This window comes from Kogia breviceps, chromosome 10 (assembly GCF_026419965.1).
Source record: "Kogia breviceps isolate mKogBre1 chromosome 10, mKogBre1 haplotype 1, whole genome shotgun sequence".
NCBI classification, from domain to species: Eukaryota; Metazoa; Chordata; class Mammalia; order Artiodactyla; family Physeteridae; genus Kogia; species Kogia breviceps.
In genome coordinates this window covers 40,323,100-40,559,228 of record NC_081319.1, presented here as the reverse complement: position 1 = coordinate 40,559,228, position 236,129 = coordinate 40,323,100, and the positions used below count along the sequence as shown (strand labels likewise).

At 43.2% G+C, this 236,129-nt stretch overlaps 2 protein-coding genes across 70 annotated transcripts; one reads left to right on the top strand and one right to left on the bottom strand.

Annotated features, from left to right (window-relative positions):
* Positions 1-24,372: 24,372 nt before the first annotated feature.
* On the top strand, positions 24,373-55,198 carry DHX30 (DExH-box helicase 30). Of its 20 annotated transcripts, XM_067044427.1 has the most exons (25): positions 24,530-24,614; positions 26,391-26,572; positions 27,249-27,355; positions 28,432-28,486; positions 33,085-33,180; positions 34,296-34,324; positions 40,107-40,237; positions 40,873-40,983; positions 46,558-46,608; positions 46,734-47,035; positions 47,504-47,624; positions 48,361-48,510; positions 50,724-50,876; positions 51,183-52,019; positions 52,265-52,340; positions 52,426-52,530; positions 52,792-52,967; positions 53,165-53,371; positions 53,455-53,536; positions 53,609-53,802; positions 53,924-54,083; positions 54,198-54,355; positions 54,445-54,548; positions 54,626-54,765; positions 54,872-55,198. In XM_067044427.1, exons 3-25 carry the CDS (start codon positions 27,331-27,333, stop codon positions 55,123-55,125), a joined length of 3,717 nt encoding a protein of 1,238 aa, XP_066900528.1. In that variant the 5' UTR covers positions 24,530-24,614; positions 26,391-26,572; positions 27,249-27,330; the 3' UTR covers positions 55,126-55,198. The 20 variants fall into 20 exon arrangements, with proteins under 20 accessions (XP_066900534.1, XP_066900535.1, XP_066900528.1 ...); XM_067044441.1 differs by lacking the exon at positions 27,249-27,355; XM_067044431.1 differs by lacking the exon at positions 34,296-34,324.
* A 452-nt stretch (positions 55,199-55,650) lies between these two features.
* On the bottom strand, positions 55,651-218,891 carry MAP4 (microtubule associated protein 4). 50 transcript variants are annotated; one of them, XM_067044386.1, is made up of 21 exons: positions 218,389-218,891; positions 166,453-166,694; positions 149,613-149,681; positions 132,805-132,897; positions 114,998-115,120; positions 108,090-108,203; positions 104,949-105,083; positions 103,358-104,389; positions 102,525-102,644; positions 97,551-100,913; positions 74,879-74,985; positions 73,861-74,076; positions 70,603-70,807; positions 69,969-70,028; positions 69,555-69,847; positions 67,743-67,856; positions 65,855-65,947; positions 61,723-61,804; positions 60,148-60,260; positions 58,053-58,242; positions 55,651-57,928 (listed from the first exon to the last, which is right to left on the bottom strand). In XM_067044386.1, exons 2-21 carry the CDS (start codon positions 166,673-166,675, stop codon positions 57,921-57,923), a joined length of 6,753 nt encoding a protein of 2,250 aa, XP_066900487.1. In that variant the 5' UTR covers positions 166,676-166,694; positions 218,389-218,891; the 3' UTR covers positions 55,651-57,920. The 50 variants fall into 50 exon arrangements, with proteins under 50 accessions (XP_066900487.1, XP_066900484.1, XP_066900483.1 ...); XM_067044383.1 differs by having other exon boundaries at positions 102,525-102,647; positions 218,389-218,805; XM_067044382.1 differs by lacking the exon at positions 218,389-218,891 and adding an exon at positions 172,093-172,194 and having other exon boundaries at positions 102,525-102,647.
* Between the last annotated feature and the right edge of the window lie 17,238 nt (positions 218,892-236,129).

Genomic DNA, 236,129 nt, shown 5'->3' with positions numbered 1-236,129 from the left:
AACACCTATTTGGGACCACCACCCCTTTCAACAGCTGTTCCCCTCTGTCACTCAGGCGCTTTCAAATTATAGCTTAAAGGTACTTAAGAAAAGTGATCCCTGACCATGCAATCTTGAACAATCATACTCACTCAACATTGTCGGCCTAACACTCACCATGACCTGGTATTTTTATTTTCTTATTGAATACTTTCCACATAAACTGCATGAGAGCCTAGTCTTCACTTGTTCGCAGGTGTACCCTCAGTGCTGGGAACAGTGCCTGTTATCTAACAGATGTTCAATAAATATTTGATGAATGAGTGAATGACCTACAGGGAGGCAGAAGGCAAATAATTTTAAATTATTAACGAAATATGATTGGCCATTGTGGGGTTTTGAACTTAATGCTATCTAACCCCTGAACAGCAAGTGACTAATTGCTTGTGAGTTTTTAAGACCAACTTTTAAGAATGAAGACACTGTGATCAGGGAGGAAACAAGATTTCAAACGCGTGAAAAAACTGGAACAAAGTCTTTAAAGTGTGAAAGCATACTTAGTGAAATTCCTTAAGCCCATAGAGTGGAAGCAGAGATGTTATTTGGGGTGGCAGTGAATATGGAATATCCTGTAAGCATTAGAAAACCAGCTTGAACAGAGAGAATGACATGACCAGAATTATCAGTTAGGAAGTAGCTACTGCAGCAGTGTGAATGATAGAGTAGAGGAAGAAAGGCTGGAGAAAAATGCATGGACAACAAAAGAAAAAATAAATTGGACTGCATCAAAATTAAAATCTTTTGTGCTTCAAAGTATACCAACAAGAAAATGAAAAAAGCCACTGAATGAGAGAAAATATTTGCAAATTATATACCTGATAAGAGACATATCCAGAATATAGAAAGAACTCTTACAACTCAGTAATGAAAAGAGCAAGAACCCATTTGACAAATTAACTAATAACCAAATGGAATAAACTTGGTACAGCAACATTATGGATGAATCTCACAGATATTATACTGAGTGAAATAAATCTTACCCAAAGGGATATATATAGTACGATTCAATATATATGAAGTTATAGAACAGGCTAAACTCCGAAGTATGGTTCACTCTGGGGAGTGGAGGGGAAGGAGGGACATGAGAGTGTTTCCTGGGGTGATAATAAGTTGTAGTTTGAAATAGATTTGCATTACACCGATGTATACCAATTATGGAATGGTAAAGAAAATTTATGCATTTTACTATAAATTTCCCCTCAAAAGAACAGTAAACAAATACTGAACTCTTATTCAAAATATGCATGCTAAAGTGTTTAGCGGTGAACTGTACCTTTCACACAGCTCTCCAAACTGCAAGCTAAATTCACATAGCAATCTATCAAAAAGTATTTTTATTGCTCAACAGGTGAAGAGTTGATTAGGTTTCTTCAATTTTGAGGAAAAGAAAAGAATTGGAAACTGTATGATTGATGCCAGTTTTTACAGTCATTAGCTTCCTCAGTTTCTGGGAAGGATACCAAAAGCCTTCTCTAAAATGTATCAAAGACTAGGGTTTAGCAAATATTTTCTATAAAGTGTCAGATAGCAAATGTTTTAGGCTTGCAAGCCATATGTTCTGTCACAACTATTCAAACCCTACCATTGTAGCACAAAAGCAGCTGTAGACAATACATAAATGAGTGAGCATGGCTGTGTTCCCAATAAAATTTTATTTACAATAACAGGTAGCAGGGGCTTCCCGGTAGCGCAGTAGTTAAGATTCCGCCTGCCAATGCAGGGGACATGGGTTCGAGCCCTGGTCGGGGAAGATCCCACATGCCGCGGAGCAACTAAGCCCGTGTGCCACAACTACTGAGCCTGCAGTCTAGAGCCCGCAAGCCACAACTACTGAGCCCATGTGCCACAACTACTGAAGCGCGCACACCTAGAGCCCGTGCTCTGCAACAAGAGAAGTCACTGTAATGAGAATCCTGCACACTGCAACGAAGAGTAGCCCCCGCTCAGCAATGAAGATCCAACACAGCAAAAAAAAAAAAACAGGAGGCAGACAGTTTCTGTTTGGGATGATGAAAATGTTTAAGAGATGGATAGTAGTAATGATTGCACAAGATTGTGACTGTACTTAATGTCACTGAATTGTGCACTTAAAAGTGGTTAAGGGCTTCCCTGGTGGCGCAGTGGTTGAGAGTCCGCCTGCCGATGCAGGGGACACGGGCTCGTGCCCCGGTCCGGGAGGATCCCACGTGCCGCGGAGCGGCTGGGCCCGTGAGCCATGGCCGCTGAGCCTGCGCGTCCAGAGCCTCCGCAAAGGGAGAGGCCACAACAGTGAGAGGCCCGCGTACCACAAAAAAAAAGGTGGTTAAAATGGTAAATATTATAATATATTTTTACCACCTCCAAAAAAGCATATGTGGCAGGCCATATCGGGCCTGTGCCATGGTTTGTTGACTCCTGACAAAGACTATTATACCTATCACCTTTAACTTAGAAGCATCTTGTTTAAATCCATTTACTCAGATCTGCTTGAGAAAATCACAATATTGCTTATTTCATTGAACTTTTACAATATTTTGGGTATAATACTTTTATCACAAGGATTAGGTATATTTTCATCTAGACCTTAGAGCCAAACATTTAGCTTATTCAATTTATGGAAAATGTCTGTCATATAACCTAATTGACAAAGCCAGTCATTATTGTCAAATCAGCAAAAAATTTGTTTTTGTCAGAAGAAGTCTCACTTCATTTTTCAATTCAAATAAAAGTGTTAATATTTAAGTCAAAGAATAATATCAAAGCTGCTGAGGAATAGATTACATAACATTTTATTAGATGATTATTAAAAGTAGTCTGGTCAAGACTGAAATGATTTAGATCTAAAACAATGTATCCATTTTTATAAATTATAAACAAGATAATACACTTATTAAATCAGTTATCAAAAACCTCCCAACAGAGATTGGGATTGATATAGATATACACTAATATGTATAAAATAGATAACTAATAAGAACCTGTTGTATAAAAAAATAAATAAAATAAAATTCAAAAAACAAAAAAACAAAAAAAAAACTTCCCAACAAAGAAAAGCCTAGACTTGATGGCCTCAATGGTGAATTCTACCAAACATTTAAAGAAGAAATAATATCAACCCTTCTCAAACTTTTCCCAATAAACTGAAGGGAGGGAATACCTCTAGACTCTTTCCATGAATCCAGCATTACCCTGATCCCAAAACCAGATAAAGTCACTACAAGAAATATCACTTATGAATATTGATAAAAAATCCTCAACAAAATACTAGCAAACCAAATTCAGCGGTATATTACAAGGATTTTACACCAAAAGAGATTTTTTCCTGGAAAGCAAGGTGGTTCAGCATACAGAAATAAGTGTAGTACACCACATTAAGAAAACAAAGGGAAAAAACACATGATCATCTCAATTGATGCAGAAGAATAATTTGACATAATTGAACACATTTCCATGATCTAAAAAAAAAAAAAACTTCAACAAACTAGGAATATAAGGAAACTATCTCACTATAATAACAGCCATGTAAGAAAAACCCACAATGAACATCATACTCAATGGTGAATGCAAAGTATTCCTCTAAAATCAAGAGCAAGGCAGAGATGCCTGCTTTCACCACTTCTGTTAAACATAGTACTGGAAGTTCTGGCCAGAACAATTAGGCAAAGAAAAAAAATTAAAAGCATCCAAATTGAAGGAAGAAGTAAGATATCTGTTTGCAGATGATATGATCTTATACATAGAAAGCCCTAAAGATTCTACAACAAAACTTGTATGACTAATACATGATTTCAGCAAAGTAGCAGGATGTAAAGCCAACACACAAAAATCAGTTGCATTTCTATATATTAATAATGAGCAATCTGAAAAGGAAATTACAACAATCTCATTTACAATAGCATCAAAAACAATAAAACACTTAGAAAGTAACCAACGAGGTAAAATAATTGTACAATGAAAACTATAAAACATCAGTGAAAGAAATTAAACAAGACATAGATGAATGGAAACATATCCCTGTTCATGGATGGAAAACCTAATAATTTTAAAATGTCTACAATATGAAAAGAAATCTATGGATTCAGTGCAAACTTTATCAAAATCCCAGGATGTTTTTTGCAGAAATAGAAAAACCCATCCTAAATTTCATGTAGAATCTAAAATAAACAAACAAAACAAAAAACAGTTTAAAAAAAGAATAAATTTGGAGAACTCAACTTCCTGACTTCAAAACTCATCAAAGCAGTGTGGTACTGGCATAAAGACAGACATATAGATCAATGGAAAGGATAAAGAGCCCAGGAACAAACTTTTGTGTGTAAGGTCAAATGATTTTTTTGACAAGGGTGCCAAGACCGTGCAATGAAGAAAGGATAATCTTTTCTACAACTGGTGCTGGTTTTACTAGATAACTACATTTAAAAGAATAAAGTTGGACCCTTACCTCACACTGTATACAAAAATTAGTACACAATGGATCAAAAACCTCAATATAGGAGATAAAACTATAAAATTCTTAGGAGAAAACATAGGGCAAAAGCTTCATACATTGGATTTGACAATGATTTCTCGGATATGACACCAAAGACAATGATTTATTGGATGTGATATCAGAGGTGCAGGCAACAAAAGAAAAAGTAGACAAACTGGACTTAATGAAAATTTTAAAAATTTTGCATCAAAAGAATATTAACAGGGACTTCCTTCGTGGTCCAGAGGTTAAGACTCTGGGCTCCCAGTGCAGGGGGCCTGGGTTCAATCCCTGGTCGGGGAACTAGATCTCGCATGCTGCACCTAAGAGCCTGCGTGCTACAACTAAAAGATCCTTCATGCCCCAACCAAAGATGCCACGTGCCACAATTAAAGACACAGTGCACCCCCAAATAAATAAATATTTTTAAAGAAAAGAATATCAACAGAGTAAAAAGGCAACCCAGAGAGAGGGAGAAATATTTGCAATGCAAATCATATAATGAAGGATTTATATCCAGAATACATTGTGAACTCCTAAAACTCAGCAAGAACAAAAAAATTCAAACATTGGCAAAGGATTTGATTAGACAGTTCTTCAAGGAAGATATGCAAATGGACAATAAGCACATGAAAAGGCGCTCAACATCTTTAGTCATCAGAGAAATGCAAATCAAAAGTATAATGATGGGGCTTCCCTGGTGGCACAGTGGTTGAGAGTCCGCCTGCCGATGCAGGGGACACGGGTTCGTGCCCCGGTCCGGGAAGATCCCACATGCCGTGGAGCGGCTGGGCCCGTGAGCCATGGCTGCTGAGCCTGCGCATCCGGAGCCTGTGCCCTGCAACGGGAGAGGCCACAGCAGTGAGAGGCCCACATACCGCAAAAAAAAAAAAAAAAAAAAAAAAATGTATAATGATGTACCACCTTACATCCATTAAGATGGCCACTATTAAAAAAAAACAGAAAATTGTAAGTATGGACAAGGATGTGGAGAAATTGGAATGCTTGTGCACTGTTGGTGAGAATGTAAAATATTACACTCACTGTGGATGATTCCTCAGAAAATTAGGAATAGAATTACCATGTGATCCAGCAATTCTACTTTTCGATATATACCCAAAAAATTAAAAGCAGGGTCTTAAAAATAATAATAAAATAAAATAAAAGCAGGGCCTTGAAGAAATATTTGTATAACCACGTTCATAATAGCATTATTCACAGTAGCCAAAAGCCAAGTATCCATCCACAGATGGATGGATAAGCAAAATATAATACATACAATGGAATATTATTCAGCTTTAAAAAGGAAGGTGATTCTGACATATGCTACAACGTGGATAAACTTTGAGGATATTATACTAAATAAAATGACAGTCACAAAAAGACAAATAGTGTATGATTCCACTTATATGATGCACTTAGAGTAGTCAAATAAACACAGACAGTACAATGGTGATTGCCAGTGACTAGGGAGAGGAGAAAATGAGGAGTTATTGCTTAATAAGTATAGAGTTTCAATTATACAAGATGAAAAGAGATATGGAGATGGATGGGGTAATGGTTGTACAACATGATGAATGTATTTAATATCACTGAACTGTACATTTAAAAGTGATTAAGGTGGGACTTCCCTGGTGGCGCAGTGATTAAGAATCTGCCTGCCAATGCAGGGGACACAGATTTGGGCCCTCGTCTGGGAAGATCCCACATGCCGCAGAGCAACTAAGCCCATGTGCCGCAACTACTGAGCCTGCAGTCTAAAGCCCACGAACCACAACTACTGGGCCCATGCACCAAAACAACTGAAGTCCGCGCACCTGGAGCCTGTGCTCCGCAACAAGAGAAGCCACTGCAGTGAGAAGCCTGTGCACTGCAATGAAGAGTAGCCCCCGCTTGCTGCAACTAGAGAAAGCCCATGCACAGCAACGAAGATCCAACACAGCCAAAAATAAATTAATTAATTATTTCTAAAATTTTTTTTTAATGATTAAGGTGGTGAAGTGAAATAAGTCAGAGAAAGACAAATACCGCAGGATTGCCCTTTCTTGCAGAATCTAAAAACAAAAACAAATACAAGCTCACAGATACAGAGGACAGAGATTGGTGGTTGCTAGAGGTGGAGGGTGAGGGGTTGGAGAAATGGGTGGAGAGGGTCAAAAGGCACAAACTTTGAGTTATAAAATAAAGTCATGGGGATGTACTGTATAGCATGGTGACTATAGTTAATAATACTGTATTGCATGTTTGAAAGTTGCTGAGAGTAGACCTTAAAATTTCTCATAACAAGAAAAAAAATTTTGTCACTATGTAAGTTGATGAATATTAATTGGACTTATTGTGGTGATCATTTTGCAGTGTATACAAATATTGAGTCAAGTTGTACACCTGAATTAATGTTATATGTCAATTATATCTCAATTAAAAATTATAAAAATGGTTAACATGGTAAATTTTATGTGTTTTTTACCACAATTAAAAATTTGGAAAGGGCTTCCTTGGTGGCGCAGTGGTTGAGAGTCCGCCTGCCGATGCAGGGGGCGAGGGTTCGTGCCCCGGTCCGGGAAGATCCCACATGCCGCGGAGTGGCTGGGCCCATGCATGGCCGCTGAGCCTGCACGTTCGAAGCCTGTGCTCCGCAAAGGGAAAGGCCACAACAGTGAGAGGCCCGCGTGACGAAAAAAAAAAAAAAAAATCAGTAAAAATTTGGAAAAAAAGAGATAAGAGACCAACAGGGACTTCAAATATTGAATTTATTAGATATAATCCATAAAACTACTATTTTTTTTCCTCTCAGCTTTATTGAGAAATAATTGACATATAAAATATATTAGTTTAAGGTGTACTATGCTTATTTTTAAGAAATAAAATATAAGTTCGAAACTTTCATCCAAAAATTGGAAAATCGTTAGAAATCATAGGTTTGAAAAAGAGCCAATGAGAAAATATAATAAATGAAATTATAAGCTCACTGGACATATTGAGCAGTAGATTGGACATAGCAAAAGAATCAGCAGGGCTTCCCTAGTAGCGCAGTGGTTGAGAATCTGCCTGCCAATGCAGGGACACGGGTTCGGGCCCTGGTCTGAGAAGATCCCACATGCCACGGAGCAACTAAGCCCGTGAGCCACAACTACTGAGCCTGCGCGTCTGGAGCTTGTGCTCCGCGACAAGAGAGGCCGCGACAGTAAGAGGTCCGCGCACCGCGATGAAGAGTGGCCCCCACTCGCCGCAACTAGAGAAAGCCCTCGCACAGAAACGAAGACCCAATAAATAAATAAAAAATTTTAAAAAGAAAAAAAAAAAAGAATCAGCGAACTAGGGAGATAAGTCAGATGAAATAAGTCTTGAAGTTCAGAAAGACCAAAAAATGGGAGCAGGGGGCAAGGGGAACAGGGTAAGAGAGAAGATACAGTGAGAAGTTCTAATATACACAGAACTGCAGTCACAGAGGATGAGAGAGAGAGAGTAGAGGCAATAACCAAATAATGATTGAGAGTCACCTAAAAATGACTACAGATATTCATAGATTCAAGAAGTCTAACAAATCCCAAGCATGATAAATAAAAAGAGATTCTCAAAAAAAAAAAGAGATTCTCTATTAGATTCATTTTAGTAAAACCGCAGAAATTCTAAAAGATGTACATCAGAAGAAATATGATTCCTGATATGCAAAAACAAATGAAGGGCAAAGGAAGTGGTAAACAGTGGGTAACTCAATATTTACTGCATAAAACAAAGTGTGTCTTGTGGGGTTTTAAAATGTAGAATTTAAATATTTAACAAAAATAGTACATAAGTTGTGAGTGGAGAAATGGTAGTATTCTAAGAAGGAAGGTAAAGATACTGATTAACATTAATATTTGAAAATTGATGATGCACGTTTAATTTCTAGTGAACCAGTAGAAGAGTAGAGACTTGTATGTCATCCATAATAGTAGAGTTAGAAAATAATAGGCAATAAAAGAGTGGAATTGAGTATAGGGACAAATGAAAAATAGAAAACGGAATGGTAGCTCCCGCCCAAAATTTATCAGTAATTGCATTAAAATTATTAGAACCAAAAGGCTTCACTTAAAATGCAAAAATTTCAGATTGGATTTTTAAAAACTAAATATTTCTCTTTCTCTCCTTCCTCTTCCCTTCCTATCCTGAACAATTTATTCCAAAAGCTATTAGGTGAGCATCTGTTTGCACAGGGAAGGAGGCTATGACAGCCCAGATTGGGGTGTCACAGTCTTACCCTGGGGAGAAGGACATCCACACAGTGATTGAGGGGCTGTCCCTTCTGAGATGTCACAATCCAAGAATAATTAGAAGGGCATCCATGTGGCGGCAACCCAGCACAGGATGTCAGGTCCCAAATGTGGTAAGGAGAGTGCTCAGGACACAGAGGAGCAACGTGGCATGAGGTATCATAGCCTACGTGGAGTGAGAAGGGATTTCACATGGGAGAGCTGCCTGGAATGTTTGATCAGAGCCTGAGACAGGTGAAGAAAGCCTCTCCACGGAGAGGGCAGCCTGGCATGAGGTGTCAGAGCCTGAGGGGTTTTTCTTTTCTTTTTAAAAATAAATTTATTTATGTTATGTCATTCATTTTTTTATTTTTGGCTGCGTTGGGTCTTCTTTGCCGCGTGCAGGCTTTTCTCTGGTTGCAGCGAGCAGGGGCTACTCTTCATTGCAGTGCGCAGGCTTCTCATTGAGGTGGCTTCTCTTGTTGCAGAACACAGGCTCAAGGCGTGCAGGCTTCAGTAGTTGTGGCACACGGGCTTAGTTGCTCCACGGCATGTGGGGTCTTCCCAGACCAGGGCTCGAACCTTTGTCTCCTGCATTGGCAGGAGTATTCTTAACCACTGCGCCACCAGGGAAGCCCATGAGGGGTTTTTCAACAGACCTTCAGGGACTGCAGATAATGTGATGTCAAATATAGCCTAAAATTAACTATCTAACTCATTTAAAGACATGAGAGACAAGATTTAAAATTTCAGGAAAGAGCGACTTCCCTGGCGGTCCAGTGGTTAAGACTCCGTGCTTCCACTGCAGGGGGCACAGGTTACATCCCTGGTTGGGGAACTAAGATCCTGCATGCCATGTGGCACAGCAAAAAAATAAATAAATAAAAATAAAATAAAATTTCAGGAAAGAACTAGAAACTATTAAGCAAAAAAGAGCATAACAGGTTTGAAAAGAAGCACATAGAAATTCTAAAATTGAAAAACACATGTACCACAATGTTCATCACAGCTCTATTTACAATAGCCAGGACATGGAAGCAACCTAAGTGTCCATCAACATATGAATGGATAAAGAAGATGTGGCACATATATACAATGGAATATTACTCAGCCATAAAAAGAAATGAAATTGAATTATTTGTAGTGAGGTGGATGGACCTAGAGACTGTCATACAGAGTGAAATAAGTCAGAAAGCGAAAAACAAATACCGTATGCTAACACATATGTACAGAATCTAAAAAAAAAGAAAAAATGGTTCTGAAGAACCTAGGGGCAGGACAGGAATAAAGACGCAGATGTAGAGAACAGACTTGAGGACAGGGGGAGGGGTAAGGGTAAGCTGGGACAAAGTGAGAGAGTGGCATGGACATATATACACTACCAAATGTAAAATAGATAGCTAGTGGGAAGCAGCTGCATAGCACAGGGAGATCAGCTTGGTGCTTTGTGTCCATCTAGAGGAGTGGGATACGGAGGGTGGGAGGGAGACGCAAGAGGGAGGAGATATGGGGATATATGTGTACGTATAGCCGATTCACTTTGTTATAAAGCAGAAACTAACACACCCTTGTAAAGCAATTATACTCCAATAAAGATGTTTAAAACATAAATAAATAAAATACAAAGAAAAAAGAAAAACACATTACAGGTAATTGATAAGTTGATGGGTAGTTTTTTTTTTTTTTTTTTTTTTTGGTGGTACGTGGGCCTCTCACTGTTGTGGCCTCTCCCGTTGCGGAGCACAGGCTCCGGACGCGCAGGCTCAGTGGCCATGGCTCACGGGCCCAGCCGCTCCGCGGCATGTGGGATCTTCCCGGACCGGGGCACGAACCCGTGTCCCCTGCATCGGCAGGTGGATTCTCAACCACTGTGCCACCAGGGAAGCCCTGATGGGTAGTTTTAATAGCAAATTAGACACAGCTGGGTAAACTGGAAAATCAAAAGAAATATCTAGAAAGAAGCATGGAGAAATAAGAAGAAAAGATAAAGAGTACAGGGTAATGGGGCTTCCCATTACCCTGGGAGCAGCAGGGAGAAGACCTCCATGTGGTTGAGTTACTTTCGGATGTCTGGAGTTGTAGCAGCCATGTAGAAAACCATGGGAATTGCAAAGAAGCCAACCAAGGTTCCAACATCCTCATAGTTAATTAAATGATCCAACCCTGCTACCACCTATGTCCAGACTTCTTTTAGGTGAGTTAATGAATGTCTTCCCTGCTTACACCATCTTTAGTGAAAAAGCTCCTACTGACCCACTCTCCCTAACCACTCAATTCAAAGGAGATTATGTTTTCCCCACTCACTGCCTGCAGCTGGTGCCCTCTCTGACCCATACCTACTTCTTTTATGACACATATCATGACTTGCAATTTACATATATACATATGGATATTTATATTCAAATATACTGTGTATATATACATATACGTATTTGCCTATCATTTTCTTGTCTCTTTCTCAAGGAATACAAGTTCCTTAAGGACAGGGACTTTTCTGTCTTGTTCACCGTTGTACTCTAGCACATAGCATGTTGCCCGGCTCAATAAGCATCTGTTGTTGAATAAATGAAAAACTGAAGGAATAATGGGATGGATGAACAAATATACCACTCCTCCCCTGCTAACTGAACATTCCTTGAGGATGGTGTACATGTCCCATATCCTCAAAATGTAAAACACAATACCTGGCACTTAACCTATACATAATAAATCACTGTTGAATTAGTTAATACTGTCTCCGATTGCCAATAGTATCTCTATGTTATGCAGGCTTCTGGCCTAACCAAAGTGTAGAAGGGAAGGTTAAAAAAACCAGGAAAACCAAAGATGTACAATTGATAGACCAACTTTCATTCCACTGCAGCTGTTTTCCTTTATTCCATTTGGGTGTACATATTAGTGAACATGAACTGATTCATACAACTGTAGGTAACTGGAGTATAATATACTATGATATCTAAGAAAAAATATTTGTACTCATGCATAATCTCTTATTCTTCATTTCAGTATCTTTCTTATTTTATGTAAGGATTTTAAACTCTGTATATATAAACACTATATTTTCGAAAAAGAAAAAAAAAAGACAGCTACAAAGGAAGCAGAAGAAACATATACTTTTCTCCCAGGATTTTAAGATTAATGAAATGGTCTAACTCAGCTCTATTTTAAATTTCAAACAAACGACCACACAAAACCAACCAGGTCCAATAGCAAACTGTCTATTGGTTAACAGTACAAACTCTGGGGATGGACTGACTCAATTCAAAGGCTCCACAACTGAAAATATCAGCAGCCTTCAGCAAATTACTTAACCCTGCTCTGAGCCTCAGTTTCCCCATTTGTAAAACAGAGACACTGATAGTGGATACAACTAGAATTACTGAGGAGATAAATGACATAACAAACCTAGAGAAACTAAATCCCGTGCACAGCAACGAAGACCCAATGCAGTCAAAAATAAGTAAATAAATAATTTTTTTTTAAAAAAGGGCAACAACGCCAGTTATGGGATAAATCAGCATGGTGTGCCACACGATGAGAAGAGGATAGTTCACTTCTGTGACATTCCTGCCAAAATGCTTGACTTAAATCTGATCACGTGGAAACATCAGACAAATCCAAGCTGAGAAGCAGTCTACAAAGCCACTGGCCTGTGCTTTTAAAACCTATTCAGGTTGTGACAGATAAGGAAAGACTTAGGAACTGTTCCAGATTGAAGGAGACTAAAGAGACATGGCAAACATATGTAACACATGATCCTGTACATTATTGGGACAACTGGCAGAATTTGAATAACATTTGTGGATTAGATGATATTACATCAATGTGAAATCAAAATTCTTCATTTTGATGGTTATGTGGAGGAAATCTTCCTTATTTTTAGGAAATACACACTAAAGTATTTAGGGGTAATTGGGCATCACGTCTGCAAACTTTCAGGAGAAAGAAAATATAAAGTAAATGGGATAAAGTATCAACAAGAGAGGAAATTGGTAAATGACATAGAAATTCTTTGCACTCTTTTAAAAATTTTTTATTTATTTATTATTTATTTTTGGCTGCGTTGGGTCTTCGTTGCTGGACACGGGCTTTCTCTAGTTGGGGCAAGCAGGGGCTGCTCTTCATTGCGGTGCGTGGACTTCTCATTGTGGTGGCTTCTCTTGTTGTGGAGCACGGGCTCTAGACACGCAGGCTCAGTAGTTGTGGCTCACGGGCTCTAGGGCGCAGGCTCAGTAGTTGTGGTGTACGGGCTTAGTTGTTCTGCAGCATGTGGGATCTTCCCGGAACAGGGCTCAAACCCGTGTCCCCTGCATTGGCAGGTGGATTCTTAACCACTGCACCACCAGGGAAGCCCTGCACTCTTCTTTATACTTTTCTGTTAGTGAAATTATTTCAACAATTTAAAAAACATACTTATAGTTCACACTACAGTCGAAGCCTTATGACATATTTTTATATGACAGTAGGGATAAAGATCAAACCAGGTTTAATAATTTGTTAATTTGTTAATATGTGCTGACCAGAGTTATGGCTCCAAGGTCATTTCCAGTCATTCTCTAATAAAAGTACAGAGGACAGTGACATTGAAACTTACACTACAATACATTCAGGATAGTGGTGACATTACTTCTGGATCCCTTGTGAGTCTTATTGGGTTGGCCAAAACGTGACTTAGGTTTCTAAGTAAAAATAAAAGACACATTTTTCATTTTAACCAAGAACTTTATTGAACAACGTATTCACCTTTTTGTTCCACTACCTTCTGCCATTTTTTAGGCAACTTCATAATTCCATCTTCCCCAAACTTTTTACCTTTTTGAGCAAAGAACCGTCCCAGGTGCCTTTTACAGTCTTCCAGGGAATTGAAATTTTTTCCATTAAGAGAATTTTGTAAAGACCGAAATAAATGGACATCTGAAGGTACAAGGTCTGGTGAATATGGCGGATGAATCAGAACTTCCCAGCCAAGCTGTAACAGTTTTTGCCTGGTTATCAAAGAAACATGCAGTCTTGCATTATTCTGATGGAAGATTATGCATTTTCTGTTGACTAATTCCAGACGCTTTTCGTCAAGTGCTGCTTTCAGTTGGTCTAATTGGGAGCACTACTTGTTGGAATTAATCATTTTGTTTTCCAGAAGGAGCTCATAATAGAGCACTGCCTTCCAATCCCACCATATACACAACATCATTTTCTTTGGATGAAGACCGGCTTTTGGTGTGGTTGAGGGTGGTTCATTTCACTTGCCCCACGATCTCTTCCATTCCACATTACTGTACGGTATCCACTTTTCATCGCCCTTCACAATTTGTTTTAAAAATGGAATGTTTTCATTATATTTAAGTAGAGAATCACGTACGGAAATATGGTCAAGAAGGTTTTCTTTGCTTAACTTATGCAGAACCCAAACATCAAAGCAATTCACATAACCAAGCTGGTGCAAATGATTTTCAATGCTTGACTTGGATATTTTGAATATGTCAGCTATCTCCTGTGTGTACAACGTTGCTTGTTCTCAATTAATGTCCCGATTTGATTGTTATCAACTTCAACTGGTCTACCTGACCATGGAGCAACATGCAGCGAGAAATCTCCAGCACAAAACTTCACAAACTAGTTTTGACACGTTTGATCAGTCATAGCACCTTCTCCATACACTGTATAAATCTTTTTGTGTTCCAGTTGCACTTTTACCTTTCTTGAAATAATAAAGCATAATATGCTAAAAATGTTTTTTTCTTCCATCTTCAATATTAAAATACACAAAAATTCACCAATTCTGATAAGTTTTTTTCTAAATGCACACTGATATGACAGTTGTCACAATATAGTCTAACAAAATTGTTTCAAATGAAGTTAAAGACAACTAAGTGCCACTAGAGCCATCTTATGGAAAACACCAAACAAACTTTTTGGCCAACCAAATAGTTGGAAGAAACTGGGGAAGACTCACTGCTCAGTAGGCCTCCTGGAACCCGAAGGAACCAAAGTCTTGACAAGACAGGCTAAAGACCAGGGACCTGGAGAAGTTTCCTTCACCTGAGGAACTTTAGGATGCAGTTTGGATTAAAGTAGAATTCAGTAAATATCAGTTTTAAAAAAATCTACTGGAGGGTGATATACTTACAGAAATGCATGTAAATTATAAATGTAGAGCTCGCCAGATTATACCAAAGTGGACCCCCTGTGTAACCACCACCCAGCTTATGAACTGGAGACAGCCAGAAGCTCCTCTTCACACCTTCTCCAATCATAACTGCTTCCCAGAGATTCTCTGACTTACTGCACCAGAGATTCGTTTTACCAGTTCTAATAATACTTTCAACTGCTCAGGGGTTTCAGCATTAAATTTTACTTTTAAAATTCTATTTTCTTTTGTTTTTCTGCATACAAATAATTCACACCCAAGGTAGAAATTCTGATCATTTACTATGTCTTTCAAAGCTTTAATAAATGGCATAGTTCAGTTCTGGAAAAGCCATTTAACAAGGATGAATTTCACAGCTCAACTTTAAAAGTTCTTTCCCTTGGCAGTCACTTTGGAAAGAAAAGACTCCATTAGCCAATTCATACTCATTCCATAAAGTTATTAGACATCTACAATGGGCCATAGTAATATACTAAGGTCTTAGTAGCATAAGGAAATTATTCTGTTCCCAAGTGACAACATCATCTAAATGAAGTTAAAATGAGCCATTGCCTACTTAAACACAAGTTAAACATAATTACTGGTTTCAAACTCTGCCTAAATAGCCAAGTACTATTTGCAGTCAGTGACTCTTGACTAATAGCCACTACCACTAATTAACGTAGTAAAGATGAAAATGGCAAAATGGGATAACTGCTCACAGCCGAAGGGTGTTCCCACATATGAATCCCTCCAGGTTCTCTGCTTCTCCTAGGAAGGGTTAAGACAAAGCCCCATAAACTTTTGAGCAAATATAAAGGCAAGAGTCAGAAAAAGAATCCTATCTGATAGTACACCACCAAGAGAGTGAACAAACCATATGATTTTTCAAGGTTAACTGTTAGCCAGAAAGATTCATAACAGTCTTCAACAACATTGAAGACAATATCTTGTATAAATCTATTTGTCCTAAGATCCAATGAAGGCTCTCTAGCTACATACATCCTGCTCGAAGCCTCATTCTGTAGCTATAGCAGCCATATTCACAGAACATCTAACCAATGCCCATCAATTAAGAAGTACAATCTGTAAAAAATCTGGCTCCCTAGATCTACCAGGCAGTTAAATACATCCTTGGCAACTATTTTGAGAAGCTGAAATTCTAAGGACCATACTTTTTTTTTTTTTTTAAATTTGGGAATGAGTCTTAGATGAAAGATAAGTCAGGTCTAAAAGAAACGCATTCGGGCTTCCCTGGTGGCGCAGTGGTTGAGAATCCGCCTGCGGATGCAGGAGACACGGGTTCGTGCCCTGGTCCGGGAAGATCCCACATGCCGCGGAGCAACTAAGCCCGTGAGCCATGGCCGCGGAGCCTGTGCGTCCGGAGCCTGTGCTCCGCAACGGGAGAGGCCACAACAGTGAGAGGCCCGCATACCGCAAAAAAAAAATTAAAAAAATTAAAAAATAAATAAATAAAAGAAACGCATTCCTGCTTCGTGAGAATCTGACCGAAGTACTATAGAGTCCTAGGGGAAAGAAATACAGTAGTGAACGCTGCTGACCTCTAGTGCTGAATAGAAGAATTACATGTCCCACTCAAAAGACCCAAAGGACAGAGGCCTGGCACCAAAAAACCTCTGACTAAGCTGGTCACTGACTTCCCCGGTGTGAGGACAAAAAGGAGCGAAGTTTAAATCTTTTACATTCATTGTGATCATTACTATGTTTTGATGTACTGTTATCATCGCATATATATTTTTCTGTTTACCATGCTTTTTCTTTGCTTCTCTTATATCCTGCCTTCTGTTCAATTACTAGTTTTATTTCCCTTTGACTGGCTTGGAGAACTATATTTCTATTTCTTTAGTAGTGATATTTACATTCCTTTTATACTCTAAAAATTTCTAACAAAATCCTAAATTATTTACCTTCTTATCTTCCTCTTAAGTAAGACCTTAGTCCTCCTTCTGAATCAGGGGTGGGCATAATTGCACTAAGCGTTGGTTCATTTGCTCATGATGTGCTTATTCAATAACTGCACTTTTATTTTCTAGGATTTCTAACTGGTTCTTTAAATATCTACCTTTACCATTTCATTTCTGACCACTTTTATTTCACAATTTCTTATTCTTCTAGAAAAGGTATCCCTCCTTTATGTCTTTGAGTGTTCTAAACTTATTTGTTTTAGTTTTTTTTTTTTAACTTTATTTTTTGGCCACACCACGAGGCATGTGGGCTCTTAGTTCCCCGGTGATCAAACCCACACCCCCTGCATTGGAAGTGCAGAGTCATAGCCACTGGACTGCCGGGGAAGCCCCTAAACATATTTATTTTAAAGTTATTATCAGTTTGCTCCATTATTTTCATTTCAATTACAGTGAATTCATCTCTTGATGCTGATTTTGTTGGTTATCTTTCATTTGGCTAGGTTTTCTTGTATGTTTTGGAAGCTTAACTTCTAAGCTTTTCATGAATGGAAAAAGTTTCCCCATACATGTTATCTTTCCTTCCCTCATGGTTTTGTGGTAACTTCTACCCAATTCTCCAGGAATGTCAACCAGAAACAAGTCTTACATTAGTAATCTGAGACTCTGTTAGCACCATGAAATTTGGGAGACAGGAGTTCCAGGCACTAAGTGAGAGGGTAGCTGGACTTAGGTCTGGATTCAATGTTGTGTCTGCTTCCTAAGTATTCAACTTCATATAAACTATGTCTTCATGCACAGATGGGGTATAGTTTTTTTCAATCTCTATTGAGTTTAGGGAGCCCTACCTAAATTCCTAATTGCAAGCAGCAATCCAGGCCCCAGTTAGCCACATTCCATGGTTCTACCCACCCCTTCAATCTGTTACCTTTTAAGTTACAAACTCCAGACTGCCTCTATTTCTGGATCCATAGCCCAGCAAGATTACAGCTCCTTGTTCCTGGTCAACAAAAGAGTTTATCTTGGTTTTGAATATGGATATGTAATTTCAATCTTTTTTTGTTAATTCTACCATGTGTTTGGAGCAAAGGGAGTGGCATCAAAGTGTGTACTATCTTGACCAGAAGTCAGTTTCATTCACTTTTCTAAAAAAGCCTATATGTTGGTCCTTTGGCAGTACCATGGTTAACAGTGATGGCTAAAAAGCAGCCTGGGAGCTACACATTCTCTTTCCAGTTTTACCAATATTTTACAAGGTTGGGGATAACTGACTTGTACAATTTAGCCAATGACATTAACTAGAGCTTCTGTCAGAAATAATTGATTTTATAACTGTATTTACTGCATACCTAAACACGTGATACTTCATTACCCAAATTCCCCTAGCTTTGCACTTTGAGGTCCAAAAGATTAACCCAGGGGAAGTCAACAAATAAATAAACTATATTCATGTTTTGATGTTGCAGTGATACCAAACTTAAAATATTGGTGCAAAGGACAGGGATAAGATTCAAATTTACCCAAAAGAATTTATCTATAGTTAAGAATTATAAAAATTATATTAAGGATTTACCAGCTTTTAAAAAGTATGATATTTGTTTTGTGACTGTGCTGAAGAAAAGGAATCTTATAGAAATGTACCCCGGAATTTTTACAAATGAAATGGTATAATCTGATTAAAAGAATCTGGGGTGGTAGACATTGGCTGATGGGGATTTATAAATGAAGAAGTTTTGGCCTTGAGTTGACAATTGTTAAAACTAGGTGGGGGGCTTCCCTGGTGGCGCAGCAGTTGAGAGTCCGCCTGCCGATGCAGGGGATTCGGGTTCGTGCCCCGGTCCGGGAAGATCCCACATGCCGTGGAGCGGCTGCGCCCGTGAGCCATGGCCGCTGAGCCTGCGCGTCCGGAGCCTGTGCTCCGCAACGGGAGAGGCCACAACAGTGAGAGGCCCGAGTACCGCAAAAAAAAATAAAAAATAAAAATAAATAAAAAAAAAAAAACTAGGTGGGAAAGATGGGGACTATGGGTGTTCATTGTACTGAAAGGAACTATGCAGGTGCAGGTCTGGAATTTTAACCTACACAAGCTAAACTGGTAGCTACTCTATTACTATTCCATTGATGATGGCAGAAGACACAAGTCCCCGGGTCAGACACAAAGGATGTTAATCACAGCAAAAGCAGTTGCCAGGGACTTCCCTGGTGGCGCAGTGGTTGAGAGTCCACCTGCCCATGCAGGGGACACGGGTTCGTGCCCCAGTCCGGGAATATCCCACATGCCGTGGAGCGGCTAGGCCTTGTGAGCCATGGCCGCTGAGCCTGCGCGTCCGACGGGAGAGGCTACAACAGTGAGAGGCCCGCATACTGCACAAAAAAAAAAAAAAAAAGCAGTTGCCAGACATTCATATTGGTTTGCAACAGTTCTCCTGCCCCAAGTTTCCTGGGTGCAACACAAAGGGCTGACCACCTTTGTCTGCTCACATAATGGATTTCATTACCAGAGAGGAACACTGAGCTTGGTAGATTCAGTTTTTATAGCAAGTGGAAGCTAAGTTTGCCCTTTGTCATGGGGGAGATAATACTTTTTCCCTCAAGGTTGCAAGCTGAAAACACAATCCCGAGAAATAGCCCAGGTAAAGAGCAGTCAGGGCCTTGCACTCTTGATATACCCAACAAGAACTTGCAGGGGTGCTCAGGGTCCATGGTAGATTGCCTCACCTAATACACACTATCTCTTTACTCGTGTATGTTTGAAATTATTCATAATAGAAAGTAAATTTTAAAAAGAAATGTACATCTGAGTTGACTATATTTGAAAAGGTATGCACAGCTGCCAGCATAAGTGTGTTAACAGCTACCATTATAACCACATTTCTTTCGCAGAAGACCTACATACTCCAAATACTTCATTTCTACTTTTTATTATCATGAAAGGAATGCATACTTTTGGCTCCCCCAAAGCAAACCACATAGAAGAGTATTAACTGAAAACTGAGAGACTCTGACCTAGCTGTACAGTTAAGAATTCTGATATATCCTAATTCTGATATATCCTTTCAGAAATGTCCTGTGCTTACATAAGCATACGTAGAAACATGTTTTTTTAAAAAAATGCCACTTGGTGGAATGTAAAGAAATGTACAAATCAACTTATTTGCAAAATGGAAACACAGTCACAGATGTAGAGAGCAGACTTACAGTTGCCAAGGGGTATAAAGTGGCGGGGAGGGATGAACTGGGATATTGATATATAAAAACACTATATAATATAAAATAGATAACTAATAAGAACCTACTGTTTAGCACAGGGAACCCAACACTGTGTAATGACCTATAATGGGAAAAGAATCTAAAAAAGAGTAAATATGTATATGTGTATAGCTGATTCACTGTGCTGCACAGCAGAAACTGGCACAGCATTGTAAATCAACTATACTCCAATAAAAATTGATCAAAAGATAAAAAATTAAAAATGCACTTGAGGACTTCCCTGGTGGCGCAATGTTGAGAATCCACCTGCCAATGCAGGAGACATGGGTTCGAGCCCTGGTCTGGGAAGATCCCACATGCCACGGAGCAAATAAGTCCATGCGCCACAACTACTAAGCCTATGCTCTAGAGCCCGCGTGCCTAGAGCTCATGCTCCACTACAAGAGAAGCCACTGCGATGAGAAGCCAGAGCACTGCATCGAAGAGTAGCCCTCACTCGCCACAACTAGAGAAAGCCTAAGCACAGCAACAAAGACCCAACGCAGCCAAAAAAAAAAAAAAAAAATGTACTTGGAATCATAAACGTACTGGTTAGAGCAGTTGTCTTTTTTACTTGACATTTCCTGTATATTTTCCATGTCCGTACACTAGATCTAATGCATCCTTTTAAACTGCTGCTTCCTCCATTTAATTAATGTTATTATGGACTGAATTGTGTCCATATGTTGAAATTTATATGTTGAATACCTAACCTTCAATGTGACTGTGTTTGGAGATGGGGCCTTTGGGGAGGTAACTGAGGTTAAATGAGGTCCTATGATTGGAGCTCTAACATGACAGGACTGGTGTCCTTATATGAGGAAGCAACACAGGAGACCTCTCTCTCTCCAAGCAACCACAGAAGAAAAGCCATGTGAGGACACTTGTCTACAGGTTGTGAGTAGAGGTCTCACCAGAAACCAACTCTGATGGCACACTGATCTTGGACCCATAGCCTCCAGAACTATGAGAAAATAAATGTCTGTTGTTTAAGTCACACAGTCTTTGGTACTTTGCTCTGACAGCTCAAGCAGACTAATACAGATTTTTTTTTTTTTTTTTTGGCCGTGCCGCACAGCATGTGGGATCTCAGTTGCCCAACCAGGAATTGAACCTGCGCCCCCTGCATTGGAAGTGCGGAGTCTTAACCACTGGACCGCCAGGGAAGTCCCAGATATATTCTATTTCATTCAATTAGTCTCCTAATAAGAGAGGTGTAGGGGTTTTTTTTAACATTAAATATAAGGCACCAATTATTTTCTCACACATTCATGATGATGGTTAGATACACTCTTAGAACTGAAATGGGTCAAAGGGCATGCACATCTTAAATCTGATACTGCCAAACCACCCTTTAAAAAAGTACTACCAATTTATGTCCCCCCAATAGGAGTGCTTGTTTCCCTAAACCGGAACCAGCCTCCCAGGTTAAAGTGCTCACTCATTCAACAACACTTATACAGTACTTATTTCTGAATAGGACCAGGCACTGTGCAATGTGCTTAGGATACAGTGGGGAACAAGGATTAAGTTCTTGCTCTCAAGGATCTGTATTCTAGGGAGAAACAGTTGGTAAGAAATACACACATAAATCCACAAGGTGGTCTGGGAAGCTGTCTCTGAGATAACGTCTGAGCAGAGACCCAGATGGAGACAGAAAACAAATCTTACCAATACTTGAAGAAAGAATGCTGAGTGTTTCATGGTTTTAATTGTCTTTTAAAAATAAGCAAAGCTGGGGCACTTCCCTGGCGGTTCAGTAATTCTCCGCGCTTCCAGTGCAGAAGCGTGTTCTATCGCTGTTCAGGGAACTATGATCCCACACGCCACGCAGAGTGGCCAAAAAAACCAAAAAACCACAAAGTTGGGAGTTTCCTGGTGGGCTAGTGGTTAGGATTTGGCGCTTTCACTGGCATGGCCCGGGTTCAGTCCACGGACGGGAAACTGAGATCCTGCAAGCCTGAGAGGTGCGGCCAGAAAGAAAAGAACGCAAAGTTGCAATTCTATTCCTCCGTATACACCAAAAGAATTGAAAACAAACAGGTATTCAAATACTTGTACACTAATGTTCACAGCAGCACTATTCTCAATAGGGCTACCACACACGGAAGAATAAACTGCTAATAGAAGCTCAAAGTAGTGCCTTGAAGAATGAGTAGGAAATATCAGAGGAAGTGGAGAAGTTTCTAGACAGAGATGTTAGCAAAGAATGAAATCCAGGGACTGGACAGGGATGAGAAAAATAAGGCAGTGTTAAAGTAATGACTAGGAAATAAGAGATGAAATATATGGGAGGGAAGGGAAGAGATAGACACTAACTGGCACTCACTTTGATATAAAATGGATCATTCTATCAGCCTCACCAGATACAGCCATTCATTAAGAAGAGTCCAAGGTTCAAAAATAGGAAAAGACCTTCAGGGACAAAACTAAAAACATAAAATGTGCAAGAAGGAAAAATGTTTAGAATGCTCTACTTGTGCCTCTTGCAGTGCTGTCTCTAGCTTTTTTTTTTTTTTTTTCCGGTATGCGGGCCTCTCACTGTTTTGGCCTCTCCCTTTGTGGAGCACAGGCTCCGGGCGCACAGGCTCAGTAGCCATGGCTCACGGGCCCAGCCGCTCCGCGGCATGTGGGATATTTCCCGGACCGGGGCACGAACCGGCGTCCCCTGCATCGACAGGCGGACTCTCAACCACTGCGCCACCAGGGAAGCCCTCTAGCTTTTGACTTTAGACTTATTTGCATGCTTTTCTCATCCTCTCTTGCAGATTAGAATTTCCTTTGGAGCAGAGACCACGTCTTTATCACTTAACATTCACAACAGCACTTCAAACACAATCTGAATGAGGCTGAATCTACCATCTCCAACTTAATCATATTAACAGTGCATAATCCCTCCAGTCACTCGGGTACAAAGTCAGGTCTCCACACATCTGTGGCCAGGGACCAGCCTAGAGCTCTACAATCACCCTCTCCTTATCTCTCTTGTCTTTTTCACCGCTGAGCACAGTTCAACCCCTCATTACATTCATCTAATTAGTGTCCGAGCTAATATTTTTCCAGCCAACTCTACCCTCACACTTCCAGAATAACGTTCCTAAAATACAGTATTTTACTCTCCTACTTAGAACCATAAAAATGTCTTACAAAAAATAATTGATTAAAAATAAAGTCAAAATCCTAGCGTAGCATTCCTGACTCTGCTTTTTCAGCTCTATCTCCTCTAAAGAACATTCACATACCCAGCCCTCTCTGCACACTGAACTATTGAATAGTTTTAGGATTTGCCCTTTGTTCCACCTGGATGCCTTTGCTCACATGGTTCTCTCTGCCCCTGGAATACTTTATACTTCCTCCCCAGCATTTATAACTTTCTTTTTGCTTTACGCAGCTTTTCATCTTTTCTACTAGGCCCTAAGCCCCTTGGGGGCAGGGTCTTTGCATCCTCCACACCTGCCTATCAACTACTATATATCAATATCCGTGCAGGGATCATCTCCACACGTCATAGCACCACGCCCTGCTCAAAATAGAGAATAATTATTTAAATGAATGATGGTCCATGCTCACCTCCTTCACCCTTCTGTCCAACGCAGAGAGAAAGTAAATAACAAATACTTGTTGAATTTAATTGTTTGGACAAAAATGAAGGGATATGGCCACATCTTAAAAGCATATTCTAGGTCTTTCCAGCTGTAAAATCCTGACCCAGCTTCCGAGGTATCCCCCACCGAGATCTCTCCTTTTGAAGTTGGATTCCACTAAACGCACACAGGAGCCTCACCTGGAGGACTGCTGCATATAACGGGGATAAGGCCCTTTCTCACTTCTGAGACGTGAGGGCGGAGGGGGACGGGGCGGGAGCTTCAGACCCGCCCAGCAGCACTCCGAGCTGCAAGTGCCACCTTGTCCTTTCCCTAGCGGTGTACCATTTACAACGCGCCATCACGTAGATTTCATCCTCGTTACAATCTCGTGAGGCAAAAATTCTCATCTCCCTAAAGAAACAAAATCAGAGGGGAGATGGAGAAGAGAAGAGGCGTGGCAACGAGCCGCAGCGAGGAAGGCGGGTGGAAGCCCGGAGCGCGAGGTGGATTTCGTTCCTGGCTCAGCCCTGATCCGGCCTGCTCACTCGCAGCGGGAGGAGCGGGTCAGGCGCGCAGAGGACCCGAAGGCCCTGCCGCTCTCACACTCTGGATGCTAACCCTCTGCGAGAGCACAGCCGCTCAGCCTCGCTACCTCGGCACCCCCAGGGCCCCTCGCGCTCCCGCCGGAAGTCCCGCCTCGCCCGTCCCTCATTGGGCCCCGCGCCGGGGTCTCGCCGCCGGTTGGCTGCTCGGCGGCGCGAGCCCTGGGCGGCCACTGCGGGCCCCGGGCGAGAGACCACATGGAGACCCGCGGAGACGCGGGGTCCAGCGCGGGAGGCGGGGCTGGGGGCGCGAGGTGGGGAGCGCCGCCGGCCGGCGGGACTTCCGCCACGGGACCCGGAAGGGGCCGCGCCGCCGCTGGTGGGAGTTGTAGTCCGGCCGTGGTTGGGGGGGGGCCCGCGGCTCATGCGCGGTGCACCGAGGCTTGTTTCACATCTGTAACAACAGGTGAATTGGGCTTTTGATTCTCCCTTTTCGTGCCCCATTGAGGAGCTTCCCGCGGCCGGGGGTGGTCAGCGCGAGGAGGGGTCCGAGTCCGACCGCCAGCTTGGCGGAGAGTGGGGCGGAGAAGCGGGCGGGCCGGAGGAGCAGGCCGGGCATCCGAGGCCTGCCCGGGAAGCCGGCCGGGCCGAGCCGTGAGCAACCAGGCCTCGGCCTGCCGTTGCCATGGAGCCGGGGCGGGGGCGGGGGCGGGGGCCAGACCGGTCCGCCAGGGCGGGCCTCGTAGCCAGGGGCACCGCGGGGGCCGCGGGAGAGGCCGCTTCATTGGCGCAACGACGCCTCTGCCTCAGGGGATGCTCTGTTTCCCGAGGCAGGGCCTGGAGGAAGCCCCCGGAGTGCCCTGGGACCTTTGTCTGCCCCCGTGCCGCCTGGACCGTTCGTCCACAAAAAGGCCTGGTGTATTCTGGCCCCCCTGGTTTGCCCCCTTTTGCACCGACCTTGTCACTGGGGGAGGCCAAGGGGTGAGGTGTTCTTTGTTTGCTGGTGGTGACTTGTCCCGTTTCGCAGGGGAAGACCTAATGCATGTTGGGTCCTTTGTTTGCAGTGAACTGGAGTCCCAGGGGTCCTCAGAGCCCCTGAGCCAGGAGTATGGCGGTAGCATGCTGTCTAATTAGTCCTCGTGTAGCAACACTGGTCACCTTAATTGTGATTTTGCAAGGCAGAGGTTGTCCACTTTGCAACCCCCATCCACAGGGGCTTGTCATACGCTGTAGCAAGTGGACTGCAGATGGCCACTTGCAGATTCTCAGCCTGTTTTTGGTTGCAACTTACTGGCCAGAGCGAAATGAGACTTTGATGGTTTCCCTTGCAGTTTCTTTAAAGGCGGTAATCCCGCCGTCATTGTGGGTCTTGACTACATTTTATAATTTACACTTGGAGTCTTGGAGTTGCCAGGAGGGAGAATTTTTTTTCCTGATGTAGTATTTGGGATTTATATAGTGGTCTTTATTTATGTAGCTGTTTTAGGTACAGGAAGTACATCCTTTGCTGCATTTTCTTCCTATGTAGGTTGTCGCTTTACTCAAAAGATACTTTCAAAGTGTTTTAATTTATGGGATCGTGGTCCAGAGTTTATCAAAGTTCTTTCCTCTTTCAACCTTTGAAGATGTCAGTATAAAATATTCTTTCAAAGAATGAATAGGCAACAGCATGATATCATGGAAACAGCATGATATCATGGAAATAAGTGGTATAGTATATGCATGGAAAACTTTGGAGCTCAGTACCTTAACTGCAGGTTTGCATTCTGCCCTGAGGCAGTTATAGCATCTTGGGCAAGTTGTGTAAACTAATATGGGAAAATCTGCCTCAATTTCCTTCTCTGGGAAGGATATTTCCTACCTCATTGGGTAGTTGCAAAGGTTAAGTGAGATAAAGTTGGTGGAAGTACTTTGTAAACTATAAAAATGGTACTTAGCATTTAATTTTGTTATTTTCCCAATCTGGAAGAGCTTCTTTATCTACCTTAGATCGATTCATATTATAGTCAGATGGGAGTAGAACTCAAAACTGAAGTAAGTTTTGCTCTGGGCTTGGAGAAAATGCTTTCGGGACAACACATCCCTCTTGACCATGACATATCTTTCTTGGTATCTTACAGGTGCGGATGTAGGGCAGCTCACAGTTTGAAGGGTATAGAGTGGGTCATGGCAGGTCCTGAAGTGAGGCCAAAGTGTACTGTGTGTGTTTCATGCCACTAACATAACTTGTCCTTGTTGTCAGAGTTAGTAGATGAATTTCAGTGGGCCGGAGCAACTTTCTTTCCCTGCGGAGGCCATCACTTTAGTGATCCAGCATTGTACTTCCCAGGAGGAGGCCCAGCCTCGTGATGAGGAATAGCAAAGAGAGAATTCAGCTCCAGTTCAAAAGCGCACAAAATCTGAGACTGTCACTGCTCTTGTAAGGTAAGTTGATTTAGCCATGCACACAAAGCAGTGGTGGGTCTCATGTCCAGCCACACTGTAAAGCAAAAGGCATGTATTGAATCCATTTGTGACTGTCTTGGAAGAAGGGCATCATTTTAAGTTATACCCTCTCTCTGTCCTTGAATCATCTCATAGTGATTCTGTCTGGAGTTAGGTTTCACTATGTAAGAAATCTTGACATAATATTATTTAACTTATCTCTAGATTATTTTAGAGAAACTCTAAACCATAAAGGTTTCTAACATAATACTGTATAACCATGAAGGCGGTTTTCTTTTAGATCTCTATGAAATTTTCTAGAGCTCTGTAAAATATCTCTAAAAGATCCTATCTGGAATCTCATAGTATATTTTTTAAGACTGATACATGAAAAGATAGTGTAATATGAACCTTGGTTGGTGTGGAGAGGATCAGGGGCTTTTTAAAAAAGCAAAACCAAGAGTCTGTTTACAAGCAAATGAACTTAAAACTTCTTAGCAAGAAAGTATTGTTTCTTAAATAATAATCGCTTAGATGTTTTAGATTTTATAATATTGAGAGTTTCTTTAAAATTAGAATCTCAAATTACACCCCTTTTCTTTTAATTTGGATAGAAGGAGTCTATAGAATGTAACTTATTAAAGTAAATTGTATTATTGTTGATATTGTATTGAAGTTTTCTCTCTGAGCTACCATATCCTATCGGCTGAAATTTCCGGCATCCCTGGGGGAGAGGAGGCCATCAGGGCAGACCTGCTATGGACCTGAAAGATTCGTCCCCAGGTCAGCCCTCCACCCCCACCTCCCCATGATTTGATAATGAGAGGGAATAGCAGTCAGGAACAGGAGTGTAGGCCCCATTAGACTCCTAGTAATGTTGGACATCATCATTATTTGCTAAAATGTTGTGTAGATGTTTTTAAACTAATGCCACATAGGATTACTGCACCAACACAAGAGTACTACAGTATTAGAAACATCTGTAGGGACTTCCCTGGTGGTCCAGTGGTTAAGACTGTGCTTCCACTGCAGGGAGCATGGGTACAATCCTTGGTCGGGTAACTAAGATCCTGCATGCTGCATGGGGCAGCCAAAACAAAACAAAACAAACAAACGAACAAAAAAATCTGTAAGTGTGAGCTGGAGTGTTTTTTAAAACAAAATTGTTAAACCAGAGGTGTTACTTATTTGTGTGTGTGTGTGTGTGTGTGTGTGTGTGTGTGTGTGTGTGTGTGTGTTTAAGTCTCGAGGTATATTCCTCAGTTAAATGTACTAATGAGCAAAATGCAGCAAAATTTTTGGCCAACAGTTGAACCTTAACTTAATATTTGTTATTTCATAGAGACTCCGCCATGAAAAGCTTTTTATTTTGAATCACTCTACAGTTACTCTTTGATACTGTCAGTCAAGTCCCATTCCTAGGGGCTTGACTAGGTTTTATGAAAGCCCAGTACACCAGTTTGTCCATAAGGCAATCATCAGTCCCATTTCCTGACGCCACATGAAAAAAGGGGTCCATGTAGGATTTCATTTCTTCCTACACGTCCCAGGATAACTGCAAGTATTGTGATGAGGTGGAAATATATGTCTCTCACGATGAAATGCATCCCTTTCTGTTTAGCAGGGATCAGGGAGTTTAGGACAGGCAAAAGAAAGCTCTCAATTAGAAACAAAGACATGTAATTACTTTGTAGTGGAGATGGCCCTTCCATCCTTAAGACTGGGAGCAGTTGGGGCTCATTAGTGAAGAACTTAATTTTTTCTTGTCTTCTGGACAGTGCTCTCTGTGTTATTGAAATCTTCTCTGTGGGTTTCTGGACCATGAATATTAACCATTGCCTCTCGGCCCTCCTTCTTAGGATTCCAGCTTTCTCTCCTGGCCAGAAATGTTCAGCCTGGACTCATTCAGAAAAGGTAAGATTATAATTGTGCTTGTGGCCTCACGCCCTTCCTCCCTGTCATAGGCAGCTATGAAGGCTGTGAAAGTCCCTCACCAGTGTGTAGTCTTTGGACCCCCCTCTTTGGGTGACTTTGCAAAGTCCTTTCTCAGCCTTCCTCTTGCATGGTGTTTATAACCCTTGCCACCCCTTGTCTAGGCCTTTGTGTACATTTGCCACCCCTCTCCCTGAATACCCTCGCCTGCATATTCGCTGCTTATTGAAATCCTACTATTTTTCTAGGCCAGTGTTTTACACCATTTCCTCTGTGAGCCATTTTTGATTCTGTCAACCAAAGACAATTTCTCTTCTCTTTGATATCCTCAGCACCACATCTGTACTTTCTCGTGTTTAGTCTATCTGAATTACTCATTGCATCACTAGATTAGAAGCTCCGCGCAGCTGGGGCCTGTTGTGCTCTTTTATCATCCATGGTACCTGGCATAGCATTTTGCACACCATAGACCTCAGTAAAAGCTGGTGGAAATGGACTGAGTCATTGTTTTATATTAGTGGTTAGAGAAATTGTGGCAAGTCTTGAAATCAGTACCCTCCAACAGCTGAGGTGAGAGGATTGCATAAGCAGTAGCAGAATTGAGCCATGGCAGGGCGAGAGGGTAGCATTCAAGGGCTGCTTACAGGAAGAGATATAGGTGGTGAAGACTTGAAGGGGCCAGATCCCAAGGGCATTGTATATCTTAGATAGGAGCAGGACTTTTCTTCTTTAAGGAAATAAAGAGTAAAAGGCCTGTGTCACCTGTATTGAAGCTGACTGTGAGCCTCCTAAGCTGGGCACATTTTACAAATAAATGAGAACCATAACAGGCCATCCATAAGTGCTGATGAAAAAGATCCTCCCAGTTGTGTCTCCTCTCCAACTTATGTTCGTAGAGGCCTGGAAAACCTTGGCCAGATGGTGCTGTATGTAACCCACTGAATGGGGCCAGAAGGAGGCTGGATGTTCCAGGTCTCAGAGCAGCCTCTTCCTGTCTCCTTGTTTATCTTCAACCACTCGATCTGTTTACATATTGCATGAAAAAATTAATCTGTCATCCTCATTGTGTTGGTTAACTGTGTCTGAAAAGGGAAACATTGAACTCGAGTTTAGTGTGGATAGCACATTTTGAGCTGAAAATTAAGTTCATTAAATTGCTTTGTGTTTATCTCCTCATCAGTGGGCTTTGTTGTCCACCCAGTTGTAAAAGGATGAAGACAGGTTCTCTCCTGGTGGGAGCGTCTGAATTAACAGTACTGATTTCGTAAAGAGATAGAGAGCCCAATAAAATCACAATCCTCCTCCTCCCTGTGATAGGGAAATGGTATCAGATGAGAGAGTTTTCGGGGCAAAATTCCTTTATAGCATTTGTGATTTTGCTTTCTAGGCTGGAAATTGATTTGTTCAAGAGGTTTTCCTTCAGGGGTGGCACTGTCAGCACTCAGCTTCATGGGAGGCAGCAGAACCTCCCTGAGCCAAAGATGCAGACCCAGATGCCTGGTTCACATCTCACTTCTGCCTCTTGCTGGCCAAGGAGGCTTGGGTGGTGACCGAGCCTCGCTGTGCCTCCTTCCTTACTATTTAAGTGGGCATAGGGTTGTTCCGAGGATCAGATGAGTTACTATGGGTAAAGAGCTTAGAACAGGGCCTGACACCTGGTAAATTCACAAATCCATGGTATTAAGTAGCTTCAGGACATAATAATCAGACAGAGTCTGATTTGGGACCTCGCTTTCCACACAGGTAAATGTTTTGTGTTTCTACCAAGAACTATTTTATGCTTGAAGGTCTCCGGGAAAACCATTAATCAGAAAGAGTTGCTGATTTGAATATTTTCCTTCAGGCAAACCTGTCTTTTCATGGCTGTAAGGCTGAATGCCCTCTCCTGTCTTATGAATGCTGGTCTCATTTGTGGTTTGCATCATGACCTTGGCAATTGGTCATGGGTGGCCTTGTGCCACTTTATTGTTGTATAGGACTTCTTTATCTCTTATGGAGTTTTTATGTATTTCTTTGTTCCTCATGGTGAAATTAGGAGCTCTGTAGGGCATTGTGAATCTTGAGAGAAAATTTAACATGATATAAAGCTTGATTCAGAATGGCTAGGGTTCAAATCTGGTCCCCACTAACACTAACAAGGTGTTAACTTACCTGTTTCCCAGCCCCTATCTTCAGGGGTATAGTGAGGTTTAGAGATGATATAGGAAAAGCACTGGGCTGTAGTGTGTCCCCAGCCCTTAGCCATGGGTTGGCAGGCCTTTAATAAATGAGAGTAGGTTGATCTATTTGGGGTACAGCCCCGTAGCCCATGTTTTTCTGGAGAGTGACCACCTGGCCTCAACATGCAGTGTGTTGTATGGCTGCAAAATTGAGCACCTCCTGTGTACAAGCCACTAGGGTGGAGATAGTTGTGTTTCAGAGATGCTTTCTGGCACTCAGGGCTTTACGATCTTAATGGAATGGGCCATTTGATGGTTCTGAAGGTAATGGCCCTAGCAATTCCCTGCAGCATTGTGGACAGTGGCCTACTGGGTCTTGGGGCTACCATCTTTCCTATTATGTAGTTAACCAGAGCTGCCAACGCCTCCCAACTAGAACACTTGTGTGCCTGGTAAGTAACCTGTTATTGCCTTAGCCAGCATCTTAACACAGGTTTCTTGTCTTCTCAGCTGTAATGCCATCAGAATCAGGCCACAAAGAGTGAGCTGAGTCTTTTACAGTCAGCACAAAACTTTGAAAAATACTGTATCAACCACAAGAATGGGCAATTTTCCTCCAGCTCCAGTGGTCAGAAGCGGGCTCAGTGATTTTGTTGTGGAATTGTAACAACCTTCCCCCAGTTACTGAAAATGCTTAATGAAATAAAATAATCATCAAATCATTTATTCTCTTTTTTTTCAAGCCAGCATCCTTGGATATGAATGAAGACCTTCCTCAAACAGGAAAGGAGAAGTTGAGCTGGTCATTTACAACCTTAGCTTCAAGGCAGAGCTAGAATTAGTTCCAAGATAACCTTGATCTTAGGCACTTTGTTCCAGAAGTAACAACATTTCTGCTGTAACAGTATATATGTTTTCTGCAAAATCACACACCTGCAATGTTTTAAGAGGGCTTATGGGAAAAACAGTTGAGGCTGTACACCTGCAACTTTATGAACAGAAGATGACAAAAACAGTCATTGGTACCTGGGAAGGAGCTTTGGACCACCAAAGCAGGCAGCTCAGTGTGATGCTACAAATGTACATTGAGCCTTTTAATGAGAATGAAGCTGGCAGTTGCTGAGACAGCGCAGGTGGAGGTAGAGCTCTGAGCCAGTGGGGCAACCATTAACGAGTGTGTGCAGCTGGGAATGTGGGGGAAGGAGACCTGAGTACAAGTACCTGCTTTCCCCTAACATTTTATTATGAAAAAACTTCAGAAATACTGAAATGTTGAAGAAGTTGTGTAGTGACCACCCATGTATCTACCACCTCGATTCCCTACAGGCACTTGATTTTAATTTTTAAAAAATACAGCTGAAGGGGCTTTTTTTCTTTTCCTGCTGAAAATTATCATTCCACTCCTGCTTTTTAGTTCCCTTGCCTTAGAAAAATCAGATTTGAACCAAGGGTTCTTATGTTTATTGATATCGTTCCCCCATTTACCAATTGTACATGAGCTAATTTGCATTATAGAAAGGGGCATCATTTTAGCACTACAGGCTGTTGCTCAAGTGTGTAGAGTGTGTATGACTGTCTCTCCCTGCTTCTCTCCTGCCCCATTTATTATACCAAAACGTGTGGGTCAGAGAGAGCAGAGAGTTCTTGCACCTTTTCCTCCAGACCAATGATTATCTGATGTTTTCACTATTTCTGTGCTTTTAAAGACCTTAAACCTTTCTTAGCCGTACATTCCCACCTTCCCATGAAACACGGAGTGAGCGTCTTAATTTTAGTTCATGTATATCAAAATTTTGGAACTTCTTAAAAGTGTACTTTATGTACCCACTGATGGGTAGTATTTAGTCTCCAAAGGAATGGAAATATTTGGAATAGTAAATCATTAACTTTTAGAAAGAAAGAGAAGGCTGGTAAGGGTGGGTCTGATATTGCCTCTTGGGGAGGACACCAGCAGTCAATTAGTCCCTCTCTCACCAGTTCTTAGAGGGAGAGAATAATCTGAGATCTGGTGGCTTATCTGGGGAACCCATAGCAGATACAGGGGTAGCTTACGTAAGTGGATGACAAATAAGTGGAAGAACCCTGGTGATGTGCATGGTACCATGAGACTAGAGAAGCATGTGGAATGGGCGTTACACTCATGGAGCGTGGCTAAAAGAACAGGGAGAGTTTGAGGGCTTTTCTGAGAGCCAAGAGGGGATCTGTACGAGGCTGTCACGTATCATGTCTGTATAAGACAATGCCTTTTTTCTGTGTGGCATTGGTGGCACTGTTTCTCAGAACCTGTGACTGGCTCCAGATATGGTCCAGCAGCTCTGCTGCCCAGAGCTCCTCACGGGTGCTCTGGGGTGAGTCAATCCAGGGGTTTGTAACTGTGAGGGGTGAGAACATGTCACCCTGATGCCCTTTCTCTTTCCCCAGATCGGGCCCAGCACAGGCAGCGTCAGTGCAAACTTCCCCCACCCCGTCTTCCACCCATGTGTGTCAACCCTGCCCCTGGAGGGACCATTTCTCGAGGTAAGGGAGGAGCCATGCCTCCAGCACCAGGTTGGTCCAGGGACTGTGGGGAGGTGGGTGGCAGCAGGACCCCGGGTGCCAGGGCCATAGACCTCTGGAAAGTGGGTGAGGAGTAGTGGGGTTAGTAGAGCTCTTGGAGCCCTCAGGGAGACATCATTTGGAAAGGTTTGGGTTATTTCATGATGCTTGGCCTCTTGGCTTAGACCCTACAGTCTCATCGGGCCTCCTGGTGTGACCAGGAATAAAGCCTAGGCTCAGTCTGGGTGTCTGGCACCAGTGTGGAGAATCAGAGGGCTTGGACCTTCTAGGCAGTCTCTGGCTCAGGTGCCTCAGAAAGTTCAGGGTGCTTGTAGCAGGGCCAGAACAGAGAGCCTGACTCGGCTTAGTGCCCTCCATCTTGGAGGCTTTGGGGGTGCCCGACAAATCACTTCCCTATCTCCCCCAGCACCTCAAAGCACTTTACTGACATTAGAATCTGTATCTCAGTCCATTTGGCAAGGTCGGCTCTCCTTTTGATTGGGGAGAATGTCGGAGCTCCCCAACAGGTGACAGCTGACCTCAGATCCCACTGGTACCCAGGGATGGGGCCAGTAATAGGACCCAGGGAAGCATCTCTGCCCGTGAGTGTCTCTTCTCTTCCCTCAGACTTAGATCTTTTCCAGGTCTGCTAAGACCAGTGCTCCTGGCGGCCTCTTGTCCTGACAGCTGCTCTTCCCAACTCCATTTGCCACCTGTTCACACCCCTCCCTCATTTTTTTAGTGGAAGAACACTATTATAGTTCATAGAGTCTTTGCCTTATTTGGAGACAGCATGTCCACTTTAGGCTCTGTCTGTAAAGTGCTTTGAAGGTCAAGAGCTCAGGAAGGGTGTGGGGAACACACAGCACCTCAGTTTCTGCAGCACACACTGCTGCCGTGTTCCCATGTGGTTTCTACATGCACTGTCCTCCTGCCACAGTGGCCCTGACTATAGACAGCAGTATAGAAATAAGTACTTCTGGCCCCTGTGACCATTTGACTTAGGTATTAAAGAAATGCCACCCCCTACCGTTGCCAAAACAAGAGTTGATTGCCCTTTTTTCTTTCTTTCTTAAAATGCCCTGTAACTCGAAAAGGCTGAACGTTAACATTTCCAACATGGCAGGTGAGTGGCTCTGAGAGTGTCAGATGTGCTTTGGCTAAGCTTAAAGATGGTTAGTTGGGATTAACCAGGCAGCATGGCTAGGCAGTGCCTCCTTGAGCACATGCAGAAGAGAAGGCCGCTGCTCTTGGGAGGGGCAGCTGCTCCCTGTGGGGCAGCCCAACAGGCCTGCACTGTCTTCCCCAGAGGAAGACAGACACCCCCCTCCCCCTGCCCCCCAGCCTGATTGTCTCCTCACAGCTCCACCTCCAGAAGGTATCTGGGTGTATGCATCTTTGCCTTCTCTTTCTTTTTTAAGCTATAAAGTGTTCTTGCCTCTGTTCCTTTATCACAGAAGCAACAATCTCTTAGTCCACGTGACTCTTGGACCTTTCTGCCATGCATTCTGATTCCCTGCCGGCTTTGCTGGTACCTCTGTCCGGAAGAAGGAAGTGCAGGGTAGAAACAATCTCTCTGGTGTTCATATAGGAAAACAATGCTCAGAAAATAGTGGCCACTTAAATAGGTTACAGTGCCCATCAGAGTCAGATTTGGAATTGGAAAAAGATATCACCTCTTTTCCCAATCTACCCTTCCCTCTATGGCCAACCTTTTACCAAGGCCACATTCCAAAGTAAAGGGTGAATAAATTAAGAAACTTGCCCCCAACTATCCCCTGCGAATCTTCCCCACCTGTGCAGATCTGAGATGTAGAGCAGCTAGAAAGCAACATGGGATAACACGCCTTCCGGCAGGATTCTGGGGACCACAGGACTGGTCCTGTCCATTCCCTGATATAGACGTGTCACCTCTTGGTGTGGTGGTTTACCTCAAGGGACCTTGGGGCTATACGTACATGGATGGGAGAGCCGTGAGAATGTGTTGGGTGGTCAGGGTGGCCACCCAGCCCCTGTAGGTCCCCTTACCTTTCTTTTTCTTTTTTCTTTCTTTTTTTTGTTCCCCTTACCTTTCTTGTTGCCAACCAGGTGGACCATTTCTTGCCTTTTTGACCATCCATAAAATATCTAACTGTGATTAAGTTGACAGAACTTTGGCCGAGACATCTGGTTTTTTCAGCTGTCAGTGGTCCCTCTCACTTTCCCTCCAGAAGTTCTCTGGTCTGCCCAAAGTCTGGACTGTCTTGGGCTTCCACCTGTTGCTTTTTCCTGGGGCCTCCAAAGTTTAGAATCCTACAACATCCTCCTGTGTATTCAGCAGATCCTTTAACCTTAATCCCATTCTTCTAGATGTCATTGTTTAGCACTTTGAGTACCAGACATTGTGCTTGATCCAGAAGTGATGGCAAGATCTCTGAGCCAGTAAACCCTTCATTTTTACGGAACTTCCCTCCTTTTTCACAGGCAGAGGAGTCAACTTTCTCTCCCCAAAGAATGGAGAGTGGAAGAGAAAGCTTAATGTTGCTGGAAAGGAACCAGGGGCATGCCTGAGCCTCTTTAACTTTCTTCAAGGTCCTCTAAAGCAGGAGTCAGCAAACTTTCTGTAAGGATCAGAGAGTACACATTCCAGGCTTTCCAGGCCATATGGTTTCCCTTGCAGCTACTTAACTCTGCCATTATAGCATGAAAACAGTAATAGATAATACAGAAACAAGTGAGCATGGCTATGTTCCAATAAACTTTATTTTTAAAAACAGGCAGTGGGTGGGTTTGGTCTTCAGGCTACACTTTGGCCACCCCTGCTCTAGACCAATGGGGAGATCACAGAACCAGAATGGTTCCAGGAGCTAGTCTAAGAGTTGCCCTCATTTTACAAAAGGCAATGAGGTTTGCAGAGGTGAAATATATGCTCAAGGTGACACCAGCTGTTAGAACCCAGATGAAGTAAATGAAATAGGAAATTCAGAAAATAGTATAGTAAATCCCTTATGTACCTATCACCTGGCTTGAACAATGAACAGCTCATGGACAATCACTTTGTGTGTATCTTTTCACTTTGGCCCCTTTGGAAGCAAATCCATGAAATCATAGCATTTCAACCTTAGCCTAAGTGGCTGTCAGAGCAGAGTGCTATTCTGAGATAGATAGACCAAGATAGACCCAGGCCCTGCTTTCCAGATGAGGTTTCGGCTGTTGCCTCCTTCAGCTTTCAGACACCATAATTTTCAAAATTTGGCCTCAGCTACTGCTGCCACTCCCAGGCTTGCTAAGCTTCTGGATTCTTTTGAGGGAATTTGGGCTGCTAACAATCCTTGAAAAGTACTCCTGAAGTTGGGTGGATGCCTTAGGTTTTGGCAAACTAAAGTGCCACTTGGCCAAATTCAAAGCCTTTGTAAATCATGTTCTACCCCAAGGGTCTTTCCGTCCCTATATGGATGATCTGGGTAGGGGTGTTTGACATGGATGGTGATGTCCCTTTGTGACGTCAGACCATTGCTGCCAGAGCCACCTTCCCTTTTTTGCCCTTTCCTGGTTAAAAACCTACTGAGGAGGGAATGGAGGAGCAGGAGTTGAAGCTGCCCCATTTAGCTCTGGGTCTGCTTCTAAGGGACCTCTCCCTTGTTGTCTCAGATCTCAGAGGGCAGAGGCGTCTCTATCAGAGCACTCTGCAAAGCCCCCTTCCAAACATTCCCATTTTATATTAACCACAGCCATACCAAATGAGTAGAGCAAGTTTGTCCTTATTTTCCCCAGTGATAAAATGGCCCAAGGTTCACAGCTGGCACCTGGTAGACTTGGGGCTAAGCCCAAGTGTTAGGACTCAAATCCCATGTTCTCGCCATAGGCCAGCAGTTCTGAGTGTGATCCCAGACCAGCAACCTCAGTATTATCTGGAAACTTGTTAAAAATGCAGATCTTGGGCCCTATTCCAGACCTAATGGCTAAGAAACTCTGGGGGTGGTGGCTCCCAGTAATGTTTCAACAATCTCTTAAGGGGATTGTTGGAATCACATCTAGAATTAAGAAACAAACAACAAACAGCTCCCCACCGCCAGCTGCACCCCAACTGCACTGCCAACCTCTGACCAAGGCCTCCTTCCAAGGGATTGAGACCTTGAGGCCCTTGCTGTCACCGCCGCTGTCCCAACATGCAGATCCAGTCTGACTCCCACCTGACCCAAAACCCTGCTCCTCAGTGCCAGAAGAGGAAGAGGAATGAGCCTGGCCAGAACCCAGGTGTAGTAGTTTGGAAGCAGAATCCTATCTGGCTTTCAAACAAGCACAGAACAGCAGCTTCAGACTTTCACTGCTGGAACAGCTCAATTCTTGGGCACAGTGTCCAAGTTGGGTACTTTACATCTTTGACTCCAGCTCTGGAGAGTAAACCTGGTTTGCTTATGTTCAAGAGGTCTTCCCTGTCCTGGCTCCAGATTCTTCACCAGGTTTACTTTGTAAGCCATTAAATGAGGTGGCTGTGCCCCAGCTTAGCAATGGTCTTACGCTCTACTGGCCGGGAGTGCAGGCCAATTTGTAAGGGCATGTGGGAGGTATTTACCTGCAATAAGTAGGACCTAGGGGGAACTTCAAGTTCATTTCCTTGGATGGACATTAAGCTAAGGCCTGTACTATTTCCCAAGAAGCCCCACTCTCTCTTCCTGCCTCAGCTTCAGATGACGAGTCTGTGGGTTGGATTTACTGGGGGAGTGATTTCGGCAGGGTTCCAGCCCTGGTCTGGTCGGCCCACCGGTTGACTGGAGCGTGCCGCGCTGGAGGCCCTGGGCTGCGTGGGGCGGGAGCCATCTCAGCTCGGTCCCGGGTCCGCCCGTACGGCAGGGGGCGCGCGGCGCCCGGGCCGCTCGCTCCTGCCCTTCTGCCCTATCCCTGCCGGGCTCCGGAGTCGCGGGGGCGGGTGGGAGCGAGATGGCGGCCGCCAGGAGACTCATGGCGCTGGCCGCCGGCGTCTCTCCGCGCCTGCGGCCGCTGGCTCCCTACACTCCCGGGCGACAGGGACGCCCGCGCGGCCTCTCGACAGGCTGCATCCGCCCCCAGGGGACGAAGGCGGCCGCTGAGGCGGGGGCGGCCCCCGACGGGCCTGGGGAAGGCGACGGAAGCATGGTGAACGGTGAGGGCAGGGGCAGCCAGGCTGCGACGCCCTTGACTTCGGGGGATGACAGAGCTAGGGGCGCGGGCTGGGGTCGGGCCCTCTCTTGTATGGCTGAGACCGCCATTCAGTGGCAGGCCGGAGCCCTGCTGTTGTAAAGCTCAGTGTGGCTCAGGCCCAAATGGTCCCCAGGCGCGGAGATTCTGGGACTGGAGCGCTTGCACCTGGCAACAATAGGTGATAGGTGCGTACTACAAGGGAGTTGGGGAAAACAGGTAAACGTCCAGTTCCTGCCAGGTCGGTGGTCAAGGGTTAGAACATCAAGGTTAAGCACATCCTCGCTGTTGTGAGAAAGGCAGAGCTCAAAATACACCTGAGACTTCAGAATCTCGAATACAGAATGATTGCTCTAGTGGACCCGAGCGCGGTGCCTCCTGAATGGTGCAGGAAATGAAACTGGTAAGAGCATCCCTGCCCATCAAGGATGGACAGAGAGAGCCAGCCTCTGCCCTATAAAGCTGGAGGGGGTACCATTGCACGTCTGCTATTATATGTGTGTCTAGTGGGCTATTTAAAGTTGGGTCCTCCTGTGGGCTGGAACTCCTTTGAGTCTGCTTACATACTGTTTCTCGTCTACTCGATTCTCAGTTGCTTTACAAGTTAACATTTAGAGGGAGTCAGGGCCAGGCAGAATCCTCCCTCTTGGCCAGTTGACACAGGAGTCTGCTCCAAGGAAATAGCCTCAACCCAGGCAGCAGAGTTACAGCAGAACTCCTGGAGGAGCTTTTTCAAAATACAGACTTCCCTAACATCATTGCCATTCTCAAGTGCCCTGTGGGGATCAGGGTGGGCAGTGCTGTGAGGAAGCTCCCCAGGTGATATGATTGATGCATGCAGGTGCACAGGTGCATATATGTACCTCCTACAAAATTACTTGTGAATTATAATGCCAGAGACTCTGGGTGGAGAATGAAAAGGCTTCCCATCCCTTCTGCTGGTCTCTGACTCTGCATCTCTTGAAGGTCCACTCTGGTGCTTTGGGGCTCTTCCTTTAGTTTTCAGCCACTCTCAGCAGGCTTCTTCATGGTCTAAGTCCTGTGTTTGGCACAAGATGCTTCTAGGTGGACATCTCACCCATTTGTGCTCTGGGATTGATCCAAAGTGTAATAAACCTCTCACGGGGTTTGATGCATCCTGCCTCCACTTGGTTCACTGCAGTGAACTCCCGGGAGGAATAGCTCATGCCCGTGTCTAAGCTAAGGAGGTCTCGAATCAGTGTCCCTACACATAATCTGGCTCTGGGGTGGCATTTTGCACAGTGTTCAGGTAGAGTTGAGAACTGGGGCCTGGTATTCAGACTCCGCGCCAATCCTCCTTGTTGTGTGTCTGTTATTTTAGGAGGGGCCTTGCATTGTCTTGATCTCCACTGTGTGTGTGTGGTCAATTTTGTTTTTTGTTTAGTGCGTTCTTTCAGACATCAGATTGGGGGAGTTGTTGCCAGGTAGGCTTCTGTAGCTAAAGTGTTAACTCGGAAGCTTGGGTGGGGAAGAGGATCCTGGCTGGTTCCCCTCTGTGGTGTGGGGGGCGTTGGCCCTTCTCTTTCAGGAGATGATCGTGCATTGGCTCTAGCCCCACTGTCCCCTGTAAACCCTGAAGTCATTCTCCCTCCTTTTTAAGTTGCTCCTGGGTGGTTTGGGATCATGAGCCGACATCCTCAGTATCCAGTCCAGGGTTGTCCTGACACACACCCCACAGAGTTTTTAGAAGGAAAAGCACAACTATAATGCTTTTATTCTTATTTTCTTAGCTTCTAGGGACCTATTAAAAGAGTTTCCACAGCCCAAAAATCTTCTCAACAGTGTGATTGGAAGAGCCCTTGGCATCTCGCATGCAAAAGACAAATTGGTCTACGTGCACACAAATGGACCAAAGAAAAAGGTAACTCTGCTGGTGGCAAGGAGACATATTGGTCTGATTCTCAGGAAGGAGACTGGATGCTCTTTTCTGTCTCAGATTTCTTGTCGGGGAGGCCATAGAGTGGGTTTTCTGAATTGAGAACGGTCAGCAGAGAATCTCAGAGCAAAGCCAAGTCTGGAGAAGAGCCTGGTTTAGGGAAGGGGAACACGGGCAAGTGAAGTGAGACGTTCTTATCTTGTGTAAGATAGGCCTCTGTACTGGGCCCTGGATTTGGTCCCTTCCAACTAACTGGAACTGTAGAGGGTTCGAGTTGATGATAATTCCTGGTCCCAGAGTCTTGTAGGTCCTGGGACCCACAGGAAGCATGCAGGCAAACCATTCTGAATGAAAATTTTTAAGGATGAAGATGGGTCCCACCTTGCCCTCTGGCTAGAACATGGCACTTTGAAGAAGCAAAACAGCTTGAGGTGGGACAGTGGCTTGAGGGTGGGGGAGTCTGAGCCTTCCACAGAGTTAATGATGGGATTGGGGTTCTGTCTTGTACTCAGCCCTGCTGCTGTGAGGTCTACAGCTTTGATGTTGATTCTCCATGTGGTTTGTTATACCTTTGTAGTCTAGAGAGGCAAGGGTCCTGATTCTTCTCTTCTCTTCCTCAGAAAGTCACCCTCCACATAAAGTGGCCCAAGAGCGTGGAGGTAGAAGGCTATGGCAGCAAGAAGATCGACGCCGAGAGGCAGGCTGCGGCTGCTGCCTGCCAGCTGTTCAAGGTGACCCTCCCCTAGCGAAAACCATTCAGACCTCCCTCCTGAGAACTTCTTGAAGTGACGGTCTTTCTGGTGTCAGCTGCACCTAGGTTTAGGTTGGCAGGGTGTTCGACCACTCACCTGTCCTAAGCCCTTCCCACCTTGTGGTTCCTTTTTTGCTTCAGCCAGTGACGGAATAGATTAATATTATTTTCTTGCCACTGTAGTTATCTACTTTCTGTGGTTTCAAAACCCACAGAGAAGAACCCCTTTATGGAGAACACTCCCTCTGTACAGCACCATGGTGAGACTTCTATTTGGGTTTCTGTTTTTCTTTCCCTGTTATTTCATGTATTTAGGTTTTTCCTTGTAGCCACACAGTCCTCTCTTACTTACAATGGAAGAATAATAGTCACTTCTCTCACTTCCCAGTGGTGGGACGTGGGTTGCTTTCAGTTTTTGGTTGTGCAGCATTTCCTAGACCTTCATTGTTGCTCCCAGCCTTCTTTCCATTTCTAATTGGCTCCCTTCATGGCTGTGCCAACCTTGAATCTTCCTCACATTCCTAGGTCTTCACTCTTGACAAGGACAAAGCTGTATTCCTTCAGCTTCTCTCCCACTCATGGTCTGCAGACCTTCATTGTCACTGCTTCTCCTGGGTCTGAGGAGGCAGGGTCCCTCTTCCTGTCCTGGGCTCCCACACGACCCTTCTCTTTTCTCTGTCCTCTCTGTCTCCTCCATCTTGTCTCCTACGCTTTTATTTAATTTTCAGTTCTTTCCTCATCTGATTCTTTTCTGATTCTTTCTTCAGTGTTGGGGAGTTCCCTAGCGGTCCAGTGGTTAGGATGCCACACTTTCACTGCCGAGGGCACAGTTTTGATCCTTGGTTGGGGGAACTAGGATCCCGCAAGCGGCACGGCACAGCTAAAAAAAATTCTTCAGTGTTCTAATCCCTTCCCCAGGCCCTGCTTCCCTGCACACAGCTCTCCGTGCTTGTGGTTTGCATTCTTTTTCCACTCCAGCATCATAGCCCATGCCATGGTTGCTGGTTCCCTTCACATCCTCATAGCGCCTGGTGATTGTTGGCTGACTGGGGCAGCTTTGCCAGGCTTACCAGCATCTCCTCAGTCCTTGCTCTGCTTGAATGGTCTGTGGCTTTGGCACTGTGGGGCATCTTTTCCTCAGCCCCTGGATTATACCTGCTTTCCTTGTCTCTGGGTCACTCCAGGCTCCTTTTCCTCTCCCACTCTCTATAAACATCTCCTTTTTCTATACTCCTGCCTGGGGAAATCGTCTCTCTCAGAAATTCAACCATGCTTTCTGTGTTTAATGTCTGGGAAACTGCCGTCTCCCTTAGAGCACCTCTACCTCAGGGGTTCTCAATTTTGGGGGGATTTTGTCCCCCCAGGGGACATTTGGTAACGTCTAGAGACATTTTTGGCGGCCTCAAGGAGAAGATTGCTACCTGGTATGACGCCAGGGATGCTGCTAAACGTCCCACAATGCACAGGCCAGCCACTCACAACAAAGAATTGCCTGGTCCAAAATGTCTCTAGTGCCGAGGGTGAGGATGCTTTTCTGCTTGGATGAAGGAGGCACTTTAAACCGAGACCATGTGCAGCAAGTTGTGATCACATTCCTCCCCAGCCCGTTCTCTGTTCTCTATCTATGCTCATAGCCTTTTTTGTTTGTATGTTTGTTAAATTGTGGTAAAATACACAAAATATAAAATTTAGCATCTTAGTCACTTTTTTTTTTTTTTTTTGGCGGTACGAGGGCCTCTCACTGTTGTGGCCTCTCCCGTTGCGGAGCACAGGCTCCGGACGCGCAGGCTCAGCGGCCATGGCTCACGGGCCCAGCCGCTCTGCGGCATGTGGGCTCTTCCCGGACCAGGGCACGAACTCGCATCCCCTGCATCGGCAGGCGGATTCTCAACCACTGCGCCACCAGGGAAGCCCCTTAGTCACTTTTAAGTGTACAATTTATTAGTATTAAGTGCAGCCATGTTGTTGATCACCCAGTCTCTAGAACTTATTCATCCTGGAAAACTGAATCTCTATACCCAGTAAACAGCTCCCCATCCTCCCTTCCCCCCAGCCCCTGGCAACCACCATTCTACTTTCTGTTTCTGCAAATTTGACTACTTGTCACATAAGTGAAATCACACAGTGTCCTTTTGTGACTGGTTTATGTCACTTAGCATAATGTCCTCAAGGTTCATTCATGTTGTAGCAAGTGTCAGAGTTTCTCTCTTTGTAAAGGCTGATAATATTCAATTGTATGTATATATCATATTTTGTTTATCCATTCATCCATTGATGGACTCTTGGGTCCACTTTTTGGCCATTGTGAAACAAGGCTGCAGTGAACAAATATCTCTTCGAGACTCTGCTTTTAATCCCCAGAATTGGAATTGCTAGATCATATGGTAATTCTATTCTTAATTTTTTGAGGAACTGCCACACTGTTTTCATAGTGTACTGTTATACGTTCCTACCAACAGTGCACAAGTGTTCTAATTTCTCCACAGCCTCACTAACACTTGTTCTTTTCTTTCATTTTATTTATTTTATAGTAGTCATCCTAATGGGTATGAGGTGGTATCTCATTGTGGTTTTGATTTGCATTTCCCTAATGATTAGTGATGTTGAGCATCTTTTCTTGTGCTTATTGGCCATTTATGTATCTTTGTAGAAATGTCTATTTAAGTCCTTTGCCCACTTTTTAGTCAAATCGTTTTATTGTTGAGTTATGAGAGTTCTTTATATATTGTGGAGTGTATAGCGCATTCATTCTTCAATATTTGTACTCAAATTTGTTCAGCCTTTTTCCTCCCAAACTAGATGTGTTTCTTAAGCGTCGCCCTCAGGCTTGTTGTGAGGTGCTGGCAGCACAGAGGTGACTGAGGGTGCTCTTGGGGCAGCCACAGCCCAGAGAGGAAGCACCCACATGAGGGGAGAGGTACACCTCAGCCTCCTGAATAAAGCAGGCTATTCTTGAAGAGTGAGTATAAGTTTTCCAGGGACAGGGATGGAGAGGGCACTCCAGATAGAGGGCGCAGAGGCATGGAACCAGGGTGCAAGCGAGCAACTAGAGGATTGTGAACATGGGTCTGAGTGCTTGGCGATGGTGCGAACAGGTGAGCAGGAGCCAGAACACCAAGCCCTTAGGTGTCTCAGGTAGGAGTCTTGATTGATCCTGTGGATGCTAGGTCTGCTGACTGGTGGTAATTGGTGGAATGACACAGCTGAGTTTGCCTTTAGGAAAAGTCCCCAGTAGCAGTGGGGTCAGGCAAGATCAGAGATGGGGGCACAGGATAGGTGAGAATGCCAGTAGCAGCAGTGCAGGAGCTCTCTTCTGGGGTTATTAAAGAGCTGGAAAAGACAGTGACTGGTCAGATGGAGGAGGGAGGAAGAGCGGGTTGGTGGGGAAGCATGAGCCAGCACGGGGAGCCCTGGAAGGGAAGCGGGTTGGGTGGGTGTTCCTCATCAGGAACACCTCATGGCCTTGGGGGCGGGGGGTATGAGTGGGAGGCAGGGAGGTAAAGCATGCTGGCATCCTGGGGAAGGCCAAGGTGGAGGGTGCTGTATGTGTTTTCTGTATAATCAGATTGTCCTTGTAAGCAGGCGGTGACGTGACGCAGAAGCATGGAGGCTGAGCCTTGGGCCAGGCACCCGTACTGCCCTGCCCTGCCCTGCCCTGAGTGGCTGTGCTTGCATGCATGTGGATGTGTGTGGCGTGCCCTTTTCACATTCTCTGTCACAGAATCCTACTGTTCTCATGCATCTCTTCTTCCACACAGATTTGACAATTTGTCAAGTGCCCAAAAAGTCTATCCAGACTTTGATTGTAGTTATGTTACATAGGTTAATTTAGGAGGGTTTTGTCTCTTTACGCAAAAAAGTTTCATCATCAGGAACTCCCATATTTTGTGTCCTTTTACCAAGTTTTGTACTTTAAAAAAATATGTAAATTTATTCCTTTAAGTTCATTTTAGGTAGGCTATGGTTATTGTTGCTGTTGTGAATAGAATTTTCCTGATTACATTTTTTTTTTTTTTTAGATTTTTTTGATGTGGACCATTTTTAAAGTCTTTAATGAATTTGTTACAATATTTCTTCTGTTTTATGTTTTGGTTTTTTGGCTGCAAGGCATGTGGGATCTTGGCTCCCCGACCAGGGATCAAACCCACAACCCCTGCATTGGAAGGCGAAGTCTTAACCACTGGACCTCCAGGGAAGTCACTTCCTGATTACTTTTTTTTTTAACATCTTTATTGGAGTATAATTGCTTTACAGTGTTGTGTTAGTTTCTGCTGTATAACAAAGTGAATCAGCTATATGTATATATATAGCCCCATATCTCCTCCCTCTTGCGTCTCCCTCCCACTCTCCCTATCCCACCACTCTAGGTGGACACAAAGCACCAAGCTGATCTCCCTGTGCTGTGTGGCTGCTTCCCACTAGCTACCTGATTACATTTTAAATTACAGCTGGTTCTTCCAGAAATCTGAGGAGAGAGTTGTTGTTGTTGTTTTTTAAAGATTTAATTTTATTTATTTTTGTCTGCGTTGGGTCTTCGTTGCTGCGCACGGGCTTTCTCTAGTTGTGACGAGCGGGGGCTACTCTTTGTTGCAGTGCATGGGCTTCTCCTTGCGGTGGCTTCTCTTGTTGCGGAGCATGGGCTCTAGGTATGCAGGCTTCAGTAGTTGTAGCACATGGGCTCAGTAGTTGTGGCTCTTGGGCTTAGAGCGCTGGCGCAGTAGTTGTGGCTCATGGGCTTATTTGCTCTGCGGCATGTAGGAACTTCCCAGACCAGGGATCAAACCCATGTCCCCTGCATTGGCAGGCAGATTCTTAACCACTGAGCCACCAGGGAAGTCCCTGAGGAGAGAGTTTAAAGAAGCGAGTGGTCACTCCTCGGCTTGTCACAAGTCAGGTGGGGCTGAAGCCGCACCGTGGAGCGGTGCCTGGATTCTGGCACCTGCCGTCCACTGTCACATGGCTGTAATGTCTGAAACCCTCTTGATGCGCCTGGCTTACCCTTGTTGTCTTGACCACTCCCAACTTCAGTTTCTTGACCTTGTGCTCTATTTATGTGAACTCATGTTCTTCTAGCTTCTTGCTTATTTTTTTGTTCTTTAGACTCTGTTTTTCTGCATTTTTCTTCTGCCTCTTAGATTCTGAGCTTCTTGAGGGCAGAGACCAGGTCTCCTCTCTCCTGATGGTGCCTAGGGTGGCAAGCATGTTGCTTTGTACATGCTAGAGACTCAACAAATGTCTTATTTGATTTTCTCTAGAAAAAAATGAAACTGTAATATTTTTAAAAATAATATTTTTGTATAACTGGCTTTAAAAACGTTTGGTGTTATTTCTAGACTATGTTCCCAGCATAGGATTCTTGTGTCAGAGGTATATCTGTTTTATGGTGTAGACGACATATTTCCTAATCGCTACACTCACTGAAGCTTTCTAGTTCACTTTGTGAGTGCATCTGCTTCCCGTTGTCCTGTGGGGTTTTTCTTTGTTTTGTTTTGTTTCTTTGGTCTTTTGTCTTAATAGCTGTAAGAATTTACCTTGTCATTTTCATCTGTTGAAGGTAGACATGTTAAGTGCTCTCTCTGTGCCCAGTTCTGGACTAGGGCCTGAGGTGAGTAGACAGGTGAAAAAGCATGGCTCCCACACATGAGGGACTTACGGTGTAACTGGGCAGGTTCCGAGCAGCCTGAGGTGTGAGAGTGGTATGGGCCCTCACAACGCCCCTTTTTTCCCCAGGGCTGGGGTCTGCTGGGTCCCCGGAATGAGCTGTTTGATGCAGCCAAATACCGCGTGCTAGCCGATCGCTTTGGCTCTCCGGCTGACAGCTGGTGGCGCCCAGAACCCACCATGCCACCTACTTCCTGGCGGCAGCTGAATCCTGAGAGCATCCGGCCAGGGGGACCTGGGGGCCTATCCCGCTCCTTGGGCCGGGAGGAAGAGGAGGATGAGGAGGAAGAGCTAGAAGAGGGGACCATTGATGTCACTGAATTTCTGTCTATGACCCAGCAGGACTCCCACACCCCACTCAGGGATTCGAGGTACAGCCAGGGGCAGGGAATGCAGGGGAAGCTGGCTGCACCTTGACATGGGGTGGGGCATGTTCCCAGGGAGTCTTCTCTGAGATGGGAGGGCCCCTGCCCCACATCTCAGTCTGTGTCTCAGTTATTCACAGGTACATCTACCTGTTCTTGGGGAAAGCCATTTTTGGCCATGTACTGTATGGCTGGGCTTTTGCGAAACAGCAGCACGGACCCTCCCTCCAGCTCATACTTGGGTCCTTCAGAGGCCCAGTAACTACTCTGCCTGCCCCCTGCCCCTACCCTCCTCAGTTTGGGGGAACTGAGGGAGCGCCAGATGTGCTTTGTGTCTGTGAGAGGATCACAGGCCAAGTGGAAATGCCCCAGCCTCCTGCAGCTATGCAGTATCCTAGCTCCTGGGTCTCAGAGCAGGTGAAATTGGCCCAGGAAGAGAGAGTGCTTTTTCACCTAAACTTTCGGTCCTCCCAGGGGGGGTTCCTTTGAAATGACGGATGACGACAGTGCTATTAGGGCTCTGACCCAGTTTCCGCTTCCCAAGAACCTTCTGGCCAAGGTGATTCAGATAGCGACATCGTCCTCCACAGCCAAGGTGAGCTGGGTCTCCTATATGTGTGACTAGGGAGCTGGCTTGGTCAAGTCTGGTTTTCCTCCAGACCAGGTGGGAGGGAGACTACGGGTGTATGGGGGGGCTGAAGATGCCCATTCTCCAAGCCCAGCCTGGGCCAGCTGGGGGAACTCCAGGTCCTTGGAGGGTTGAAGCAGCGGGGACAGATTGGAAGTCAGAACACTGGAGCACAGGGAGGGGGCTGGGGGCTGTAGGAGTGGAAGACCTATGTATCTGTTCAAGGGTTGCGGGCAGGAAAGGAGGGTTTGGGGAGGGGGTGGCTGACTTGCTAAGGTTTTCGTCTTTGTTGTCAGGCTGAGGGGCTTTGGTTAAGCAGAGCTGCTCTCAAGGCCTTTTTGATCCCCCAGGATGTGCTTGGTTTTTAGCTTGTGTTGACAGCTTCAGCCTGCAGCTACCATCACACCTGTTTGCTCTGAAAGTGCTGAGAGGACAGTGGGCTAGGAGGGCAGGTAGTGGCGTTGCCCAGATGCCGTTTCCTGTTGTGAAATCATGGTACCACAGGAGAAGCAAGACCAGGATCCGGGAGCTGCAGCCCCACAGGGCTGGCTTCTGCCTGTCCAGTGGCACTTCTTTTGTGGCTGATGCTTGGTACCTGCTCAGATGGGGGTTAAATCCATCTCTGTGTCCCTTGGCATTCTGAGAACTCCTGGTTGTTTTCATTCCCTCCCTTTTGTAACCATCTCTCTTGCCCTTTGTGTAGAACCTCATGCAGTTCCATACTGTGGGCACCAAGACCAAGCTGTCCACCCTCACCCTACTCTGGCCCTGTCCCATGACCTTTGTCGCCAAAGGGCGTCGCAAAGCAGAGGCAGAGAATAAGGCGGCAGCCCTGGCTTGTAAGAAACTGAAGGTGAGTGCAAGGTCCCTGGTGTGATGCATGAGATGTCTTGGAGCTCCCTGATACCCTTGGCAAATGGTCCACTTTTCCAGGAAATGAAATCTACCACTGCCAGGCTTTCGGCCTGGGCACATAAGTATCTGGTGTCCCATCCTTGCTTGTCAGGCTGTGGGGTGCTGTTTCCAGGGCTTCTCCACAGTCCCTGTGGAGGTGCTTTGCCCATGAGCTCAGCCGTTTCAGCACTGTTGGCTGGAACCTGGGTGAAGCCAGGAGGAGACATGCTCATCATTCTGAATGGTATGGAGCTGGAGAAATGTCTCTGTTGAGGGACAGACTTGGTATCTAGAAAGATCTTGGTAACTTGGGCTTTGTGGCCCAGACAAACCATGCGACGTTCATCTAGGATGAAGATTGAAGGGATCAACGTGCAGGTGAAGGCAGTGGGGCTTACAGCTAGCAGTCATTTTGAAGAGGCTTTGGAGGTCAGCTGATAGCCCAGTTGTGGGAGTTACGTGAACCCTGGGGGTCTGGTTTGCAGAATAAGAGAGGAAGGAGGCCCTGTTTTACTCTGAATGGTCGGATATACCTTTGGTGTACATTTGGCTCTGGGAACTGAATTTTAGGTAGAGCTGATTGTGAGGGGTAACAAGATCCCGGAGAACTGAAGAGGGATGGGCTCAGGTAAGTGGTGAGAGGGAATGGATGTGTCATTACCTGTGGCTCAAGAGGACAGAACTAGGGCTAACTGGGAGAACTTTGAGGAGGTCTGAATTTTAATTTGATAGACAAAAACAGTGATGATGAACTTGTTCCAAGAACTCTTGTTTTAGTAGGGTATTTCCAGTGTCCTGGGAGCATTTAATTCAAATTTGTGAAAACGAACGTTGGAATAAGATTGCACCTGTCACCATTGTTCCATCTGCTAATGTCCACATTTGTCCCCAAAAAATCACTTTTTGCTGACTGATTTTATTAAGCAACCATTACAGATTGAAACTGAAAAATAAATGCATTGACAAAAAACAAAAACAGACAAAAAAGTGATGAGAAGACCCTCAGCATGTTAGAGGCCTGTCTCAGGAAGGAGCAAGCTTCCAGGAGGCAGCAGCGTTCTGAGAGCAGCTCACTGCCCCCGGTCAGAGAGGCTGTAGATAAATTCTCACAGTCCTGGGAAAGGACAGAGGCCTCCCCTGCAGCAAGGTGGCCCTGTTGGCACCTCTTTTGTTCTGGCACGAGGAGGCTGGGAAAGGGGATTGGTCCCGGTGCAGGTAGACTTCTTAAAGGAGGGAGTGTTTGCTCTGGGTTTTGGAGGGTATGTGGAATCCGGACATGACAGACTATAGGGGAAAATGACTGGTTTTCCACATTTGCCCAATGTGTTGGAATGCTTTGTCTTATTTCTGGTGGGGTGGCTTTGGGCATACAGGGAAATAAAACAGTTTCCCTTCCAGTGGCATATTTTATCAAGTTGTATAAGTAGGTATTTACGGGAACTTCCATGTACGTTTGTACGGTGGACTGGGTATCATGCAGAAACAGGTGGAGGTGTGGCAGCTGGACGTGAAATGTGGCGGCGGTTGGTGGGGTGGGCGGGCAGCGAAGGCAGAGGAGCCTGTGCCTGGGTTCCGGGGTGGCTCAGGGCCTGGCCCGCCTGTCTCAGGTGGGGATTCATGGAGGTGACCTGGGCTGCTGTGGGGACTCCGGCTGCTCGGGGAGAGGATTCTTTGCGGTGCCCATCTGCACGGGTAGGGGCTGTAACACTCAGACACACCAGGTCTGGTTTTACTTGAATCTTTTTTTTTTTTTTTTTTTTTTTTTTTGCGGTACGCGGGCCTCTCACTGTTGTGGCCTGTCCCATTGCGGAGCACAGGCTCCGGACGTGCAGGCTCAGCGGCCATGGCTCACGGGCCCAGCCGCCCCGCGGCATGTGGGATCTTCCTGAACCAGGGCACGAACCTGTGTCCCCCGCATCGGCAGGCGGACTCTCAACCACTGTGTCACCAGGGAAGCCCTTGAATCATTTTTAACTTTTTTTTTTTTTTTTTTTTGGTGGAGACTTAACATTTTCCTGGTTCCTAATTTCTCCCTTCTGCACCATATCGGCCCAAACCCAAAAATGTCTTAGAAAAGAGGTTGCTCTGCACGACTTCTCTCAAGCTCCTGAGCAGGTCTGGGCCAGTTCTGGGGAGACAGGCATAGACCAGCCGCTCATGTCCCCTCTGCAGAGCCTGGGCCTGGTGGACCGGAACAACGAGCCGCTCACCCACGCCATGTATAACCTGGCCTCCTTGCGTGAGCTGGGTGAGACGCAGCGCCGGCCGTGTACCATCCAGGTGCCTGAACCCATCCTCCGCAAGATAGAGACCTTCCTGAACCACGTAAGAGAATCCCCACATTCTTCCTCCCCTGCCCGCCTTCATCTACCCAGACCAAAAGCTTTCACCTGCAGCAGGTGGTAGTGATTCCCCGCTTTCCCCACTGGGGATGGAGCCTGGGTGTACCCTTGCCCTGAGCAGTCCTGTCTTGCCCACGAGGGTCCCATGGCAGTTGAGGACTGAGTCCTGCCCCGCGAGTGGGCCATAGCCTCTGGCCAAGGTGAATTGTGTGGAGGGGCTGGCTGGCTGTGGGTAAATGAGAAGAATGTATTTCTCTTCACCATTTTGTTTGCCTCTCCCGTCCCTCAGTACCCCATGGACAGTTCATGGATCTCCCCAGAGCTCCGGCTGCAGAGTGATGACATCTTGCCCTTGGGCAAGGACTCGGGGCCGCTGGGTGACCCTATCACAGGCAAGCCCTACATGCCCCTGTCAGAAACAGAGGAGCTGCGTCTGAGCCAGAGCCTGCTGGAGCTGTGGCGGCGGCGAGGGCCAGTCTGGCAGGAGGCCCCCCAGCTCCCTGTGGACCCTCATCGGGACACCATCCTCAGTGCCATCGAGCAGCACCCGGTGGTGGTCATCGCTGGGGACACGGGCTGTGGGAAGACCACGCGCATCCCGCAGCTGCTGCTGGAGCGCTATGTGACAGAGGGCCGAGGTGCTCGCTGCAACGTGATCATCACTCAGCCGCGCCGCATCTCGGCTGTATCCGTGGCACAGCGGGTTAGCCACGAACTGGGCCCCTCCCTGCGCCGGAACGTGGGCTTCCAGGTGCGGTTGGAAAGCAAGCCTCCAGCCCGAGGTGGGGCTCTGCTCTTCTGTACAGTGGGCATCCTGCTACGGAAGCTGCAGAGCAACCCCAGCCTGGAGGGCGTGAGCCATGTCATCGTGGACGAGGTGCATGAGCGGGACGTGAACACGGACTTCCTGCTGATTCTGCTCAAGGGCCTGCAGCGGCTCAACCCAGCCCTGCGGCTGGTGCTCATGAGTGCCACAGGCGATAACGAGCGCTTCTCTCGCTACTTTGGTGGCTGCCCTGTCATCAAGGTGCCTGGCTTCATGTACCCTGTCAAGGAGCACTACCTGGAGGATATCCTGGCCAAGCTGGGCAAACACCAGTACCCACACCGGCATCGGCACCACGAGGTGAGGGGATACGCCTGCCCCATCCTGCCCACGGCTCCTGGCCTTTTCTCCATGGATTCCCCTCCTCCTTCCCAAGCCTTGGTTTCCTTGCTAGAAATGGGAATGATCAGGCCTGCTTGACACGGGTGTGGTGAGGGTTGGAGGTGATGTGTCACGTGCCTTGACCTCACCGAGTCGCGGTGGCCGTGTCCTGTGCACGACCCCTGGCCCCGGGGCTGTGACTGGCCTCTCTTCCCCCACCCCAGTCTGAGGATGAATGCGCTCTCGATTTGGACCTCGTGACTGATCTGGTTCTGCACATTGATGCCCGCGGGGAACCAGGTGGGTGCTTTCTTCTCTGCCCTGTGCCCACCCTGCTCTCCATCTGCCGGGAGCCACTAGCTCATGCCTGCAGGGCCCTTTACAGGTGGGATCCTCTGCTTCCTGCCTGGGTGGCAGGAGATCAAAGGAGTGCAGCAACGCCTCCAGGAGGCCCTGGGCATGCATGAGAGCAAGTACCTCATCCTGCCAGGTGAGAGCATGTGTGCAAGGATGGTGGCCCCCGACACCAGGCTTGCCCTCTGTCCTGGGGAGTGACTCACCTGGGGCTCAGGGCCTTGGGTTTCTTAATAGGCTGCACTACTTTTTTGCTGGCTTTGTGACCTCTACTGGGCATATTACTGATCTGGACTTCAGTGTCATCAAAATGGGGTCAAAATCCTTGCCTACCCTCATATGGGGAGGTTTCGGCCAGAGCAGTGCCCGTGACCAGTGTGTTCTTGCTGCCCGCCAGTGCACTCCAACATCCCCATGATGGACCAGAAGGCCATATTCCAGCAGCCTCCTGTTGGGGTGCGCAAGATTGTCTTGGCCACCAACATTGCTGAGACCTCCATCACAATCAATGACATTGTGCACGTGGTGGACAGCGGTCTGCACAAGGAGGAACGCTACGACCTGAAGACCAAGGTGGCACCCATCTCCTGGCCCCGCCCCAGCCCAGATCTACCCTGGGCCTGTGTGTCTGGAGAAGGCCACACCTGTGGGATTTCAGTGTCCCTGCTGTGGGGGGCAGTTGAGGAGCTGAGTGAGGTGAAGGCCAGGCACAGGGGAGCATGGAGGAAGGCGTGTGGTCTGTGTGGCTGCTCACCTGCCCCCTCCCCCAGGTGTCCTGCCTGGAGACCGTGTGGGTGTCACGAGCCAACGTGATCCAGCGCCGGGGCCGGGCGGGCCGCTGCCAGTCAGGCTTTGCCTACCACCTCTTCCCGCGGAGCCGGCTGGAGAAGATGGCCCCTTTCCAGGTGCCGGAGATCCTGCGCACGCCCCTCGAGAACCTGGTGCTGCAAGCCAAGATCCACATGCCAGAGAAGACGGTGCGGCAGAGGTGGGTGGGGTGGGCCCTGAGAACGTGCACGTGGGGTGCGGGCTAATGGGCTGTGCCTCGTTCGTGCTGTAGGCAGTGGAGTTCCTCTCCAAGGCCGTGGACAGTCCAAACATCAAGGCGGTGGACGAGGCTGTGATCTTGCTCCAGGAGATCGGTGAGTGGTGCAGGGCTGGGCGCCGGGCTGCGGAATGGCTGTCAGGGGCGGGACTGACCTCTGAGCTTGCAGGGGTGCTGGACCAGCGGGAGTACCTGACCACTCTGGGGCAGCGCCTGGCCCACATCTCCACTGACCCACGGCTGGCCAAGGCCATAGTGTTGGCTGCCATCTTCCGTTGCCTGCACCCGCTGCTAGTGGTTGTTTCCTGCCTCACCCGGGACCCCTTCAGCAGCAGCCTGCAGAACCGGGCGGAGGTGGACAAGGTCAGACCCAGTGCCTTTGCGTGGCCCTCTGCTCTCCCTTCCGGCCCTCCGCTCCCTTTGGTCCCGAGGTGGCTTCCTCTGGTCCCTGCCCTGTGACCCTGGCACCCTCCTCCCCTCCCAGGTGAAGGCACTGTTGAGCCACGACAGTGGCAGTGACCACCTGGCGTTCGTGCGGGCTGTGTCCGGCTGGGAGGAGGTGCTGCGCTGGCAGGACCGCAGCTCTCGTGAGAACTACCTGGAGGAAAACCTGCTCTATGCGCCCAGCCTGCGCTTCATCCACGGTCAGCGGGTCCCAAGCTGCCCTGAGCCCCTCCACCCTTCCCACTCGCACTGGGCCGGTGCACAGTGAGCTGTGAACCAGGGGCCTTAGGTTCACCCTGACTTTGCCTCCCTAGGACTCATCAAGCAGTTCTCAGAGAACATTTATGAGGCTTTCCTGGTGGGGAAGCCCTCGGACTGCACCCTGGCCTCTGCCCAGTGCAACGAGTACAGTGAGGAGGAGGAGCTGGTGAAGGGTGTGCTGATGGCGGGTCTCTACCCCAACCTCATCCAGGTGCTGCCTTGGGGAGGGGGCCCCAGGCCATGACCTCTCCTTCCACCCCAGCTCCTTGCTCAACCCACCCACCTTCTTCATCCTCGCAGGTGAGGCAGGGCAAGGTGACCCGGCAGGGCAAGTTCAAGCCCAACAGTGTCACGTATAGGACCAAATCTGGCAACATCTTGCTGCACAAGTCAACCATTAACAGGTGGGGGGACTGTCAGGCTGGGGTGGGGCAGCTCGGATGGTTCAGCAGGGGGCCTCACCCAGCTCTTCGTTCCCTAGGGAGGCCACAAGGCTGCGGAGCCGATGGCTGACGTATTTCATGGCTGTCAAGTCCAACGGCAGCGTCTTTGTCCGGGACTCCTCCCAGGTGCACCCACTAGCTGTGCTGCTACTGACCGACGGGGACGTCCACATCCGTGGTGGGTACCTGCACACCTCCCGCCCCACCACTCCTCTAGCTGCTCTTGTCTCTTCAGGGGTCCGGCCTCACTCACCCGGGTTCCGCGCGTCTCTCCCTTCCTCTAGATGATGGGCGCCGGGCCACCATCTCCCTTAGTGACAGCGACCTGCTGCGGCTGGAGGGCGACTCACGCACTGTGCGGCTGCTGCGGGAGCTGCGCCGGGCCCTGGGCCGCATGGTGGAGCGGAGCCTGCGCAGCGAGCTGGCTGCACTGCCGCCCTGCGTGCAGGAGGAGCACGGGCAGCTGCTTGCGCTGCTGGCAGAGCTGCTGCGCGGGCCCTGTGGCAGCTTTGACGTGCGCAAGACAGCCGACGATTAAGCCCCGTCTCTGCTGGGGCCATGTACAGAGTGCAAATGTTTATTTAAAATAAAGTTCTATTTATCCCTTGTGAGCATCGCTATCCGCTGGGGCTCCCCAAACCAAGAGGGAAAGTGAAGGCTCAGAAGGGAGGTCCCCAAAGTCTTAGAGCAAAACGGCTTCGAACCCAGCCCTCAGGAGCTTGAACCACTCATGCGGGTTCTTGGCTTGTGCTGCTTGGCCCAGTCTAGTCGTCGTCGTCACAGCCGCGGTGGGAGGCAGTGTCCTTGCGTGTGCGGCAGGGCCGGCAGCGTGGATCCTCTCTGGCTGGCTGCCACCTCCTAACCCAGGCAAACGGGGGAGGGAGAAGTTCCACAAGCAGCCTTAACCTTTAGTCACAGCCACAGATTCACAGACGAGGGGCTGAGGTCGAGACTGCACGCTGCACCCCAGTCCCTCGATGCAAGGGGACAAGCTGGGGGCTGTGGGGGCCTGGGATGCTGAAGATGCAGACAACCAGGACGTATACAGAAGACAGGGCCTGTGTGGTGGGACATACGAGCTTTATTTGTTCTGGAAGTCGTAACAACAATCACAGATCAACATGGTTAACGGCTGAGCCATAAGCAAATGGGGAAGTACAGAAACGTTCCAGCCCCAACGGCTGCAGAATAGAACACAGCACACAGGGCCTCTGGTCCCACCTGTCAGGGCAGCTTTCTCAGCTTCTCTGGCTTGTGGGACCCTTCAAGGGAGCTGTGACCAAACCACCTTTCAGAACACTGACCACTCCAGCGCCCCCTAGAGTGCTCTCCGCCGGGGTCACCTCTCCCACCCCTACCTTTGGCCAACGGAGCAAAAGGACCCAGAGCTGCTTGTCCACCCCAGCATCAACACAGGTGCAGGTACCTTTAGGCCCAGCACTGTCACCCCACTGCATCTGGCACCCCACCTCCCACTGCGTCCTCCCAGTTTCATCTCACCCTTTCTTGCAGACAAAACACGGATGCCCTGATGTCCCTGGCGCCGTTGAAGCACTGTGTGGACAGTCTCTGGCCCTGGGAGTGCTTTTTCCACAAGACCCCTGCAATTTCTTGGTATGTGCTTGGGGAGCTGGGGAGATGGCGTCGAACCTCCCTGGAGAAAATGCTACCTCAGAAAGGGAGAGCACCTGCCCAGCCCAGACATCCTCCCTCTACATGGACTTCGAATCTGATCCTAGGTCAACAGCTCCCACCTTCTCAGTGCCAACGGAAGCCAGAGGAGGAGGTGGAGAGTGTGAGGGGCCAAGTCTGCGCTGCAGAAAATGCTCTTCCAGAGGAGAAGCCTTGGAGACTCCCAGGCCATTTCACTACAAACTGTTACGTTTTAATCCTTTATTAGAAACCATGCAAACTTTAATACAAAAAATACAAGTGCAATAAGAATCTTCGTGTCAATACAATTCCCGGGACTTATCATTGCAGCCATCCCAAGACCAGGCCTAACCAGGACACACCCCTTAGGTTGGCCTCGCCTCTCCTCTCTTCCCCTCTCCAGTCAGGCCGTAAGGGAGTCTGGATGGCCCATCTCATGTACTTATTTTTAAATTTCCAGACTTGATTCCCCACTATCCACATGAGTTCTGAACACATCGGGCTCCCTGGCAACTGAGGGCTCGAGTGTCCTAGGTTGTAGGCTTGGAGGAATTTGACCTCCATGTCCCTTTCCAGCCCAACCTTGTCTCCCACCGGATCCCAGGGAATGAAACAGACATAGATGCCAAAACCAGCCTCTTGGTTAGAAAAGAAAAGCAGCATACACACAAAATGCCAGAACCACCAGTCCACACTCTGACCAGCCCCTAGCTGTCCCTGCCTGCCCTCTAGCCCACAGTCCCCCACTGCACCTGCCCTGTCCACACCACCTCCGGGGCTGCCCAAGCCAGGGCAGCCTCCAATGCCTCACCTCCCGGCTGGAGGCTTCAAGATCTCCCCTCCCTGTTTCCTTTAACACCTACCAACGACTTTCATTCAGACATGGCTTCAACCTGCAAAACTACTCCACCGGTTTTCAGGTTATTTAAAAAAAAAAAGATAAAGTGTGACAGCAGCTAGGTAGGTATGGGAAGCAGCGGGGACAGGCAGCATTGCCCCTGACTAACTTGGGGGAGGGCAGCAAGAAGTGCCTGGCGCCACCTGCGAGGTGGGCACCACTGTGGGGTCAATGGAAGAGGCAGTGGCTTAGCAGGCTCCAGGGTACGCAGTCAGCACCCAGCTGTCATGTGGATATCCACTTCCACTCTTCCCTCCAACTGGACCAGGGAGGAGGAAGGGTATGTCAGTTTTTCTTGGGTTTGGTCCAAAAAACCCAAACAAAGAGGAGGTTGGACTCCGGCTCCCCCCACCCAGATCCCAGGAGGTACTGAACTAGCCTCCTCCACCCCACTTTCCACCCAACCTCCTCGGAGCAGCGGCGCAATGGTGAGGAGCCAAGCAGGGAGCTGGGTCTGGGGCCGGGAGTGGAGGGAGCACGGGGGCGGGGCTGCTGCCACCCTGGGCAAGTGAGGCAGGCGGGAGGGGAGGGAGGGAGAGGCCTAGATGGCAGCCCGGGAGAGGGAGCTAGGGGCCCAGGTGCCTGAGCTGGGGCCGCCAGGGAAGTGGAGGGGGGCGGGAGACAATGTCGGCCCCGTGGTCGGTGCGGGCCCTGGCGTTTGCCCGGAACGTCAGCCTGTAGGTCTCAATCTGCAGTGACACAGGAGGAGGGAAGGGAGAGGGTGACGGGGGGAGACGAGAGGGGGGACACGGGGGACGGAAGACGAGACCAGAATGTCATCATTAGATGCCTGGAAAATAAAAGGTTGCTTCGTTAAAATTCAGGCCACACTCCGGTCAGAAAACAAAGGAGTTTCAATCTGCAGCCAGTGGCAGGGCCTCTGGCTGGCCCTTAGGCCGAGCCCAGCCACTTACTTGTCTCCTGGATCTGGCTGTCCAAGGTCTGGGCCTCCCTTTGGTCACCACCCCCTGCCAGGGTGGTGTGGCCACTGAGGCCACTGGCTGAAGTGGGGGCGCCAGCTTCGGGCGCTGCCTCAGGGACGGCCGGCTCCTCCCCAGCTGGGGGGCCCGGACACGGAGGGGCCTCGCTGCCACCGCCCTCAGTCTACAAATGAAACAGTGGGGGAGACAGTGCAGGGTCAGTCGGGGAGGGCGTGGGATGGTGATGGTGGCGGGTTTCACACACAGTCCCCACCCCCGCTGCTGCCGCTCCCCATTGGCTCAAGGTACAGTCACCTGGGAGTCGAGACCAGGTCCCCCACTCCCCCACCCCCACCCGCCAGACCAACTCCTGGTCTGGGTGGCAGGGTGCTGGGTAAGAACTCAGGCTCTGGGGCAGGAGAGCAGTGCAGCCTGGCTAGTGACACGCTCTTGAGAGCCTCCTCTGCGAGACGAAAGGCTTCGTGAAGCCCCTGACATGAGAGGTGAAAGGTGCCTGGCTTCTCAACAAGGCTGATGCCAGATCAAAACACTTATGACAGCAGATTGTTAGCAAAAAAGCTAAGGAATGATCTCAAATTGTGGGTCTGGAGCCACTAGGGCTAGGGAGCTCCGGGAGCTTGAACCAGTTCCCGAGGGGTGCAGGCCGCCACCTCAGACCTAAGGGATCCCAGGGCACTCCCTACACATGCGAGTGTTTGGAGAGGCTTTCTCGGCCATTCCTGGGGCAGCGCTGCCTGTGTATCCATCATTCATGCGCCCCTGACACATGCCTCCTCTGTGCTGGGCACCTTTCTGGGGCCTGGGGACACAGAGGAGGGAAGAAGGTGTCCAAGGAGATGTGAGGGAGACTGTGGGGGCCTGGCGAGGAAGGCCTTGTGGTGGCCGTGGACACCCAGTGTGAGTCCAGAGCACAAGAGGGAGGGCTGCTGGAAGGCACTGGCGGGCTGGCACGCCCATGCCAGGAACGCCCAAAGGCAACAACAGGAGAAATCAGAGCAGTGAAAGAATTGGGCCTCTGTGTTAGAAAAATAATTCCAGAAGTGATAAGAAATGGAGGTGATGTGAGTAAAGAAAAGACTTGTGGTCAGAAAGACCCAGGCGTGAGCCCTGGTCTGTGTGCACCCGTCGTGTGGCCGGGGACAAGTGACTACACCCAAGTTAGAGCCCCGGGGGTGCTGACCAGAGAACGGCCCCTCACAAGGTGTGGAGCACGTCCTGAGAGGCTGCAACAGAGGGAGCTAGTCCGGGCTTGAACGGAGCCCTGAGGGGGGCAGGACAAAGTGCGGGCTGGGATGGAGCCGCGCTGCGCGTGCGCGGTCAGAGGCAGGGGGAAGGCCCGCAGCACTGCTCACGTCCCCTCTCCCGCGCCCACCCCTCCCTGAGCAGCTGCAGCCACCCTCAGCCTCGGAAGCCGGCAAGGCGCTGCCCCCACGGCCCCTGCTACCCGATGACACGGAACAAAGGACAGACAGCATCTTGGCAGACAAAAGGTCTCACAGTACTGTGGAAGGAGCGCGGAGGGAAGAGAGGGAGGGAAGGGAGGAGAGGCCCAACCAGGATGGGAAGCCCGCCGCCCGAGTGCTCTCCAGAGCCCGGCCGCACAGGCCGCCAGAGGGGGTGGATGCCGGGCCTACTGTCACGGGCAGCTAAAAATGCGCCATCCCGCTCCCAGGCCCAGAACAGAGCCTGACACAGAGCAGGTACCGAACACTCCCGTCTCAGGAGGTGCTGCGAGAACTGAACCACACAGACCCCGGCCTTGTGGGGACCTGCACTCCAGCCCTGTCCCTCCGAACATGGCTGAGATGGGCTCAAAAAGGCAGGCCACGGCTCTCAGGAGAACGTTCCGTCTCCAGCTGGACAGGTGAGAGGTGACCGGGCTGGGGCCTCTTCACCTCTCCTGCCTTGCTCAGGACTGATGACAGACGATGGAAACAGCAATGGTGTGGGTGAAACATGACTCCTGAAGAGACTGAGGGGCGGTGACAGGTGCCCACCTGCTGGGACCCAGACTCCAGCCGCACAACCCCACCCCCCAGTTGTGTCCCCGCCAGGACCCACTCACTACCTTCACGGCGCCTCCTGCAGGCAGGTGGCCCACATTATCAAGGGATCCCACCTTCGCCTGGGCCTTCTCCTTGAAGTTCAGCTTCTGACTTTCGATCTTGACATCTCCTCCACCTGGAACCAAACAGAAATGGGTCACTGTGGGTGGCAGAGAAATATCCCTACAGGCAAAGCCAGGAGGCTGGCCAAGGACTGGGATGTGCCCAGTATAGAAATGGGGAAAATGTGACCTGCTCTGATGAGAAAGGAAGAGGCACAGCAAACACATGCTTTCAGCCTCATCAACACCCTGTTGGTCAGGGTCAGGATCCTGGAATCCTGGTTTTCCAGCTGCCAGCACTGATACTGGAGGAGAGGAAAGACTTGCCCAAAGTCACCAGCGAGCCAGTGACTCACAGGATGGAGTACGGTCTAGGTGAGCAGTCTAACTGAATCTCACTGTCATGAAAAGAAGGGAAGGCAAGAGGCAGGAGCAGAGGAGAGGCAGTCTGTACACAGGCAACGTTCACAGCTCAGCCAGAGTGAGGCCACGGGATCAAGGGCCAGAGCACTGTCACTGGCCACCGGGCCCCTCAGCTTGGCTTTCCCTTGAGCCCTTCTTCATCCTCCCATCTCCTCTTGGCTCTTATCACCAACCTCAACACCTAGCTTCCTGCCAAATTCTCCAGGTATCCTACCCACTGGATTTCTGGCCCCTTGCAAAAACTGGACCTCAAGTCACTCAGTGTCACTAGGGAAGGAGGTATCTCACAAGAATGGTTTTTCCAGATAGAAAGAAAAATGAAGGTTAGTTAAGGGCCAAAGTGTTTTGATCCTTTTAAACAGAACACCTTCTAAAATGGATGACATTTTTTGCTGAGAGGGAAGGGAGTTTTCTTTGCCTTCACCTTAACTGGCCCATGGCGACTGATCTCTGAGACACCAGACCTGTCAGCCAGCGTGCCTGCCGCTACAGATATGGCCCTGCCCCAAATCTGCTGCCGACCCAGGGTCTAGGACACACGAGGCTCTTAGGGTACAGCCAAGGCAAGAACGCAGGCCCTGCTCAGACAACATTGCCAGTGGCTCAGAGGCCTCTGCGGGGGCACCAGGCCACCTGTGCTGCTGGCAGGAGAGTCTGCATTGCTGTAGTGGCAAGATCCACATGGGCAGGCTCAGGCGGCGTTATTGAATGGCTCCCTATCTCCTGCTGGAGCTGGTGGTGGAATACCTGTTGCTCTTGAGTCTGACAGGCAAGGCCCGGCCACCACTCTCCAGAGCTCCTTCAGCACCAGCTCCTGAACGCTTGCCTGGGAGGCTGAGAAGGGTTCTTAGCCCATAGTGCACCTTTCCCCTAGGCCTAGGTCAACAGTGCCATGCACACGGCAGGTCCTCAAGACACTGCTGGTGCAAATGGCAAACCTTACACACTGTTCCTCCTCCAACTAAAAGGTTAGTGCCCAGAATCCCCGCTCCCTGACAGGGACTGAGGACTACGTTGTTTCTACTGCTGTGCCCTGGGTGTGTGGCTCCAGGAATCTTCATGGAAGGACAGAGACACAAGGGTGAAACCTGGGACAAGGGAGGCACCACTCACCAGGCTTGTGCTTAATGTTAGCCTTGGACCCACACTTGGAGGAGACCTTAGAGATGTCCACCTTCTTGTTCTGAATCTGAACCTGAGGAGAAAACACACAAAAAAATGACTGCCTCAGAGAGAGAGGGGGTACACTGCCAGGTCCAAACCCATGCTCTCTTTATAGTCTCCAAACCCGAGGTCAGAGCCTGCCTTCTCCAAAGCCTTCCCTGGCTCTAACCTCATTCCATCTCTTCTTCATACTATCTCTTGAAGGGACCTCAGCATCAGCTCAACACTAATCGCTTCATGTGCTCAATCATCATCTATAGCGTACCTACTACCATCAAAACAGCAGCCTCTACTCTGGGTCATCTTTCCAACAAGGCTGCAATTCTCCCTAAACAGGAGCATGGGGAAATGCACTTTTCCCAGCCACAGATCTGGCATCTGCTAAAGCAAGCCACCACGTGTCCTCGGCAATGGTGACAGGCTCATCTTGCGCCATCCCTGAGATGACCTGTGAGGAGTCAACAGAGGTCACTCGCCACGGCTGGGCTCTCGCCAGGGTGTGGAGCCCACACATCTGTTGAAAGTGTGCCACAGCTGAACCTAGTCCTCAAAAAAAGAATAGTTGATGAGGGGAAGTTTCGCTTTATAGATGTACTCCAGCCAATAAATGAAGAAGGGACAGGAGAATTAGAGTCTCACCACAGTGCACCTTCACTGAACTCATGGTTTTGGGTATCAACAGCCGCCAGCATCACGAGGAGTGAGACGACGAGACGAGTGAGACATTATGTTTCCTGACAGAAACACCGCCACTGCCTATGAACGTCTTGCAAAAATGTGGGGGAAAAAAATCAAGTCTGAGTCAATCTAAAGAAAACTGTGGGACTAATGAATATGTTAAGTGAAACCACGGGGACATCCTCAGCAGAATCCAAATTCTAGGACAAACCACTCAGTTTACTCTTGAAAAATATTACCGTGAAAAAAGAAAAAATGAACAGGGAACTTGTAGAGTAAGAGAAACCTAAGATTAAAAGATACAAATCAACCAATCACAACTTATGGACCTTACTTGTTTCCTGATTAAGCAAACCTGTTTAACATGCTATGGGATTTTATATTATATACAGATGTATATTAGAGTTCTTATCTTTTAAAGTTACATATTAGAATATTTGCAGATAAAAGATATAACTAGAACTGGCTTCAAAATAACTGGGGTGGGCATTTATAGATAAGACTGGCCACAAAGATAATAAATGAAGCTGGGTAAAAAACTACATCCAGGGCTTCCCTGGTGGCGCAGTGGTTGAGAGCCCGCCTGCCGATGCAGGGGACACAGGTTCATGCCCCGGTCTGGGAAGATCCCACATGCCGCGGAGCGGCTGGGCCCGTGAGCCATGGCCGCTGAGCCTGCGCATCCGGAGCCTGTGCTCCGCAACGGGAGAGGCCACAACAGTGAGGCCTGCATACCACAAAAAAAAAAGTACATCCAGTTCACGTTACCATTTTTTCTACTTTTGTATATGTTTGAAAATTTCTATAATTAAAAGTTTTAGGGACTTCCCTGGTGGCACAGTGGTTAAGAATCCGCCTGTCAATGCAGGGGACACGGGTTTGAGCCCTGGGCCGCGAAGCAACTAAGCCCGTGTGCCACAACTACTGAGCCTGCGCTCTAGAGCCCGTGAGCCACAACTACTGAAGCCTGCGTGGCCTAGAGCCTGCGCACCACAACGAAGGGTAGCCCCCACTCGCCGCAACTAGAGAAAGCCCTAGTGCAGCAACGAAGACCCAACACAGCCAAAAATAAATAAATAAATAAATAAATATATATATATATATATATATATATATATATATATATATATATATACATACATACACGTTTTTAAAAGCTTAATTGCCATCTCACTAAGTTAACAAAGCCTCTGAGACAAGCTCTGCCTTCCCAGGCTGGTACATAGAAGAGCCACAATCCGCTTCCAAAAGATACCCCCAACCGCCCCGCTAGCCACCGGCCTCCACTGACGGCTTCGGCTTTAGGGAGCCATGTGCTGCTGCTCTGGCCTAGGACGTGTGTTTCTCGTGCTGGCCCCAAAGTTGCCCGCAGTGACGCCCGGCAGCCAGCACCAGCCTGTTCACCACCAACCCAGCATTCCCACACCTCGCTCCAGCCGTGTGCTCACGTGATCTGCCCCTGGCCTGCAGGCCACTGCAGGTGTCAATACTGCTACTTAAGTGACACTGCCAACAGGTCTCAGAACCTATTAACATACACACCCCTCCTTGCAAGGGTGAAATGGAACTAAAACTGCTGCAACATTTAAACTGGGATCAACCACAGAAGTAGCTGCTATGTTCGCACTCTATGGCCTCTCAGTTCTCAACAAGAGGCATGTTTATGTGTACGTGGGGACATGTGGGGAGTACTGACCAGGATCCTGTTCCAAGCCACGAATCCCTGTGGTAACCCCAGAATTTCTCTCTGGGGGGAAGGGGTGCCCTGTGGGGGAATGGGGTTAGATGCCTACGGCTGGTGGCCACCCTTCTTATACACAGGTATGTTTATGGTGGCTTTATGGAGGGACTGATGGAAGGCATGACAGAGCCTTAGTCCAGGCTGTTTACCCTCATCTTCCCACTGGAAACACTGTCACAGGCATTTTCCTAATGCTCTGCTGTTTAAGGAAACCTCCTAAAATGAAAACTCTTTTAAAAAGTACATTCCCTCGCCAAAAAAATCTTGTTTGAAGTCATGTGTAGGCAGTGTGGGAAGACCATACTAGGTGACAGATAAACGAGGACTATTTTCAGAACTCTGACATACATGACACAACATATATAAATGCATTTCTGTGTCACACACACGCACGCACGCATGCACGCAACCCAATTCCCTCAGAATCCCTGTTCACCTTCTGTTTGCATCTAGGCCAAAGCCTGAGAGGAAAAGCTAGGGCCAGTGCCTACCTGCGCCCTTCACGGGTTGGATCTTTCTCACCTTAACCAGACACTGCCTTTAAAAGCTTCACCCACCTCTGCCTTCCCACACTGGGATGGCTGATCTCTGGCCAACTTCCAAGTTGGCCAAGAACCGGCCACCCAAGTGCCAAGGATGCAGTTTCTGCCCACGCCAGGAAGAGCCAGTGGTGGGGAGATGACCAGGAAGGACGTGCAGTAGGGGAGTTGTGCGGAGGGAAGAAAGAGGTGTTCTATGTTTGCACCCTCACAGCAGAACTGCAGGGTCGGGCCCTCTGTAAGCCATGGGCAGGACGACTGACCACCGAGGGGGCAGGGGACAGAGCCTAAAAAGGAAGAGGGTAAGCAGAGCGGGACTTAATCCAGGTCAGGAAAGAGAGGAGAAGGAACTGAAAGAACCCAAGGGAGACCAGGACAGGGCAGCTCTCTGCCTCTTGGGGTGGGAGAGAAGCGAGGGGAGAGGCGGTGAGGGCAGGACTATGTCACAGGGATGTGGAAAATGCAAGTGTGTTCTCCACATGCCAGGTGACAATGGTGATCTACCCCATCTCTCCCTAGACCAGGACCTCCCTATGAGCTCCAGTCACCTGTGTCCCTAACACAGATCTTAAGGGTGGCACAGAGTAGCAGCATGATAAACAGGATGTCTGGATGGGAGAGGGAAAGAGCCAGAAAGAAAAGGAAATAGGAGGAAGGGGTTGGAAAAGGGAAACAGTGGGGGAAGGAGAGCAGAAAGAAAAGAGGGGGAAGGAAGCAGGGAGAGAAGAGGAGAAAGAGCAGAGTCACAGAGATGAAGGGAGGGCACAGGAGGGGTGGGAGCACGCGGAACACAAACTCCCTGCTCTACAATAGCAAGGACTCAAGGATGGGCTCTGGAGAAGTCCGGACATCTGTCTCCAGGTCAGGACCACTGCATCCCCAAGAGTGGACTCGAGACAGACCGCGTCCCTCAGACCAGGTCTCTGAATCCCTAAGGTCTCCCACCCACAGGGGCAAAAGATGCCAAGTGGGTGTCACCCAGTTGTCGTTTAGGGCTCAGCAGAAACACTCAGTCTGAACACATTTGAGCATCGGGGTCCCCCCGACTCCGCTCACCCGCCAGCGCGGGGCGGCCCTCTTTCCAGGGTGCCTCAGACGCCAGCGGCCCCAAGCGCATACTTACATTACCACCTCCAGGGACATGCTTAATATTGTCCTTGGAACCACACTTGGACTGAATATGGCTGTAGCTCACTTTTTTGGAGACTATCTGGACCTGGAGTGTTAGAGAACAGAAAAAACAACACAAAGGGAGAGGGCTGGTTAGAACCGACACGGGGCAGGCAGTGAGTCCACACGTGACCACGATGAGCGGCAGGGAGTGCTGTTAAAACCCCACCTTCAGCAGAACAGCTGTGGAAAAGCACAGGCCAAGGAACTGGAAGGAGCAGGAAAGGGAGTGTGAAAACACGAACAAACAACACAAGGACAGAAGATGTCGCCAGAGCGCTACATGGGCATCCTCACTGCTCCTGGGGGCCGGCTGCAGTTCACAAGGTGCAGACAGCAGTGGCCCCAATGCCCACTCAGCCAGGGCCCACCCCCGCCTGCTCTCTCCCCGACGCTCCTCTCTGCAAGGCTCCTGCTCATCCGGACCCGTCCTCACCCAAGGATGGCACTTCCTTTAAATCTGGAGCCTGGAATCGCTGCAGCCAGGCTGGCTCTAGGAAGCAAAGGCTGCGTGGAGAAGCCCGGGGGCCGCTGGCTCACAGCCCAGATCTGACACTGTTGGGAAGGAAGGGACCAGAGGCAGCTTGGACCTGCTATGCAGCACCCTGGGCACCAGGGGGCACAGGCCGAAGCAGTGCCCACTTGTCTCAGGACTCAAGAAAGCAGTGCAATTAAGGTTTAAGTCTAGCCTTCTTTTTGATTCCAGGGTAAAACCCCTTCCACAATCCTCCAGATGTCCAATCCTGTGCCCTGTTTCATGTGTAAAGAGACTAGGCTCTGGGCAGGGCTGCAGTGAGGCACAATCGGGGGGGGGGGGCACCTGCACAATGTGTTGTATATAAATGGCTTCCCCTGGAACGGAGCAACACAAAGGCTCAGGATCCAAGATCTGGGACAGAGAATCCTTTTTGAGCCTTCTCAAGAAGGAATAGTTGCCAGCGTCCTTCCTTCCTTTTCTTAGAGCACTTCACAAATGATGTAGCCCCCAAACTGAAGAGTTCTCCCCAGAGCAGAGCAATCTACCCTGAGAAACTCCAACTGTTCCTTGCCTTCTTTACAACATCAATGATGAACAACTGGTGAGCAAACCACTTTCCTAATGAACCAGAGACCTACAGGACCTCTAGAAGCTCCCAGGAACCATGGCGCAGCCTTCCCCACCTGCCAACCATACAAAGTCCTTGCCCTGGCCACCTACCTGCCACAGATAAGGGCAGAAGTTTCCCAGGGCAGGAGGAAGGACCTGGCTCCAGGGTGTGGAGACAAGGGGAAAGAACCTAGCATTTCCCCGCTGCATCCAGTTGACGGTGCAATCCCCATGCTGAGTGGGTTTTCGCTGGGAATCAGCATCCTAACTTTCAGTACAGAGGTCCTTGGAGAACCAGGACGAATGACGCTATCTCCACACCCAGAGGTGTTGAGAGGGGCCTTCAGCTGAACTTGAAGCACAGGGGCTCCAGGGTTCCTACTGTTGGAAGGTTACCAGTGCCATGTTTTACTGAGGAAGAAGCTGGGTACTCTGTGTGTGTTTGTGTACATAATGGGTGTGTTTCAGATCAAAGTCAGAGTGAAGGAAGTGACTGAAAGTGTTTGGATCCATTTTATCCAGCTAAATAAATATTCCCTAAAGGGCTAGTGGGCTCCTAGCTCTGTTAACTTTCAGGTTAATAGAGAATATTTTCTGATGCCTGAGTCATCAAACACAGAGGAAGGAACACGGGGAGAAGTAGAAACTAGATAAGGACAGGAAAAAAGTGCAATAGAAGGGAAAGTGACTGAGGCTGGAAGAAACAGTTGACCATCTTTTACCTTCAAGAGGTAAAAGTCTAAATAAAACTCACTTTCCCAGCAGGCGGTTTCTGTGCACTGCCAATTGGGCCGGCTGCTTTAGTGACTGCGTTAGGTTCAGGCTTTCGAGCTGGAGCAGCTGCCTCTGTTTTTTTCTCTACTTTGGCCTGGATGGAGATAAAGGGAGGGCAAATTTCAAACCAAGAGGACAAGAGCCCAGATACTAAGAAGGGAAGAAGGCTGAAGGGGACTCGCATCCAGGCCAGGCCACCATGCAGAAGCAGGTCACCCTTGCTCCTAGAAAAAAACCACCGATATGCCAGGGCAGACCAAGCTGGAGGGAGAGGGGCTAGAGACCAGACTTGAGACACGAGGAAGAGATCAAGACACCATTCGTGGAGAAGAGGCAAGAAGGAGGCTAAATGAGCGATTCTCTTCGGAGTGTCTACTGGGGTTTTCAAATCACAATGTCCCACCCCCCCCTACCCCCCATGTTCTGATATGCCCCAAACAAGCTGCCATGGTCACAGGGAGCCACTACTGATGATGGGAAGTGCCATACCCTCAGGTACGTTGGAACAGAAAATACTTTCATCACCAGACTGAGTTACTCAACTCTCCACCAAGACCTCCTGCAACTTTTGCACCATGAAGACATAAGAAGAGCATGGGCCAGGGTGGGGAACAGGCAGGCCATCAGCACCACAGCCCCAGATGCCTGGCTGAGTACGTTAGAGCCATAATCTCTTGTCAAAAGCAACTCTTGGGGGCTTCCCTGGTGGCGCAGTGGTTGAGAGTCCGCCTGCCGATGCAGGGGACGCGGGTTTGTGCCCCGTCCGGGAAGATCCCACATGCCGCGGAGCGGCTGGGCCTGTGAGCCATGCGCTGAGCCTGCGCGTCCGGAGCCTGTGCTCCGTAACGGGAGAGGCCACAGCAGTGAGACGCCCGCGTACTGCAAAAAAAAAAAAAAAAAAAAAAAAAAGCAACTCTTGGGCCCTTATCCCAGTTTTCCATCAGTGTCTTCCAACAGCACCAGGATTCTGCTTTATTTTGGACCTCTTCAATTTTTTAGCAGCTCTGGATTGAAGCAATTTAAGTATCCTATCCTGAGTGGTGGGTGGGCAGGGGGAAGCGCACACCAGTGATGGTGGTTTAAGTGCTAGAGAATGAGGCAGGAGGTGAGAAGGTTGCTGCTCCAGGGACTTTGAACTTGGACTTTTGTCACCACCTTTTCACACATAAAATCCCCGTGGTTGCTAACAGTTAACAAATAATTCTGGGGTGGATGCACCCAGAAAGTCCTTAAAGTGAAGTGCTGTGGCCAGCCATGCTTCTCCATCTCAACACTCTATCACGGTCCTTTGTTTAGGAAAGCCAGGGGCTCGCAGCAAGTCACCCTGGCCACAAGGACACTAGTCCTCGTTCAGACAGATTCTCCACCCAAGACACAGCTTAGGGAACAAAGAGGCAGTCCATCTTCTTTCTGCCTATCCTGCTGTTCATAGTGCAGGGGTAAGAAACAGAACAAACCAGGTTCCTGCCCAGTGTCTCTCACCTGTTCAAGGCTCAGAGGCCTCCTCTGTTTGTTTTGTAAAGCAGAACCCTTTTGCCTCCAAAAATGTAAGCCTAAACCCCAAAATGCAGAACAGGAGAGGAGAAGAGAAAGCTCAGAGCCACCTGCTTGCTGCTGCTGGGAGGCGGAGCCCAGGATGAAATTCCCTGGCACTGAATCCAACGTCCTGACTGCTCCCTGAATGGTGGGCCCCTTGGGCCGATGCAAGGACATGCCTGGGAACGGTGCTTAGATGTGGCAGGGGAAGAAGCAGGGGCCAGCCTGCCGAGGACGCCAAGCTCCCTGGACTCACCCGGCCTCCTCCAGGCTGATGCTTGATGTTTTCCGTGGAGCCAACCTTGGAACGGACATTCTTCAGATCAGGGGCAGAAGCATTGGTAGCCACACGGCCCAGCCTTGGGGCAGAGGAGCTGGGCTTGGCTGACGTGGGCTTCTTGTCCACGGAAGGAGTCCCAGAGGGCCGGGGAGGCGTGGCAGTGGGCTTGACGCGGCTGGGAGTCACCCCTGCTGGGGGTGCTGCCCCAGGGACGGCAGCACTTTTCTTCACGGAACTGGTGGAGGTGCTCTTTGGGCGACTCACGTCAGCTGCAAAGGTGGGAGTGAGAGATAACAGGTGTGCAGGGGAGAGAGCGAAGGGAGCCTTAAAGCCATGGGAGAGGTGGGGGGTTTAAATCTGGGATCCATGAAGCGGGAGATGGGGTCTTACCTGGTGCAGACTTCGTAGCCATCTTCTTGATGTCTGCAGGTTTCCCCTCAGTCTTGACCGCTGCACAAACGTATACTTTTTAACATCACGATTAACAAAATAACCTACTGAATGGCTCATCCAAAACTGAGATTCATGCATTCATTCAACAATTACTAAACTGTTTGAGCCAGGGGCTGTGCTAGTATCTGAGAACAAACTAGCAAATCAGACAGCCAAGTAAAGACCACGCCCTGATGGAGCGTCCAAGGCCAAGCACTGTGTCTTACTCTTTTCTACAGTCTTGACAATGCCTGCCCTTCTACGTGGCCTTTCTTTGAATGGCCTGTTTCTTATCATGAAAGTCCACGAACACAACATGCTGGGTGCTGTGGAGTTACTAAGAAAGGAATAGTAAATTCTACCTTGGAATTCATGAGAATCCCCTTCACTCAGGATTTTTCTGGATACACATACCTACTAACCTGACATGGAGATCGAGGCTATCACTTTCCAACAGACCTCATTAAGGACTGGTGCACAAGCAGGTCTGCACAGCTGTCTGTGATGCTGGCTGGCGCTATGGCTGGAGCAAAAAGCCAAGGCCCCACCCTCCTGCCCACCGGTTCCCATGGGAGGGAAGTGCAGTACTCACCAGGGGGCCTCTTGGGCAGGGGTGTAGAGGGGCTCCTACTGCTTGGCCCAGCTGAGGCAAGAGTGGCAGCTGCTGTGGCTTTTGGAACAGTCTGGGTGCTCTTGGAGCCAGGCCTACCGGCCAGGGCAGAAGCCAGCTTGGATGGCAAGGCTGGCTTGGATGGTGAGGCCCGCTTCTCAGGAATCTTTGCCTCTGCAACAGGCTGCTAATAGGAAAGTGGGAATAAGAGCTTCAGGTCAGCAATAGGCCGAGGAAGTCATGCCAAAGGATGGTTCCATATAAGCTTATGCCAGAAAGCAGGGGTACTGTGGGTTTGGCAGCCACTGACAGGAAATATATGTGGCTATACGATCAAGGTCCTCCACACAACATGAGAAATGGCCATGTAGGGTGCCATGTGATCGGGGATCAGGAAACAGGGAGTCAAACCACCTGAAGCCAACCTGAACCAGTGAGAATGAACAGCCCTGAAAATATACCACACCACAACTACGTTTGCCTCGGGATGCACTGGATTAAATACTTACGTATTTAAGGTATTAATATTTGACCGGAGATCAAACAAATACATAAACAAAACAAAAAATTTATTAAAATGTTCAGTCAAATTCAGCCATTCTTTTGGCTAAGATGCACAGTGAATTCTGAACAGGACGGAGCTGCAGCTGGAAACTGCATTGGCCAAATCAGTCAGGTCTAAGCTCCAGCCCCAGGCAGGCCCCCAAATCACAGTATGATCTTGGGCAAATCGCTGAGCCTCTCTGGGCTTTATTTCCTCATCTGGAGAAAGGAGGCTGGAACAAAGGGTCGCTACGGACCAGTTTTGATAATAGTGATGTTAGGGACGGGAGGATGAGGATTCTGTAAGAGCCCAGGGACAATGAGAAGGGGCAGTGGAGGGTGCAGGCCTGACCAACAGAGGGAATGAGGAGGCCGATGCCACAGCTCTGACTGAAAGCAAAAGGGAGAAGCCTCTCAAGTGCAGACACAGGCCATCTGGGTTACTCTAGCTCCTCTTCCAGGGAGGCTGGGCATGTAATCACTATCAAGGAAGGGAAGGAATCAATACAGCCTGGTTTCTACAGGAATAGGCAATGAAAAGACTTTTGATAAGCAAATATACCATGTTACTCAAGAGAGTAAGCCAAACCACAGACAAAGGGGATCCAGCTCTTATACTCCAAGAGAAATGACCACACAGAGGGTAGTATGTTGGTAGAGACAAGCAGGATATTGCTTAAATGGAAAATCAGCTAAGGAGGTTCTCAGAAATTAAGGGCTGGCAGCCATTTAAATAAAATCTAACCGTGCAAATGCAGGGTAATGACCATTCCTACAAATGAAGGGCCCAAGCATGGTGTAAAGAACCCTAAGGTTGGAATCAGGGGAAGTGGTCCAGCTACCAGCTCTGTCTCGAGCGTGTCGTGGGATTCCGTGCAGAGGGACTCCTGCTCTGTTTGCTCTAAAATGTAAAGACTAAACCAGATGCTCTCTGGGGTCTCCTTCAAATTTTCAATACTATGAGTCAGAATAATCGGGTGGGGTCTTATATTTTGCTAGTAAGAGTAATAATAATAAAATAAGTTAGAAAAAAGTTGCTTGAGATAGAAGTCTCTAAAGGATGTGATGTTCTTTAGATGTCAGGCTTTTGGCCTCAGCAGAACCAGCCTGCTTGCAGAGTTGGAGTCACTCTCCTGTTTTCTCAATTGTATTTTCTCCTCTGCCAGAATCACAGATCTTGTTTTTTCTGAATAGTTTTTCCCCCTTTGTCTGCTCCTATAAATCTTTCTACCAAATAAGGAAAAAAAAAAACAAATTTCATTAGGTTTTAGTTTTTATCCATCTCTCAAAGTGTTTCCATCTGTTTCTTATCTAAAAGATAAACAACGGTAATCATTATGAGGCACAACACCTCTTCAGGTCAGCAGTATCTCAAAATGCTGTCTAAAAGCTGAATGGCAAAAAGACAGGAAACAGAAGCGTTGGTAGAGGCCCTGCGCACCAGTGTTGGAGTTAGACCCAAGTTCAAATACGGGCTCTGCCGCTTATTAGCACTGGACTACAGAAAGGTCATTTAACTGAGCTCTGAAATGAGGATACTAAAATCCACATTATGGGTTGTTGAGAGAGAGAATTAAAAGAGTTAATGTCTACAAAGAAACCACTACAGTATGCTTCATTTTTGTTATTATTGCAGAGTGAACTTCACTAGACAGCACCCCCCCCCCTTCCCATGGCCTCCTCTGTCTCCCCCAGGATTTGCTGCTAAGAAAGTGAAAGTGTCAGGGAGGAGCTGCTGCCGGGGCTCCAGCCACCTTCCCTCTGCCCTCTTATTCAAATAAATTGCTTCCTAAACATCCAGAAAAGCAGTGTCAACTGGGTACACGAGGATCAGAAAGCTTTATGAGATTTTATAATTCCTAGTCTATACTAGGATTTCTCAGTTTCTTGGCCAGGGTTTCAACCTATCCTACAATTCCTAGGTTCCACCAGTACAAGATTAAATGAAAACACTGACATTTTAACATGGTAAACTATTCCTCATCATGATTTTAAAGAGTAATATCAGACTGACCTAAAGGCCCTTCTCAAAGAAAACAAGATGTTAGAAAAGGCAGTCACAGATTCCACCCACCCTCTCCCCGAAGAACAATCCTGTGAAGCTACTGCTGTTTCAAACTGACCCGTTTCTAAGCAATAATGTGTGGGTGACCCGGAAAACTGAAAAACTGCAGAAGGAGCCCGGTGAGAGGTAGACTAATGCCAAAAGCAAAGTAATTCCTGATGCTGGAATCTGCTGGAAGATAAGCTGGAAGAGCTAATCACTAATCAACTAATGGAGGAAATTCACTTCTGCGGGATGATTAAGAAGAAAGACAAAGAACTGAATTTGACTGGGAATCTGACGGCGGAATTACACCAAAAATCAGTATATGATTGGCATGTGGAGTGGGGAAACTGGTTAACCAGTAATGTAAACAGACGAAGAGTGAGGAGGAGCTGGGAGAAAGGAGGAGCCAGAGCAGAGGTAAGAGTGCCTCCAGCCAGGGCAGAAAAGGCACAAAGGAAAACAGGCCACCGAATTTCGTGGCTGCATCAAGAGCTCCCCAAATGATAAGTTACCCTTTCCGCTTTGCCCTCTCCTTTCCCCTAGTCCACCAGCCTGCTTCCATGTCTGGAAGCAACAGAGCCTGACTACCTGCCGCTCGGAGTTTCGGGAAAACTTTTCCCTGGCACGGTGTTCAGGTGACTACTTACCTTAGGCTTCTCGTCTTTTGAAGGGAAGGTGGAAGGCCTGGCAGTGGCAGCAGCTGGGCGTTTGGGTGGGGCAGCCGGTGCTGAGCCTGAAGCAAGGCTCATGGGTTTTTTATTCGACCCACCAAAGGTGGTGGGAGCTGGCTGCTTAGGGAGAGAAGTGGGCTGTGTTTTGGCTTTCGATGTTGAAGTCTTTGCAGGTTGAGTGGTGGCCAAAGGCTTTAAGTTGATTTGTTGTTTTTTTTTTTAAAGGCCAACATCAAACACACAGACAAGAATAAAAACAAATTTAAAAAAAAGTATAAATTGCACAATTCAAAGTAAAATTATAAGCAATGAGGATAGATGCAACTGAAAATTAGCACTCCTTTCTTCTGAGCTCAGTAAATAGTGGAAAGACACCAGGATGCAGATAAGGAAAACTGGGAATTGTTTCCTAAAGACAGTGTCACAAATTCCAGCAGTTTGGCACCTGAAGATTTAAATTCAGTCATAACTTTAAACAATTAACTAACTTTTGAAGCCTGCAATAATTCTGTGAAGAAAGTCACCAGCAGGTGATTAGGCTATTTATTATCTGCACCTCTATGAGGCAATATCAACGTCCTGTTTTAAGTCCACACTAAAATGTGGCATTTGTACTTTGTGATAAGTACCAATAAATGTCTGGAGCTATGATCCACCTTAAAAATCTGTGTTTTTTTTTCATTAACAGAGACTTCAGAATGGATTTCTGAATAATTCTGTAATTCCCTTTATTACTGTTGTTAAGGGAAGCAGAAACAACATCTACAGAACGGATATTCAAGATAATACGGTCAAAAGCTAAGACTTAAAGGTTTGAGTTAGGCCACCATGGTAAACTGGGAATATAAAATATTTTCTAAGCATGTCCAAACTTGAGGAAGGACTCATAATAGCTCAGAAAAAAGAAATTTCATTCGCATGATTCAAAAAATAATAAGCAGAAGATAGTTTTAAAAAATTACAGTAGAAGACAACCCACCATTCTGGCACCTACCTTTGTTTTCTTCTCTGGGCTTGGTGGGAGCTCCTTGTTTGGAGGGGCGGTGATGTCATTTCCGGTCACACTCCCAGTAAGCCGTCCTTCTTCTAGTTTGGCTATTCCTAAAGGAGGAAAAGTTATGCTAAGCAAATGATTTTCACACCCATTGTGAAAACACAAGTCTTTGCAGAGACACACCACTAACTAGCACTTCATTCTGAGAAAGTCCAGAGCTATGCTGCTGAAAGTGGACAAGACTCCCAGGTCCCCCTCACTGTGACGAAGGACAGTTTTAGACTCCAGAGATTCAAGCAGCCTGTCCCTGTGGAGAAGCAACTTAACTAGGATTTGCACAAATGCTCAGTGGAAGGAAATGGCCCTTGAAGTTTGGTTTCCCTTCCCTGGAGACCGGCAAAGGGGTTCTGTCACCCAACCACTAACTCCCAGAGCACACAGGGGACAAAAACCACTTCTACTAGAGTTTATCTCTTGGAATAAAGGTTGCTGAGAGATGGGATAAGAGCCAGAAGATCATCCAATGTCCTCCCCTTCCTTCCTTTCCCTGTAAAGCACCACTTTATGGAGGATGTGAGATGAACTTGATCTGGTTCTAGCAGTGACCCAGATTTCCAACAAGGCCGAGGAGACCCATGAAATCAGATCCAGGGCCAGAAATAAAATCTACAGGCTAAGGCTACGCCCAGCAGCACCACTGTGGGGAGGTGACTCCAGATTTTAATAGAGCTATACCAGAAAGCATTAAAATACCAAGAAATTTATAACCTGGGTGTGGGGAACACCTAACTGGCACAAAATCTAGAAGCCACAAAAGATAAGTTGGACTACAGAAAAATAAAAAGCTTCCACGTGCCCCAAAAAACAAAACGAAAAGTCAAAAGGCAAATGATAAACAGGAAAAAAGTATTGAACCTCACATGAAAGACACAGAGCTTATTACATGAACTACTCCTACAAATCAACCAACTCTTATAAAGGCCGAAAAGAAAATGAACAGGAAAAATGGCCGAAAGAATATGAACACAGTTTACAGAAAAAGAAATACAAATCACTTTTGAAAATATGAAAAGATACCATTTCTAACCTAACATATTGTCAAAAAGACCTAAAATCTCAAAGTAGCTGTTGGGGATAATGTGAGGACACGCTGCTGGAAGTGTGTGAAATGGTACAAATCAGATGCAGGGCAGTCTAGCAGTATCTCTGAAAATTACAAGTGCAGATAAATTCTAATCCAGAATTAAAATTTCTGGAAATTTATCTTAGAGATATATTCACATACCTGCAAAATAGCAAATGTGTATGGTCTTTCACCAGAGCTTTGTTCCTAAAAGCAAAGGACTGAACCCAGAAGTCTGTTAACTGAAAACTGGTTAAAGCATATGGCAGAAGTATCAATGTTATCTCCGAATTTGAGAAAATAAACCATGACTGATAGGGAATGATCTCTACTCAGTGAAAAGAAAAGCAAGGCACAGAACAGTAGGTATAACATGAAACCATTGTCTAGAAAAGACAATACACTTCTATTGCAAATACACTTGTACATGCATTTTTTAAAAGTCTTTGGAAGAACGATGATGAAACAAAACAATGGTGACTTAATTTTGGGATGGGGTGGAAGACCAGGCACAAAACTAGGGAGGGTTAGGAGGCTTTATTTTAAAACTTTTTGTTTTGAAGTAAAGATTCACAGGAAGTTACAAAGAAATGTACAGGGAAGTTCTGTGTACCCTTTACCCATTCTCCCCCAATGACACCCTGCATTAACTATAGTACACCGGGAGACTGATATTGATACAATCCAGAGAGCTTATCAGACTTTTCCAGTTTTACATGCATTCATCTGTGTGTGTATGTGCATGCGTGCACATGCATACAGGTGTGCGGGTATGTAAGCAGTTCTATGCCATTTTATCATGTGTAGCTTTATGTAACCACTACTAAGAATCAAAACACATTAATTGTTCCATCATCACAGAGCTCCCTCATGTTACCCTTTTTTTTTTTATAGCCACCCCACTCCCTCTGCCTTTCCAATCCCTTAATCTCTGGCAGCTATTAATCTCCTTGCCAGCTCTAAAATATAATTTCAAGAATATTATATAAGTGGAATCACACAGTGTCCTACTTTTTGGAGCTGGCCTCTTTCACCCAGCAACACGCTTCTGAGGTACATCCATGTTGTACATGAGAAGTCCATGGTGTGGCTGTACCACAGGTTAACCGGTCACCTACTGTAGGACATTTTGGTTGTTTCTGGCTGTTTGCTATTATAAGTAAAGCTGCAACGAATATTTATTACAGAATTTTGAATAAAATAGGTTCATTGTTACTAAATGGAAGTGCAATTAATTGTTTCTTACATGTTGATAGTGTATCCTGTGACACTGATAAAGTCTAGTTCTAGGGGTTGTGAGGGTAGATTCCTTGGAATTTTCTACATAAACAATCATATCATGTACAAACACAGCTAGATTTTTTTCTTCCTTTCCAATCTATATGCCTTTTATTTCCTTCTCTTGCTTTACTGTGCTAACCAGAACCTCCAGTACTATGTTAAATAAGAGTGTTGACAGCAAGTATCCTTGCTTTGTTCCCAACTTTAGGGTGAAAACATGTAGTCTTTCACTATTAACTATGATGTCAGCTGTAGGTTTTTGTAGATGCTCTTTCTCAAGTTGAGGAAGTTCTCCCTCTATTCTTTGAGGAGAGTTTATCATAAATGGGTGTTGGATTTTGTTGAATGAATTTTATGTGTTTATGATTTTTCTTCTTTAGACTTTTGATATGGATTACACTGATTGGTTTTTGATTATTGAACCAGTCCTTGCATACCTGGAATAAATTTCACTTGGCTGTTGTGTATAATCATCTTAATATACTGCTGGGTGTGATTTGTTAAAAATTTTTGCATCTAAATTCATGGGAGATATCAGTCTGTAGTTTGTTTGGTACTGTCTTTGCCTGATTTGGGTTATCAGGATAATACAGACATCATATAATGAGTTAGGAAGTGCTCCTTCCTCTTATATTTTCTGGCAAAGAATATATAAAATTGGTGTTAATTATTCTTTAAATGTATGGTAAGATTCTCCACTGAAACCATCAGAAGCTTTTTAATTAAAAATTCAATTTCCTGGGCATATACCCAGAGGAAACTATAATTTGAAAAGATATATGCACCCCTATGTTCATAGCAGCACTATTTACAATAGCCAAGACATGGAAAGAACCTATATGTCCATCAACAGATGAATGGATAAAGAAGATGTGGTGTGTACATATACAACAGAATATTACTCAGCCATAAAAAAGAATGAAATAATGCCATTTGCAGCAACATGGATGGACCTAGAGATAATCATACTAAGTGAAGTCAGTCATAAGGAGAATGACAAATATCGTATCACTTATATGAGAAATCTAAAATATGACCCAAATGAACATATCTACAAAATATAAACAGACTTACAAACACAGAGAACAGACTTGTGATGGCTAAAGGGGAGGGAAGGATTGGGAATTTGGGATTAGCAGATGCAAACTCATATATTTGGGATAAATAAACAAGGCCCTACTGTATAGCACAGGGAACTATATTCAATATCCTGTGATAAACCATAATGGAAAAGAATATTAAAAAAAGAATATATGTATATATGTATAATGGAATCACTTTGCTGTACAGCAGAAATTAAAACAACACTGTAAATCAACTATACTCCAATAAAATAAAAATTTCAGTTTCTTTAATGGCTCTTCAGGTTACCTATTTCATTGTGGTTGAGTTATGGTAATTAGTGGGTTTTAAGGAATTGGTACATTTCTTCGAAGTTATTGAATTTGTGAGGATAAAGGTGCTCCTAATATTCCCCTATTATGCTTTTAATGTCTGTAGTGATATCCCCTGTTCCTGTTATTGGTTGGTTGTGTCTCTTTTTCACCTTTGTCAGTTTTGTTAAAAGTTTATCAGTTGTGTTGGTTTTCTTTAAGAACCAGCTTTTGGTTTAATAAATTTTCTTTTCTGTTTTATTGTTTATAATTTCACTGATCTCTGCTTGTTTTGGATTTATTTCGTTCTTTTTTTAGTTTCAGAGTGTTGATCTGAGACCTTTTCTCTTTTCTAATGTAAGCACTTAGTGCCACAAATTCCCCTCTCTCAGTACTGCTATAGCTGCATTCGACAAATTTTGACACGTTCCTTTTTCTTTTTCTTTTTCTTTGGCTGCATCACAAGGCTTGTGGGATCATCCCCCAACCAGGGATGGAACCCCGGCCCCGGCATTGAAATCGCCGAGTCCTAACCACTGTACCGCCAGGGAACTCCTGATATGTTCATTTTCATTCAGTTCATTGTATTTTTGAAATGTCCTCTGAAAACTTCCTCTCTGACCCATGGATTATTTAGAAGTATACTATTTAATTTCTAAGTGATTGAAGATTTTCCTGTGGTCTTTCTATTATTGGTTTCTCACTTGTTCCATTATGGTCAGACAATATATTCTGCATGATTTCAATCGTTTAAATGTATTGAAGTTTGTTTTATGACCCAGGATCCATCTTGGTGCATGTTCCACGGGCACTTGAAAAGAATCTACAAACAATAAATGCCGGAGAGGGTGTGGAGAAGAGGGAACTCTCTTGCACTGCTGGTGGGAATGTAAATTGATACAGCCACTATGGAGAACAGTATGGACTTTCATTAAAAAACTAAAAATAGAATTACTGTATGACCCAGCAAGCCCACTATGGGGCATATACCCTGAAAAAACCATAATTCAAAAAGACACATGGGGCTTCCCTAGTGGTGCAGTGGTTAAGAATCCGCCTGCCAATGCAGGGGACACGGGTTTGAGTCCTGGTCCAGGAAGATCCCACATGCCGTGTAGCAGCTAAGCCAGTGTGCCACAACTACTGAGCCTGTGCTCTAGAACCCGCGTGCCATAACTACTGAAGCCCACACACCTAGAGCTGGTGCTCTGCAACAAGAGAAGCCCACGTACCACAACGAAGAGTAGCCCCCGCTTGCCACAACTAGAGAAAAACCTGTGCACAGCAACGAAGACTCAACACAGCCAAAAATAAAAAATAAATAAAAATAAAAATAAAATTTAAAAAAGATACATGTACCCAAATGTTCACTGCAGCTCTATTCACAACAGCTAGGACATGGAAGCATCCTAAATGTCCACTGACAGATGAATGGATAAAGAAGATGTGGTACATATATACATCCATATATGGCTGGAATATTACTCAGCCATAAAAAGGAACGAAATTGGGTCATTTGTAGAGATGTGGATGGACCTAGAGTCTGTCATACAGAGTGAAGTAAGTCAGAAAGAGAAAAACAAATATTGTATATTAACACATATATGTGGTATCTAGAAAAATGGTACAGATGAATGTATTGGCCGGGCAGGAATAGAGAACGAGAGGGTGGGATGAACTGGGAGATTAGGATGGACATATATACACTACCATGTGTAAAATAGATAGCTAGTAGGAACCTACTGTATAGCACAGGGAGCTCAGCTCGGTGCTCTGTGATGACCTGGATGGGTAGGAAGGGTGCGGCAAGGGAAGGGGTTGGGAGGGAGGTCCAAAAGGAAACTCCCATATAGCTGATTAACTTTGTTGTACAGGAGAAACCAACACAACATTGTAAAGCAATTATACTCCAATAAAAAAAGAATAATATTCTGCTGTTGTTAGGTGGAATTTCTAGAAATGTCAATTGGTTGCTGTTGTTTGATGTTACTGTTAAATTCTTTTTTACCATTACTAATATTCTGTCCAGTAGTTCTATCAATTGCTTACAGTGGGATGTAGAAGCCCCCAAGTACAACTGTGGATTTGTCTATTTCGCCTTTCCGCTCTACCAGTTATTGTTCATTGTAGTGTGTGTGTGTGTGTGTGTGTGTGTGTGTGTGTGTGTGTGTGTGTGTGTGTGTGTGTGTGTGTGCGCGCGCGCGCGCGCCCTGCATTGGGTCTTCGTTGCATTGTGCAGGCTTCTTGTTGCAGTGGCTTCTCTTGTTGTGGAGCATGGGCTCTAGGGTGCACGGGCTTCAGTTGTTGCAGCAGGCAGGCTCAGTAGTTGTGGCTCACAGACCCTAGAGTGCAGGCTCAGTAGTTGTGGCACACGGGCTTAGTTGCTCCACGGCATGCGGGATCTTCCAGGACCAGGGCTCGAACCCATGTCCCCTGCATTAGCAGGCAGATTCTTAACCACTGTGCCACCAGGGAAGCCCATAACTTCTATTTCTTTGCTGAGATTTTCTAGTTCCATTTGTTTCAAGAGAATTCATAACTTCTTCTTGAAATAATTTTATGATGGATTTTAAAACGGGATTTTAAAATCCTTTTTGTATATTAGCAGGTTATCACTGTTTAAATTTAGTGTGCAGTTAGTTTCAATAACAATTTAGTTCCCAGGGCCCCTGTAATGCACTACAGGCCTGCCGTGTTTTTCTGGTTCCATGAGGCTGTCACTCAATCCCTGCTGGTATTGCCTGCGAGGGCTCAAGGCACTTCCCTGGGACAGATGGTTTCACTGGGTGGGGGATGAGTGATGCTGGACCCACGGAATGCAGACTTTCTCCTGGCCTGATTTCTGGCTGCCTGATGCTGGTGGACTTCCTGTTTTGATGCCACTGGAAGCAGGAAGCACCTAACTGGCCTGATGATGGAGGAAAGAGTGTAGCAGGAAACCTACCTACCTTTCCTTCTGCTACTGGGTAGAAGGCTGGTGCTGCTGGTGCTGTCACCTAGTGGGGACAGGGGATGAGCTTCCCTGTCACTGTGGGTGGATCAGGCCTGTAACTGCTGCCAGGTGTGACATGCACAACAGGTAGGCCCTGAGGACCTCTGCTGACACTGTACCTGCAAGAGAATCGAGTCCACCACCACTGCTGGAAATGGGGAGGGAAATAGGGTTTCCCCGTTCCTGGTCTATGGTCAAAAGAGAGCAGGTTTTTCTTTCTTTCTTTTTGCCTTTTCTTCTTCTTTTATCTAGGCTTGTTGGTGATTCCAGGTTGTAGACACTCTCCAGTGCCCAGAACAGGACACATGGAAGATTAAAAAGAAAAGCCAGGGAACTCACTGCACTGTCCTTCCTCAAGTCCTGAGCCCTACCCAGCCTGCCCTCTCCCTTCTACCTTTCAGATTCCTTTTCTGATTATCTGGCACATTCTTTCCAGAGTATTTAGCTGTATTTAGAAGAGAGGAACAGGAAAAAGTGAATCAATGTCACCTTCTCTTGGAAGAAGATTTTCTAATGTATAGCATTTTGTACTTTTTGATGCTTGAAACCAAATGCATTTCTAGTTGAAAACGGAATTATTTTAGTTTTAAAAATATGAAGAAAGAAAACCACCCCCACCGTGCAAAGTATTGGTAACCCCTCTGTTCTAGCAAGTTGAAAGAATATCTCACCAAATGTCTGACTTGTTGCCACTGGCCACTGGCCTCAGACCACCATGAACATTTTTCAATAAGCACAGGATTTTTTAGCAAACAACATGAACACTTCATGAAGCCCCACTGCTTATGATATAAACATGCAACATCTCAACCTGCACAAGTTAAGTGTCGCCCAGTGAAAAACGCCTGACTGCCACATAAGCAGAAACCATAGTCTTCCTCCCAGATGGTGCTTCTCACCATGACCCTCCTCCTTTGCTTCCGGGGTATATACCAGCCAACTGCTAGAGACCACCACCCAAATGTCCCTACAGTTTCACAGAAGAATGTTCAAAAAGAACACAAAACTGCTCTACAAAACTCCTCCCTTCTGTTGCATCTTTCCATTATTTGTACTACTACTTGCTGGAAAACCCAGGCTCAAAATCACAGCATCATTTTCAACCACCACCCCCACTCACCTTCCACACCCAGTTTTCAAGTCCAGTTGATTTCACTTCTGGTATACTTCCCCTAGCACGTCCTCAGTAGTTCACCTTTTACTACTACATGAATCCAACTGTCATCATGGGATTTTTTTTGCCTTCAATCCTGTCTTCCAGTTTATCTTTTCTACTGAGAACAGGTGAATCTTCTCAAAGCCAAATTTGGGCCACTTTATTGTCATAGGCAGTCAGGACAGTTTTTTGAACATGGGAGTAAGGTTTAAATAACTCAGGGAACAACTAAACTTGGGTTCCAAACAACTTTCTAAATTTGTTATCCCACTATTTCTTGCCACAGATGTACAGATGGCTTTGGCATATTTGGTCAACCCACATCCTTCTCCAGAGGAGCCCCAGATGAAGTGGGCAGCTCAAAATGGCCAAGACTGGTGAAGAAGGCTTTGGTACCTGGCACACAGGTGACTGGACCAAGCTGAGACAATAAAATATATTTACTCATTCTTTCCCTAAAAGGAAGAAAATATGAAAACTATAGCCAAGCAACATTGGGTTCCTGGGATATAAAGTAGGGCACAGAACCCAAAACAATGGCAACCAATGTCCTGTGCAGACCAGAGACACAAAGGAAGCAAAAAGTAAGAGACGGCAGAGAACAGTTTCCAGAAGGGAAGAGAATGGAACACATGTTCAGGGCAAAGCAGAGGTCCTAAGTGAGATATACAATGGCTGTACCTGGGCTACACTTCCTGCAGTAGGATTCCCTGAGATTGTCAACAAATAGCTTTTTATAAATTTGAGTTCCTATGAATGTTTCTGTTCTTTGAAACTAAATAATCATTAAGAGAAGCCCCACAAATACTCGGCATTGTTCTTTTACCTAATGTGAGCTGTCTGAGCTTCATACCTTTGCCTGGAAGGCTTTCTTTCCCTCCACGTGGTTAGGCTTCCAAGGCCACCTCCTCCCGGAAGTTTTCATAATTCACAATCCTCTCACACAACCACCCCCACCCCCCGACCCCTGCCACCCCAACTAGATCACAAGTCGCTCGAGGATAAGGACAATACCCAGGGCCTAGGTAGTGGCATATGATAGGTATGGTGAACAATGAATCCTTATATAGCTTTATTCTACATAGAGTTTAGCAGTCAGCATTCAAACATTTATTAGGTAAACAGATCAGTGAGGTTTGTCAGTCATGTGACATTTTTTTTCCTACCAGCGTGAACTTCTCTTAGTGTGAACTAGGACAAACCTGCTCTGAAATAAACAAAAATCTTCACTCATTACCACCTACAAGGTATACGGCACTGAACTGGGCACCTGGGGATCAAGCAAAAAAAGATGAGACAATCCTATCCAGAAGGCCCTTACAGTTCTGCTACAGTTAGAAGGAAGTGACAGTATAGAACACCTGAGTCTTATCATCTTGGAGTCATAAGAAATCTTAGTGGAAATATGATGCTTTTTTGCCCACCTCTATTTAAAAAAACAAAAAAACCCACCACACACCTGCCAGTCTTCAAGCGTCTTTTCCACTTACCCCTAGAAAATACCACTTCTAATATTAAGAAAAAATGAGTAAAGCATTTTTGTAAAAATGTACTGAGAGGTATAAATACTAGAGGAAACGGTTCCTAGGAAAAGAGGCTATTTTTATAACAAACAAAACACATATTGTAAATCTCCTTTAACTAGCTTGTGAATCACAGTCCTTTGTGCACAATCTGGACTCAGAGGAAAACAAGCTTTTGTAAGACCACCAACAATAAGACCCGTGGAGGGCTGGGGGTGGGGAAGAGAAGAAAGGGCCAGGAAGAAAGACAAAGCTGCAGCTGCAAGGACCGCAACATTTAGCTGTTCATTAACCACAAGTCTCTCCACTGTCCACTTTCCCTTTCTTCCCCTTCTCCTCACAAATCCTCCTAACACACATACACAGAGAGAAAACTAGAAGCAAGACAGGGTCAAACATGAAGAACAGGAAAAGAATATTTAGCCAGCTTTAAAAGGCTCTTTTCCAGCTTGAACAAAAAGCAAAATGTTCTCAAAAGCAAAATGGAAAACAGAGCTTGCACCCAGACTGCGCTACTTAATGAGAGGAGGTTAGTGCTGATAAAGCCATTGTGAATCCACAGTGACAGATTTTCAAGCAAGGAAATCAATCAGTTGTGATTGGATGATTTAGGGCTCGGGAATCATCTGGTTCAAACCAACAGGGAGCTGAGAGGTGGGAGGATGGGGGGAGGGGTGGGCAGGGTGACATGAGGTCAAGTAAGGGGCTCTATGGCTTATGCCCACCCCTCTGACGGGATTCGGCCCACGCCCTCAGTCCACACCATCTGTCACACCAACAGACGTGCAGGCTGACCCAGCTAGAGTCACTTTGTGCACTCTCTCGCTTCACTCTCCCCCACCTTCCGACGCAAGGGAATTCAGCTTTCCCTGGGCAGTCATAGACTCCAAGCAGGAACGAGCCGCCTAACGCTCCTGCCGGTAATCTGTCACTTTGGTTCCTTCCTTGCTGTCTGCTTGTTCCCCATGGAGGCAAAATTTAGAAACATACCATCACGTGGGGTCTCTTCACACAGGAACGATGGAGTGCTCTGGGTTGTGGTGACCTCAATTTCCTTCTTCCCTGCCAGAACTGTCTGTCCTGGCCGTTTCTCACCTCCCCGGCAGACTTGGAAGCATGAATCCGCTCTAGTTTCACTAGTATCTTCTTGTCCTTTTTCCTTGCTGCTTACTTCAGGAATCTGCTCCAGCTTACCATGGAGACAGAACCCAGCAGTGCCCAGTTCCCTCTTCCCAGAGCTGCTGCTGCTGCTGCTGCTGTTGTTGAAGTGGGTCAGTTCTTCTCTCCTCTTGGCCACTGGTTCCTCGCAGTTGAAAGGAGGTATCTCTTCAGTAGACAGAATGGGCAGTTCTCCAGGGTTCAATTTGTGGCTGGCTGTCTGTTCCTCAGCCACCGTCATGGAGCGCCTAATGACAGGAGCCCCCAGTTTTTGGGGTGTGGGACTCAGCATTGGGCTACTGGTGAGGAGTAGCAGGCCAGAAGAAAGCTCTTCTTGGGAGGGAAGTTCAGGATACTTATCTGCAAGGTTGACAGCTGGGGGTACTGAGAGATGAGAGCACTCAGACAGGGCCCGGCGCATTGCCTTCTTCTGCTGGGGGGCTTGGTCAAGCAAAGCCCCCTCCTCGGTAGAACTCAATTTCTCCAACTCCTTATCATGGTCTTTGATATGAGAGCTGGCATTCAAATAGTCCGGGGTGAACTCGACCCTAGTGATTGGTGGAATGGCAGTGGGTAAGTGCGCAACAGTGGGGGCTGGGTGGGCTACAGCCACCGCTAGGGAGGACTCATATTCGAGCTGCCCAGAGCTATCACTTGCCACCCCAATCACCCTGCAGCCAGCAGGGATGCCATTCTCCTTTCCTGGAATTCCTTCCCTTGAGTGCTGAGGGCCTTGAGCCACTGACACTGGATGAAAGTTGGGGTTCCAAACACTGGTTTCCTGCTCCTTAACATATTGGGTGGGCATGTCAGCAGCCCCAGGGAAATCCAGATCTGGCTGGCTCTCTGTCTCCGGCACATTCTTCCCTGCCACCGTCCCCGGAACTACAGTGGCTTTGTTTTTGCCTGGCCCCTCTCTGGGTCCCAGATGTAACTCGGCCGTCTTCTGGTACACTGAGTTCCCCTCCAAGGGATGGCAGCTGTCTGCAATCACATACCTGCTCGCAAGGTGACCCGAGGTGGCTTGATACGCCTTGTCCTGCGCTTCAATGCCGAGCTCTTTGTCTAGCTTCCCCTCAGAGAAGCAGAGCTTATTCTGCTCCAGGAAGCTGGCATTCTTCACAAGCCCGTCTTTCAGCTGCCTGTCCATGCTGACATTCAGCCCGATCTCATTCAGCTTGCCCTCTGTCCTCTGCCACTCAAACCCAGCTTGGCTCATTTCTTTTGTGGAATCCACCCAGCACTGTGCAGGCTGGCCCTGACAGAGCTGGCCGGGAGCGGCAGTGCGTGAGGCTGGCTGCTTGTGTGAGAGCGACATCGCCTCTTCCACTGCTCTCCCCACCGCTCCTGGAGCTCTAACACCACCTATGATCACAGAGCTGGCAGTGACATCATACCAAGTCCCCAGCATTCATGACTAAACCTGTCTTTCACTCAACACTCCTCTCTCCTCAAGCAGTTGGATGATAAATGTATTTACTAGTGTGAAAGGAACGAAGGAAGAAGGAAGGAATGAATGAAAAAGAAAGAGAAAGCAAGGAAACTGCTCCTTTCTGCACAATCGAATGCCACTGTTAAACTGAAAATGTAATTTCCTGTTAACTGGTACTCTGTTTAGATCTGCAATTTAAAACACGGGATGGTGCTAATCTGGGTACTGAGGGTAGTAATGATGCCAGCTTTCACCAGTATAGACACGTGTGTACCCACACACTCGCTTATGTGACACTATGCCCACACTTCCACTGTCACCTACTCAAAAAACTGTTTTAAAAATAAGACTCATTTGCCAATCCTAAGCCATAACCCTTAAAGAACAATGACTCCAAAAAATTGCTCAAAATTTCACTTAAAAAAAAGAACCTTAATGTAATATCAAAATTGGAAGCATTCATTTCTCAGAGGAAGAGTAGTTTTGCTGTCATAACAACTTAACAAATTCACTTGAAAACTGACTTGATTTTGTTCCCAAAGCCCAGTGCGAGCTCCATCTTGTAGCTCTGCATTGTGCAAGCGTCTAATAAGTGGTTCATTTAAAGGTTTCAGTGATCAGCACTTTGGGGACATGTATCCAAGTTGTAAGACACTTGTGTGACAATACATCCTCGTACTTTTACTCCTGCCCCTGATCCCTCTTAGTTTCTTGGACAAGATATGTCTCTCCCTTCTGCACCAGCCCTGCCTGCTCTTTCCAGCCTGCTGATCACTTAGTTGCCACAGGAACACACTGCAGCAGTTCATCTTCCTCCGACCTCTAGGACTTACGGACCTTGGCTACTGTGGCTTGGGGTTTTAGCCGCCCACCAGAACCCACTGCCCCCATTTAATTCAGCATAGTCCTTTGCTACCCTGAGCTTTGAGTTTACAAACTGTACTTTCAGGATTGAGGGACCCATGAGAGAAAATTCTTGAAAAAAAAGTTGCACTGAAAGGATAGGAAAAACTCTGCCTTGAACAAAGCTGATTTTTGTTGCCTAGCCTGTAAGTCACTAATTGAAGTAACAGAGGATATTATGAAATAGTCTATCAAGGATACAAGAGATAGGCTTCCCTGGTGGCTCAGTGGTTGAGAGTCCGCCTGCCAATGCAGGGGACGCAGGTTCGTGTCCCAGTCCGGGAAGATCCCACATGCCGCAGAGCGGCTGGGCCCGTGAGCCATGGCCGCTGAGCCTGTGCGTCCGGAGCTTGTGCTCTGCAATGGGAGAGGCCACAGCAGTGAGAGGCCCACGTACCGCCCCCCCCCCAAAAAAAAAGAATACAGGAGATGGGCTTCCCCGGTGGCACAGTGGTTAAGAATCCACCTGCCAATGCAGGGGACACAGGTTCGAGCCCTGGTCCAGGAAGATCCCGCATGCCGCAGAGCAACTAAGCCCATGCGCCACAATTACTGAGCCCGTGAGCCACAACTACTGAAGCCCGTGTGCCTAGAGCCCATGCTCCGCAACAAGAGAAGCCACTGGAATGAGAAGCCCGCGCACTTTGCCACAACTAGAGAAAGTCTGCGTGCAGCAATGAAGGTGCAATGCAGCCAAAAAAAAAAGTGAAGAGATTACCAAGGTCCAGTCCAAGAAAGCTTCCTTAACTGGAGCCTCTGTCCGCATTACTCACCTTCTCTACTTGCTATTTATACACTTCACATAATTTTCTCAATTCCCAACTACAGCACAAGAACCAACCCTAATATGTTTCCTGCGTTCGCATCAGTACCTAACACAGAGCTACGTTCATGGTCAGGAGTGGCAGTGTTGCAATGCTGGAAATAATGTGAACTTAACCTCTGTCCTGAACATTAACTGAACTCATATACACCTCTCCTTCCCCTTGACCTTAAGTAGCTTAGTAGCAATACATGCAAAAGCACAATAAAGGTTCATTAGCAAGAAACTAGGGTCACCTTACTCTACAGCAAAGCTCTCACCAAGGAAAAGCTAGGATGGATGTATAATAAAATGAAAAATGAAGGTGGTGCCAGGAGGGTCATGATTCTAATTAGTAATGGGAAAAAATAAGAGATGAGTCTTGGGTATATAAAGGCTTGGTGATAAAACACGGTCAAATTCTGGCTTTCAAAGAATGAGGAAGGTGTGTCTTATTCCTTAGCAATTGTCTGCTACTATTTTCCATTCTCAAGTGGACTTACATTTATGTTGGTGTCCTGTTACAGTGCTCAGCACTGTGAGCATCCCTTCACTGCTGCTTCTGAGTGGGCAAGCAGGTCCTCCTGCTTCACTAAGAAAACATGGAGATCCAGAGGCTTTTTACAGAGGGGAGGGGACAGAGTGGCTTACAGTTTGATTACACTATTGCTTTGCAACACGTACCAAGGAAGAGATCACATGGAACAAGAATTAATGTGTTTATTTCTCTCCCAGTGAGGTGACTGCTACCTGGATGGCAAACAATGAGAAAAATCTAGTACAGAATAATTAGTAAAACCTGAGGATGACCCTGTCAGTGCCCTAGTCCAATTCAGAATTACAAACACAATCTCACGCAGGAATGCACATTCACCCACGGGAGAGAGCTGCATCAAGGAACTCAACACCCCCCCCAGTCACTGTGATATTTTATCAAGTTGGCGGATGAGGAACTTACATGAAGTCTTAGAAAGTTGAGTGTGCCCAGGTAAAAAGAAATGTACTTAAGAACCCGAAGACTTAAATTCTAGACAGTTGCCACTAGAATTCCTTGCCTCTGGGTTCTGCTTCTACTCATTCAGAACTCACAGAAATGTCACCTCCTCTGTAAAGTCTCCTAGACCCCCAACTTCTAAAATGAATCCTTAATGTTTACACAGAACTATACTTTTTCTACTTCTTCTTAGGATTTGGAAACTACACCATAATCTTTTCTGTATGTGCCTTTCCTGGAAGCTTCTAGAAGGCAGGAAGCTCTGCCTGTCCACCTCTGCTATGCAGGTACCCAGCACAGTGCTTGATACAGTGCTTAAGTAGGCTCTCAAAAAATTTCTGCTCAAGGAGAAATGGACGGATTCCTTTCAAGGACTTCTATCATTTGACCTGATCTCTCCCATCGTTAAACTCATGTAGACAGGTGCCGATTTGGAATGTCCTTTGGGCTGAAGGTTTTTAAGTTCCATTCTGTCTGAGTCTGAGGAAAGTGCATGGACTCCCATGTGTCTGGTCAGAAGGCGGCCTCTCTTTTATCAGACCGTATAACAACTTGTCAAGCTTCCAAGGGCTCTGGCACAGCTTGCAGGTCTCTGATCTCAGCAGATGCACTGGCAGATGTTTCTGTTTTTGCCTTGTGCCTTGAGCTAGTACTCAACCTGTTCAGGGTCTTGGTTATGATACGCTCCACAACTGGTTTCTCTGCATTCTTTCAGTTACCAAGGCAACAAAGCTACTTTCCAGATTGACCAAATGTTCTCTGTTACTGTCTCCAGGAAATAATTTCTAATAAATTATCATTACAATGAAAGTCGGTAAGTCTACTGATTACAATGATGGATGACACTCTACTAATAAAAGCTGAAGACTGTGAAGCTGCAATCTAGTTTCTTACCTGGAAGAAAATGATGTTTGTTTATATATAAATATACATGTATGTAAAAACATTTCAAAACCATGTTCTACTAAATCTTAGAAAAATTTCTTAGTACACGTTTAACTCAAGAAAATCGTGATTCTTTATGATTAACTTTCAAAAGTTGGGAGGCAGACAGAATGAAAAAACTGAAGCTAGTAATCTGATTTACGTGACCCTTGATAAAGGTAATTCATTTACCAGGACCCCAGTGGCTTGGCCCACAAATCTAAATCTAAGTCAGCCTGCACCTCACTGTCAAGGAAAGCACCTCACTGTCAAGGAAACCTAAAACACACCAAACAATCCTACGACTCAGCTTCAGGTAGCTCACCTTACCCTAGAAAATTGGACCTGTTAGCCTTATAAGGAAACCCCAGGCCTCCTAGCCAGTCATGCCCTATTTCCCCCAATTGCCGCTTATAACGCTCTATAATACTCGCTCTTGCCCAGAATCCCTCGGTAAGAGCGGTCCACTGTTGTCCACGGTACTCCCCTAATCCATGGAGTGTTCTCCCTTAAGTAAAGGACATCACACTCATTACTAAACTGCATTATTTTTGTCATTTAACAGGCAAAAGCATTAAAATGCTTACAGATGAAAAGTCCCCCAAGAAGTACAACTTGGAAATTCCAGGCCTTTTGAGTACTGAGCCTAGCATAGCCTCCCTGGAAAAGATAAGAGATGCATGCAAGGAAACTAGGTAAAAGCCCAACTCCCTCCACCAATTACCTCCAGTGTAAAGTTTAAGATCCTCTGCTCATGGAGGTACACATGACTCTCAGGACCCTTGAAGAGCTTACCTTTTCTCCCCAGTCTTGTCTCAGAATGTTTCTCCCTGCTCCCCCACATGATGTATATACCAGTCACACCCAAATGTTTGCTAGTCCTCAAATATTCCATACACTTGAACTTCACTATGCCTCTATGCTGTCTATCCCTTAGAATGCCCTACCCTGCTTATCAGCTCTTCAAACTTCCAGATCCATCAAATGTCACCTCCTCCAGTAACCTTTCTTCTGCTCTCCTAAGAGGACTTACTTTCTGCTCTGTATTCCCATGGCATATAGCTCATCCTTCTATTACAGAACTTCTCTCACTAGAGTAAAATTATCTGTTTATGTGTTTATCTCCCCACTTCGGAATCCTTGAGGAGTAAAAGCTGTGGCTTCTTGATCTACCCCTAGAATGTGGGAATAATGTTACCTGGTGTTTGCTGAATGAATGAATGAATGAATGAACTAGATACTAAAAAATCCAAATCATGTTGAGTGTTCACTATCTGCAGAGCAATAGAAAATGTTTATATGACAATCAGCTTTTTGTCTAAACTTATACAAATTACATCGTTGCTGAACAGTTTAAAAACTAGCAGTTTCAATCTGCTCACAGCTGAGATGATCTACTCAATGTCACAGGTAAAAATAAGCATGGAAGTCCCCTCTACTGTCCACTTCATATTTTAAAGGAGTAAAAACTTCTGCAACACCAAAAGTAAGAAGCAAGTTGCTTTTGCTTTTCATTTGCTTTCTTAATCTTCCAGTGCTGTCAGCCAGAGGGTAAAAGTGAGGGAGTGAGGGGAAGAAATTCCTTTTAAAGTAGAACAACCAATATTTGCTGGACTTGTTTCACAGAACATTTAGATGCTCTGGCTCAAATAAGGTGAACAGTAGCACAGAACTGCTTGAGGGTTAAGAGTTTAAGAAAGTGCTGAGCGTATAGTAAATTTCAATAAACAATAACTGTTTTTAGCTATTGAACATAAAGAATCTCCCAATAAATTTCATTAATATACAGCTAGTAAGAAGAAAACAAGCCAGAGAATGAGAGGGTAAGTGGGAAGAAAGCAATTAGAAAACTTCACAAATGGCACTACATTTAAGATGTGGCGCAGTGGGTAAGAATCTGCCTGCCAATGCAGGGGACACGGGTTCGAGCCCTGGTCCGGGAAGATCCCACATGCCGCGGAGCAACTAAGCCCAAGCACCATAAATACGGAGCCTGCGCTCTAGAGCCCGAGCTCCGCAACAAGAGAAGCCACCGCAATGAGAAGCCCACGCACCACAACCAAGAGTAGCCCCTGATTGCCACAACTAGAAAAAGCCCGTGCACAGCAACGAAGACCCAACGCAGCCAAAAATAAATAAATAAATAAATAAATAGTTTTTAAAAGATATTACCAAATGGGCACTTCTCCAGTTAAGAGTGTAGTGAGCTCTAAGATTACAAATGATTTTTTCATCTGCTGAGCATATTTTATTTATGTACAAGGGCCTTGAAACTGTTAGGATTTGAGGTTTATAAATTACTCCAAGTTTCACACCAAAAGAGTTTCCCACCATAAACTGATATTCCCAGCTGTTGGAAGACTGTTGATGGGCTCAAGAAAACTGAAGGAAAAGAAATGAAGCTAGAGAAAAGGGAGAAATGGCTCTCACTATGGCAAAGGGAAGGGCCTCTCTATGGAGACCCATGGTAACTGTCCCTCTCACAGAACAACATGCCAAGTGCACTGCCACTCACAGCTCTCCTTGGCTTCCTTCCAGGGGAGCGACTACTGTGGAGCCATCGCATATACCAAGAGTCCAGTAAGGATCGCCCTTTCAACCTTGCTCTTCCCTGCACAAAACACACGGTCCCAAAAGAAGTCCTTTTCGGACAAGTTGAGCTCAGATTTCCTGAAGTATCTCAATGTTTCCTACTTAGAACAATATGCATAATATGTGAAAAAACCTTCTGCTAAAGTTTCCCTAAACTTTAGACATGAAAAAAATAACAGGAGAGGAATCATTAAGCTGGAAGAGACTTTAGCAGTATATTCACTTTCCCTACTTCCAAAGAAGATAAGCGTAGCAAAAGGTAATGCAATTATAATTTAAAAACTGTCATTAGACATCATATACAGTAAAGCTCTATGCTGGGTGGTAGGGAGAACACAGGAATAAATCAAACACAGTCTCTGCCTAGAGAATAAAATGCTAGACAGACTTAAAAGACCTAGATTCTAATTCTAAATTAGCCTCTGATTAGTTTATGTCCTCATGATGTGTCTCAATTTTCCAACTAGAAAAGTGCTTAGTTATAGAGCTTGGATATTAATTTTTTTTTTTTTTTTTTTTTTTTTTTTTTTTTTTTTTTTTTTGCGGTACGCAGGCCTCTCACTGTTGTGGCTTCTCCCGCTGTGGAGCACAGGCTCCGGACGCGCAGGCTCAGCGGCCATGGCTCACGGGCCCAGACGCTCTGCGGCATGTGGGATCTTCCCGGACCGGGGCACGAACCCGTGTCCCCTGCATCGGCAGGCGGACTCTCAACCACTGCGCCATCAGGGAAGCCCTGGATATTACAATTTTAAAAATATATTAATCATCAACCTTCATCTTTTTCTTTTTAAGAACCTAAAACTTCTGGAAGGTTCCTCTGAGGCAAGAATGAGGAAAGCATGGGCCTTAGAGTCAGAAAGACTTGGGTTTAAATTCTATTTCTGCCACTTCACTATCAGTGTGACCTTAACATGGAGAGCCCCCGTTTCCTCACGTGTAAAATGGAGAAAATCCTTCAAAGTACTGTTGTGTCTGTGTGTGTGTTTGTGTACATGACTATCCACCTACCTATCTACAGACAACTATACACTTAGTATTCACTCAACAGGTGGCAGATGCTATTATTTTTATGGGCACCACTAATAATATCTTTACTGTCCAAACACTGAAAACCATGGGTGACACCATCCGACCACAGGAGAGTTAACATGAATGATTTGAAGTGAGGAACAAAAATAAAATTTACCAAGGCCAGGTCTATTACCAGTCATGCATGAAACAACAGAGCCCATATGAACCCATAAGGGGTTACCCTGCCTAGTTCCCTGTCACAAATCCAGGCACTCCCCATTCCACTCAGTCCCCTGCCTCAGAGCCCAGGCTTGCCTAAAGCTCTGCATCTGCACATTCACCTGCTTTCTGAACACCTCTGAATAAGCTTTATTAGAAACATACAAGATCTTGGGAATTCCCTGGCCATCCAGTGGTTAGGACTCCCCACTTTCACTGCTGAGATTGGGGGTTCCATCCCTAGTCAGGGAACTAAGACCCCACAAGCTGTGAGGCCAAAGAAAAGAGAAGAAACATACAAGATCTGCACAAAGAAAACACCAGCGAGGGACTATGACACGTAAACCTGAACATGTGATGTTATTGAATATGGCATGTATTACATGTTGGACAGAAAAACTCAACATATGCAACAACTCTCCCTAGGGTAATCTATACATTTAACACGATTTCAAGAACAAGATTGACTGGAGTTTCCCCCGCAAACCTATGAGCCAATTGTCAAGTTTATATGAAATAATAAACAAGCAAGAATAGTCAGGAAAACTCTGAAAAATAGGGTGACATGTGGATATTAAAATATATTATTAAGCCACATTGTGTTACTTAGAGCATGACAAAGGTGGCATTTCAGAGGGAGACAGAATATACAAATATAGTGAGACAACCAAGTAATCATATCTCATATTTCATAAACAAGATACACACACACACACACACACACACAGAAACAAATAAGCAAATTCTAGACTGATCAAAGATTAAAAATGTGAAAAATTTAAAATATTTTTATAAACTCAGAGCAGGGATGGCTTTTATAAACTGGATAATAAAGGAAATCATTTAAGAAGTAAAACACAAAATACATTTATACTGAGTAATAATTTTTTACCTATTAGATCAGCACACCTTAACAAAAAAAAAGAAAAACCACACTAGTAGGAGAAAGTACAGGGGAACAGGTACTGGTCTACGCTCAGGGTGGGAGTATAGTTCTGGTGCATCTCTGTGCCCCTATGAGGAACAATTTGGCAACATCTCTCAAAAAGATAAACATATATTCTTCAAACCAGAGGTTCTAATCCAGAGCCCCTTTTTATTAAACAGATGTATTTGTATAAGTATGTATGTACATAAGTATGACATTCTGTATATACAAGATTAGTTTACGTACCTTGTTTCTAATAGAAAAAAAAAAGGAAAACACCTGAACATCCATCAATAAAGAAGTGATAGAATACATTAGGGTATCTCCATACAATGAAATACTATACATATACAGCTATTTTAAAAGACTGAGGTCCCTTTCTTTGTACTGATTTGTAAAGAGCTCTAAAATAACTAGGTTTACAAATCAAGGTACACATCAGTATGCATGATATGTCTCACTTTTATAAAATCAGGAAATATATATATCATTGATTTTTTATGTGTAAATTGTCTGGAAGGACGTGTAAGACATTGTTAACACTGGTTGCTTGTGGAGAGGAAAACTTGGATGGGGGTTAACAGAGGGAGGCAGACTTACATTTTACTGCATATCCCGTTCTACCATGTGAATGTATTAACCTATTCAAAAGTTAATTTTTGAAAATTTTAATTTTACCTACCAAAATAAAAAAAGTATAGATTGTTCTTAGGGAAGGGGTGTGATAGAATTTAGAGAAGATATTTTGTCCAAGACACATCACTCCCTCCTCAGCCACTCTACAAGGCTACTCCTAACACATGTCGCTGAGGGTGGCCTGGCCAAGGTAGGAGCCCAAAAGTTCTACAGCACCTGGCTTGCCTCCTCAAGAATCAGAATAAATCCTCTTCCTACATTTTTCAGTAATACTGAGCTAAAAGAGATGCCTAAGCTTCAGAAAACTTACACGTTACATTTAATTACCACTGAAACCAAAGAACTGGTCTAGAACCTAAAACTAATGAACTGGAGAGAGGGCTGGGAATCTTAATGAAAGATGGAAAGCACTTTACATACAACATCATTTTCTGCCTTGGCAAAAGGGTAGCTAATAGAAGATAAAAACGGAAAAGATCAGAATGTCTTATTCAAATAATAGCTTCTAGCATTCTCTACTCACATGACACACGTTCCTTACTGGGTACATATTCATGCATAGCACAAGCTTTACCCAAAACAAGTCCATACCATGCAGAACACCATCTCATGATGAAGCCTCTCCAAAAGCCTAACTGGCTACACCAAGGCCAACCAGTGTTTTTTCATTTCTGGAGTTAGTAGCTGCATCATGCAAGCTGGGAAACAGTGATTAAGTAATAGCATCATTTGTAGGCTGTGAACAACCTCAAAGGCCATGATTGGATGTATACTTTACAGGGGAAAAAAAAAACCTTAACATTTCTAAATCTTAAAGGAATCATCATCTTCTCAGTCTCCTCTCAATTACTTCACTGATTAGAGGCAAAAAGGGCAAAATTATGAGGAATCCTATATGGGCAAGTTTTACAGACTTGCCCATGGATATGGACTATGTTTCATGGACATAGGCTATGCCCAAACTTTAACCTCTGTGAAACTGTGGGCCAATGGCTGTAAGCAACAAACTGGTAAAAGATAGAGCTGCATCACTGAGAGATCATTTTCCACTTCTAGAAACACAAATAAAGTCTGTGCCTACCAATCTGGATGGAGGCTACCATAAGGGGTTCATTTTCATTCAATCCAAAAGCAGTTTGGATATTTAGTCCTACCAGCACAAGTTACATATGTATACTGGAAAAAAAAAAATCCCCCCCACACAGCTGGATATGAAATGTTTTCTTTCCTCTTGTGAATCCTTATACAAAATAATATGATTAAAATTTGGCTGTAAACTTTACACATAGGAGGCACACTTTTTTTTTTTTAAATTTAAGAATATCATGGATGGTGATAGGCTTTCTGCTAAACAATTTATTGTTTGAAATTCAACTTCCCCTGAAAGTCAAGGTTCAGTGCTGGGTAAAAAGGCATGCAACCAAGTCACCAGCCTCCCAAGCTGGACACAAGGCATGCCTTCGCTGCAGAAAACACATAATTAGCAGTTACAGGTCTTCATGCCAACAAACCAATGGTTAACAAGAATGATTAGAGTCTGGATGGAACCAAAGCACAAGCTCTTTGCCTTTCTGATGCTGACCAAAAGCCACAAGCACACACATTTGCCCACGGCAGGTTCATACCACTGGACTTGAGTTGCCTGGATCGCTCTCGTTCCTGGACTGTAGATTTTGGTAAAAGTGGAGTGAGTCCTCGGGACTTGGTGGGTCTCATGTAGCCTTTCATGGGTTCTGCCGCTCTGCTTTTATCTTCCTTCTTCCCTTGTCCCAGTGCCTTTGGTTCAGATTTTTCTGTCATTTTCTCAGGTGCCTCCAAGATCTTGTCTCTGGGTTCTGGGAGTTGAAGAGCCTTGGAAGCAGCCACTACTAACTCATCTACCACCCTTGAAGGAGTCACTTCAACTTTGCCATCTAAGACACCTGACTGGAGTTCTGGTGGTGCCAAGGAAACACATGCCATTTCTCTGATTTCAGAATCCAGACTGATTTCTTCCAATTTATCCTTTTCACTTTCTGGAGGCAAAAGAGTCGTATCTACCTCCTTATTCAAACTATCTGGGCCCTGGGAATCTCTATTTTCAGCACGTTGGTCCTCACAGAAACTGGGCTTTTGTGCTTTGTCTCCCATTAGGTCAAGAATTGGAACTGGAGCAGAACCTTCCTCAGACTCTTTCTGTTTGTTTACTGGACATGTTGGAAAATTCCTGCTATCTGCACATGCTTCTAGGACTCTGACCCCACCTGCCAGGCTTTGGTCTTCTATGAGCATGCCAGAAAGAAGGTGCCCCCCTGCTGGCTCTGTGGTTTTCTCTACTGAGTGCATTGATGCATCACTGAGCACTGACTCAGGTTCTCCTATCACATGCCCTTTGTCTATCCCTGCTTCACTTTTCATGGGACCAGCAAGCTCACCTTTATTCTGAAGACAGTTACCTCCATGGTTGTTAACTGTTTCTATGGCTGCTGACAGAGTCAGGGCAACTCCTCCCGTGCTGAAAGAGGGCATAACAGCACAGGGAGCCTTGGGTCTTTCTTCATCTGGGACTCCATCTTTGCGGCAATTATCTACCTCTAATAATTTGGAAATCTGGGCTGGAGCTGTCTCTTGCCCGCTTTCTGCCAAGGTGTCTGGAAATGAATCACTTTCCTTTACTACTTGAGAAGTAGAAGGTGGCAGTTTTTCACAGGCTGTTGATTCCTGAGCCTCTAGGGGGACTGTCTTATTCATCAACCCTGGTGGTGTTCTAGGGCAGGTAAATGTAATATTTCTATTTTCATCCACATAGCCCATTCCTTCAATTCTGTGGTCCCCTATGGTTTCCATGGGAACATGTATTTTTGTTGCATCTATCTTATTCTCCAGAATATGCTTCTCAGGGAAATTATTTTTAACCTTTTTGCTTTTTCCATCATTACTCCTTTTATTTGATTTGTCAGCAACTGCAGTATGTCCCTTGGCCACATCTGTCTTATTCTCCTCAGATGGTACTGAAGGAACAAATCCTGCCCCCTGGATTTGGTCTTGGCAGCTCACATCTGTCACCTTGGTAGCTGGTTCAGTAACAGCAAAATCCTTGCCTGTGTTTGTTTTGTTCCTGCCAAGAGCCCCAAGCTTAGAAGAATTAACTTCAACATTTCTACCCTTTTGGTCAACTCCTTCCACTGTGGGTGTACCTGATATATGTGAGAACAAAGGGTCATGATTTACGGGGAAATTAAGTTCTAATTCTCTGTTTTGATGGGCAGTACTACCAATATCCCCACCCTTCCCTACAAAAGGTGGGTTGAGGATTTCTTCCTTCCTCTCCATTCTAGCAGGGTGTGTGGAATAACTATTTTTAAACTTTTTGTTTTTGTCTTCACTGCCTCTTTTTGTAGGCTTTTCAGAAACCCAGGGAGCTGCCTCATGATCCATCCAAGGACATTTTTCCTCCTCGCTCTGGTTGCCTACACGCATGTCTATGGCTACAGCTCCTCTTTCTGTTCTAGCACCAGAAGTCTGAATCATGCCTGACCCATTTCCCAAAGGAATCAATGCCTGTAAGGTGCCTGCCATCCTCAGGTCAGTCATCTCCTTAGGGTCCCACATCACCACTGCCTCAGTGAGCTCAGCCACGGTCCCTGGCTGCTCTGAAGAACCCAGCCCCAGCTCCTCGCTTTTATCCATTCTTTCCGTTTTAGGCGCTGGCTCACTTGGCACAAGAACAGCTCTGCTGTCCTTCTGGCTGTCCACAAGCAACAGCAGCTCAGCTCTTGCTCTCACCTTCCCAGAACTTGCTCTCATCTTCCCAGAACTTCCCTTTCCCTTCCTGCTTTTGCCATCACCTGCCATTCTCTTAAATGGTTCATTCCCTAGTCCAGGAACCTGGGCTAACACCGTGTCCTGCGGCTGCTCAGAAGCAAAGATGCTGCTCTCCTGTCTTTCCTTGGGAATACTTTCCTTTTTTAGTTCTTTAACCTCTTCAGCTCCCTCAGAAAACTCTTTCTGTTTGTCATTCTGCAGTTTAGTCATTTTACTTTCATCATTCCCTTCTTTTAGACTACTTACTAATGGATTACCTGCTGTCAAAGTGGGTATGGAATTAGGCAGTTCTTTTGCTGCTTTGGGTTTTGAAACTCCACCCACAGCCTCTTGGTCCAAGACAGGAGAGCAACCCTCTTTGGGTCTGATCTCCAAAGGAATTTCTACTTTGTGTGAAAAAACTTCTGTCAGGGGTCCTTTCAGATTGAGGGAGTCTACTGTCTGGCTTTTAGCCACAGGAGTCTTGAGGTGGGGTGCAGGCTGTGGTTTGCACTCATCTTGCTGCAGCAATTTCTTGCCTTGGCTCTGCGGTGCTGACTTGTTACCTTTCACCTCTGCCTCTACTCTCAGTTTGGGCTGAGAATTTACTGCAGTTTTCAGGGGTTTTTCCAAAGGACACAAAGGAATGCTGAGACCCTCTGAGACAAAGTTCTCAGCTACCAGCTTGGCTGCCCTGGAGTCAATTTCACATCCCTTTTTCAAGTTTTCTCTGGATACCAGTCCATGTTCTGTGCCCACAGTGGTAGGCTGGCTGGGGGGAACACCTGACTTTTGTGGGTCAGTGGCAAAGGGATAAACTTTAGGCTCATCTGCATTGTCATCATCCCAAGGTCCCCCAGCCCGGGGCTGAGAGTATCTCTTTTGCTTTGGTTTCTTCTTTTTTTTCTTCATCATCATTGGTGTTCTTTCTATTTCCCAGGACTCCCTGCCAAGATCCCTCTGGGGTTCAAGGAAGTCACCATGAATAGTTTTCCTCTGGTTCCCAGGCTCACCACAGGAAGACGGACCAGAAACCCAACCCAACTCAGACAAAGGGCAGGGGCCCAGCCCAGGATCAAGAGTCTTCCGTGGAGAAGAGCCTCCCAGCAGCTCAGGAGGGACCCTGGCAAGCCTGGGCCGGGCAGGCCGGGCGGACCTGCGATCACTGGGTCTGCACGCTTTTTTGGCTTGTGTGGGAAGGGTACCTGCAATACATGAAGTTGGCCAAAATTCCAAACAGAAAATCCCTTGTTATTGTTTCTTTAAGAAAGTGTTCATTAGTGACTCATTTAAGTAGTCTATTTTCACCAACCCACATACTGATTCATTTAGGAAAACAGTTTTTTCCAAAATATTTCTCACTCTTAACTGGGATTAGTAAATATTTAACAAAAATCAAAGATCATCTTGGGTAAAGACATTTTTTTATAAAACATATTTACAAAATATTTGAAACTTGATAAAAGAAATTGAAACAGAGATCTGCTAATCTGTATAATAAGCACCTACTGCCTACAAATCTCCTCTGATACTTATTTATATTTGTTATTCTTTTTAATAGGTATATAATTCCCAGGATAGTAACAAGATGGTAAGCTCCTCTTTTTGGTGACATTGATTAATTGATTGAATTAAATATGTATGATTTTACAATTCTAAGAGTCTGTCACCAATATTATACTAATTACTTATCAGTATTATACCAATTACTCGTTAAACAGACCAGAAGGACAGAATTATACTACTTTAAAAAAAAAAAGAAAAGATACTGAATTAGTATTTTGTCCAGAGAAAAAGTCACATTATTTCAGAAACAGAGCCTCCTACTTTGAAACACAAATGCGCTCGATTTCAACGTTCTGTTGCTAAAGGTACTTCCCAAAAGACAGAGGTATATACATAATGCCAAGTATAGGATAATGAATTAAAACAATTAGGATGAGCACCCTTGGAAAAGTTTCAGGAAGTCCATTAGTCCAACCTCCTGCCTCTACGTCAATGAATGCAGTATGGATCCAAGATCCTGGAAAGAGACCCGGTGAGAGCAGGTCTAGGACAACTCTTGTCAAGTTTGATGCAATAAATGACCTCACAGAATATTAAAATACTCAAATAGTGACTTTTGTCCTTATCTTTATCCCTCCAATGTCCTCCAAATCCTACTCTTTACTTAATACCTAAGGCCAATTATTGTTTTTCCTGAAAAATTGCTAGGCTTTAGCAACCCACAGCATTTATAACATTTAACTTGGCAATTAATCAGCAGCTATTTGGTGCCATCTCTAATACTATTTAATTCAATTATTATATAACTCTTTGGTTTCAGAGTTCACGCCTGGGAACTTCTCTCACCATCCAGGCTAGAAAAGGACCAGGACCCAGGCCTAAGTATCTGTGTGCCTTAGCATGGTGTATACACAATAAGGACTTGAGAAATCTTTAATGATATGTTGAGTCACTAAAACAACATTTTAAAAATCATACATTTATTTAGCTCCCACTTGGTGCTAGACAGTGTTCAAAGCAGTAGAGATTCCAAGTGTAGTAAATCTTGGTCCCTGCCCTCAAGTTCACAATCTCACCACAATCACAGAAAAGGAGGCAGAGAATCACTAAGTTGATAATCACGTGCACGTGCTTCTGGCTTACCATCAAAAATGTGTAAAGCTCACTGAAATCTGTTTAAGAAAGAGAGCTGACTTCGTAAACGGTCCTGCTGATCACCACCTTATAACCAGGAACAATGTCTTCCACCATCTCCCCATCTTTCCCAGTTTAAGCATTTTCAAACAGGCCACTTTGTTTTCCTGACATACCTGAGGTCTCTGAAGGAAGTTCAGAAGGTTGACTAGTGAACGGTTTCTTTTGCTCTAGTTCCTCTGACACAGAATCCTCATCTGTTGGCAAGTTGTGCTTTTGGCCCATGGCTGTGACTGCTTCTAAAGGTAAAAGTAAAAACCACACAGGTTTCAGAGAAGCACCATTTCAGCTACTTCTCCACCTTCCAGAAATTGGAAACAGACGCAGTTTTTGAGGAATGAAGGACGCTCCTATGAGGGCAGGAGAGAAATGGAGTGGCAGTTGGAAGGGGGAGGGAAGGGGGAGTTGGGAGGGTTGGGTTTTATTTTTTAAAGAAGGGAAAAATAACAAATGTTTTTATGGTGGTGGGAATGATCCAATGTAAAGGGGGAAAAAACATGGTGAGAGGCAAGAAAAGAGAATGGCCAGGGCAATGTATGTAAGTAGACAAGAGAAGATGGGATCTAGTGCACAACAAAGATGCTGCCCCTCATGACTAGGCGCAGGGACTGTTTACTGATGGCAACAGGAGGGAAGGCAGAGTCTATGGATAAAGATACAAGTAGTTAGGTAGACGAACGAGTGTAAGTTTGTGAATGTCCTCTTTTAGTGCTTCAATCATCTATAAGAAAAACAGGAAGATGAGCAGAGAACAAGGATGGAGAAGGTGTTGGCGGTTGGAGGAGGGTAAAGGTGAGAAAGAACTGTTTAGGGGAGCAGGAATGTGTATAGACTTGCAAAGTACAGTGTGACTGACTGTCTTTATTTTACCTGGCATGACGTTTGTCCCTTACCCTTCTGGAGACTACACCCTTGTAGACAAATACTGCAAGTAAGCATAAGCCCATACCTGCTGAAATCATGAGAGGAGGTACAGCTGACTGTCCTTCATCCTGGAGAGATTCTAACTGGGAATCCTCACTTGTTTCTTCCTGTGTCCTTGCAGTTTCCATGTCCTCAACAGGAACTGGTGCCACCTCTGCTTCTGAGGATGTTGCAACATCCGTGGCTGGAGCCACACTGTTGGCCAGGGTCACCTCCGTTTCTAGGGGTAGAGCCACATTCTTGCCCAGGGCCATCTCTGTTTCTGGAGATGAAACCATGTCCTTGCCCAGGGCTACCTCTGTTTCTTGAGGTGGAGCCATGTCCTTGCTCAGGGCCATCTCTACTTCTGGGGGTGGAGCCATGTCCTTGACTGGGGTGACTTCTGTTTCTGGAGGTGTAGCCATGTCCTTGACTAGGGCCACCTCTGTTTCTGGGGGTAGTACCATATCCCCAGTCAAGGCCACCTCTGTTTCTGAGGACAGGGCTACCTCCTTGGCTGAGGATGTTTCTGTGGATGATACAACGTCTTCATCCAGCGGCGCCTCTATTTCTGAAAGTGATGCTACACCCTTGGGTGGGGCCACCTCTCGGTCTGTAGGTGGTACCATGCCCTCAGCTGGGGCCAAATCCATTTTTACAGGTGGTGTCCTCTCTGTTTCTTTGAATAGTAGTATGTCCTTGGCTGGGGTTACCTCTGTTTCTGTGGGTAGTACCATGTCCTTGGCCAAAGACACATCTGTTTCTGTGGGCAATACATCGTCCTTGACTGGGGTTGCCTCTGTTTCTAGGGGTAGTACCACGTCCTTGACTAAGGCCATATCTGGTTCGATGGATGATTCCATGCCCTTGGCCAGTGCCACATCTGGTTCGGTAGGTGGTTCTGTGTCTTTAGCCAATGCCACCTCTGTTTCTGTGGCTGGCGCCACATCCTTGGCCAGGACCATCTCTGATTCTCGAGATGGTGCCATGTTGGCAGCCTTCAGTCCCATGATCATTTCCAATGCTTTTGTTGGTGCTCTCTCTTCTGCTGATGCCATTTCTACCTCCTCAGCAGGCTCTAAGGGAAATAAATTGGACATTTAGGATCCCATTGTCTGCTCATAGCTCTTCATTCAAAACTTACTTTCTTAGGGCACGAGAGTATCTGGCTTTTGTGACCATAACATCCTAAACATAACTAAAAAGCTGTCCACTTAATGCATTTGTGCCTACTCTTCGACAGTCCTAATATTTAGAAGAATAGAATACTGGCAGAACAAAGAGTGGAGGAGGAAAGGCAAAGGAGAGAAAAAAACACAGGTCCAAAAAATCAACACAGGTACACAATTAGTGTCAGAAAGTGAGCCTGTGGGACATCAAGAAAACCCCCCAGAGTTCTAAATCTGCCCTGAATTACAGAGGGATTGTCTTTGCCCATTGGCCCTAAGTGTTGTATTTCAACTACAACTTAATTCCTCCAGCTTTGAAATCAGTAATTTAAGTTTAAAAACATCTGTGACAGTTATGAAAATTTTACCTACCTATACTGCTGCACAAGGCTCAAAAATGTCTGATGCTTTATAATGATTATTGATACTGTAACTATTAAGTGATAAACAGGGATCCTAATAATGTACCTGCTGTAGGCTGCAGAGGCTGTATAATGGCCTCAGGGGAAATGAAGGATCCTGAATGTGAAGGGTTTGGAGCTTCCACAGACCACCCTTGAGGAACAACAGCTGCAGGAGCAAATGTGTCACAGGGAAACACACCTAATATTGAAACACAAATACATTTTTCAGACTCAGTCAACATTGGGGAAAAAAGACATTTGATATTTAAAACCAGCTTTATATAGTGCCATAAAGACATAGGCCAAAAGGACCAATGAGAAACAAAGCAAGAAAGTTTTAAAGTAAAAACCGCTGACATTCTCCAGGTTTTGGCTAATTGTTAGGTTGTTTGCGCTGCTGATTGACACTGACTGGCCACCTTCTACAATGTTTTACAAAAGATTCAAAAACACCAAAGAATAGGGAGGGTGGGAGGGAGACGCAAGAGGGAGGAGATATGGGGATATATGTATCTGTATAGCTGATTCACTTTGTTATAAAGCAGAAACTAACACACCATTGTAAAGCAATTATACTCCAATAAAGATATTTTTTAAATAAATAAATAAAAAATACCAAAGGACGAGCTCTCACTCCTACATCACAACCGATAGAACGTAACATACAGTAAGGGACAGTGAATCAATTTCCTCATCTGTACAGTGAGATTAACATACAACCCTTTCCAACATTAGAAGATACTTTTGTGAAAATGCTTTGTAAATTATTAAGAACTAGACAAATGTAAAAGCATTATTATTATGCTGTCCTCTGCCAGACCTAATATCACATGGGATTTAGTATCGCCTGGTCCTTGCCATCAAGATTATTACAATTTAGCTAGAGAGGCAAGATAGACATATATCAAATAAGGTAAACTGTGGAGTATGGACTAAATGCTATAAGAATTTCAAAAGAACCATGAGACCAGCACCGTCACAGAAGGCTTCAGAGGAGAAGCAAGAGCAGGAAGAGAGGAGAGAGTAGTCAATTACAAGGATGGAGAGCTCACTGAGCAAAGAAAAGAATGAGGATGCCAACAGGACAAGAATGTTTCTGGGACTATGAGATTAGTCTGATTCAAAGAGATCTTGTATACCAGAGAGGGAAAATGGGATTAAAACAAACAGCAGAAGAAAGAATCCAGACAACCAGAGAATTTAGAGGAAAAAAAGGGGGGGGGGCTGTCTTAAGGTCTTAATCATAAAAATGAGACAATGAATACAGAACAGGGATTCAGGTGATCAGGTATATTCAGAATTAATTTTAAAGGGGAGTAGGAAGTCTGATAGGCGACTACTGAGGTGGTCTAGGTATGAAGTGATAGGGGCTTGCACTGGGGTAAAGCAGAGGGAGCACAAAGGAAGAGAAGAAAGATGCTGTAAAGAAAGAAGTCAATGCAACTAAGTGACTGCCTAGGTAGTGAGCTGAAAACACAGGAGTCAAAGCCAAAATCAAATCAGGAGACTAGATGGTTAGCATCAAATTCAACTCATTTAACATCCTTCTTGCAAGAGATCATCAGGTCAAAGAAAAGCATAAATGAAACATATAACTACTAGCCAGGATCCTTACAAATACAAAATTATAAGCATTATTTGAAGTGGGGCTTACTGATGATGGGGACTGAAGGAAAGATGTTACCCCAAAATATGCCCCTTTGACATAAAAATTTTGAGCTGAAGGCAATTAAGCAAACAGCAAATTGAGAAAAAGCTCCTCCCTTTCTGCCTAAAGGCAGGATATAAATTTTCCTTTCAATGGCAAGAGATACTTATCAGGCCAGAGAGGGCACCAAAGGAATATGCAAACAAACCTGACTCCATTAGTTCCCTCCCATATACTTACCTTCCCGAAGTATGACTCTTGGAACCAAGTGTAAAATTGCTTTCCTTTATCCTGTCATTTCTCTACAAATTTAATATTCTTTGTTGAGGATGCTACACAAACTGAATTTCTTTCTTTTAAAAATAAATTTGGGCTTCCCTGGTGGCGCAGTGGTTGAGAGTCCGCCTGCCAGTGCAGGGGATGCGGGTTCGTGCCCCGGTCCGGGAGGATCCCACGTGCCGCGGAGTGGCTGGGCCCGTGAGCCATGGCCGCTGAGCCTGTGCGTCCGGAGCCTGTGCTCCGCAACGGGAGAGGCCACGGCAGTGAGAGGCCCGCGTACCACAAAAAAAAAAAAAAAAAAAAAAAAAAAAATTTATTTATTTTGTTTTTTTATTTATATATTTTTGACTGTGTTGGGTCCTCGTTGCTGCACGTGGACTTTCTCTAGTTGCAGCGAGCAGGGACTACTCTTCGTTGAGGTGCGCCAGCTTTTCCTTGCGAAGCATGAGCTCTAGGCACGTGGGCTTCAGTGGTTGTGGCACACGGGCTCAGTAGTTGTGGCTCGAAGGCTCTAGAGCGCAGGGTCAGTGATTGTGGTGCAAGGGCTTAGCTGCTCTGCGGCATGTGGGATCTTCCCAGACCAGGGCTTGAACCCGTGTCCCCTGCATTGGCAGGAGGATTCTCAACCACTGTGCCACAAGGGAAGTCCCAAACTGAATTTCTAAGCTACACCTTTGAGTTACTTTCCTCCCATGTGATGTACGTTGCATGCATTAATAAACTATTTGTTTTTTTCTTATTAACCTGTCTACAGAATCTCAATTGAACACCAAAGATGGGTAGAAGTAAAGTTTTACCTGCCCTACAGTACCTTGGCTACATTCATGTTAAGTTATACAAAACCAGGAATGAGGAAACTACTAATTGATAACTAAGATCTGTTTAATGTTTAGTTTACCATGTACCAGAAACTATGTGAAGTACTTTTACATAAATTTTATTTCATCAACACCACATCTTTAAGGTAAGAACAAGTGGTGGTCCCATTTTATAAAGAAACCAAAGTTTAGGGAGGACATAACTTGCATAAGGCCGTGAACTAATAAAAATGTGGAGACAGAACCTGGCCCTGGGATATAGGATTCAAGATCCCATGAGAGGAGGTGAGCTGACCCTGAGCAGCTCAACTGTGAATTCTCTGTGACTAATCTAGAAGGAGCCTTGTCAGAGCCAGAGCCCCTAAACATGACTTTGCCTAGTGATTCACTTCAAAGGTGATGGGTGAAAAACCAATTAATTGATGGAGTTAAGAAATAAATCCATCTAGAGAAGTCATACCATAACTGTCTTTCAGGGGATCATTTTGTTCTGCAGATGCTGAAGCACTGGTTGTTCCACTGGGGAGAAAGAGCAAATCTTCCAGACTGTCATCGTGGTGCATCTTAAAGGGATCTGGAATAAAGAAGGAATTTAAAACTCATTCCCAGTGAACACAACTAGAAAGATTATCGTTCCTTATTATCCTCTGATGAATACTGATTAGCTACATGTGTGTCGTCAACAGTGAGTTAAATATGTTGAGATAATATGTGACTGAATGTGGTAGGGAATCAAATATTCACTAATCCATTTGTGACAAGTTAAAAATCCATAATCTCATATTCTCTAAGATTTAATTATCTAAATCAGACAGCCAACAAATACATAAAACTAAAACTACAACTAATGCTCGAGTCTATAATATATTAGGAGGTGAGAGTACAAATATAATTAAACTTTCAATATGTATTTACAGAGCAGACATTCATTTTACGTTATTAAAAAAACAACACACACAGAACAAGTAAAAGAGACATTTTCACCTCCTGTGGAGAGCATGAAGAAAACTGCATTTCAAAAGCTGTCTGAATGAGACAAGGTGAACTGCTGGCACCTGGAAAGAATGAACTCTAGACTCAGGAGTTGGCATGAGTAAAGGCACTGAAAACATCAGGTAAACTCCGTACCTTCTTACATGAAAAAAGAGCAAAGCCATCTGGCCAAGCAAGAATTCTGCTAAGGGGGCCATCTCGAAATGCAACACACATCTGAATTAGCCTGAAAGCTTATAAAAACAGACTGCTGGGCCCTAAGAATCTGCATTTCTAACTAGTTTCTCAGGGAATACTAATTCCCTTTAGGCACTTCCACTGTCAGAGGCAGCTGCACTGAAGTCCAGGCTTTAAGTGAATGTTCATTCCTGTGGTTCTGAGGCAGCTGCCCCTCCCTCTTCTAGTAAGGGATTTCAGGCTTAGAGGAGAGAGTGGCACTGCAGAATATGAACGAGCAGAAAGGAAACTGAGAAACTGCTGGGGCTGGAGGAGGCCCCGGTGTTGCTGCTTCAGAACAGCAGAGGTGCTAGAATCTAGACAGATTAGAAAGCTTCATTCTCCCCAGTCTTAACTTGGTTTAGGGTACCTGCTGCTTGCTCTGTCTCTCACACTTCCGCTGAAGGAAAACAGGACACTTAAACCAGCAACAAGAATAACTGTCGTATGGTTCGCACATTAGGAGGGGAAGAATGCTAAATCACATGTAAAAATCAAAGATTTCTACAAAGTTCTGTCATTTATTCATTACTATTTTACTAGGTGCATATGATATGGCAGACCCTGTGTGCTCTAAAAACCCAAAGATGTATAAGATTAGGGTTGAAAACATTTAGGAGATGGATATACTTTAGTTCAAGTCAAGGAAGGTGACAAATATTTAAGCTGAGCACTAAAGAACTAAGTGGTTGCGGGACAGAGGAAGACCTTTTCTTTCTCTACCTACATTCCCTCTCTTAGTGATCTCATCCAGTCTCACAGTTTAAAATTCCATCTATAAGATGATGACACTCAAATTTGTATCTCCAGTCATCTCAACCTCTCCCTTTATTTCCTGACTTCTGTATCAAACTGCCAACACTTAATGTACAAAATAAAGCCAAAATGTAACCTGTTTCCCAAATCACTCCTCCTACAGTCTTCCCATCTCTGATGGCATTCTATCTTTTTGGTCCAAAACCCTGGAGTCATCCTTGATTTCTCTCTTTCATACACCACATCCAAGTCATCAGGAAATCCAGCTGACTTGACCTTCAAAATGTCCCCCAGGGGGCTTCCCAGGTGGCGCAGTGGATAAGAATCTGCCTGCCAATGCAGGGGACACAGGTTCAAGCCCTGGTCCAGGAAGATCCTACATGCCGCAGAGCAACTAAGCCCGTGCGCCACAACTGCTGAGCCTGTGCTCTAGAGCCCACGAGCCACAACTACTGAGTCCGTATGCCACAACCACTGAAGCCTGAGCTCCGCAACAAGAGAAGACACCGCAATGAGAAGCCCACACACCGCAACGTAGAGCAGCCCCGGCTCGCCGCAACTAGAGAAAGCCCGAGTGCGGCAATGAAAACCCCACACAGCCAAAAAATAAATAAATAAAATGAAAAAAAAAATGTCTCCCAGAATCTATTTCTTCCCCACCTCCACTACAGTTTCTCACAAGGCTGCAGTGAAGGCACTGCCCAAGGCTGTGATCATTTGGAGACTTGACTGGGGCTGGAGAACCTGCCTACGTGATGATGGCTTACTCACATGGCTGTTAACTGGAGGCTTCTGTTCCTCCCCACGTGTGCCCCTCCACAGCAGCAGCTATCGCCAGGGTGAGTAAGCCCAGTGTGACCAAGACAGAAACTGTAGTGTCTTTTGTAATCTAATCTTAGAAATGGCATACCATTATTTCTGCCGTCTATTCTACTGGTCACACAGCCCAAGCATGGTACAATGTGGACGGTGACTACACAAGGGTGTGAATACTAGGAGGTGGGGATCACTGGAGCCATCGCCCTGAGTTAGTAATTAAAAACTACTCACAAAGAAACACCCTGGCTGAGATGGCTTCCCTGATGAAATCTCCCAAACATTTAAAGAAGAATGAAAATCAATTCTTCACAAACACTTCCAAAAATATTAAAGCAAGGAGGATACTTCCCAACTCATTATATGAGACTAATATAAAACTAGACAAAGACATCTCAAGAAAGGAAAACTACTGACCAGTATCTTTTCTGAATATGGATACAAAAATCCTCAACAAGTGTTTACATAGGTGCCAGCATATAAAACTCATTATATACCATGACCAAATGGGATCTATCTCAGGAATGCAACATTGGTTTAACATCCAAAAATCAATTAATGGAATACATACATAACAACAGAATTTAAAAAATAAAACCACATGATCATCAATAGATGCAGAAAAATCACTTGGCAAAATCCAACACCCTTTCACGATAAATCAAAGACTCAACAAATTAGGAATAGAAGGCATTTTCCTTAATCTGATAAACGACATCAACAAAAACCACACAGCTAAGACCATGCTTAATGGTAAAAGACTGGATGCTTTTCCCTAACTAAGACCAGGAACAAACAAGGAAGTCTGCTCCTGCTACTTCTATTTAACATTGTACTGAAGGTTCTAGTCAGGACAATTAAGCAAGGAAAAGAAATAAAAGGCAGCCTAATTAGAAAGGAAGAAGGAAAACTTTATTGTAGAGGACATGAACTTATATGCAGAAAATCCTATGGAAACAACTAAAAAACTATTAGAACTAATGAGTTCAGCAAGATTGGAAGATACAAGATCAATATACAGAAACCAATTCAGATTCAGAACAATCTGAAAATGAAATTAAGAAAACAATTCCATTCATAAGAGTAAAGAAGAATAAAATATTAGGAATAAATTTTACAAAAGGGAGTATAAAACTTACACTCTGAAAACTACAAAAATATTGCCGAAAGAAGTAAGATATAAACACATGGAAAAACATTCTAAGTTTAAGGATCGCAAGACTTAATATTGTTGAGATGGCAAAACTCCCCAAATTGATCTACAGATTTAACACAATTCCTATCAAAAATCCCAGCTGATTTCTTTTTCTTTTAATTAATTAATTAATTTATTTATTTTTGGCTGCATTGGGTCTTCGTTGCCGCGTGCGGGTTTTCTCTAGTTGTGGCGAGCGGGGTCTACTCTTAGCAGCGGTGCGCAGGCTTCTCATTGCGGTGGCTTCTCTTTTGCAGAGCACAGGCTCTAGGTGTGTGGGCTTCAGTAGTTGTGGCATGAGGGCTTAGTACTTGTGGCTTGCGGGCTCTAGAGCACAGGCTCAGTAGTTGTGGTGCACAGGCTTAGTAGCTCCATGGCATGTGGGATCTTCCCAGACCAAGGATCGAACCCATGTCCCCTGAATTGGCATACAGATTCTTAACCACTGCGCCACAAGGAAGTCCCCCAGCTTATTTCTTTATAGAAATTCACAAGCTGACTCTAAAATTAATATGGAATTGCAAAGGATACAAAATAGCCAAAACAATCATCTAAAAGAAGACCAAAGTAGGTAGATTCATACTACCCAATTGCAAAACTTACCACAAAGCAACAGTAACCATGACAGTGTAGTACTGGCATAAGGACAGACATACAGAACAATGGAACAGAACTAAGAGCTGAGAAACAAAACTGTATATCTATGGTCAACAAATTTTCAATAAGGGTGCCAAGACAATTCAATGGGGAAAGAATAGACTTTTCAAAAAAATGGAGCTGGGACAACTGGATATCCACATGAAGAACAATGAATCTGGACCCCTACACCTTTCACCATACACAAAAATTAACCCACAGTGGATCAAAGACCTCAGTATAAGAGCTAAAACTATATAAAATTTTTAGAAGAAAACATAAGGATAAATCTTCATGACCTCAGATTTGGTGATGGATTCTTAGAAATGACACCAAAGATTAAACAACAAAAGAAAAACTAGATAAATGGGACATTATCAAAATTAAAAACTGGGCTTCCCTGCTGGCACAATGGTTGAGAATCCACCTGCTGATGCAGGGGACATGGGTTTGAGTCCTGGTCCAGGAGGATCCCATGTCCCGCGGAGCAGCTGAGCCCATACGCCACAACTACTGAGTCCACGTGCCACACCTACTGAGGCCCGTGCGCCTGGAGCCCGTGCTCTGCAACGGGAGAAGCCACCGCAACGAGAGGCCTGCACACCGCAGCAAGGAGTAGCCCCAGCTTGCCGCAGCTAGAGAAAGCCCATGCGCAGCAACAAACACCCAATGCAGCCAAAAATAAATAAATTTAATTAATTAATTAATTATTAAAAACTTTTGTGCTCCAAGGACACTACCAAGAAAGTCAGAAGACAACCCACAAAATGGGAGAAAATATTTGCAAATCATAAATCTGATAAGCGTCTAGTATGTGGAATATATAAAGAATTCTTACAGCACAACAAAAAGATCAACGAATTAGAAAATGGTCAAAGGATCTGAATACACATTTCTCCAAGGAAGATATACAAACAGCCAATAAGCACATGAAAAGATAAAAAGATAATCAACATCATCAGCCATTAGGAAAATGCAAATCAAAAATCACCACAAGATACCATTTCACACCCATTAGGTTAGCTATAATAGTTTAAAAAGGGAAAACAAATGTTGTCAAGGATGTAGTGATTACAAACCTCATAAGTTACTGGTAGGAATATAAAATGTTGCAGTTGCTTTGGAAAACAGCTTGGCAATTCCTCAAATGATTAAACAGAGTTACAATATGATCAGCAATTCCAATCCAGGTTACATTCCTTCATCTACACAAAATCTTGTACACGAATGCTTTAGAAAGCATTATTTACAATAGTTTGAAAAAAAAGGGGGGGGACCAACCCAAATGTCCGTCAACTAATGAATAAACAAAATGCAGTGTATCCATACAAAATATTACATGCCCATTTAAAGAATGAAGTTCTAATCCATGCCAAAAAATGCATGTACCTTGAAAACACTGGGCCAAATGAAAAAAACCAGTCACAAAAGACCACATATTAACATGATGATTCCATTCATATGAAATGTCCTGAATAGGTAAATTTATAGAGACAGAAAGTAGATTTAGTGGTTGCTTAGGGCTGGGATGGATAAGGAGATGGGGGTGAAATCTAAGGAGTACTGAGTTTCTTCATGGGTTGACAAAAAATATTCTAAAATGGACTCTGGTGATGGCTGTACATACATGTAAATATACTAAAATCCACTCAATTGTACCTTTTTATTTTATTTTATTTTATTTTTTTATTTTTTGCAGTACGTGGGCCTCTCACTGTTGTGGCCTCTCCCGTTGTGGAGCACAGGCTCTGCACGCGCAGGCTCAGCGGCCATGGCTCACTTGCCCAGCTGCTCCGCGGCATGTGGGATCTTCCCAGACCGGGACACGAACCTGTGTCCCCTGCATCGGCAGGCGGCTCTCAACCACTGCGCCACCAGGGAAGGCCCTCAATTGTACATTTTAAATGGGTGAATTGTATAGTATGTGAATTACATCTCATTAAAGCTTTCTTTAAAAATTACGTATGTCTCGGACAGCCAATGACTGGAGAGCGGTACAGAACACCAAGTACTAGATCATCTGGAACCAGTTATGGGCACCTTATAAGTTAGATAGCAAAAAAGAAACCATATATAAGTGGAAACAAATAACTTGAGCTCTCAACCTGATTAACTGACATGGAGGTATCGACTACTGCTTTGAGGTGCTTCTACAGTCCATCCCTCCCACCACTTCCAGCTCCAGGCAACTACAGATAGGCTTTTTTTGTCTCTATAAATAAGTTTGAATTTTATACAAATTGGGTATAAGTTTTAGTTTTCTTTTTTTTGTCAAATGAGGATAATATATACTTGGCAGAGTTGGTAAGAAATGCAGATAATATGTATATTGAGGCTCTAGTACTGTGCCTGGCACAAAATAGGCATTTGACAAATGGTGCTATTAGTACTATAATAATTCCTTTTGGAAGAATTAAGGTTCTAAGATACTATTGATCATTTAGTCCTCAATGAATATGAATTTCAGCTCATTTACTCAAAACAGGTTTTGAAGGGGAGAAAACAAAGGGGCACATGCCTCAGAAGAAGGGATAAACAGAGAGGAGAAATGGTCAACTAAATGTTCAGGGGAAATAATTATACCTTGGTTGTGCTTTACAAGCTATATTTAGGCTGAAATGTTTTATCTCATTTACTGGTGGGAATATAAAATGTTGCAGTTGCTTTGGAAAACAGCTTAAACAGTGGTGATTGTGGCTTTTCCATGTTTATGTCATAGTTCACATTCAGCAGTCACAAGCAAGCCTTGCACTTACCAGTCTGGATAGGATTTACCACTTGCTCAGGTTCAAAGCAAAAGTTTGTATTTTCTGGCCAGTTCTGGCTGTTCTGATATCCCTGGTAGGCCATTTTCTCTTCAAGGAATTCAGTTGGAGACACTTCAAATAGAAACAGGAAACAAAAGTTATAAGGTACCACTGTTGACATCTGATTATTTTTGGCTTTTGTAAATAATGCTGCTACGAACATTCAAGTACAGGTTTTTGTGTGAGCATACGTTTTCAATTCTATTGGGTATATATGCTCAGCAGTTGAACTGCTAGGTGATACAGCAATTCTATGTTTAACATTTTGAGGATCTGCCAAACTTTTCCATAAATGTATATAAATGGCTGTACCAGTTTATAATCTCACCAGTAATGTCTGAGGGCTTCAATTTCTCCACATCTTCACCAACACCTGCTATTATCTTTTTTTATTTTAGCCATTCTAGATATGGGTGTGAAGTGGTATCTCATCATGATTTTGATTTGCATTTCCCTGATGACTAATGATGTTATGTATTATTTCATGTGCTTATTTATCTAAGGTCACTTTTATGTTTTTCTTTCCCCAGAGAAAGGTTTATTAAAATAATTTACTCAATTTTAAATTAAGCTACTTGGTTTTTTTATTATTGAAATGTAAGATTCACTTTCTTGATGATGTCCTTGGAACACAAAAGTTTTTAATTTCAATGAAGTCCAGTTTATCTACTTTCTCAGTCATCTGTGCTTTCGGAGTCGTATCTAAGAAACCACTGGCTAATCTAAGGTTACGAAGATTTATGCCCATGTTTTCTTGTAAGAGTCTTATAGTTTTACCTCTTACATATACGTATATGATCTATTTTGGGTTTTTTTTTGTTTTTTTTTTTTTTTAGCATTATGTGGGCCTCTCACTGCTGTGGCCTCTCCCGCTGCGGAGCACAGACTCCGGACGCGCAGGCCCAGTGGCCATGGCTCACGGGCCCAGCTGCTCGGCGGCATGTGGTATCCTCCTGGACCAGGGCACAAACCCGTGTCCCCTGCATCGGCAGAAGGACTCTCAATCACTGCGCCACCAGGGAAGCCCCATTTGGGGTTAATTTTTTATATGGTGTTAGGTAGGGGTCTTAACTTCACTCCTTTGCATACAGCTATCCAGTTTTCCCAGCACCATTTCCTGAAAAGACTGTGCTTCCCCCATTAATTTATCTTGGCACCCTTGCTGAAAAATGTAAGAGTTTACATCTAGACTTTGACAGTTTCTTAAAACGTTAGACTTATCACATGACCCAGCAATTCCACTCCTAGGTATCTACCCGAGAGAAATGAAAACAAATATCTATACAAAGACAATATATGAATGTTCACAGCCATGTTATTCATAATAGCTAAAGACTGGAAACAAACCCAAAATTCATCAACTGATGAATGGATAAACAAAATATGGTACATATACTGGAATATTATTCAGCTGTAAACGGGAATGAAATACTGATAAACACTCCAACATGGATGGATGAACTTTACAAGCATTAATAAGCTAAGTGAGAAAAGCATGACATGAAAGACTATATACTATATGATTCTGTTTATATGAGTTTTCTAGAAAAGATGACTATAAAGATGAGAAGCAAATCAGTGGTTGCCTAGACTGTAAATAGAGATGGGGATTGAGTCTAAATGGACTCAAGATAACTTTAAGGGTGGTAAAAAAAATTTTTGAAAAATCAATTGTGGTGATGAATGCCCAACTCTATAAATTTACAATGGGTGAATTTTATAGTATGTAAATTATATCTTAATAAAGTGGTTAAAAAAAAATCTAAGACTCCCAGGTATGTGCCTTTAGCATATACTTCCCTTGTTGGGGGCTATGAATTTTTGTGGAGAAGGGTATGGAAGTGAGTGAGGAAAGAAGTTTTGAAAGGCTGAATAGCTACAGTACAAACACGGTTGAAGTTTCCCTACTGCCCTGCTTCTGGAAAAAAGACTAGGACTTTAAAAAAATGTACCTGGGGACTTCCCTGGTGGTGCAGTGGTTGAGAGTCCCCCTGCCAATGTAGGGGACACGGGTTCGTGCCCCGGTCCGGGAGGATCCCACGTGGTGGGGAGCGGCTGGGCCCGTGAGCCATGGCCACTGAGGCCTGCGCGTCCGGAGCCCGTGCTCTGCATCGGGAGAGGCCACAGCAGTGAGAGGCCCGTGTACCACAAAAAAAAAAAAAAAAAAAAGAGATGTACCTGGGAGAAGGAGAAGGCTCAGCCACAGGGTACTTCAAAAAGATCCACATACCTGCTGCTAATCTCAAGACAAACTTCAAGGGTAAGAGGCAGAACTGTCCCTCCTTTATTACTAGCTAACTCATCAGGTTGCCTTGAAGTGCAAATTTTCCCCTTCATGATTGTCCTTTATTTTCAAGTTTCACAGAATCATCTAAATCTAATTTCAACTACATGAAACGTTTGAGGAAAGAGGAGAAAGAGGAATGAAACAAAAAAATTTATCCTAGATTACATTCCCTGAAATATTCCTTCCGGAACACATCCCAAGAGAATGTTAGACATCTGAGGCTGTTTTTTTTTTCTCTAAACATTTTTACTTAAGCATAATAAATCTGTGGACTTTAAGTTATCTTCCACGCCTGCAAGAATGGAAGGGGGATAATATACTGTATTTTTACTTAAGATTAATTTCAATTATAATTTTATAATTAAAACTCTTCTTATGAAAGTGAAATGCCTAATCTCTGAGAAACTTATCTGCTGAAGGTAGACTGTGCATGACAAAGCCTCCCAAGTTCTACCTATCAAAGAGAGCCTCTAGCAGTTGTTCTTCTCTGAAGGTTCCAGGCCTCCAGACCTGCACACAACTAAGAAAGTTCTGCTATAAGTTATAAGGGAAGGAAGCAAATCAATTCTTCAGGAGAGACTTTTTCTAAAATTTAGGCAGTATCTGTCATGAATATCTTTTTAAGACAGAAACTGATCAGCATAATCATCTTTCATCAATAACAGTTTACAATGGATATAGAGGATGTTCCACACATAGCTATTCCCTAGGTCAACTCTCAATAAATGACAAAGGTACAGAATTAAATACACCATTAGTTATGGTACAACCTGGGGACAGAGTTTAGAGAAAAACTCAGCAATACAGCTCAGCTGTGGCATCTACCACCAGAAGGGACTTAAAACATCCTGCAATATGGCCCTGGCAAACTCATGTCTAAGATCTCCAGAGGTTGAAATGCAACCTCTCCATCCCCTCAAAGCACTCCCTTCCTCCCCCTTTTGGTCTCCCCCCAGGATTCTTTCTCTTTTCTGTCCCTCCTTTGGCTTTAAGAGAGCCAACTTTAAATGGCATTTCAACACAAGGAAGTTCTCCAGAGCTGACTATAGTCCAACTGGGTTAACTGTGTGATTTAATATTCTGTAGTAGCTTATATGTACTCATCATTATTTCAGCAGATATATAGGGCCAGTTTGATATCTGCCACATTCTGATTTTTAGACGTTGCTGGAGAAAGTCACAAGGCTGACGGAAACAACAGACGTAAAATCCTCAGGAGAGCAATAAGACAGCAAGAACGAATCAACTGGTGATTACGCAGCTCTGAAATAACAGCACCAAGAAATATGAAATATTAAAAAAAAAACAGAGATTGAGGTTCTTCACTTCAGTTTTCCCCAGGCAAACTTCCCACCTTTTCAATACTTTTTGATCTCTTTCCCTATCTGCTGTACACTGCTGGTGTACATGATTTGGGTTATTTACAGGGAGTCCAAAAAAAGAAATAGAAAAACAAAAAGCACCAATAAGAATTATTTTACTCTGAATTATTAATTGACAGATAGATTTCTTATTAACAGTATTAGTGGTCATAATTTGCATGTTACTAACAAAAAAAACAAATCTGTGACCGCTTCTGTTTCATGTCCTTGGCTCTTTCCTTATCTGTCCCCCCTCCCCTGTCCCAGCGGCAACCTTAGAATTTTAAAGAAGGCACCTAGGAGATCACCTAGTCCAAGCCCCTGAAGTTTAAACCATATCTCATTCAATTATCTATTTAAGCACCTGCTATGTGCCAGTCACTGTTCTAGGTATTAGTGATACAGCAGCAAACCAAATGGTGAAAGGTCCTGCTCTCACGGACACTGATCACTATCATCACCATTACACTGTACTTGGGCACTACGAAAACCAAGCAGCAAGTATTAGTCTAGCTGAGGGTTTAAGATATACCCAACAATGCAAATCTCTGCAAGCCTCAGTTTTCACATCTGGTACCTACCTTACTTACTTCATAAGGCTGAGGGAGGACATGTGAAAGTGCTTAGAAAACTATGAAGAACATGATAGTCCCACAACTATAATGGGTCATATAGGATAAGTGTCTACAATAACACGTACTAAGTGTTGCTACTGGAGTTTAAAGGTCACATACTATGGTCATGGGATGATCTGGAATATTTTCCACAGGAGATTAGAATTTAACTGGACCTGGAAGGATAGTTAGGAGGATATAATTAAATGGAGCTGGGAGATTGAGAAAGAGACAAAGTGGAGAAGCTATCCAGCAAAGGAAAATATGAGTTAAGACCACAGGCAAGAATGGGAAAGTAAGGAGCACACCAATTTGGCTGGAACACACTTACTGGGGGCAGCAGTTCTCCATAGAGGGCAGTTAGAGAATAGCTAGGGTGTCAAAGGCCAAACAGAGTGGCATCCAAGAGCTGTCTGCCTGTATCCCATCTAAAGGAAACCACCCCAGTCCCTTCCAGGTGATCCTGGTATGGCTGTCCATCGTGGTACTTTGCTTTCCCGGCCAAACGAGTATACTTGTGATTCAGGCAGACCCAAAGTCCTTTGGGGAAATCTGATATACAGACATTTTGGAACTTGAGCCATAAGGCTACACTACACCTGGGCTGCCAGTAATCATTCTTCCCACCTTGAAAGAATCTGCCTGAGAATGAAGCCAAAGAGGAGGCAGGGATGACAGAGGGAGAGAAGGAAGAATGGAAAAGAGAGAGGAAGAGTGGGAGAGAGGAGAAAATGGAGGAGTGAGGGAGAAAGAGAGGTAGAGGAAGAGAGAAAAAAGGGAGAGGTGAGAAAAGCAAGAGAGAAGAGACTTTTGAGCCAAATATGTTATTCTAAAAGCTTTACATGTTTTAAAAAAAAAAAAAAACTAGCTGTAGGCAGCCAACAAAGATGAAAATGCAATGCCCAGTTCCTTTAATTGAGGAAAAGTCTAAAAAGTAAGAAATACGTATTTTGCCTAGAGCTGTCTAAAGGTTTCTTCACACGCTAGAAATCTAAATCAGAAAGAAATATGATATTAAAGAAAGAAAACTGGACTGCAAATCAGGAGATCTAGATTCCAGTCCTGGCTCTGTCACTTAGCTTTGGGTGTGACCTTGAGACTTTTAGAACCATAAACCATTCATCTATAGTAAAACACCAAACCAAAACAAAACAAATCCACAAAAAAAAACATGAAACACAATAGGGTTGTGCTATATAATTTTTAAAATGCATTTTAATTCTAAAATTAAATTTTAAGCCTTTGATTTATCTATTCATTTTTATATCCCCCCCAAACCTGGCAAAATATAATTTGCACATAAGTACTCAGCAGGAAGTACTGGTCATTTGCTTAAGCCAGAAAAATTACAATGAATCAAAGAACAAACCACAGTGTCACTGGGAAGGTTCACAAGCATATGGAGGAGGGAAGAAGAAAAAGTGGTAAAAACTTGGATAAATAAAGGGGAAGGGTGGGAGGGATAAATTAGGAGGTTGGGATTAACATATACACACTACTGTATAGCACAGGGAGCTATACTTAGTATTTTGTAATAAACTATAAGGGAAAAGAATCTGAAAAAGAATATATATCCGTGTGTGTGTGTGTGTGTGTGTGTGTGTGTATATACACACACACACACACATATATACACATATGTATAAAATGAATCACTGTGCTGTACGCTGGAAACTAACACAACACTGTAAATCAACTATACTTCGATTAAAAAAAAAAAAGATTCTCTGTTGGTTTGATTTCTACCAGGTCCCTGGTGTTTTAATAGAATATATGCTTAATATTTCTCTTTGGAAACAAAAACTTGGATAAATACATAGCTCTTAAAATTAGTAAAGTGGGACTTCCCTGGTGGCGCAGTGGTTGGGAGTCCGCCTGCTAGTGCGGGGGACGCAGGTTTGAGCCCTGGTCCAGGAGGATCCCACATGCCGCAGAGCAACTGGGCCCGTGAGCCACAGCTGCTGAGCCTGTGCTCTAGAGCCCGCAAGCCACAACTGCTGAGCCCACGTGCCACGACTGCTGAAGCCTGCGCACCTGGAGCCCAGTGTTCCGGGGCAGGAGAGTCCACTGCAATGAGAGGCGCGCGCACCGCAACGAAGAGTAGCGCCGCAGCTGGAGTGAGCCCGCGCGCAGCAACGGGGGCCCAGTGCAGCCATAAATAAATAAATTTATTTTTTTTAAAAATAAGTAAAAGTGCAGTGGATAAGAATTCGCATGCCAACGCAGGGGACACGGGTTCGATCCCTGGTCCCAGAAGAGCCCACATTTCGCGGAGCAACTAAGCCCGTGCGCCACAGCCACTGAGTCTGCGCTCTACAGCCAGCAAGCCACAACTACTGAGCCCACATGCCACAACTACTGAAGCCCGTGCGCCTAGAGCTCATGCTCTGCAACGAGAAGCCAACGCAATGAGAAGCCCACGCGCCACAGTGAAGAGTAGCCCTCACTCACCGCAACTAGAGAAAGTCTGTGTGCAGCAGTGAAGACCCAACGCAGCCACAAATAAAAAATATATATATTTATTTTTAAAACTTTTAAAAAATTAGTAAAAATATTTTAAAAACAGTAAGATTTCATAGAATTAATTTATCTCAGTTCTAAAATAAACTTTAAAAGTCTGTGATTCTCCTTACATTTCTTACCCTTTTGGAAAAAACTAGTTTTTAATCAGAGAAGTGGGTACATTTTGCCGCACATTGTGGAGAAGGAACATGCAACTCTGGTTATCTCCCCTCCACATTGGTGCCGCAGCACAGCCTAGAAAGGCTCTCCTGGGAGCAACATTCAGAACAGCCTCCGGCCAACAGTGTTATTAAACAGCATGTTTGACAGAGGCTCACTCCCACATCTTCATTCAGTGTTACTGACCTAGATTTACTTGTTTTTTTTTTTTTTTTTTTTTTTTTTTTTACGCACAGGCTCAGCGGCCATGGCTCACGGGCCCAGCCGCTCCGCAGAATGTGGTATCTTCCCGGACCGGGGTACGAACCCGCGTCCCCTACATCGGCAGGCGGATTCTCAACCACTGCACCACCAGGGAAACCCTATTTCCTTCTTAAAACTCAAGCAAAAGCAGGTAAACTCCCTTGCAGGAACACAGCATTCAGAATAAATGTGGTGGGGGTTTTTTTTTTAGCATAATTGCAATCTACTCAGAGAGTCTGTTTCAGTAAAAGAATGAAAAATGAAATTCAAAACAAGAAGCAATTTACTTAATGCACTGGAAACAACCCTAGATACCCTGGTTCTCCTATAAACGTAGAATGGAAAAAAATAGTGGCCAGTTTCTATTTCTGTGAAATTGGAAGCATTTAACAGAAGGGGCAAATGGCTAAATATTTTTAAAGTATCAATTAATCAAGTAGTAATATCTGTATATATATATCAAAGCCAGAATAATTCTACCAGGTAACACCCATTCCAAGTCTAAGACAGACCAAGAGATCTTAATATTTAAGAGAATATAAAAAGTTCATTGATACGGTTTCAGATTCTACATTGCAAATAACCTTTAAGAAACTACCATTTGTCCAGTTTTGATGTCAAATCAAAGAATATCCAGTTATCAGGAAAAAAAACCTATCAAAATATCCTTTCTCTTAGCTTACATATATATGTGAAATGAATTTTCTTCATATACTTCAACTCACACAACATATTGTGACAGATTGAAGGCAGCTGTCTTCTATTAAACCAGATAGTTCTCCAGAACTAAACTTTTTAAAAGAAGTATACTTATTAAACTTACTAAACTTTTACTAAAGTTTTACTTACTAACTTTAAGTTAGTAAACTTTTACTAAACTTTTTTTAAAGAGGTATACTAATTATTAAAAACATTGGGAGGGGGGAATGTTAACATTAATGTAAAATGAATTTATTGTTATTTTAACGAATACTTTTTAAAAGTCTCTCAGTTGTAATATCTAATTTGAAAAATATTGATAGATATAACCCATATAAACAAAAGCTTTTTGGAGTCCTTAAAAATTCTGTAAATAGCTTTACTGAGGTATAATTAACATACAATAAGCTCCACATATTTAAACTATATACTTTGATTAATCTTGACTATGTATGCCATCACCACAAGAGAGAGGAACCTATTCATCACCCTCAAAAGTTTCCAAATTTTTAAGAGTGAAAAGTGGTCTTGATACCAAAAAGTTTGAGAGTTGATGCCTTAAGAGTATTTAGAGACATTCTCCCTCTGGAGAATTCTGCTATTTACCTGGAGAGTCAATAAAAAGATAAAGAAGCAAAAAAGAGCATAGATTGGGGCAGCAGACTAAGGTTCTAGTCCAGCTCTTTGGAGACACCTTAGTTATTAACTCATTTAATTACTTCAACCCTCAATGTTCTCACCCATATCATCAAAACATTGTACCAATATCTGGTATCTAAGCTTCCTTCCACTTATAAAAGTCTATTATATTAGTCCACACCTCTCCATACTACACTGTAGGCTTATGTATTATCACTATCATTCTTCTAGCCCCCTCCCCAAACACCTCCCCCCTCTCTCCCCCAGGAGTCAAGAAGTCGAAGACAAAGTTCAGGCTTCACTATGTTCTGTGATAGAAATTTAGTCATCTGAGAAATGAGAAAATAATACAATATCTCACTAAGGGCTAAACTGTACGATGGAGATGTTTAAAGTACACACGTAAAGAGAAGTAAGAAAATTAATGCTGGCAAGAGGGTTTCACAGATAAGACAGGAGTCGATCTTTGAACATGATATTTTCAATTACTGTTGACACTATAATACATGTGAGAATGTTTTAGATCATTATTACAAGTATAAAACAAAATTGGCCAGGGAAATAACGTGTATATCCATACATACACTGATTATAGAAAGACAAAGCAGTCGTGGCAAAATGCTATTGATTGGTGAATCTGGAAAAACATATAAAAGTTCTTTGTTTTATTTGTTCTTTCATTTGTCTGTATATTTGCAATTATTGCAAAATAAAAATTTAAGTACTTCTATTTTCTAAAAATAGAAAAAAAAGTGACAGAAGAAAGCTAACTCCTTTCTCAGATTTTCCACCAACTCTACTTTCTTTAATAAAATAGATTTAAATGCTCATATCCAACTATATTAGGATGTCTTTCTCCTCTGTACTAAACAGGCAAAAAGCCCACCAACCTTCCTGATTTGAATAATATTTGACCACCCCTAAAATGGCCGGAGACTTTCTTTTAAAGACTTTCAGAGCTCTAACAATATTTGAAAACAATGAAGCATTGAAGGTCTCAAGCAGGAAAGAGATGATGACTTTGAGTTAACAGTTTTTCGGTTTGCTGTAAAACAAACCAGCATGCTTTGTCTTGGAAATGTCCTAAAAACAAACAAACAAACACAGAGTATGCTCGTTTTGCTTAAACCAGAAATCCTGCAGGATGCTCCCCAGAGTGGGCTCAGGTGAAGGATGCCACCATGAGGCCACAATACACCTTAAGTTAGCAATAGTTTAGCAATAAACACTACATTTCAGCTGTTCAGCTGTTTTCAGCTGTTCCTTTTACCTCCCATGACACTCGACTATCATACTGAATGAACACTGTTCCTATAAAAACATGTATCTCTACACAACTTCCTTTCTTGTTCTCCAAAGAGGTTGTTACATATACTCTCTTCTCCAGCATTTTCCATCCCAACATATAAACTCTTACTTTATAGAAAATAATATTCTTCCACTGCCCTGTCCTCTATTGAAAACGTACCTACATGACTCCACCATTACTCCTTTCCTTCCTATTTATGAGGGAGGTATAATCTTCCACCTTTTTTTTTAATTAAAAAAAAAAAACCTACCCAACTAGAGAATATAAGAAATGCATTCTTATATTCTCCTTTCCAAGGACAGCATTTATGCAAGTACGCCCTTCATACTGTCCCTTGCCATTCAGTCCTCCAGCCTCCTAGACGTGTTTTTTAATCTCTACTCTCCTCCTCTGGTTATAAGCACAATTAAAGCTCAAGCATCTTTAAAACATAAATAAAATCCAAATTGTGTTAAAGAAAAAAAAATCCCCTATAGAAGAATCTATGGATTAAAAGAACTTTAGATTCTAATTCTAACAAACCAGTTATTAAAAAACAAACAAATGAGATAACTGGGGAAAATACTGGTGAATTGAATACCGACTGGACATCTGATATTATGAATTGGGGTGTGTGAGTGAATGGGTAATTATGTTTTAAAAAGGAATCGATTTTGAGAGATACAGACAGGTATAAAGATAGGATAATATGATGCCTGGAATTTGCTTCCAAAAAACATCTAGGGCTGGGTGGAGGGACAGATTGCCCATCTGTTTGAAAAGTTGAACAACCAACTAAAGAGTCTCTGCCTCTAGTCTGACGCTCCTCTTCTTAGCATAAAACATGTTCTTATTAGTCCCTGGTTTAAAACACTTTAATGTTACTCCATAACCTAGAGATTACAGAGCAAATTTATCACATAAGATCCTATAATAAGCCAGTCTTAATGTTTCAGTGTCGTCCCCAGCTAACCATACTATTCCTTACCCACATCCCTCTACTCTTTCACATGAACTGCTCTATCCATCTAGAATACTTTACTTTGCTCCCCCATACCTGCCCTAAGCTTACTCATCCTCCCAGGGTCACCCTCTAGGAAACATCTGCGTGTACCACTGCTCTTAAACACAGGGACTTCTTTCCTCAGTGTCTGCATGGAAGCCTGTGCTTACACGTAAACACGTGATATAAGACATTGCTCAATGGCTCTGTGGCTGGCAAACTGAGAGCACGGAGTGTGTCTTCCCATTCAGTATTCCCAGCCCCATATGCTGTGCCTGACACCTAGATGGTGCCCAATAAATGGTTGTTGAATGAACAAATGACTGCCATTTGGAGGGGAAAAAATTAATCTGGACATAAAAATACCAGCAACTCTGGTGGGCTTTTCTTAGAGATACAACCTGCAAATTAAGATTCTACTTTTTGCAATACCTTTGTTCCATTTAATTTTTTTTTTTTTTTTTTTTTTTTTTTTGCAGTACGCGGGCCTCTCCTATTGCAGAGCACAGGCTCCGGACGCTCAGGCTCAGCGGCCATGGCTCACAGGCCCAGCCGCTCCACGGCATGCGGGATCCTCCCGGACCGGGGCATGAACCCGCGTCCCCTGCATCGGCAGGCGGACTCTCAACCACTGCACCACCAGGGAACCCCCCCATTTAATTTTATTCACATTATATTTTTTGCTGAATACTAAAATATAATCAGTATATAATTTACTTTTTCTAAATGTTCAGGGCTATTAAACAATCGAAATTTATGTTAAACTAAATCAGCCTATTCAAAGACTTAAGTCTGCCTGGTCAGAGCAGATTAATACACTTGAGAGTAAAAACAGTACAATTAATAATTATGTCAGGGCAACAGACATCATAAACCATGACTGTTGTGTACCTGTGACATGATAGACAGCTACCCTAAGTAGAGAGAGATAAAAACTAGGCTCTTTCTTCAGACAAAATAGGAATTAAAATATTCCCTCAAAATAGCAATAACTCATAATAAGCCCCATTTCTATTTTCACATTCTGCTAAACAGGGTATATAAATGGAAGTATTTAAATTATTTTGGTTTAAAGCCATAAAACATTTTACAAGTAGCCATAATCAAAATTCAACTGTGGTAGAAATCACATGTGAACATTAAACTGCATTCATGTCCACAGCTCATATTTCACTGACTTCTACTCATTCTGCCAATTTGTTCCAGACAACTATGGATACTTGACATTCCAGCTCTAAACTGAGAATGAAAAAACACTTTCCCAAGTAGGTCAAATTATTCATGTATATTTAACATTCTCATTATGGAATATGATCTGGAACATACAACACACACGAATCAAGAAGGAAATTAATGTCCAAACAATTCACTCTCTTACTGTTTCTGGTTCCCTCAGATTCAAAAAGATTTCTTCACACTCTGGTAACAAGTCTGTCAGCAGTGTGGGGTCTTGGAAGGGTTTGGTTTCCCACGACTTTTGTACGCCTTCCTCCTCTGGACATAGAGCTAACATGTAGTGAGACCTTCTCTCCAGGGCAGCACAGAGAGGCAGCCAGCTAGGTGCGGGGTGAGGTTTCAATCCCCCTCCTCTCCACACACAACCGGAGGCACGTTTCTTTCCTACTCTGCCTAACTACCATACAACGACGACGACAACGAGGGAGGCAAGGCCAAATAATCTGCCAGAATCCTCCTAGACCAAACACACCTGTTTCTTTGGTTTACTAATGCCTGATAAAAGGATTATCTCTGCAGGCACCTGATGCGGTAGCTTCCTCTCTGCTCTGAAAAAAATGCAATGAAAACTCACTTTTGTGCCCTCAGGTTGTAGCTGTGGCCCATTCTTCTAAAGAAGGGTGTGTTAACAGTGCATGTAAACACACACCAAATCTTCAGAAGAGGGGTCCATCAGTGCCCTAGCAGGTGATCAATTTTCTTTAAGCCAAATGAAGGTATCCTTTAACTCAACCATTCAGAATTTCACATTTAACAATTTCAATTGGTGGACCAGGTCAAATTACAGTTTTTTCTTTAAGTTGAATGAATCAAACATAACAAAGATACCAATAATCTAATGTTATCTTGAGCTGTACTCGTTTATTCCTTCAACAACCATTTTAGTATCCATACTATGTTCCAGGTTCCAGGGATAAAGCAATAAATAAAATGTGCCTGGTTCCAATGTGTTTTCTTCTCTTTTTGTTCCCACGGTGCTCTGCTGCTGTGTGGGACACCGAATGGTTGCTCACCCCTACGTGTTTCAGTGTCACCCCACAGGTGACCTCGCGTTAGTTCAGCTGTCACCCCGGCCAACTCCTAGTGAGTTTCCTAGAGAGTTCTGTTGGTACCCCAGCAAGTGGTAGTCCTCAGCCTGTGGCATCTCAGGAACTTCTCCACACTCCAGTGGACTTCAAAGATGTCTGAATCTCAGCCTTGGGTGGGCTCTCTTTTACATATATCCCTTTCTTATACACCCTGCCTCAGTTCCCATATCTGCTATTCCTCTATTCTTCAGAGTGCTCTTTACCCTTTATTGGGTAATCTCTGTGTGTTAGTAATTCTTCATATTAACTTTCCCTTGTTCAAATTACTATGTTTCTGTTTCCTGACTGGACCCAACACAGAATTGGTACCAAAAGCAGGGTGATTCCAGAAGACTTACAAACATGGGATGTGGGGACTGATTTTTGTCACACCGTTGGGTTTAAGTGCAATGCTAACAAGCACCTTACCAATGGGAAATAGGATGCTAAGTAATCCGTGGCACACAGTGGCAATACAATTAGTTGAGCTATCAACTGTGATTGTGTTGAAGTGTAAACTAAAGCAAGTACCTGGGGAGCCCAAGCAGCTGTTGTACTTGAATGTTATGGTGGCAACGATGACTACAATAACTGTAGTATGGATAGATCCTACTGAACACAATGAGTGCTCACAGAAAGAAAATGACAAACTCAGGTCTCTCAAGCCCTGAGAGTTAGCCTGAAAACCAGAGAGTGTATATCACAGCCCCAAAGAATCTCTTATTTCCTGTAGCCACAGGTCTAAAATTGTTTACAATAAATTTTTTTTTCATTACAAAATTTGTTGAACTCACAGTCTCACCAAGTTTCTCATGTGAAATTAGGACACTGACTGGAAAAGAATGGAATAATGACACTTGGAATGGAGACAACTAGTTATAGCTAGATGAAATTTATAATCTTGATGCCCCAAGTCACTCTGGGTCACAGCAGAGAAAGAGCTGGCCCTTCGGTGCCTGAGATACTAGGCTTCCTGATTAAAATCCCTGAGAAAACTTCACCAGGGGCATATGCTTTCAAAGAGGACGCTCATTTCCCTCGTCGCCCACCACAACCACCTTCTGTTGCCAGAGACCCATAACCAGGTCAAATCTCAGCATGCTCTAGGGCAGGGTTTGGTAAGCTACAGTCCATGGGCCAAATCCACCCAGCCACCTGTTTTTGTATAGCCCACAACCCAAGACTTTAGACTACTTTTAGGTTCACAGCAAAACTGAACAGAAGGTACACAGATTTCCCAAATACCCCCTGTACCACCATCCATCCCCCTGCATCAACATCCACACCACTGTGGTACACTTTGTCACAATCAATGAACCTACACTAACACATCATTATCACCCAAAGTCCATAGGGTTATTACATTTTTTAATGGTTTAAAAAATTAAAAGAGGGGCTTCACTGGTGGCGCAGTGGTTGAGAGTCCACCTGCTGATGCAGGGGACACGGGTTCATTTCCCAGTCCAGGAAGATCCCACATGCCGCAGAGCGGCTGGGCCCATGAGCCATGGCCGCTGGGCCTATGCATCTGGAGCCTGTGCTCCGCAACGGGAGAGGCCACAACAGTGCGAGGCCCACGTACCGCAAAAAAAAAAAAAAAAAATTAAAAGAGGAAAGAAAATTTGTGAAATTCACATTCAGTGTCCACAAACAAATGGACACAGACACACTCATTTGCTTACGTACTGTCTAGGGCTGCTTTGGTGCTACAGTGCATAGTTGAGTATTTGTGACAGAGACCAAATGCCAACCCAGGTCTAAGGGAACAGGTATACACTATGATCCTGAAGGAAATAGCTTGCACAGCAAAAAAAGATTCTGGTAATAATATATTGGCAGAAACCTGGGGAACATGTGTAGAAACAGATTCTAAGGACATTTGACCAAGGAGGGTAGAATATAATTCTATATTGGGCCTACTTTATTGATACAGGTTCACCTACTAGATATTCCAAATTTAATTAACTTATGCAGCTAGAAGTGGCTCTAACAGCTCACTCAGTTGGCTAAAATTTGGACTCAACAGTGACCTAAGTTTAATGAGAGAGAGATGCCAAAGTTTCCACGGCAGGGAATCCAAAGGTTTAGGAAGATGGAAATGTTCAATAGATTTTTCATCTGTGATCTAAGTTGCACAAGAATTCCCAGAAGGCATTGAGAAATACATTAGTCAGGGGGAGCACCTGCATCCTTGAAAAGCTCTGTGGTTGTTCTCCTGTGTAGTATGTACCTGTCACCCTAGACCTGGGTCAGCAAACTTTATCTGTAAAGGGTCAGATGTAAATATTTATGCTTTGCAGGCCATACAGGCTCTGTCACAACCCCCAGGTATGACCATGGGGGATTTCATCACTGAAGTGGATTCTCTGATTCCAGTAAGGATCATGGGATCCTAGAATAGCAGAGGCCAAGTGGCAGCACTTACTTGCCAAAGACAAGGTGGGTACATCTGCCATAAAAGGCAGAAGGGCTGTATTAGTAATCAGAATGCCTTGGCCCACCAGGAGCTTCAGTGGTAGTTAATTGATTTCAGTGTTCCACAGGGAGCCTGCTAAAAAGTTTTTTCCTGTTGTATAGATCGATCTGTATAATAGGAAAAAACTTTACCCCTGGTAGTAAAAACTGTTCTTGATAAGTCAGGATCAAGATCTCTCATCCAGTTTCCAGATCCAAGTCAATTCACAAACCCAGGACCCCTAAGGAAGGATCCTGCATTGTTCACACAAGTACATACTGTGAATCCTGCCTCTACGCTTCCCCAAAGGCCACTTACAAGAGTGACTATTGATTAGAGAAAAGGAAATACCCGGACCTTTTAGGGATAACTAATTCCTGAGGTTCCAAAGTGCCACTGTGGCCGACCAGTCAAAGTGAGGGCTTATGGTAGTCAGGTAACAGATGGAGTGCTTAACTCAAGTCCAACTCACAGTGGACCCAATTGTTCCATGGACCCATTTTGCGGTTACTCCCTTAGTTCCTAGATGAATAATTGAGAACAGACATAATTGACAAGGGTCTTTAAAATAGGGAGAGCTGAGTGGGAATCACCTAGAACATCCCCTCCCTACTAAGATATTAAACCAGAAGCAATACTCCATACCTAGGAGATTTAAAGAGATTAATGCCACTATCACAGACCTGAAAGAAACAAAGGTGGGGGACATCTACCACATTCCCATTTAACTCATCAGTTTGGCCAGTGCAGAAGTTGGATGGATATTGAAGAATGACTATGGATAATCCTAAACTAATTAGATTTTTCCATCTGGCAACTGATACACCAGGATCTTTACTGGAGTAAATTAACATGGTCCTGGCACTTGGCATACTGCTACTGACTCAGCTAGTGTCTTTTTTTTCTATACTCATTTGCAAGGACCACCAGAAGCACTTTGCTTTTACCTGCCCTTTATACGCCTCTGAGTCTTGCCTCGGGCCTACATCAGTTCTCCTATAATATAGCCCACAGTGATGCTGAACAAAAAATATCACACAGGCCCACTATATATTGGCATTATGCTAATTGGGTCTGATTAGTAGGACACAGCAAATATATGATCCAGTAGGCCCAATGATAGTTGAAGTGTCCATGGCAAATAGGGATGCTGAATGGGGCGTCTAGCAAGCAAAAATAACAGAATTAGAGAGCCCAAACCTCTACGTTTGGGGAGAAAATCTATATTCTGCAGACAACTATTCACTTTAAAAAAAAAAATAGCTTCACGCTTGCTGTTGGGCCTTGCTAGAGACTAAATGCCTAACCATGGGACACGTGATCACATGACCATGAGCTACTCATCATGAACTAGATGTTGTCTAACTCATGCAACCATAATGGTGGGCATGTGCAGTACCAACCCATCATCAGGAGGAAACATGTAAGAGACCAAATTCAAGCAGGTCCAAAGATATGAGTAAGTTACCTAAGCAGGTGGCCCAGACTCCCTCAACTCTGACTCCTGTTGCAAAGCCCCCTCTCCCTTAACTGACGCCAAGAGCCTCCTAAGAGTTCCATATGACCAGCTGAATGGGGCAGTCTGGTTTACACATGGATCTGCACAATATGCTGGTACAGATGCAGCACTACAGCCCTACTTAAAGGTAACCCTGAAGGACAGTGTTGAGAGAAAATCGTCCAAGCAGGTGGAACTTTGAGCAGCACATCTGGTTGCCCCTCTGCCTGCAGTGAGAGATGGTCAGAGCACAGATTTACATTGTTTATACTAACATATTTGTGCCCCATGTGACTAATCATTAAAGGGCACTCATTGTAAAGGAAGCCCTTAATAACCAGGTTGACAAAATGACTTGCTCTATGGATATCAGTCAGCCTCTTGCCCCAGCCACCAGAGTGCTTCCTCAATGGCAGGGAGAGAGGCTATGTATTGGATCAACAACATGGACTTCCCCTAAACAAGGCTGACCTGGCTAAAGTTATTGCCAGGTGTGTCTAATCTGCCAAAAGCACAGACCCAAACTCAGCCTCCTATAGGGTACCATTCCCAGGGAGACCAGCTAGTTGATTACACTAACCTTACATCATGGCGGGGACTGTGGGAGCAGTTAGGGAGGGGCAGAGATTTGCTCTCAGTGGACTAGACATGTATTCTGGATATAGATTTGCCTTCTCTGCCTACCTTGCTTCTGCCAGTGCTCATAAAATGCCTGATCCACCATCATAACATTCCACACAGCACTGCTTCCAATCAATAAAGTCATTTCACAGCAAACTGAAAAAAAAAAAAAAAAAGAGCTCAAGCCCATGGAATTAACTGGTATTGTCACACCCCATCATCCAGGATGGCTGGCCTAATTAAAAGATGGAATAATCACCTACTGAAGACTCAGTTACAGTTTCAGCTGGGAGACAACACCCTAAAAGAATGGGGTAATGCTTTGCATCAGAGACCCTTATAGGGTGCTGTCTCCCCAACAGCCATAATATGTGGGTCTGGGATTCAAGAGGAATCAGTACTATATCCAATAACCCACTCATCGAATTTTCACTTCAACTCCTGACAACTCTGAGTTCTGCTAGTTTGAAGGTCTTAGTCCCCAAGGAGGAAATATACCTACCAGCATATACAACGGTTCAACCAAATTAGAAAATGAGACTCCTACATGGCCATTTGGGATTCCTTATTCCACTGAACCAACAGACAGAAAAAAAGAGGGTTACTTTACTGGCTGGGATGATTGAGCCTCATTATCAAGGGAAAACTGGGTTGCTGCAACACAATAAAAGCAAGGAGGACTATGTCTGGAACCCAAGGGATTCTCTGAGGTAACTCTTAATACTTCCATGCCAATAATAAAGGTTCATGGAAAACTAGGGCAACTAAAAAAAGGGCCAGACTACTGAAGAAATGAAAATTTGAAATTCTGGATCATTTCACCAGGTAAAGAATTTCTACCAGCTGAGGTTCTGGCTGAGGGCAAGGGAAACATAAAATGGGTAGCTGAAGAAAGAACTCACAGATATCAATTCTGGTCTCATGATTAATTACAGAAATGAGAACTCTGATGGCTTTGTATATTTTCTCTTTGTAATATTCTGTTTATTTGTACATTCTAACCATTTTCTTCTTTTCTTCCTTCTTCCCATTATTATAAGTTGTCAAAGGTTAACTTTACAATCAGTCTCTTGACAATAGAATATTCAGTGGAACTGTGATTTGAGGAGTGATTAATATATCCAGCAATGAATACCATGACTACAGGTACTGAGCATCTCATTTTGGGGAAACAATGAAAGCTGCTTCATCATATGAGAGACAGCTATATCTTGTTAGATGCAAACAAAAGAGTTGTTCTGTTGATATGTGAAAGCTCAAATATATGTAGACAAGTGCATATGGATGCTAAGTAGACAAAGGGGTAGATGGTGCCAGTTATCAATTTATTGCTTCTCAGCTCCAAATTGCCCCTTCACTGCCCTGCTTGTGATAATGGAGCTGGACCCTGTAAACGTTTCTCCTTTGCCAGTTGGCATGATACTAAGGTTACTAGAAGGTGATAGAGGCAGGGGCTTCTCTTCCTGCTTCCAGGGTGCTTTTCTGTCTTCTCGCTCCTGTGGTGCTGTGCTGGTATGCAGAACACCCAATGGTACTCATCCCAACATGTTTTAGTGGGCACTCCTGTAAGCATCTTCTCAGGCAAGTTCTGCCAGTGCCCCAAGCTGGCTTCCTGGTGATTCAGCAGCACCTCCATGTACAGTTTCCTGTTTGCCAACCTTGGTCTACATCTCCTCAGCAAACATCCAGTGAAGATATCCAAGATAAGAAACTGGCTTTGGAGGAGGTGGGTATTCTTCTGAATTTTGCTTTCCTTTGTACTCTGCCTCAGTCCTGGGGTAGTAACTGCTCCCCTATATCTGCCATTCTTGTATTCTTTAGAGTTCTCTCTACCCCTCAGTAGTTAATTCCCTCTTCAAACTACTGTGTGGTTTCTGTCTCCTGACTAGGCCCTGATTGATACAGATACTCAGAATTAAATCAGCGAGATGGCTAAAAGAGTAAAAAGTACTCACTACAAGGAAAAAAAAAAAACTCTGTAACTAAGTGTGGTGATGGATATTAACTAGACTTTTTGTGGTGATCATTTCACAACATGTACAAATACCAAATCATTATGTTGTACACCTGAAATTAATAGTGTTTTATGTCAATTATACCTCAATAAAAAACAAATAAATAACCAACCCATGAGATGGCTTAAATCCACATTATAGGAAAACACGGGGAAAAGAATGAGCGACATTTAATGCAAAGAAAATAAATCATAAGGCACATGCTAAGCTCTAGTTAAAAGGCTATCGTGTGCATGAGAGAACACACTGCATCTTTGCTGCTCATGACCAACAACTACAGCAGCTGCAACAGCAGAAAGGCTCGCTATTTTACACGGGAAAGCAAAGACCAGAAATATTCACTTTTACTAAACAGATAGCAGAACTCTTCAGTGAAGATCTCTACGAAGTCTAATGTCAATACTTAAATTTGTAATTTACACATTTTTGCATCTTCTCAGCTCATTTCAAGTTGTAATCCCCATTGGAGGATCAGCTGTCCCAGGTTTTTGCAATAACGAAGTCCTAAATTAATGTTCTCACAAGAAACAAAACAAAGGCTCTTCCTTCAGTTTGCCTGGAGTCTTTTTAAAGTTTTGCCTTCAATTCTGTCCTCTAGAAACAGAGAATCTCCAAAGACAAAGAACACCAAATGCGCTCTAGTTACATCCAATTAAAATACTGTTATACACTCATTTAAATAGGAAAAGGGGCTGATGGCCAAAGAATGATTTACTGGCAGAACTATTTACTAGGTTGAACCTGTAAGAACTTTCTATGTGGACATTAATCATTATCCCAATATCATTTTACATTTATTAACCCCTTCACCCAGGTTACAAAGCACTGAAAATATTTTCTGTCCCTTAACACAAACAATTCTTTATTACTAGTTCTCATTTTATAGAGGAAGAACTTTGGGCTTAAAGAGGGCAAATAACTTGCCTAAGAGACCAAAGCTAGCGGGTGGTAGATCTAGGCCTGCTCTTTAAACAGCTTTCTCAAATTTAAACAAACCACTAAGGGGATTTATTTCCAGAAAGACATGTACCAATAACCTGTCAAAAATTATTGCAATTATATCTGACCTTGCTCTTAACATTCTTTGCCTACATGAGGCCTGAAACAAATAGAAAGAACCACCTACTCAGAGAAAAATGCTGGTGAAGAGAAAGGAAGAAAACATAATCAAACTGCTTATGTGACTTCACAATATACAAAAATTTAAGCTAGATAATCTGTTTATACACGAGATAGCAAGGTGGCCCACTCCTCTTCAACGTTAAACAAAACAGCTGTTATGGTCTAGGACAGAAGTTTGTAATTTTCTCAATAGCACAGAAAGATCATAGCGCAAGTCTTTATTACTTTAAAAAGTTTTTTTTTTACCTCAGTGACAATGTTATAGCCATGAAAATGTATTAGGTAAAGAGGGAGATGGAAAACCATAATAGACTTAACATTGTCAGGGATACGAGAGTAACATCAGAGCAAATGGGCTGAATGGCACATGCTCAGGCTTTGCCATGGGAGAGGGGAAAGGATATGTCTGTTTCAAGGATGAATGTAAAATTCCCTGCCACGTCCCTTAAATGCTACAGAAACACAGCAAGGGATCTATGGGCCAAAGTCTTTTTTTTTTTTTTAATAAATTTATTTATTTTATTTTTGGTTGCATTGGGTCTTGGTTGCTGCATGCGGGCTTTCTCTAGTTGTGGTGAGAGGGGGCTACTCTTTGTTGCAGTGCACAGGCTTCTCATTGCGGAGGCTTCTCTTTTTGCAGAGCACAGGCTCTAGGCGCATGGGCTTCAGTAGAAGTAAGCTTCAGATCCACAGCATGTGGGATCTTCCCAGACCAGGGATCGAACCCATGTCCCCTGCATTGGCAGGCAGATTCTCAACCACTGAGCCACCAGAGAAGCCCTGGGCCAAAGTCTTGATATGCTTTAGAATGACCCAGAAATCCCCTCCTTCACTGCTAGAGGGGCTCTGCCATGGCTCCTCCCCCAGAGTTCCCCCTCTCTGCTCCCATCAGTGCCTCCTCCCAGCCTTTCACCTACCTAACTTCCATCTTAGGAGACATAACACTGCCAGTTTAGAACAGACTCCTTCCTTAAAACCACATTTCTTTCCTCCACCCTTTTTTTTTTTTTTTTTTTTTATAAACACATTCAACAAGATTATTCATTCTATAGCTACTGTGCACCTACTCTATGCCAGACACTGGTCTAGGTGCTGGGCCACAGCAGTGACCAAAACAAATGCCCCACCTTCTCATAACATTTATCTTCTAGTGGGGAAAGTCAGACAATAAACAAGATAAATAATGAATGTGTACAAATAATAAAGCAACAGGTGCCATGGAGAAAAATTAAAGCAGAGAAGTAGGAGAGAAAATTGGAAGGGGTACAATTTTAGGTAAGATAGAAGAGACCTCACTGAGAAGGTGGAGAGTGAACTACTAGTATATATGAGGGAAGAGTATTCCAGACAGAGAAAACAGCTAGTGCTCAGAGCCCAAGGCAAGGGCCCACCTGGCTTGTCCAGGAACAGTGGTGAGAACACCAGTGAAGCAAAGTTAGCAAAGGGGAAAATCAGGAGATGTGGGTCAGAGAGGTGACAGGGTTTCATATGGCCTTATGGTATCTGGTAAGGACTTTGGCTTTTACTCTGAAATAGGAAACTACTGGAAGACTCTGAGCAAAAGAATAACATGATCTATGTGCAGGACCACTCTGGGTGCTTTTGAGAATATACTATAAGGAGCAAATAAATGCAAGGAGGGAGACTAATTTGGGAGGTTACTGCAATAGTCACAGTGAGAGCTGGTGGCTCAAATCAGAGAGAGAGCAGGGGGTTGGTGAGGGGTGGTCAGGTTCCAGATCTATTTTTCTGACAAAATAGATGTGGGATGCAAGAGAAAGAAAGGATAGGGGAAGGCAAACATTTAGCCTAAGCAACTAGAAGAACATTCTATTTCTATTTAATGAGCTGGAGAAGGTTTTAGTTTTTTTGTTTTAGTTGCAGGGGTGGGATCAGAAGTACATTTTAGGACACCTCAAATTTGAGATGTCAACTCTACATCTAAATGGAGATTTCAAGCTCTAATTTCAAATTTTCTTAGTTCTCATCCAACCTCCTCATGGAATTTAGCTAATATTACATATGTTCTTACAAAATGTTCCTTTAAACTCTGGTTAGTATTTAAATAATGTTTATAAATTTGTGCATTTATCTCTGCAACTGGAAAAATTAGAACAAACCCACAAGGCAGCTAACATATAAAGCAACACTTCAATTCTAAAGAGGTCTGTACGTACATGATGGTTAATTTGAAAGTCACCTTTTTTTAATTTTAAATGAGCTAGCTTTATTTATTTATGTTTACCATTTTAAACATGCAGTTCAGTGGCATTAGGTACATTCACACTGTTAGGCAAGCATCACGGCCATCCATCTCTAGAACTTTTTTTCACCTTGCAAAACTGAAACTCTGTACCCATTGAAAAATAACTTCCCATTCCCCCCACTCCCAATTCCTGTCAACCACCATTCTACTTTCTGTCTCTATGAATTTGATTACTTATATGCAGTAGCTCATATAAATGGAATCATGTAAGTGGCATCAGCATTTGTCCTTTTGTGACTGGCTTATTTCACTTAGCATAATGTCTTCAAGGCTCATCCAGGTTGGAGCACATGTTGGAATTTCCTTCCTTTTTAAGGCTGAATAACACTCCATTGTATGTATATATAACTTAGGTTGCTTCCACCTTTTGACTATTGTGAATAATGCTGCTATAAGCAAGGTTGTACAAAGTCCTTGCTTTCATTTGGGTACATATCCAAAAGTGGGACTGCTGGATCATACAGTAATCCTATTTTTAATTTTTTGAGGACCTCCCATACTGTTTCCTATAATGGTTGCACCATTTTACATTCCTACCAGCAGTGCGCAAGAGTTCCAATTTTTCCACATCCTCACCAATACTTGTATTTTGTTTGTTTGCTTTAAAATAATAGCCTATATCCTAATGGGTGTGAAGTAGTATCTCATTGTGTTTTTTTTTTTTTTTTTTTTTTTGTGGTATGCAGGCCTCTCACTGTTGTGGCCTCTCCCGTTGCAGAGCACAGGCTCCGGACGCACAGGTTCAGTGGCCATGGCTCACGGGCCCAGCCGCTCCGCGGCATGTGGGATCTTCCCTGACTGGGGCACGAACCCATGTCCCCTGCATCGGCAGATGGATTCTCAACCACTGCGCCAGCAGGGAAACCCTCATTGTGCTTTTGATTTGCATTTTCCTAATGATTAGTGATGTTAAGCATCTTTTCATGTGCTTACTGGCTTATATATCTTCTTTGGAGAAGTATCTATTGAAGTCCCTTGCTCTTTTTTAATCAAGTTGTTTTCATGTGGTTGAAATGTAGGAGTGCTTTATATATTCTGGATATTAACCCCTTGTCAGATGCATGTTTTGCAAATATCTTTTCCCATTCCATGAGTTGCCTTGTTACTCTATTGATAGTTTCTTTTGATGCACAAAAGTTTTTAACTTTGGTAGAGTCCAATTTATCTATTTTTACTTTTGTTGCCTGTGCTTTTGGTGTCACATGTTGCTGAATCTAATTTCATGAAGATTTTGCCCTATGTTGTCTTCTAAGAGTTTTACAGTTTTAGCTCTTATATTTAGGTCTTTGATCCATTTTGAGTTAATTTTTGTATATGGTGTAAAGTAAGGATCCACCTTCATCCTAACACAAAGACTCTTTTCCCCACTGGACGGTCTTAGCGCCTTTGTCTAAAATCATTTGACCATATATACAAGGGTTTATTTCTGGGCTCCCTGTTCTGTTCCTTAGTCTCTATGTCTGTCTTTATGCCAGTATCACCACTGTTTTAATTACTGTAGCATTTTGTAAATTCTGAAATCAGGAAGACTGAGAGCTCTAACTTTATCTTTTTCAAGATTGCTTTGACTATTCGGGATCTTTTGAGATTCCATACGAGTTTTAGGACAGATTTTTCTATTTCTACAAAAAAAGGTAGTTGATATTTTAAGGGAAAAAATCCTTTGAAAAAGCACTTTTTTTCTTTTCCATAATGGTTCATTATAGGATATTGAATATAGTTCCCTGTGCTATACAGTAGGACCTTGTTGTTTATCCATTCTATATATAATAGTTTGCATCTGCTAATCCCAAACTCCCAATCCATCCCTTCCCCCCACTCCTTGACAACCATAGTCTGTTCTCTATGTCTGTGAGTCTGTTTCTATTTCATAGGTAAGTTCATTTGTGTGATATTTTAGATTCCACATATAAATGAGATAATATGGTATTTGTCTTTCTCTTTCTGACTTACTTCACTTCCTACGATCATCTCTAGGTCCATCCATGTTGCTGCAAATGGCATGATTTCATACTTTTTTATGGCTCAGTAATATTCCATTGTATATATGTACATCTTTATCCATTCATCTGTCAATGGACATTTAGGTTGTTTCCATATCTTGGCTATTGTAAACAGTGCTGCTATAAACACAGGGGTGCATGTATCTTTTTGAATTACAGTTTTGTCTGGATACATGCCCAGGAGTGGGACTGCTGGATCATATGGCAACTCTATTTTTAGTTTTTTAAGGAACCTCCATACTGTTTTCCACAGTGGCTGCAGCAACTTACATTCCCACCAACAGTGTAGTAAGGTTCCCTTTTCCCCCATACCCTCTCCAGTATTTGTTATTTTTTGACTTTTCAATGATGGCCATTCTGACCAATGGGAGGTGGTAACCTCACTGTAGTTTTGATTTGTAATAATTAGCAATGATGAGCATCCTGAAAACGCACTTTGAATCTTCTACCAGTGACTGATATTTCCCTACTGTTGCTGGAAGCTCATGGTTGGAATAATCATTTGTATACATCCTCTTATCCACACCCCAGAATTTTTCACAAGGCATTAACCCTTCAACAATGTAAAAAGCATATAAAAATTAGTATTATTCAAATTTCTCCTTAAAACATTAGAATGCGAGCCCTAAAATATATGAAGCAAAAACTAACAAACTTGAGAAATAGATAATTCATCAATGATTGTTGGAGACTTCAATACACCACTTTTAATACTGGATAGAACAACTAGGAAGAATACCAACAAGAAACAGAAGACCTGAACAATATTATAAACCAAGCAGACCTACCAGACATTTATAGAACACTCCACCCAACAACAGAAGAACATACATACACATGGAACATTCTCTAGGACAGACCATATGTTAGGCAATAAAACAAGCCTGAATATATTCAAAAGGATTGAAATTACACAAAGTATGTTCTCCAAACACCATGAAAGGAAATTAGGAAATGACAACAGTAAGTAATTTGGGAAATTCATAAATATGTGGAAATTAACAACACCCTCCTAAATCACCAAGAGGTCCAAGAAATCACAAAGGGTATTAAAAAATACTTTGAGATGAATGAAAGTGAAAACACAACACTTAGGAAAACCAAAACTTATGAGATGCAGCTAAAACACCGCTCAGAGGGAAATTTATACCTGTAAATACCTACAATAACAGGGAAGGAAAAAAAAAAATCTCAAGTCAGTAACATAACCTTCCACCTTAAAGAACTAGGGAAAGAAGAGCAAATCAAACCCAAAGCAAGCAGAAGGAAAGAACACAGATTAGAGAGGAAATAAATGAAATAGAGAAATGAAATAAAAAAGAGAGAAAACCAAAGTTGACTCTTTGAAAAGCTCAATGAAACTGACAAATCTTTAGCTAGACCAATCAAGAAAGAGAGATGACTCAGATTACTCAATTCAAGAATAAAAGAGAAGACATCAATGCCAATGTTACAGCAATAAAAAGGTTTCTAAAGGAACACCAAGAATTACGGTATGTCAACAAAATACATAACCTAATTGAAATGGACAAACATTCTAGAAAGATAGAAATTACTGAAACTGATTCATAAAGAAAACATTAGGGGCTTCCCTGGTGGCGCAGTGGTTGAGAATCCGCCTGCCGATGCAGGGGACATGGGTTCGTGCCCCGGTCTGGGAAGATCCCACATACCACGGAGCGGCTGGGCCCGTGAGCCATGGCCGCTGAGCCTGTGCATCCGGAGCCTGCGCTCTGCAAAGGGAGAGGCCACAACAGTGAGAGGCCCGCGTACCGGAAAAAAAAAAAAAAAAAAAAAAAAAAGAAAAAGAAAACATTAGGATGGAAAATTCCAAAACTAAAATTGTGGTTACACAGTTTCTAACAATTAGGCTTGGAAATTAGTTACATGATAGATGGAGTTGAGTCAAATTTCCCAGTATAAAAAAAAAAAAAAAAAAAAAAATTTCCCAGTATAGAACTCAAAGATCTCATATTCCATGATAGAGTACAGGCAGACAAATCTTTTGTTGAATTAACCTCTTGGCTAATTGGACACCACTTGTGCCCCCCGCCTCTCACCCTTTAAATCCCATCCAATAGGACTAAGCTCTCTTTGTCCACAGCAGTGACTAAGTTAGTAATACTTTACCGTATTGGTTTTTCATCTTTCCGTTTTCACTTTTTGCAGTCTCCCACTCTTGTTTCCTGAGATCACTTCTCAAAATAAACTACCTACATGCAAAACCCTTGCCTCGGCCTAGATTTTCTCCCAGAAAATAGTGCCTAAGAAAGCCTTTAAATAGGCCTTCAAACTTCCGTTCCTTCCGACTACCTTTCTGATGATTAGTTAGCACTTAAGAAGATCCACTGAGACATGACACTGTAGTAGAAAGAGCACAGCACTTCTTCCCAGACTAGGTACAGCCTGGAGCTCTCTTATTAACCTAAGTTCAACCTCTTCAAATGAAAAATGGATACTGTTATCCATTCAAAAGCACTTTACAAACTCTAATGTGTTATACAAATGACAGTTACACTTATTACTAATGAGATGTATCAGGCAGAAGAATCTGTTCATGTCTAGATTCAGGTAAAAATACAAGATCAACTTATAGTAGCTGTGTGTGAATGTTAGTTCTATAAGTAAAAATCTTCTGGTCTCTGATAGAGTGTGGCTCTATCTACAATGCTTTAGTTTTTCTTAGAAAGGAGAATGTATTCGTATATTACTTAGAGAATTACAAATAAAAAAAGAAAATATTCTATATCAACAAATGCCTTTTGACATAGGGTAGAGTATCATTCCACAAAGAGAAGCAAATCATATAAGCGAGGTTATGGTTTAAAAAGTATTTCAGAATTATGGACTCACTCAAAGCTCAGGAAGAAGCTATTTTGTTTTATTTAACGCAAAACTCCAACAGAAATAGAAATCGAATGGCTCACAGTATAATTTAAATGCTTTGCTTAGACGAAGGTTCTTAAGCTCAGTCCCTGATCTGGTTTCAAGGGAGTCCTAAATGCCCTAGAAGTAAATATAACATGTGTGTTAATGGGTACATGTGGATTTTTCTGAGAAGTTTTATATTTTTACCAGAAAACAGTAAACCAAAAAAAAAAAAAAAAACTTTAAGAAACATTAGATGCTGGTATTTTACTGGTATGTTTCCAAAATGCAACGCATATCTGAAAAAAGAAAGGAAAAAAAAAAACTAAAGCTTTGTTTTCAGGATTTGAGGAGGGACGGGGGAATGGCTGCCTTGCTATGTCTACATCTAGGAACACAGTGTGCAGCTTTATGTTCAGGCTTCATTTACGAGTTATAATGCCAGCATATGGGTTGGTTACAATAGCTGTTCAGAAATTCTAACATTACAGATTTTTCTGTTAAGATTTCACATTTTTGATGCCTTAAATTTTGTCTAATACAAAATCCTTTGCATTCCATCTGATGATACAAGTGACAGGGATGAAACACCTAGGATACTTTCTGTGTCATGAGATTCTAACAAAGCAGTTTTACTGTTTCACTGCTGTGCTGACCTGAGGGAATGATAAACACATCCCATTCAGAAGAGTTATCATAATAAAAAGCCATCGACTCTGATCACAATGGAAACCACTAGCAACACTGCCATTTGTGGAGCACTTAGTGTACTGCATCTAGCCCCAGTGTAAATAACAGTAATTTGGCTCCATGGCAGCAGAGATGTTTATTTGTGGTTAAGTCTTGTTAAGCTTTCACTGTAATGAAAACAGCATCAAAATAAAATGGAGGATAAACCAGTTTTACGCATGACTTAGAAATAAAACTAACACTCTGTTCCTGCCCCACCAGTCCTGTGTCTTTGTCCAGAACCCTCTCTAGTCTCCCAGCCCCACCATATTACCAGGCCAACAAGGAGGAAGAATCCACCTGAAGCCGGGTTTCATCTCACTTTCATCAAAATGAATACACTAATAAAACCCAACAGTTGTTCCCATCACCAAAAGTTTAATCCTAGGGTACCTATAAGGTTAGTCAAGATTGCAAATTACTCTTTACAGTACTTAAATTATTGTGCTTCAAACTAAGAATAGATTATTGAGCTCTCTTAATGAAAAGAAACCTAAGAACATCAAATTGAGCTTTCTTAATAAAAAAATGTTTGCCAAGCTAAAAAAGTTCTTTATGCCATTCGAATTACCTTAGGTATTCAGTCTTTTCAAAGGCTTAATTCAATCAACATACTGCATTTGCAAATCCATCTACTGTAAAGACACACTAACCCAGAATGGCTAGGAAATTGGGCATTCCATTGAATTCTTCCCAGATACAGCCTACTAGATTATCAAACAATAAGGTTACAAAATTAAAATGTTATTGAATGTAACACGTTTTACATATTAATTCAAAAGGCATTTTAGGAAGACTGTGAATGTGAATTTTAATTGGACTATAAACAAAACGTAAGTGTAGTGTTAGAAAGTATCTAACAGTAATTGATACGCCATGGAAACTGTCTTTTGGAATAACTTCTCATTGCTACTCTGCCAACTGTCTTTCTCATCAGATGCTATAAAATATCAAATAGTCATTTGGGCTTCTTAACTCTTACAGATTCCAGATAAAAGGGAGTTCACTCTGATAATCCAAAATGACAACGTAAGTGAAGGTGCCTGGCAAAAAGTAAAAAGCCCAAATAATTATGGAATTACTATGAATCGGATTTGAAGTTTTGTTAGACCAAGAGCTCATGTCTCAAGGGTCTTTATTTACAAAACTCATGTTTTGGCCACATTATACTTCAATAATTAAGACCCCAACCAAAATCCAGTCCATACGGTGTTGGTGTAAGATGTTTATTAGTGTAATTTATTTAGCACAATGATCACATTAAAATGTCCCAATATACAAAACCATTGAAATCTAAAGTCACAACAAATACAGACTTAGGTGAGTGAATAAAGTTATAAAAATATTATTTAAAAACAAAGTTCTACATCTTCAACATTGGGTGAGAGAAGGAAAAAAAACGAGAGAGAGAGAGAGAGAGAGAGAGAGAGAGAGAGAGAGAGAGAGAGAGAAGAGAAAGAGAGAGATTGCATAAAAGAAACAACACATTTCAATAGAGCAACCCTGACCGGTCTTGGCTGCCTCACCAGTGAGATCCTGGGCCACTGGGTGTGACCATGATGGCAATACAGCATTTCAATGCAGGACTGGCTACTTCATATGAAGCTATATGTGAAACGTTACATTTATTTCCTTCAAAATGAAACATCCAATTGAAACAGAGCTAACAATATACACTAAATTTTAGCTGGCTGATAGTAGAAATTTTCAACAATTCCATAAATTCAAAAAGAAACATATTTGGAAAAAAACAAATTTCAAAGAGAAATAAACATGACAAAATGGAAATTAAAGTGGAATAAATCAATGTCAATAATGAAGTATGAGTGTATGTTTCTGACCACAGCTATACCACAGGGGTCACACACAGGCTTTTCTACCCACCTGTCACCGAGACAAACTGCAGACATTAGTTAGAAGTGATAGAAGAATGTCAAGCATGATTTTTTAAAGTTAGCACTAACAGTTGTGAAAAGTTCCTTGGCTAGAAAAAAAAAAGGCACAAAGAAAATATGAAACAACTACATACCAAATGAAAAGAGCTATGTTTTACTTGATGGTGTGCTCTCCTATGGTATTTTTCATATTTTTCTCCTTTGCTATGAGTTTTCATATTTACCAACTGCTTAGAATGTTAGCATAAGCACTTCCCTCTAAAATGTGCCTCCCTTAGTGTCTTCTCTCCAGAACCCACTGAAGGAATTCCTGGCAGATGAACAAACCCTTGTGACCACAGGAAGGGAACGCTTCCTAAATTCCAGAAGTCATTGCAGGGTCTTGGTTTAAACTTTCATAATATTCTAACTTTCCCATCCCCAAAGTAGTTTTGTATCAGGGGCTCTAAAACAATGTACATCTCAAATCTTCCTCAGAACATGGTGCCAAATATTTAATCTGAAATAGTCGGTAGCTTAGTGATTACACAAACCTGCACAGTCAGTAAGAGGATAGAAAATTTTAAAGAGTATCTCACATTCCAGATCTTAAACCAGAACTCCTCTACAATTTCAAAACATGGCCCATGTTTTATATTCTATTTCTAAAAATCTGATCAAAGCTTATCATTTGAAAAGTTCCACAGTATTTGTCCCAGATGGTTTCAGATTTTTTTAGCTTTTAGTTTGGGAAAATGAGGAATGAGAAAAAGAAAGTCCTACTGGGACAATCCTCAGAATGTGTGAAAGTAAATTCTAAGGTTCGTGGTAAAGGACTTGACACACAGGTATTTATATGTGACCCACCAATCCCACCTCAGGCTGCACAAAGGCACCTCCACAGTTCATAGGGAGGCTAACACTGAACAGAGCTGGAGTCCAGTCAGATAATCATTTCATTAGAAACCTAATAATTGGTTGTAGTTCTTCAATGTGTTGCAATTTAACTTCATTATCAGGTTGCTACAGAAAAAGTTATTTTCTATCTGTATCAACATCCCAGTATTCTAACAATACAGGATTCCATTTTCCTTAACTTCCCAATTATTATCTTGATAGTTCATGATCATGTTAAGAAATTTGGGATATGAAATTCCACACACAATAATAAGGCTGTCAAATTTTCAGGAGAATCTAAGCCTGGACAAATAGATCCTAATTTCGTAATAGAAACAATTTCAGCCCAACTTGCAAATAACAAAGGATGATTTCATTTCAGGAAATATTTTTCAAAGTTTAATCAGAACTACTCTAAATTAGAAAACTTTAAATTAAAATAGCTATCATTACTCAGATGTTAGTAAGGTAGAGAGAAACATAGGTAGCCTGAAAGATGAATCTACCCTAAAAGCGAGCTTACAGGGGGAGGGAGGAGGGAGAGAAGAAGGGAGGTTCATGGCAGTGCTGGTAGCCTCGATCCCTTTATGAAAGCACACCTTCTCATTTGCTGCTACATTACCCTGATTCAGGTTGAAGATCTGAAAACCAAATGAAAAAGGCCAACTAAAAATGTTTAAAGAAAAGAAAAATGTGAGACTGAATTAAATTAAAAAATGAGTTTTAAAAGAGAACAAGAAATAAAAGACATTAGATGACCTTCATAAAAATACTAAAATTAAAAAGAATTCATCTGGTACTTTGTGCTCACAAAGGGAAACGAGGTTCCATCAAGCCCTGCGGAGCACAAAAGGAAGCAGGTGGTTTGCTCAGGCATCAGCAGAAATGGGCCCCGAAGAACTACCCTCAGCTTCTTCTATATCGTGTCCAGGAAGGAAAGCAAAGCTCTGCAAAATGCTGAAGGTTTTACAAGTGTAACGGTGCTTAGGAAAGATCACTGGTCTAGTGTTGCAGCAGCCCCAGTGTTGAGAGACACGCTAGGCTTCTAGGAGGAGAAAAATAGAGAGAGAGGAAGAAGTAGGAAAGGGAAGGAAGGAAAGGGTGGAAAAGCACAGATCATTAGTAAACAGCAAGTTCAACATTGCAAGATGCTCATAAACCCTTTATACACTGTCAGCAGAGCGGGTCTGCTCTTAGGACTATAGATAACACTCTGAAGGAAGCAGAAGTGGGAATTTTCAAAAGAGCACAGAGCTACATGCTCGTTAGTGATGGCCAAATTAGAATGATGTCACAACATGCTCTGAAAACATGCACTCTTGGCCCCCTCCCTACTCCTTTCCACCCCCAATGAAACATGCGTATTTTCAGTAAAGCACCTGCTTTAATATAGTCAAGAGGTCAGGTTGAGAACACAACATCTCCCCAGGTGTGCAAACTATATTCTACACAATGGTGGAGAGGTATCCAAGAGCAGAAAGACCTGCTCTCATAATGGCACTGGGCAGTTCATAAACAGCTGGGTTCTTTTTTGCAGCCAGAGAACTGAAGTCTTCAAACAGTAAGGGCCAGGCTGCATATTCTTCCTGTTCTCTTTTCCTGCACAATTAAGCTGTGGCAGTGGGAAACAATTGCTACATAAAGTCTGAGTCTCCTCTGGTCAGACCTGACATCCTGCTGGAGAAGAAACCTACTCTAGTGTGGTAGTCGTTTCCTTCCCGGATGAAAATGGCATTCATTCTTCCAAATGGCTAACCAAATCAATCCCTTCAAGCCTTTCCTTCCCCTAGCACTGCCTCCTCATTAAAGAAAGCTGCATTTATTCATGTTTTAAAAGTTTGTGTTCAAGCTTCTCCTTTAATCATGGAGATATTTCTACAAATATTTTCTTAAAACCAAAATTATATACACCTTTGCTTTCAAAGCAGACACAGAAACAGTCAACACTACATATGAACTAAGATTATCAAAAAAGCAAACAAACAAAAAAATTTCAGTTCACAAAACTGGAAGATAAATAAGGTCGCACTTCAGGTTGTTTCTAGCTTTTGAAGTAAAGAGTTCCTAATTAATGAGTTGCTAATAAGAATTTATTGTCACTGGGTAAAACTAACATTCACAACTAATAGAAACTAGTCATCAGTAAACCTAACATACAAAGATGTATACAACATTTCTAAAGGTCACAGAATAAAGAGTAAATCCTGGAATAACTGCTATTGCTAACAGAAGGCTTTCTGGAAGCCTTAGAAACCGAGAAATCCTATGGTGGCTCAAGGAAAGGCTTCTCAAGGCTAAGGTATGTGTGCAAGAAGAGGAACACAGACATGGCTAGCACTTGCCTCCCTGTAGTAATATGAAGCAAATGTTATGCCCAGTTAAAAGTCTTTTCAGTTGGGTCAACGGTGTCAGCCTGATTGTGCACTTAAGCTAATTAAGTGCAGTTATTTTAAAAAATTCAACATGGCTCTCATATCAGCTACCTAAACAAAGATTTACATAGTATTATACATCCCTATGGACCCTGCTACTGCTTCAAGAATTTTGCTCACTACAAATACACTGGGGGAACCCACAGGAACTCAGTGCTAGCCCTGGTAATGGGCTAGGCATCAGAGACAGATTTCAAAAGTAACAGTTAAGGGAAAAATAAAGGAAAAACAGACTGAGGGCACAACAGAAAGGAAAGAACTTTTAATTTCCTGCTCACAAGTTTCCTAACATTGAGCCATGGAAAGCAAACTGAGTGCAGTGTGCATTCAGGGATGAGACCTGCCCAAAGAACTGTAGCAGCCAAAGGACTCCATTATAACATTTTTTTGGTCATTCTGCAACAGAAGCATATTAAGATTGATCCAGCTCCTATGTGGTACAACTACAAAAGATATTCAAGGAATATCAAATGAAATTCTCTCTTTCCATTGCTGGAAATGTTATGGGGCAGATGCCCTGGGTTTAAATACAACCACCAAGAACAAGAGTACCCTTAGAAATAATCCATATGCTTCCACTAACAATCCTCCTCAAAGGAACTGATCAAGGGTGTTTACTGTGACTGTTTCACCCACACATTTTGGGACTCCTGGGAATCACTTACCAGTGGCATCATTCCCTTCTATTCCATGGTCACCGTTGGCAAGCACTGTTGCTTGAGAAGATGAAGTACCTGCAATGACCACAAAGAATAATTACCCACTGTGACAGATAGAAAAATGAAAAACAGACGCAACTACTGTCTAACTAGTAGAATTTTTGTCACTCTTCATAGCATTAGCTTAAATCAGATAAAATCTGTCCAAAATTTAAAGATCCAATAAAAGGAAATCCAGAAACACAGAACAGAACTGAGTCATTGATTTCTATGGCATCCAAACTCTGATAAGCACCACAACTACAGGAGAAGCTTTCCTAATAAGAAGTCTGAGTCCTTCCTGCTCTGTACATTGTCAAAGTTACTATTATACTCAATAAAACCATCACGAAGCACCATAGGCTTAGAACCTGTGATTCAAACCAAATGGTCCAAGGACACAGAGCCGTTTAAAACAACCCCCACGTGGGACTTCCCTGGAGGTCCAGTGGTTGGGAATCCACCTTCCAATGCAGGGGATGCGAGTTCAATCCCTGGTTGGGGAACCAGGATCCCACATGCCACGAAACAACTAAGCCCACATGCCACAACTAGAAAGCCCATGAGCTCTGGAGCCTGAGTGCCACAACTAGAGAGAAGCCCGCACGCTGCAACAAAAGATCCCGCATGCTGCAACACAACCAAATAAATAAATATTTTTTAAAAAAACAAAAACAACAACAACCCATGTAGAAAGTCCAGGGCACCATCACTGCTCCTATACATAAGGATTACCTGGAAGTCACCAGCAGCATTTCTGTAAGCAGAGAGCTTTTTTTTTTTTTAAAGCTATCCTAATAGACTGTAGTTGTATCTTATTTCCTAATAACTAAGGATGTTGAGCAACTTTTCATTTGTTTACTTGCCATTCTTTTATTTTCTTTGGTGAATTGAACGGTCAAATTTTTTGGACTATTTTTTTAATTGCGTTGTGTACTTTCTTATTATTGAATTTTGAAGATTCTTTATTGTTCTGAATACCAATCCTTATCAGATGAATTTTGCAAATATTTTCTCCCATAAATGTATTTTCCAAGAAAATACATCCAAGAAATGTATTTTTGTTTTCTTAACTGTGTCTTTTGAACAGCAAAAGCTTTTGATTTTGATAAAGTCTAATTTATCATTTTTTCCTTCATGCTTCCATGTTTTTGGTGGGATATCTAAGAAATTTCTGCCTAACCCAAGGTCAGAGGATTTTCTCCTATGTTTTCCTCTAGAAGTTTTATAGTTTTCATTTAGGTTTCCCATTGAGGTCTATGATACATTTGGAGTTAAATTTTTTATGTGGTATAAGATATGGGTCTAGGGCTTCCCTGGTGGCACAGTGATTGAGAGTCCACCTGCCGATGCAGGGGACACGGGTTCGTGCCCCGGTCTGGGAAGATCCCACATGCCGCGGAGCAGCTGGGCCCGTGAGCCATGGCCGCAGAGCCTGCGGGTCTGGAGCCTGTGCTCTGCAACAGGAGAGCCCGCAGCAGTGAGAGGCCCGTATACCTCAAAAAAAAAAAAAAAAAAAAAAAAAAAAAGATATGGGTCTATGTTCATATTTTTGTACACTGACATCTAATTGTTCCTTTACTCCACTGATTCCTTTGCACCTTTCTTGAAAATCAACTGGCCATATTACATGTAGGTCTGTTTCTGGACTCTCCTGTTCCACCGACCTATAAATCTATCCATTTTGCTAGTACCACAATGTTTGGATTACTGTATTTGTAAAGTCTTGAAATGATGTCACACAAGTCCTGCAAATTAGGTCTTTTCCAAAATTGTCTTGGTTATGTTTTAGTGTCTTTGTTTTTCCATACAAGTTTTAGAATCAGTTATTGATTTATACAAAAAAATCCTGATGGGATCTTGACTGCACTGACTGTATAGATCAATTTGAGGACATATAACCTTTTCTGAAAAGCTCTGACGATATATAACATTTCAGCAACCTGCCTAGCTCTGCAGTCAGCCTGCCAACCCAAGAGGTTCCTACAAATCACTCTTACTTAACAACCTCACAGGGATTTCCCTGGTGGTGCAGTGGTTAAGAATCCGCCTGCCAATGCAGTGGACACGGGTTCGAGCCCTGGTCCAGGAAGATCCCACATGCCGCGGAGCAACTAAGCCCATGCATCACAACTACTGAGCCTGCGCTTCTAGAGCCCGCGAGCCACAACTACTGAAGCCCACGTGCCTAGAGCCCATGCTCCGCAACAAGAGAAGCCACCACAATGAGAAGCCTGTGCACTGCAACGAAGAGTAGCCCCTGCTCTCTGCAACTAGAGGAAGCACGCGCACAGCAACAAAGACCCAATGCAGCCAAAAATAAATAAATTAATTAATTAATTTTTAAAAAGATTAGGGAACTAAGTCAAATAATGCTTAGTTCCCTAAGATTAGTAGAAAAACAAAACCTCACAGACATATTTTTCATAAGACAAGTAAAAATCTAGAACATATGCTACTAAAATATAAAATGCAAGATTTTACTTTGGAAGACAGCAAACTACAATGTCCAAGCTTCTGGGTCCCACAAATCCAAGGCAGAAATCTTTCATATAAATTCACTGAAAAGATCATTTATTCTGTAATCTCAGGTAACAGAGGAACAACTAAAGAGAACAACCTAAAAGAACAAAGCAGACTGAAAAGAAAATATCAACTAACTGGAAGAAGAAGAAGAAAATAAAGGAATGGAAGATAACAGACTTTTATTAAATACCCAGTATGCACCATGCTAGGACTTCACATGTTGTTTTACTTATCCAGAGAGATAGAACAAATATGAGCTAGAACATATTTGGCATAAATAAATTCCCTTTTACCCTCACACAGTAAGCTTATAAAATTTATTCTTCCTAGCTCAAGAAAGAATGCATATTTTCAAAACTCTGCCTCAGATGAAAATGCAAATTGCAAAAAAATAAAATAAAATGCAGACTATAGGAAAATACGAATTACAAAAATGATACCGTCTTCTGGCCATGAGAGTGATAAAATCTTTTTTTTAATTTGATAATAGCCTGTGTTGGCAAAGGTGTAGGAAAATGGGAAATCTCATACTCCACTGGAGGAATATAAATTGAAACAACTTTTTTATGGGAAAATCTGGCAGTCTATCAAATTTTGAAATACCAGCTTAACTCAAGAATCCATTTTAAGTGCTGGAGAGGTTGTGGAGAAAAGGGAACCCTCTTGCACTGTTGGTGGGAATGTAAATTGATACAGCCACTATGGAGAACAGTATGGAGATTCCTTAAAAAAAATAAAAATAGAACTACCATATGACCCAGCAATCCCACTACTGGGCATATACCCTGAGAAAAACATAATTCAAGGGCTTCCCTGGTGGCGCAGTGGTTGAGAGTCCGCCTGCCGATGCAGGGGACACAGGTTTGTGCCCCAGTCCGGGAAGATCTCACATGCCGTGGAGCAGCTGGGCCTGTGAGCCATGGCCACTGGGCCTGTGTATCCAGAGCCTGTGCTCCACAACGGGAGAGGCCACAACAGTAAGAGGCCCGCATACCACAAAACAAACAAACAAACAAACAAAAAACATAATTCAAAAGGAGTCATGTACCACAATGTTCACTGCAGCACTATTTAAAATAGCCAGGACATGGAAGCAAGCTAAGTGTCCATAGACAGATGAATGGATAAAGAAGATATGGCATATAGACAATGGAATATTACTCAGCCATAAGAAGAAATCAAACTGAGTTATTTGTAGTGAGGTGGATGGACCTAGAGTCTGTCATACAGAGTGAAGTAAGTCAAAAAGAGAAAAACAAATACCATATGCTAACACATATATATGGAATCTAAAAAAAAAAAAAGTTCTGATGAACCTAGGGGCAGGACAGGAATAAAGATGCAGAAGTAGAGAATGGACTTGAGGATATGGGGAGGGGGAAGGGTAAGCTGGGACAAAGTGATAGAGTAACACTGACATATATACACTACCAAATGTAAGACAGATAGCTAGTGGGAAGCAGCTGCACAGCACAGGGAGATCAGCCCAGTGCTTTGCAATCACCTAGAGGGGTGGGATAGGGAGGGTGGGAGGGAGACGCAAGAGGGAGGGGTTATGGAGATATACGTATGCACACGGTTGATTCACTTTGTTATACAGCAGAAACTAACACAATATTGTAAAGCAATTATACTCCAATAAAGATGTTTAAAAAAAAGAAGAATCCATTTTAGGTATGTAGTTCACAAAAAGACATACAACACACATAAATAATCAGAAAAGGTGTGGGGAAAAACATATACCAAACACCACTGGTAACTGCTAAGGAATGTAGTGCAGGGAAACAGAGATGGGGATAAAAAGGAAGACTTTCACAGATGTAAAGTCCTGTTTTAACTGAGCACCTTAAATAGTGGATAGATAGCCAACTGAAGCACACAGGCCAGCTTCAACATACTATCACAAGCGGTTAGAAGCAGCAGGAAAGACTGCTAAAAAAATTAAGTAATAAAAGATCTAGAAATCAAGAAGGGTACCCTCCCAGTGAAACAGAAATTACAAGGAATATCCAATAAAATGAAGCAGAAAGACCACACTAAGGAGAAACCCCAGCCCAAAGAAGGCATAGGAAAACAGGACTCCAAGGTACTCTAAGCTTAGAGACAGCAGCAATGATGGGACTCAGTTAAAAGCTGTCAGGTCAGTCCCCACTTCCCCCATGTTTTCCTTCCCTCACCCCACAATAGTCAGCTTTGTGCCAAACCCAAGATGGGAATAGAGACTGAATGCTTTGGCACAAGAGGAAACCAACGGGTGAATGGTGATACCCAGAGGAGTTGCGGGGGGAACCCCACACCACACCTGGCAGCACTATCACACCCCTGCCAGAGGCAGGTGGTAGAAAACAGTCATGTTATCACAGGGAATCTCAAGTATTGCCAAATAACTGAGGAAAACTACTACAAAAAAGAAAGGCATCACGTTCAAAGAGAATAAATGTCACCCAGCGAAACAATGTTGATACAGCAAATAGGAGACTTTTAAAAAGAAATATGTCATTTTCCTCATACGGATGAAAGAAAATATCACACATCTGTGAAACAAAAGCAAACCCCTATCTAATGACTAACAAATCCTTTCCAGGTTAGGTAGTTTTTAATTCTTTGCTTTTCCAGAATTCAAGGAGGTCATAATGTTTAATAATACTGAGTTATGGAATGCTTAGCATGTAACTCAAAGATTTGAGGACATTACCATAATAAAGCTTCCATTCCCACATACTTAGCTGAGTGAATAAGGTTTTTTGGCTATTATTATCTATAAAAACAATAGGACTAAATATTGTTAAAACCTTTCCATCCTAACAAAAAATAGTTATCCAGATTTATGGTCTAATCAAGGAAAATAGCCTTGATTAGCCCCCATAATCTCATTAAAAAAAATTTCCAATCAGATTCAACTTTTATGGTTGTTAATAATCTGTCAAAAAAAACTGTGATAAATGTGATCAATGCACCGGTCCGGGAAGATCCCACATGCTGTGGAGCAGCTGGGCCCGTGAGCCATGGCCGCTGAGCCTGTGCTCCGCAACAGGAGAGGCCACAACAGTGAGAGGCCCGCGTACCACAAAACAACAACAACAACAACAAAACCTAAAAATGTGATCAACTGGGTACTACTAGTATTGATAATAGTGATGATAAATCTCCTCTGGACCAAGTTAATGCTTAGGAGCCTTTGATTACAGAAACTTTTTTAATTAAAATTTAAGTTGTTTCTTTTGATACGGACCATTTTTATTTATTTTTTTCTCTATCTATCTATCTATCTTTGGCTGCATTGGGTCTTCGCTGCTGTGCATGCGAGTGGGTGCTACTCTTTGTTGTGGTGCACGGGCTTCTCATTGCAGTGGCTTCTCTTGTTGTGGAGCACAGGCTCTAGGCACGCGGGCTTCAGTAGTTGTGGCTCACGGGCTCTAGAGCGCAGGCTCAGTAGTTGTGGTGCACGGGCTTAGCTGTTTCGTGGCATGTGGGATCTTCCCAGACCAGGGATCAAACCCATGTCCCCTGCATTGGCAGGCAGATTTTTTTTTTTTTAACATCTGTATTAGAGATTAATTGCTTAACAATGTTGTGTTTCTGTGGTATTACAAAGTGAATCAGTTATATATCCCCATATCCCCTCCCCTCCTGCGTCTCCCTCCCACCCTTCCTATGTCACCCCTCTAGGTGATCACAAAGCTCCAAGCTGATCTCCCTGTGCTTATGCAGCTGCTTCCCACTAGCTATCTATCTTACATTTGGTAGTGTATGTATGTCAATGGCACTCTCTCACTACATCCCAGCTTACCCTTCCCCCTCCCCCTGTCCCCAAGTCCATTCTCTACATCTGCATCTTTATTCCCATCCTGCCCCTAGGTTCATCAGAACCTTTTTTTTTTTTTTAAGATTCCATGTATATGTGTTAGCATACGGTATTTGTTTTTCTCTTTCTGACTTATTCACTCTGTATGACAGACTCTAGGTCCATCCTCCTCACTACAAATAACTCAATTTTGTTTCTTTTTACGGCTGAGTAATATTCCATTGTCTATATGTGCCATATGTTCTTTATCCATTCATCTGTCATTGGGCACTTAGGTTGCTTCCATGTCCTGGCTATTGTAAATAGAGCTGCAATGAACATTGTGGTACATGACTCTTTTTGAATTATGGTTTTCTCAGGGTATATGCCCAGTAGAGGGATTGCTGGGTCATATGGTAGTTCTATTTTTATTTTTTTAAGGAATTTCCATACTGTTCTCCATAGTGGCTGTATCAATTTACATTCCCACCAATAGTGCAAGAGGGTTCCCTTTTCTCCACACCCTCTCCAGCATTTATTGTTTGTAGATTTTTTTATTATGGCCATTCTGACCCATGTGAGGTGATACCTCATTGTAGTTTTGATTTGCATTTCTCTAATGATTAGTGATGTTGAGCATTGGCAGGCAGATTCTTAACCACTGCGCCACCAGGGAAGTCCCAAGACCTACCACTTTAGTCTGCAGATGTTCATTACTTGTTAGTCTGCACATTAACATAAGCTAAACCTGAACAAAATGATTCTAGTTCAATAACAGATAAAATGACTTCGATTCAGTTTAACGAGCAATGATTGTATATCTACCATGTGCCAAGAGCAGTGATCTCTCTTTAACGCATATCTGACCAAGTTTCCCAGTCCCACCTTATCTCCCCACAGATTGTGAAACTCTGCATGATGTCACTGGTTGTGCTTCTCCATGTTCCACCCTGTCACCTGTCTCACTTGTCATTCTGACCTCTGGTTTCTTATCACTGAGCAACTTGAGGTTGCTGGTACACTTTGAACTATTCTGTGCCTCTTTGCTTTTCCTAAATGTGTCATTCTGCAGAAATATAAAAATAAACAAAACACTATCCCTACTCTAGAGTAGCTTAAGTATGAGACAACAAATAGCTTAACTATGACCTTACAAGTGCTATGAGAAAGGAAGGTTCAGGGAAGAAAGGCACTTACCAAGGGGAAGATGAAAAGATAAAGGGGGTTGTGGGAGAAGATGGGAGAGGGAAGTCAGGGAATGTTCTTGGAAGATTACATCTAAACCCATTCGTAAAGGATTTTTTGTAGAAGACCACCTTTAGCCAATGCTTTATCATCAACCTCCAGATGTGTATCTTTAGCCCAGAACTCTCCTCTCAATTCCAGACTCTTTTATCTAGCTGCCTACTGCTCTTAACTAGGTATCTTCTCCACTATCAGATAAGCTGAAATTCTTACCTTTCCCTCAAAATCTACTCCTTCTACAGCCTTCCCAATCTCACAAGATGACAATTCCTTCCTTTTGGTTGCTCAGGCCAAAACCTTGAGTCATCCTGGATTCATCCTTGGCAATGTAAAGTCTTATACCTTCAAAGGAGCAGTTGGGTGATATGGTGTGGGTTGAAGTCGGATGGGAGTGGGTTCAAGAGAGAATGAAAGGGGGGCTTCCCTGATGGTGCAGTGGTTAAGACTCTGCGTTCCCAATGCAGGCGACCCAGGTTCAATCCCTGGTCAGGGAACTAGATCCAACATGCATGCCACAACTAAGAGTTCGCATGCCACAACTAAGGAGCTGGTGAACCGCAACTAAAACCCGGCAAAACCAAATAAATAAATAAATATTTTTTAAAAAAGAAGAGAGAATGAGGGGAAAGGAATTGGGATTAGGGAGTAGATACACCTTTTTCAAAGAAGGATCAGAATAAAAGAAAGTAAATGATATGGACATAGATTGAGATAGGATTCTTTATGAAGAAAAAACTTATGGTATGTTTGATGCTGATGAATGGCCCAGCTGAAGAGAGGAACTGATGATGCAGGAGACAAAAGAGACAATTGTTATAGCAGTACCCCTGAGTGAGAGCATGAGCAGTTCACTCATGACAATAAAAGTAATATCAGAATAAAGGGCACAGATAAAAGTAGTTTAGGAGATGGGGGGGTGCATAAACTCCCTTTTGATTGAGTTTACTGATTATCTGTTCTAAAAGTCATCAACCGAGAATATGAACAGGAAAGCAAGTGCTGGAGGTTTGAACAGAGAGAAGATGTGAAATAGCTGTCTAGGAAAGAGGAAGATTTTATAAATTGGTATGAATTAGTAGCAGAGTCCTCAAGTACATGCTCTTTATGCAAATAAGACTCATTTACATTTCCTGAACATAATGTTTATAGGTCTAATAATTCTGCCTTTTGATCTAAATAAGTGAACCTTTAGTTTTGAAAAGTAGTTATCTATGAGACATTAAGTCAATCAGAAAGTATGCATTCATGAAGATGGTAAGGGTTCACAGAAAGAACATGGGGTTTAAAAACCATAAGATCTGGGTTCAGGTTGTGGTTCTGTCACTATAAACTAAATGATCAAATGCAATTCCTTTGTGCTCCGTAAGCCTGAATAGTCTCACCTGAAAGATGGGATAATATCTACTTCGCATGGTCACCAAGAGGACTAAACACAATAACACTGGAGGCAGCACCGTGGCAATTGCAGTGTTAAGTACATGTTAACTATTATTATTCTCATTGTTGCTTAACTGTAGATTGATCAACTATATTGACTTACCTATAGAACAACTATAGATTGTTGACTGTAGATTGATCACTAAACTACAATGTAACCTCAAGAGAACACTGAAATTAATTTACTTTTGCCTTATATAAAACTCATTTAAATGACATTACCAAACTAGGTAATAACTGCAAGACTAAGAAATAAGCAATTTACCATAATAAAATAAAAGCAATACAAGGAGGTTGGAAGAAAATAAAAGGGAGACAGAGATTCTACCATACACATAACACCTAACGATCTCAAAATCTACACTCAGAAGAGAAGAATAAAAACATTATAACATAAAAACAATTAGGTTTTAAAGTAGGAAAAAACTTTGCATACTTCTCTGGAGATAAGGCTTGGGCTCTAATCATTGGAAATGATTAGACATACCCTACTGGACGTACCCAGTAGGGTACGTCCTCATTTGAAAGGTGCTATACTGTCTTCTTTCTGATTTCCCAGAGGGATAGACTCCCATTTCATGAAGTGAAAACTTTCTCATCTAAATACATACAGCACTGAAAACAACACAAGTTTTTTAAACTAATCACATGCTCTGAAATATAAGGATATTGAAATTTACTTTGTTTTTTTAATCTCTTCTCCTGCAATCTCTTCTCTTTCCCAGCAGTGGGATTTCAGAGTCCTACCGCTGGCAAATCAATTTGGCAGAGAAGGGAAGCAGCAAGAAGGTGAGAAGGCATGTGTGCTGTGAAGAAGAGACCCACAGTGAGTGCGTTTTGGGCAAAATGGGGAGGATTCAGCATGGTCTCAATGCATGGCCTCCTTCTTGTGTAAAAGTCAGCCTTGTGCCAACATCGCCCTCTGGTGGCCAATGAAGGTAGTTACAAAGCTCCACAACAGAAAGTCCCAGTCAGTTGAACAAGGAAAAATTCTGTAGTATCTAGTTATCATCCTTCCCAGGACTTACTTAGGCCCTTTCTCCAGGATCAATGTTTCTCAGTCATGACATGCATCCAAGTCACTTGCAAGGGCTTGTTTAAAAAACAGATTGCTGGGACTTCCCTGGTGGCTCAGTGGTTACGAATCCGCCTGCCAACATAGGGGACACCGGTTCGAGCCCTGGTCCGGGAAGATTCCACATGCCACAGAGCAACTAAGCTCGAGCACCATAAGTAGGGAGCTTGCGCTCTAGAGCCCGCGCACCACAACTACTGAGCCCACGTGCCACAACTACTGAAGCCCACACGCCTAGAGCCCGAGCTCCGCAACAAGAGAAGCCACCGCAATGAGAAGCCTGTGCACAGCAACGAAGAGTAGCCCCCTGCTCTCCCCAATTAGAGAAAGCCCGCGTGCAGCAATGAAGAACCAACGCAGCCATAAGTAAATATACATTTTTTTTTTAAAAGCCAATTGCTGAGTCCTATCCCCAGCGTTTGCCTAAGAATTGCATTTTGAACAAGGTCCCAAGTGATACTGCTGGTCCAAGAACCACACTTTGAGAACCACTGTCCTAAGATTAAAACATTCTACAGAAATAAGTTCTTAGCCTCAAAAACCTTCTGGAACGTTGGGGAGTAAGTATCCTCTCAATATCATAAGTGCTCTATCTAAGCACACGGAGTACAGAAAAATTAAGTGGCTTACCAACAAATTTGCCAACTATTTGTGTTTAAGGATCAACAATGTATTAGATGTCCATTCAAACATCTGTGACAATGTTTTGAATGAACAAGAGTGACAGAAGTTATATTGTTACATCTAAGAGAAAGCTTCTGTCTTTTGTCTTCCTAGCCTTGAAAACAGAGAGCCATATAGAGCTGATAATGAACAAGCATTAGGAAGATAACATTTTTGAAGGAAAAAAAAAGTGATACATATGTTCTGAAAAAGTATCTTGAGAATTGTTTCCCAAGGAGACGGGCATTTTAGAAGTTTAAAAACAGTTTCATTTCTAGGTATTTGGCTATTTAGGTATTTTATGGAGGCAATGCTATGGGAAAATACTTGTAGACTCACAACTAAATGGGGGTAAAATGGGAAACAGTACAGAAAAGGTATCCCTAGCACCCACACTGTGAACTTGAAATACCATAGTTTCTTGGAGAAATCATTTTTTCCAGATTTGGGGCAAGAACTATACCTGGGGGGGGGGTGGGCAACATTTCCTACTTTGCGCTAAGTGCCATAAAGGCAGTCTCACTTTCCGTCCCCCTCATTTTAAAGCTAAGGGCAATTACAGTAGGTGCATAATAATTAAAAGAAATAAAAACACCATTGCCCAGAGAGTTCCATTATGTGTAACCCACTTAACCTTTCTATATCTAGATGCAAGAAGCTGGTTGATAAATTTCCAGTAGTTGGCCTAAGTTAGCCTGCTGTAAAATAATATCAAGAGCACCAGTGATGGGGCTTCCCTGGTGGCGCAGTGCTTAAGAAGGTTAATTACAAGTTATTCAAATATTAAAAATATCAACAGGAAAAATTTAATAATTTTTATAAGCAAAAGAGTTTCTTAAAAACTCTCCTCCTCTTGGGTCAAGTTCATGGTACATAGATCAAGTCACCCAAGATGAACCACAAGAAAATCTACTGCTACCATCCCATTATCCTCATCCACCTAAGCTGAGTCCCAGGTGGTAAGAGCCACACACAGGTAAAGGAAGATTTTAAATGAAAAGGAGCAAGCTGCCTCCACCTATGACTGATGAGGGTAAGTTAATGCGGATGGGAAGAGTATCTTAGCCATGACTCAAGTTATTAAAATATTTACTCTGTACCATTTCCTTTCTTCCAACTAAAGTTGGAAGAACTTCCTTTTAGGTTAATCAAAGGACAAATAACTCCACTGACCGTTACGGATTAAAAGAGAACAGACATTTCCATTTTCCATTAACGAATCCAATTTTTTTCTTGGAGTAAATATTTATACAGATATAATTTGATTTTAAACTCTCAATAATATTTCTTCTGATCATTTGTGGTTACCCTTCCACCCCCCAAATAAAGCACATATAAAAGAAGCAGGAGTTCCTCTTCCACTCAGAAAGCCAGAAGAAATGTCACTCCCACCCTATCAACAACAAAAAACTCATATCAACTACAAAATCTAACTCAGCTACAACAACTCAACTACAAAAATGAACTCACCAGAGAGCTGAGGTTTTAGGGCAACCAAGTAGTGTGGAATCCAAAGAAAGACATTCCCCTCAAGGAGATATGGGAGGTAAGCAATGGTTCTGTGTCTCACGTGCCATGCAAGCAGGTGAGAAGAATTCAACTAAAGAGTTTTACGATTTGCTAAAGACTAAGTGAAGGCTAGCATGAGAGTAAAGGGTCCCTGGGATCCACAGACACAAAAGGAGTTCATACCCACTTGCAGGTTAGAAAGACTGGAGGCAGAGGGGGGACCAGAGAGCTGCTCTAGGTGGTGAAGACCTGGAAAAAGCTGCCACTAAAAGCAAAGGCAAGAAGCCCTGGCTCCTAGGACTCCTCTCTCCTACGCAAACAGAAGTTTTAAGCTGCTGGGGGAGGAGTATCAAACCCTGTCAGCCCCAGGGCCCGGGTGAAGACCCACTGCAGCTGGGGAAGAAGTTAACAAGAAAACCCCCTTACCCTAGGGGAGGAGCCAGAAAGAGTCCTAGCCCAGGACCCTATGCCAATACCTTTAGAAAACGCCATCCATGTAAGAGGGATAATATGATTGGGAAAAAGACTCAACCACAAGACACATGCACACAAGCCTGAGCCTAAACCAAGACCAAAAAACAAAAATAAAAAAACTCCTGCCCACTACCAGGCTATCCCTCTTCTGATAAGGGAGGGGAGAGCAAGGAGAGAAGATCTTTTTGAGGCACAGGTGCACAGCAGGTCCAAAAGCTGGGAGTGGAACAAAAACTTTGAGAAAAGAACTTTTGAGAAAAGCTTTCCAGCACCTCAGTCCTTACTCTACGCACCAGAAATGGAAGAATTTGAAGCCAGTAGTGCACTGAAGACCATCATAGCAACAACAAAGCCCAATCCTAGCTCAGCCCTGGCCTAAATTGACTCAACCTTTTGAAAGTATTAATTAGTAAAAGAAGAGAGTTGCCCACTGTTGGGTTGTACCCCGCAGGCCTACAAGGTCTGTGCTTGCCCAGCTCTAAAACCGAAGAGAGAGCCCAGAGTCAGCAACAGAGACATCAACGGTGTAATGGGTGGGGGACCTTACACAGCTGAAGCAAGGTCCTGGAGCGACACCCCACCATGTGCGGCAGACAGCAGGCAGGACATGGTGGCAGTCTTCAATGCCGGCGGGGGGTGGGGGGGATTACCAGTTATAGGAGAATTATGTCAGGTGGGTTCATTAGTTACCAGGGAAACCAGCAGAGGGGCACGCCCCTCACTACCCCTTTGATAAAAACAATCACCAGCTGGAGCCGGGGCAAGAGTGTAGGAAGGTCAGGCATGTGAGTAGGGTACAGGTGAAGCAGGCACTGATCGAGAAGGGGATGTACAAAGAGCAAGAGAACAGCCATCTTGAGTAGCCTGACCATACACTCATTTCCAGGCATAAATATTTTATTTCAGACTCTACCATTTTACATGTGAGGTCTAGCATTCACTCAAAAATTAAGATAGACATAAAAAGTACCAGAAAAAAAAAGTAAAGAGACAAAATAATCAGACTGAGAGATGACCCAGATGTTCAAATTACTGGACAGACATTTAAAATAATTATGATTAATGTGTTAAAGTCTATAATGGAAGAGACAGAAATATGCATTAACAGATTGATAATTTCAGCAGAGAGATGGAAACTCTCATAAAAGTCAAACAGAAATGCTAGAAGTTAAAAACTGTAAAGATATTAAAGATAAAAATGCCACTGAGTGCTCATCATTAGACTCAACACAATCAGGAAAAAAAGCAGGGAATTTGAAGATAGATGAAAAGAAAGTACCCAAAATGAAACAGAGCATCCAAGAACTGTGGGACAATACTCAAAAATCTAACAAAAATGTAACTGGAATCCCAGAAGGAGAAGAGAGAAAGAAAGAGGCAAAGCACAGATCAAGCTCAGAGAAGCCATGAAAGACAAATAACAAAATATCACCTAAACACAACACATTCAAACTGAACAAAATATCACCTAAACACAACACATTCAAACTGCTAAAAACCCAAGATAAAGATAGCCTTGAAGGTGGGGGGGGGGGGAGAACAATGATTAAGACTGTAACAGATTTCTCATAGGAAACTATGCAAGTAGGACAACTAATTTTCCTTTAAATTGCTGAAAGAAAAACGTAACACAGAATAGGACATCTAGCAAAAAGTACCTTCCAGGGCTTCCCTGGTGGCACAGTGGTTGAGAGTCCACCTGCCGATGCAGGGGACACGGGTTCATGCCCCGGTCCGGGAAGATCCCACATGCCACGGAGCGGCTGGGCCCGTGAGCCATGGCCTCTGAGCCTGCGCATCCGGAGCCTGTGCTCCGCAACGGGAGAGGCCACAACAGTGAGAGGCCAGCATACCGCAAAAAAAAAGAAAAAAAAAGTACCTTCCAAAGCTTAAGGTTTGTTTCTAAAATAAACAAAGCTGAGATAATTCACTGCTAAGCAGGTTTGTACTATAAGAGAAGTGTTACAAGTTTTTCAGGAAGAAGGACTATGGTGCTAGACAGAAATTTGGGTCTATACAAAGAAATGAAGAATGCCCAAGATGGTAAAAATTAGAGTAAAGGTATATTTTTCCCATATTTTTATTCATTCTAAAAGATAACTGACAAGCTAAAGCAAAAATAGTAACAAGGTAGGTAACTAACATAAGTCAAATTATGTGTATGACAATAACACAAAAAATGACAGAGGAATTGGACATTTACTATTTTGCATGGAATTTTACACTATACATGAAATGGTAGAATATTACTGGAAGGCAAACTAGAAGAAATTAACATACACAGTAAACTCTAGGTCAAATATAAAACAACTTTTAAAAGAAATATATATAATAAGCCAATGTTGGAGTTAAAACAGTATTTTTAAAAATATTCAGGAACTTCCCGGGCAGCACAGTGATTAGCAATCCGCCTGCCAATTCAGGGGACATGGGTTCGAGCCCTGGTCCAGGAAGATACCACGTGCCACAGAGCAACTAAGCCCGTGCGCCACAACTACTGAGTCTGAGCTCTAGAGCCTGCGAGCCACACTACTGAGCCTGCATGCTGCAGCTACTGAAGCCCACGCGCCTAGAGTCCATGCTCTGCAACAAGAGAAGCCACCACAATGAGAAGCCTGCGCACTGCAACGAAGGGTAGCCCCTGCTCACGACAACTAGAGAAAGCCCGTGCACCGCAATGAACACCAAACACAGACAAAAATATAATAAATAAAATAAGTAAATTTTTTTTAAAAAAGCCTATTTTAGGTGGTTGCCAGAGGTGGGGGGGTGGGCAAATGGGTGAAAGGAGTCAAAATAAATAAAATAAGTTCTAAAATAAATAAGTCCTGAGGATACAATGTATGGCGTGGTATCTATAGTTAATAATAAAACTGTACTATATTTGAAAGTTGCTAGGAGAGTAGATACTAGAAATTCTCATCACAAGAGGAAAAAAATTCATAACTATAGGTAGTGATGGATGTTAACTAGACTTGTCATCATTTCACAATATATACAAATACTGAATCATTATGTTATATACCTGAAACTAATATGTTTTATGTCAATTATATCTCAGTTTTTTTAAAATGCTTATTTTAGAAAAGAAATGTTTCAAATCAATGATCTAAGCTGCCACCTTAAAAAACTAGAAAAAGAGCAAATCAACTAAAAGTAAGCAGAAGGAAGGAAATATTAAAAGATACAAGCAGGAATTGAAAACAGAGAGGACATGACATGAGATCCTACAGACATTAAAAGAATAAGGTAATATTATAATTTTATCTCCATTAATTCGATGACTTAAAGGAAATAGACCAATTCCATGAAAGATACAAAACACCAAAGCTCACTTGAAAAGATAGAAAACTTGAACAGTTCTGTATCTCTTAAACGAACTGAATTCCAAGTTAAAAACTTGACAGAGAAAACTCCAGATCCAGATGACTTCACTGACAAAGTCTGTCAAACATTAAAGAAAAAAACATCAATTCAACACAAACTGTTCTAGAAAACAGAATAGGAGGGAACACTTCCCAACTCATTCTATGATGTCAGCATGACCTCAGTTCTAAAACCGGACAAAGGCCTCACAAGAAAACAACAGACCAATATCCCACATGCACATAGATGCAAAAATCCTCAATCAAATGTTAGCAAATCTGACCCAGCAATATATAAAGACAGCAAATCTCTTTTAAAGGATTTAACGCATTTTTTAATCCTGACCTAGGATTACTATCTGGCTCTGTTCCAAATTGTCTTGGTATAAATACAGAATTTAAAGTATCTAACTTTACAAAGCTACGTTCAAAGAAAAGGCACAGCAGACAATTTAATTTAGGAAATTAGAGGCAAATTATATAGCTGTTGAGACATTACAGAAGAAACTTTAGAGTTAAGAGTAACCTACAGCTTCAAGAACACATACTCTACTGAAGAGTAATGAACCTACCTCCTTGGTTTCCAAGAAATTTAGATAAAAAGAAAGTTACTAGCCTATACTAAAAAACTCAGTTCAGTTTCCTCAAAGGTTTCTAAGATTATGACCCAAAGCATAATCCCTTATCTACTTTCTGAACCTATCTATCCAGTCTGGCTTAATTACTTACCTTCAGCCTGGCTAGTGGCTGAGCATGGTTTCTTCTTTGACTCCGAATTCCCGGTTTTCTCATCAACATCCAGGAGAGGAATATAGTCTGTTTTTCCAACAGTTTCTCCCACAACATCATCAAAGGCCTCTGCCTCCAGTGTGGCAATAAAGTCCCGTTTTATCTCTTCCTCAATTTCTGGAGGTGGCTCTGTTAATGCATCTGCAAGACTGAGGTCTGCCATTGTGCACCACTGCAACTGCCTGGTTAAGGGGGAAAAAACGTTTCATATGATGAAAACTGCAAAGGGAAAAACATTCCTAGAAACTCTTTTCATCATTTTAAACAAAAAAGGAATTAAAATCTAAAATTTTAGAGCTAAAAGAGACTCCCCCATTTTACAGACTAGAAAATCACAGCTCCGTAACAGACAGTCTTACCCAAGGTAAACACTTTTTCTTGCATCTCTGGGAGGTAAATAGAGCAAGTGCCATTTTGTCCTTTTCATTAATAAGAAAAATGAAGTGCAAAAAAACCCCTCAATTTATCCAAGGTTACAGCCAGTAAGATTCAAATCAGGTCTTTTGATTTCAAGTCTTAAAACCCTTTCAACTATTCCATTTATCTTAATTTCCAAATCATGTCACAGAATAATTCTTAAAAATATATACAAAAGGAGGTCAGATTAGGTTATATTCCCATTTTTTTAAAAAACAGTTAATTACTATCAGGCAAATGAAGTCACTTTTCTTTACCAGGGACTAGGAATATGGACCTTATCTTGTAGGGGTAAGCAGTGCTTCATGAATCACTTGGACATGGCTCTGTCAACCGAACTACTCTTACTAGTTCCCTGCTGGCATGAAAAATACAGACAATGTTCCCTGAATTAGCTAGGGGAGGCAGTCCTTCTCTGTGGTCATGTACATTAGCATCTTTGCAGAACACCAGGCCTTCAATTTTTAAACATAACCTGAAATTTAAAAGTATATGGGGGACTTCCCTGGTGGCGCAGTGGTTAAGAATCTGCCTGCCGATGCAGGGGACGTGGGTTCGAGCCCTGGTCCGGGAAGATCCCACATGCTGCGGAGCAACTAAGCCCGTGCACCACAACTACTGAGCCTGCGCTCTAGAGCCCGCAAGCCACAACTACTGAGCCTGTGTGCCACAACTACTGAAGCCCGCGCACCTAGAGCCTGTGCTCCGCGGCAAGAGAAGCCACCACAATGAGAAGCCCACTCACCACAATGAAGAGTAGCCCCCACTCGCCACAACCAGAGAAGAGCCCATGCGCAGCAACGAAGACCCAACGCAACCAAAAATAAAATAAATAAAAATAAATAAAGAACTTTGTAAAGGCCTGACATATGTCAAAGGGTTCCACAAAAAGGAACTTTTTGTTCCTTTTGTGGAAAAAGGCTTTTCCCTTTTTCATCCATGATAGCTATTATTACCAGCTAGCCTTTGAAAGCTGTTATGAACAAAAAACAATAACTGTCTATAATTAAGCAGTTTCATTGTCAAAGAGAACTTGTAAGGACACCTGTACCATCTTTAACATACAATAAGAGCCCAACAGATTTATTTGTCCTAGAAATATGTAATTATGACAATTATTTCATGCAATCTTCTCAGACTTTTCCTAATTTAGAACACTGGTGAAAATACAGACAAAACCAGCAATACATTTTAAACTTCATTTATCTGAGTGCGGATTCTCAAAGGGCAACTTTTTATTCACTGTAATCTTTCCCCTCTTCCCCACCTCCCAACCTCCTAAACCATTTTCTGGGCTGACATGTGGTTCATGGAATATGAACAGCAGCTTAAATTCAGCGTAAGAGGGTAAAATTGATAGAAAATCAGACAGCTGGAAGTGGGCAGGTCACTTGGCTCCCAGTACATGCATCCAACCACCCAGCATCTGCATCTCAAAACAGTTTAGCTATTCTTTTCATGTCATCACATATAAATAGAAGTATGATTTAAACACACACACACACACACACACATACACACACACACACACAAAATCTACTTATGGAAAATGACCCTGTAAAAGCAATACTAGCTAGTGGAAGTGAAAATACTGGCTTTTAGCCAAAAAGCCCCAGTTTTCAATAAATTAAAGAGAAGACTACTCAATTTTATAGTTATTCTATTCTAAAATATGTATAATAAATTCCTTAGGTGCTCTACAGATCTGTTAAGCTGGTTCTGCAAGTGCTCCAGAATTGATCTTAATAACTTCATGACTGAATGTCATCCCACACTTAACAGAATCATTTAAGGTCACAATAATTATTCATGCCTTAAAATGTTTAGTTATGTATTTTATGGACAAATGGATCTGACACAGTGTTCTTCTCAAATCTGGATATACAAGAAAATTCAAAAACATACCTTTGTGAATGAGAAGTATCTACTTTAAAAAAAATTCTCTCACTGACTATTTATACTTTTCCTCCTCTATTCGTATAGATAATAGAGAAAATTAACTGAGTTTGGATTTTTTTAAATTTAAGCACGGTTGATTTGCAGTGTTTCAGGTGTACAGCAAAGTGATTCAGTTATATACATATTCTTTTTCAGATTCTTTTCCATTATAGGTTATTACAAGATATTGAATATAGTTCCCTGTTCTGTTAACTTTAAATGGATTTGTTGATAGAAGGCAAGAAACGAAAGCTGGTTAAAGAAGTTTCCATGCTTCACTAGTTCAGTCTGATTCTCACTATGGCTTTGAGTGAGTCACCTTCCGGGGCTGAGCTCCCTAAGCTGTAAAATGAGTGGTATGTTAAATGATTCCTATGGTTGACTATTCTATAAGCTACTTATAATTCAGTTTCATCACTTAAATTACAAATAAACAAACAAACTTCACATAGATCCTCTGTGTGACTATTATTTTATACATCAAGTACTCTCAATTATAACTGGGTTCAGGTTTATTAAAAGGTAAAAAGCCTTTCGGCAAAGGGAGAGACTCAAAACCAACTACCCAGTGCACAGTGCCTGCTTGAGCAAATCTGACTGAAGCTTAAGAAACTCCACCCAGTTCTGGCTAACATCAAAGGAGACTTGACACCACTCTGCCAGAAAATAAGCCCCATATTATTTAGCCAGGCACCAAGAGCATACCGTTTTCAAGCATAGCACTCTGGACATCTGATCTTTCATTCTGACTTCATGCCTGATGTGAAACTATCTGGTGAGAGCGTTTTGAAAATACCTAGGTAAACCAAGGCAAGAGGAAATGACAGGACATGATGATGAAGCACAGAAGAGAATTCTGGCCTCTTGACTATTCTTTTACTATTAATAGCTATGTGCTCATAAAGAGTAAATAAGAATACATAATGAGATCACAAGTGCCTTCTCTGTTGTATGGTTTTCTTCAGATCACAAACTCTGGAATTAATTACTGAACTAAAAATATTTTCTAGGTCTATACAGATTAAATAGTGTTCATATCTAACTTAAATGCACAGAAGTATGGGCAAGTTTTCAAGCTCCCAGAAGTCCTTGTGAAAATTTTAGGTCAGTCATATCTATAGTCACTCAGTTGGGATCTGTGCTCATTCTGGCTGACAAGAAATTAGCATTCTAGTTTGCAAATGGCCTGTTGTTGCCTCTGTCCTCCCTTACTAACCTCCCCCCATCCCCACCCCTGACCAAAGGTGCTGCTTTGCAACTAAACTGGAGGAAGAAAACTCATGAAAAGAAAGAACAGAAGCCTAATTCCGACTAATACTCACACACTTTTCATAACCTATGTAATACTTTCATTTCACTCGGTCACATTAGCCAAACTTCTACCAAGATTCATTCAATGCAGCAGCCAGCATTCTCTTTTAAAGTACAGAATACTATTTCACAATTTAAAGGGGGGTAATAAGGGGACATACATCCCTTGAAGGCATCATTCCACCTTATGTGAGTTTAGTTGGCAAGTAGCTTTCCTCACAACCCCAGAGATAAATTCCATTGAAAGTGTCTGAGTTTCTGGTTTTAGGGTAAAAAGGAAGAAACATAATTTAGCAACATGGAATATTTCAGGGAACAAAGCAGACCTGGATAAGGTACCAAAGTAGGGAGAAAGTATGTGGGCCCAGAGACCCTAGGAGGTAAGAGAAAGGGAGGTGACACAACGCCAAAGGCAAGCTCAACACCTTTCAAAACACTGCCTGTCAGTTTTAGAAAAAAGAAACTTTCTTCTCAGTAATTGGGACTAGTTTAGAACCAAAATTATCATTTATAACATTGTTTATCTAAGGAAAATGTATTCTGAGTTCCAAATAACCAATTTAAAAAAGAAACATTTAGGGGCTTCCCTAGTGCCCCAGTGGTTGAGAGTCCGCCTGCCGATGCGGGGGACGCGGGTTCGTGCCCCGGTCCAGGAAGATCCCACATGCCGAGGAGCGGATGTGCCCGTGAGCCATGGCCGCTGAGCCTGCGCGTCCGGGGCCTGTGCTCCGCAACGGGAGAGGCCGCGGCAGTGAGAGGCCCGCGTACTGCAAAAAACAAAACAAAACAAAACAACAGGAAAACATTTAATAAGGAGACTGTTCATAATACTCACTTAAATTGTACCCATGATGGATATTCTGTTCTGTTTGGGGGGTGGGGGTGGGGGTGGGGTGGAGGGGTGAGTTATGGACAAGACACGGAACTGTAAAGATACGTGGGCTAATATTTTCTTCTACACTTTGTTTTCCATGACAGAGAATTCTGAATCCAGCACTAAGCCTTTATCCCAGGAGAGTGCTGTGGCCAAAAATGAAGGGCTTATTCCTCAAGCTTGGAAGAAACCCAGCATCCCAGACAGTCCCAGAGACCATTTATAATCTGACATGCTTAAAGGTATAGTCCGAATCATAAAGATTTCATATTCAACATGAGATTTTTTTAGTTTGCCTAGCAAGCTTTCAGTTACTAAATGGGGACTTTATTCCTCAGATTTGTTTTAATGAATTTCTTTCAGAGGCCTATTACATATCAAGCTGAACCTTATTTGTCTGGAGGCTCAGTTCTGTTTTTAATTTATTTCACTAGAAAACCTTGATTTATACTTTCAATTGAAACAGTATTTCATTCGAAGTAAAACCAAATATTTATTAAGGACCTCTAGGGGTCCTTATACAGCTCACAGGCACTTACGATCCCTGAAGCTAAGCTAAATTTCTCCTGCTCCTCCCCAGAACCAGACTGGAAACAGCAACAGACAGCTCAGCAACATCTTGACTGTCCTGAGCAATAAACTCCAAACCCCCTGTGGAATATATTAACTTTCCACCCCCAGGTGCCTCCCTACCCACTACAAGGACAACAGCTGTACTATGACCAAGTGATGGAATTTCCAGGCTCGGCGGGGTTCTGTTCATCACCACCATTTGTCCTGCTCATCACAGGATTAGCAATAGGAGAGAGCCCTTGATTACTAGAATAGCTGAGGCCATCAACCAGTGACATTCCTATATGAAAGAACACACTGATACACATTACTTCCATGTAGTCCCCAAAACAAAGTGTTCCTTTTCCCACTGCTAGTTTAGGAAGCCCTGTCCTGTAAGTATAAAAACACTGCACACACATGCATACACATATTAACATACCTAAGACCTTACAGCACAAGGCTTAAAGCCTAGCTTACTTACTTACAGGGGCTATCCAGGCAGCTTAGATTCGGTCCTGACTGAATGCATTTTGGATCTCTACACAAGCACCTGCCACATTTCTATCCAAGTGAATTTGAACCTATTTCCCCAAGAAGAAGAATCTACACTAGATACCTCCCACTGTTAGTCATGTGATACAGATGGCATGATGTCTGCTGAAGTCCGGTTATATGCGCCAAAACAAGAGATGACAATGACACAGCATTTACATTTCTGTTGTAACTGTCCTCAAGACCAAATCTTCAAACTTATCTCAATTTTTTTAAAAGAAGAGCTAACCTTAAGATGATTCTCAATACCTAATGCCCCCAAATTTTGAAAAAAGAGAAAGTATTTTTTAATACTTTCATCCCAGTTAGTCTAACCTCAGTCTAACAGCAAATAACATTCAGAGTTTGCTTACTCTTATCCATAAATTATTTCTAAACACTTAAGATCTCTAAAGGCTTTTTAAAAAACACCAGTTCGAATAATCTAGGATCCAATTCCCTCACTTTAACAGATGACAAAAAAAGAATCAGAGAAAATGAATCACTTATGAATGAAACCGGGATTGAGGATCAGGCTAAGAGGAGACCCAGAGAACACCAGACACAGATGCAGGGTGTGACAAAACTGACAAAATCTTGGAATTTTACAGTCTCTGCTTTAACCTGACACAGTGATATCACTATACTTCAAAATCAATTTTTTTGCTCTATCTTTTCTTCTTAAAGAATGAAGGCAGTTGGGAAGAGTCCTAATATCAGGAAAACATATCAGTTGATTTAAAAGGACCCCAATGCCTATTTAAAAACAAAACAGGGCTTCCCTGGTGGCGCAGTGGTTGAGAATCCGCCTGCCGATGCAGGGGATACGGGTTCGTGCCCCGGTCCGGGAAGATCCCACGTGCCGTGGAGCGGCTGGGCCCGTGAGCCATGGCCGCTGGGCCTGCGCATCCGGAGCCTGTGCCCCGCAACGGGAGAGGCCACAACAGTGAGAGGCCCGCATACCACAAAAAAAAAAAAAAAAAAAAAACTCCTTAGTGTGATATCAAGGCCACACAATCCTAGAAGACCCAGTCCTACCACCTACTACAACCATCAGCAGTTTTCCACTTGGGGCTCCCTATATTTTAGTCACATGGGACCAGCTGCCATTTTACAAGCAGACCATCGACTTTATCACTGTATACTCTTGCTCATATTGCTCTCCACACTTCAAATTCTCTTTACTTCCTCCTTGTTAGTCTTAAATCAAGGTCCACATTCTATCACCTTTTCTGATTCCTTTTTAGAATCTGTTCTCCCAGTACCATTCAGAACTAACACATCGTCTATACTTCTATTGTAACAAACAGTAGTCTGATCTATATTCTAGTGAGCTGTATATACTAGCAGCTCCTGTAACCTACTAGGTCCCAAAGGGGAAAGACCATGTCTAAGTGATTGATGTGTATATCTTCTCTTAGTGGATTACTTTATACAGAAGATGGGCCAAAACAGCAAAAGCCAACCAAATGAAGGGGATAACTAAACAGACAGTTCTAAAATGGTAAATGGAAGTTAAAAACCATGTCTAATCTGAAATTAATCAGAGATGCCAAAGCTACAAAAAGTCAGAACTGGAAAAAGAATCAACAGTGATTTCCCTGGCAGCACAGTGGTTAAGTATCCACCTGTCAATGCAGGGGATGTGGGTTTGAGCCTGGTCCGGGAAGATCCCACATGCCACAGAGCAACTAAGCCTGTGTGCCACAACTACTGAACCTGTGCTCTAGAGCCTGTGAGCCACAACTACTGAGCCCGTGTTCCACAACTACTGAAGCCCACATGCCTAGAGCCCATCCTCAGCCAACAAGAGAAGCCACTGCAATGAGAAGCACATGCACCACAGGGAAGAGTAGCCCCCGCTCGCCGCAACTAGAGAAAGCCTGCATGCAGCAACGAAGACCCAACGCAGCCAAAAATAAATAAATAAAAATAAATTAATATTTTTTAAAACCTCAAAGAAAAAAAGAATAAACAGATTAAAGGTGGAAGGTCATCAGTAATTAAGAATATTCATCTCATTTCTCCTACTTGCTAAACATGGCCCGTGCCAGAGTAATCATGAAAAGAAAGCCAACAGGGAGTAACCAGACAAGCCAGCTCTCCATGCTCGTCATCTTATCATTATTAGGCAGGGCAACAAAAATAGCTCTCTGCTTTTAGAAAAGCACAACAACATGATGCAATGTGACAAAAACAAATCGTTTTTTGTTCAAGAGATCAGCTACCACCATCATGTTGCTATCACTTTTATAATTATTGCAATGTTAAATCTTTATAGTATCAGCTCACATTTCTCTGTCAAGGAGTAACAAATGTATTATGGAATTTTAAGCTACTAAGCTTGGGGAAATTGGATGAAGTAATCACACTTGATCAGCTCTTAGCTTTTGAGAACTATTTTATTTAAGAAAAACCTCTCGGGACTTCCCTGGTGGTGCAGTGGTTAAGAATCCACCTGCCAATGCAGGGGACACAGGTTCAATTCAAGCCCTGGTCCAGGAAGATCCCACATGCAGAGGAGCAACTAAGCCCGTGTGCCACAACTACTGAGCCTGTGCTATACAGCCTGCGAGCCACAACTACCGAGTCCACGTGCCACAGCTACTGAAGCTCACAAGCTCTAGGGCCTGTGTGCTGCAACAAGAGAAGCCACCGCAATGAGAAGCCCACGCACCACAATGAAGAGTAGCCCCTGCTCGCCAGAACTAGAGAAAGCCTGTGCGCAGCAACGAAGACCCAACGTAGCCAAAAATAAATTTACAAAAAAAAAAAAGAAAAAAAAAAAAACCTCTCCATCAAGCGAAGTTTCTCTCTGAAGTTCAGAGCCACAGTATGCCACACTTTATTGTAGAAAATGTCAGTGAAAATGAGGGGAAATGGAAGATAGAACTAAGAGGAGATAGGGATTTGTGCTGATACGTCTGTAATTATTTATCTACAATGTGTGTCTCTTTCAGAGCCCGCCATGGACTCTGAGTTCTGAGATGCAAAAGATAGCATCTTTTTCACCTTTTATCCTAGGCATCTAGTATAAAAAAGGGCCACCTCATAGGCACTCATTAAACGCACAGGCACTCTGCTAGTGCTTTGTTCTGTATCAGGACACCAGCCTTTTCTTGCTGGGGTTGACATTTGCCCAGCTAAAGGAGCCTGCTGACTCTTCCTTCCACTATTGGTCCTAAGCAAGGAATCAGCATTGGGGCACAGTAGCTCAGCTCTTTGGAGCAGGAAAGAAGATGGCATAAACTCTATGGGAGTACTTAATAGGCATTTTGTAGAACAACCTTAGTGGTGGTAAATGTCTTACCTTTAACATAAAAGTACCTTACAGATGCATTCAAAAAGAGGGGGGGGAAAGCCTAGAAGTAAAAAATAAAAACAATACTTTTAAGTGGAAACTGAACAAGCAAAGTAAAAAGTCAAAGAAATCTTTCAAGTTATTATTTACCATAACTTTGAACGTTTTACCTGAAATAGAGGAAAAGATCTGAGTTAAAAGTGAAAAGCCACTGGAACAGAATCAATCAGAGACAGAGTTGAGCAATTTCAGTTTTTAAGAGTTAATTCTGAAAGACACCCACAATTGAGAGCTACTGAATTAAGCAATAATCTACCTAATACACTAAAGATAAAGTTCATCAACATGAAACATAAAACAGGATTTGTAAAACTTCACACTAGAAAGAGATAAAGTTCTCCCTTGTTGGGAGGGTAGGTGCTTTAGATCTAGTTTACTAGAAGCAGAGCCTGAAACAGGGATTTTTATAGAAGTGGTTTATTGAGGGAGTGCCCTCAGGAGAAAGATGTAGAAGGAAGGGAGCCAGCACTGGTTTCAGCCAAGTCCCCCTCTCTGCCTCTTCCCTGGGAAGCTGTGGAGCACAACAGCAGCACTGAGTCAGTGCCGCCATGAGGGAAGGGGGCCAGGTTTCTGTAACCCTCGTCAAGGCACTCATTGGCTGAGGGACACACTGGCTGGTTAAGGGGATCCAGACAGGGTACCAGTAGCATCTACTGCAGAACATTCAACTGTGTAACAAAAAGGCACACCAGATTGGTGTATATCTCTAAGCAAAAAAACATTAGTAGAAATAAAATGACAAAATGTTTAATTCACTAAGAGTTATCAATAATAAATATCAAACTTGTACATACCTAACAACACAGATGTGCAAAAATACATAATACTGATAGTAATGAGGAGAAATAGATGAATCCTCCTTCATAGGGGGATATTGTAATATACCTCTCCCAGCAACTGACACATCAAGTAGATAAAAATCAGCAAATACAATATGAGCTTTGAGCAACTCAGTATACAGGTTTCAACTAATGGACTATAGAGTACACTGAAGAAGACACTTTCTCTTCTAGCACACATGAAACTTTCTTTTTAAAATAAATGTATACTAGGAAATAAAGTCTCATATTTTAAAAATTATTATACAATCCACATTTATGAAACATATAAATAAGTTAGAAATAAAAACCTGAATTTTTTAATGTATTAGGAAATTTTAAAACACTACAAACAACCCATGAGTTAAACCATAATAGAAATGAAAAAATACTAGAACTGAATAATACCAAAAATATTATATAGCAAAGTTTGCGGAATACACCTAAAGAGGGAATTTAAGAATGTCTCCAGCCTTAAGTGCTTATATTAGAAAAGGAAGAACAAAATTAATTAGTTAACATACATCTTAAGAGTTGGATTAAGGGCTTCCCTGGTGGCGCAGTGGTTGAGAGTGCTCCTGCCAATGCAGGGGAAACAGGTTCGTGCCCCGGTCTGGGAAGATCCCACATGCTGTAGAGCGGCTGGGCCCGTGAGCCATGGCTGCTGAGCCTGCGCATCTGGAGCCTGTGCTCCGCAATGGGAGAGGCCACAACAGTGAGAGGTCCGCATACCACAAAAAAAAAAAAGACTAAAAATAAATCTGAATAAAATCAAAGTAAAGAAATAAAATCATGAACAAAAATAAAGCACAAAGAAACAGAAGAGGATGGACTTCCCTGGTGGCGCAGTGGTTGAGAATCCGCCTGCCAATGCAGGGGACATGGGTTTCAGCCCTGGTCCGGGAAGATCCCATATGCCGCAGAGCAACTAAGCCCGTGTGCCACAACTACTGAGCCTGTGCTCTAGAGCCTGTGAGCCACAACTACTGAAGCCCACGCACCTAGAACCAGTGCTATGCAGTGAGAACCTACCTCAATGAGAGGCCTGTGCACCGCAGTGAAGATTAGCACCCGCTTGCCGCAACTAGAAAAAGCCCGCGTGCAGCAACAAAGACCCAATGCAGGCAAATAAATAAATAAATACATTTTTTTAAAAAAATTGATCCTTTGGAAAAAAAAAAGAAACAGAAGAGGAGATCAGCAAAGCAAAAGTCCTCTTTGAGGACTGATAAAGTTAACAAACCACTGGGAAGACTGACAAAAAAAGAAGAAAAGGCACAAATGAACAATTTTAGGAAGGAAAAAGAATAATGCCACAAATGCAGGAGAGAGGAAAAAAGAGAATATAAAACTATGCCAACAAATTTGAAGATCAGATAAAAAACATCAATTCCTGAAAGAGTATATATCACAAAAACTGATCCAAAATATAATAGAAAACCTAAACAGTACAAAATCAATTAAAGAAATTGAAACAGTATTTTTAAATCTTCCAAATACACACACACACACACACACACAAACACATATCCCACAAAGGGTTTTATAGGAGTTCTACTAAATATTTAAGGTGCTGATCTAACACAAACTCTAGAAATTAGAAAAAGAATGCTCCTCAACTCATTTTATGAAACTAATATCAACATAAGTATAATGTAGTAGAGGCCAGAATCCACCCTGGACCACCAGAGGTTCAAATTTGGGTTCTACCATTTAGTATCCATGTGACCCTGGGCAAGTTTCTTAACTTCTTTACTTCAGCTTCCTCAAATGTAAGCAGGGGATAATAGAATTAACTACTTCTGGATCTGTTAATATTTAAAATGTTAGAACAGTGCCTGGAACACTGTATGTGCTTTAGTTTAGGTATTTGCTAGTGATTACTTTATGATTATTGGTAATATACCCCAATATCAAAACCAGACAAGAATACAGTAATGGAAAATTATAAGCAAAAGTAAACTTATGAACTTAGATCACAGGTCAGCAAATATTTTCTGTAAAGAGCCAGATAATAAATTGTTTAAACTTTGAGGCCCATATAATCTCTGTCACAAATACAGGCAGTCCTTGCTTTGCAAGGTTCTAATATCCACAAATTTCAATTACCATAGTTTAGCTAAATAACACCAGTCCTTCAACAACCTGTTTCAAGTTCCAGTTACCACGGTATATTAACTGTGAGTAATTGCATAAAGCACAAAATTTGCTGCTAGCTCTTCAGTCTACAAATCACTACATAAATAACAGGTGTGCATCAAGATCAGTGACCTATCACATCATAAAGTATGTTAGTGACTGGTCACTGACCATCTGTTATTTAGTTCATGCACAAACAGTTGTGTTGCCTCGTCTCCCAGTGATAAACCCATGTGACATTTTATAAAAAGGATAGTTGTAAGAGGGAACTGGTCAACAAAAATGAAAGTGCAGCAAACAACTAAAAAGGAGTAACATTGGAAGTGAAATCCAAATCGAATGTGAATGGAGTTACAGAAGTAACAGCTACGCTGTCGGATGTTGACTCTACCATCATTCAAAAGACTCTGGATATGGTTAAGAATCCACCTGCCAATGCAGGGGACACGGGTTCGATTCCTGGTCCAGGAAGATCCCACATGCCATGGAGCCACTAAGTCCATGCGCCACAACTACTGAAGCCCACGCACCTAGAGCCCGTGCTCCACAACAAGAGAAGCCACCGCAATGAGAAGCCTGCGCCCTGCAACGAAGAGTAGCCCCCGCTCACCAAAACTAGAGAAAGCCCGTGTGCAGCAACAAAGACCCAATGCAGCCCAAAATAAATAAATAAAATTTAAAAAAAAAAAGACTCTGGATATGCAGCTGGAGGAATTTAGTGAAGGTGAGCTATCTATGTGTGTTTGATGAAAAAGATGAGGATGTCCCGGAGGAAGTGACTTGGGCAAGAAACTTCACGTTAAAAGAATTCTCAAAGATACTTTGTGACACTGAAAACCCAAACGATAAAATCCTGTAAGCAGATCCAAACTTAGAAAGGAGTATGACAACTTGCCAAGGCAGAGAAAAGATGCCCATTCCACATCATAAGTCACAAGAAGAGAAGAAACTACCCTTGATAAGTTTTTTACCAAGAAATAAAACATTTTAATTCTCAAGTTTCTAATGTTTTAAATTACAGTGTACTAAATATTGATCTTCCTATTTTTTTCATTTTCCTATGCATTTATAATAGGCAACAAGAGAACTTTTAAAGTTTCTGGAGACTTCCCTAGTGGCACAGTGGTTAAGAATCCTCCTGCCCATACAGGGCACACAGGTTCGAGCCCTGGTCCAGGAAGAACACACATGCCACAGAGCAAGTAAGCCCATGTGCTACAACTACTGAGCCCAGGGGCCAGTTACTGAAGCCCACGCGACTAGAGCCCAAGTTCTGCAACAAGAGAAGCCACCGCAATGAGAAGCCCGCACACTGCAACGAAGAGTAGCACCTGCTTGCGGCAACTAGAGAAAGCCCACACGCAGCAACGAAGACCCAACGCAGCCCAAAAAAAACCAAAAAACAAAAAAATAAAACACTGTCATTATTTGCAGGAAACATAACTATAAAAATAGAGAAAATCAAATAAACTATTAGAATTAGTAAATGAATTTATTTAGCAAGGTTGTTGAACTCCAGGTAAATTGCTGAAACTCCAACTGTATTTCCACATACAGCAAAAAAATTGGAAAACAAATTTTTCAAAAATACCACTGACAATGGTATTTTTGAAAAAAACTAAGAATAACTTTAATGACAGATACCCATGACCACCAGAAAACATATTTTTTTTAAAAAGAGAAATTAAAGACCTAAATAAATGGCAGGATATATAACAATTATGTACTATATACTAGAAGACTCAGTATTTTTTAAAATGTCAACTATTTCCAAACTGATCTATAGAATGAACATTTCCAAGCAAAATTCCAATATTTTTTTCTTTTTAATTCAAACTCAAAAGCCAATTCTAAATTTTATATAAAAATGCAAAAAGCCAAGAATAGCCAAGACAATGTTAGAGAACAAATTTAGAAGAACTTAAGCTACTGTATATCAAAGCTTACTAATGGATTGAATCATATGAAATTGCTAAAAACTGATGAACTAAAAATGTGCCCATTTCATATGCTTCAACCTACTACATATAAATACAATAATGAAGACACTGTGGTACTGGCACAACCACCAAGAAAGAGCCCAATACAAGAGAACAGTTTCAAAACAGAACCATTACATATGGACACTTAACTTATGACAAATGTGACAATGCAGAGCAGTAGGGAAAGAACTGTCTTTTCAATAAGTGGTGTTGAGTCAACTGGATATCCAACTATTGGGGAAATATACCTTGAGTTCTACCTCACACCATACACAAAAATCAATTCCAGATGGATAGCTGGTCTAAATGTAAAAGATAAAACAATAAGGCTACCAGATAGAATGGTCATCATCAAAACATCTACAAACAATAAATGCTGGAGAGGGTTTGGAGAAAAGGGAACCCTCTTGCACTGTTGGTGGGAATGTAAATTGATATAGCCACTATGGAGAACAGTATGGAGGTTCCTCAAAAAACTAAAAATAGAACTAGCATACGACCCAGCAATCCCACTACTGGGCATATACCCTGAGAAAACCATAATTCAAAAAGAGTCATGTACCACAATGTTCACTGCAGCTCTATTTACAATAGCCAGGACATGGAAGCAACCTAAGTGCCCAATGACAGATGAATGGATAAAGAACATATGGCACATATAGACAATGGAATATTACTCAGCCATAAAAATAAATGAAAATGAGTTATTTGTAGTGAGGTGGATGGACCTAGAGACTGTCATACAGAGTGAGTGAAGTAAGTCAGAAAGAGAAAAACAAACACCGTATGCTAACACATATATATGGAATTTTTTTTAAAATGGTTCTGAAGAATCTAGAGGCAGAACAGGAATAAAGATGCAGACATAGAGAACAGACTTGAGGACACGGGGAGGGGGAACGGTAAGCTGGGACAAAGTGAGAGAGTGGCATGGACATATATACACTACCAAATGTAAAATAGATAGCTAGTGGGAAGCAGCACATAGCACAGAGAGATCAGCTCCGTGCTTTGTGTCCACCTAGAGGGGTGGGATAAGGAGGGTGGGAGGGAGACGCAAGAGGGAGGAGATATGGGATATATGTATATGTATAGCTGATTCACTTTGTTATACAGCAGAAACTAACACAACACTGTAAAGCAATTATACTCCAATAAAGATGTTAAAAAAAAATAAGGCTTCTAGAAGACAATATAAGAGTATCTTCATGCTCATGTGGTAATAAGCAAAGATTTCTTAAACAGGTCACAAAATTCACTAACCATAAAGGGCTAGAAATGATAAATTGGACAACATTAAAGTAAGAATTTATATCCATCCAAATATACCATTAAGAGAGTGAAAGCAAACCAGAGTTGAAGATGATATCTGCAATATGTAAAAAGAAAGAACTCATATATGGGACATATAAAGAACTTCTACAAATAAAAAGCACAACAAAACATAACAGTCACCTCTTATAGGAGTCTATCCAAAAATCCAATAAACATAAAAGGTGCTTACTTTTACTAATCACCCGGGTATAGGTAAATTAAAACTACTCTGAGGGGCTTCCCTGGTGGCGCAGTGGTTGAGAGTCCGCCTGCCGATGCATGGGACACGGGTTCGTGCCCGGGTCCGGGAAGATCCCACATGCCGCGGAGCGGCTGGGCCCGTGAGCCATGGCCGCTGAGCCTGTTCGACCGGAGCCTGTGCTCCACAATGGGAGAGGCCACAACAGTGAGAGGCCCGTGTACCGCAAAAATACAAACAAACAAACAAACTACTCTGAGATCCAATAAATACTTTCTAGAATTGCTAAAATGAAAAAGTCAGACAATATCAAGAGTTAGGAAGGATGACCAGCAACTAGGCCTCTCCTGCACTGCTGTAAATTGATACAATCATTTTACACAACAGTATATCATTGTTTATAAGAATTTGTATATAAACTCTTGCATTCATGTACAAGAATGTCAAAGCAGTATTATTCATAATAACAAGAACCTGATAACAACCCAAATGTACATCAACAGAGAACAGATTAAATTTTACATTAATACATATAATAAAATCAAAACAGCATTGAAAATGAATTAACTACAGATATACATACCAACATGGTTGAATTTCAACACATAGTGTTAATGGAATCATACATTTGTACTCTATATTAAAATAAACACAAAGATTAATTCCTAGTGATATGTATATTGTAAGATATGAATTCAGCGTGAGGAGTTATAATGTGTGACACACTACTAGACCCATTCTTATAATCTTCTATGCATTTTATTTTGAATCTACTGTATTTAGCACAGAGTCTGGATGTGGCAGGAACATAATAAAACCTTTATTAAATAAACAATAAAAGAAACACAAAGAGAGGCACAAATTCAGAATAGCAATACTCTCTGGCGTGGAGAAAATCAAAAAGGAAGAGACAACAAGGGGGTTAGAAAAGTCCAATTTTGTAAGTTGGGTGGTAGATTCATAGGTATTTATCTTTTTATTATCTAAATTTTACACATATTTTACACACAAAAAGGTACATATAACATATCACAGCAAAAAAGGGGATGGGGCAGACAGGGATGATGGAGGGAGCAGAGAGACAGGGACAGAAGGGAGAAAGGAGAAAAAAAGAAAATTCCCCAAGCAGTGTCTACCAAGTTATGAGAAACAGATTTGCTTCTGACTTCTAATAGCAATACTCGATGCTAGAAAGCAATGGAGTGATGCCTTGAGAACTGAGAGAAATTATTTTGAACCTAGGGTTTTATATCTGACCCATCTATGCAGTCAGGACCAAAGCAGGAAATTCAAACATGCAGTAAATCCAAAAAGTTTACTTGCCAGACACCCTTTCTAAAAATGAACTTTCAGCACAGACTCCAGGAAAATGACAAATGAACACAGCATCCTAGGAAAGCCACAGTATCAAAGTAATAGTACAATTAACCTATATGAGAAACAAAAAGAAATCCCAAGATGATGGTTATGCACTAGGATCTAGAAACAACTCTGTACAAAATTAATCTTTCCAAAAACAGCATAATTTTTGTCCTTTTTTTTTTTGGCCGCACCCTTGAGAATGCGAGATCTTAGTTCCTTGACCAGGTATCAAACCCATGCCTGCTGCAGTAGAAGCACAGAGTCTTAACCACTGGACCACCAGGGAAGTCCCCAAAAGCAGTATAATTTTTAAAAGCTAAAAGACTTAGACATTTGGTACAGATAGCATATATTTTTCTGCCAACAAAAAGAGGCAACTGGGATATCCCTGGCGGTCCAGTGGTTAGGACTCCGCACTTTCACTGCCAAGGGCCTGGGTTCAATCCCTGGTCCGGGAAGTAAAAAAAGAAAAAAAAAAGGCAACTGCAGCGGGAGGGGAGGGTTTGATTTACCAGAGGGGTAACTACACAAGAAAGTATTGATTCAAATACAATGCAAACTGAACTGTGGCATTATTTTGAGATAATTATATATTTTAAGAATAAAATGAATCTAATACTTAGGCTTACAACATTCTCATCAGATTTACTAACATAGGACAGATCCATGAGGAATGATATGTTTTGGTCTTAAGTACAAAATGGTATATATAATGGATCACAGAAAGGGGGTTAGGGGGGATAACTAAAACAGCAGCTGAAATCAAAGCTGAAAGGCTTTTGCTGACTCTAAGTTTAATCTTAAGTGGGCAGAAGGCAAAGAGAACTTTGCCTCCTCACTGGAATGTGCTTCTTTATTGGTCTGCAAGTCTGCATGTGCTGACCTTTAAAAGATAGTGTAAGGTTTCTCTGTTCTCCCTTCTGCTAGTGGGCTGACAGACTGAACATGGGTGGACAATGACTTGGTGGCTCTGGTGTTGGCTGTGTTCAATATTCCAGTGTATTTCTTGTATAAGCAATGGGAGATTTTTGCCATAGATGCATTTTTAATCCTTCAAAAATAAGCAAGGCATAATGAGGTTTAAAAAAAGTTTAAGCAGAAATGAAATTACAAAAGAAAATAACACGATATAACCATCTTGGGGTAAAAAAACAAAAAACAAACAAACAAAAAACTTTCCTAAATATAGCAAGCACCAAAGAGTTTACAAACTAAAATAACAAAGAGCCCCAAACTAAATTTCTTCTAAGAAAATTTGGAAGTAAATTCTGAGTAATCAAAGGTACAAAAAGTAGCACGCAATAGGAGGTTTTTGTGGTGGATATAGAATCTAAGAATGTATTATACAAACTGAATGGGAGTACAGCATAGATGCTCAAAGCTCAACCAATCCACTTTCTTCTTCTTAGGCACTCAGAAAAACATCTCCCACCCACCTCCCTTGCAGTTGAGACCATACTAGGTTCTAGACAGCAGGATTACAGCTGAAGTAATATGCTTCCCCACAAAACATTCAACGAGATCTTTCTTGCTGGTGCTCTTTGTTGTCAACCAAATGAATGCAAAGGAGCTGGAATTCTTCAGTCACTACATGAAGCAAGAAATAAACTTTGTGTTAAAGCACTGAAATGCTAGATATATTAGACAGCATTAATTACACTAATACAGGGATCTTACATATCTAACATCCTCATTTTACAAATAAAATGAGAAAGAGACTTTCCAAAAATTACTCTAGTTGTTGAAAGAACCATGTTCTTCTTTTGTTACAAGACCACAGAAAAGGCAGCAAGATAAACAGTTGCTCACATAAACATGAGGGGTCTTAAACTTCTTTATAAAAATGCTTGTGAAAATCTCAGAGGCATCCATCCCAAACAGTATGATCGACACTGGCTCTCACATCTGACTTGTATCTTAAAATACGGCTGAAATTATTAAAAACTTCGTATACCACAACAGACTAATAAATTACATAAAACATTATATAATTTGTTACTCTACTACATCATTTTCTTTTTTTAAATAAATTTATTTATTTTATTTATTTATTTTGGCTGCGTTGGGTCTTCGTTGCTGCGCGGGCTTTCTCTAGTTGCGGCGAGCAGGAGCTACTCTTAATTGTGGTGTGCGGGCTTCTCATTGTGGTGGCCTCTCTTGTTGAGGAGCACAGGCTCTAGGCGAGTGGGCTTCAGTAGTTGTGGCTCGTGGGCTCTAGAGCACAGTCTCAGTAGTTGCGGCACACGGGCTTAGCTGCTCCGCAGCATGTGGGATCCTCCCGGACCAGGGCTCGAACCCGTGTCCCCTACATTGGCAGACATATTCTTAACCACGGCGCCACCAGGGAAGCCCCTTATTTTCTAAGAAGTAATTTTAATGTATTATACTATGTAAGTAGATATCATGTGAAAACAGTATTTGTGCATTTCTATGAAGAGTACCATGGGCACTAGGTCTACGGTCAAATACATAGCTTCAGGTTATGCCTTTATTTCTATAGGAGAAAGAAAAAATCCAAGCTTTTAACAGTATCTCAAGTCAAATTTAAAATAATTTGCCATTGGCAGCTCATCTGGCCTCTCTTTACCTCAACCATAAACTGGATAAAAAAGGTCTCAGGCAAATCACCTCACCTTATTTCTAAAAAGAATTATCCAGGACTTCCCTGGTGGCGCAGTGGTTAAGAATCCGCCTGCCAATTCAGGGGACACAGGTTCAAGTCCTGATCCGTGAAGATCCCACATGCCGTGGAGCAACTAAGCCCATGTGCCACAACTACTGAGCCTGTGCTCTAGAGCCCACAAGCCACAACTACTGAAGCTCACGTGCCTAGATCTTGTGCTCCACAACAAAGAGAAGCCACCACAATGAGATGCCCACGCACCACAATGAAGAGTAGCCCCTGCTCTCCGCAACTAGAGAAAGCCCACGTGCAGCAACGAAGACCCAATGCAGCCAATAATAAATAAAATAATTTTTTTTTTAATGTTTTACTTTCCTGGAAGTAACAACCGCTAACTCCTTTGAAGAGTTTTAATCAATGACATGAAAAGCTCTGTCCTGATACCTCTGCTTTAAGGAAAGAGCAAGAATGCATACTCCTATTTCTTAAGGCAGTAATCTAATAGTCTAAAATTCTATATATTACAGCTACAGACCACTAGTTTAATGGTATTTTACATGATACATATTTTAAGATTTAGTACTATATTGCAATAAAACCACAGCAAAAGGAGATAGACAGAAAAGAGAAAAGAATGAGAGAAAGAAGTCTAAATTAGGAATAAGCCTAAATATTTTCCCATAAATATGACATTTCCACTGTGTTCAAACACAGATAGGGACTTCCCTGGTAGTGTGGTGGTTAAGACTCCACCTGCCAATTCAGGGGACACAGGTTTGAGCCCTCGTTCAGAAAGATTCCACATGCCGCGGAGCAACAAAGCCTGTGTGCCACAACTACTGAGCCTGTACTCTAGAACCCGCGAGCCACAACTACTGAGTTGTGTGCCACAACTACTGAAGTTCATGTGCCCTAGAGCCTGTGCACCCCAACAACTGAGCCCACACACCGCAACTACTGAAGCCTGCGTGCTCTAGGGCCCATGTGCTGCAGCTACTGAAGCCCAAACACCCCAGAGCCTGCGCACCACAACTACTAAAGCCCGCGCACCTAGAGCCCGTGTTCCGCAGCAAGAGAAGCCACTACAGTGAGAAGTCCACGCACCGCAACCAAGAGTAGCCCCCGCTTGCCACAACTAGACAAAAAGCCCATGTGCAGCAATGAAGACACAACGCAGCCAAAAATAAATAAATTGATTTTTAAAAAACACAGATAAAGTTTAATTAAAATCTTCAGGGGCATTCCAGTAAGCAAAAAGCACACCTGGTGTCCAGGGCGTGGTTTCTAATACAATCTCTTACACAGGAAACAGGGCTCCTTGGAGAAATGACTAATTCTAGGACCGGGACAGAAAATATACAATCAAAGCCTGGAACATCTTGCAATGCCAGAAAGTTAGGAAATGCTATAAAAATAATAATTAATTAATTGAGGGAATGTGAAAGGCACACAGGGGTCAAATGAAAGAGCTTCCAATGACCAAAGCTGGAACAATTTGAGCAACAAAATACAGTACTGGATTGTAACCCAAAATACAAAATAAGTATTCGTGAATCCATACTAGTATAAATAATGATTGAATAAATTAGTGATGGAGAATAAATAAATCTACCATGAAGAAGAATTCCAAAGAATTAAGTCTATAGACATTCCAGCTTCTAGATGATAAAACTTAACCCTGATTCCTTAAGTGTTGGTGGGTCACATAGTGATCTCCTTCCAAAGAGTAGAATATGAAAAGGGAGACAAAAGAGAAACCTGACAAACACTACCTAAACCAGGTGGATCAAGACTAACGTTAACAGTGATGAGTTATGTTGATAGTATGTGCCTTTGATATGTGATAAGAATGGCATTTTACCTCTATAATCTTCCTCTCAGGGCTTCCCTGGTGGCGCAGTGGTTGAGAATCCGCCTGCCAATGCAGGGGACACAGGTTCATGCCCCGGTCCAGGAAGATCCCACATGCCACGGAGCGGCTGGGCCCGTGAGCCATGGCCACTGAGCCTGTGCGTCCGGAGCCTGTGCTCCGCAACGGGAGAGGCCACAACAGTGAGAGGCCCGTGTACCAAAAAAAAAAAAAACTTCCTCTCAAAAACTGTAACCCTGGTCTAGTCATAAGAAAAAGATCAGATAAATCCCAGTTGAAGGCATTCTACAAAATATCAGACTAGTACTCCTCAAAACTGTCAAGATCACGAAAAAAAAAATCATCAAAAATCAAGTCTGAGGGGCTTCCCTGGTGGCGCAGTGGTTGAGAGTCCGCCTGCCGATGCAGGGGATACGGGTTCGTCCCCGGTCCGGGAAGATCAAACATGCCGCGGAGCGGCTGGGCCTGTGAGCCATGGCCGCTGAGCCTGGGCGTCTGGAGCGTGTGCTCCGCAACGGCAGAGGCCACAACAGTGAGAGGCCTGCATACCAAAAAAATAAAAAAGAACCTGAGCTTCATTAAGTCCTGAAACCAGGTGTGTGATCTCAGTTGGAACACTGTGGGTTTTCGAGTCCCAGCCACGTGGGTTCAAGTCCCATTCAGGGTTTTCGCCCCGTAGGAGTCCCCACCACATGGGTTCAAGTCCCAATTTGGGTTTTGGCTGGGTTCGAGTGCCAGCTGTGTGCGTTCAAGTCCCAATCTGAGGTGCATGGTTTCACTATTAACTCTAACTTAATTTTGTAGATTCACAATCAGTGACCAACTCTAATAAGCACTTATTACACTCAGAGAAACAAAGCAAAATAACTTAGCAATGTGTGTCTGATATTTCCAACCAAATCACAAAAAAAGGGGCATTTTAATCCAAACTCCTTATTTTATAAGTGAGAAAACAGCCAAGGGGATTAACAAAGATACTTATTCAAGGTCATCTTGAATCTCAACTGGAACCAGGATTTCCTCTCAGCCCTATACTATTCCAAAGAAGGAAACAAGGGCAAAATAAAGGGTATTATAATTCTGACCATTTCCTATGCTAGGTTAGAAAGCTTTAGTTTTCTCAGAGGTCAACAAAATAAGCCAGCCTACCTATTGGAAATAGCACCAAATAGCTATCCTTTTTTTAAGTGACATGCCCTCCTGACACAGATTCTTGTCTCCTATTTAATTATCAATTCTTGAATTGTGCCACTATTCAATATCCATGATGTAAAAGTTGAAGCCTCGGTTAAAGCTTGTAAGTGTTCAACTTAATTTGGTACAAACAGAAGAGTGAGTGTATTAGTTTTCCTCGCAGTTATCCTTAATAATTTTTCTTTTTCTTTTGTTATTGAGATGAAATTTACAGAACATACACTTAAGCATTTTATTTTAAAAAAAATTTTTTGAAGCATTTTGAAGTATACAATTCCATGGCATCAACCTTTCTTTAGTTTCAAAATGCCAAATATTTTTCATTAGAGATGGACTAATCCAAATGTAGAAGGACTACTGTTTTCAATTAATTCATCACATCTCAAAGAAGGCCTAAACCCAGGTTCCAACCTTAAGTGTGGCCTGAGCCCCTTTATCATTCTAATCTCTTTCCACACGTGGCCAGCCACAGTGCAGAGGTATTGTGCCAAGCACCTTTCACCTTCTTCCACATATCAGTAGTATTCTATCACACTCTCCTGCCCTGAACATACCCACAAAGTCAGGCTTATTGTGTGGTTAGCCAACCAGGCAGGCTTTTGTTTCAGCAAATACTTCAAACTTTGCAAACTAGTTAGGAAGGAATGATCTCATCCCACTGACCCAACAGCCAACTTTATCAAAAAAGCTTTTTGTTACAAGTTGTGATAACCTAGGAAACCAGATCTATTTTTACTGTACAGGCATGGAAAAGGAAAAGAAGAAATCATAAGGAAAAAAACAGCTCACATGTTGACCATTTTTAAAAATCACTTATTCTCCAGAATTTCCCCCATTCTTTGATATCTGGCTGCAAGTGAACAAAAAGAAAGACTTTTAGAATTTTTCAATGCCCCCCAAAAAATCATTACTGTGACAATTAAAAAGCAAACTTCATATTCTAGACCAAATATTGAACCTACCCTGGGTCAGATTTGTAAGAAAAAATAAGGATTCCTCTCCAGCATCACCTCAACATTTACTGAGTGCTTATGTTCTAGGTACTATTCTAATCACTTTACATATATCAATTCAATGAATATGTTGAGGACTTCCCTGATGGCTCAGTGGTTAAGAATCCTCCTGCCAATGCAGGGGACACGGATTCGAGCCCTGGTCTGGGAAGACCCCACATGCCACGGAGCAACTAAGCCCGTGCGCCACAACTACTGAGCCTGTGCTCTAGAGCCTGCAAGCCACAACTACTGAAGCCTGAGCACCTATAGCCCATTCTCCACAACAACAGAAGCTACCGCAACGAGAAGCCTGTGTGCACTGCAACAAAAAGTAACCCCTGCTTGCCGCAACTAGAGAAAGCCCGCACACAGCAATGAAGACCCAACGCGGCCCAAAATAAATAAATTAAATAAAATTTTTTAAAAAGAGAAAAAGAATATGTTGAACAATTCTAGTATGCAGGTATACTAATACCCCATTTAAAACAGGGACACTATGGCACTTAGAGGTTAAGTAACTTGCCTGAGGTCACTCGCCTAGTAAAGTAGTGGACCCCAACTCTTAACTGTTACCACACACTCTCTCTCCCAGAAACTTTTTAAAATATTTTATTTATTTATTTATTTATTTATTTATTTATGGATGGCTGCATTGGGTCTTCGTTGCTGTGCACGGGCTTTCTCTAGTTGCAGCGAGCGGGGGGCTACTCTTTCATTGTAGTGCATGGGCTTCTCAGTGCGGTGGCTTCTCTCGTTGCAAAGCACCGGGCTCTAGGCACGCAGGCTTCAGTAGTTGTGGCCAACAGGCTTAGTTGCTCTGTGGCCTGTGGGATCTTCCCGAACCAGGGCTTGAACCCATGTCCCCTGCATTGGCAGGTGGATTCTTAACCACCGTGCCACCAGGGAAGTCCCTATTTTTTTAATTCTTAAAAAAAGTTGTGGGTTTCCCTGGTGGCGCAGTGGTTGAGAATCCACCTGCCGATGCAGGGGACACGGGTTTGTGTCCCGGTCCGGGAAGATCCCACATGCCGCAGAGCGGCTGGGCCCGTGAGCCATGGCCGCTGAGCCTGCGTGTCCACAGGCTCCGCAACGGGAGAGGCCACAACAGTGAGAGGCCCGCCTACAGCAAAAAAAAAAAAAAAAAAAAAAAAGTTGTGATTCATCATCTACTATACACCTGGTATTCAAAGCACATGGATGTGCCCTTTCTCTGCTTGGCCTCCAAGCAGCATACCATCACAGATGGAGCTATGGCCAAATGCTGTGACACAGGGTGCACACCTCCAGAGCCTTGCCCAGGCAGTTCCTTCTGCTTAGGTAGTAGGTGATCAGCCTCTACTCTAAAACATTCAGGAAAAACAAATTAGATCAAGAGCACTATTTAGAGTGAATCGTCCTAAATCTGTATGTGTCAGTATGCATGTGAGAATCAGGTGACTAAAGGTGGCTGATGTAAACAAAAGATTCTACAGCAGACAACTATAAGGAATAAAAGCTAACAATTTCTGATAGTTTGTGGAACAGCTGTGGGACATTCTAAAGGTGAATGTTGGCTGACCTTAAGATAAAACCAAAAAAATGGTTATAAAGTCTACTGAGAGATAAAGGCTTAAGTTAGATTACTGGCCTAGAGCCTGAAAAGAATTCTGAAGACAGAAGTACACACAGTTTACCCTTCTGAAATGCATAAAGCTTTCCCCAGATCTCAACTAGACCTCCCCCACTGTCCTGGATGCTTAATGGGTCCAAGTACATCTAATGAGGACAGTAATACAAGCACTAACAGGAAATAAAATTTGAAAAGGAAACAAGTAAACTCCAGTAAAGAAAGTTCCAAGAGCAGGAAAGAAAAGAGTGCCTCCAGAAAGAGGAAAGCTGTGACAAGAGCTATAGAACCTCCCTTAAGCTCCTCCCTTAAGCTCCCTTAAGATCCCCATGCACTCGGGTGCTACACCAGAATGAGTGTAGGCAGTATATGAATAAGAGTGGATAAGTACATCACTACACTGAATTAGAAATAATTTACACAGATATATAGATATAGATATCAATTCTTCTTCTTCAGTCTTAAAATCATTCTCTCTCACTTAATAACTAAAATGCCATTTTTCTTTTCCCTTTTCAAGGCCTACCTCTCCTCTCTCAGTCCGTTTCTATGAAAGCCTCAATGGCTTCCCGAGCACTCTAGCTATATGATGTGTGCTACTAGTACACACTGTGCTACTGTGCTACTAGTACACCACTGACCAACTTTATTATTTATATGCCTACTACCCACTATAAACTGTGAGCTCAAGAGCAATAATGTTCAGTAATCTCTGGTTATTCTCTAGCACCTATCCCAGTTCCATGAACATGGTAGATACAAAATAATGCAAAATATGTTGCACATTTTTCTAATTCTGAGGCCTTCAATCTTTTTCTCTTTATATCACAACCCATGGGGGAAAAATCATTTCATAAAATGACCCATATTCACACACATACAGTTACACACATACACATAAATGAAACAGAAGTATGTAAAATGTATTGATATCTTCTGTTCCTGTTTTTTAAGGGCTTCCAGTGAAAATTTCAATTTCTGGTAAAAATAATCTCTTAAGAGAAGGAGGTACACAATTAAAAGCAGTTTTCAATCTTTAATGTGGACATCCCTTGGGAAGATAGTTTAAAATAGATTACAGAGAACTATACCCAGAATCTGATTTAGTAAGTCTGGGTAGAAGCCCAGGAATCTGCCTTTCAAATTACCCCAAATCATTCTGATGTAGTTGATAAAACTATACTTATCAGACACATGCCCATATAGTTTAAGATTTAATCTCAAAAGACATAGTTTCAACTCTTCCTACACTAGCTACAGGTTAACCAAACTATCTGCAAGAGGTTCCTGCCTTGCTAATAGACTGGTTTTTCATCTGAAAGCTGTCTGGCTCAACAATCCTTTTATAGACATTCTCTCATGCAATTGGTAAACCACTAAAATCTAACTGTTCTCTTAACTACAGCTCTTCGCACCAAGAAAAACAAAAGAATGATATGAATGAAAGGCATTTTTGTTGCCAAGTCATTTGCTTTATAACTAAAAGGGCTTTTGAAAACCAGTCACATTGGCCATACAAGTGGCATATGTAGTCATCAGTTTGGAACTCCTAAGTACAAGGGGCCTATAGCTCAAAAGTGATCACTAAATAACTCAAAGTCTGACCACAAACTGCTTGAAAGCTACAATACAAGCCTCCATGTCTTGTAATTATAAGCCAATAAGAAGACCCTTGATTCCTGAAAGTTTTAAATTCAACAAAGTCAATATTAAAACAGTACCAAGCACTTGCAATCAACAATTCAAAAATGAAATTAAGAAAACAATTCCATTTACAACAGCATCAAAAAGAACACTTCACAATAAATTTAACAAAAGAAGCACAAAACTTACAGTACTCTGAAAAATACAAAAAATGGAGAAAGAAGATCTTCCAAATTCATGGATGGGAAGACTTAACATTGTTTTGTTTGTTTGTTTGTTTGTTTGTAGCACCCGGGCTCAGGAGTTGTGTCTCATGGGCTCCAGAGCACAGGCTCAGCAGTTGTGGTGCACAGGCCTAGCTGCTCCATGGCATGTGGAATCTTCCCGGACCAGGGCTCGAACACGTGTCCCCTGCATTGGCAGGTGGATTCTCAACAAGTGCGCCCCAGGGAAGTCTCCTTAACATTGTTAAGAAGAGGGAATTACCCATCGGTACAATGGAAGAAGGCAATACTCCTCCCAAACTCATCTACAGATTCGATGCAATCCCCATCAAAATCCCAATTAGCTTCTTTGCAGAAATTGACAAGCTAAATCTAAAAGTCATATGGAGGGACTTCCCTGGTGGTGCAGTTGTTAAGAATCCACCTGCCAATGCAGGGAACACGGGTTCAATCCCTGGTCTGGGAAGATCCCACATGCCGTGGAGCAACTAAGCCCATGTGCCACAACTACTGAGCCTGCACTCTAGAGCTCACAAGCCACAGCTACTGAAGCCCGCGTGCCTAGAGCCCATGCTCCACAACAAGAGAAGCCACAGCAATGAGACCCCAGCACACCACAACGAAGAGTAGCCCCTGCTCACCGCAACTAGAGAAAGCCTGCACACAGCAATGAAGACCCAATGCAGCCATAAATAAATAAATAAATAAATTTATAAAAAATTTAAAAATAAAAGTCATAGGGAAATTCAAAGGACCCAGAACAGCCAAAACAATCTTGAAATAAGAACAACACAGTTGGAAGACTCACACTTCCTCATTTCAAAACATACTACAAAGTCATAGCAATCAAGACAATGTGGTACTAGTACAAGCACAGACATAAAGATCAATGGAACAGGGCTTCCCTGGTGGCGCAGTGGTTGGGAGTCCACCTGCCGATGCGGAGAACACAGGTTCGTGCCCTGGTCTGGGAAGGTCCCGCATGCCACGGAGCGGCTGGGCCCGTGGGCCATGGCCACTGAGCCTGCGCGTCCAGAGCCTGTGCTCCGCAGCAGAAGAGGCTACAGCAGTGAGAGGCCCGCGTACCACAAAAAACCAAAAACACAAAACAAAACAAAATAAAAAGATCAGTGGAACAGAATAGAAAGTTCAAAAATAAATCTTCACATTTACAGTTAATGTTCAAGAAAGGTGCCAATACAATTCAATAGGGAAAGAACAGTCTTTTTGACAAACGGTGCTGGGACAACTGGATATACAGAAGCAAAAAAGTGAAGTCGGACCCCCTACTCACACCATATACAAAAATTAACTCAAGATGGAACAAAGGGGGCTTCCCTGGTGCCACAGTGGTTACGAATCCACCTGCCAATGCAGAGGACATGTGTTCGAGCCCTGGTGCAGGAAGATCCCACATGCTGCTGGGCAACAAAGCCCATGTGCCACAACTACTAAGCCTGCGCTCTAGAGCCCACGAGCCACAACTACTGAGCCCATGTGCCACAGCTACTGAAGCCTGCACATCTAGAGCCCATGCTCCGCAACAAGAGAAGCCACCTTAATGAGAGGCCCACGCACCGCAACAAAGAGTAGCCCCCACTCACCACAACTAGAGAAAGTCTGCACGCAGCAATAAAGACCCACCACAGCCAAAAATAAATAAATAAATTAATTTTTTTTTTAAAAGATGGAACAAAGACCTAATCCAACTGCTAAAACTATAAATCTCTTAGAGGAAAACATGGGATAAATCTTCATGACCCTGGATTTGTCAATAGTTTCCTAAATTTAGCACCAAAAGTGCAAGCAACAAGGGAAGAAGATTAAACTGGACTTAATCAAAATTTTAAATTTTTTGGCTTCAAAGGACACCATCAAGAAAGTGAAAAGACAGACACAATCCAACACAAAGACTAGGAGAAAATATTTACAAATCATATATCTATGATAAGGAACTTGTATCTAGAATATATTAAAAAAAAAAAAAAAAAACCTCTTACAAAGTAGTCATAAGAAGACAAAATAACCTAATTTTTAAATGGGCAGGGACTTCCCTGGCGGTCCAGTGGTTAAGACTCCGCACTTCCAATGCAGGGGGTGTGGATTTGATCCCTGGTCAGAGAATTAAGTTCCCACATGCCGCAGGGTGCAACCAAAAAAAGAAAGAAATGGTCAAATAATCTGAACAGACATTTCTCCAAAGATGATATACAAATAGCCAGTAAGCACATCAGTCATCAGGAAAATGAAAGTCAATACCACAATGAGATACCACTTCATACCCACTAGGATGATGATAATCACAAGGACAGAAATTGGAACCCTCATATAGTGCTAATGGAAATGTAAAATGGTGTGGCCATTTTATTAATAGAAAACAGCATGGCAGTTCCTCAACAGGTTAAACATACGACCTAGCAATTCCACTCCTAGGTATAAACCCAAAAGAAGTGAAACCCTATGTCCACACAAAAACTTGAATACAAATGTTCACAGCGGCATTATTCATAATAGCGAAAAAGTAGAAACATAAATGTCCATCTACAAATGAATGCATAAACAAAATGTGGTATATCCAAACTGTAGAATGTTATATGTCCATAAAAAGGAATGAAGTAGTAATACAAGCTACAAGACAGATGAACCTTGAAAATATTATGCTAAGTTAAAGAAGTCAGTCACAAAAGACTACATACTGTATCACTCCATTTATATGAAATGTCCAGAACAGGCAAATCTAGAGGGACAGAAAGATTAGTGGTTCTCAAGGGCTTGGGAAGAGGGGGTGCTGAAAAGATTAGGGAGTGATGGCTATAGAGTATGGGGTTTCTTTGGGGAGTGATGAAAATGTTCTAAAACTGTGGTAATAGTCACACATATCTGTGAATATACTAAAAACCATTGATTTCTATACTTTAAATGGGTGAACTGTATGGTATGTGAAAAATACCTCAATAAAACTGTTACCCCCCAAAAAAGAGAGTCAGAGCACCAAACACATGAAACTAACATCTTTCCTATGAGATTGCCCTTAATACCAACTTAAAGGGTATTTCCTTTCTTGTTATCAGAAGATAGATATGTTATTTCTTTTCCAGTAAGTACAATTTTTTTTTTAAAAAAGCAAAGCTTGCTCAAAAAAACATGCTTTGTTGTTGGATGCATATAAAAACTTCTGCAAGAAAAGGCTAGAGGGAGCCACTAGAAGATGAAGAGAAAAACTAAACTTTCAACAGTTAATTATAGGCAGTCTTCATTTTGCATAGTGGTGTGAGACCAAAAAAGTGACAATGCAAGTTGAAACCATGCAAAATGATAATAATAATAAATGGGGAAAATTACAATTGTTCTGTTATCTTTAAAAATTTTTGTTGAAACATTAAAAATTCTGTCATTTATAATTGTATAAGAATAAAAAAAGGAAAACTAACATTTATTTAGTATGCTGTAAAAGATTGGAAACACTGAAAATTATTTATAATTTCTTTGAAAAAACTTATCAAGAGTAGTTAACTTATGATATGGAATGGATCAGCTTCCAGCACTTTATCCTCTGTGTTTTCAATGTCACAAAGTATCTTTGAGAATTCTTTTAATAAAAGTGAAATTTCTTGCCCACATCACTTTCTCCTCTGGGATATCTTCATCTGTTTCACCAAACCATTTTCCTCATTTTCACAGATAAGCTCACCCTCACTGAGCTTCTCTAGCTGCATATACAGAGTCTTCTGAATGACAGTAGTGAAGTTATTTCTTCTGTAACTCACAGTGAAGTTATTTCTTCTGTAACTCCATTCACATATGATTTGCATTTCACTTCCAACCCTGGAAGTGAACTTTTTGGCTCTTTGCTGCACCTTCTTCTTTGTTCTTTCTTTCTTTCAATTATCCATTTTTGTAAAATGTCACATGGGTTTATCACTGGGTGACATGGAGGCAACGGAACTGCATGCTTTGCTATCTGTGCATGAACTGAATAACAGATGTGCAGTGACCAGTCACCAACAGGCTTTGAAAGAAGTGAGATGACAGATCACTGATACTGATGTACACCTGTTATTTACATAGTAATCTGTAGAGAGAAGAGCTAGCAGCAATTTTGTAGTTTATGCAATTACAGGTAGTATATGTTATTAGGGAATGGGTGTTATTTAACTGAATCATGGTAAGTAAAATTTGTGCATATCAGAACCATGCAAACCAAGGAGTCCCTGTATATTAAATCACAGAATCTTGGCATTTCTAGAAAGCTCCCTCAGGGTAATCTAACCAAACCACCCTTGATGTAGATGATTGATGACCATCACGTGATACACATTACATCAAAGGGTAGCTCTTCCACCAATGAACAGCTCTAATGATTAGAAAAATAAACCCCCAAGCAGTCAAGAGCACATGTTCTAGAATCAGACTGCCTGACTTCCCATCCTGGTTTTTCCTTTTGTAGAGCCAGGTAAACTTGGGAAAGTTATGTAATCTCTCCGTGACTCAGTTTCCGCATCTGTAAAATAAAAATGTTATGACCTGCAATCATGGGACTGTTATGAGAGTTAAATGAGAGTTAAATTCATAGAGAGTACTTATTAATTCTAGCACATAGTAAGTGTTCAATAAATGGTAGCCTCTATAATTAATCATATCACCATCATGAACTGTACAGTGCTTGACCTTCCTAATTCAAACCCTTTCCCTCACCTGGACTCTGTACCAGCCTCTTAACAGAGCCCTCGGATGCAGTCTCTCATCCGACTCTCCATATGGTCATCAGAATTATACCCCTCAAAATCGAATCTGACCCTCTTCCCCTTGCCAAACAATTCAGCCTAAAGCATCAGATAGGGCAGAGCAAAGTCAGAGTCCTTGTTTTGGGGTGGGGAGGGAGCCATAGTGGCCCAGAGCAGGGTGTCAAAGACCAAGTTAGGGTAAGGCAGGAATTCACATGGTGAGGTGGCCTGGCCCAATTTATTTAACTTATAAAGGGGTCAGAAGATAGCTACCATTTTAAAAGTTCAAATGAATTTCAAAACTGAAGAAACATAAATAATAGTCCAAGGGGGAATAATTAAGCTTAACTTTAAAAAGAAAACAACTTATCACAGGTAGACATAATGACAATACACAACTGGTAACCCTGATTCCTTGGAAGTAGGTTGGCATTTCAATGTTTGTTCATTATTTTCTCAGTGCCAGTGTTCACTGCATTCACTTTCAAAATAAAATTTCATTTGGAATGGTGGTCTCTCTTGAACTTGTTAAAAGGAAACTCCTGGTGAAGCCTACTCATCAACTACATAAATATTAGGTATTTGAAAAAAATGCTAGGTCTTCAACAACACATCCCTGGTTTCCTGTCTCTTAAAAGCAAAGAGAGAGAAAGGAAAAAGTTAAAAGAAAAGGATGAAGGAGAAAAGAAAAAAACAAGGACAAAGAACAAGGCAGACAATAATAACTGAAACTAAAATAGGTTGTAGAGTTGCTCCTGAGCTGTAAACTGATCATGATGCACTGATCCTCTCCCATTACACCAACACACAAAAGTCACAGGATAACAGAGCAAGCCATCACCTCCTTGTATTACAATCTCATACACTTGCTTTGGATGCTGTGCCTCCTAATCACACCTAGTTTAAGTAGCATCATATATCTGGCAACATCTAGTATTTAAGAACCAAGTAAAAACCTGAAAGGAATTACCAAGCAAGGCTGCATGGTACTATGCAAGTACATACACTTTATCATCAAAAAGACTGAGATTTGAATCTGTCTTTTTACTGGCTGTGCAACCTTGGGCCTTATCTTCTCTAATGTCTATCATTCCCAACTTTATAGATAAGGAAAGTATCTACAAAGAAATATTATAAGGACTGAATGAAACAATACATGAAACACCCAGTACAAGCCTGCCTTAGACCAGACAAAAGTATGTCATAAAACCCCTCAAACTCAATTCTAAAATCTGTTTTCCTAAACCACAGCAGCTTATAAGAAAAAAATTAGAAAAGAAAAATAAAGATTTTTCCCCCCACAAAATAAAGTGCAGAGACAGAAGCACTACAAAGCAAGCACTCAAAATCATAGCCATGTGAGGCGCTTAGGGGTAAAATCTACACGATTCAACAAGTGTGAAGGATATGATTCTACATTATGAGCCATCATATTTGTTGTACGAAATGATGACTAACAAGTCACTGGAAAATATTATATTTAGGTTATAATAATCACTTCCTATATATGAATTCCTTTTATGCAAAGTTCAAATATACATAGATTACATTTTACTTAATAAAATAGATTCAACTTAAGCATAAGAAATTCCCAAGTCACTCCTACTAGGATACATAAAAATAGGGAACTGGGCAATTGGGTAAAGAAAATGGACATAAATGGACAACACAGCTAAAGACATATTTGTAATACAGTCTTAGAAGAGATGGAGACAGGAAGAAGAGGTGAATAAATAGGGTAAACAATGCCAGATCGGTGTTATTACATTCTTGTGAACATGAAATTAGTATGGGTCATAATCCTTATGTAATATATTAAGTGGGGGGACTTCCCTGGTGATCCAGCAGTAAAGAATCCACTTTGCAATGCAGGGGGAGCGGGTTCAATCCCTGGTCGGGGAACTAAGATCCCACATGCCACAGAGCAACTAAGCCCGCGTGCCACAACTACTGAGCCTGCGTGCCTCAACTAGAGACCCTGCATGCCACAAACCACAGAGCCCACGTGCTCTGGAACCTACTCGCCACAACTACAGACCCCACATGCCCAAGCCTGCGAATCATGACTAGAGAAGAGAAAACCTGCATGCCACAACTAGAGAGAAACCCACCTGTCACAATGAAAGATCCCGCATGCCTCAACGAAGATCCCACACGCCACAACTAAGACCTGACGCAGCGCCCCCGCCAAAATAAATAAATAAATAAATAAATAAATAACTATATTAAGTAGGGAAAGTTGAGAAATTATCCCAGAATACATGTGGATTTGCTCAGTGATGAGTTTAACTTATGCTTTATCCATCTCAAGAATCCAGGTCACTTTGCATCTCCCTATCAATTTGATCCAGGATAGAACATAGTAGTTAAGAAAAAACAAATTTTAGGGGGATTTCCATGGTGGCACAGTGGTTAAGAATCCGCCTGCCAATGCAGCGGACACAGGTTCAAGGCCTGGTCCAGGAAGATCTCACATGCCGCGGAGCAACTAAGTCTGTGCGCCACAACTACTGAGCCTCTGCTCTAGAGCCCATGCACCACAACTACTGAAGCCCATGTGCCTAGAGCCCATGCTCCACAACAAGAGAAGCCACCACAATGAGAAGCCCATCACCGCAAAGAAGAGTAGCCCCCACTTCCTGCAACTAAAGAAAGCCCGCACACAACAAAGACCCAATGCAGCCAAAAATTAATTAATTTAAAAAAGAAACAAATTTTAAAAGTAAATATAATTAAATGTTAAGACCATACAGAAAATAGTCTTAGTATGCACGCAGGCAATAAAACATTGAAATTTTAAATGCAAATACAGAAAGTACAAACTTAACTGAAAGTAAAAAATTATGAATTTAAGGTTTTTGAAGTTGTTTTATTATGAGCTGTCTGCTCTTTTTTTTTGAAGAAACTATAAAAAATAAAGGCACATCTATTAAAGGAGCTAAAATAAAAATACTGACTGTGACAAATAATTGATACATACAATGGGCCACAAGGGCATTATACTTAGTAAAAAAAAGCTATGTGATCTTTGGAGATCACATACTGTATGATTACAATTTGATGTCATTCTCAAAATGACAGAGAACAAATTAGTGGTTGCCAGAGGACCAAGACAGTTTGAAGAAAGGGGTTCACAAAAACTACACACACAAATGCAAGTTAAAAAAATCAGGGAAAACTGAAAAAGGTCTGCAGTGTAGTTAACAGTAATGTACCAATCAATGTCAGTTTCCTGGTTTTGATATTATACTACAGCTATTTAAGATGTCACTATTGGGGGAAGCTGGGTGAAGGGTACACAAGACTCTACTATTTTCAACTTCCTGTGAGTTCAAAATATTTACAAATAAAAAGTTAAAAAATAAAATAAGGGCCTTTATGGATTCACTTTTTCATGGATTCACTTTCAAGTCCCACTGAAAAGCATTACACAGTGGCTAAAAGCATGAAGTGACCACCATTTACTGTTTGGTGATCTCTTGATACCTCAGTTTCCTCATCTATATAAAGAAGGTAATTATTAAAATCTTACTAAATTTCTCACATGCAAACTTCCCTATCAAGAAGGCTCTCCAGAACTTATTACCTTTGTATATATGGAGGAAATACTTTATTACTAAAGTTCAAAAGCCCAGAAATCACAGTAAAATACTGAAATCTCATTTTAAAAACTAACTTAAGTCAAAAGGCAAACAGCACACAAGGGAAAAAATATTTGTATTACAAATAATACATAAAGGGCTAATTTTTATAATATACTAAGAGTTCTCACAAATAAATAAGAAAAATATCAACAACCCAATAGAAAAATAAGCCCAGGATACAAACTCTTCACAGACATTCAAATGATTAATAAATTTATGAAAAGATATTCAGACTCTCTCACATTACAAAAAATACAAATTAAACAATGAGAAACCAATTTTCACTTGCCAGGAAGAAAGTTTCAGTTTTCATTTAATACTCCTGTACTAAATTTTCTTAGTATTGTTTGTCTTAATTTATTATAAACTTTTTAAAAAACACTCAACATGTGCCACATTCTAGAAATTTTTTTTTAATTTGGAAAACTTCACATTTGTGAAGACTTTAAAAAGTTTAACTGAAAAATTCACTTCAATTAATCACTGTATTTTCTCTACAAGAAAAAAAGTTGTCATAATATCCACAAAATACATGTCTGATTTTTCTCAAAAATATTATACATTTAGGGGGCTTCCCTGGTGGCGCGGTGGTTAAGAATACTCCTGCCAATGCAGGAGACGGGGTTTGAGTCCTGGTCTGGGAAGATCCCACATGCCACGGAGCCACTAAGCCCGTGTGCCACAACTACTGAGCCTGTGCTCTAGAGCCCACGAGCCACAACTGCTGAAGCCCATGCACCTAGAACCCGTGCACCCGAGCAAGAGAAGCCCCCGCTCACTGCAACTAGGGAAAGCCCACGCGCAGCAATGAAGACCCAATGCAGCCAATAAATAAATTAATTAATAATTTTTTAAAAAATAATAATATAATAACATTTAAGAGAGGGATTACCTTTCTTTAATCCTTCATATCACCAAACATAACACAGGACAAAAACTGACAAACACGGAGAAAAAAAATGGAGACATAAGGGGAGAGAAGACAAACAGATCTTGGATTCACGTTAGTCTCATTAAATAGTACCACCTCTGGAAAGCACAAGATTTCAAAATACACACACATATCCTCTGCCAGTAAGCCATACCACAGCCAGTCTCTAATTTCATTTATAGGGCTGTTGAGACTTTTTAAATGACTTCCATTAAAACATTTTCTTTGAAACAAACTATAAAATCAGACCCTATGTACACTCTTTTATGCAATCATTGATTTTGGTAGGGTAGAGGAATTCAAGAGAGGAAACACAGTCAATATAGCTACGTGGAGGCTACTAATCTAGACATTCATTGTAAAATAACTAAGAATCATTTTAGTTCAAACTACTACCACATATCTTTTCATTCAACAAATACGTACCAAATCAGGCTCTGGGCTGGGACCCACTGCTCTCAGTGAGCACATATTACACTAAACTAGACTGAGGCTCTTAGGTCCCTAAGGTTCCCTTTTCTAGATTTGATATATAGATCTTGCATGGAAAATAATGTCCTACTGCCAATGTGTGGGCTAAAAATTTGATCTGTAATTGTTTAATTCTCTTCTGGACCAGAGTTTCTCAAACTCTGTCCTATTCACATTTTGTACTGGATCATTCTTTGTAGTGGGGTGTTATCCTGTGCATAGCAGCATCCATGGCCTCTACCCACTAGATGCCAAAAGTACCCTCCCAGTTGTGACAATGAAAAACACCTCCAGACATCGTCAAATGTCCCCTAGGGGGCAAAACCACATCTGTACCCCAACCCCCACTGAGAACTACTATTCTATAGACCATCAAAATCATTTGAGAAACTTTTATTTTTAAATTCAGATTCTGCAACTTCACAGCCACTAGGATAGATATAACCAAAAGACAGATTAAGTGTTGACGAAAATATGGAGAAACACGAAGCCTAATATGTTGTTAAAGGGACTGAAAAATGGTATAGACACATTGGAAAACCAATATAGCAGCTCCCCAGAAGGTTATACCTAGAGTTACCATTTGACCCAGCAATTCCACCTCTAAGCACATACCCAAGAAAAATTAAAACAAATGTCCACACAAAAACGTGTACTCAAATGTTCACAGCAGCATAATTCATAACAGTCAAAAAGTACAAACAACCCTAATGTCCATCAACTTATGAATGTATAAACAAAATGCAGTATATTCATACAATATTATGTGTCCATAAAAAGGTATGAAGTACTGATACACGCTATAATACAGATGAACCTTAAAAACATTATGCTAAATGAAAGAGGCCAGTCACAAAAGACTAAAAGTTGTATGATTCTATTTATATGAAACATCCGGAATAGGCAAATCTATAGAGAAAGAAAGTAGATTAGTGGTTGCCTAGGGCTGGGGCCCAGGGGCTGGGGAGTAGATAGAGGAATTAAGGGGGTAATGGTTAAGAGGGGCAGGGGTTTTGTACGGTCTAACAAAACCATCTAAAATCGATTGCGGTGATAAATACACAACTCTGAAAATACTAAAAACCACTGAAATATACACTTTCAATGGCTGAATTATAAGGTATATGAATTACATCTCAATAAAGCTATTTTTAAAAATACAGATTCTAAAAAAAAAAAAAAAAAAAAAAATACAGATTCTAGACTCCACCTCAGATCTAACAAATGAGAATAAAAGGCAGAAAGCCAAAACTATTTTAAAAGACCCTCCAGGTGATCCCAATGAAGCTGGTGTGGGACATTTGGGGTTCACTACCAGATAGTGATGAACATCCCAAACCACAAGCTACAGAGACTGGCCAAGAGGAAACAGCTTGCTGAGCACCTCTCAATGGTAAACTGCTTGTAAAAGAATATGAAAACTAGTAACTCGGTAACTTTTTTTCCTTTTTCTAAACGTAAATTTTTTTTTCATAGCATTACTTATCCCTTTTGGAAAGGAAAAAGTAAATAAATATGATTATTAGGTTTTAAAAATATGATCAATAATATCTCAATTTCATGTCTAATTAATGACTCCATGTTAAGTTGAAAGATTGCTTGCTAAACAAGTTATGACATATGCACCTTCATATTTCAAGAAATAGAAACTAAAACAACTCTATATATTACATACTTCTACATCTATGCTCATTTGTAAAGTGATTTTATAATTATTAGTTTCAGTTTGACATACAATGCAACTATTCACATGATACTAAGGAAAAGATTATACAAAGTGGAAAAAAATGAAAGAGTAATAATTTTTAATTAGATCTGCTACATGAACCTGGACATCTAATACTAAAAATTCCAATCTATGAAATTTAAACTTCTCAATAAATCCGAACATCTGGAATTACACTGCACAGCAATTAGAAAAAGTTGCACTATGGAAAACGATTTAAATCATTCTGGCTTATGTTTTGCAAACTCCAGCAGAAAACTAATGCTAGGGTTCACTGAAACAAACACTGCTGGTATCTCCTATTTCCTCCAAGAAAAAACAAGAAAGCCATTATTATCTCTGATTTTCTCCTAAAAAGTATAATGACCCCTCTTATGACATAATGGAAAATATGAACAAGAATTTTAATCAAAATAGCATTTATAAAGACATGCGGATACTTTTAAACTTTAAAATCTAAATACCTACCCATACACCCAGAGTTTCTGAAACTAATGGCTAAATCTGGTTTACTTCAGACTCCCTTTTGTAAAAAGGCAATGTCTAAACACTGAGATTCATGTGGAACAGTACATCCTTTATTTGTACAGGAACTCTCTCTCAGGTACTTAACCTAGCAGAGTAATACATACGGATCACCTCCTGAATGTAATTACATTACAACTTAATTGATACCACAAAAAATGGCATTATACATAAGTATTTATTGACAAGGAATGATGCTTATAACAGTTAAGTGGAAAGTTCTTAAATAATATAAACAGTTCATATTTTAGCAAGAAAAATATGTATGCATATTCACAGAAAACAGCTGAAAGAATGTCAAAATGTTGTTATTCTTTTACAATTTTTTATGTTCTAAATTTTCTACATTAAATATATATTCTCATAAACAGAAAAATAAATGTCATTTTTAAAACAATATAAAAACTTTTCTACTTTTATGAAAATAGAGAAGATACACTTTTTCCTCTTCCTTCCACTAGGTACAACTAAAAACCCTGGACATTATACATACATAAAACAAACATTAAGACTCTGAAAGGTGGAGAGAATAAGTTAGAATAGCAAGGGACCTTGGGAACCCGAGGAACAAAAAAGTGATGAGTTCCCTGGGTTTCCTTTTTGCCTTATAGAACTCAATATTGGAAATGACGATCCTGGCAATCTAGAAACACCTAAGAGTACAGACAAGAAAAACTCCAACAAAAGCCTGCTCACTTTAGCCAAAGGACCAGGAAAGGGGCAGCTTAGAAAGACAGAAAACTTTTAGACAATAAACATTTTACTCCAGCCAAACACCACAGAAAACACAGTGGGCCCAACACTACCCATACAGTAAAGGCCAAGCCCTCTCCAGGTTGGAATGAGGCACCTAACACCCTCTCCAGGGTGGAGTCAGAGGCCAAGGAGGGGAGCCAGGACTTCACCCCTGCAGTCGGCAAAGGCACCGCAGTGTCAGTAAAGACCACTTGCAGAGCCTGGACTACCACCATATTATATCAATGCAAATGGCGTTTCTCTAAAAACTAAACCTGCAACTACCATATGACCCAGCAATTACACTCTCAGGCAAACTGCCAAACTGTTTTCCAGAGGAGCTGTACCATTTACTGTTAACTGTTTCTATGTCAATACCCTGAATGTTATACGGTGTTGCAAAATACTACCACGGCAGGGAAACTGGACAAAGGGTACAAGGGATCCCTCTGTATTGTTTTCTTACAACTGCATATGTATCTACAATTATCTCCAAGTTAAAAGTTTAATTAAAAAACAGAATTTGGGGGCTTCCCTGGTGGCACAGTGGTTGAGAGTCCACCTGCCGATGCAGGGGACACAGGTTCGTGCCCGGGTCCGGGAAGATCCCACATGCCGCGGAGCGGCTGAGCCCGTGAGCCATGGCCGCTGAGCCTGCGCATCTGGAGCCCGTGCTCCGCAACGGGAGAGGCCACAACAGTGAGAGGCCCGTGTACCGCAAAAAAAAAAAAAAAAAAACAGAATTTAAAAATTATATAAAAAACTACTATTGATACTATGTATAAAATAGATAACTAATGAGAACCTACTGTATAGCACAGGGAACTCTACTCAATGCTCTGTGGTGACCTAAATGGGAAGGAAATCCAAAAAAGAAAGGATATATGTATATGTATAGCTGATTCATTTTGCTGTACAGTACAAACTAATACAACATTGTAAAGCAACTATACTCCAATAAAAATTAATTTTTTTAAAAAATTGACAAATATACTAAATATTTGGACTTCTTAAGGCAGGACTTACATAGTGTTATAGCCGTAGCACCTAAACTGAACCTAGAACATATCAGACACTCAAGAAACACTTAGTGGGGAGTTCCCTGGTGGCCTAGTGGATTAGGATTCTGAACCTTCACCACCATGGCCTAGGTTCAATCCCTGGTCATGGAACTGAGATCCCACAAGCTGCACGGCACAGCCAAAAAAAAAAAAGGAAAGAAATAAAAGAAAAGAAACACTTATTCAATTAGATTGAATAATATAAGCAACATTTCAAAAGTAAGATGCTTAAAAAACCTAACAGTTCCATTTCATTGGCTTTAAACAAAACAACCTTAAAACAGTGCCAAAAAAAAAAAGTCTCTTTCAAGAAAATAAAGTATCCTGGAATTTTTCCACAAAGAGAACAGTGACTCAGACTTAGACTACAATGAGCTAGAAAGATATTACCTCACCATTTTAGTCAATTTATTGCTGGCTTGTTAGGGAAAATAAAAACAAAGAAGAAAGAGAAAGAAAGCTTGCAGGGCTTAAAAGTACCATGTATGTCCACCCCAATGCTCATAACAACACTATTTACAATAGCCAAGGGATTTCCCTGGTGGTCCAGTGGGTAACATGCCATGCTCCCAATGCAAGGGGCCTGGGTTCGATCCCTGGTCGGGGAACTAGATCCCACATGCAGGCTGCAACTAAGAAGCCCGCTGTCACTACTAAGACCTGGAGCAGCCAAATTAAGGAAAAAAAAAAACAGCCAAGACATGGAAGCAACCTAAACGTCCATCAACAGATGAATGGATAAAGTAGATGTGGTACATATATACAATGGAATATTACTCAGCCATAAGAAAAAGAATGAAATAATGTTATTTGCAGCAACATGGATGGACCTAGAGATTATCATACTAAGTGAAGTAAGTCAGAAAGGCAAATACCATATGATATCATTTATATGTGGAATCTAAAATATGATGCAGGGCTTCCCTGGTGGTGCAGTGGTTAAGAATCTGCCTGCCAATGCAGGGGACACAGGTTCGAACCCTGGTCCGGGAAGATCCCACATGCAGCGGAGCAACTAAGTCCATGAGTCACAATTACTGAGCCTGTGCTCTAGAGCCCGCGAGCCACAACTACTGAGCCTGCGTGCTGCAACTACTGAAGCCCGCATGCCTACAGCCCGTGCTCTGCAACAAGAGAAGCCACCGCAATGAGAAGCCTGCGCACCACAACGAAGAGTAGCCCCCACTCACCACAACTAGAGAAAGCCGGCGTGCAGCAACGAAGATCCAACACGGCCAAAAATAAATAAACAAATAAATAAAATCTTAAAAATAATAGATGATACAAATGAACTTATTTACGAAACAGAAACAGACTCACAGACATAGAAAACAAACTTATGGTTACCAAAGGGGAAAGGGGGTAGGGAAGAGAACAATTAGGAGTTTGGGATTAGCAGTTACAAAGAACTATATATAAAACAGATCAACAACAAGATCCTACTGTGTAGCACAGGGGAACTATATTCAATATCCTGTTTAAACCATTATGGAAAAGAATATGAAAAAGAATATATATATATTTATGTATAAATCACTTTGCTATACACTAGAGACTAATACAACACTGTAAATCAACTATACTTCAATAAAAATAATAAAATATAACCCTAGTTTGAAAAAAAGAGTACCACATATGAAATTTGAAATTACCACATAGCAGAGATTCTTTAGAAACCAAGAAGTACACATAAATACTATGTATACCCATCCACTTTCAAATGTCCTTAGGCCAAAAATCTTATTCTACTCGCCTAACTCTTTGTCAGTATGTCTGATTTTAACTGGGTCTGGCTAAATGGGATGTATCTTGAACAGAATGTCTTTAAGATTAACTGTCACAATTGGTGACCATCTCCTTTTACCTGACAAAACCTTTTACCTGACAAAACAGTCATTCAATAACAAGACAGTCTCTTATTCTACCAAAAAGACCCAATCGATTCATTAATGAAAGGAAAAAAATGTATACAGGGACCTGTGTTGTCACTTCACTTAAAACCAATAAAACAGCCGTGTTTTCTGACATAAGTTGTCTGCATGGACACCTGATCTGAAAATAAAGGTGCAGCATCAGCAGCCTTCATGATTAGTAATGAAAGCAAAAGTAGAGTTAACAGCAAATTAACAGACTTCATGACTGAATAATAATGCAAGTAAAAGTATAGGGTTACAGCCAAAACTACATAAACTAAGTTGATAATGATAAAAACTACCCAGGATATCAACTTTAGAATAATGGCCAACCATCCTTACTTTGATTCATTTTTTTTTTTTTTTTTCTTACTTTGATTCTTTATGGTCCACTAAATCTGGACATATGAAGCCTTAATTATTTCACAATTAAACTACTCTTTTTTTTTATGTTGAGGGTAGGAGTTTTATTAATTTATTTCATTTATTTTTGCTGTGTTGGGTCTTTGTTTCTGTGCGAGGGCTTTCTCTAGTTGTGGCAAGCAGGGGCCACTCTTCATCGCGGTGCGCGGGTCTCTCACTATCGCGGCCTCTCTTGTTGCAGAGCACAGGCTCCAGACGCGCAGGCTCAGTAGCTGTGGCTCACGGGCCTAGTTGCTCTGCGGCATGTGGGGTCTTCCCAGACCAAGGCTCGAACCCGTGTCCCTTGCATCGGCAGGCAGATTCTCAACCACTCTGCCACCAGGGAAGCCCTTAAACTACTCATGAATATCTCTCTCAAACTTCTGGTCTTTAAAATACCAATCATACAGCTTTTTTTCTTTTTTCCCCCAATCATATAGTTTTTAATATACACAGGTTCAGGAAGTGTCAGTTTGCAGCAGAACTCTGCAGTAAACAATAAACAGTTCCATCACCAAAAGGTACCTGGGTCACATCCCAACTAGTGCAAACTCAGGCATTCATAACATTACTAATCCATTTCCTTTGGAATGTTATATAACACAAGGCAAGTCATTATGCTGACCTTTCTTGCCTACTAAAAAGTCTTAACAGTCATGCTCCAGAATGCTGCAGAAACTGCAACAGAACAAAGTCCTAGAGAACCCATCAAAACTAAGGAAGAGGGACTTCCCTGGTGGCGCAGTGGTTAAGAATCCACCTGCCAAAGCAGGGGTCACAGGTTCAAGCCCTGGTCTGGGAGGATCCCACATGCCCGGAGCAACTGGGCCCGTGCGCCACAACCACTGAGCCTGCACTCTAGAGCCCGCGAGCCACAACTACTGAGCCCACGCACCTAGAGCCCCTGCTCCGCAGCACGAGAGGCCACCACAATGAGAAGCCTGCGCACAGCAACAAAGAGTAGCCCCCTCTGGCCGTAACTAGAGAAAGCCCGCACGCAGCAATGAAGACCCAACGCAGACAGAAATAAATAAATTAAATAAATACATTTAAAAAAACAAAACAAAACAAAAAAAACTAAGGAAAATTAGGGAATTCCCTGGAAATCCAATGGTTAGGACTTTGTGCTTTCACTGCCGTGGGCCAAGGTTCAATCCCTGGTCAGGGAACTAAGATCCCACAAGCTGTGCAGCACAGCCAAAGAAATTTTAAAAGTAAATAAAAATAAAATTAAAACTTCTGATTTGCAAAACACAGTTAAGAAAATGAAAAGATAAGCTACAGACTGGGAGAAAATATCTGCAAAACACAAATCTGATAAAGGACTGGTACCCAAAATATACAAAAAACTCTTAAAACTCAACAATGAGAAATGAACAGGGCTTCCCTGGTGGTGCAGTGGTTGAGAATCCGCCTGCCGATGCAGGGGACACAGGTTCTTGCCCTGGTCCGGGAAGATCCCACATGCCGCGGAGCAGCCGGGCCCGTGAGCCATGGCCGCTGAGCCTGCGCGTGTGCTCCACAGTGGGAGAGGCCACAACAGTGAGAGGCCCGAAGAAAAGTGGATATTGAAAGAAAAAAGAACCTAATTTATTCTAAAGCAACATTGATGGAAACTAAGCTCCCCAAGGGCAGGGATCGTTTTAAATTCCTTAATCACTTTACTTTCAGGGCCTAATACCGTAGTATCTGGATCAGAACATATGTGACAAACTGACAAACTGTAGCACGTCCAGAGGATGATGCCCAACATGGTAAAAAGTTTAGAAAGCACATTTCAGAAGAGGTGGCTAGAAGGAAAAAAATGTTTAGTCTGGAAAATAAAAAATTTAAGTGGGACAAAATAACTGTCACTGAATAGCTGTAAAGTGGAGAATGGAGCTACAAGGAATAATTGTGGACAGCAAAATTAGAACCAGTGAATAAAAACTGCAGGGAGGCAGCTCTGAGATAATTATCAAGGAAGTCTTTCTAAAATGACAAGTTTGGGGCTTCCCTGGTGGCGCAGTGGTTGAGAGTCCGCCTGCCGATGCAGGGGACACGGGTTCGAGCCCCGGTCCGGGAGGATCCCACATGCCGCGGAGCGGCTGGGCCCGTGAGCCATGGCCACTGAGCCTGCGCGTCCGGAGCCTGTGCTCCGCAACGGGAGAGGCCACAACAGTGAGGCCCGCATACCACAAAAAAAAAAAAATAAATAAAAAATAAATAAATAAAATGACAAGTTTGCAAACCTGGAATTGATAGCCACCAGCTGTGAAGCCCCTGTCTAGGGGAATACTTCCTAAAAGAGAGGACTGGATGAATCACTTATACTGTGTGAAAAACTGCACTAGATTATCTCTAAGATCTCTACCAAGTCTATAATTCTGCAAGTAGGAAGAAGTCCAGTAAAGGAATTATTTTTGCTCTCAACACTGCCAAAGTTTAAAAAAAACCCTAAAACCCGTGAATTTCTTTAATTAAAAGGAACAATCCCACCAAGAAGGGATAAAGGTTGACCTGTTGGTCAAGATACTTGATATGAAGAGACTGCTTTGCTTGGGATTAAGCTTTTCACTGGGAGTGAGAATAGGTCACCAATTCCAGCTACAGTCACTCACTTCCTGTTTGGCCAGGGGCAAATGACTTCACCTCTCCACTGGAACTGAAAAATAGTAATTTAGAATACCTATATTACAGGAATATAATTTAAATTAGTTAACTGCAAAACACTTTAGAATTTACCTTATGTGATAATTAAAACTGCATTTTCCAACTGAAGCTAACGTAATATTGTAAATCAGTTATACTCCAATATAAAATAAAATTTAAATTAAAAAAAAGAAATACTAAAAAAAAAACCCTGCATTTTCCTACTTTACACATACACTAAGGTTGAACTATTAAGTAAATCTATTATAAATAATAAGAACCAAGTTTCTCACTGACAGAGAAAAATTACAAATAAGCAAGGAGGTGAATGCTAGAATGAACTCCATGGTGCTGGATTAGAGTCAGAAGAGACCATTATGAACCCATGTTTATATTTATATACAGATAGTTATAGAAACAGATCTGTGTAGGGAATTCCCTGGTGGTCCAGTGGTTAGGACTCTCTGCCCTTTCTTTCACTGTTGAGGGCACAGGTTCAATCCCTGGTCGGGGAACTAAGATCCTGCAAGCTGCAAGCCGTGGCCAAAATAAAACAAAACAGGTATGTGTATACCTGGGTCAGTATACATACATATATTTCCTAGCTCTGCTCCCTAAGAGTGCCAAGAAGCAGTGATATCTCAGTAGCAATAAGTATACCCAGTTCATTTAGAAACCAGACTTCGGTTTTTAAATATTTTTCTGCAATAAAAGAAACCAGAGCTCCTTGAAAAAATGGTTGGTTCTAGGGCCAGGGCAGGGGAAATACAAGATGAGACTGGAGCATCTTGCAGCACCAGAAAGTAAAAATGTGATCCAAAAAGAAAGGGGAGGGCCTCATGTCAAAAGAACATAGGTGGCAAATGGCCAACGCTATAAGAATTTATGCAACAAAATATAGTACTGGATTACAATCCAAAGGGAGAAAAATATTCATGAATCCATACTGATATAAATGATTAAATAAATAAATGGGGGAAAGGCACAAATCTTCCTTACAGAAGAATTCCAAATAATAAATGTAGGAGGAATGAGTGAAACAGAAAATCACCACTAGAATAACACAATAATAATTGCTGCTGCAGGAAAGTTTCACTGCCGAATGCTAAAATTAGTGGATGAAACTTTAAGAAAGAAAATCAGATCTTAGTTTAGCCTCACAGAGATATTTACTAATTACTGTGGGTGGTTTTAACTTATGCTCACAAATTCTTTGATACTCATCCCTTCAGGAGGTGGAGCTTAAATTCCCTTGCCCTGGAGTGTGGGCTTGACTCGGTGACTCATTTCTAGCTTCTAACAAATGAAGTAAGGAAACGGAAAAAGAGTCACTTTTTCGAAAGCAGGCAGCCACACAACCTTCAATCAAGCTACCAAAGTTAACATCAGTAATAAATCGTGTTGATATCAGATATCCTCTGATACGAAATATGATGGGACAAGAAGGGCATACTATCTCTCTGGTAATCTTCCCTAAAATGCCTAACCTCAGGCTAATCAAGAGAAAACAGAAAATGCAAATTCAGGAACATTCTACGAATGACCACTATTCTTCAAAAGTGTCAAGCGTCAAAAGCAAGGAGAAACCAAAGAGCTGTCACTGGTTGGAAGAAACTAAGGAACCATGACATCTAAAGTGCAATGTGGTATCCTGGATTGAATCCTGTAACACAAAAAGAGTATCAGTGTGGAAAAACTGGGGAAATCAGAGGTAAGTCTGTAAGTTAGCTGATAACATTAAACTAATGTTGATTTCTTAATTTTGATAAATGTATGATGATTATATAAGATGTTAACATTAAGGGAAGCTGAATGAAGAGTACAGAGAAATTGTGTACTATCTTTACAACTCTTCAGTAACCTAAAATTATCTCAGGGTTTCCCTGGTGGCGCAGTGGTTCAGGGTTCGCCTGCCAATGCAGGGGACGCGGGTGCTACACAACAGTGAGAGTCCCGTGTACCGCAAAAAAAAATTTTTTTAATAAAAAATAAAATAAAATTATCTCAAAATAAAAGGTTTTTTTAAATTGCATTCACCTTGTAAAATTAGGGAGAGTAAGAAAAGGTTATAAATACATTTCAAACGATACTTAAATGCAAACTAACAAAATGGATTTTACGGGGCTTCCCTGGTGGCGCAGTGGTTAAGAATCCTCCTGCTAATGCAGGGGACATGGGTTAGAGCCCTGGTCCGGGAAGATCCCACATGCCTCAGAGCAACTAAGCCCATACACCACAACTACTGAGCCTACGCGCTACAGCCCACGAGCCCCAACTACTGAAGCCCACGTGCCACAACTACTGAAGGCTACTTGCCTAGAGCCTGTTCTCTGCAACAAGAGAAGCCACCGCAATGAGAGGCTGACACACCGCAACTCCCCCCCTCCACAACTAGAGAAAGCCCCCGCCCTCCACAACTAGAGAAAGCCCACGACGCAGCCAAAAATTAATTTTTTAATGGGTTTTACAGTGAGAAGATTAACTTTTCAACCTGTAAAGAATCACAAAAGTAAATTCGGTTGACTTTCAAGCTTAAAATTTTAATGACATACAAAGTAGTTCCCCTAACATCTGCGTTGAGAAATTAGCCTACAAATGCTCTAAGAAGGTAGTGTGTACAAACCCCTCATATATATCAGTTTGCTCTATCCCCTTCCTTGACCCTAACTGTCCTCAACTACTCACTCCTAGCAATAAGGCCACAGTAACCTGGTTCTAAGAGTGCCATTTAGAAGGACAAAGTGAAATCAGTTGATATCTACTCGGTTTCCTTTTCACACTGAGCAAGTCAAATGAACTACATACACCAAGATGACTTCAAAATGTTCCTCTCAGATTTTCTCGCTTTTTAAAGAAAAATAAAACCTACATATCAATGACTGATGCTTAATATTTAAAAAGGAGGAGGAGAAGAAGGAGGAGGAGGAAAATAGCAATGTCACAAATTTGAAGTATCAACAGCAAAAGTACGCAGCCAAAGGATGGACCACCAAATTCAGAAACAAGATTAGGAAAAAGAACAAGACTCTAAGATCAATAGGAACCATATCTCTAAAACTAAGCAACCTATCTTGATGTAGGTGGGAGGTTCAAACCACACAAGGGAACACTGACTCCCACCCCCACCCTACAACCAAAATTAAAACTGCAAGCATCTTTCCTTGTTCTTAAGCCATTTTGAAAAAGTATGACAAACTTGTCCTACTCTCCCCTGAAAGCCAATTAATTAATAAAAGTTTTCATACCCTCTAAAAAATAAAGCTAAGCCACTAGGCATTAAGACAGGTGTTTCCTTCACTGTCAGCAAACAATGGAAAATGACTTTTTTAATATGTAATATAAACTTATTTATAAATTTGGGAATTTTAACTCAAGTAAGTATATGCTGGTATGACAAATATATGAAGAGAAGACTTAAAAAACTGAGACAGTGGGGAAATGTGTTAGAATCTCCCCAGCACTGTCCAACATAAATATTCCATAAGTTACGAAAAAAAACCTAAAGGAACTTTTTGGCCAACCCAATAGGACTTTGCATAGTGGAGAAAGAAGGCAGACCCACTAGGCTTCTGTGACTTGATTAAAACATCCCCTAAGAACATCCAGTGCCCTTAGTTTCAATTCTATAATCAACTGCATCCTTATTACTGATTTGGCTGCCCAGAAACAAAGGAGGTGCCCTGGCCAGTGGATAATTAATTCCCATGTGCATATGGCACTTAAAACTTTGGACATAAATTTTTTAAATTTTTAAATATTTATTTATTTATTTTGGCTGTACTGGGTCTTCGCTGCGGCACATGGAATCTTCACTGCAGCATGTGGACTCTTAGTTGTGGCATGCATGCAGGCAGGATCTAGCTCCCCAACCAGGGATTGAACCCAGGCCCCCTGCATTGGGAGCACAGTCTTACCCATGGACCACCAGCGAAGCCCCTGACGTAAATAAACTGATATCTGGCTTATCAGTCTCCAGTGAGATTACTCTGCATGAATAAATTCTTAAGTGCTTGAATCACCCCTGTGTGAACCAAAAATGTCCAGTTTCTGAAATGTCCAGTTTCTGAACTACTGTGGGAGTCAGAGGGACCTTGGTGTGGATGCCACTTTATCTGTGTGAACTTGATTCCTGTCAGTCTCAATTTCCTCATCTGTAAATAAACACCAACAACTAGTGCCTGGAAGATGGCAAGTGCTCAAAAAGTGATAGCTTTATTATATTTAAGGCAAATTTGAAAGGAAGTGTATAACTGAGGTAAAAGCATTTCATTTAAAAAGCTGCGGTATGGGACTTCCCTGGTGGCCCAGTGGTTAAGAATCCGCCTGTCAATGTCGGGGACACGGGTTCGAGCCCTGGTCCGAGAAGATCCCACATGCTGCGGAGCAACTAAGCCCGTGCCCCACAACTACTGAGCCTGCGAGCCACAACTACTAAGGCCCGCACGCCTAGAGCCTGTGCTCCACAACAAGAGAAGCCACCACAACGAGAGGCCTGCACACCGCCAAGAATAGTTCCCACTCTGCAACTAGAGAAAGCCCTTATGCAGCAACGAAGACCCAACACAGCCAAAAATAAATAAATTAATTCATTTTTTTTAAAAAGTAGCGGTATGGACCATAAAACCACATCAATTTAAAAGACATTCCCTGACAAGAGATGTCCCATGCAAGAGAGTTGAGAAGCGCAGTTAAAATGCTACAAGTAAAGTATCCCTGCACTGTACAGATGGGAGTCTCTTGCTTAGCAACTCTAGTGTTGTCTACCAAACACCCAGCCCATAATAGTTAGAGCATGACAACTGTTCACTCTAAACCCATGCGCTCAGCTTGGATTCAGAACTGATTTATAAAAATAGCTGCTGCTGCCGCTCTTTGAATCTCTTTGAGCTGATGACTGGGCAGTGTTACCCTATAGGCCTAGAGCAGCTGTATTCCCTCACCACACCCATTTCTCTGTCTGCCCAGCCGAGCTGACGGCACCCCACCCCCACCCCACCCCCATCTCTGCAGCATACTATTCTCCCTCTTCCCGGGCTGAGTGAGCAAATTACAAGCACAAATATCCCCTGATGCAATGCCACAACCATCCCTGGGAAAGAGCAGAGGCAGTTGCCAAAAGCGCAGCAGCAGGAAAATGGGCGGGAGACACACACACACGCAGAGCAAGAAACACTGCAATCCTAGGGAGCCAGGGAGAGGGAATCGAGAGTCCCTGGGGAGCAATACTGCAACTGGACCGAGGAGGGTGAAGAGAAATGGGGGTTCCCAGGAGAAAGCTGGGTAACACTAACCATCCCGAGAAGCGCGTTTCACTCTGGGTCTGGGTCCTAAAACACAGACCTAAGAGTAATCACTGTCTCCTCCCCAAAGCAGCAAATGCATTTAATTTACCCATTCCTGGAGGGAAGCAAAACCCTAACATCCCCCGCCACCACCACCCCCACGGGGTAATTTCACCGAAGAGCTCAAGCAACATACCAGAGGAGAACCTGGTCCATGTGCTAAATCACAATCTCTGCTCTGGGTAACATTGCCAACTGCCCCCCAGGTGCCTGTCCTATCCTCGCATCCCCACCCTTTACAGCGACCCCTGCGCACTCCCGCAGCCAGGAACATGCTTAGTCCCCAAACAGTGCTAGGGCCACGCACGCAGGGAAAGCCCTGCCTGGGGCCCTGTTCTCCCGACCACCCTCCAGCCCCTCCCGTAACCCCTGACCCTGCACCCTCTCTAAGGCTCGCCTCAGCCCCACCTCAACTGACCCCCCCCACAAAGCCTCACGAGACAACCTTTGAGTTCTCCTACGTCCCCGAGCCCCACCCAGGGCCCCAGGCTGCAGCCGACCCTCGCTCCCCAGGCTCAGCCCCATCCCGCGCCCAAGGCGTGCCTCTCGGCCCCACCGCTCCAGACCCCAGCAGCTGGACCTCTCAGCCCGCCCCGCCCTGCGGGTCCCCGGATCGCGCCTCGAAGACTTGGAAGATCACGCCCGCAGCCCCCCAGCCCGGCCGCCCCCGCGTCCCGAAGCCGGTGGCCACCGCCCTTCCCCGCCTCGCGCGGGCCTTGTGGGGTCCCGGGCGCCCGCGGGGCGAGGCTCGGGCAGTCCCAGGGGCAGTGGGGAGGGCCCCCTCTGATTGGGCCCCGCCTGCCGCTGCACCTACCCGCCGCCGCCGCCGCCGCGCCGGAGCCTGAGCCTGAGCCGGAGGGAGCCGGGAGAGGGCCGAGAGCAGCCGGGAGGAGCCGGGAGCCAGCGAGCGAGCCCGAGGGGCGGGACGCAGGGAGAGGCCGCTTCCTCGTCGCCCTCTTGAGGGCCGGCGCGAGGGAGGGACGCCGCCACCGCCTATCCCGCGGGCGCCGCGGCTCCGGCCAATAAGCGCGGTGAGGGGGCGGGCGGACGACAGCGGCGGACCAATAGGCGCGGGCCCCGCCGCCTCGACCCCGCCGGGGTAGCGGCCAAGCGGAGGGCCGTTGGGGCCGAGGAACGCATGGAGGCTTCAGACGCCCGCCTCCCGCCCGCCTGCTGTAGCCAGAGCGGCGGGAGGACAGACCGACCTACTCCGCTGCTCTGTGCATTGGTCGTCGCTTCCTTTTAGAACTTAGTGCCTGGAGCGGGGAGGACGTGAGCGGCGGGGCACATGCGGCCGGGCCTGTGGCTCTATGACGTAACCTGGGAGGGGCGCGGGGCGGGGCCTGGGGCGCTGGCCAGCTTGTCGCTGGAAAGAACCCTAACGGAATAAGGACGCAGCTGGTGGGCCTCTCCTGGGCTGCTCTGCCACCAGCCACAAGTGACGTGGCTGTTCCAAGTTGAGATACTTTACACGTGTAGAATACACACCGAATTTCCGAGATTTAAAAATATATAAAATAGCTCATTCATAATCATTGATTACAATTTGGGTCATTACAAAATTGATTTCAGGTTTGAATATCTTTGGTTAAATAAAATATATTTAAAACAATTTCATGTTTCTTTTTTACTACTTTTTAAATGTAACTACTAGAGGGACTTCCCTGGTGGCGCAGTGGCTAAGAATCCGCCTGCCAATGCAGGGGACACGGGTTTGATCCCTGCAGAGCGACTGAGCACACGTGCCACAACTACTGAAGCCCGCACGCCTAGAGCCTGTACTCTGCAACAAGAGAAGCCACCACAATGAGAAGCCCGCGCACCGCAACGAAGAGTAGCCCCTGCTTGCTGCAACTAGAGAAAGCCAGCGCGCAGCAACAAAGACCCAATACAGCCAAATAAAGAGAATAAATTTAAAAAATAAAATGTAACTACCAGAAAAAGTAGAATTACTGTTTGGTTCACATTGTATTTCTGCTGGGTAACGCTGGTCCAGAAAAGTGATAGCTGACACTGTATTGAATGCTCACTATATTCCAGGCACTCTCTTAAGTATGTGATAACCTAATAACTCATTTAAATCATCACAACAATCCTATATGGTTGGTATTCATGTTCTTATTATCATTTTACAGATTAGAAAACAAACAGAACTTTAGTGACTTACCTAACTGGTGGTTGCTAGAGAGGAGGAGGGTGAGGAGTTGGGCAGAATAGGTGAAGGGGGTTAAGAGGTACAAACTTCCAATTATAAGTAAGTCACAGGGATGTAATATACAGCAAAAGGAATATAGTTGATAATACTAAATACTGTAATAATTTTGTATGGTGAAACATGGTTACTAGACATTGTGGTGATCATTTTGTAATGTATTTAAATGTTGAATCACTGGGAATTCTCTGGTGATCCAGTGGTTAGGACTTCACACTTTCACTGCTGAGGACGTGGGTTCAATCCCTGGTTGGGGAACTAAGATCCCACAAGCGTTGGGGTGAGGCCAAAAATAAATAAATAAATAAATAAATATTGACTCACTATGTTGTACACTTGAAACTAACATAATATTGCATATCAACTATACTTAATAAAATTAAATAAAGGATAATTGGAAAAGGGTTAGCACTGTGAATTTGGAGCCCTGGAAAGGACTTTAAGCCAATCACAGAAAACTGAAATGACTGATCTGGATCACACACCAATTAATAAGACAGGACTTGGCCCAAACCCAGAGATTTCCCCCTCTCTCACCTTACCCAGACTCCAAAGTAGGGGAACTACCATTGCAAGCCTGAATTCATTCATCCAACAGATGTTGACTGAGTACCTGCACATCAGGAAGGGCCACACAGTGAGGGGCACATATACAAAGATTTAAAAGATAGGTTTCTTCTCTGGTGAAATTAGCATTACTTCACACCAAAGCCCACTGACTTGGTCTAAGCATGAACTTACTATTGAAGAAAAACACGGGAGCTAAAAAAGTTACTTTGCTCCTTCTCCCTGCTGCCTGGAATAACCAGCCCCTAGGCCTATCCCAGGCTTTATGAATACAATTGGCTTTGAAATCCTTAGAAGACAGATGGCTAGGAAGATTTAAAGGTGTTGGAATCCTCCACTTCTTCCTTAATGTAATAGGGTCACCATGTTCTGTGTATCCCAAACTAGACAACCATCTCAGTTATTCCCTTCCTTCTCCTTTCTCAGGCCTACCAGATACTCCTGCCTCAGAAACATCTCCATCAACACGGATGCTGTTCCCTGTTCTCTTTGCTGTATACTGCCACGGCTACTTCTAAGCCCTCTGCCAAGCTTGACAACCTTCTAGACCACCCCTGCTCCAATTCATATACACCCTCCTGCACCCCATATATACCTCTCTATTAACAGTACTCACCACATATGTGGTAATTATTTGTGTAAACATAGATCTGCCCTAATCGTTTCTCAAGGTATAGGTACTTTCTATTTGCCCACCTGCAATAGGAAAGAACATTCCCTTCAGTTCCAGGGTACCCAGGATAAAAACATAGAGCTCCAGGGAATTCCCTGGCCGTCCAGTGGTTAGGACTCTGAGGTTCCACTGCTGGGGGCTGGGGCTTCCATCCCTGGTTGGGGAACTAAGATCCTGCAAGCCACATGGAATGGCAAAAAAAAAACAAAAAAACAAAAACAAAACAAAACATAGATCCCCAGCATCTCAGAGTTGGAAGGGAATCTTAGCAAACATCTAGTCCCATGTCTAAGGATATATTCTTGAAGCTCTACAAGTTCACAAGAAGACATTTTAGGGTTATACAATATATTTATTATGCATGAAAAGCATGCTTTATATTTATTCATCCAATTTTTTTTTTTTTTTTTTTTGCAGTACGCGGGCCTCTCCCTGTTGTGGCCTCTCCCGTTGTGGAGCACAGGCTCCGGACATGCACGCTCAACGGCCATGGCTCTCGGGCCCAGCCGCTCTGCAGCATGTAGGATCTTCCCGGACCAGGGCACAAACCCGTGTCCCCTGCATCGGCAGGTGGGCTCTCAACCACTGCACCACCAGGGAAGTCCCATCCAGTTTTTTTTTTTTAAGGTGGAGCCAGGTGGCACGTGGGCATGTGGGATCTTAGTTCCCCGACCAAGGATTGAACCCAGCCCTCTGCATTGGAAGCATGGCGTCTGAACCACTGGACCTCCAGGGAAGGCCCTATTCATCCAAATTTTGATCAAAATGTTGGCCAGGACACAAACATGGGCAAAGTCCAATGGCTTACCATAGAGCCTTCCCTCTAGTTTTAACCTAAACTACTTCAGTAGCTTTCCTTTGCATTACAATCCTGAAAATGGCTTCCAAGATCCTGTGCAATGATGCTGTCTCTGTTACCCCTCATTGTCTGCCTTGTTTCTCAATATGTCCAGCATTATCTGCCTTCTTTGTTTCCTGAACTTTCCCCTCTCAGGACCTTCCTCAGGCTGTTTTCTCTGCCTATCCTGATTTGTAGGTAATATGAATTTCTGCATAGAAAATTAGGGAAGATCTACAAACTATTAGAATTAATAAAAATTCAGCAAGGTTACTGGATATGAAGTTAACATACAAAAAGGAATAGCATTCCTAAATACCAATAATCATCAATTACAAAATGGGATAGAAAAAAAAAATCTCATTCATCACAGTAAAACAATAAAATTGTTATGGAACCTAGGAATAAACCTAACAACAAAATTGTAAGACCCCAACAGAAAAATGTTATAAAATTTTACAACTTTTAGAAGAAAATATAGGGAGATATGTTGATGCTCTCATGGTAGGAATCTCTGGCTGAAATTTCTCGGTACCAACACTTGTCAGATAAATACACAATTTTTACATACCAGTTTTTATCATAATTTATGATGTTTATTTTAGAATTCCATGAGGAGAGGGAAATATAATTATATGGATTCAAATTCAAATAAGATAGAGAAATAGAACTTAAGATCCAGAAGGGTCTTTTGGGGTCATTTAGCCCAAACCTTTTTCAGGTGAGGTAATTGGAACATGTCGAAGACCCACAAAAAAGTGGCAGAATCCAGACTTAAACCCATTTTCCGATTCTTAGGCGGGTGCTTTTTGCCCCCACCCCTTCTTTCATCTTTAAAATGGTGTAGCATAGTGATTCAGCAAACATATATACGTATCTGTGTGTGTGTGTATATATATATATATATATTTAAAACATGTATATGTACATACATATATACTCATTAATCTACATTACATGTTATATATAATACAACATATTAATATGTAACATAGAATATTTTTATATGTATTATATATAGTATATGGAGCTTTCAGGTAAGCCTTTATAAAAAGACAAACTCAGCTGCATTTCTTCCACCTGTCCAGAATATGGACACAATGCCTAGAGGTAAAGCAGCCGTCTTATGACAATAAAGACAAAAGCTATGGGCTATGGGCTGAGGGTGAAAATAGGAAGATAGGAGGAAACTAGGTCCTTAACATCTTCCAGCAGCTACACTAATCTTTGACTGCCCACCTCCGGACTTCCTATGAAATGAGAAAAGTAACCCTTATCTTTTAAAGCCATCATTAGTCAATAAATCTCCATTGGTGTAAGCCCCCATTGGTCTCTGCCATTTGCAGTGAAATGCAACACCAAATGGTACATGGAGTAAAAGCCCTGGACTCCAAATTGAGAAACCCCGTTACAGTCCCAGCTCTGCCAGAAACAAGCTGTGTGGCCTTGGGCAAGGCATTTCCCATCCCTGGGCCTCAGGTTGCTCATCTCTATCAGGGGAAGTAGAACAAGATGGCCTCACCTCTCTCTTCACTCACTTGCATGCTGTGTAATGTACAGGGTGGGACTTCCTCTCCCTTGAAATAAGACTACTTCTTTCAAGGTTCACTAAGTGTTTCCTTGTTCCTATGACCTCTGGAGTAATTACAAGGTCCTGTTCCTTTTGAGTGCATGTGATATAACACACAACTTTGGGGAATTTCCTGAACACAAAGTCCCCCTAGCTAGGTCCTCGCCCTTTCTTCCTTTGGTGAGTTTCATTTACCTGCACCTAGAGGGAGCACAAAGGGAGTTTTACTCTAAAGCTAATGGAGCACTGTGCCCACCTCTGACCTACAGTTGCTGTGTAATTTCTCCTCTTGGGATTTCAAATTCATCTTTTGTGAAATGAGAGGGTTGCAGATGTTCAAAGGGCCCTTCAAGCCCTGACATTCTAAGACTGCATTACACCTTCTGAATTTCATCTCACATTGGGATGGTACTTCCCTGGTTGTTAAATGATTTGCTCTCTGGTATTACAGTTAAGCTTTCTATAACTCTGAGATAGGCAGGGCTAGTATTATCATCCCTATTTGGAAACTGAGGAAACAGATTCAGGGATGTGGAGTGATATGCCTACCATCAAACACTTAGTAAGTGGTAGATCTGGAACTAGAAGCCCATCCTTTGATTCCTTGTTCAGTGCTCTTTCCACTACACCTTGATTATTTTGTTTCCTCTTTCCTTTTTCTCCCCAGGATCCACTTCCTGGCTACAAGTCAAAACTGCTCTCAACTGTGACCCTATCACTGTGACTGCTCAGAGTAATGCCCTCAGTTCCAGGCACTTGGCCAGCTCAGCAGACACCTGGCTTTCCCCCAATTCTTCTTCCATTTTCCATTCTGAACCCTCAGTCTCAAAAAAACCTCCTAGCTTCTCTCCAACTCTGACTCCAAGCATCATATCCCATCTAGAGCTCCACTGGGTATATCACCATGTTGAACCAGAATCTGGCCCTTTGTCTCAATATGCTTGAGACAACTCTCATCCTGGTTCTGTTATTGCTTCTTCACCTGACTCTTCACTCCATCCAACATCTAGTTCAGCATCTGAAGCCCCTAAAGAGATAAGCCATGGTCAGAGAAGATGTGAACTGGAAGGTCCTTAGAGATCTTCCGGTCCAAAGGCCCAGCAGAAGTTGAAAATGAGGAAATTGATTAGTCACAATATAAAAGAGTAGGGTGGGGACTGTGAGGAGCAGGAGGGCGCCGATCCCAACTCCAGCCAGTTGCTGCCCATTCCTGGAAATGTGGGCCCAGTGTGGTCACACTGGAGCCAAACGTTTATGTACAGTATCCTGGTTGTTGAGTGTCGACAACTAATTAAGCCTTTTTAAAAATACTGTCTAAGCCAAACACAGCTGTGAACCAGTGGCTCTTGGGTTGCCAATTTGCAACCTGTGCTCTGGTCCAAATCCTTCACCCACAGATAAGAGGCCAACATCATGCACCAGATCAGCACGAGAGGAGGAGGCAGGACCCAGACTTCAGACCCTCTATTCAGAGCTCACCATCCGTCACCCTGAAGCCAGAAAGCAGCTTTGGCCAATTTAACAAGCCTCTGGTGAGAGCCTGCTCTAGAAAGATGTTCTGAGAGGAGACAAAGATGAAGGGATTCTTTTAAAAGACGCCTGCCTTAGCTCCATGGCACTTCTTCACTTAGCTTGGGATCAAAGATTTGGCAGGTTGGGACAAACTAACTTATATTTAGGAAAGAGCTGCCCACATTCATGGAATTCCTGTGGGCACAGTCCACACTGATTGAATTAGGATTCTGGGGACTTTGCAGGGGAGCATTTTCTAAAATTTTTATTTGGAAATAATTTCAAACATACAAAGTTGCAAGGATAAAAATAGTGCATAGCACTCTCATGTACCCTTTACCAAAATTCACGTCTTTTTCAGATTTTTCCCATTTGCTGGATTATGTGCTGCACACACACACACACCACACACAAATAATATATTTGGAGTTTCAGTGTAGATCACATGCATCATAGCTTTTTACCCCTAAATAGTTCAGCATGTGTTCCTAATGATGCTATTTCTTATAACCACAATACAGATTTCAACCTCAGTAAACGTAATTATTTATTTATTAATTTTAGTTGCAGCATGCGGGCTCATAGTTATGGCATGCAGTTTTCTTAGTTGCAGCATGTGGCCTTCTTAGTTGCGGCATGTGGACTTCTTAGTTGTGGCATGTGCACTCTTAGTTGCGGCGTGAATGCGGATCTAGTTCCCTGACCAGGGATCGAATCCGGGTCCCCTGCATTGGGAGCACAGAGTCTTAACTACTACTGCACCATCAGGGAAGTCCCAACCTCAGTAAATTTACATTGACTCAGTTCTACCTAATCTACCATTCATATTCCAATTTTGTCAATTGACCCAGTAATGTCCCTTAAAGTATTTTTTTTCTTCCTCCAAAACAGGACCCAGTCCAGGATCAAACGTCATATTTCGTTGTCATGTCTCTTTAGTTTCCTTTAATGTGGAATATTTTCACAGCCTTTGTGTGTGTGTATATGTGTATGTTTCTTAAACCATATGTGTATGGTTTCTTAATGACATTAACTTTTTTTTTTTTTTTTTTTTTTTTTTTTTTGCGGTACGCGGGCCTCTCACTGCCGTGACCTCTCCCGTCGCGGAGCACAGGCTCCGGACGCGCAGGCTCAACGGCCATGGCTCAAGGGCCCAGCCGCTCCACGGCATGTGGGATCTTCTCGGACCGGGGCACGAACCCGTGTCCCCGACATCGGCAGGCGGACTCAACCACTGCGCCACCAGGGAAGCCCGACATTAACATTTTTGAAGAATACAAATTCTTCAAAATTCCCCCTTTTTTAAAATTAGAATGTATCTCATCTGGGGAGTCTGATGTTTTCTTGTGGTTAGATTCAGCTTATATCAATACTTCCCAGTCAGAATACTGCATGAACAATGGCATGTCCTCAGAATATCATACTAGAAGGCATGCCATGGCCATCTGCCCATCACTGGTGATGTTAATTTTGATCATTGAGACAAGATGTGTCCTGATTTCTCCAGTGTACTGCTACTATTTTTTCCCTTGCAACTAATATGCAATCTGTGGAGAGATGCTTTACCACATGCTCAGATCCTGTTCCTCATCAAAGTTATTCCCCAGATTCGTCATCCATTGATGATTCTTGCCTAAACCAACCTTTCCTATGATGACTGCACAGTGGTGTATTTTCCATTCCACCTCTCCTTCCACAGTTACCTGTTGACACTCAGCATTTTGTTGTCAACTATATCCCTCCCTTCTGGAGGGGTGCAGTGCTGATCTCTATCAAGGTAAGTGAGATCTGGAGTTCCACTGGAAAACAATCATTCATGTCTAATGGAGGAAAAGGAGATAGCCAACATTGCCCAGCCCCTAAGAGCAGATAAAGGTGAACTGGAACAGTAACTCCAAGGGTTTCAGCCAAAGGAGCTGAGACCCTCAGAGAAGTAAAGTGGCACAGAGATTCCTCTATGCACGGGCTTCACACAAACAGTGTCTGTTTCAGGACTTCCCTGGTGGTCCAGTGGGTAAGACTCCACACTCCCAATGCAGGGGGCCTGGGTTCAGTCCCTGGTCAGGGAACTAGATCCCACATGCATGCCACAACTAAGAGTCTGCATGCTGCAACTAAGACCTGGCGCAGCCTAAATAAATAAATATTTTTTTAAAAATTATAAAACAAAACAAAACAAAAAAACAGTGTCTGTTTCAAATTCTGTCTCTGTCTCTTTCCCTCACCTGCTCTGTGACCTCCAACAGCTCACCTAACTTCTTTCAGCCTCTGGTTCCTAATTCTTACCTTAGAGGCTCATTGGGAAGATTAAGAAACAATGCTCATCTTATTGGGCCCACAGAGTGCTAAATGAGAGGTACATATTATACAGAATATAGGAAAATTGGGTTGTGCTTGAATTATGTTTCATTTCAACAAACATCTGCTGAGAATCTACCACGTACCAAGGCAGTATGGTGGAGGCTAAAGACTAGCCTAGAGGTAGAGACTAAATACATCAGCCCTCAAAAAGCTCACAATCTAGAGGCAGAAAAAGACAAACTTAATTCCACTCCTAGTACTTACCCCCTCCCCAAATTAAAACATACATCCACACAAAGATTTCTTCAAGAATGTTTATGGCAGGACTTCCCTGGTGGCTCAGTGGTTAAGAATCCACCTGTCAACGCAGGGGACACGGGTTCGAGCCCTGGTCCAGGAAGATTCCCACATGCCACGGATCAACTAAGCCCGTGCGCCACAACTACTGAGCCTGTGCTCTAGAGCCCACGAGCCACGGCTACTGAGCCCGAGTGCCACAACTACTGAAGCCCACGCACCTAGAGCCCACACTCCTCAACAAGAGAAGCCACCGCAATGAGAAGCCCGCACACTGCAACAAAGAGTAGCCCCCACTTGCCACAGCTAGAGAAAGCTCGCACGCAGCAACAAAGACCCAATGCAGCCAAATATAAATAAAATAAAAAAATAAATTTATTTTAAAAAATAGATGGATAGCAGCATGGAGAGAGGGACAGATATGTGATAAAACAAGGAAGATAAAGTGTTAACAGCAGAAACAAGATGTCAGAGAAATGGGAGTTAACTGGAAAATTCTCTCAGCTTTGCTGTACATGTGAAATATTTCATAATAAAATGTTGGAGTGGAAAGCCAGTACTGTATGGTGAGAGTCAGTTTGATAAATGATGTGGGAGAGAAATAACCAGTTTTCTCTGCTGTGGGAGTGGAGAGGAGAAAGTGATTACTTCTGCTGGGGATGGATGGTGGCAGAGGTCAAGCAGAGCCTCAGAGAGGAGGAGTCCTAGGAAATGGGCCTAAAAGATAAGATTTTAAAGGCAGAAGAGGGAAAGGGGGAAAAGGCATCCCAGTGGATAAAATAGGGCAGCGTGAAAATGCTAGGCTCTTTTGGGAAGCTGCAAGGGAGCAGAGAGACTTTGGGGGTAGAATGGCAAGAGAGGAGGCCGATGAGTTGAACTGTGCTCAGGCTGGGATGGGAATTAAAAGACAGACAAGAGCATGTGGTTTTGACTCAATAAACAATGAGGAGCCACTGAGTGTGTGTATGTATAAGGCTTTGACATCTGACAGCCAGAGTAGAGGAAGGCAGTGGAGAGAGCCAGCAATGCAAAGAACAGCCAGCAGTGGGGAGAACAGCAAGTCAAAGTTTTCTATTGCTTTTATTAGCCAGCTGACAAGGAGGGCAATTTTTGTGACAGAAAAGTGGTCAAGACATGACCTTCTCGGAGGTGAGAAGTCTGAAAGTGAATCAGGGAGATAATTCAGTTTGTCTTAATTCCCAGCTCTCTAGTAACTTTGATCTCCCTAAAGACTTCCTGTTCCCTTTGAAGGCCTAGGCTGCCCGTTGACCTCCCCTCTGGCCCACAGCCACAGCCCAGAAGCTGCAGCTCACCCTCAGCACCCTCCAGAATGAATACACTGGGAGACAGGAAGCCTGCTTTCCAGTCCTGCTGTTGCCACCATCCCTCTCTGCGGCCCAGATTCCTCACCTGTAAATCAGTTGTGCTGGCCCCACTGTTCCCTGTGGTTCCTTCCAGTTTTGAGACTTCTCTACTCCAGTCTTTTTCTTTTCTTTCTTTCTTTCTTCTTTTTTTTTTTTTTTTGGCTTTGCCACGCAGCTTGCAGGGTCTCAGTTCCCCGACCAGGGATCGAACCCATGCCTCCTGCAGTGGAAGCGCGGAGTCCTAACCACTGGAATGCCAGGGAATTCCCTACTCCAGGCTTCTTGTAACCAGTCTGCCAGGCCCCCTCTCAAATGTTAATTTTCCCCTTGATGTGCAGGTGTCTTTCTGATCACAGCCCCCACTGTCTTTTTCCTATCTTACCTCTTTCCTCCCCGGTCAGGGGTGTCACTGTGGTGTCCAGCTCCAGCTCCTGGCTGATCTGGGCTGAAGCTTGAAAGAGCCCTGCTGGCAGGTCAGGAGTCTCTGAGCTTCAGGGGATGAAAGTGTGAAAGGGGTTAACAATTCCCACTGCCCTGGTTATAAGAATAACAAGAAAGTGATGTTTGAATGCACAGCCTGGGGAACTCATCTTCTCTCCTCCACACCTTCCCTCCATTTCCCCAAGTTCACAAAGGACAGGTAGTGACTTACCTGAAAAGGATACAGGACAGTCATAGCCCTCCTTGGTCCAGCACCCACAACACCTGTTTCCAATCTTCACACCAGCCCTGCAAGCAAGACAGGACAGAAATGCCCCATTTCCCCAACCCTTACTGAGTTTTCGGAAAAGCTCAAAGTTTCAGACACATAATCTCCTTTAATTCTCACAGTGAGGCTGGTATCTGTTCCCCTTCTGACAGTTAAGGAACTGAAGGCTCAGAGAAGCTACATAACTTGTCCAAGGTCACACAGCCAAATCCCAGAAATTCACAACCAAAGTATGAAAAGGAAGAATTACTTAGTGTCCTATATGCCCAGCACTGACTTTTAAAAATATATACTATCATCTCCACAGCTAGAGTCCACTCAGGCCCTGAGAAGCCTGCCCCGGGGTCCTGGCGCACACATGGGAAGGTGGGGGTGGGCAAGGTTGCTCACCAGTCTGGGGTGGCAAAAGGAAAAGGCCTAGAGGTGGCATTTTCTGCTTCCTGAGGGACAGTAGGAGTTCCCCAGACTCATTCATTCACTGAGCTAATCCTGAAGCTTCACCTGAGAGTCAACTGGTGGGAAAGAGGCAAGGGAGGGCCTTCCAGGGTCTCTCAAAGATGCAGAGTCAGCGGGCTTCCCTGGTGGCGCGGTGGTTGGGAGTCCACCTGCCGATGCAGGGGACGCGGGTTCGTGCCCCGGTCCGGGAAGATCCCACATGCCACGCAGAGCGGCTGGGCCCGTGAGCCATGGCCGCTGAGCCTGCGCGTCCGGAGCCTGTGCTCCGCAACGGGAGGGGCCACAGCAGTGAGAAGCCCGCGTACAGCAAAAAGAAAAAAAAAAAAAAAAAAGTACCAGAACCCAGCATGCCCTTGGTAAGTGGAACCAAGGCTCATCATCATCATGTTTCAGCTCTATCGGAGGGGAGAGTAGGTTGACCATGAGAGGTTGTGGGTTTTGTCATCTACAGCATGCAAAAAAACAGAGAAGACCGATGGAAAGGAACACAGTGAGCAGGAACAGGGGGCTATCTCCAGGCTGCCATGGACCTGGGGGGCAGGTCACACACTCACCAGTCCAGGCCCATTCTCAGCAGTCAGAAGAAGCTCTTGCCCAGGTCACTTGCTCAAGCTGGGGACTCACCTGCCCAGTTTAGACTGGAAAGTCACTGGAGAAGACCCTGTTCTGCCAATGGGCAAGAAAAAGACCCACACTTTTTTCCAAGATAGAACCTAAGGGGGCTGTGCTTCATGCAACTGCCCTGGCTCTTCCCTGGGTGCCGGTGATGTTACTCACACCATCAGGAATGAAGCACTGCACAAGTAATTTGGGGCCAAAGCACCTGGCTGTGAGCACTGGCTTTGTCACTCACCAGGGAGTGATCTTGGGCAAGTCAGTTAAGTTCCATAAACCCCAAGTTGCTCATCTATAAATCAAGCACAGGGTTAGTAAGAGGGTCAAGGGAGATAGATAACACATGAAAGTGCTTTGTAAATGATCAAACTCTACACAAATGATAGGCATTATTATTATTAAATAACTCCACGGCCAGGATTCTGGATTCTGGTATTGGCCCTGCCTTTACCTAGAATAAGTCCCTAGCCTCTCTGCCCATTTAAATAGTTGGGCTAGGGACTTCGCTGGTGGCGCAGTGGTTAAGATTCTGCGCTGCCAATGCAGGGGGCCTGGGTTCAATCCCTGGTCTAGAAACTAAATCCGACATGCATGCTGCAACTAAGAGTTCTCATGTCACAACTAAGGAGCCCTCCTACTGCAACTAAGACCTGGTGCAACCAAAAACATAATTGGGCTACAAGAGTTTCTCTATTTGATTCAGTCTAACAGTCAACAGGATCAGAGTAGGAAAGGCAGGGGTTGTGAACCTTGCATGGGAGGGCCATGCAAAGGCAAACGAACAGCAGCAACCAGCTCTGAAAGACCACAGGAAGAGACCTCATGTGGGGTGGCCTAAAGTATGGCATTGAGTCAAGCTTCTGGCAGTGCTGGGTTTAAGCAGGGAGACCTCAGCTCAACCTCAGTTTCCTGAGCAGCTCCAGGACAAAGCTGGCACCACTGTTTGGAAGGGCCACTCCGTGCAGGACTGGTGTCTGCAGGCCAGGCAGACATGATGTCATCTGTGCATCTGGAAACCACAGACCAGCCCTCCCGGGTCTCCAGCGGCTCTCATGTTTTCTGGCCAGGATCCCCAAGTTCCGTTCTCTCTATATCCCCAACCCTTTGCATTCCAGGCTCCCAAGGAACTGAGCTAGGACCTCCTGGGCTTCCATCCAAGCATCTAGTTCCAAATTCCCCCACCCCTTTGTCCCTTGGGAGTAAACAATATAACTTTAAACAAAGACTGCCGCCTCAGCCTTGAGGAAAATACTGGGCCAGTTTCAGTGCTCTGCTGACTGTTTATTTCTTCATACCCACACTTAGTGCCAAGATAGAACCTGAGGGGCTGTGTTTATTGAGATTCTACTGTCTCCTCCCTGGGCTTCCAGGTGCTGGGAATGGTGCTCACATTCACAAGGTCCACACAAGTGCAGCAGGTGTGTTTCAAGTCAGAAACTTGGTTGTTCGATCCCAGCTCTGTCCTTTCGTTAACTGGCAGTCTGTCAGCCTCTCTGAACCTTAGTTTCTTTGTCTGCAAAATCGGGCCAATAATATTGATGTCACACGGTTGCTGTGAGGATGTTATCATTCTGGGCATGTCTGGTGGCTGCACACAGTGGGTGCTCAACATCAATGACCTTTCTGCTCTCCTCTCCCCCTTCCATTAGACCATGGTTCTCTCTCTCTCCTGGAGGGGAGTTCAACTTCCCATTTCTGGGCCTCACCACCACAGTATCTGATTCAGCAGTTCTGAGATTGGCATTGCTAACAAGCCCCCAGGGGCTGCTGCTCAGGTGGTCCAGAGGCTACTGTTGGAGAACCCTCGTCTCCCTTGTGAGGAGGAGGTGGAGGGTCTCTACTCCCAGCCTGGCACACAGGGGAGCTCCAGGATGGACTTGTCAAAAGTGAAAGACTTTAAGTATTTATTATATTATAATTGACATATCAAAAAATTCACCCATTTTAAGGTGTACAGTTTGATAAGCTTTAGTAAATTTACAGAATTGTGCAACCATCTCCACAATCCAGTTTTACAATATTCCCACCACTCCAAAAAGTTCCCTTGGGCCATCTGTGGTCAATCTATGTCCACTCCAAGCTCCAGGCAACCACTGGTCTGCTTTCTGTCTCTAAGTTTTGTTTTTACAAGAAATTTCACATACATGGACTCATATAATTTGTGGTCTTTTGTGGCCGGCTTCTTCTGGTCAGCATAATGTTTTTGAAGTTCATCCATGTCGTAGCAAGTGTCAGGAGTTCATTCCTCTTTATTGCTGAGTACTATTCCATCGTGTGGGTGCATCACAATTGGTTTATCCACTCACCATTGATGGACACCTGAATTGTTTCCAGTTTTTGGTATTATGAATAATGTTGTTATGAACATTCACATACATGCCCTTGTGTGGACATGTGTTTCCAAATGCTGTCTTTAAAGGTAAACCGTAATTTACCAAGTCTCTCCTCCCCAGTCCTTGGAGCGTCTGCAGCCAATACTGTTAGCGACTAAGGGTTAATGGGAGGCCCAGGCTCTCCTGTCAGCAGCTAAGATCAAACTCAGACTCCTCCCCAGGCCCTGTCTCCCTGCAGCCTCACCTTACCCACTGGTCACGGCCCTCCCCGCCTCTATTACCCCAAATGTCATGCCTTGATTTAGAGCTGGTGATTAAAGGATTTTGCCTTTCAGTTAAATTAAACTGCTCAAAGCAGCCAGCAGGGAAGAGAATGAAAACAGGATTGACCCAGATCTCTTAAAAGTCCTGGGGTTTCTCATCACTCCTGAGCAACACTAGGCCTAGATGTCCCCATGGATGCAGTACTGTCTGGTCCAAAAGTAGCATCCTCTGTATGTGTACAGCGGTCAGAGCAAACCGAGGACCCAGATACTGGCCTTCTACCCCAATGCCCCTGATTCTTGCTGCTATTTGGCTCCCCTTGGTTTGGCTGACTTCATGTCTGACACACCTAGACTCTATTCCTTCTCTCCCAGGGACATCCCAGCCGCTGTACGGGCAAGTATTTTTCCTGCTCCACTTCTGAGTCCTTCCATCTGCCACACGAGGGGGGCACCAAAGCTGTCATCCTAGACACACACATTGTCCCTTGCAAGGGCCCCAAAAGAATCGATTGATCAAAGGCTGACTGCCTAAGACCCTTTGCCCTGAGCCAGTTCCCCTCTCCCATTCTAATAAATCTCTCCCATGTCCAGGTAGTTTCCGGGCTCAAATCTTAAGCCATGCCATTTGGTAAAGGAGGTTCTGGCCTCAGAGCTCAAAGATCTGAGTTTGCATACCTGTGCGGACTTGTGGCAGCAGTGACCTCGGGCTCTTTACCACGAGGAAGGTGATGTTTTTCATCCTGCTGTCTCTATACCTAAGACGAAGTTGATGTTTTTCATCCCGCCGGCCTCCAGGTGCAGTTGAGATAACAGGAAGAGATTTGTTGGGTGCACCGCTCTGGAAACCCGTGGGGCACAGGTAGGCCCCAGGTCAAAAGGATTCAGAGAGCAGGAAAGACTTCACTCCTGTCACCAGTGAGTGTAAAAAAAGGACCTTTTCAGAGAAATGGCCTCTCAGGAACTGCCATCCTTGACTTGCCCTCTGGCTTGCCAAGTCAAATGGTGGCCCTGATAGGAGTTAAAGAGGTGCATCAAAGTGGTGGATTATAGTTGTGTTTTTATATAGTAATGAGAGGTTGGGTGACTTAGGTTGGGAAATGTCTGTGCATATACTGCAGAAGGGATTATAACGAGTAGCTGAGAACGAAGGCCTGGAGTGTGAATCCTAGCCCTGCTACCTACTAGCTGTATGACCTTAGACAAATTACTTAACATCTCTGAGCCTCAGTTGCCTCATCTATAAAATGGGAGTAGGGCTTCCCTGGTGGTGCAGTGGTTAAGAATCCGCCTGCCAATGCAGGGACACAGGTTCGAGTCCTGCTCTGGGAAAATCCCACATGCCGCAGAGCAAATAAGCCCGTGCACCACAACTACTAAGCCTGCGCTCTAGAGCCCACGAGCCACAACTACTGAAGCCCACGTGCCACAACTACTGAAGGCTGAGTGCCTAGACCCTGTGCTCTGCAACGAGAAGCCACTGCAATGAGAAGCCCGTGCACCACAACGAAGAGTAGCCCCCACTCGCTGCAACTAGAGAAAGCCCGCGGGCAGCAACAGACCCAATGCAGCCACAATTTAATTAACTAATTAATTATTTTTTTTAAAAATGGGAGTAATCATCTTACAAGGTTACTGTGAAAATTAAGTGAGGGAATGTGTATGAAATTCTCAGCTCATTAGCTGATAGTGTGTCAAGAGTGGCAATTTTCTTTTTTATGTTTTATTTTTAATAAAGCATTTCCTGAGTGCCTCTTATCCATTCGGTCATCCATGTGTTTGCTCATTCATTTGTTCCTTCATCTAGTCAACAGAAACCTTCAGGTGCCAACAGTGTGCCAGAATCTATGAAATGCACTGGAAAAAGAAAATAATACAGTGCTTGACCTTTTGGTACGCGGGCCTCTCACTGCTGTGGCCTCTCTCGTTGCGGAGCACAGGCTCCAGAAGCGCAGGCTCAGCGGCCATGGCTCACAGGCCCAGCCGCTCTGCGGCATGTGGGATCCTCCCGGACCGGGGCACGAACCCGCGTCTCCTGCATCGGCAGGTGGACTCTCAACCACTGCACCACCAGGGAAGCCCTGCACCAGGTCTTTGTTGCGGCATGCATGTGGGATCTAGTTCCCTGACCGGGGATCGAACCCGGGCCCCCTGCATTGGGAGCATTGGGAGCTTGGAGTCTTACTCACTGGACCATGAGGGAAGTCCCCCAACTCATGTTTTCAGATATTCAATCCAGTTTACTTTATAGGACACCTCACTGCCAGAAGGACAGGGTCATTAATAAATGAGTAAGACGGGGCCTCTCCCTGCCAGTCTCCATAGTCTCTGCTCCCAGAACTCAGGACACCTCCCCTCATTGTAGTCTTTTCCCTGGGGCTCTATTAGAGTTGCTTGTTCTGATTCATCTCTGGACACCAGGAGTCAGCCCAGAACACAGTATGGCATCTGAATGATGCCTGTGTCCATCTGGGTTCTCAGCTGCCAACAATTGGGCAGGGCCCAGGGCCCAGGCGGTGCCCCAGCTGTAAAGAAGCTGGTAAAGCTTAGGTCTGGCTTCTACCTGGAGGAGTGGGACTCAGAGTGGGGGAGTCCACAGCACAGGAGAATGTTCAAAGGTTCTGGGAAGCCAAAGAGAATCCACGTGTACTGTGTCTTGGCCTGAAACTGTATCTGGGTGGCTGGGGAGACCTATATACGTTTAGCCTAATTAAAGAGTAAGGAATCCTTCCAGCAGAGCCTCAGTGCCTCTACGGGGGCTTAGGGCCAGGATCCAAGACTTCTGATGGCCAAAGGTATTCAGATGGATTCCTGGCCGAGGAGGCCTCATGCTGCACAGGCTCAG

Bases quoted from the DNA above. Each gene is read 5' to 3' on its own strand.
- DHX30 (XM_067044427.1), top strand. From the start codon at position 27,331: ATGGACCTGAAAGATTCGTCCCCAG. The intron at 40,238-40,872 runs GTAACTCTGCTG...TCTCTTCCTCAG, and splicing joins CAAATGGACCAAAGAAAAAG to AAAGTCACCCTCCACATAAA. The intron at 47,036-47,503 runs GTACAGCCAGGG...CGGTCCTCCCAG, and splicing joins ACCCCACTCAGGGATTCGAG to GGGGGGTTCCTTTGAAATGA.
- MAP4 (XM_067044383.1), bottom strand. From the start codon at position 166,675: ATGGCAGACCTCAGTCTTGCAGATGCATTAACAGAGCCACCTCCAGAA. The intron at 67,857-69,554 runs GTGAGTCCAGGG...ATCTCCATCCAG, and splicing joins ATCAGCCTGGAGGAGGCCGG to GCCAAAGTAGAGAAAAAAAC. The intron at 60,261-61,722 runs GTGAGTGGTGCC...GTTTGGTTCCAG, and splicing joins TAACATTAAGCACAAGCCTG to GTGGAGGAGATGTCAAGATC.